General features: G+C 49.9%; 23 protein-coding genes and 1 pseudogene across 87 annotated transcripts in view; 12 read left to right on the top strand and 12 right to left on the bottom strand.

Annotated features, from left to right (window-relative positions):
- Positions 1-2,276, top strand: part of RABGGTA (Rab geranylgeranyltransferase subunit alpha) — a 6,101-nt gene extending 3,825 nt beyond the window's left edge. For both annotated transcript variants that reach the window (XM_054447936.2, XM_054447938.2), the window contains 4 exons: positions 37-153; positions 926-1,039; positions 1,298-1,385; positions 2,051-2,276. In XM_054447936.2, coding sequence (XP_054303911.1) covers positions 37-153; positions 926-1,039; positions 1,298-1,385; positions 2,051-2,199 — 468 coding nt within the window. In that variant the 3' untranslated portion in view covers positions 2,200-2,276. The remainder of the gene's footprint in view (positions 1-36; positions 154-925; positions 1,040-1,297; positions 1,386-2,050) is intronic.
- A 2,357-nt stretch (positions 2,277-4,633) lies between these two features.
- Positions 4,634-18,331, top strand: TGM1 (transglutaminase 1). Its single transcript, XM_054449010.2, has 15 exons — positions 4,634-4,722; positions 5,450-5,773; positions 5,923-6,111; positions 7,106-7,354; positions 7,746-7,864; positions 7,993-8,100; positions 8,548-8,722; positions 9,124-9,262; positions 9,409-9,512; positions 11,698-11,786; positions 12,261-12,414; positions 12,525-12,806; positions 12,954-13,114; positions 13,492-13,628; positions 17,926-18,331. The coding sequence occupies exons 2-15, from the start codon at positions 5,452-5,454 to the stop codon at positions 18,152-18,154; spliced, it is 2,457 nt and encodes an 818-aa protein (XP_054304985.2). The 5' UTR covers positions 4,634-4,722; positions 5,450-5,451; the 3' UTR covers positions 18,155-18,331.
- A 5,860-nt stretch (positions 18,332-24,191) lies between these two features.
- TINF2 (TERF1 interacting nuclear factor 2) lies at positions 24,192-33,411 on the top strand. 2 transcript variants are annotated; one of them, XM_063651485.1, is made up of 10 exons: positions 24,192-25,272; positions 25,419-25,523; positions 25,637-25,738; positions 26,107-26,214; positions 26,303-26,399; positions 26,544-27,000; positions 27,089-27,156; positions 27,264-27,355; positions 31,962-32,067; positions 32,329-33,411. In XM_063651485.1, exons 1-9 carry the CDS (start codon positions 25,081-25,083, stop codon positions 32,046-32,048), a joined length of 1,308 nt encoding a protein of 435 aa, XP_063507555.1. In that variant the 5' UTR covers positions 24,192-25,080; the 3' UTR covers positions 32,049-32,067; positions 32,329-33,411. The 2 variants fall into 2 exon arrangements, with proteins under 2 accessions (XP_063507555.1, XP_054304952.1); XM_054448977.2 differs by lacking the exons at positions 31,962-32,067; positions 32,329-33,411 and adding an exon at positions 27,488-27,776.
- Positions 28,174-34,801, bottom strand: GMPR2 (guanosine monophosphate reductase 2). Of its 8 annotated transcripts, XM_054448990.2 has the most exons (10): positions 34,634-34,801; positions 34,082-34,203; positions 33,824-33,943; positions 31,594-31,677; positions 31,274-31,447; positions 30,259-30,340; positions 30,060-30,166; positions 29,849-29,891; positions 29,006-29,165; positions 28,174-28,822 (listed from the first exon to the last, which is right to left on the bottom strand). In XM_054448990.2, exons 2-10 carry the CDS (start codon positions 34,166-34,168, stop codon positions 28,633-28,635), a joined length of 1,047 nt encoding a protein of 348 aa, XP_054304965.1. In that variant the 5' UTR covers positions 34,169-34,203; positions 34,634-34,801; the 3' UTR covers positions 28,174-28,632. The 8 variants fall into 8 exon arrangements, with proteins under 8 accessions (XP_054304965.1, XP_054304962.1, XP_054304966.1 ...); XM_054448987.2 differs by lacking the exon at positions 34,634-34,801 and having other exon boundaries at positions 34,082-34,222; XM_054448991.2 differs by lacking the exon at positions 34,634-34,801 and having other exon boundaries at positions 28,174-28,784; positions 34,082-34,222.
- Positions 34,802-35,048: 247 nt separating this feature from the next.
- NEDD8 (NEDD8 ubiquitin like modifier) lies at positions 35,049-50,639 on the top strand. The gene is made up of 4 exons (XM_054449009.2): positions 35,049-35,186; positions 49,063-49,110; positions 49,279-49,361; positions 50,273-50,639. The coding sequence occupies exons 1-4, from the start codon at positions 35,169-35,171 to the stop codon at positions 50,367-50,369; spliced, it is 246 nt and encodes an 81-aa protein (XP_054304984.1). The 5' UTR covers positions 35,049-35,168; the 3' UTR covers positions 50,370-50,639.
- A 758-nt stretch (positions 50,640-51,397) lies between these two features.
- MDP1 (magnesium dependent phosphatase 1) lies at positions 51,398-55,744 on the top strand. 6 transcript variants are annotated; one of them, XR_008493728.2, is made up of 7 exons: positions 51,398-51,570; positions 51,692-51,752; positions 51,826-51,936; positions 52,892-52,999; positions 53,096-53,181; positions 53,340-53,496; positions 55,615-55,744. XR_008493728.2 is itself a non-coding variant. In XM_054449003.2 (6 exons), the coding sequence occupies exons 1-6, from the start codon at positions 51,534-51,536 to the stop codon at positions 53,429-53,431; spliced, it is 495 nt and encodes a 164-aa protein (XP_054304978.1). In that variant the 5' UTR covers positions 51,398-51,533; the 3' UTR covers positions 53,432-53,538. The 6 variants fall into 6 exon arrangements, 5 of the variants coding, with proteins under 5 accessions (XP_054304978.1, XP_054304979.1, XP_054304981.1 ...); XM_054449003.2 differs by lacking the exon at positions 55,615-55,744 and having other exon boundaries at positions 53,340-53,538; XM_054449004.2 differs by lacking the exon at positions 55,615-55,744 and having other exon boundaries at positions 51,403-51,570; positions 52,892-52,945; positions 53,340-53,538.
- On the top strand, positions 53,910-57,929 carry CHMP4A (charged multivesicular body protein 4A). The gene is made up of 6 exons (XM_054449001.2): positions 53,910-54,080; positions 55,615-55,764; positions 55,852-56,029; positions 56,778-56,892; positions 57,061-57,196; positions 57,609-57,929. Exons 1-6 carry the CDS (start codon positions 54,050-54,052, stop codon positions 57,665-57,667), a joined length of 669 nt encoding a protein of 222 aa, XP_054304976.2. The 5' UTR covers positions 53,910-54,049; the 3' UTR covers positions 57,668-57,929.
- Positions 57,930-59,038: 1,109 nt separating this feature from the next.
- On the bottom strand, positions 59,039-70,894 carry TSSK4 (testis specific serine kinase 4). 5 transcript variants are annotated; one of them, XM_063651487.1, is made up of 6 exons: positions 69,854-70,894; positions 68,011-68,104; positions 61,235-64,777; positions 60,660-60,874; positions 59,873-60,236; positions 59,039-59,418 (listed from the first exon to the last, which is right to left on the bottom strand). In XM_063651487.1, the coding sequence occupies exons 3-6, from the start codon at positions 61,457-61,459 to the stop codon at positions 59,236-59,238; spliced, it is 987 nt and encodes a 328-aa protein (XP_063507557.1). In that variant the 5' UTR covers positions 61,460-64,777; positions 68,011-68,104; positions 69,854-70,894; the 3' UTR covers positions 59,039-59,235. The 5 variants fall into 5 exon arrangements, with proteins under 5 accessions (XP_063507557.1, XP_054304971.1, XP_054304972.1 ...); XM_054448996.2 differs by lacking the exon at positions 68,011-68,104 and having other exon boundaries at positions 59,873-60,266; positions 70,218-70,888; XM_054448997.2 differs by lacking the exon at positions 68,011-68,104 and having other exon boundaries at positions 59,873-60,266; positions 70,257-70,882.
- A 9-nt stretch (positions 70,895-70,903) lies between these two features.
- On the top strand, positions 70,904-77,411 carry TM9SF1 (transmembrane 9 superfamily member 1). Of its 2 annotated transcripts, none has more exons than XM_054448959.2 (6): positions 70,904-71,234; positions 71,544-71,905; positions 73,312-73,933; positions 74,220-74,405; positions 75,905-76,178; positions 76,752-77,411. In XM_054448959.2, the coding sequence occupies exons 2-6, from the start codon at positions 71,561-71,563 to the stop codon at positions 77,143-77,145; spliced, it is 1,821 nt and encodes a 606-aa protein (XP_054304934.2). In that variant the 5' UTR covers positions 70,904-71,234; positions 71,544-71,560; the 3' UTR covers positions 77,146-77,411. The 2 variants fall into 2 exon arrangements, with proteins under 2 accessions (XP_054304934.2, XP_054304935.2); XM_054448960.2 differs by having other exon boundaries at positions 70,924-71,234; positions 71,529-71,905.
- Positions 77,412-77,484: 73 nt separating this feature from the next.
- Positions 77,485-86,292, top strand: IPO4 (importin 4). Of its 6 annotated transcripts, none has more exons than XM_054448952.2 (30): positions 77,485-77,838; positions 77,919-78,005; positions 78,134-78,213; positions 78,300-78,341; positions 78,761-78,890; positions 78,978-79,157; positions 79,405-79,470; positions 79,576-79,677; positions 79,764-79,847; positions 80,096-80,260; positions 80,360-80,413; positions 80,568-80,677; positions 80,971-81,079; positions 81,226-81,355; positions 81,559-81,672; positions 81,776-81,889; positions 82,109-82,229; positions 82,415-82,526; positions 82,626-82,741; positions 82,857-82,934; positions 83,011-83,068; positions 83,169-83,274; positions 83,358-83,551; positions 83,686-83,733; positions 84,122-84,247; positions 84,362-84,570; positions 84,682-84,814; positions 84,894-84,998; positions 85,753-85,822; positions 85,939-86,292. In XM_054448952.2, exons 1-30 carry the CDS (start codon positions 77,503-77,505, stop codon positions 86,067-86,069), a joined length of 3,510 nt encoding a protein of 1,169 aa, XP_054304927.2. In that variant the 5' UTR covers positions 77,485-77,502; the 3' UTR covers positions 86,070-86,292. The 6 variants fall into 6 exon arrangements, with proteins under 6 accessions (XP_054304927.2, XP_063507551.1, XP_054304929.2 ...); XM_063651480.1 differs by having other exon boundaries at positions 77,489-77,838; positions 85,753-85,828; XM_063651481.1 differs by lacking the exon at positions 84,682-84,814 and having other exon boundaries at positions 77,487-77,838; positions 84,362-84,505; positions 85,753-85,828.
- REC8 (REC8 meiotic recombination protein) lies at positions 86,254-95,554 on the bottom strand. Of its 2 annotated transcripts, none has more exons than XM_063651484.1 (20): positions 94,166-95,554; positions 93,923-94,039; positions 93,749-93,817; positions 93,489-93,631; positions 93,332-93,404; positions 93,119-93,239; positions 90,900-90,981; positions 89,608-89,687; positions 89,285-89,366; positions 89,124-89,154; positions 88,966-89,042; positions 88,749-88,798; positions 88,278-88,406; positions 87,830-87,896; positions 87,601-87,725; positions 87,382-87,430; positions 87,052-87,118; positions 86,785-86,916; positions 86,605-86,711; positions 86,254-86,501 (listed from the first exon to the last, which is right to left on the bottom strand). In XM_063651484.1, exons 2-20 carry the CDS (start codon positions 93,976-93,978, stop codon positions 86,416-86,418), a joined length of 1,626 nt encoding a protein of 541 aa, XP_063507554.1. In that variant the 5' UTR covers positions 93,979-94,039; positions 94,166-95,554; the 3' UTR covers positions 86,254-86,415. The 2 variants fall into 2 exon arrangements, with proteins under 2 accessions (XP_063507554.1, XP_054304945.2); XM_054448970.2 differs by having other exon boundaries at positions 93,923-94,064; positions 94,166-95,552.
- A 2,135-nt stretch (positions 95,555-97,689) lies between these two features.
- On the top strand, positions 97,690-98,149 carry LOC129012864 (small ribosomal subunit protein eS26-like). Its single transcript, XM_054449008.2, has one exon. The coding sequence runs from the start codon at positions 97,714-97,716 to the stop codon at positions 98,059-98,061; it is 348 nt and encodes a 115-aa protein (XP_054304983.1). The 5' UTR covers positions 97,690-97,713; the 3' UTR covers positions 98,062-98,149.
- A 2,204-nt stretch (positions 98,150-100,353) lies between these two features.
- On the bottom strand, positions 100,354-106,216 carry IRF9 (interferon regulatory factor 9). Of its 4 annotated transcripts, none has more exons than XM_054448973.2 (10): positions 105,579-106,216; positions 104,592-104,772; positions 103,773-103,956; positions 103,411-103,541; positions 102,965-103,043; positions 102,790-102,861; positions 101,969-102,310; positions 101,741-101,867; positions 100,962-101,077; positions 100,354-100,802 (listed from the first exon to the last, which is right to left on the bottom strand). In XM_054448973.2, exons 2-10 carry the CDS (start codon positions 104,769-104,771, stop codon positions 100,669-100,671), a joined length of 1,365 nt encoding a protein of 454 aa, XP_054304948.1. In that variant the 5' UTR covers position 104,772; positions 105,579-106,216; the 3' UTR covers positions 100,354-100,668. The 4 variants fall into 4 exon arrangements, with proteins under 4 accessions (XP_054304948.1, XP_054304949.1, XP_054304950.1 ...); XM_054448974.2 differs by lacking the exon at positions 105,579-106,216 and adding an exon at positions 105,026-105,537; XM_054448975.2 differs by lacking the exon at positions 101,741-101,867 and having other exon boundaries at positions 105,579-106,213.
- A 44-nt stretch (positions 106,217-106,260) lies between these two features.
- RNF31 (ring finger protein 31) lies at positions 106,261-120,214 on the bottom strand. 4 transcript variants are annotated; one of them, XM_054448958.2, is made up of 21 exons: positions 120,106-120,214; positions 118,803-118,949; positions 118,510-118,665; positions 118,222-118,281; positions 118,047-118,122; positions 117,336-117,513; positions 116,474-116,861; positions 116,027-116,317; positions 115,537-115,785; positions 115,246-115,431; positions 114,924-115,130; positions 111,570-111,743; positions 111,388-111,486; positions 111,208-111,297; positions 109,492-109,606; positions 109,258-109,376; positions 108,884-108,997; positions 108,698-108,755; positions 106,953-107,049; positions 106,506-106,674; positions 106,261-106,396 (listed from the first exon to the last, which is right to left on the bottom strand). In XM_054448958.2, the coding sequence occupies exons 5-21, from the start codon at positions 118,120-118,122 to the stop codon at positions 106,343-106,345; spliced, it is 2,664 nt and encodes an 887-aa protein (XP_054304933.1). In that variant the 5' UTR covers positions 118,222-118,281; positions 118,510-118,665; positions 118,803-118,949; positions 120,106-120,214; the 3' UTR covers positions 106,261-106,342. The 4 variants fall into 4 exon arrangements, with proteins under 4 accessions (XP_054304933.1, XP_054304930.1, XP_063507553.1 ...); XM_054448955.2 differs by lacking the exon at positions 120,106-120,214 and adding an exon at positions 119,035-119,473; XM_063651483.1 differs by lacking the exon at positions 120,106-120,214 and adding an exon at positions 119,035-119,473 and having other exon boundaries at positions 116,027-116,314.
- A 38-nt stretch (positions 120,215-120,252) lies between these two features.
- On the top strand, positions 120,253-123,559 carry PSME2 (proteasome activator subunit 2). 2 transcript variants are annotated; one of them, XM_054449000.1, is made up of 11 exons: positions 120,253-120,389; positions 120,684-120,716; positions 121,152-121,214; positions 121,459-121,545; positions 121,651-121,681; positions 121,769-121,866; positions 122,454-122,522; positions 122,663-122,730; positions 122,894-122,948; positions 123,253-123,339; positions 123,435-123,559. In XM_054449000.1, exons 1-11 carry the CDS (start codon positions 120,342-120,344, stop codon positions 123,513-123,515), a joined length of 720 nt encoding a protein of 239 aa, XP_054304975.1. In that variant the 5' UTR covers positions 120,253-120,341; the 3' UTR covers positions 123,516-123,559. The 2 variants fall into 2 exon arrangements, with proteins under 2 accessions (XP_054304975.1, XP_063507558.1); XM_063651488.1 differs by lacking the exon at positions 120,684-120,716 and having other exon boundaries at positions 120,269-120,389.
- Positions 123,560-125,244: 1,685 nt separating this feature from the next.
- On the top strand, positions 125,245-127,969 carry EMC9 (ER membrane protein complex subunit 9). 6 transcript variants are annotated; one of them, XM_054448949.2, is made up of 6 exons: positions 125,245-125,473; positions 125,595-125,804; positions 125,946-126,022; positions 127,320-127,389; positions 127,480-127,574; positions 127,738-127,969. In XM_054448949.2, the coding sequence occupies exons 2-6, from the start codon at positions 125,607-125,609 to the stop codon at positions 127,922-127,924; spliced, it is 627 nt and encodes a 208-aa protein (XP_054304924.1). In that variant the 5' UTR covers positions 125,245-125,473; positions 125,595-125,606; the 3' UTR covers positions 127,925-127,969. The 6 variants fall into 6 exon arrangements, with proteins under 6 accessions (XP_054304924.1, XP_063507547.1, XP_063507549.1 ...); XM_063651477.1 differs by having other exon boundaries at positions 125,280-125,804; XM_063651479.1 differs by lacking the exon at positions 125,595-125,804 and having other exon boundaries at positions 125,288-125,563; positions 127,118-127,389.
- On the bottom strand, positions 127,967-130,971 carry PSME1 (proteasome activator subunit 1). 3 transcript variants are annotated; one of them, XM_063651476.1, is made up of 12 exons: positions 130,633-130,788; positions 130,037-130,201; positions 129,917-129,949; positions 129,729-129,791; positions 129,503-129,613; positions 129,369-129,414; positions 129,137-129,234; positions 128,817-128,885; positions 128,671-128,738; positions 128,535-128,589; positions 128,374-128,460; positions 127,967-128,198 (listed from the first exon to the last, which is right to left on the bottom strand). In XM_063651476.1, the coding sequence occupies exons 1-12, from the start codon at positions 130,669-130,671 to the stop codon at positions 128,118-128,120; spliced, it is 915 nt and encodes a 304-aa protein (XP_063507546.1). In that variant the 5' UTR covers positions 130,672-130,788; the 3' UTR covers positions 127,967-128,117. The 3 variants fall into 3 exon arrangements, with proteins under 3 accessions (XP_063507546.1, XP_054304923.1, XP_054304922.1); XM_054448948.2 differs by lacking the exon at positions 130,037-130,201 and having other exon boundaries at positions 130,633-130,971; XM_054448947.2 differs by lacking the exons at positions 127,967-128,198; positions 130,037-130,201 and having other exon boundaries at positions 128,270-128,460; positions 130,633-130,948.
- Positions 130,972-134,194: 3,223 nt separating this feature from the next.
- Positions 134,195-137,475, bottom strand: FITM1 (fat storage inducing transmembrane protein 1). Its single transcript, XM_054448946.2, has 2 exons — positions 135,213-137,475; positions 134,195-134,831 (listed from the first exon to the last, which is right to left on the bottom strand). The coding sequence occupies exons 1-2, from the start codon at positions 135,752-135,754 to the stop codon at positions 134,219-134,221; spliced, it is 1,155 nt and encodes a 384-aa protein (XP_054304921.1). The 5' UTR covers positions 135,755-137,475; the 3' UTR covers positions 134,195-134,218.
- Positions 137,476-143,000: 5,525 nt separating this feature from the next.
- Positions 143,001-155,199, bottom strand: DCAF11 (DDB1 and CUL4 associated factor 11). Of its 19 annotated transcripts, none has more exons than XM_054448936.2 (15): positions 151,698-155,199; positions 151,242-151,609; positions 149,948-150,075; positions 149,599-149,726; positions 149,259-149,323; positions 148,836-148,936; positions 148,457-148,603; positions 148,187-148,241; positions 147,775-147,843; positions 147,373-147,430; positions 147,093-147,278; positions 145,997-146,150; positions 145,470-145,622; positions 143,953-144,059; positions 143,001-143,855 (listed from the first exon to the last, which is right to left on the bottom strand). In XM_054448936.2, exons 2-15 carry the CDS (start codon positions 151,394-151,396, stop codon positions 143,721-143,723), a joined length of 1,641 nt encoding a protein of 546 aa, XP_054304911.1. In that variant the 5' UTR covers positions 151,397-151,609; positions 151,698-155,199; the 3' UTR covers positions 143,001-143,720. The 19 variants fall into 19 exon arrangements, with proteins under 19 accessions (XP_054304911.1, XP_063507529.1, XP_054304916.1 ...); XM_063651459.1 differs by having other exon boundaries at positions 152,067-155,199; XM_054448941.2 differs by having other exon boundaries at positions 149,948-150,020; positions 151,265-151,448; positions 152,067-155,199.
- A 10,493-nt stretch (positions 155,200-165,692) lies between these two features.
- PCK2 (phosphoenolpyruvate carboxykinase 2, mitochondrial) lies at positions 165,693-175,734 on the bottom strand. Of its 5 annotated transcripts, XM_054448931.2 has the most exons (11): positions 175,549-175,607; positions 174,958-175,037; positions 172,672-172,917; positions 171,431-171,615; positions 171,140-171,343; positions 170,584-170,771; positions 170,100-170,262; positions 169,607-169,825; positions 166,932-167,069; positions 166,567-166,662; positions 165,693-166,313 (listed from the first exon to the last, which is right to left on the bottom strand). In XM_054448931.2, the coding sequence occupies exons 4-11, from the start codon at positions 171,486-171,488 to the stop codon at positions 165,859-165,861; spliced, it is 1,521 nt and encodes a 506-aa protein (XP_054304906.1). In that variant the 5' UTR covers positions 171,489-171,615; positions 172,672-172,917; positions 174,958-175,037; positions 175,549-175,607; the 3' UTR covers positions 165,693-165,858. The 5 variants fall into 5 exon arrangements, with proteins under 5 accessions (XP_054304906.1, XP_054304909.1, XP_054304908.1 ...); XM_054448934.2 differs by lacking the exons at positions 174,958-175,037; positions 175,549-175,607 and adding an exon at positions 175,674-175,734; XM_054448933.2 differs by lacking the exon at positions 174,958-175,037 and having other exon boundaries at positions 175,369-175,671.
- Positions 175,735-185,095: 9,361 nt separating this feature from the next.
- NRL (neural retina leucine zipper) lies at positions 185,096-191,186 on the top strand. Its single transcript, XM_054448935.2, has 3 exons — positions 185,096-185,321; positions 186,967-187,374; positions 188,275-191,186. The coding sequence occupies exons 2-3, from the start codon at positions 186,994-186,996 to the stop codon at positions 188,605-188,607; spliced, it is 714 nt and encodes a 237-aa protein (XP_054304910.1). The 5' UTR covers positions 185,096-185,321; positions 186,967-186,993; the 3' UTR covers positions 188,608-191,186.
- A 563-nt stretch (positions 191,187-191,749) lies between these two features.
- Positions 191,750-198,932, bottom strand: CPNE6 (copine 6). 2 transcript variants are annotated; one of them, XM_063651457.1, is made up of 18 exons: positions 198,820-198,932; positions 198,214-198,420; positions 196,741-196,912; positions 196,144-196,323; positions 195,697-195,771; positions 195,457-195,531; positions 195,208-195,291; positions 195,027-195,116; positions 194,561-194,665; positions 194,246-194,332; positions 193,951-194,010; positions 193,554-193,687; positions 193,422-193,476; positions 193,279-193,330; positions 192,823-192,956; positions 192,445-192,681; positions 192,070-192,244; positions 191,750-191,949 (listed from the first exon to the last, which is right to left on the bottom strand). In XM_063651457.1, exons 3-17 carry the CDS (start codon positions 196,906-196,908, stop codon positions 192,107-192,109), a joined length of 1,674 nt encoding a protein of 557 aa, XP_063507527.1. In that variant the 5' UTR covers positions 196,909-196,912; positions 198,214-198,420; positions 198,820-198,932; the 3' UTR covers positions 191,750-191,949; positions 192,070-192,106. The 2 variants fall into 2 exon arrangements, with proteins under 2 accessions (XP_063507527.1, XP_054304903.1); XM_054448928.2 differs by having other exon boundaries at positions 198,214-198,328.
- A 1,288-nt stretch (positions 198,933-200,220) lies between these two features.
- CARMIL3 (capping protein regulator and myosin 1 linker 3) lies at positions 200,221-217,919 on the bottom strand. Of its 3 annotated transcripts, none has more exons than XM_054448925.2 (41): positions 217,707-217,919; positions 216,098-216,192; positions 215,759-215,809; positions 215,596-215,655; positions 215,386-215,501; positions 215,089-215,186; positions 214,761-214,831; positions 214,587-214,660; positions 214,279-214,354; positions 214,109-214,197; positions 213,503-213,597; positions 213,188-213,274; positions 212,873-212,982; positions 212,653-212,730; positions 212,018-212,094; positions 211,833-211,937; positions 211,673-211,742; positions 211,126-211,207; positions 210,901-210,997; positions 210,698-210,752; positions 210,445-210,617; positions 210,155-210,223; positions 209,824-209,917; positions 209,632-209,730; positions 209,130-209,258; positions 208,846-208,959; positions 208,208-208,383; positions 207,316-207,403; positions 207,040-207,177; positions 206,703-206,766; positions 206,353-206,561; positions 205,555-205,655; positions 205,087-205,215; positions 204,628-204,943; positions 204,151-204,279; positions 203,434-203,500; positions 203,239-203,328; positions 201,247-201,365; positions 200,983-201,163; positions 200,702-200,812; positions 200,228-200,573 (listed from the first exon to the last, which is right to left on the bottom strand). In XM_054448925.2, exons 1-41 carry the CDS (start codon positions 217,744-217,746, stop codon positions 200,545-200,547), a joined length of 4,251 nt encoding a protein of 1,416 aa, XP_054304900.2. In that variant the 5' UTR covers positions 217,747-217,919; the 3' UTR covers positions 200,228-200,544. The 3 variants fall into 3 exon arrangements, with proteins under 3 accessions (XP_054304902.2, XP_054304900.2, XP_054304901.2); XM_054448926.2 differs by having other exon boundaries at positions 200,228-200,570; positions 217,707-217,869; XM_054448927.2 differs by lacking the exon at positions 205,087-205,215 and having other exon boundaries at positions 200,221-200,570.
- Positions 217,920-218,554: 635 nt separating this feature from the next.
- Positions 218,555-239,209, bottom strand: LOC129012837 (dehydrogenase/reductase SDR family member 4-like; annotated as a pseudogene).
- Between the last annotated feature and the right edge of the window lie 27,937 nt (positions 239,210-267,146).

Raw genomic sequence — 267,146 nt, 5'->3', positions numbered from 1 at the left:
CTGACATGCATACCCTGCACACCCCATCCACTCCAGGCCGTGGACCCCATGCGGGCAGCGTATCTGGATGACCTGCGCAGCAAGTTCTTGCTGGAGAATAGCGTGCTCAAGATGGAGTATGCCGAGGTGCGTGTGCTGCACCTGGCTCACAAGGTATGGGCTGCCATGCACGCCTTCCTCTGGCCCTCATCCCGCTGGCCCCCCCACGTCCCTGACTTTGCCCCCAGTCTCAGGTGCCTTTGTGGACTTCCAATCAAGATAGAGTTCATCCCTGCCTCTCAGCTTGCTCCTCTTCCAGGCCTTCCTGTCACTCAGCCCATTCTCCTTGCCACTCACTTTCAAATCCCGAGTCACCAGGACCTCCTTGTGCTGTTTCTTCCCCAGGCTGGTCACAGCTTCGTCTTCCTTCAGAGTGACCCCTAGCCCACTCCTCCCACACATTCCAGCATATCTCACCCTGGAGCAACCCCCAATACCTGAAGGCCAAATACTCTCCAGAGATTCCTGAGAAGTTGTCCAGGCTCCACTTTTCCTAGTCCTTCCCAACACATTAGTTTTATCACATCACCACAGCCCACCTCCGTTCCTGCCAAACTCATCTCTGCCTCATCAGGACCAGTCCCCATGGGGTACCAGTCTTTGTTTACCCAGCACCCTCCACTGGCCCCTGTACCTCCGAACTCCAGGCCTCCTCCTCCTCACCCACCCCACTGGTTACCCCACTCGCAGCACTCACTGTCTGTCCCACGTCATGTACTGCTGTGGGCTGTAAGGTCGGCTTCCCACGTGCTCCCATCCTCTCCTTGGCTGGGGTCCCCAAGGGCCTGTGGGGCACAGAGGGCATGTGCCTAATAAATGCTGGCTGAGGACCCTCTCCCAGGTCTCCTGGGAAGCCCATCACCTCCTTCCTCCCTTCACCCCCCAGGATCTGACAGTGCTCTGCCATCTGGAACAGCTGCTCTTGGTCACCCATCTTGACCTGTCACACAATCGTCTCCGAACCCTGCCACCTGCACTGGCTGCCCTGCGCTGCCTTGAGGTAAAGTACCCATGTCTCCATCCCTGTCACGGGTGGTTCTTTTCCTCTTCCTCTACCTCAGAAGTTTGCCCATCCTACAAGGAGATGTGCAGGACCTTCCACCCCGAACAGGTAACTGCGTGCCTTCCACCTCCATCACGCAGCCTGACCCTGTGAGCACCTCTGTGCTCTGTGGGCCCATCACCCTGAGCTCCTCAGTTGCTGAACCATCCTCGGCTGACAGCGCCTGTCCTGCCTCCCTGCCCTCCCTGCCCCCAGGTGCTGCAGGCCAGTGATAATGCCATAGAGTCCCTGGATGGCGTCACCAACCTACCCCGGCTGCAGGAGCTGCTACTGTGCAACAACCGTATCCTTCCTTCTGGGTGCCTTTCAGACAGTGGGTAAAGTGAGGTGCCACCCTGGGAAGGGACAGACAGCAGGCAGGGTATGTGCCACCCTCTTGCAGGGCAGGAGACAGGGGCTCTGTAGTGTGAATTGAAGGGGGAGATCCTGGGGCTGTCGGGCTATCACTGACCTGCACTGGTGGAGTTGTGCAGAGTGGACTTCCTCAAGTCAGAGTTCACAAATGGGCAGCCTGCAGCTGTTTTTCAGGTCTATGTAGTTGTTTGAAAATCAGGAAGTTTCATACTTTAAAAAACATCAAGAGTTCTGATTCCTCTCTTAAAAATTGGAAGTTAGAGCAACCTTACGCTGGTATTTTCACTCAGCAGCCCTTGGTCATTGCTGAATAATAAATGTCTCTTTGGACCAGGCTAGATTTCCACCTTATCATACCCTCCACCACTCCCCTGACACTACACCAGCCTGCGTGGGGTGTTGCAGCTCATTCTTTCCTGGCTGACCCTGTGGGCAGGCGTTTGCAGTCCCTGCCTAGAGCCTGACTCCCTCCAGGGAGCATATGAGATGCCCGTCAAACAGACTTCCAGGCAGCAGTCCCCAGCTCTTGAGGGTACACAGGAGCAAAGGAATTGGGAGGAACCTGCCAAGCTTTCCTTGACTCTCCTGAACAAGGCCTCCAGCGACCTGCAGTGCTCCAGCCTCTTGCCTCCTGCCCCAGGCTGGTCCTCCTCAACCTACAGGGTAACCCGCTGTGCCAAGCGGTGGGCATCTTGGAGCAACTGGCTGAACTGCTGCCTTCAGTTAACAGCATCCTCACCTAAGAGGCCCTGCCCCCTACCCTTGCCCTTTAACTTATTAGGACTGAATAAAGAATGGAGAGGCCCTCTCAGGCTACCAAGCTGTTGTCGCTGCTATCACTACACCACTACCTTCATCACTACAGCCATTATTTTTGGAAAAGAAAAGGAAGAGACATGGGGTGTTGCCACCTCATTCTTGCTGCGCCATCCTATTGTTTTCTCTCAGAGAGAGCCAAGGCTTCAGCATTTGGGGCAGAATTCAGGGTGAAGGCTGAGCTTTCGTTTACCTTCTGATTTGGGGTGGGGGCTGGGACTGGGTCTAGATTCCAAGCAGGAATAGGGCTTGGGATCAGGTTCTGGTTCTGGCTAAGCTACAGAGCAGCTGTGAGTTTCTCCAGCTGGAAGCATCATACAATTTTTTCCCATGACCCCTGCACCTTCCAGATGTTCCCCCTGCCCTGGACCCCATTCACCATAGCTGGGGAGGCTCAAGGGCTCCATGTTCCCAGGAATGGGCCAGGGTGCTCTTGCTCCGCCCTGTCTGAACAACAGTATCGGTCCCCATGAGTAGCATTCTACAGTTGAAGTACCTTTGAGAATACTTGATCCCATTTGATCCTCACAGAGTCTCAGGGATGAGATTATTAGGCCCAGTGTACTGAAGAGGAAACTGCTGTTGAGACTTGCCCAAGGTTCTTGGCCAGAGCGCTTCAGCGCTGAAACCAAAGTTGTCTCTACCCTTGGTCTAGGATTCTAGACTCGTTCTTGCTTCTGAATTGCTAAGGAATGGTTGGGCAGCAGCCTGGCCGCAGCTCCTTGAAGTCCTGAGCTGACTGTCTGCTCCCATGGTGTCCCCCCACACATACCATGTACACACCTTGTCCTGACCTAGAGAGTCCTGAGTGGTGGTGGGGGGATGGGACTGGCTCAGGGGTTAGGGCACTGACTCAAACCTGGCTGGGTGGGGAGAGAAAGATTGATTAAAGCTAGGGAGAGAGTGTGACAAAGGCATCCTCCTGGTTCTCTGGGATCTGCCTGGGCCCACATGTGCTCACACACATCCGGACAACCAGGGCCCTGCCCCTTCCCGTATCTGCAGTGATGCACAAACACCCAGCCCCTGCACAAAGCCCTCTGGCTGACCTGCCTGGAAGTCTGATATCCACTGGTGTGTCTACTGAGGGTGTTGGAGGTGGGGCACCTGCCCCCACCCCTGGGCAGGTTCTGGTGCTTGGAGCTGGACAAGAAAAGGCAGTGTGGGTGTGGAGGGCTCCCTGCCAGTTCCTGGGGCCTCTCTGTCCCCACTCCCCACAGCACCTCCCTGCCTGATGCATCACCAAACAGCCCTTCCTGGATTCTGTTTCCTTGTGTCTTCTTGTCAGCCTGTTTTCACTGTCTTCTGCTCGGCGGCCCATGGGCAGAGCTGGGACACCAGTGGGAAGGAAGGAAAGAAGGAAGAAGCCCCTGGCTGACGGGCCCAAGGACAACACCCAAGGAGAGCCTCCCTGAAGATGCCTAACCTCCTCCTCTCTGCCTTGGGATAGCCTTGGTGCCATCCTTAGTGTTTCCCCAGTGTCGGGGTGGAGTTAGGATGCACACAGCACAGGTGCCTGAGCCGGTTGGTCTGGATTCCCAGGAAGAATTCCAGGTTGGAGAAAAGGGAATCCTCGAGTCCCAACTGAGCAGAGACTCCTCTCAGTGAGAGAAAGGTACTCTGCACCCCTGGAAGGGGGACTCAGTTCCCACCCAAGCCTGAGTGGAAAGGCCTAAACGTCCCCCAACCCCCCAGGCTACAGCGGGGGTGGGGGACGTGAAATGAGATTGCTCCTACTCTGATCTCCCTAATCCCAAACTTGAGGGCAGCTCACTCATGCCTGGGGCTGTAGAGAAGCTGAGAAAGAAGAGACACACTTGGGGGTGGGGGGAGTCAGAATATCTGGTAGAGCCAGCAGGTCAGGGGTTAGCTGGTGGAGCCAGTCTGAGGGCCTGGCTGCTGATGTCACCAGTCTGCAACCTGGGATCCCAGGACCTCCCTGGTTCCAGGACCAGGCCCCTGGGCCAGTTTCATAGGGCTGAGCCTGGCTTGGGCTGCACGGAGCTCGGCAGCAGGAGCCTGTGAGAGCAGAGGTAGGCAGCCTAAGCTTGGGACCAGAAGGTCGGCCAGACAGGGCTGTGGGTGGAAGGGCCTGCCTGCCCCACTGCCCTTGCAGCTTCTTCATCCGGGAGAAGGGGCTCCTCACATGCCCAGTCTGGCAGGAATCAGCCTGGTGCCAGGGGCCATCACACCGGTGGCTCCCACCAAAGCCCAGCCTAAGCCCAGACAGACCTCACCCCTGCTCCCTTCGTAGCATCTCCCCATTTCCCCGCCCAGAGGCCTGGCCTCTTCTCTCCGCCCCCTACAGCAGTTTGGCCCCTCCCTCCCACATAAGTCACTTACCAGGCCTGTCCCTGCGGCATCCAGTCCGTGGGTCCTGTCCCATCCATCCTGACCTGTTCCATCTCAGCCCCAGGACTCAGTGCTGCGGTTGCCAACACTGCTGCCAGGTGAGGGGCTCCCACGGGCACTGTGGTGCCGAGTCCAGGCAGCCCACACTATCGGAGGCCATGCCTGGATCCAGCAAGGTGGGGTGTGGGCCAGCTGTGTACCTGTCAGCCCCAGCAAGGCTGTTGCCAACACCAAGACTCTGCTTTCCCTGGGCACAGGCTCCGGGCATGCCCTACCCCTCCTGGCAGCCCCAAGTGGGGTCTTCCCTGACTTGGGAATGCCAAGGACCCAGGCCCCAGGGCCAATTGTCTGTCTTGTGAGGAACCTTGAGTTGGGGGATTTCTGCTAAGAAATGAGTTCTAGAAGCTGTCAGTGTTGTGCACCTCTAGACTGCAGAGCTAGCAGGTGGAGGGACCAGGCCCAGGGATGCTGGAGCACTCTGATGTGTGTGCAGCTGGGTCTTGAGGCTGGGACAAGTGTCCATGCAGGGAACTATGTGGATTTCCTGGGATGGATCATTGAGTGGGTTTCTTCATTGGGCAGTTTTTCAGATGTTGTTTGGTGGGGGTGAGGGGAAGGCTTTTCTCTGCAGCATGAGAAGCTTCTCTGGGTGAGTCTGAATGGTCTTCGCGGAAGGTCTCTGGATGTGTCTGGAGAATCTCTGGGCCAAGGTGGGATAGTTTCAGTCATCCGGCTGGGACCGAATCAGCTGTCTGGATGGAGGGTTTCTGGGTCAGCTGGCTGGGGCTACCTGGGTTAAGGAGCCACCCTGCCTCTTCCTAACAGGCATGATGGATGGGCCACGTTCTGATGTGGGCCGTTGGGGTGGCAACCCCTTGCAGCCCCCCACCACGCCGTCTCCAGAGCCAGAGCCAGAGCCAGACAGACGCTCTCGCAGAGGAGGAGGAGGCCGTTCCTTCTGGGCTCGCTGCTGTGGCTGCTGTTCATGCCGAAATGCGGCAGATGACGACTGGGGACCTGAACCCTCTGACTCCAGGGGTCGAGGGTCCAGCTCTGGCACTCGAAGACCTGGCTCCCGGGGCTCAGACTCCCGCCGGCCTGTATCCCGGGGCAGCGGTGTCAATGCAGCTGGAGATGGCACCATCCAAGGTGAGGCTGGTCTGTCCTCCTCAGCTGAGAGCTGAAAGGGTTTAATGGGACCAGAGACTCAGCCTGGCATTTCTGGGGAGATAGGAGGCTAATGATGAGGGCCTGGGCTCCTCATGGGGCTTCACTGACACGGAGCTGTCTCCTTGCAGAGGGCATGCTAGTAGTGAACGGTGTGGACTTGCTGAGCTCGCGCTCGGACCAGAACCGCCGAGAGCACCACACAGACGAGTATGAGTACGACGAGCTGATAGTGCGCCGCGGGCAGCCTTTCCACATGCTTCTCCTTCTGTCCCGGACCTATGAATCCTCTGATCGCATCACCCTTGAGTTACTCATCGGTCAGTGGGGCTTGGATTGGGAAGGGTGAAGGCCCTGTGTTTGGTGGGGAGAGGCTGGCATTAGGATCAGAGAGGTCTTTAGGCTCCTCCCTGCCCCACTCCTCAGCTCTGCCAGATAAGGCAGGTGCAAGTGTGTGGGTGTGCCCCTGGGGGTGTGTCTCACAGAGGGGGTCTTGATGTTTCCGTTTTTCCCAAGCCCATCCTCCTCAAGCCTCCTGGGGCATCGGTCTCAGATTACTCCTCTTCAGGGCCTGCCTCGGTGCCTCCTTCGGCATTGCTGCTCTGTCCTTTCTGCATCTGTTCTCATTCCCCAGGATGTGGCTGGTTCTCTCTTCTATCTCTCTCTCTCCCTCTCTCCTTCCATGTCCCCCATCTCTGCCAATTCTGTCTGTCTCTGTCTCTGTCCCTCTGTCCCCGTGACCCAAGGCAGGTGCCTCCCTCACCACGTTGCTTGGTGGAGCTTGACTTCTCAGGCTGGTGATTATGCTGCTGCCTGGGGCAGGCGACTCCTTTTACCCTTTGATTAGGGCCTAACTTTGCCCACCTCATCCTTTAATTTCCCAGGAACCCCTACCACCTCCACCAGGGATACCCTGGGCTCTGGAAGCTGCAGCCCCAGGGAGCAGGCAGGGTTGGCCTTCAGGATCAGGACTGCCCTTTCATATGGGGCAGGTGGATCTGCCCCTCCAGCCCAGGCACTGTGATAGGCAGGCAGAAGGTGACAGGAGCCCTCGCCTCTCCTCCCCACCTCAGAGTTCAGTGTCAGGGGAACAGGTTTGGGATGTTGGACTGCGGCACTGCCCTAACATGTGGGCAAGCACTGGGTGGAGACAGAGCTGCTCTGAGGGAGACTGTCAGAGAATAAGGTGATGGCCCAACGTAGGGACATACACAGTGGCTCATACACATTTTGGGTGGGGCCGGAAGAAGTCCCAGGCTCCATCCCCTCTCCTCAGGGAGGCCTTGCCAGCTAATTGCTGATTTCCTACTTTAGGAAACAACCCCGAGGTGGGCAAGGGCACGCACGTGATCATCCCAGTGGGCAAGGGGGGCAGTGGAGGCTGGAAAGCCCAGGTGGTCAAGGCCAGTGGGCAGAATCTGAACCTGCGGGTCCACACTTCCCCCAACGCCATCATCGGCAAGTTTCAGTTCACAGTCCGCACACAATCAGATGCTGGGGAGTTCCAGTTGCCCTTTGACCCCCGCAATGAGATCTACATCCTCTTCAACCCCTGGTGCCCAGGTGAGCAGCTGGAGTCCGGAGCAGAGGGTAGATGGGAGGGAAAGACAGGGAAGGGCTTCTTGCCCTCGGATGCGGCGGGGTGCCTAGGTGCCTGACCCCAGGAGAAGCCAGCCTCCCACTGGGCAGATGAGAGGACTGAGGCCTGGTGCAGAAAGGTGGCCAGCCCAGGGTCACACAGCTAGCCACACCTCTCCTGGCAAAGGCCCCTGGCTACAGCCAATCTCCTCCACCATCTGTCATGCTCCCCCTGTCCTCCCGCAGCAGTCCTGTCAGGCTAGGGGCATCCCCGCATTTTCTTCTGTGGACATGAGTCCTACAGGACTGGCCAGAAGTAGGTGAGGCCCAGGCAGAGAACTGGAGGGAACCAGTTTTTTGTGTTCTGGGGACACAGAGGACATTGTGTACGTGGACCATGAGGATTGGCGGCAGGAGTATGTGCTTAATGAGTCTGGGAGAATTTACTATGGGACCGAAGCACAGATTGGCGAGCGGACCTGGAACTACGGCCAGGTATGGTGCGGCTGGCCAGGGTCACATACACCCAGGGGAGCTGGGGTGGGTATGGGGGCTGGGGTATTGGAGCAGGGTGCTGGCCTAGGGTTCAGGCTGTCACCTCTGCCCTCCATCCCTCCTTCCAGTTTGACCACGGGGTGCTGGATGCCTGCCTATACATCCTGGACCGGCGGGGGATGCCATATGGAGGCCGTGGAGACCCAGTCAGTGTCTCCCGGGTCATCTCTGCCATGGTGAGCACCCTCACATCTCTGAGTCCTACTGTGTGTTTGCCTGCTGCCTCGCCACACCCTCACCCTCATCCTGCCCTTTCTGGATTCCTCGAGGACCCCCAGCCCTGTCCCTGCCCTTGCAAAGGATACATCAGGAAGGGGTCTCCCTCCTCTTCTCTCCCTTGCCTGCCCCCCACCCTGCCTTTCCTGGCTCCTGTCCCAGCTCCTGTGGAATGTAGGGCCAAACCCAAAACTTGGCACACCCAGGATTCACATTCCTGTGTCAGAGCCTGGGTCGGAGGGGGGCAGGTGGCTGAGGGAAGGGCTGGGTAGAGCTCAGGCTGATGTCTGGATCCTGAGGCATTTAGGGGTAAGGGGTGGTTGCAGGATCGGGGCCGGGCTAAGGACCACATGGCAGGGCCTGAGCCCCTCCTCCACCTCAGCCCCGTCTCATCCTGTCCTGGACAGGTGAACTCCCTGGATGACAATGGAGTCCTGATTGGGAACTGGTCTGGTGATTACTCCCGAGGCACCAACCCATCAGCGTGGGTGGGCAGCGTCGAGATCCTGCTTAGCTACCTACGCACCGGCTATTCCGTCCCCTATGGCCAGTGCTGGGTCTTTGCTGGCGTGACCACTACAGGTAGTGGAGGGACTGGGACAGGAGTGGCCCAGGCCCTGCAGGGAGAAGGGAGGAAAGCCAGGCTTACGCAGCCCTGCCCAGCTGTGGCTACAGTGCAGGGTGCAGGCGGGGGTGGATAATAGGCTGGCCTTAATTTTCATTAATTAGTGTTAACAACAGAGAGAGGCCTAAGGGAAAGGAGGGAGAAGGGACAGGCAAGGACTGAGCCAGGCAGGTGGCCTAGCTTCCCCTGACCCCAAGTGCTCTGTAGCCCAAAGGCCTTCTGGCCCCAGTGACCATGACGCTGGCAGTCTGTGCCCAGCTTGACAATCCTAGTTGCCCTTCTCCCCCTGATACTCCTGACACGATGCCTCACTTGCCCCCAACCCATGCCTTGAACCCCAACCTTCGCTCCTCCACAGTGCTGCGCTGCCTGGGTCTGGCCACCCGTACTGTCACCAACTTCAACTCCGCCCATGACACAGACACATCCCTTACCATGGACATCTACTTTGATGAGAACATGAAGCCCCTGGAGCACCTGAACCATGATTCTGTCTGGTGAGCTGGGGTGGACTGCCCATCTGTGCTGAAGAACGGTGACCTGAGCTTTGGAAGTGGAGGGTGGGCAGGGCTGGGGAGGCCGGGGAAACTGTGGACTCCTGACCCTGGGGCTCAGACCCAGCCCCTCCTCCATGTCCATCCAGGAACTTCCATGTGTGGAATGACTGCTGGATGAAGAGGCCGGATCTGCCCTCGGGCTTTGACGGGTGGCAGGTGGTAGACGCCACGCCCCAGGAGACTAGCAGTGGTAAGCTGGGTCCCCCACTCCCCACCATGCCCTTGCTCATCTCCCACACCTGAGTAACACAGTCCAGAGTGTCAGTGCTGGGCTGGGCCGGAGAGCCAAGCCCTGTAATCCCATGGCTTCTTAAACGGGTTTATCAGCTGAACCACCATGGGGACGTTAGTTTATTTTTATCATTCTATATAACTCTCTATTTGCCTACATTTTACTTATTTACAATGGTTTATTTTATTTATAATGGTTAATATACAAGGGAGGTTCAAAATTCAAAAGCTGTAAGAGTATTCAGAGAAAGAGAATTCATATTCACTATTCTTGCTTTTTAACTTACATATCCTGGGGATAATTAATTGAAGGACCCTTTTAAAGTCATTTTTATAAGTAATACATGCTTGGAAGGAATAAAAAGTACAGAATTGAACAACACAAAATGTAAAGCTTCCCTATTCTCTCTCAGGAGGTATTTGGGTTTTTTTTCAAAAATATTTTTAAAGTAAATTTCTAGGTTCTACCCCAAACCTGATACATTAGACTTTCCAAGGATAGATGCTAACAATGTATATTTTTGAAAGTTCTTCTGGTGATTCTGACGATCAGCCAGATTTGGGACCCACTCCAAAGGGTGGCCAGAGAGATGGAGTGACCTCCTCTGGGGCACAGAGTGGTAGGTCAGCGACAGAGCAAGTCCAGTCCTTTTAAGCACATGCTCTCGCTTTCACCGAGTTCCTTCCTGTCTGTTCCATTGCTCACTGTGAGTTATATATACAGCATAGAAAAAAATCAGGGCTCAGATAGGTTCAAAGAAGAAAATAGCCCTTATGGCCATGCCTTAATATATAATTACTGTTAATATAACCCACGGGTCTCTTTTCTGTGTCCACATACATGTGTTTCTGCAGAAATTAGAACTACCATACACTCTGTTCTCAAACAAACCCCCACCCCTTCCTACCGTGATACTCCAGCCTCAGGCCACGAGGCCTGCCCTGCCAGCTACCTTCTGTCCAGCCTCTCCCTTACCCCAGGTCAGAGAATCCTCCGTAGCCTACATTCCTCCCCTAGCCTCTTCCCAGTGCCCTCCCTCTCACTCAGATATGTGAACACAGCCCCCTGAGCTGTGCAACCCAGTGATGCCTGTGGTGCTGAAACAGCCTGGCCCAGACACTGGCAGATCTGACCTCTGGCCCCCAACTCTGGGAAGTGGTGGGGTGGACATCAGGCAGGGGGCTCGGGGCCAGCCAGACTGGGGCTTGATCCCAGCCTGATCACTTCTCAGATGTATGCTCTTGGGCAAGCACCTCGAACTTTTAGGCTTTGGTGGTTTGGATGTAATTTGGGGTGATAGATACCATATAGGGTGATTGGGAGGATTAAATGAGAAATTCTGTATCTGAAGGGACCAGCAGCATGCCGGGAGTGTAGTAGCTACTCAAAAAGACTTAGCTCCTTTCATTCTCCCTGCACCGCCTGTCTTGTGAGATCCTGGCATGCACTTCGCCTTGCTGTTTCCCCGTCTGTAAAGGAGTGTGTAGTGTTATGTGTTGTCTAAGATTCTTTCCTGTTGGATGGTACTCACTTAGCACTCTGCCCTCTCCTGCCAGGCCTCCTCCTGTCAGACAGCCTCCTGAGTATGATAAGGGCAGACTCTATCTCCCACCAGCTCCCCCCAGTAGAGAGGGCAGCAGGCTGCAGAGCTGAGGGTTGTTCCGCATCTCTCTGGAATGGTGGTGGCGGTGATGTCCTCGCTCTCCCAGCCAGCAGGCAGGGCCGCTGTGGACTTTGGGTTGGTTATGATAAAGGATGGGGGGTCCTGTCCTCTGGGAGCCACAGATGGTGGACATCCAGTGTCAGCCAGCCGTGAAAGAGTATGTCGGGGACTTGGGTATCAGGCAGGCTGGTCTGCACATCTGTACCCTGCCCCCGTCCTCCAGCAGAGCAGCCTGGGCTGAGGAAAGCAGATTGAGAGACAAATGGAGCCGCTCTTTGTTTTCCATACTTGTGTTGCACTGGCTGTCAACTGACCCCCAAGTGTTTGGGTCAGGGCTGATGGCCTTGTTCCAGAGGCCACCAGGCAGTGGGACCAGGCCTGAGTGGGTGGGGCTGGGGCCCTGTGTGGACCTTACCCACGGTCTGAAGAGCCCTCTCCGCCTTCTCAGATCTCTTGCCTCTGTCCCGCCTCACTCTCTAGGCATCTTCTGCTGCGGCCCCTGCTCCGTGGAGTCCATCAAGAATGGCCTGGTCTACATGAAGTACGACACGCCTTTCATTTTTGCTGAGGTGAGGGCTGGGCTCCAGGTGCCTTCTTGGGCTTCAGTCATGGGTTCTCTGGTTCCAATTTCACCACTGACTGACCAGCTGTGCGACCCGGGGCAAGTCACTCATTATACAAGTCAGTTTCCTCACCTGTAAAAGGGGATAATCAAGGCTGCCTTGCTTCCTGTACTCAGGATCAAAAGAGATAATGGGTATGAAACTGCTTCACTAGTCGTAAAGTCAGCCAATGAGCGTGAGGGATTACTGTTATTATTGCCAAAGTGCTCTTCGAGGAGCCTCCCAGACCAGCTTCTTCCCTGCACTCTGGCCTCATCTGGCTCGTCTTGGAAAGTCTCCCCTTGGGCTCTGCCAGGAAGCTCCCACCCTTGGGACCAAGCCCTGTCCCATAGCTCCTGGGATCAGGGGAAGGAGGCCGGGAGTCAGGCCACCCTCAGACCCTCTGGCTCACTCATTCCTGCTCACCCCCACCCCCCGCAGGTGAATAGTGACAAGGTGTACTGGCAGCGGCAGGACGATGGCAGCTTCAAGATTGTGTATGTGGAGGAGAAGGCCATCGGCACACTCATTGTCACAAAGGCCATCGGCTCCAACATGCGGGAGGACATCACCTACCTCTATAAGCACCCAGAAGGTACCATTGCCCCAACCCAGCCAGCTCTGGGCCCCACAACAAGTGTTCCTGCCAAGTGCTTGGCCACCCAAGTGGGAATTGGAACCTCACCCTTGACCCTCAACCCCCAGGCTCAGACGCGGAGCGGAAGGCAGTAGAGACAGCAGCAGCCCACGGCAGCAAACCCAATGTGTATGCCAACCGGGGCTCTGCGGAGGATGTGGCCATGCAGGTGGAGGCACAGGACGCGGTGATGGGGCAGGATCTGATGGTCTCTGTGATGCTGACCAATCACAGCAGCAGCCGCCGCACAGTGAAACTGCACCTCTACCTCTCAGTCACCTTCTATACTGGTGTCAGTGGGACCATCTTCAAGGAGACCAAGAAGGAAGTGGAGCTGGCACCAGGGGCCTGTAAGTGCTCCTTACCCAGCCCTGCTCCCTGGATGGCTGGGCACCTCAGGGCTGTGGACATGGAGACCCGAGGAGCAGTGGGGAGTCCCTGGGGGAAGCTGCATGTAGGGAAGCAGCCCTCAGTGATGCCATGTCTCTTCTCCACAGCGGACCGTGTGACCATGCCAGTGGCCTACGAGGAATACCGGCCCCATCTTGTGGACCAGGGGGCCATGCTGCTCAATGTCTCCGGTCACGTCAAGGAGAGCGGGCAGGTGCTGGCCAAGCAGCACACCTTCCGTCTGCGCACCCCAGACCTCTCCCTCACGGTGACTGCAGTTTGCTGGGGCATGAGGGGTGGTCGGAGCGTGAAGGCCAGGGGATAAGGACATCAGAGGTGGGCGCTAAGCCAGCAGCAGGCTGGCCTGATGAGCCTTTGTAGGAGAAGGTCAAGGACCGGCTCTGGGGCCTCAGTTTCCTCATCTGTAGCATGGGATCTTATGTCTCTGGTTCTGTGACAGCCTTTATTGGGGAATAGGTTGGAGTTTCTTCTCTGACTTCTGGGGAGTCTTCTCTCAGGAGGATAAATGTGGGGCTCAGGGGGAGGTTTTGCTTCTAAGCAGCTTCCCCTCTCTGGTGCAGCGTACGGTCCCCGTGTGTTTGGCCAGGGTCTCTGACGTGGGGGATGGGCCTCTTTTTCTCTCAGTTACTGGGAGCAGCAGTGGTTGGCCAGGAGTGTGAAGTACAGATTGTCTTCAAGAACCCCCTTCCCGTCACCCTCACCAATGTCGTCTTCCGGCTCGAGGGCTCTGGGTTACAGAGGCCCAAGATTCTCAACGTTGGGTGAGTCTGGCCTCTCCCCCTACCCCTGCTTCCACTCTGGCCTTCCCCACAGGCTGCCCTGGCTCCCAGCTTTGCTTCCTCTCTGTCTGGACAAGTATGTTCTGTCAGGACCCAACCAAGCAGGTTGGGGCCAGCTAGCAATACCTCCCGACCCAGCTCAGTCCCACCAGCCTTTAGGGAGACCTCCTGGGCACCTGGTGCTATGCCGTGTCCTTGCCCTGCCTCGCTATCTAATTAGGGAGCAAAAGCCCCACATAGGAATCATTAGTAACTCATTGCTAATATTTGCCCAGCACTGAAGAATTGACCAGGCATTTTCAGGAATATTATCTCCTTTGGACACAAAAACTCTTTAAAGTACATTAGAAGGCCAGGTACGGTGGCTTATGCCTGTAATCTCAGCACTTTGGGAGGCCGAGGCAGGCAAATCACTTGAGGTCAGGAGTTCAAGGCCAGCCTGGCCAGCAAAGTAAAACTCCATCTCTACTAAAGTAAAAAAATTAGCCATATTTGGTGGCAGACACCTGTAATCCCAGCTACTTGGGAGGCCGAGGCAGGAGAACCGATTGGACCCGGGAAGTATAGGTTGCAGTGAGCTGAGATTGTGCCACTACACTCCAGCCTAGGTGATGGAACCAGACTCCATCTCAAAAAAACAAACAAACAAACAAAAAAACAAAGTACATTAAAGGTCATCATATGATTAAAAGCAAAGTTTTAGGCTGGGGCGTGGTGGCTAACACCTGTAATCCCAGCACTTTGGCAGGCCAAGGTGAGTGGATCACTTGAGCCCAGGAGTTGGAGACCAGCCTGGGCAACATGGTGAAACCCTGTTTCTACAAAAAATTTTTAAAAAATTAACCAGGTTTGGTGCTGTGCGCCTGTTGTCCCAGCTACTTGGGAGTCTAAGGTGGGAGGATCACCTGAGCCTGGAGAGGTTGAGGCTGAAGTGAGCCATGTTTGTGCCACTGCACTCCAGCCTGGGTGACAGAGTGAGACCCCGTGTCTCTCTCTCTCTCTCGGTCACACACACACACACACACACACACACACACACACACAGACACACACACACAGGCGAAGTTTTGGAACCCTAACGATATGGGTTCAGCTCTAGCACTTACTGGCTATATGCCCTTGGGCAAGCGACTTCTCTCTTTCAAGCCTCAGTGTTCTCATCTGTAAAGCAGGGATAGCAATAGCCCCTGGACCTAGGGTTGTTTAGTGCACTGCTTGGCACAAAGTTAGTGCTCCATTGGTAGTTGTTATTTTTATTATTGCCATTATCACCCCCACTTACAGATGGGGAAACTGGCGGTCACGTCTCCTATGGTCTCACAGCTCATAGGGGGCAAACTCTGCTCTTCCCATTGTGGTGCATACCATGCACAGGCTCTCAAACTCATTGTTTGTTTTGTGCCATGAGGGCCAAGCAGCAGTTCCAGAGGAGAGAACTCCATCCCTCAGGCCCTTACCCAGCCCGTCTGGGCCTGATCCTGGGCTGGGCAAGCCCCTGGGTGCAGTGAGGGCACACACATGCTGTGTTCCTGGGCCTGCGGCTGTCATCTTTGATACAGACGCACACGTGCTGCCCTGTCCCTCCCTAGGAAAAGCACGGAGGGAAGGCAGAGCAGGCCAGAGCCTGGCCTTCTAGATCAGTCTTCTGGCACAGGGGCAGGCTTCGTCTTCAGACAGCGTGCTCCTGAGACAGAACAACGGCTTGGGGTGGGGAAAGTGAGGGGAGGAAGCAGAGGAGCCCCTGCCCACCTGGCCACCCCTCCCTCACACACAGCAGCTCTCCTGGTGGTGGCCGCCACCTTCGCCATTAGGCCAAAGCTGAGAAGGCAGCTATGTTGATCTTTGCCCCAGCCTGGGCCCCTGGGAATGCTATGATGTGTCACAAAGTAGGGCTTTCCTCGTGTCACCATACCAGGGTCTCTGGCAGCTCAGTGAACAGAGCCTGAACCCCCCGGGTAGCCTGCTCTGCTAGTCTTGCCCAGCAGGCATCTCTTACCCACACCCCCACCATGGTGGGGGGAGGTTCCTCATCCTAAGGGATCCGCAGAGCCGGACTTGCCTCAGCAGCCCCACCAGGCCTTTGCCTCTTGGCCCTGCCTGGAAGTAAGGAAAGGGCCACTGTGCTGAGTGTTGGGGGACCTGTTCCCTGTCTTTAGCTGTAGGGTGTATGTGAGTCTCCCTACAGTAAAAGACAGGGTTGGATGATGGTTTCTTAAGGCAGATCCTCCCTGGACAGTCTGTGGCTCCTTAGCTGCTGTGAGCCCAGACCAGAGCCTCCAGTACAATTGGGAGCCTCCAGGGGGACATCTCTGAGCTGTTGTTTCAGGTACATAAGATTCCAAGATGGGTATACTTTGCCTCTCATTTGCACATCAAAGGCTGTGGCATGGAACCCCATTATAGCATAAGGTGTGCCACCCCACTGTGGTGACTGGCCACTTAATAAACATTCCAGAACTCACTCCTCCAGATGGCTGTTGTCACCACCAAAAGCAGTCACCAGGGAGGCTGGAAGTCTGTCCCAAACCCTTCCTGGGAATTTCCCTCAGAGTCTGAATCATATTCTCTAGAATGTCCTCAGAGTGGTCAATCTGCTTTCTTAGGGGTAGATTTGACTTTGCAGAGAAACCTGAAGTCATCAAGAGCTAAGACTAATTAATAAGATAAGCGAACAGGTGGGTAACTGCCCTTTTCCATCAGAACCGAGGCATGCTGTGGAAGGAAGGACAGGCTGACCGTTGTGTCACTGAGCACACACGTGTGTGTATGGTTTAAATGGCTCTGAAGAAGAGTCCAGGAGGAGTTTTAAAAATGTTTCAAGCCCAGGCAATATGATTGAACAAGTACACAATTGGACAATGCTCATTTCGATGTCTAAGTTCTGGTGTCCTTGTTGGGGAGTTGGTTTCATGACCCACACTCAGTTCCAGGAACATCCCAGCTTTAGCAGATGGCTTGTACTCAGCTTCAACTCACAAAAGAGGTGTGGTAAAGTCCCCACCTCACAATGAGACCATGGGAGGGAGAGATCTTGACATTTCCACCTAGAAAACAGTTTCTCTTGAAAATAATCAGTTATTGCAATGTAAAGGTTACTTTCTGAAATATCATAGTTCAATTATGGTATAGAGTAAATAGACTTCTGAGGGCTGCTCTGAGCTTGAACAATCTTGAATCTTATATCTATGAAAAAGTTAGCAAAAATTAAGAATGCAAACTTGTAAGCAGTCAGGACATAGCCTAGCCATTAAGTTATAGACTTAATTTATAGACTTCCTATCATACTACGTTCTATTATATATCCCTGCCTCCCTCCTTCAGGGAGCTCAGAAGCACCTTCAAGATAATCAGATCCCACTCCTCCCTTTACTTTCACTTCCATTTTGTGACCCAGAAAGTGAGGAACAGAGAAGTTAAATAGCTTCTCCTAAGCCTCACAGCTAACAAGTGGTAGAAAAGGGAGTAGAGTGGTCCAGGGAAACCCCTCAGAACCAGGCTCCAAGCCAAATGCTTTGCCCTGAAAAGAACTCATCCTTGGAGTTAGGGATGTTGGCTCATTCTCTTACAGGACAATAGTGACTGCACAGGTTCTATGTCTGGAAAGGGTCCCCAGTGGCAGGCTTGGGTTGAATAGGGCACCAGAGGTAACACACACACACACACACAGAGAGAGAGAGAGACACAAGGGTTTATGTCCATTTAAAGATGTCTGTTGTCTGTTCTTGGGAAGGATTTTCCTTTTTTTTTTGAAGATAACATCCTTCTAATGTTTTGGTATGTGAAAATGCTCTTTTTTCTTTGGAACGATGATCATAGCAGCATTACTTTTCTTCAACCTATGCTCTTGTCAAAACTGAAAGTATTTGGAAATATTGTGTTGGGCCCCCAAAGTCTCATTTTGAAGTTTTCTTGGTTTTGGAAACCCCAGGTGAGATGAGGATGTTCTGTCTGGGGCAGGAGCAGTGGTGATGGAGGGGATGGCATGAGAGGCCTCTGCGGTGGCATCAGCAGTCTTTGTCCAGGTGGATGTGGGAGCAGGGAGGGAGGAGTCCCAGACGATGGGGAGAGTTCCAGCACAGGCAGCTGGTGGGTGGCTGCTGAGCTGGCTATGCAGAGGCGCCCTGGGGCTCCTGGTCTTGAGTGTGGAAATTTCAGGTAAGCCTGGAATTGTCTGAATGGGTCCACCTCCTGCTTCTTCCTCCTGACTGCCCTGGATCAGCTCTTACTCCCCACTCCACCCCCAATTACTCCAGGCCCATGACCTTGTCTCTGCCCACAGGGACATTGGAGGCAATGAAACAGTGACACTGCGCCAGACGTTTGTGCCCGTGCGACCAGGCCCCCGCCAGCTCATTGCCAGCTTAGACAGCCCACAGCTCTCCCAGGTGCATGGTGTCATCCAGGTGGATGTGGCCCCAGCCCCTGGGGATGGGGGCTTCTTTTCAGACGCTGGAGGTGACAGTCACTTGGGAGAGACCATCCCTATGGCATCTCGAGGTGGAGCTTAGCCCTGTGCCAGGAGCAATGGGACTGGAGTCAGAAGAGCAAGGACATTGCCCCAAGATAGGGGCACACTACAGAGCAGCTCCCCAGGAGCTCAGGTGGGGAGTCCAGGCCTCCCAGAGAGGGAGTCAGTCTTCACTTGCACTGGGGGCACAGATGCTAATAAACTGTTTTTTAATGAAGCTGCGGCTCTGTCCATCTTTCAGTCCATGCCACACCAAGATGGATGGAGCCATGGTTTGTCCCAGGGCTGCACATGGCCTTTCTGTATCATCCACTGATAGGGGCTGGTGTCCCTCACCAGAGAGGGAACCACAAGGGAAGTTGAGGCTCAGAGAGACAGAGTCGATACTGTTTGTATAACTCTCTTCTACCTGGAAATTTTCCTGTGGGTGAGTTTTGGAGGATTTTGGCTTTGGTTTGAATGAAACTGTTCCCTTACCTCAGGGTTTTTCAAGTGTAGTCTCTAGACCACTTCTATTACAATCACTGAAATGTTTATTAATAATCCAGATAGATGGGCCCTACCATAGACTTCATGTGTCAGAATCCCTGTGGAAGAGGCCCAGAACAAACTCACCAAGAGTTTGACTCCTGTGCACACTAAAGATCAAAAACAATGCCCTTTTGTTTTTCTTCTCAGCTGTTCTTTTTTCTGCATTCCCACTGCCTGCATTCTTCTTGGGCTAGCAGTAGCCATGAGATCATGTACCTGATATTCTGGTCCTGAACGCATGTCTTCTTGAACCTTTAAGTTTAGAAGGCTTTCAAGACAAACGGCTCATGGGGCAGGAAAAAGAGAGCTAAAATTGAGCTGTTCCTACTAGCTGTAAACACATGAACAAGGTGCACACCTTGAGGCATCAGTAGTGTAACATGCACAAGAAGAAACAAGCCCTTCCCTTAAGGTGCTCCTGTCCAGTGGGGGTGACAGACATGCAAACATTCTAAATACAGTAAATGCATATGTCACACTTAGCAGGAGCCAGGCTCCAAGCACTTTATATTTATGAATTCATTTAATCCTTATAATAACCTTATGAGATAGGTTCTGCATGGTAGTAAAGGGATGTTCAGGATGCTGAGGGGCCCAGAGAACTGTGATTCTGCCTGGGCTGATACAGAAAGTCTTCATGAAGGTGATTACCAGATGACCCATGAAAGATGAGAAAAAGTCAAGTCCAAGAGGCAAAGGACAGAGGAATCACCCAACACGTGTAAAGCACAGACATGTGAGACAACATAGTACGTTTGGAAAATGCAGACAGCTGGATGAGGACTGGCATATGGGTGCATGATGAGTACAAAGTGGCAAAGGATGTGCTTGAAGAGGTAAGCTTGGGCCAGTTCATTAAAAATCCTTTTGCCATATTTAGGAGTTTGGACTTTCTTCTGAAAGTAAGGGGGAGCTTTCAATTAGGGATGATATGATCAGTTTTGCATTTCACATGATTCATAATGAAAGCAACATAGAAAAGAAATTAGAGGGGTTGGGCTGGAGGTAGGAAGACTAGAGTCCTCTTGGGATGAGAGACAGGAGAACCTGAATTAGGGTAGAAGCAGTACAAATGAAAAAAAAAGGGGGGTGGGTTTGAACGTTGTATAGGAAATAGAACTGATTAGACTTGATAATAGGTTCAATTTGGAGAGGAGGGAGGGCACAGATAAGGGTGGTGGCCTGCGTTTCTGACTCATGGGTGCCATGAAGAGAGGTGCCATGCACAGAAATTCGAAGCTCAGGAGGAAGACCATATTATAAAAGGGAAGACAGACCAGGCACAGTGGCTCACGCCTATAATCCCAGCACTTTGGGAGGCCAAGGCAGGTGGATCACAAGGTCAGGAGTTCGAGAGCCCCGGGTTCACTCAAGCCTGGGTGACAGAGTGAGACTCTGTCTAAAAAAAAATGAAGATAACGACCTCTGGTTTTTAGTCTGGCCTGTAACAAGCTTGGGAGTCCTCACTCCTGTCCTCACAAAGAAAAATGCTGAACAAACTGAAAGTCAACAACTCTTGTTGGATCTATCAGAGAATTGAGGGCACAGGGCAAACTGCTGCCCCTAAAACTGGAGAGACAAAAAGGCAGATACAGAGAATCACAACTTAACAGCAGAAGCCCAGAAACAGAAACAGAAACAGAAACTTCTGGGGAGCCAGTACCAGGGTAGGAAAACTTAAAAGTGTAATTGACTCATAGCTGGAGGCTTAGGGTGGACAAATTTGAGAGCTAAAAAATCTATAGTGGCCAGGCGTGGTGGCTCATGCCTGTAATCCCAGCACTTTGTGAGGCTGAGGCACGCAGATCACTGAGCTCAAGGGTTCGAGACCAGCTTGGGCAACATGGCAAAACCCCATCTCTACAAAAAAGACAAAAAGTAGCCAGGTGTGGTGGCACATGCCTGTAATGCCAGCTACTTGGGAGGCTGAGGTGGATCACCTGAGCCTGGGGAGGTTGAGGCTGCAGTAAGCCGAGATCACGACACTGCACTCCAGCCTGGGCAACAGAGTGAGACTGTCGCAAAACAAACAAACAAACAAACAAACAAAAAACCATCTAGGGGTCCCATTCTTAGGGGGGACCCTACCCTTTTTTTGGTTTTTGTTTTCTATTTTTTGTTTCTTGTTTTTGTTTTGCCCAGGCTGGAATGCAGTGGTGCAATCACAGCTTACTGCAGCCTCCAACTCCTGGGCTCAAGCAATCCTCCTGCCTCAGCCCAACTAGCTAGGACTGCAGGTGTGTACCACCATGGCTGGCTTTTTTTTTTTTTTTTCTTTTGAGATGGAGTCTCACTCTGTCACCAGGCTGGAGTGCAGTGGTACAATCTCAGCTCACTGCAACCTCCACCTCCCAGGTTCAACTGATTCTCCTGCCTTAGCCTCCTGAGTAGCTGGGATTACAGGCACGCGCCACCATGCCCAGCTAATTTTTGTATTTTTAGTAGAGATGGGTTTCACCATGTTGGCCAGGATGGTCTTGATCTCTTGACCTTGTGATCCACCCACCTCAGCCTCCTGAAGTGCTGGGATTACAGGTGTGAGCCACTGTGCCCGGTCACCTGGCTAACTTTTAGGTTTTTTTTCTGTTTCGTTTTGTTTTTGTAGAGACATGGTCTCAGTATGTTGCCCAGACTGGTCTTGAACTCCTAGCCTCAAGCAATCCTAGGTGTGAGCCATGGCACATGACCACAAGTTTTACCAGGATCCCACAGTGAAAACTGGAGAACCCCCTGCCCCTCACCCCCACCTCCCGCCCCGTGATCCTGGCAGAGGGGAAGAGGAAAGTAGCCATTATGAAATACATCCATTGCATTCTGTTCTCACTCTGTTGCCCAGGCTGGAGTGCAATTCATTGCAACCAGGCTGGATTACAGCTCACTGCAACCTCAACCTCCTGGGCTCAGGCAATCCTCCCACGTCAGCCTCCTGAGTAACTGGGGCTACAGGTGTGCACATCTATGCCTGGCTAGTTTTTCAATTTTTTCTGTAGAGACGGAGGTCTCGCCATTTTGCCCAGGTTGGTCTCAAACTCCTGGGCTCAAGCAATCCACCTGCCTTGGACTCCCAAGAAGTCAGCTACACAGAGATAGCAGCTGAAAATGAATAATTCAGCCAGGCACAGTGGCTCACGCCTGTAATCCTAGTACTTTGGGAGGCCAAGGCAGGTGGATCGCTTGAGGTCAGGAGTTCGAGACCAGCCTGGGCAACATGGCAAAACCCCATCTCTACTAAAACAAAAATTAGCCGGGCGTGGTGGTGTACGACCTGTAGTCCCACCTACTTGGGAGGCTGAGGCACCAGAATCGCTTGAACTTGGGAGGCACAGGTTGCAGTGAGCTGATATTGAGCCACTGCATTCCAGCCTGAGCAACAAAGCGAGACATTGTCTCAAAAAACAAAACAAAAAAACCACTGTAACAGAAATGATGAATGTCTGTGATGGGCTCATCAATAGACTGGACATGGCCAAAGAACATGGTGCGCTTGAAGAAATGTCAACAGAAACTTCCAAAGCTGAAATGCAATGAGAAAAAAAAAATGAAAAAGAACAGAATATCCAAGAATTGTAGGACAATTATAGAAGGTGTAGCATACACATAATCAGAATGGCAGAGAAGAAAATAAAGGAACAGAAGAAATGTGGCAATAATGACTGAGAATTTCCCCCAAATTAATGATAGACACAAAACACAGATCCGGGAAGCTCAGAGAACAGCAAGCAGGATAAATACCAAAAACAAAAAATGAAGATAGACCGGGCTGGGCAACACAGAGAGACCCCTTCTCTACAAAACATATTTTTCTTTTTTTTTGTAGAGTCAGTGTCTCACTGTGTTGCCCAGGCTGGTCTCAAACTCCTGGCCTCAAGTGATCCTCCCACTTCAGCCTCCCAAAGTTCTGGGATTACAGGCATGAGCCACCACACCCACCAAAAAAGATTTTTAAAAAAATTAGCCAGGGACTGCGTGCAGTGGCTCACGCCTGCGATCCCAACACTTTGGGAAGCCGAGGTGGGAAGATGGCTTGAGTCCAGGAATTCGAGACCAGCCTGGGCAACAAAGACTTGTCTCTACAAAAAATAGAAAAAAATGAGCCGGGCATGGGGTGCATGCCTGTAGCCCCAGTTACTTTGGAGGCTGAGGCAGGAGGATCACTTAAGCCCAGGAGGCAGAGGTTGCAGTGAGCCAAGATCACTGCACTCCACCCGAGCAACAGAGCGAGACTGTCTCCCCACCTCAAAAAAAAAAGAGCCGGGCGCGCGGTGGCTCACGCCTTGTAATCCCAGCACTTTGGGAGGCCGAGGCGGGCGGATCACAAGGTCAGGAGATCGAGACCACCGTCAAACCCCATCTCTACTAAAATAACAAAAAATTAGCCGGGCGTGGTGGCGGGCGCCTGTAGTCCCAGCTACTTGGGAGGCTGAGGCAGGAGTGGCGTGAACCCAGGAGGCAGAGCTTGTAGTGAGTCGAGATTGCGCCACTGCACTCCAGCCTGGGCGACACAGCGAGACTCCCATCTCAAAAAAAAAAAAAAAAGGAAAACAACAGAAGTTCAGATCTACATAAGAAAGAAAGAACATTAGAGAAGGAATAAATAAAGGAAAAAAGGAAGATAACTAGAATTTCACACATATCCAATTTGGGGTACTTTGGGGACTGGGTGTTTCTTGGGCAGTCGAATGTGCGCATCAGCTGAGACTGATCCGGGGCGGAGACAAGGATGTGTGAACCATTATCTCTGGGAATGGAAGACATGGGCTAAAGACGGAGCAGTTTCACTAAATCCTTGTAAAGTGGTCAAGGAAGGCAACTAATCCAGCCAACAATTAAGGAGTGTAAGCTGTGTGTTAGGTTCTGTGCTTGCTGATGGAAATGAGAGGCACCAGAAAGCCTGTGGAAGAGAGAGTCAAGGAAAGCAGTCAATTACATTAGGAGGCTGACAAGTTCAGTGCACAACAGAATCCTAAAACAAGAAACTAAGTGTGTGTGTGTGTGTGTGTGTGTGTGTGTGTGTGTGTGTATGTGTGTGTGTGTGTGTGTGTGTGTGTGTGTGTGTGTGTGTGTGTCCCCGTCTCACTCTATCACTCAGGCTGGAGTGCAGTTACTGAAGCCTCAACCTCCCTGGCTCAAACAATCCTCCCACCTCAGCCTCCTCAGTAGCTGGGACTACAGGCGTGCCACTACGCCCAGCTAGTTTTTTTGATTTTCAGTAGACAGGTTATCGCCATGTGATCCAGTCTGGTCTGGAACTCCTGGGCTCAAGCGGATAGATCCTCCCCTCTCGGCCTCCCAGAGTGCTGGGATTACAGGTGTGAGTCACCGTGCCCCCAGCCTGTATTCTATTTCTTCTTCCTCTTTTTTTTTTTTTTTTTTTTTGAGAGGGATTCTCCCTCTGTTGCCCAGGCTGGAATGCAGAGGCAAGATCGCGGCTCACTGCCACCTCCCGTCTACTGGGTTCAAGCGATTCTCCTGCCTCGGCCTCCCGAGTAGCTGGGATTACAGGCGCCTGCCACCACGCCCAGCTAATTTTTGTATTTTTAGCAGGGAAGGGGTTTCACCATGTCGCCCAGGCTTGTCTGGAGCTCCTGGGTTCAAGTGACCCTCCTGCCTCGGACTCTCAAAGCGCTGGGATTAGACACAAGCCACCATGCCCGGCCTGTATTTTATTTTTTAAGGGCGGGCGTCCTCTTCTGTTTTATAAAAGGAACAGTCGAATTCCTACTGGAAGCAACGCGCGCAGAGGGGAAGGCTTTGTAGACCCCGGCTCTGGTTTGGGATTTAAAGAACTGAATTTCGATGGGTGAAGACAGTGGGAAAGGGCGGTGGCATGATCCTCGTTTTACAGACTAGGAAGTCGAGCCTCAGGGCAGTGACGGGGCTTCTCCGCAGGCTCCGCGAAGAAAGCGAGGCTGGGAGGACCCAGACCAGCGGCCACAACAGCCTCAGCGGCTACAACAGCCTCAGCGGCCTCAACAGCCTCAGCGGCCTCATGTCAGCCGGCAGAGGGTGCAGGGAGCTGGCAGCTACAGCTCTGCTGGGGCGTGGCCTTCTGACGCACCGTCACAGTTCCCTCTGTGGCCGCCCATTGGCTCCCTCTTACCGCCCTTTTCCGGGGCAAGGGAAGCTAGTAGCGGAGCCGGAAGTGAGGCACCCTAGGGCTCGGGACAGCGGCGGCGTTTAAAGCTGAGCCACCCAGTGCCACTGGAGACGGTCAGCTTCTCCACTCAGGCTCCTCCAGCCCGAGCCAGAAGACTCCCTCCCCCAGAATTCTGGGGGCCGATGGAAGGGAGCCGAGTCGGATCGCGAGGTACCCAGAGCCGACAGACCCGAGCGACAGGGCGTTGCCAGAAGCCCCGCCCCTAGGAGTGATCGGAAAGCCTCACCCATCCGGGTGAGGAACCGGGAGGGACCGCCTCGGGGCGGAGCCCGCCGACCATGGCTACGCCCCCGGTGGCCGGTCCCGCAGCTCTACGCTTCGCCGCCGCGGCTAGCTGGCAGGTTGTGCGCGGACGCTGCGTGGAACATTTTCCGCGAGTACTGGAGTTTCTGCGATCTCTGCGCGCTGTTGCCCCTGGCTTGGTTCGCTACCGGCACCACGAACGCCTTTGTATGGGCCTAAAGGCCAAGGTATTGGAGCAAGTAGGACCTGGAAGGGGAAAGAAAGAAAGGGGCGGGATGCGAGCACCTGACAAGGGCCCACAGCTTGGGGATGAGACTAGTTGGAAAAGGTCAGCTTGCCCCGAAGTGGGGATTCTGAATTCAGTACCGTACAGGTGGTGGTGGAGCTGATCCTGCAGGGCCGGCCTTGGGCCCAAGTCCTGAAAGCCCTGAATCACCACTTTCCAGAATCTGGACCTATAGTGCGGGATCCCAAGGCTGTGAGTAATCCCCGGAACAAGCCCTGACCCCAGTTACACTTGGTGCAGCAAAGTTGCTCCTCCTGTCTACTGGATGTTGGTGCTAACTTCTTTGTCTTCTGTATCCTCAACAGACAAAGCAGGATCTGAGGAAGATTTTGGAGGCACAGGAAACTTTTTACCAGCAGGTGAAGCAGCTGTCAGAGGCTCCTGTGGATCTGGCCTCGAAGCTGCAGGTGAGACTGGTTTGAAGGCTGTTATGTGGCTCCTATTTTCTCTAACCCATTTTTTTTTTTTTGGAGGAATCTTGCTCTGTTGCCCAGGCTGGAGTGCAGTGGCACAATCTCGGCTCACTGCAACCTCTGCCTCCCGGGTTCAAGCGATTCTCCTGCTTCAGCCTCCCAAGTAGCTGGGATTACAAATGCCCGGCTAATTTTTGTATTTTAGTAGAGATGGGGTTTCACCATGTTGGCCAGGCTGGTCTCGAACTCCTGACCTCAAGTGATCCACCCACCTCGGCCTCCCAAAGGGCCAGGATTACAGGTGTGAGCCACCGTGCCTGGCCACCAACCCACTTTTGACCTCCTACTCTCCCCCGCTGTAGGAACTTGAACAAGAGTATGGGGAACCCTTTCTGGCTGCCATGGAAAAGCTGCTTTTTGAATACTTGTGTCAGCTGGAGAAAGCACTGCCTACACCGCAGGCACAGCAGGTTTCGTTGGGGCAAAACATGTTAAGGGTAGAGTGTGGGGTGGCTGTATCAAGGACTGTGGTCTTCATACCTCTGTCCCTGCCCACAGCTTCAGGATGTGCTGAGTTGGATGCAGCCTGGAGTCTCTATCACCTCTTCTCTTGCCTGGAGACAATATGGTGTGGACATGGGGTGGCCGCTTCCAGGTACTAGGAATTTGGAGGTGTAGTGTTTAGCCTGAGACCTTTTGAGGCAGTCCACTGGAATAGTTCCATGGGCTCCGGGCATAAGAAACCAGTTATTCTGTTACTATCTGTTCTCTTTATAAGGGGCCTCATTTTCTTTTTCAGAGTGCTCTGTTACTGACTCAGTGAACCTGGCTGAGCCCATGGAACAGAATCCTCCTCAGCAACAAAGACTAGCACTCCACAATCCTCTGCCAAAAGCCAAGCCTGGCACACATCTTCCTCAGGGACCATCTTCAAGGACACACCCAGAACCTCTAGCTGGCCGACACTTCAATCTGGCCCCTCTAGGCCGACGAAGAGTTCAGTCCCAATGGGCCTCCACTAGGGGAGGCCATAAGGAGCGCCCCACAGTCATGCTGTTTCCCTTTAGGAATCTCGGCTCACCAACCCAGGTCATATCTAAGCCTGAGAGCAAGGAAGAACATGCGATATACACAGCAGACCTAGCCACGGGCACAAGAGCAGCCTCCACTGGGAAGTCTAAGAGTCCATGCCAGACCCTGGGGGGAAGGGCTCTGAAGGAGAACCCAGTTGACTTGCCTGCCACAGAGCAAAAGGAGTGAGTGGAACAGAGTTGCTTCTTAGTAGGAGCACATTCTTTGTCTGCCTTCCCTTCATCCTATCCTCTTTGCTTGCTCTCACCTCAGGAATTGCTTGGATTGCTACATGGACCCCCTGAGACTGTCATTATTCCTTCCTAGGGCCAGGAAGCCAGGTAGGTAGTCTGAGTCAGGATTGGATCAATAGCCTCCTCTCTTGGGGACTCTCAAGAGCCTGTGTTCATCTAGAAGTAGTAGTTTGATTCTGGTTTCCCTCCTACAGTGTGTCCTCCATCTCTGTGCAGCTCCGTCATTACCATAGGGGACTTGGTTTTAGACTCTGATGAGGAAGAAAATGGCCAGGGGGAAGGAAAGGTGAGTAGGAAGGAGCAGAAAGCTGGGGAAGGGGATGGGTAGAACAAGACTGAGAAATCCACATGCTTCAGAATTCAGAGGGCTCAGGGAATGGTTTCAGATGGTAGGATCTCCCTGCTCCCTTCTCTACAGGAATCTCTGGAAAACTATCAGAAGACAAAGTTTGACACCTTGATCCCCACTCTCTGTGAATACCTACCCCCTTCTGGCCACGGTGCCATGCCTGTTTCTTCTTGTGACTGTAGAGACAGCTCTAGACCTTTGTGATAGAACTAAAATGCCCTCTGTACTCTAGTCTCCTGCCTCCTCAGCTCTGCAAGTAGTTTAGTAGGAATGAAGTGGAAGTCCAGGCTTGGATTGCCTAACTGCACTGCTAAAAATATTTGTAATCCTTAATAATTAAACTTTGGATTTGTTAAAATACTGCCTTGATGTGAAGGAGGGGAATTAAGGTTTCCATAAGGTCAGCATAGGTCATTCCTTAGAAACAGAACTGGCCCTTCCAAACTGGAAGGATCCCTTTGCCGTTTTTTACTTCCCTTGCTAAGTGTTCAGCTGTGCCTAAAAGGGTTAGCAGGGTTGACAACCTGGAAGAGAAATGTCCTTTGGTATTCTGGAAATATGTGTCCTAATGCCAGAATATACTTTGTAAATTCTCATGCTGCCAGATTATCTGGGGGTGGTGGCACTAGAATGGAGATACTTCATGGGAATAATACTCATTGTTCTTGACCCCGCTGGGTCAGTGCTGACCCTACCACCACCCACTCTGCAGCAGCACCCAGATGCTAGCCTTGTACAGAAAGCCCCAGCATGTCTTTACAGTCAATGAGCTTTCTCTTTATTGAGGTATTTCAAATATACAAACACTTCAGAGCTTTTTAGATATGTGAAGGTCCCATTTAGTGAAGGGGATTAACAAAACATGATTCTAAAAGCCTGCCTCCTCTAGACCAAGGCCATGGAAAAGATTTATGTACCAATCAGCATCTTTCCCTTTTAATAATCTTCAGGATGTTGGGTCTCCAGATTCCCATTTGATTTTCTTGCATCATTTTCTCAGACTGTTTGCTTCCTTGCTTCCTCTCCAGTGAGTGCCTTGGGCATTTTGTGTGTGCAGATAGAGAAGTACAGAGTTACTGCAGGAGTCCTCAGGAGTGAGACAACAGGAAATGACAAAGTAATACAGAGCTGCAGTAGCTGGGATGGGGGAGGACCCCACTTGGGATGCCCCATGGTAGAGTACTGGTGCCTTGGGAGGGTAGAACTGCTCAGGTCTAGCACGCCTCACTGAAGATTGGATTCACCTGCTGGGTGACTCGGATGAAGGTAGTTCTCCTGCTCAATTCTTTGAGCTTAGCTGCTCCCACATAGGTACACGTAGAGCGGATCCCTCCTAGGATGTCTCGGATGGTATGTTCCACATCTCCTTTAAAAGGAACTTCCACTGTCTTTCCCTCTGAAGCTCTTAAAGTAGGAAAAACTTTATTATCTTCTCCTTCTGGATTCCTTAAGCCCAGGGACTCTTCCCCAGACCCTAGCATTGAGCCCCAGTTCACCATGCTTCTCTGAGAACTGTACCATCCCCCTCTCGGCAGCCATGAGTTCTGCCTCCATATTATTACTAAGCTCCTGGGCCGGCACACATACCTGTACTCAGCCACGCCCCCGGCATACTTCTTCATGGCCATTTCAGAACTCATTCCATAGAAGAGCTTGTACTTCTTGCCGTCCCTCTCGATGAGCTCACCACCTGACTCACTGTGCCCAGCCAGCATGCCACCCAGCATCACGAAGTCAGCTCCTGCCCCTGCCACCATCATGGAGGGAAAAGAGATTAATCTGGCCAAGGTGCTCACATGGCCACCCTCAAAAGCAACTCACACCATATTCTCAGTCCTGACAATGATTCCAGCATCTTCCTTGTTCTGCTTCCCTAGCTGACCCACAATCCATGCAGGCCTGATCTGCCCTGGCCTCTATTCCTCAGTGGGTATGATTTCCCCAAGATTTAAAAAAGAGCCTCTGGAGAGTCCCTGCCTGGCTTTTGCTTTCTCCTTTTGCTGTTTTTACCATCATCGTCTGGTCATTTCATTTTACTGTGCCCAGCTAAATAAGACTCATTTCATGTGTCCCAAGAGCAAAGATCCCCAACTTTAATGGGAGTAATGATCTCCTGGGAAGCTGTGCAAAATGAAAAATGCAGATGTGCTGTCCCATTCCTCAGAGCCTAATATTTTTAGGTATGGCTGGGGCTTAGGAGTCTGCACTGTGCAGCAATCTAGGAGATGGTAGATGGCCCTGGCCCACACTTGGAGTCTCAGATGTCCCCTGCTGGCTGCCCCAGGTGATACCATAGACTTCAGAGTCACTAATTCACATTATGAAAGAATCTGAATGACTTCCTGAGCCTCTCTTAGCCTGACTCTAGACCCTCAGAGGTGATTCATCCTCTTGTATAGAATCATCCTTCCATGCTCTCAAGCTCCTTACCAAAAGCCTTGGCCACATCCCCAGGACAGCTGCAACCTCCATCCTGCAAAGTAAGGAGCACTATGAACACAACATGGATTTTCCAAGCCCTCAGCAATGTCCCAACAGCCCAACTCAAAGCCAACAAGAACCCAGGAATTCTAATCCATCTCTGCCACCTCCGTACCCTGCAGAAACCCCACTCATACCCTACCCTGCCCTTCAGCCTTACTGAAATGATGTGGCCTTTGAGGCCATGAGCAGCATCTGCACACTCCATCACTGCACTGAGCTGTGGATACCCTACTCCAGTTTTCTTCCGAGTAGTACACACAGAGCCTAGGAAGACCATGATAAGGGTGAGAATGACGTGCTCCACAGGTGTTTGCCACTGAAAGGGGGTAGCCAGTGGTCCCAATGAACCAGCTTACCTGGCCCAATTCCCACTTTGATGATGTCAGCCCCAGAAAGGATGAGCTCTTCTACCATCTCTCCTGTTACCACATTCCCTGCCTGAGACAGAGCAATTGAAATACAGCATCCTTAGGGCCAGAAACAGGAGGTCATGTATTGTTACAGTATGCATGGACCATGACTTTCCAACACTATTACAAAGAAAGGATAACTAGGTCCCCTCTACTGGGCCCTCTGAGGGCTTTTACACTAGCCACTTGAGAGAACCCTGCTCCCTACCCATTCGCCCAACACCAAGCCAAGGTAGGAGTGAGTGACCAATGTCGCCACTGAACCTAGGGTAAAGCCGAGGTCCATGATGCACTTTTCTAAGGCAACAAGGTGCTATGATCAACAGGGACACATGAAGTGGCATGGAGGAGCATTCAGTGAGGCAAAGGGAACTACTGGACCAGGCTCACATCTGATTTACAGTAGATTTAGCTTCCCTTCCTCAAGAGACCCAAACATATTCTGTCCTTAAGCCATTCTGTCATAGAACCTGTCTGGCTTCAGGGAAAGGGAGAAGGCATGGTAGTGTAGGCTAAAGACCCATTTGACCAGTTGTAGTGGCTTTTGATGGTCAGTAGACACACCCCTCAATGCTGTGAAGAAAATGAAGGCCACTCTTCTAAGGTTGTAAAAAAATAAATCACTGTTCATGTGACCCCTTTTTATGTGACTGTAGTATGTGTCCATTTCAGTGGGCAGATGTCTATGTACCACAGGTATGTACAGTGCACAGATGTTCCATCATGGTTTGGTGAGTGACATCAGGGACATCAGATTTACAAAGACTATGAACCAAGGGTCAGAGATACTACACTGACCAAATAGACATTTTCAGCTTAGAACTATGGATAATCATCCAGTATCATGATTAAATGAACTGGGAATATCATAATGCAGCAGAGGAGAAATGGACTGATGTAGCAAAACGGAGTGGCAGGAAAGTGGAAAGATAAAAAGGTACCGACTATAATAGAAACATACCATGATGGTGTGCTGGGGGAAGCGCTTCCGTACATCTTTTACAAATTCAACAAAGTGTTCAGAGTAGCCATTTGCCACATCCAGGCATATATACTTCACCTGGGGAATAGCTTCCAGGATCTGTTCCAGCTGCTCAAAGTCAGAAGAGCCTGTGCCTGAGCTGGCAGCCAGATGCTGTGGGAGAAACAGAGCCATTGGCATATCAGAGATGATCTGGTGGGCAGCCAGTGGGTCACTGGTGAGTGTTGGTCCCCAGAAAGCCAAAATATAATTGCTGGAAAACTGGGATAAGGAAGGGAGCAGGGTATGCCCAGTGTTACCTCAAGACAGTCAGGATTCTGGCCAGCAAACTCTTGCCACTGATCGAGGCTATAGTGCTTATGGACAGCAGTGAAGAGAGAGAACTGGGGAGAAGACAAAGAAGCATCAAAAGGGAGAAAACTTTATTAAGGTCTCTTTTTCTAAAAACAGACCTATTCTATCTGAGGGAGGACATGATTGAAGTTGGGGAGGAAACAAGTCAAAGAAGTCAGGTTGAGCTGGGATTTGAGTTCAACCTTTCTTCTCTCTAAAAATACCAGTAGGGCTTTTTACCATAAGCTAGCACTTGTCAGATTTCCCACCAAAGTACTGAGTGATCTGGGTTGGATTTCATCTGCCAGCACATTCACTGCTTCTGACTTAAAAGGTGACAAGCTGCTGGTGCAGTGGGACAGGCAGCAGACATGAAAGAACCATGAAGAGGCTGGATGGAGCCTGTGTTTCTCTGCACTGACTCAGCCCCTCCTCCTAAGGTAACCTAGTACTAAACTATTTTTGGTTATGTTCTCGTTCATTTACCAGCAGTAATTCAGTAGATCTGGATGCTCACCAAAGGTAATACCTTAAGGTTGATAAGAGCTGATAAGGGGCTACCCTACCCTGTCGCCATCTCTAGTGGAAAAAAGTACAAATCTCCTAGTTGGGGACATGGATCAAGCTAAAAAATCTGTTTCATTCAGTCCATTTTAATAAAGTTCAAGGATATAATGACTCATCAAACTCATATTCTCTAGCTCAACAGATTGCAAACAATATCCCAATACTTTGAAGAAGGCATTCAAAGGTCATTGTGAATGCTGGTGTTTGTGCTTTACATGTCTACATGCAAACAGACAAGAGACAGCAGTTGGCTGAAACAGCACAAATCTTGCAACTGACAAGAAACCCAAGGAAGTCATGTATTAGCTAGCAACAAGCAAGTGCTCTACATACATACTCAGAGATCAACAATATCTAGCTAAAGCTGGTATTGAATTCTGCTTTCTCAACAACTCTATCATCAACATACTGATAAGCAAAGAAAAGTCACTATAGGATAAGAAGTCAGCAGACGTTGGAGATATACTGGCAGAGTGTGGCATGATGAGCACATCAGATTACATACCAAACTTAGAAAAAGATGTTTCCTTGCATCCAACCTTTTTATTACAGTAAGACTTGGCTCTTATCTCTAAAACCTGATTTCTTTACCTCTCATCAGCAATACTGAAAGTCAGGCTCCACATAAAGCATCAAGACAGTCCCCAAAAAGGTTCATGTATTACAGCACGTCTGTTAACTCTGCAGTCAGAGTCACCATTTCTGAACTCTGCTGGTCAGGGCAGATGGACAGTGGGCAACAGGAAGATTCCTAAGCAGTTACTGAATGGCAATAAAAATAAAGTAAAAATAAAACTGCATAACTATCAACCTCGAAGAAATGACAAGACATTCCACAAAGACACAGCAATCAAAAATAGAAAAAGGATATGAAGTCCTTAAGACTAATGGAGCCACAAACAATAGCAGAATTCATCAACCAGGGCTACATGGATCAACCAGCAGAGTGCATATGTTCTCAAAGTGCCCAGATAACTCTCTACCTTCTCAGCAACAAGTATAGAGGCAGGTAATAGTACTGACAGGAGCAGCATCTTCCATTTCAAAGTGAACAACTTGTATATAAGAAAAACACATCCCATTTGGGGCACATCCCAGAAACTCCCAGGAACCTAGGACTTAAAGAAGAGGAAGATTAAAAAAAGAAGAATGGCAGAATTATTCTTTTGTTAATGAATTGTTCTTATTAAAGAAAATTAATAAGCTGCTTCTCCTAGGATCTTCTAGTTAGGATTTTTGAATGCTTAAACTGTAGTTTCTGGACTAAAACAGTGAATGCTTAATGTGGACAATCGCGTAACTGAAGGGATGCGTGTGACTGTGAGGGGGTGACCTGGGTGGTGGGAAAAGTTGGCAAAGTGTACAAACTGCTCAACAGGACAAAAGGGAAAATTATGTTCATATATCAGAAATATCGGAGCAAAACTTAGCTTTGAATCTCACTAATTCAGATGGCCTTTTGAACTTACCAGATAAAGGGCTTTAGTAGTGGAAAAAACCGTAAATCAGAGCATCCTGACTGCTAACTGCCAGAGAGCTGACTGGGCATCGGGGTGGGGATGCAAACACCTCTGCAGTCAGCTGGGCTAACTGGACACCAATAGAGATGGGGCATGAGGAAAGCCCTACCTTACAGAGGACCTTGGCCATCTCAAAGGTGCCCACAGTATCCATATTGGCAGCAATGATGGGAACCCCAGTGTATGTCTGCTTTGAGTTCCGAAATGAAAAGGATCTTGTGAGATCCACCTGCAGATATGAACAGGAAATTGACCATTTCATTAATCCAAAAAACGTACCATATTAGGACAAGGACAGGTATCTTTCTTGGTTGTGGCCCACCGGGAGCGTGGGGTGAAGAAACAGCAAGTAGAGAAACTTGCTCACCTCACTTCGAGACTTAAGGGTACTGCGTTTGGGCCTCAAAAGGACATCCTTGAAGTCCAGTTTCACATCGTTGTCAATATGAGGCATGGCGCTTAGCCTCGGGGTAGCGATGAATCTGAGGGCTGGAAGGCAGGAAGTCATAAGGACCAATCTTCCCCTGGGCTTTAACGTCCTGTTACGGCTGGCGGCCTCTCTTTGCTTAAGTTGTGGAAGGTCGGGCAAAGGCCGAAGTGTGGTCCCTGAAGCCTGTCACCTCGACCCATCCCGTGGCTGCGATTACCCTAGGGCTCCATCCCAGGTACTGTTTGTTGGGGAGAAGAGCTGGGAAAGGGTTGTGAGAGACCCTGACGGTGCATTCCTTACCCCGCTACACTTCCTTCTTCCACCCCTGCAAAGAGCAATGGGGCAAGAGGCTGATTTAGGGGAACGAAGGAATGTTGGCGACAGGGGGCGGGGAGGGTTAATAACTAGTTTCCGGAATAGGGGTACTCACTTCCTGTTTCCTTGGTCCAGGCGGCAGTTGACCAAAGATCACCTTGCTTAGCAACTAACCTCGTGCAATCCCGCTGAGCCTTCTGGGCCACGCCAACAGGTTCCTCTAGTTGCCGGCGAGAACTACTAGCCGACGAATTCCAGCTTCGGCGGCGGCAGGGCGAGGCCTTCTGGATAACAGAGTTCACGCACTGAGGTTGCTGTTGGATCCGAGGGGGGTTAGACTACAACTCCCAGGGGGAAACGGGCGGGACCGCCTCCTGGCACGATGGGAGATGTAGTTCGTTCTGCCCCAACTTTTCGCTAGCCCGGGTTCGCCAGGGACTTTCAGAATCGCAGAGTCGTCATCTCTGCTGTTGCTAAACTGGATGCCTCATTCCAATTTACGACGGCACTGAACCGAAACGCGGGAGCACTCCTGAGCCTTTCCGGAACCCAGTGGAAAGAACGGGGGGGGGGGGGGGGGGGGGGTGGAGCCAGGCAGTGACCCGGAAGCAGAAGTGGCCCTTGCAGGCAGAGTGCTGGAGAGCGGCATCGGCGACCGGAGCGGTAGGAGCAGCAATTTATCCGTGTGCAGCCCCAAACTGGAAAGAAGATGCTAATTAAAGTGAAGGTGGGAGCACTTCCAGCCTTGCCAAGACGCAGTAGTACTGGGCTGGCAGCAGTGCCTTACGGGAGACGTGGGGAAGGAAAACCACGCCTTTCCCTAGCCTAGAGGACGCTGACTGCCTCAGGGCTCTGCGCGAGGGGTGGTGGGAAATAGGGGGACCCAGAAGGGCTTTGAGAGCGGGGCCCAGGTCCCACCTGACGACCCTGGGGTATTTTGCCATGCCTGCTTTTTTGCCAGGACTGTGCTGTCACCCAGAATGGGATCGCTTTTGTCGGGTCTCACTGTATTCGAACCCCCGCAGTCATAGAGAAGGCCTAGCAGCGGCTTGACTCCCCCGTCTCTCAGATTCTTGGAATAAGCGGTGCTCTCCATTCTTCATTCCCAGGGTACCTGCTTCTCCCAGTCCCTAACGTAGGTCGCCTCCGAGCACAGCCCTAAAACGTTAGCCCGGAGAAACCGGGGCCTCCCAGGGGCTGGACTATGAGCCTTTACTGGTGGTTGCCAAGGTGTGGTATCTCACCCGTCCTACAGGAACCAAAGCGGGGAGTGTGTTCAGTCAGCACCTGTCTTTCTGAGCCTGGCATCCTGGACCAGCCTCACTTCCTTGGCTGAGGCAGGTTAGTTACCGCTGCCCTAGTTCTTGGTACTAGCCATGGTTTCCTTCATCTGCATCTCTCAACTCCCGTGGTGGTTCTTCACCAATTTCCAGCCCTCATTAGTCCTATCCTGCTGTTTCCTCTTTTGTGCCTTCAGACAGACAGAGACCCCCCTACGCCCCCCTCAAAAAAACAGAACTGCTGACAAGTGAAGTCTAATGCTAGTTTGGCCTTTTTGTAGCTAAGTAAATCTATCGTTATTTCATCAGCATCATAGCATATTTACCGTACATAATAGTCATTCTTAACCTTCTCTTCCCCAGTCGTTCCAAACTACTTCTTAGCTAAGATTTGAGGTCTAGTATTAAAATAGTATGTTAAAGATGATTTTTTTTAACGTTGAGGAGCGGCCTATATAAGAGTCGTAACATCAATTTAATAGGTGAATGGGTCACTGGCACCATTAAAAAGAGAAAATAGCCTGGGCGCGGTGGCTCACACCTGTAATCCCAGCACTTTGGAAGGCCGAGGCAGTCCAATCACTTGAGCCCAGGAGTTCGAGACCATCCTGGGCAACATGGCGAAACCCTGCCTGTACAATAAATACAAAAAATTAGTCAAGGGTCTGGGCGCATGCCTGTAGGCCCAGCTATTCCGGAGGCCGAGATGGGAGGATTGATTGATACTGGGATGTCGAAGCCGCGGTGAGCAGTGATGGCACCACTGCACTCCAGACCCTGCCTGAAAAAAAAGGCCTGGCCCAGTGGCTCACGCCTCTAATCCCAGCACTTTGGGAGGCCGAGGTGGGTGGATCACCTAAGGTGAGGAGTTCAAGACCAGCCTGGCCAACATGGTGAAACCCCGCCTCTACTAACAGTACAAAAACTAGCCGGGCGTGGTGGTGGGCGCCTATAATCCCAGCTACTCGGAGGCTAAGGCAGGAGAATCCCTTGAACCTGGGAGGCGGAGATTGCAGTGAGCTGAGATGGCACCATTGCACTTCAGCCTGGGTGACAAGAGCGAAACTCCATCTCCCCCTGCAAAAAAAAAAGAAAGAGAGAGAGAGAGGAAGAAAATAGGAAATAATATAGTGCTAGGTAAGGATATTGTTTTGTGATTTTTTTTTTTTTTTTGAGATGGAGTCTCGCTCTGTCACCCAGGCTGGAGTGCAGTGGCGCCATCTCGGCTCACTGGAAGCTCCGCCTCCCGGGTTCATGCCATTCTCCTGCCTCAGCCTCCCGAGTATCTGGGACTATTGGCGCCCGCCACCGCGCCCGGCTAATTTTTTGTATTTTTAGTAGAGACAGGGTTTCACCGTGTTAGCCAGGATGGTCTTGATCTCCTGACCTCATGATCCGCCGGCCTCTGCCTCCCAAAGTGCTGGGATTACAGGTGTGAGCCACCCCCCGCGCCTGGCCTTTTTTTTTTTTTTTTTTTTTTTTTTGAGACAGAGTCTCACTCTGTTGCCAGGCCTGAAATTTTTTATTTTATTTTATATGTATATTACACGGGGTGTTACTAGTTCATACTAATTTTTAGTTTGGATCACTGTCAAAATCTTGAGAAACACTAACTGTTGAATATTTTTTTTTGAGACAGTCTCACTCTGTCACCAGGCTGGAGTGCAGTGGTGCAATGTCGGCTCACTGCAACCTCCACCTCCCGGGTTCAAGCGATTCTCCTGCCTCAGCTTCCTGACTAGCTGGGACTACAGGGCGTGTCACCATGCCCAGCTAATTTTTGTATTTTTAGTAGGAACGGGGTTTCACCAGGTTGGCCAGGATGGTATCGATCTCTTGACCTGGTGATCCACTCACCTCGGCCTAAAGTGTTGAGATTACAGGCATGAGCCACTGCGCCCGGCCTGTTGAATACTTCTATTGGCTTTTCAATGCATATGGGTTCTCACGTCCACTAGGTCCAAAGAAGTTAAGTTACTAATGTTAAGTGTTTTGTACACTTTTTGAAAATTTCACCCAACATTAAGAAATTTTATGTCACGACCCATAAGGCACAAAAACTTTGCTATTTGTGATATGCTCTCAAACTTTCAATTCTAAGTTGATTTCATAACCCAGTGATGGGTTGAGACCTGCCCACTGATGGGTCGAGACCTGCAGTTTAAAAAGTACTGTTTAAAAGGCTGGGCATGGTGGCTGCAGTTTAAAAAGTACTGTTTGAAAGGCCGGGCGTGGTGGCTCACGCCTGTAATCCCAGCACTTTGGGAGGCCAAGGCGGGCGGATCACAAGGTCAGGAGTTCAAGACCAGCCTGGCCAACATGGTGAAACCCATTCTCTACTAAAAATATAAAAATTAGCCGAGTGTGGTGGCACACACCTGTAGTCCCAGCCACTTGACAGGCTGAGGCAGCAGAATTGCTTGAACCTGGGAGGCAGAGGTTGCAGTGAGCCAAGATCGTGCCATTGCACTCCAGCCTGGGCAACAGAGTGAGACTCTGTCTCAAAAAAAAAAAAAATACTGTTTGAACAAAAAAACAATGCTGTGTGTGGAAACTTGAAAAGAAAATACAGTGTCCTATCTCCTGTGGTCTTGCTAAAATGCTGATTATGATTCTATGGGTCTAGGGTGGGGCACAGGTTTCTGCATTTCTCACAAACTCCCAGGTGATATTGAATGTCTGAGAGCTACACTTTGAATAGCAAGATTCTAGATTTTTTCTGTTTCTTTGAATCCATATTTATGTGGTACTTCTCTAAAATTGCCAGTCTTCTTTCCTGCAATACTTACCCTTCTGCCTTCAAACAGGCCTCTGTGCCCCATCTCTCTCTGTCTCCCCCCTCCCCCCATCCCCTCTTGTTTGTTGCATTTCTTTATTAAATACATAGGAAAGTAGTTACACATGAGATAGCTGTTAATCTCATCTGAAGAAAATATTAATTAAAAAAAAAAAGAACTGTTAATTACCATATAAATGACATATTTTTATTACAGTTCCTTTTTTTTTTTTTTTTTTTTTTTGAGACAGGTTCTCACTCTGTCGCCCAGGCTTAAGGTGCAGTGGTGCCATCACAGCTTACTGCAGCCTCAACCTCAGGCCCAAGCAAATCTCCCATCTGAGCCTCCTGAGTAGCTGGGACTACAGGTGTGTGCCACCACTATACCCAGCCAATTGTTTTATTTTTTTGTAGAGATGGGGGTCTCATTGTGTTGCCCAGGCTGGTCTAAAACTCCTGGGGTCAAGTGATCTTCCCACCTCATCCTCCTAAATTGCTGGGATTACAGCCGTGAGCTACCATATCTGACCCCTTTTTGAATTATTATTTGTTTTGTTTGTTTTTGAGATGGAGTCTCACTCTGTCGCTCAGGCTGGAGTACAGTGGCACGATCTCGGCTCACTGCAACCTCCGCCTCTTGGGTTCAAGCGATGCTCCTGCCTCAGCCTCCCAAGTAGCTGGGACTACAAGTGCCCACCACCACACCCGGCTAGCTTTTGTATTTTAGTAGAGACGGGGTTTCGCCATGTTTGCCAGGCTGGTCTTGAACGCCTGACCTGAGGTGATCCACCCACCTCAGCCTCCCAAAGTGCTGGGATTACACGCATGAGCCACTGCGCCTGGCCTCATTTTGTTTTTGTTTTGAGATAGTCTCACTCTGTCACCCAGGCTGGAGTGCAGTGGTATGATCTCGGCTCACTGCAACCTCCACCTCCCAGGCTCAAGGGATCCTCCCAACTCAGCCTCCCAAGTAGCTGGGACTACAGGTACATGCCACCACACCTGGCTGATTTTCTGTATTTTTAGTAGAGATGGGGTTTCACCATGTTGTCCAGGCTGATCTTGAACTCCTGAGCTCAAGTGATCCACCTGCCTTGGCCTCCCAAAGTGCTGGGATTACAGGCGTGAACCACCGTGCCCACTGAATGATTCATTTTCAACTGCTGTCTCTGTGTAGCTGACTTCTTCCATATTTTTCTGTAAGATTTTACAATTAAATTCTTCCTGATTTAAATCTTGTTACCTTGTCTCTATGGTTCTAAAATTAAATGCATCATCTTCTGTCATAAGCCATATCCCAGTACCCATCTCATGTATTAATCCCATCGATCATTCAGGTGTCTGGAATACAATTCTTTAGAGTCATTTAAAATTACATGGTCATTTTATAAGATCTAATTTTACACTTAAAACCTCTTTCTGTTTGATTTTTGTTTCCATCTCCATTACCCTCATTCTGGTCTCGGTTCTTACTCATTTATATGTTTATTTCTCTGTAATACTTCCAACCAGATTTTCCTACCATCATATCCCCTCTAAAGTTTAGTCTAAACCAAGACATGACATACAAAACCATAATGTGCAGGTCTTCCTTGAGCTTCTTTTTCATTATATTACACCCTAACCCCAGATCCTTCATTGATTTCCTCATTGCAGATTACTTTGGCAACTGTCTTTACTGTGTGAACCAGTTTTCTCATTCATGTTAAAAAACATACAATAAAATGCACAGTTCTTAAGGGTTTAGTTCAGTGAGTTTTTGACAATAGCATACGTTCATGTAATTACAAAATCTAAACATTTGTATTCCTACCCCCTCAAGAGTTTCATAGGTTAGTTTTGCTTGTTTTAGAACTTTATATAAATGGAATTATTGAATGTACAATTTTTGTATCTGGCTTCTTTCATTCTGCATAATGTCTATTGTAATCTGTGGTTTATTCCTTCTTATTACTGAATAGTATTCCATTGGATGAATTATATCATAATTTGTTTATCCATTCTCCTGTTGATGGGTGTTTGAGTTATCTCCAGTTTCTGGCTATTATGAATAAGGCTTCTATGAACATTGTTATACGAGTCTTTTTGTAAACATGTTTTTATTTCCTTTGGATAAATACCTAAGAATGAAATTACTAGGTCATGTGGTAGATATATGTAACTTTAAAAAGAAACTAAGGGGTTATACCATTTTATATTCCCACCTGCAGTGTATGAGCATTCCAGTTGCTCTGTACCCTTACTAGTATTCCTTACTAGCTGGTACCCTTGTAGCACCATAAAAATGCTGATGTCAGTCATTTTTATTTTGGCTATTATAGTGTTATAATGTTATATAAATTAAAACACTATATCTAGTGTTATATAATGTTATCTCATTCAAGGCTTAAATTGATTAACATTGATTTTCATTCACCATAGCACTTTGTCATTGCCCCTTGTGTTTGGACAATATAGCACTTCCTTTTGTTTTGGTTTGGTTTGTTTTTAATTTTTAATTTTTTTTTTTTTTTTTTTTTTAAGACAGAGTCTCCCTCTGTTGCCCAGGCTGGAGTGCAGTGGCACAATCTCGGCTCCCTGCAACCTCCACCTTCGTTCAAGTATCCACCATGCCTAGCTAATTTTTTGTATTTTTAGTAGAGACAGGGTTTCGCCATGTTGGCCATGCTGGTCTTGAACTCCTGACCTCAAGTGATCCACCTGCCTCAGCCTCCCAAACTGCTGGGATTACAAGTGTGAGCCACTGCGCCCAGCCAGAACTTCCTTATATACAGCCTTATTCTATGAATTTTATGTCTAATTGTTTCTTGGTTGTACATCTTTGCTTGATAAAGATTGTTGGCAAGGCTGGATCACATTTCTTTTGTATTTCCTCCAGTGCCTAGCGCAGTATGTTAGGTTTAGGTTCATCTTTTTTTTTTTTTTTTTTTTTGGAGATGGAGTCTCACTCTGTCACCCAGGCTGGAGTGCAGTGGCATGATCCCTGCTCATTGCAACCTCCACCTCCTGGATTCAAGCAGTTCTCCTCCTCAGCCTTCTGCATAGCTGGGATTACAGGTGCGTGCCACCACACCCAGCTAATTTTTTTTGTATTTTTAGTAGAGACAAGGTTTCATCATGTTAGCCAGGCTGACCTCGAACTCCTGACCTCAGGTGATCCGCCCGCCTTGGCCTCCCGAAGTGCTGGGATTACAGGCGTGAGCCACTGTGCCCAGTCTAGGTTCATCTTATACTTGTTTAAATAGCATTGAATGTATTGTCAGGTTACAGTGTGATATATCAAGAATATCTTCTAAAATTGTTCAATTGCTTTAAAACAACTTCATGGACAATTTCAAACACATACATCAGGAAAGAGAAGGGCGTATGCACCCTTCATCCAGCTTCAAAAATTATCATCTCATAGCCAGTCTTATTTAATTTAAACTCACCAACTCCTTTTACCTGATTTTTTTTAAAGCAAATTCCCGATAGCATAGCATATGTTATTCATACATATTTCAGTGTTTATTTGTGAAAGATAACCTTTTTTCTAACATAACCATAATTTTTATGTCTAAAAATTTAACTGATTGCTTACTATCATCAAATTACCCTATTGTCTCTCTCTCTTTTTTTATTAACAGTTTGAATCTGGATCCAATTAAGATCCATACATTGCCATTGGTTTATGTGTTTTCAATTTCTTTAAATCTGTAGATTCTCCTTTTTCCCATTTTTTTCTTGTTGAATAGAGTTTCCTGCAGTTTGAATTTTGCTGATTACATTCCTATGTTTTTCTTTTTTTTTTTTTTGAGACAGAGTCTTGCTCTCACCCAGGCTGGAGTGCAGCGGTTGTAATCTTGGCTCACTACTGCAACTTCTCTGCCTCCAGGGTTCAAGTGATTCTTGTATTCTTATGCCTCAGCCTCTCGAGTAGCTGGGACTACAGGCGTGCGCCACCATGCCTGACTAATTTTTGTATTTTTCATAGAGATCGCCATGTTGGCCAGGCTGGTCTCAAATTCCTGGCCTCAAGCGACCCGCCCACCTCGGCCTCCCAAATTGCTGGAATTACAGGCATGAGACACCGCAACGGGCTCCCATGTTGTCTTGACCTATTCCTCTTTCCTCTGTATTTCCTGTCAGCTGGCAATTAGATCTAGAGGCTTGATTAGTCTTTGTATGTTCATATGTGAGAAGAATTCATAGGTGGTGATGTGGTATGTACTTCCATCAGATTGTTTTGCTTTGCTTTCTGTGATGTTAGTCATTTCCTAGATCCATTGTTTCATTGGGGGTTACAAGCTGGAGATACTCTAATTTTCTTGTTGCTTCATATATTAGCTGGAATATTTGAACAGTGTCCAAAATGGTAGCCATTAGCCACATTTGGCTATTGAGCACTTGAAATGTAACTAGAGAGACTGAAGATTTGAAATTTTGATTGTACTTGATTTTAATTAAATTTAAAAACTGAAACTTAGCTGGGTACAGTGGCTCACACCTGTAATCCCAGTGAGTTAGGAGGCTGAGGCGGAAAGATCACTTGAGGCCAGAAGTTTGAGACCAGCCTGGACAACATTTCGAGACCCCATCTCTACGAAACAATTTTCAGGCCGGGCATGGTGGCTCACGCCTGTAATCCCAACACTTTGGGAGGCCGAGGCGGGTGGATCATTTCAGGTCAGGAGTTCGAGACCAGCATGGCCAACATGGGGAAACCTCATCTCTACTAAAAATAACAAAAATTGGCTGGGCATGGTGGCTCACGCCTGTAATCCCAGCACTCTGGGAGGCCAAGGCGGGCAGATCACAAGGTCAGGAGATCAAGACCATCCTGGCTAACACAGTGAAACCCCATCTCTACTAAAAAATACAAAAAATTAGCCGGGCGTAGTGGCGGGCGCCTGTAGTCCCAGCTACTCTGGAGGCTGAGGCAGGAGAATGGCGTGAACCCGGGAGGTGGAGCTTGCAGTGAGCCGAGATCGTGCTACTGCACTCCAGCCTGGGTGACAGAGCGAGACTCCGTCTCAAAAAAAATAAATAAAAATAAAAAATAAAAATAAATAAATAAATAAATATAAAAGCCAGGCGTAGTGGCACGTGGCTGTAATCCCAGCTACTTGGGAGGCTGAGGCAGGAGAATTGCTTGAGCCTGGGAGGCGGAGGTTGTGGTGAGCCGAGATGATGCCACAGCACTCCAGTCTGGGTGACAGAGTGAGACCTTGTCTCAAAAAAAAAAAAAATTTTTTTTTTTTTTTCTTTTCAAAAAAGAATTAGCCAGGCATGGTGGTGTGTGCTTGTAGTCCCAGCTATTCAGAATGCTGAGGTAGGAGGATACTTTGAGCCCAGGAGTTGGAGGCTGCAGTGAGCTATGATTACTCCGCTGTGTTCCAGGCTGGGACACAGAACAAGACTCCATCTCAAATAAATAAATAAACAAATAAATATAAAAAACTTTTAAGTATGTTTAGAACAAGTTGGGTGTATAAATCTACTTTTTCTATTGTAAATTATGAAACTTAAATATATGTCAAGTATTTCAGATGAAAATTTACCATTTGAATTTTTTTTTTTTTTTTTTTTTTTTTGAAATAGGGTCTCACTCTGTCACCCAAGCTGGAGTGCAGTGGCACAATCAGCCCACTACAGCATTGAACTCCTGGGCTTGGGCAGTCTTGCCTCAGCCTTCTGAGTGCCTAGTTGTTGGGACTACAGGCCTGTGCCACTATGCCTGGCTAATTTTATTGTAGAGATAGGGATCTCACTATGTTGCCCAGGCTGGTCTCAAAACTCCAGGGCTCAAGCAGTACTCCCACGTCCCCTTCCCAAAGTGCTGGGATTACAGGCGTATGCTACCATGCCCAGCCTACCATCTCTATTTTTTTTTTTTTTTTTTGAGGTGCAGTCTTACTCTGTTGCCCAGGCTGGAGTGCAGTGGCATGATCTCAGCTCAGTGCAACCTCCGCCTCCTGGGTTCAGGCGATTCTCCTGCCTCAGCCTCAGCCTCCCCAGTAGCTGGGACTACAGGCGCCCGCCACCATGCCCAACTAATTTTTGTATTTTTAGTAGAGATGGGGTTTCACTATGTTGGCCAGGCTGATCTCAAACTCCTGACCTCATGATCCACCCCCTTGGCCTCCTAAAGTGCTAGGATTACAGGCGTGAGCCACCGCACCCAGCCCCATCTCTACATGTGATGTAAATATGAAATACAGGATTTTGAGGATTTGGTTAGAAAAAACGTAAAATATATTAATTTTTATATTGATTACATGTGAATAATATTTTGCCTATGTTGGGTTTAAAAATATTAAAATTTTACCTCTTAAAGAACTTTTACAATGTGGCTACTAGTAAATTTAAAAATTGCATATATGGCTTGTATTACATTTCTACAAGACAGTGCTGCTTTACAAAATCTTACCCTTATCAAAGACTTTTTTTTTAAATAATTTGTTCTCATTACAGCATATTCACATTTGTGGTATAAAAAATGGAAAATACAGAAAAGCATAATAATGTAATTAAAATCACCCATAATTCCACTGCTGAAGTTAAAGCATTAATATACTGTATATACCCTTCCAAGCTTTTTGGAGAGCATATAGATGCATGTGTTGTTTTTACAAAATTTTAATTATACTCTATATACTATAAATTTTTGGTAAATTATCAGCATATTGTTAATATTTTACAAATAGTTATCCAAACATTGTTTGAGGGCTTCGTAATTTTTTTTCTATGATTGTACCATAATTTATTTAACCCTCAACTGTTTGATATTTAGATTGTGTTTCTAATTTTACAGTATCAAAAGGTTGCAATAACCATTGTTGTAGGTTTACTTTTGGACATAATCATGAGTATTTTCCTGGAAGTATTGTTGCTGGGACACCATATTGCCAAATTGCTCTCTAGATATATTTATGAGCCTCTACAGTCGATTTCAGAAACAAAGGGCCAGCTCTAGAGTTTTAGAATTTACAAACCAATAATTCTTTTTAAAAATATAAGGTCCAAGCATTTTGCTCTTGGGAGAGCGGCTCTAGGTCTTCTCCGAGAGTCTTTTTTCACTCTTTAAAATTTTGTGGTCGGGTGCGGTGGCCCACACCTATAATCCCAGCACTTTGGGCGGCCGAGGCAGGCAGATCACCTGAGGTCGGGAGTTCAAGACCAGCCTGACCAACATGGAGAAACCCTTCTCTACTAAAAATAACAAAATTAGCCAGGTGTGGTGGTGCATGCCTGTAGTCCCAGCTACTTGGGAGGCTGAGGCAGGATAATTGCTTGAACCTGGGAGGCAGAGGTTGCAGGGTGAGCTGAGATTGTGCCGTTGCACTCTAGCCTGGGCAGCAAGAGTAAAACTCCATCTCAGAATAAATAAATAAATAGAAATTTGTATTATCGGCCAGGCACGGTGGCTCACGCCTGTAATCCCAGCACTATGGGAGGCCGAGGCAGGTGGATCACTTGAGGTCAGGAGTTCGAGACCAGCCTGGGCAACATGGCAAAACCCCATCTCTACTAAAAATACAAAATGTAGTCAGGCGTGGTGGTGCCCGTCTGTGGTGCCAGCTACTCAAGAGGCGGAGGTGGGGATCACCTGAGCCCAGTATGTCGAGGCTGCAGTGAGCCATGATTGCACCACTGCACTCCATCTGGGTGAGACTGAGACCCCGTCTCAAAAAAAAAAAAAAAAAAAAAAGTGAAATAATTTGTGGACAACACAGAATTACAAACTTTTTATTTTGTCTTTTTAAAGTTACCACAAATTGTCACCACCATTCTCTAAAAGGACATTAACACCTGAATATATTTAGTTTCATGAAAATTTCACTGTTAACACTGCTTTTCTCATTTTACCATAGGCTGCTGAAAATTTTCACACAGACCAGCATAGGTTACGGTAGAAGCTTGAGAATCACTGCTGTAATTTATTCTTTCATATCCAAACGGGTTAATCCAAAGGAATTGTTCTTGTATTTTTGGAAACATACTAGTACTAAATCATTCTCCTTGTTGGGAAATTTTCTGAATTCTTGTTTCATGCTGTTCTATGTGAATACCATAAGGAGAAACCATGTTATTTTGTGAGCTACTATAGGAGTGTACATTGGGTCCCAATACTAGACCAGCCAGACTCAGGTAGGACGGAGTACAGAAATAAAAGCACAGGCTCCGGGACCAGGGAATCTGGATCCACTCTCTACTTTTGATTGTGTAGATATGTTTTTAACCTAAGTCTTATTTTTCTCATCTATAAAATGGAAATAGTAATAGTCCATATCTCATAAATACTGGGAGAATTAAATGTGATGCATGTAAGATGCTGATCATAGTTACTGACCCTTAGAAAGTGTTCAATGGCTGGGCAAGGTGGCTCATGCCTGTAATCCTAGGTCTTTGGGAGGCCAAGGCAGGAGGATCACTTGAGCCCACGAGTTTGAAACCAGCCTGAGCAACATAGAACTCGTCTCTACAAAAAAATCTTAAAAATAGCTGAGTGTGGTGGTGCACACACCCTGTAGTCCTTGCTACTTAGAGGAGGCTGAGGTGGGAGATTGTTTGAACCCAGGAGGTCAAGGCTGCAGTGAGCCAGGATCACACCACTGAACTCCAGCCTGCGTGATACAGCAAGACCCTGTCTCTTAAAAAAAATAAAAGGAAAAAAATAGTTTTCAGTAAATGTTAGCTGTGATTATAATATGATCATCAGTATATTTAGCCCTTCAAAAATATTCATTGACTGCTTGTGTGTCAAACACTAGGAAAGTTTAACACTTAAACAACTAGCTGTAATTGGTATATTAATATTGGAAGTATTAATACAGTACACTGGGATCGGGTCTACATATCATACAGGAGGTTTTATACATTGCTGGAGTGCAATGGCACGATCTCGGCTCACTGCAACTTCTGCCTCCTGGGTTCAAGCAATTCTCCTGCCTCAGCCTCCCGAGTAGTTGGGATTACAGGCATGCGCCACCACGCCTGGCTAATTTTGTATTTTTTAGTAGAGAAGGGTTTCCCCATGTTGGCCAGGCTGGTCTCGAACTCCCAACCTCAGGTAATCCACCCACCTCAGCCTCCCAAAGTGCTGGGATTACAGGCGTGAGCCACTGTGCCCGGCCAGGAGATCTTACATTTAAGGGGTCTTGAAGTTTGGAGAAGGAGAAGGGGAGGATATTACAACAAGGAAAACAACGGAAGCAAAGAAATGCCCATAAATTAGAATGAGCATGGTGTGTTTGTGGCCTGGATCACTACAGACTAATGCAGATAGAGCTTTTAAGAGCAAGGACAGATGGGAGAAGACACAACATTTATGACTGCATAATCAGTATAATTATTGTGTTTAGATATCACCAGCCCTTAACTTATGGAAGAAGACAAGAGCTGCAGTTTAGGATTTAGGTAGAAGTCTGGAAAGATATGGGAGATGTAATGTTGACTTCTCGTCTTCTTTTCGTTTCTCTTTTTTCTTTTTCTTTTTTTTTTTTTTTTTTTTCCGAGGGTGTTGCCCAGGCTGGAGTACAGTGGCACAATCGTGGCTTACTGCTGCTGCCTCTAATTTCTGGACTCAAGCGATCCTCCCACCTCAGCCTCCCAAATAGCTGGTACTACAGGCATGCACCACTGCACTCAGCTAATTTTTGTTGGTTTTTTTTTTTTTTTTTTTTTTTTGGTTGAGACAAGGTTTCGCCGTGTTGTCCAGGCTGCTGTGGAACTCCTAGGCTCAAGAAGTGATCCTCCCGCCTCAGTCTCCCAAGGTGTTGGGATTGCAGGTGTGAGCCACCATGCTCAGCCAATTCTAGCATTTTTTAAAAAACTGCTCAGAGATGACTTCTGGTGTCCTTGAGAATTCTTCGAATTATCTGAATATTAATTTCTAGCATTGATATTTAGAACAAGGTCCTTCTGACTTTTTTTAAGATACCTTTCAGGCCGGGTGCAGTGGCTCACGCCTGTAATCCCAGCACTTTGGGAGGCTGAGGCGGGTGGATCACCTGAGGTTGGGAGTTTGAGACCAGCCTGATCAACATGCAGAAATCCTGTCTCTACTAAAAATACAAAATTAGCCGAGCCTGGTAGCGCATGCCTGTAATCCCAGCTACTCCAGAGGCTGAGGCAGGAGAATTGCTTGAACCTGGGAGGCAGAAGTTGCAGTGAGTCGAGATCGTGCCATTGCACTCCAGCCTGGTCAACAAGAGCGAAACTCCATCTCAGAAATAAATAAATAAATAAATAAAACCTTTCATTGCCATATCATCCAAAATAATGCCAATATTCTCACTGATTTTGGGGGACTGATTTTAGAAGATGACTCATGGAATTAGGATCAGATGGTTCAAAGAATCTTGCCCTATCAAAGTTGTTTACAGCCTAAAAATATTTGATAAATGAAGGTATGTTCAAAGCCTTCTCATTCCCCAAAGCAGTGCTGCTGAGAATATGCATCTTTTAGAAGGCAGTAGATCCCAAAGACCAAGATAGGATGTTTTACCTAGAAGACAAATTGTACATTGGGCTTTAAGGACTCATGAAACCATTGCCTGTTTCAGACGCTGACCGGAAAGGAGATTGAGATTGACATTGAACCTACAGACAAGGTGATGCATGCCCAACTCCTCTTCATGTACTTCTTGCCATGTATATTTGTTTGCATATGCTTATGAACTTGGTCCTTTTGCTCTCATGCTGTCTGCATAGCCCTTGTTCTTTCCATTTCCATGGTCCTACCCCTGAGCAGCAGCCCCTGACTACTTGTCTCTCTAAAGGTGGAGCGAATCAAGGAGCGTGTGGAGGAGAAAGAGGGAATACCCCCGCAACAGCAGAGGCTCATCTACAGTGGCAAACAGATGTGAGTGGAGTGAGAATGACAGCATGGCGATCTTATGTGAAGATGAGAAGATGAGAGGGGGCACGTACTGAGGTGGATCGGTGGTGCCTCTTGTTTTTGGTGCCTTAGACTCTTTGGCAATCTGGTGAAGCCTCTAAGCCCCTTCTCAGAATAAGATTTTTTCAGGCATAAAACAAAATATATAGAATTAAAGGAAAACTAATTATATTGAAATAGTTATTAAAATACTAAAACAAATTTGTGATATAGTAATATATGTACTTTTTTATTAATGCATAAGATCTAATGGTAGGTCTAATATGACCATAATTTTGAAATATTTTCAAGATACCCATAAATGATTATGATAGAAAATAGTTAATTGCTATTGTTAACAAGTTACCTATATTGCTAATACTACTGTGGATTTTGGGCTATGTTTAAAGTTAGAAGAAATGTTAAATTTCAGTTGGGGGTTAGTAAAAATAAAGATGGGATTTTTTTTCTCATTCAAGTTCACAGACCCCCAGAGATCCAGGAAACTCAAGAACTCCTGTTCTGGCTAGGCGCAGTGGCTCACGCCTGTAATCCCAGCACTTTGGGAGGCTGAAGGGGGTGGATCACCTGAGGTCAGGAGTTTGAGACCAGCCTGGCCAACATGGTGAAACCCCATCTTTATTAAAAATACAAAAATTAGCTGGGCGTGGTGGCGGGCGCGTGTAATCCCAGCTACTCGGGAGGCTGAGGCAGGAGAATTGCTTGAACCCGGGAGGTGGAGGTTGCAGTGAGCTGAGATCGTGCCACTGTACTCCAGCCTAGATGACAGAGTGAGACTCTGTCAAAAACAACAACAACAACAACAAAAAACTCCTAAGTCGTCTTTTTCTTTTTTTTTTCTTTTTTTTTTTTTTTTTGGCTTCCTTTTCCTGCAGGAATGATGAGAAGACAGCAGCTGATTACAAGATTTTAGGTGGTTCAGTCCTTCACCTGGTGTTGGCTCTGAGAGGAGGAGGTGGTCTTAGGCAGTGATGGACCCTCCATTTTACCTCCTTACCCTGTCGCTCATACTGAGGCATCATATATCCTCTCACTCTCTGGGACACCATAGCCACTGCCCCCTCCCCTGGATGCCCAGTAATGTATGTCTACTGGTGGGAGACTGTGAGGATCCCAGGATTCAGTATTCCTGGCCCAGAGGGCCCTTGCTGGCTACTGGGTGTTAGTTTGCAGTCCTGTGTGCTTCCCTCTCTTATGACTGTGTCCCTGGTTGTCAATAAAATATTTCCTGGCCTCCTGGAATCTTTCTTCTGTTGCACAAGTTGACTGAAATAAAAATGGACCTAATGCTCACTCAGTTATAGCAGGCTGAAGGAATCGGACAGTGGAAGGAATGGTGCTCTTACAGGGATTATCAGACTCTAGGAAAACCTACTTAGTGGCGTGTTGGAGCCAGTTCCTAGTGGCTAATGAGAGCCAATTATTGGCACCTTTTTCCAACTCTATTAAGTGACTTCATGTTGGTAGCTTGAAATTGGCCATGGTAGGATTATTTACAGAAACTGGCAAACACCACAGATCAGTTCCTCCCCACAAACTGTTGTTAAACACCTACCAGTGTAGTGCTGACATGGATGGTGGAAACCTTCGGAGAGTGAATTCTCTGACTGGCTCTACTGGACATTCAGGCTTGGTTGGAGAACGCCTTCAAGGGTTTGGCTGACACTGCACTCTGGCTGGAATATTACTGAGGACTTCGGGTTCTACACTATCAAGAGGTTGATAATGCAGAAAGATTGAGTGACAAGCTGTGATGTATCACTTGGGTCTCAAGAAGAGGCAGGTGCTAGAAGAAAAGGCTTTCCTTCTTCCCTGGCTGCTTAGTATAATAGAATCGGGCAAGGCTGGGTGGAGTGGAGAAGTAGGGAGGATGCTCGTGGCCAATGCCTTGGAAAGACTTGCCTGCTGTGGTTGCATGTGCGGTCGTGTTGGTACCTCGCTGCAATCCTCTTCCCCGCCCAGCATCAGATGGCACTCTTGCGCCATCTCCAGGCTGATGACGCCCCGAGTGGCGACGCTCTAGTCGCCATTTGTCTATGGCAGGCAGGGTGGCCGCCTTAGCTGCCGGAGGTTCCGCGCTCTCTAAGGCCCTGGGTGAAGCCCCACCTCTGCTGCGCGCAGCCTGCGGTGCGGGTCATGGCGCGGCTACCGAAGCTGGCAGTCTTTGATTTGGGTGAGGGACGGGAAGGGGAGAATTTCGTAAGGTGCCCTCCTTTTCCACACCCCTAACTGCAGCTCCCGAATCCCTGCGTCTCCCGCCCCAAGCTGAACCTTCCCTCTCCTTCCTCTCGCAGATTACACTCTCTGGCCTTTCTGGGTCGACACGCACGTAGACCCTCCGTTCCATAAGAGCAGGTGAGGTAGGGACAGGGAGGACTGGGGCGAGATAGGACCCAGCCAGGGCTGAGCGCACTCTTGCCCTCCCCAGTGATGGAACTGTACGAGATAGGCGGGGCCAAGACGTCCGACTGTACCCAGAGGTGCCTGAGGTCCTAAAACGATTGCAGAGCCTTGGGGTGCCCGGTGCGGCTGCTTCAAGGTAAGAAGAGCGACTGACAACTGATAATGTAATGCTGAAGGGTGCATGCAAGAGACAGTGAAACCCCTGGGCTACGAAAATAGGGGCGGTGCAAGTTTCCAAGTATTTGCGTATTTTTTCTCCTTGAACGCTCTCCTGTGCCTTTTAACTATTAAAAAGTGGGGCTGGCAGGCGGGCGCGGTGGCTCACGCCTGTAATCCCAGCACTTTGGGAGGCCGAGGCAGGTGGATCACAGGATCAAGAGTTCGAGACCAGCCTGATCAACATGGTGAAACCCCGTCTCTACTAAAAATACAAAAATTAGCCGGGCGTGGTGGCACGCACCTGTAATCCCAGCTACTCGGGAGGCTGAGGCAGGAGAATCGCTTGAACCCGGGAGGCGGAGGTTGCAGTGAGCTGAGATGGAGCCACTGAACTTCAGCCTGGGTGACAGAGTGAGACAATGTCTCAAAAAAAAAAAAAAAAAAAAGTGGGGACGGACACAGTGACTCACATCTGTAATGTTAGCACTTTGGGAGGCCTAGGTGTGAGGATCACTTGAGCCCAGGAATTTGAGACCAGCCTAGGCAATAGAGGGAGACCCTATCTCTACCAAAAAAAAAAAAAAAAAAAAATTGTGGTGGGTGCACCTGTAGTCCCAGCTACTTGGGAGGCTGAGGTGGGAGGATCACTTGAGCCCAGGAGGTTGTGACCACAGTGAGCAGTGATTGCGCCGCTGCACTCCAGTCTGGGTGACAGAGCTAGACCCTGTCTCAAAACAAAAGCTAAAACATTGGCCCAGCACCAATTGTGTCAAATAGGAAGGCAATGGAGTTAAACAGAGGCTGAGGATGCCTGTCCATCCCGGAAAAACAGCAAGTTGATTTCCCTGGTTATACTTACTAACTTTGCTTAATAAGTTAACGTAGCCCTGGCCCTTAACCTTGCTAATCCCATCTTTTACACCGTTTTGCAGGACAAGTGAGATAGAAGGGGCCAACCAGCTACTGGAGCTCTTTGACCTTATCAGGTACTTTGTTCATCGGGAAATCTATCCAGGCAGCAAGATCACACACTTTGAGAGGTATGAGGAGATAAGGGAGGAGCAGGGTGAGAAAGTACCAGAGAGGCTTGGGAAACCAAGATACTAGCTTGGTTACTCCTGCCCTGTCTTGCACAGGTTGCAGCAGAAGACTGGAATTCCTTTCTCCCAGATGATCTTCTTTGATGATGAGAGGCGGAATATTGTAGACGTCAGCAAACTGGGTACTGAGTGATGACGAACAGCCATTTGGGGTCCCTAGGAGGGATTAGGTAGATACATACAGGTTGAATAGTTTGCCCTATAGGTGGCACCCACAAAGGTCAGAGTAATAATGGAGAACCCTGAAAGCCTAATGAAATGTGACTTCTTATCTTTCTAGGTGTTACCTGCATTCACATCCAGAATGGAATGAATCTTCAAACTCTAAGTCAAGGGTTACAGACATTTGCGAAGGCCCAAACTGGGCCTTGAGGTCCAGCCTTGAGGAGAGCCCATTTGAGGCCTAAACTGAAAGGAAATCAAGAAGGCATTTTCAGGTGCATTTGTAATTTATTAAAGTTCATCTGTGTGTGACAGAAGAGATTTTACCCACAGTGTGGGGAGTTTCTATTTTTCTAGCCTGTGAAATGGGGTTGGTTGTCCTGAGGTGCAGAGACCAGAATGTGAGATATTAGACTGCATCAGGTTTGCCATCTAAACTTAGGGCAACCCCAAGTGCTTGAACCTATACCACCCCACTTTCCTGAGCTCTGTAAAGAGCATGAAGTTTTCCCACTGACCCCATACACTGAGGTGCCATCACACTGCACATTTCCTTCCAGAGAACAAGCACATACTCGGGTGGAGATAGAACTGGCTTTTTATGTACTAGAAAATGATGTGGCTGCTTTAAGAGGAGCGCGTCGGTCTGGGGCTGGTGGCTTGGGTCACGTGACAGCGGTGGTCTCGTTTGCGCCTCTTGATGTCGCGACGGCGCTCTGAGGAGGGATTGGGCAAGGCTGGTCCCTGTGTGATGAGACATCACCCTCCCAGGAGCAAGGCGGAAGTCAGAGGACGCCGAGGGGCGGAGGCGGGAGAGGCGAGCTCGCGATGAGTGGTCTCGGCAGGCTCTTCGGGAAGGGTGAGCCAGGGTGGGACTGGCCAGCCAGGAGGCGCTGGCTAGTGCAGGGGAAGAGGAGACCCCGGCGAGATTCGGCCGGACCGCTGCGCCGGGCAGGGGAAGAGAATCAGGAAACAGGCTGACTGGAAAACCCCGGCGGCCGATGGCGGAGCAAGGCTCATCGCCGGTGCCAAAAGGCACACCATGTCAGGGCGCCTTGTTCCCGTCCGCCGTCCTCCCCCACTCTCAGAGGGAAGAACTCAAGATCGGGGAGGGGACTTGAGTTGAGGGCGTGGCGATCGTGCTGGCTCCCACTGTTCAGGCTTGAAGACGAGTTTCCTGCTGTCTTCAGCCCTTTTCAAAAGCTTGTCCTATAATACTTTGTGCTGGGCAAGAGGGATCTAAGGTGAAGAAGAAAGACTGCCTTCTTGGCCCGGCGCGGTGGCTCACGCCTGTAATCGCAACACTTTGGGAAGCCGACGTGGGTGGATCATGAGGTCAGGAGTTTGAGACCAGCCTGGCCAATATGGTGAAACCCCGTCTCTACTAAAAATATAAAATTGGCCGGGCGCGGTGGCTCACTCCTGTAATCCCAGCACTTTGGGAGGCAGAGGTGGGTGGATCACCTGAGGTCAAGAGTTCGAGACCTGCCTAAAAAATTAGCTGGTTGTGGTGGCACGCGCCTGTAGTCCCAGCTACTCGGGGAGGCTGAGACAGGTGAATCGCTTGAATCCAGGAGACGGAGGTTGCAGTGAGCCAAGATCGCACCAATGCACTCCAGCCTGGGTGACAGAGGGAGACTCCATTCTCAAAAAAAAAAAAAAAAAAAATTAGGTAGGCATGATGGTGTGTGCCTGTAGTCCCAGCTACTCGGGGAGGCTGAGGCAGGAGAATCACTTGAACCCGGGAGATGGAGGTTGCATTGAGCTGAGATCATGCCACTGCACTCTGGCCTGGGCAACAGAGCAAGACTCTGTCTCAAAAAAAGAAGTCCTGGCGCGGTGGCTCACGCCTGTAATCCCAGCACTTTGGGAGGCCGAGGCGGGCAGATCAACTGAGGTTGGGAGTTCAACACCAGCCTGACCAACATGGAGAAACCCTGTCTGTACTAAAAATACACAAAATTAGCCAGGCATGGTGGCACATGCCTGTGATCCCAGCTATTTGGGAGGCTGAGGCAGGAGAATCGCTTGAACTCAGAAGGCGGAGGTTGAGGTGAGCCGAGATCACGCCATTACGTTCCAGCCTGGGCAACAAGACTGAAACTCTGCCTAAAGAAAAAAAAAGAAAGGCAGCTAGGAATAGTAAAAAGAATATTGGTTTTAGAACTCATACTGCCACATTTTGATTCCTGCACAATCTCTTACTAGTTGTGATTTTTAACATCTTTGTGGTTGTTTTCACATTTTTAAAGTGAAGAGATAGCACGTTCATTGTAGAGATTTGGGGATTAGCAATAACACGGTCAGGTCTCTAGCACATACTATGTATTCAATGATTGGTGGCTAATATTTTTCCTTCACAAAATTTGGGCCTACTCCACTGGACTCCTCAGGGAAGAAGGAGAAAGGGCCAACCCCTGAAGAAGCAATACAGAAACTGAAGGAGACAGAGAAGATACTGATCAAGAAACAGGAATTTTTGGAGCAGAAGATTCAACAGGAGCTACAAACAGCCAAGAAGTATGGGACCAAGAATAAGAGAGGTAATGAGGGAAACAAGCCTATGGGGAGGGCCCAGATGGGAAGCAGGTGCCTCTGACTCTTGATGTTCAGGGTATGGGCTGGGTCAGCTGCCCTACAGGCTTTGCGGAGGAAGAAAAGATTCGAACAGCAGCTGGCACAAACTGATGGGACATTATCCACCCTGGAGTTTCAGCGTGAGGCCATTGAGAATGCCACTACCAATGCAGAAGTCCTTCGTACCATGGAGCTTGCTGCCCAAAGCATGAAGAAGGCCTACCAGGACATGTGGGTACGGGGGAGGGGTGGAGGGGACCCAGGCACTGGGAAGAGTGGCTTGCTATCACACTTTAAACTTTAAAGCCTCTCAGAATGTGGATTTGCAGTATAGATACTTGTGATGGCTAGACATCCATCTGCCCCTTGCTTCCTATAAGATTCTTTTGCTGCCTGGGGCATTCTAGGGAGGAAAGATGCCTTCTCTAATTCTTTTTTTGTTTTGTTTTGTTTTTTGAGACGGAGTCTTGCTCTGTCGCCCAGGCTGGAGTGCAGTGGCACGATCTCGGCTCACTGCAACCTCCGCCTTCTGGGTTCAAGTGATTCTCCTGCCTCAGCCTCCTGAGTAGCTGGGATTATAGGTGTGCACTACTGTGCCCAGCTCATTTTTGTATTTTTAGTAGAGATGGAGTTTTGCCATTTTGGCCAGGCTGTTCTTGAACTCCTGACCTCAGGTGATCCACCTGCCTTGGCCTCCCAAAGTGCTGGGATCACAACTGTGAGCCACCGTGCCTGGCTGCCTTTTCTAATTCTTAAAGATCCTTCGGGAAAGGGAATGAAATCTATCCTCTCCAGTGTGGCTCCTTGCTATTTCTTAGCCCAGACTTGTGTCTTTGCAATTTTTCAGGGATCTCTTCTGATTGATAGTTATGGGCTTATCAGTGTGACCCTACAAGGCAGGAGGGGTTTCATTCATGTGAGATGAGAAAGTCAAGGGGGCATTGTTGCCTGATTTCTTAGCTGTCTTTCTCATTCTCAGGGACATTGACAAGGTAGATGAACTGATGACTGACATCACGGAACAACAGGAGTTGGCCCAGCAGATCTCAGATGCCATTTCTCGGCCTATAGGCTTTGGAGATGATGTGGATGAGGTGAGTGGGGGTGAGGGGTCAGGGAATATTGCAGAAAGTATGGGACTGGCCAGAAGGAACACCCAAGAGAGGCTTTGGGACAAGTTTGGGAGGGAACTTCAAAAGTGGTATGTTTTTGGAGGTAGAAGTTTTTTCTTCATCTTAAATGGTCTTATCTTCCCTATCCAGGATGAACTGCTGGAGGAGCTAGAGGAGCTGGAGCAGGAGGAATTGGCCCAGGAGTTGTTAAATGTGGGCGACAAGGAGGAAGAACCCCCAGTCAAATTGCCTAGTGTACCTTCTGCTCATCTGCCGGCAGGGCCAGGTATGCAGGGTTGTTCTGTTGTCTTGAGGACTTAAGAGGGTGGGAGAGATGTGGGGAAAGATTATTCCTCATCCATCCTGCCTCAAAGGAGCCACACAGAAAGGGCTGCTGCTGCAGTTGTGCAGGTTGTTGACTGCATACAGGCACCCACCTAGCCTGTGCTTCACTCAACAAGCCGTGTACCCTGGTTTAGGGCTGCAAGTGGCAGGAGCAAGAGGCACCTTTTTTCTAATTTGCATAAAGGTGCTGTGGGATTGAACAGCAGCCTAGCAAGCAGAAGGACCACACCTTTAGGTTTTTTGCTGGGGAGACAGAATTCAGCAGGCTCTGAATGTCATAGCAGGGGACAGTTGGAGTTGCTGAGACCTTAATGCTTCTCCTTTCTTTTCTCTGGGTATCTCTGTCCTCAAAGCTCCCAAAGTGGATGAAGATGAAGAAGCACTAAAGCAGTTGGCTGAGTGGGTATCCTGATAAATCTGGGCTTGTCTTCCTAATGCTACCTTTGTTGGTCCTTTTTTCCTGAAGTGCCAAGTGCTGAGCTAAAGGAGGATAACTTTTTGGGGAAGTCATGCTGAGGGTGGTAGTGTGACCCTGCCTGAAAAAAGAGTCTCTCACCCTCCCAGCCCTGGCTCAACTCTGAAGAAGGATCTTGCTACAGAAGGAACCCTTGGGCTCCCTTCTCTTTGATAGCAGTTATAATGCCCTTGTTCCCAATAAAACTGGGCAGATGGAATCCTAGTGTCTACACTGCCTTGTCTACCCCTGAAGCTGTTCCCCTGGCCCTTGGAGCCTTATTTCAAGCCATGAATAATTAGAGCAAAGAACGGGGGTTGGAACATAGAACAAATGGGCATTCCTAATATCTCAACCTATGTTCCAGGCAAACATTGTTTCATCTTTCAAGTCAGTTTGTCCTAGAGTTGCCTAGTTGCTGAGGCTGAAGAAACTGCCGTCTACCACTTAGAACCATGTGGAGGCATCTCTGAGTCTTCCCTCATTGCTTTCCCCTGGTCGTGCCTCTGCCAAGACAGCCCCAAATTTCTTTTACAAAGCCCATTTTCAAGGACAAGGAGGGAGAATACCATGGAAGGAGCAAGTAGCTTTGCTACATGGAATGGAAGGAGCCAGTAGCTTTCCTTTATCCAGAACACATAATTAGTAGCTTTCACTACTAGAAGGCTTGGTTTGAATTCTGTGTCTGGGAACAATTGTGTGAGAAGCCTTGTCTCCCTGCTATTGTGTCAGTAGTAGTTAAGGTGACACTGGAAGAGGGAAAAGGAACCAGGGTACTTCATACACCCGAATACCCATTTCTTTTTTTTTTTTTTTTTTTTTGAGACAGTCTCACTTTGTCGCCCAGGCTGGAGTGCAGTGGTGCGATCTCGGCTCACTGCAACCCCTGCCTCCCGGGTTCAAGTGATTCTCCTGCCTCAGCCAGGTGCCACTATGCCCAGCAAATTTTTGTATTTTTAGTAGAGACAGGGTTTTGCCATGTTGGCCAGACTGGTCTCGAACTCTTGACCTCAAGCGATCTGCCTGCCTCGGCCCCCCAAAGTGCTGGGATTACAGGCGTGAGCCACCGCACCCAGCTCGAATACCCATTTCTAAAAGAACTAACAGTGCCATCACTTTGGACTATAGACAGGCAGAGCCATAATCAAAGTGGAAGAACCAGGGCTTTTACCCCACCACTTGAGCATTTAAACAGCACAAAGATGTAAAATAATGAGCATATATTGAGTTGAATAATAAAGCTTCCCAAAATAGAGCGTTAATCTGAGCACCCCATCCCCTAAGAGCCACATCATGAATTACACTATTGATTTAACACAGTGTCAAGATTATTGGTTACAGGCTCTGGGCAGAAATCTATCTCTTACTCCAGCAATGTTCCCTGCTATAAGATTGCCTTGAGAAAAGAATGTCTTTGACCCCAGTTGATGAAACTAAATCAGACTTAGATTTATTTTTGGTATAAAAGATTTTTAGCCCAAGACCTCCTGCTTTGCTCCTCTCTTAGCCCCCTCCTTCAGCCATTTTCAGGTCATAATTTCCAAGGATTGGTGCTGTTTAGTGGTGTTGTGGAGCTGGCACATGGCCTCAAGCAGCCTGATCTCATGGGTGGGTTGCTCAGGCTGGAACTTGAGCACCCAGCGATCCTTGATGATGTCCAGAATGGTGGCACGCTTAGTGGCTTGGCGTAGCATCTGGAGGATCAAGTTCTAGAGCAGGGGAGAGAGAGGTCTTGCCTGAGTTTTTCTCCATTGTGCCACACAGGCAATGAGCAGTTGGACCTAAGAAAGAAGCAGGATAGCCCATCATACCACTCTGGTCAAAGTGGGTGTGGCTCTGATTTTATCTTGGAGAGCCAGGCAGTTAACTCCCTGGAGGGGAAGGGAAGAGTTCCTTGGGAGGAATGCTTTCCATATTTCCCTTCTGGCCTAAAGAGACAGAAGCTGGAACCTGTGTATCAGGCAAGGTTTGAAGCCTAGTGGTTGGCTCTTTATGCCTTCCATACTGTTTATTATAGGACAGGAGCTAGTGTGTGAGATGGCTGTGGTGTGGGAAGAGCCTTTCCCCAGGGTTGGGAGGCCTAGGTTGGGTGACCTAGGTTGGATATTCACCCCTCCCTGTGGGTCATCCCTGAGGGCTCAGCCTTCCTTAGGTAGCCAGTACCTTGCACTCCTGGGAGATGGTATGGTTAGCTGGGAAAGTGACCTCCTTCTGAGTCTCTCTTAGCAGCTTTTTGAGATTGGTGTCATCAAAGGGCAGATGGGCGACCACTAGAGTGTAAAGGATGATGCCCATGCTCCAGGTGTCAGACAGGAAAGGGTTGTAGGGCAAGCCTCGTAAGATCTCCGGGCAAGCATAAGCAAAGCTGCCACAGTAAGTCTGGCTGAAGTGGGAAAAGCAGTTCACTTGGCGGTAAGAAGGGCTAGAATCCACAGGCTGGTTAGAAGGCACCATCTTGGCGAAGCCAAAGTCTGATATCTTCACATTCTCCCACTTGTCCAGCAACAGGTTCTCCAACTTTAAGTCCCTACCAGCAGCAGAAAGGCTGGGCATCAGGCTGGGGAGAGGGCTTAGTTTTAAACTGGGAGCTGAAGGGCCAGGGGTCAGAGGGTAAAGATGAGGACAGAAGAAGTGGCAGGTAGAAACCATTATGAGGGCACAAGGTAGAGAGGAAGGAAAGCCATGGAGTTGTGAGCAGAGCCCAAAGTAGGCAGAGAGAGAGAGGATGGTATCTGAGGACCACCGGGAGCTCACCACTGTATTTCATAAAATGCTTTGCATACAGTGAGTACTTTATCAGTATCCTTGACCATATGATTAAAATAGAGTGCATGAATAGGCCTAGATATTGAGGAGGGAGTTCGAGAGAGGAAAAAAGGGCAGGAAATGGGAGATGTGCATAAAACCCCCTTGAGGGCAAAGGCCCCAGTCTGGGTGGCAGTGCCCTCACCGGTGCACGATGCTCTTGCTGTGCAGGTAGGCAATGCCCAGGGTCAGCTGGGAGAACCACTTGCCAGCAAGGGGCTCAGAGCAGGCCCCGTAGCGCTGGATCCATTCAAGGACGTCACCACCCTGAGCCAGCTCCAGAATGATGTATACTCGAGATGTGCTCTCAATGGCCTGATAGAAGTTGATGAGGTACTTGTGCCGCAAGACTTTCATTACCTGACCCCAGAAGAAGGACCCATCAAACCTGGGAAGGGAGAACCCTGACTGCACTCCCAGCCATCTCCTACCCTCAGCTACTGACTGAGGACTTTGCAATAGGATCAACCCCTCAACCCCAGAGAACTGGTGGCCTGTGGGCAAACGCTATGTTTTGCGCCTTTACTTTTTGGGGGGCTGGAGGTGAGTGGGTGGATGGGAAAGAGGTTTAACTTACATAAATTTTCCTAGCTGCTTAGTGAGACATTCAGTTCTGGTTTAGGGGTTTCTGGCCCCAACCCTCCTGGCCATACCCCTTCTGAGAAACCTCAAGCAGCTTAGTACCAAGCTCCAGTTCCCTCTTCCAGCCCCCTTTCCAACCTGTATTTCACGGGGCAGGAACTTGTTAAGATAGTCATCAGAGGCCTTCTTCTTTGAGATGATCTTGACTGCCAACATGACCTTCTGCTTTGTGTAGAAAGCCTCATATACTGACCCATAGGAGCCATGGCCAATGGCCTTGCCCACCTCATAACCATATTCATCCATGAGGGAATGGTAGGCTGTGATGGTTGGTGCTGCCTCTAAGACATCTCCCTTCCCCATGGTGTTGGGCTTGCTGAGAGCAGGGAGCTTTACTACTTGGAAGCCTCCTATCCAAAGGCCAACACCTTGAGCTGCCGAAGGCTAGGGTATCAAAGTGAAGTAGGTCTCCAAATGCTTGTCTATATAGTCACACGAGTCTGGGATGCTGGACTCAGCCCTCCACTAGGAACTTGGAGGGGGAAAGAAAGAGAAGCAGTTCTTTTTGTCTCCACTGGCTGTTGTTACTTTCTCCTTTTGGTTACGGAACTCCTCAAGGTCCCATATTCCGAATACATCACAATCCACCTCCTATCCATCGTTGGCCACAAAACTTGAGAATGAAGTGCAGTTGGAAACATACTCATTCCCAGAGGCAACTTCCACAGTCTGGTGAAACTCCTAAAGATCAGCCCTTTCATTGATATATGAGTACCTACTAAGTACCAGACAGTATGCTGAATACTTGGATAAAATGTCACCCAAATGTCATGCCAGACCCTTCCTCCTTCCTCAATCCTTCCTCAGTCCTCATACAATCTTTCATCAAATCCTGTCTCTGCTATCTCCTACTTATCTCTGCTATCTCCTACTTATCTCTTTAATGATACACTCAAGGCTTTCCGAGCCCATTGCAGCCCCCTTGGTTCAATAAGGCCAATAGAGACACTATGATCCTAGAGCTTATAATGCAGCATGAGAAATACGAGTGTGAAAGTATTACAATTGTAAGGTATTGAACACGTTCTAGGAAAATCTAACCTTGAAATGCATCCTTATCTTCTATGAGCCACAACTCTCTAGTTTTCCTCCACATCCTTCTGGTCATTCCTCAGCCTTCACTGAAGTTGTATCTTTCTCCATCCATCCCTTAATCCCTTTCTCCATCCATCCCGTAATCATATCCCAAGTGTTCTATCACAAGCTTTATTTTCTCAAACCTTCACATCCTCCCTTAATCTTGTCCATACCCATGGTGTCAATACGACATTTATGCTGACTGCTCCTAATTTCAAGTCCTAATCCCAAAGACTGCTCCTAATCCCAAGTCCAAAGCATAAATCTGATTTTATTTCCATTTGAAACAATTCAGTGTCTCCCCATTCTCTTTAAGATCAAGTCCATCCAAATTCTTTCACACAGCTTTAAGTCTGATCCTGCTTACCTCCCCAATTTTATTTTTTAACACACACGTAATGATCCACAACTGCTTTTCTGTATTTGTGGCAGACTCCAAATCTTCCTTGAGAACTTGGCATAGGAGCTTTTTTTTTTTTTTTTTTTTTGGGTACAATGGCACGATCTCGGCTTACTACAACCTCCAGCTCCCAGGTTCAAGCGATTCTCTTGCCTTATCCCCCCTAGTAGCTGGGATTACAGACATGCACCACCACGCCTAGCTATTTTGTATGTTTAGTAGAGACGGGGTTTCTCCATGTTGGTCAGGCAGGTCTTGAACTCCCGACCTCAGCTGATCTGCCCGCCTCAGCTTCCCAAAGTGCTGGGATTATAGGCATGAGCCACCGCGCCCCGTCTGTTGTTTTGAGATGGAGTTTCGCTCTTGTTGCCCAGGCTGGAGTGCAATGGCACAATCTCGGCTCACCACAACCTCCACCTCCCGCGTTCAAGCCATTCTCCTGCCTCAGCCTCCCAAGTAGCTGGGATTACAGGCATGCACCACCACGCCCGGCTAATTTTGTATTTTTTAGTAGAGACGGGATTTCTCCATGTTGGTCAGGCTGGTCTCGAACTCCCAACCTCAGGTGATCTGCCTGCCTCAGCCTCCCAAAGTGCTGGGATTACAGCCGTGAGCCACCGCGCCTTGTGGAGCTGTTTTAAAGAAGGCTTAACTGACTGCTCAAACTTCAGTTAGATATTCCTTCTTCCTGGGTGCTCCCACAGGCCCAATACTTTGTCTGTTGCAGCACCTAACATAGTGTCTGTAATCGCTTCTCTTGCTTGCATCTCCCACTAAGCTATATAGGGAGGTCAAATGATGAAAAGACAGATGAAGTGTGGAGAACAGAAAAGAGCTGGTTTAGAAAATGAGCAGCATTGAGGGCCCAACTGAGGTTGGAGAACAACTAGTCCATAGACACATATAGTGTTGTGATTCTTTTAGCATCTTGGTTATAGGTACTTGAATGTTGATGGATGATTTAGGGTTTTGCTTGGCAGCTGCAATGAAACAATGGGAGAGGGGCATCAAGAACATACGCAAGAATGTGGCTGAAATGATGGAATGCGGAATCTAAGCTGCATGGGTAAGGAAGATTATCGGGGAACCTGCCCCAATAGTCACGTAGGTTCTTTTCTATTTTCCCTAAGCATTGGCCAGTTTGAGAAATAAAGGGACAGAGTACAAAAGAGAGAAATTTTAAAGCTGGGCATCTGGGGGAGAGATCACATGTCAGTAGATTCCGTAATGCCCCACAAGCCGCAAAACCAGCAAGTTTTTATTAGGGACTTGTAAAAGGGGAGGGAGTGTACGTACGAATAGGTGTGGGTCACAGAGATCACGTACTTCACAAGGTAATAGAATATCACAAGGCAAATGGAGGCAGGGCGAGATCACAGGACCACAGGACTGGGGCGAAATTAAAATTGCTAATGAAGTTTCGGGCACCATTGTCATTGATAACATCTTATCAGGAGACAGGGTTTTGAGAGCAACCGGTCTGACCAAAATTTATTAGGCGGGAATTTCCTCTTCCTAATAAGCCTGGGAGTGCTATGGGAGACTGGGATTTATTTCACCCCTACAGTTTCAACCATAGAAGACGGCCACACCCAAGGGGGCCATTTCAGAGACCCACCCTCAGGCGTGTATTCTCTTTCCCAGGGATATTCCTTGCTGAGAAAAATAATTCAGTGATATTTCTCCCATTTGCTTTTGAAAGAAGAGAAATATGGCTCTGTTCCACCCAGCTCACCGGAGGTCAGAGTTTAAGGTTATCTCTCTTGTTTCCTAAACATTGCTGTTATCCTGTTCTTTTTTCAAGATGCCCAGATTTCACATTGTTTAAACACACATGCTCTACAATTTGTGCAGTTAACGCAATTATCACAGGGTCCTGAGGCAACATACATCCTCCTCAGCTTATGACAGGATTAAGAGATTAAAGTAAAGACAGGCATAGGAAATCACAAGGGTATTGATTGGGGAAGTGATAAGTGTCCATGAAATCTTCATAATTTATGTTTAGAGATTGCAGTAAAGACAGGCATAAGAAATTATAAAAGTATTAATTTGGGGAACTAATAAATGTCCATGAAATCTTCACAATCCACGTTCTTCTGTCATGGCTTCAGCCGGTCCCTCCGTTTGGGGTCCCTGACTTCCTGCAACAGAAGATTATATGGTTTGGATCTGTGTCCCCACCCAAATCTCATGGTCAGTTGTACTCTGCAATGTTGGAGGTGGGGCCTGGTGGGAGGTGACTGGATCATGGAGGTGGGTTTCTGATGAATGTTTAGCACCACCCTCTTGCAGTGAGTTATCATGAGATGTGGTCATTTTAAAAGGTGTGTAGCACCTCCCCCTTTGCCCTCTTGCTCCTGCTCCCACCATGTGAGATGCTTGCTCCCCCTTCACCTCTGCCATGATTGTAAGCTTCCTGAGGCCTCCCCAGAAGCAGATGCCAGCATTATGCTTCCTGTACAGCCTGCAGAACCACAGCCGATTAAAGCTCTTTTCTTATAAATTACCCAGCCTCAGGTATTTCTTTATAGCAAGGCAGCTGACACAGAAGACAAGCTAGAAACTGGCCAAAGGGGCAGAAGGAGGAGTTGCAGGTGTCACTGGAATGGAAAAACAAGTTTGGTAGGAATTGAGAGAATGAGAAGAACAGGAGGTTGTGGTCACAGAGGAGTTATTTAGATTTAAGATTTTGTAGCCGGGTGCAGTGGCTCACGCCTGTAATCTCAGCAATTTGGGAGGCCAAGGCTGGTGGGTTGCTTGAGGTTAGGAGTTCAAGACCAGCCTGACCAACATGGTGAAACCCATCTCTACTAAAAATACAAAAATTAGCTGGGTGTGGTGGCAGGCACCTGTAATCCCAGCTACTTGGGAGGCAGAGTCAGGAGAATCTCTTGAAGCCAGGAGGCAGAGGTTGCAGTGAGCCGAGATCATGCCACTGCACTCCAGCCTGGGTAACAGAGCAAGACTCTGTCTAAACAAACAAACAAAAAAGGCCGGGCATGGTGGCTCAAGCTTGTAATCCCAGCACTTTGGGAGGCTGAGGCGGGCAGATCACAAGGTCAGGAGTTCGAGACCATCCTGGCTAACACGGTGAAACCCTGTCTCTACTAAAAATACAAAAAAAACAAAAAACAAAAAAAAACAGCCAGGCGTGGTGGTGGGCGCCTGTAGTCCCAGCTACTCAGGAGGCTGAGGCAGGAGAATGGTGTGAACCCGGGAAGCAGAGCTTGCAGTGAGCAGAGATCGCACCACTGCACTCCAGCTTGGGTGACAGAGCGAGACACTGTCTCAAAAAAAAAAACAAACCCAAAAAAACAAAAAAAAAAAAACCAAAAAAGATTTTGTGTGGTGGGTATTAGGCCGTTCTTGCATTGCTATAAAGAAATACCAGGCCGGGCGTGGTGGCTCACGCCTGTAATCCCAGCATTTTGGGAGGCTGAGGCGGGCAGATCACAAGGTCAGGAGATCGAGACCAGTCTGGCCAACATGGTGAAACCCGTCTCTACTAAAGACACAAAAATTAGCTGGGCGTGGTGGTGCATGCCTGTAATCCCAGGTACTCAGGAGGCTGAGGCACGAGAATCGCTTGAACCAGGGAGTCGGAGGTTTCAGTGAGCCGAGATCGCACCACTGCACTCCAGCCTGGTGACAAAGCAACACTCCGTCTCAAAAAAAAAAAAAAAAAAAAGAAAGAAATACCTGAGGCTGGGTACAGTGGCTCATGCCTGTAATCCCAACACTTTGGGAAGCCAAGGCAGGTGGATTACCTGAGCCCAGGAGTTCAAGACCAGCTTGGGCAACATAGCAAAAACCCATTTCTACGAAAAATACCAATATTAGCTACGTGTGGTGGCATGTGCCTATAGTCTCAGCTACTCAGAAGGATCACTTGAGCCTGGGAGGTGAAGGCTGCAGTGAACCAAGATAGCACCACTGCACTCCAGCCTGGGTGACAAGTGAGACCCTGTCTCACAAACAAAAACAAACAAAAACGTGAGACTGGGTAGTTTGTAAAGAAAAGAGGTTTAGGCCGGGTGCAGTGGCTCACGCCTGTAATCCCAACACTCTGGGAGGCCGAATTAGGCAGGCGGATCACAAGGTCAAGAGATCAAGACCATCCTGGCCAACATGGTGAAACCCCATCTCTACTAAAAATGCAAAAATTAGCTGGGCATGGTGGTGCGTGCCTGTAGTCCCAGCTACTCTGGAGGCTGAGGCAGGAGAATCACTTGAACCTGGGAGCGGGAGGTTGCAGTGAGCCAAGATCACACCACTGCACTCTAGCCTGGCGACAGAGCAAGACTCCATCTCAAAAAAAAAAAAAGAAAAGAAAAGAGGTTTAATTGGCTCACCGTTCTGCAGGCTGTATAGGAAGCATGGTGCTGGCTCAGCTTCTGGGGAGGCCTCAGGAAGCTTATAATCAAAACGGAAGGTGAAGGGGAAGCAGGGACATCACGTGGTGAGAATGGGAGTGAGAGAAAGTTGTGGGGGAGGTGCCACATGCTTTGAAACAATCAGATCTTGTGAGAACTCATAGGGTGAATACTACACCAAACCATGAGGGGTCCGCTCCCATGATGCAAAAACCTCCCACCAGGACCCACCTACAGCATTGGGGATTACATTTCAACATGAGATTTGGACAGGGATAACTATCCAAACTATATCAGTGGGGGACAGAGGGGCAGAGAAAAGAACAAGGGAAGAATCCAAATTCTCATATCTTCTATCCTCCAAAACAGAACAAATAATTCAAGAACAGATTATGCCACAGGCATGCAATAAATTCCCATTTATTGACAGTCTGACCTTGCTGGCAGGATGGTTCCAAAGTTCTGTTGGAAGCCAGCTCTATATCCTCAATCTAGCAAGATGAGCAGTTTTCCAGGGCACACCATGGTAAGGGGGCCCACCCAATCCTGCCCATCTGATCCGACAAGCTGGCCCCCGGATAGGTAACTTGGTGGCAACTCTAGTCTCTCATCATGTGCAGGGCGTAAACCAGTTCATGCAAGGATCATGTATTAAGCTGCCTAACATATACAAAAACACTGCTAGGTCCTGAGGAAACAGATGAATAAATTAGAGTCTTCCTGTGAGGAGCTAACTGAGGAAACAGAGATGAATAAATTACAGTCTTCCTGTGAGGAGCTAAACACTGCTAGGTCCTGAGGAAACAGAGATGAATAAATTACAGTCTTCCTGTGAGGAGTTTGAAATTAGCAAGGGAGACAGACACATAAGAAGTAAAATAACACTACAGCGAGATACGCTATAAACAAACCTGGGAGGAGATGTAAGGGAAGGCTTTATAGAGAAGGTGACATTTGCACTGTTCAAAAAAAAGAATAAGGCCGGGTGTGGTGGCTCATACCTGTAATCCTAGCACTTTGGGAGGTCGAGGCGGGCGGATCACGAAGTCAGGAGTTCGAGACCAGCCTGGCCAATATGGTGAAACCCCGTCTCTACTAAAAAATACAAAAATTAGCCAGGCATGGTGGTGCGCGCCTGTAGTCCCAGCTACTCAGGAGGCTGGGGCAGAAGAATCGCTTGAACTCGGAGGTGGAGGTTGCAGTGAGCTGAGATCACACCACTGCACTCCAGCCTGGTTGACAGTGAGACTCTGTCTCAAAAAAAAAAAAAAAAAAAAGGCCAGGCATGGTGGCTCACACTTGTAATCCCAGCACTTTGGGAGGCCAACGCGGGCAGATCACGAGGTCAGGAGATCGAGACCATCCTGGCTAACACTGTGAAACCCCATCTCTACTGAAAATACAAAAACAAAAATTAGCCGGGTGTGGTGGCGGGCACCTGTAGTCCCACCTACTCGGGAGGCTGAGGCGGGAGAATGGCGTGAACCTGGGAGGCGGAGCTTGCAGTGAGCAGAGATCACGCCACACACTCTGGCCTGGGCAACAAAGCGAGACTCCGTCTCAAAAAAAAAAAAAAAAAGATAAGTAGGGAATAGGAGATTGGATGGTTTAGGCAGGAGGAACAATATGAGGCTTGCCAGCTTGAGAGAATATGATATTCAGTATTTCTATTTGAATACAGAACAGGGTTCCAGAAGGGGAATGTACCTTGAGAAGTAATTAGGATCCAGGTCTGAGCGGTCTCATATGCCAGGCTATTTGGACTCGACCTTGTATGCTCATATAATCTGGGTATACATCAAAATCAGTGCTTATTTTTTTGAGACAGAGTTTGGTTCTTGTTGCCCGGGCTGGAGTGCAATGGTACAGTCTCAGCTCACTGCAACCTCCGCCTCCCGGGTTCAAGCGATTACCCTGCCTCAGCCTCCCAAGTGGCTGGGATTATAGCCATGAACCACCATGCCTGGCTAATTTTTTTTGTATTTTTAGTAGAGACAGGGTTTCACCATGTTGGCCAGGCTGGTCTTGAACTCCCGACCTCAAGTGATCCACCCGCCTCGGCCTCCCAAAGTGCTGGGATTACAGGAGTGAGCCACTGCGCCCGGCCTCAGTGCTTGCTTTTTTTTAAAAAAAATGCTCATGACCAGGCACCCCCTCCCCTGAGAATCGTGATTTTAAAAAAGAAAAACTTTCCAGTAGCAGTGTGAAAAATGACCCAGGGGGAAGATGACTAGGAGACTAGCAAGGTGGCTCTCATGGTAGTTTAGGTGAGAGAAGATGGAGCCTGAACCAAAGAAGTGGAGGCAAGCATCTGGAAGATATTCAGGAAATAAGTGGAGAGGGCTTGGTGACACTGATATCTGAGCGGGAAGATATAAAGAGGCCCAAGTTTCTGGCTTTAGAGACCAGGTGGTTGTCAGTTAGAGATGATTTCTAAGCCACTCTCAGTTCTTGTTCTTTTTTCTTTTTCTTTTCTTTTTTTTTATTTTTGAGATGGAGTCCCGCTCTGTTGCCCAGGCTGGAGTGCAATGGCCTGATCTCGGTTCACTGCAACCTCCGCTTCCCAGGTTCAAGCGATTCTCCTGCCTCAGCCTCACAAGTAGCTGGGATTACAGGCGCCCGCCACCACGCCCAGCTAATTTTTTTGTATTTTTAGTAGAGACAGGGTTTCGCCATGTTAGGCTGGTCTCGAACTCCCGACCTCGGGTGATCTGCCCGCCTCGGCCTCCCAAAGTGCTGGTATTACAGGCGTGAGCCCACCGCGCCCGACCTCAGTTCTTTTTCTAATTACAAAATTCACTGATTGTTTAACAAAACTCCACCATCTACTTCTTTGAACCTCACCTATGTCTGCAGGGAAAGAACTGGGTCAGAAAGGGCAGTAATTGTCGAAGCAGGTAAATTAAGGGCTTTTCAGGCCAGAAGTCACTGGTGATTTTTCCACTGTGCTTCTTCCCTTGGGGAGAGAGAACCTTAAGTCCACTTCCTTACACGTTGTTCCCAGGTGGCAAAACAGAAGTCACTGCTCAAAGGTCCGATTTTCAAGGGGAACTCCCTAGACGGCAGATCCCCTTTAAAACAGCTGAGACAAACACAAGGGTAAACTTTTTCAAAATAATCTGCCATACAAAGTTAAGAGAAGCCCAAAGACATACACAGTGATAAATAAGAACAAAAACATAGACTAACGGACCGCGAGATACTTTACCGCCAATTAACAATAACCGTGTCAGGCTGCCCAACTCACAGAGTGAAAGGACAGACCTCTCTCCTTGCGCGCCTCTGCGCCAGACCGGGTTTCGGGTCGCTTATCGTGGGGCACTGAACGAACGGTCACTGTGCGGCCAGGGAAGTCTCCAGCACAGCCTCGGAAAGACATTCCTATCACATATTTATTACTTTGGCGCAGGCCATTCGTGACAGGCGGGAGAGGAGTGAGGTGAGATTCAGACGTTGGGATCCTTGCATGGGACAGATGCCCAAAGCTTCGCCCCTTCCCCGGTTGGGGGGCCACGAACCGCCTCTCAGGGCTCAGCCTCAGCAGCAGGTGGTTCAGCCGGCAAGTGCTTCGAACCCGGCCGCCGCCTGCGCTCCGTCTCCCCGGCCCTCGCTAGTCTCGTCTCGCGGGTGCAGCTCTCGGGCCTCGGCCAGCGCGAGCCTCCTGACCAAGGGCTCTCAAACCCCAAATCTTTCCAGGAGCAAGCGAGCGGCCTAGCAGCCACTCCTCTCCCGAAGGGGCGTCAGGGTCCTCGCTGCCAGGCCTCAGCCCCCTCCCCAGGAAGCTGTCGCGAAGGGGTCCCCAGGGGCCGCAGCAGCGAAGGCCTTCTGCGTTCCAGGCAAGGAGCTTTCCGCTAGGCTGAGGTCCCCGCCGGTGAGGGCGGAAGTGGTAAGACTGACGTGTCCTGGGCCGCGCTGCCGATCGCCGGGAGGACCCCCGCCTCGCCGAGGACGGGCGGGGCAAGCCGAGCCTCACGGGGTCCCTGGAGCTGGGCCGGGCCTCCAGATGGAGAAGGCGCAGCGGGGAGTTCTTGAGTAAGCCAGAGCGGTGTCCAGCGCGGTGTAGCCGCAGCCGCCGCTGTCAGGCGCAGTAGCGGGCAACCCCGTGGAAGTCGGTCGGCAGGTCCTCTGCAACCCGCCGCTGTGGGAGAGACCCCGGGAGGAGCCCAAGGGCAGCTACGGTGGCGCGAAGGCCGCTGGCGCCGCCTGGGCCAGCCCTTCCCGCGCGGTGAGGACCCCGGGGCTGTGGCGGGAAGGGACCCGAGGTGCGAAACCGAGCGGCGTTGCCATGGAAACGGGCCAGGGCGCGTAGCAGAGGCCCCGGGCCGGACGGGCTGCGGGAGGGGTGAACCCCAGGTTGGGAGGATGAGAGAGCAGAGGTGGAGCGGGGTCTTTGGGATAGAGAGACGTGGGGTAGGGTGGGGCGGGGAGGGGCCCAATGGAAGCAAGTGGAGCCAGGGGACCTCAGTTCGAGGCACCTGACCTGGGGTTTCTGTAACCTCCCTGGTTTCTGTAACCTCAGGATTCCCCCAAACAGGTTCCACTGCCTTAAGGATGACAGTCGTAGGGAACCCTCGAAGTTGGAGCTGCCGGTGGTTGCCAATCCTGATACTGTTGCTGGGCACAGGCCATGGGCCAGGGGTGGAAGGCGTGACACACTACAAGGCCGGCGACCCTGTTATTCTATATGTCAACAAAGTGGGACCCTACCATAACCCTCAGGAAACTTACCACTACTATCAGCTTCCAGTCTGCTGCCCTGAGAAGATACGTCACAAAAGCCTTAGCCTGGGTGAAGTGCTGGATGGGGACCGAATGGCTGAGTCTTTGTATGAGATCCGCTTTCGGGAAAACGTGGAGAAGAGAATTCTGTGCCACATGCAGCTCAGTTCTGCACAGGTCAGCCTCTCCACATTGGCTATCACGTAGCCCTCCTTCCCAGAGACTAACAGTGCCTTACATTTATGGTTCAGGGTACCTTATGGAAATTGTCTGATTTGATTCTAACTACAGTACAACCCAGTGTGGCAGGCAGGGCAGGTGATGCTATTCTAATTCAGTTGACTAAGATACATACTTGCTCAGAAGTTACTTTTTTCAAGATTACATGGACAGTGAATTGCAGAACTGATATCAGAACCCAGGGTTTCTTACTGCAAGCTTCTCTGTTGGTCATGAGGTCCCAACTATCAGTCCTACATAGTTCTGTTTCCTTCCGTGCCTACCTCTTGGCTGTTTCTTAACTGTTTCCTGTAGTCTCTACCTAACCTTCCCGTCATGCTTTTTCTTTAGTGAATCCTGGTACTTCTCCTTAGTCCACTCCAGACCTCCTTATACCTCACCGCTCTCCTTTTTCTAGGCCTTAACCCTGTCAAGTCATACTTGCTCTTTTTTGGAGAATCTCAACATACTAGAGTCTAACCCAGTGATTGTCAACTGGGAACAGTTTTGTCCCCCAAGGGACATTTAGCAATGTCTGGAGACATTTTTTGTTGTTACAGCTGGGGGGATACTACCAGCATAGAATGGGAAGAGGCCAGGAAAGCTACATCCTACACTGCACAGGATAACCCCACTATGACAAAGAATTATCCACCCCAGGCCGGGTGTGGTGGCTCATTCCTGTAATCCCAGCACTTTTTTTTTTTTTTTTTTGAGACGGAGTCTTGCTCTGTCACCCAGGCTGGAGTGCAGTGGCGCAATCTCAGCTCACTGCAAGCTCCACCTCCCGGGTTCACGCCATTCTCCTGCTTCAGCCTCCCGAGTAGCTGGGACTATAGGCGCCCGCCACCACGCCCGGCTAATTTTTTGTATTTTTAGTAGAGACGGGGTTTCACCGTGTTAGCCAGGATGGTCTCGATTTCCTGACCTTGTGATCTGCCCACCTCAGCCTCCCAAAGTGTTGGGATTATAGGCATGAGCCACCGCACCCAACCAATCCCAGCACTTTGGGAGGCCGAGGCAGGCGGATCATGAGGTCAGGAATTTGAGACTAGCCTGGCCAACATGGTGAAACCCTGTCTCTACTAAAAATACAAAAATTAGCTGGGTGTGGTGGTGGGCGCCTGTAATCCCAGCTACTCAGGAGGCTGAGGCAGGAGAATTGCTTGAACCCAGGAGGCAGAGGTTGCAGTAAGCCGAGATCGCACCACTGCACTCCAGCCTGGGTGACAGAGCAAGACTCCATCTGGAAAAAAAAGAATTATCCACTCCAAAATATCAGTAGTGCTGAAGGTGAGAAACTTTGCTCTAACTCAGCGCCTGGGGAGATCTTGTGTGACCAACTCCTGACTTGCTCTTTATAGGTGGAGCAGCTGCGCCAGGCCATTGAAGAACTGTACTACTTTGAATTTGTGGTAGATGACTTGCCAATCCGGGGCTTTGTGGGCTACATGGAGGAGAGTGGCTTCCTGCCACACAGCCACAAGATAGGACTGTGGACCCATTTGGACTTCCACCTAGAATTCCATGGAGACCGAATTATATTTGCCAATGTTTCAGTGCGGGACGTCAAGCCTCACAGCTTGGATGGGTTACGACCTGACGAGTTCCTAGGCCTTACCCACACTTATAGCGTGCGCTGGTCTGAGACTTCAGTGGAGCGTCGGAGTGACAGGCGCCATGGTGACGATGGTGGTTTCTTTCCTCGAACGCTGGAAATCCATTGGTTGTCCATCATCAACTCCATGGTGCTTGTGTTTTTACTGGTGGGTTTTGTGGCTGTCATTCTAATGCGTGTGCTTCGGAATGACCTGGCTCGGTACAACTTAGATGAGGAGACCACCTCTGCAGGTTCTGGTGATGACTTTGACCAGGGTGACAATGGCTGGAAAATTATCCATACAGATGTCTTCCGCTTCCCCCCATACCGTGGTCTGCTCTGTGCTGTGCTTGGCGTGGGCGCCCAGTTCCTGGCCCTTGGCACTGGTGAGGTGATAAAAATGAATTGGGGATTTATCTCATGGGGTAGAACTAGGTAGGGAGTTTTTTCAGAAAAGGTCTGTGGATCTTCTATCCAGAGGGGCAGACCTAAGGGATAGGGTGGCTCTAGCAAGAATGCACGTATTCTATTGTAGATTTTCTGGACAGCAAAACTGGGGGAGATTATTTTGCTGGAGGCCCTGGGTCTGGGAGAAGCGGGGCTGATTCCTCTGAAATTGCTAGAAGAGACACAGGTGAGGCCTAACTTGGGCTTTCCACTACCGTCCTGCAGGCATTATTGTCATGGCACTGCTGGGCATGTTCAATGTGCACCGTCATGGGGCCATTAACTCGGCAGCCATCTTGTTGTATGCCCTGACCTGCTGCATCTCTGGCTACGTGTCCAGCCACTTCTACCGGCAGATTGGAGGCGAGCGTTGGGTGTGGAACATCATTCTCACCACCAGTCTCTTCTCTGGTGAGGACTTTTCCTTTCCCTGGTGGGCCTTTCTGGACTTAGGAATGAAGAACACATTGTGGCTGGGCACAGTGGCTCACACCTGTAATCCTAGCACTTTGGGAGACCGAGGCCGGAGGATCACTTGAGCCCAAAAGTTTGAGACAAGCCTAGACAACATAGTGAGACCCTCTCTCTATAACAAAAAATTAGCCGGGCATGGTGGTTCACATCTGTAATTCCAGCTACTTGGGAGGCTGAGGCAGGAGGATTGCTTGAGCCTGGGGAGCCAGGGAGGTTGAGGCTACAGTGAGCCATGATTGCACCACTGCACTCTAGCTGGGCTGACAGAGTGAGACTGTCTCAGAAAAAAAGAACACATCATAGAACTTGGGATAGAGTCAGGATGAGGCTTGAAGGGAAGGAATATTGTAAAAGAAAGAAGAAAACCAAAAAAGACAAGAATGCATTTCTTTTGAATAGTTTAAAATTATTAAGCCCTCAAAATGTCCTAGGCAGTGTGGTAAGCACTCAGCAATAACTGTGTGAAGTAGGTAATATTTCCATTGCACAGACGAGGAAACTGAACTAAAGGCTGCTTAAGTAACTTGTCTGAGATTACACTCCAAAAAAGTAGTGAACTAGGTTTCAGCAGTCTGACTTGTATTCTCACCCATTACACTAAAATAACACCCTTGAATTTTTATTTTGAAGGTGGGCCCACTCTAGGCTTTCAAACCAGATTGCCCTTTCAAAGGCAGTAGTAGTCTCTGTTCTGAACCCTTCTTGTTCCCAATTCTGTGTGTCTGATTTATATCCCATCACATTTATATTTGAACCAAGGCTTTCTGAAAACAGGGCCTTAATCCAAAGGAATGTCTCATGCTAGGAATTACCAACTCCAAGGCAAGACAGGCCCCTGGAGGCAGATGGATTTGTGTTACTCTCAGATTATGTAGTAGCTACCTGGATCCTTAATGACACCGGGTTGGGGGGTGGTGTTGGTAAGATAAAGAGCAAAGAGGCCGGGCACGGTGGCTCACGCCTGTAATCCCAGCACTTTGGGAGGCCAAGGCAGGCAGATGACGAGGTCAGGAGATCGAGACCATCCTGGCTAACACGGTGAAACCCCACCTCTACTTAAAATACAAAAAATTAGCCGGGCGTGGTGGCAGGCACCTGTAGTCCCAGCTACTTGGGAGGCTGAGGCAGGAGAATGGCGTGAACCTGGGAGGCGGAGCTTGCAGTGAGCTGAGATTGCGCCACTGCACTCCAGCCTGGGCAACAGAGCGAGACTCTGTCTCAAAAAAAAAAAAAAAAAAAACAGAGCAAAGAATAATAGGACCTAAAAGGGTGGAGGTGAAGGCAGTCGACTCTGCAAGGACATCCAGGAGCATGAGTCTGCCATTAGAGTGGCAGGCTGCTTCACCCCAGTCCCCTTTTGGTCCTGGATATAAGTGGGTGCCCTTAGAGATGTAGCTCCTAGTGTTGACCCTCCCTCCGGGGGCCCATCCCTGCAGTGCCTTTCTTCCTGACGTGGAGTGTGGTGAACTCAGTGCATTGGGCCAATGGTTCGACACAGGCTCTGCCAGCCACAACCATCCTGCTGCTTCTGACGGTTTGGCTGCTGGTGGGCTTTCCCCTCACTGTCATTGGAGGCATCTTTGGGAAGAACAACGCCAACCCCTTTGATGCACCCTGTCGCACCAAGAACATCGCCCGGGAGATTCCACCCCAGCCCTGGTACAAGTCTACTGTCATCCACATGACTGTTGGAGGCTTCCTGCCTTTCAGGTATCCTCCCTTTATTCTATGGCTATCACTGTCAGGTTCCTGACCTCAACTTTTCCCGTCCCTGCTCATCCAGTACCCTAACCCAACCCGTTGATCCCTGGTTCAGTGGTACCATTCAGAGATCATTAAATGGTTCTTCCTATCCCCAAGCAGGACTGAGCTTGAATGATATGAGAGTGTCTCGCTTATAAAGCTCTCCGGAGACATCTCCCCCTTCACCTTCCTGGTTTCTGACTTTAATGTCTATGGACATCATGTGGGGTTTAAAGCCCATTTGATGACCCATTTACTTTGTTGAATACCTCTTTGTGCCAGGCAAAGAATGAAGTGGAAAGTAAAATGGACAAGATCCCTGCTCTCAATCTACTAGGGAAGATATTCTTGAAGTGAGAGCAGCTAATCATAGGCAAAAAATCCCCATGAAGCCAGGAGATCTGCGGCAGAGAGTGGAGTGAACTCACTTTTCACAATGACCCAGCAACATGGGAGAGGGTGGGGGCTGGCTTTCAGCCCAGCCACTGTGCTGATGGTGCACAGCCCTTTAATGCTGTGTATCATCTTTTTTCTTCACAGTGCCATCTCTGTGGAGCTGTACTACATCTTTGCCACAGTATGGGGTCGGGAGCAGTACACTTTGTATGGCATCCTCTTCTTTGTCTTCGCCATCCTGCTGAGTGTGGGGGCTTGCATCTCCATTGCACTCACCTACTTCCAGTTGTCTGGGGAGGATTACCGCTGGTGGTGGCGATCTGTGCTGAGTGTTGGCTCCACCGGCCTCTTCATCTTCCTCTACTCAGTTTTCTATTATGCCCGGCGCTCCAACATGTCTGGGGCAGTACAGACAGTAGAGTTCTTCGGCTACTCCTTACTCACTGGTTATGTCTTCTTCCTCATGCTGGGCACCATCTCCTTTTTTTCTTCCCTAAAGTTCATCCGGTATATCTATGTTAACCTAAAGATGGACTGAGTTCTGTATGGCAGAACTATTGCTGTTCTCTCCCTTTCTTCATGCCCCATTGAACTCTCCTACCAGCTTCTCTTCTGATTGACTGAATTGTGTGATGGCATTGTTGCCTTCCCCTTTGCCCTTTGGGCGTTCCTTCCCCAGAGAGGGCCTGGAAATTATAAATCTCTATTACATAAGGAGTATATATTTGAACTTTTTAAGTTGCCTTTAGTTTTGGTCCTGATTTTTCTTTTTACAATTATCAAAATAAAATTTATTAAGAAAAAGGATCGTGTAGTTGAAGGTTTTGGTCTGGATATAGGAACTCGAGCCCCCTGTTAAGGGCACGGTCCTTTATAAAGCCGAGCTGGACACTGAATGCCCCAAGCTCGAGTTCTCCAACCCAGCTTGGGAACTCCCGGCGTGGGGAACCTACATTGCCAGAGTCGGGTTTCCGCGACTCAGCCGGTGCTCAGCCTAACGGAAGTGCAGGAGCCGGACCTCTCTGTGGGAAGCGAATTGAATCACCTTGGTAACCCGCGGGGCGTGCAGCAACGCCCTTTCCGCCGGAAGTGGGTGTCAGAACCTCCACGTGCTGTCCCCCCCTCCCCTTTTCGGCCCAGTAGCGGCGGCTCAGCTGCTGCCATGGAGCCAGCCGGCCTAGAGCAGCTCCTACGGGAGCTGCTGCTACCGGACACCGAGCGCATCCGTCGGGTACGAAGCAGGCGTAACCGGGCCAGGGCGAGCGGGAGGTTGCGGGAAAGGCCCGACTCTCACCCCTAGCTTCCCCCCAGGCCACGGAACAGCTTCAGATCGTTCTTCGGGCCCCCGCCGCTTTGCCGGCTCTCTGCGACCTGCTAGCCTCGGCGGCCGACCCCCAGGTGAGACCCCTGACTCTCCCCTCCGAGCTTCCCACTGTACGCCACTGGTCAAGCCCCAATATCCGCCCCCTGCGGTCCGCTCAGCACCTTCCTGCCCGGACCCCCACGTGCTTGCTTCCTCGTCCTAGATCCGCCAGTTTGCGGCCGTGCTGACCCGCAGACGACTGAACACCCGCTGGCGACGGCTGGCGGCGGAGCAACGGGAGAGGTGGGCTGGGCCTGGGGTGGGGCGGGGCCAGGCGGAGACTTTTCTTGGGCAGGCTGGGTACCAAACACCTGCCCCCTGTGTTCCAGCCTCAAGTCCCTGATCCTGACGGCCCTGCAGAGAGAAACAGAGTAAGTATCTACCCCTTTCTCTCGGGATCTTGACGACTTTGGCTAGGTTTCTGCCTTCCCTTTCAGCTCCAGGCTGGGACTTGTAGGGCAGGGACTTCAGTTCTAGACGCAAGGTGGAGTGAGGATTTTAAGGCTGTTTTGAAGACTAAAGTTCTTGAGAAAGGGTGATGATGATCTGCCAAACCCAAGTCAGAAGAATAAGACTGAAATTCAGGCTAATTTAGACTGAAGTTATCAGATTACATGCCCGCAGTGCTGCTGGGTTCCCTCTGAGCTGCTGTCTCATGTGTCCCAACTTGGCAAAGACCCTGTGCCCACACCTCCTGAAAGTTTCTCTCCCGGCTGCCCCATTGAGCCTGGCCACTGTCTGCAGAGGAAGGTATTGGAGGGTGATTAGAGGAGATCTCTCCTGTTTGCAGGCACTGTGTGAGCCTCAGCCTGGCCCAGCTCTCAGCCACCATTTTTCGAAAGGAAGGCCTGGAGGCCTGGCCACAGCTTTTGCAGCTGCTTCAGCACAGTACCCACAGCCCCCACAGCCCAGAGAGAGAGGTACCATCACATGGTTGGCAGGAGGGAGGGCCTGAGAGGCTGGATAGACCTTGTAAGCTTGCTCTCCCATCCTCTATTCTTGGACAGATGGGGCTTTTGCTGCTAAGTGTGGTGGTGACCTCCCGGCCCGAGGGCTTCCAACCCCACCACCGGGAGCTTCTTCGGCTTCTGAATGAGACTCTTGGTGAGGTGGGCTCTCCTGGGCTGCTCTTCTACTCCCTGCGCACTCTGACCACCATGGCCCCCTACCTCAGCACTGAAGATGTGGTGAGATGTGGGCCCTCGTATCTTTGACTCCCTTTCCTCATGCCTTCATGTCCTCACCTGTAAAAGTTACAAAGCTGCTTTGGATTCTTTACCTGCCTGTGGCCCTTCCTGACAATTGAGAGGGATGCTGTAGGTGGGCCTGGCTGTTATGCCTGGGCTCCTCCTCGCAATTCAGGCTGTGAGGAAGCTGCCAGCTGCTGGGGTGTGAGATTGGGCTGCATCATGCTCTCTGTGATGTGTCCCTCAGCCTCTCGCCCGGATGTTGGTGCCCAAGCTGATCATGGCCGTGCAGACTCTGATCCCCATAGATGAGGTGAGGACAGGTGGGCAGGAGCTCTGTTGGAAGGAGAGTGCAGAAGTATCCAGTTAGGCCCACTGAAGAAGAGCACGGTAACCTTGTGCCTTGTTTGTCTGTCAGGCAAAGGCCTGTGAGGCCCTTGAGGCTTTGGATGAACTGTTGGAGTCAGAGGTGCCCGTCATCACCCCCTACCTCTCTGAAGTCCTCACATTCTGCCTGGAGGTGAGCCTGGAGTGGACATGGCCCCTGCTACATGCTCTGCTGGGACTTTCCTTCCCTGTCTCTGATTTTTATTATTCTCTGGACAGGTGGCTAGAAATGTGGCCCTGGGCAATGCGATACGCGTACGTATTCTCTGCTGCCTCACTTTCTTGGTCAAAGTCAAGAGCAAGGTGAGTGAGTGCCCACTGACACACATCACCCCACCCCCATCTCCACACTTAGTCTCACTCCTGGGGCTTTCGGTCCATCTCAGGGTATCTAAAGTACTGTGGGGGTTCAAGCCTTGGCCTGGCCTCACCCCAGCTCCTGCCTGGGAGGTTGGGAATTTTTAATTCCCAACCTGGAAGACTGGAATTTTTAATGTGAGCCCATCCTGGGGGCAGATTCTTAGGGACACTGTTCCACCTTCTCTGTCAAGGCCTTACTGAAGAATCGTCTCCTGCCACCCTTGCTGCACACCCTTTTCCCCATTATGGCTGCTGAGCCCCCACCAGGCCAGTTGGATCCCGAGGACCAGGATTCAGAAGAGGAAGAGTTGGAGATTGAGCTGATGGGGGAGACCCCCAAGCATTTCGCTGTACAAGTGAGATGTGGGGCAGGACAGAGGGGTGTTAGGTGGCTGTGGGACGTTGGGTAGGCAGAGATAGAGTCAAGCAAAGTAAGTCTCCCCATCCCATCTCAGGTTGTGGACATGCTGGCACTACACCTGCCCCCCGAGAAGCTCTGTCCCCAGCTGGTAAGTGTGGCTCTGTCCCGGTGTCCCTACCTCCAAGTGTGCCTAGTCCCCTGAGGCCAACGACGTTTAGACCCTGGGAGGTGTGAAGGCCTATTGCCACAGGAATGGGCAGGCTCTTGCTGGGGTTTCAGGAGTGTGCCACATGCTTCCCTAGATGCCCATGTTGGAAGAGGCCTTGCGGAGCGAGAGCCCATACCAGCGCAAAGCTGGACTCCTGGTGCTGGCTGTGCTGTCTGACGGAGCTGGCGACCACATCAGGCAGAGGTATCTATTCCCCTGTCCCAGGGTGAGGGTTGCCCACAGGGAGGACCATGGCTGTCCTGGTTTACACTTGTTGTTCAAGCTTGTTTATCAACAGCGTTTCCCCCCGTTATCAAAAGTGTCCTGACTTGGAAGATAAATGACATGGCTTCCTAGCTATAGGGACCAGGGGCTGCTGCCCACCCTCTGGTAACAGGAAAAGCCTTGGTTTTTCCAGGGAAAATGAAGAGAACAGGTCAGCCTAGGGCTCTCAGGTGTAGCTCCTCAGCCTATGTCCTCTTGTTTGCCCCATCCAGACTGCTGCCCCCACTGCTACAGATAGTGTGCAAGGGCCTGGAGGACCCCTCGCAAGTTGTACGCAATGCTGCGCTGTTTGCCCTGGGCCAGTTCTCAGAAAACCTACAGGTGAACCAGGCCGAATGTGGGAGCCACCACTTGAATGTCCACTTCCCCTCACCTTTCATCTCTTCAAGCATCCCTGCTGCCATCGGCACTCTTGTATGTGCCCTGCAGGTGAACCTGACTCAGGCCCTGCTTGCTCCCTCCCCCAGCCCCATATCAGCAGCTATTCAAGGGAGGTGATGCCACTGCTCCTCACCTACCTGAAGTCGGTGCCTCTTGGACACACACACCACCTAGCCAAGGCCTGCTATGCCCTGGAGAATTTTGTGGAGAACCTAGGTAGTGATGGCAGTGGGGAGCTTGGGGGAGGGGGATGAGGCGGCGGCTTTGGCTGAATGTACAGGACGTGCATCTCCCTGCATTGCTGCCTGTGGTAGGGGAAAGGGTGTGATGGTGCCACAAAGAGGTTTCCGCCTGGAGGGAGGTGGGCGTGCAGGTAGCAGACCTTGGGTTGGTTGGTAGAGGAGCATCCTTTCCCACAGGGCCCAAAGTGCAGCCCTACCTTCCGGAGCTTATGGAATGCATGCTCCAGCTTCTGAGGAACCCCAGCAGTCCCCGGGCCAAGGAGCTGGCTGTGAGCGCCCTGGGAGCCATTGGTGAGGAGAGAGGCAGGAGGCAGGGATGTGGGGTTCACCCAAAGGCCCTGTGGCTGGTGGTCCCTGCCCTCTCCAGCTCTGATTCTGTCCTTCCATCCTGTAGCTACGGCTGCCCAGGCCTCGCTGCTGCCCTACTTCCCTGCCATCATGGAGCACCTGCGGGAATTCCTGTTAACAGGCCGTGAGGACCTTCAGCCTGTGCAGATCCAGAGCCTGGGTGAGTGAGAGGCTCCCAGTGCCAGCAAAGGCTGGTGCTCACCTGGTGTTGACAGAGATTGCCCCCACAGGAGCACGGATGTCTTCCTTCTCATCAAAGGGGTGTTCTTCATGCTGTACCAAGGGGTGGGGCGGGATTTCTGAATCCCTCCCAGCCACCACCTTTGGTCCTGTAGCCCACCTCCACCTCCTGGTGCTAATGGAGCCCTTGCACCCACAGAGACACTGGGGGTGCTGGCACGAGCAGTGGGGGAGCCCATGAGGCCGCTGGCTGAGGAATGCTGCCAGCTGGGTCTGGGCCTCTGCAACCAGGTAGACGACCCTGACTTGCGGCGCTGCACGTGAGTGACCCCTCACCCTGCCTCTGCCCTTGTCCCCACCCCTCCTGTCTGCCCACTGGACCCACTGGAATCCCCATCCCAGACTCCAGTCCTCTGGTTTGGACCATAGCCAGGTGTTCCCGGGCTCCCCCATCCTGTCTGGTGGTAGCAGGCAGGACCATACAGCTTCTGCCTGCTTTGATCAGTTACAGCCTATTTGCAGCCTTATCGGGTCTGATGGGCGAGGGCATGGCACCCCACTTGGAACAGATCACCACGCTCATGCTGCTGTCACTGCGTTCCACCGAGGGCATTGTGGTGAGCAGAGGGTGGGTGGGCTGGGCCAGGCCTGCCCTGCTATGGGATTTATCTCCTGGGCCCAGCTGAGCCAAAGTCCTTGCCGTGCCTCCACTCTAGCTTCAGTATGACGGGAGCAGCTCCTTCCTTCTGTTTGACGATGAGAGTGATGGGGAAGAAGAGGAGGAGCTCATGGATGAGGATGTGGAAGAAGAGGATGACTCAGAGATCTCAGGGTGCAGAGGGGTGCTCTTCTGATCAGGAATCTAGACTTTGGTTTTAGACAAGAACCTAGTGCTGGATCTGCTCCTCTTGGTGCCTGATCACCACTGCCTCTCCATCTTACTGTAGGTACAGCGTGGAGAACGCCTTCTTCGATGAGAAGGAAGACACCTGTGCTGCCATGGGGGAGATCTCTGTGAACACCAGGTGAGCATTTGCCCTTCCCTGGCACTGAAAACCCTGCCTGGGGGCCCCTTCCCCACGGCTGTGTCTCTCTCTCTAGTGTGGCCTTCCTTCCATACATGGAAAGTGTCTTTGAAGAAGTATTTAAACTGCTGGAGGTGAGTGGGCCGGCGGGTGGAGTGGGTGGGGCTCACAGGCTGGGGGCCCTGTGTTCACAGTGCACACAGCAGACACATCCCGCCCCTCCTCATCCTGCAGTGCCCTCACCTGAATGTGCGGAAGGCAGCCCATGAGGCTCTGGGTCAGTTTTGCTGTGCACTGCACAAGGTCTGTCAAAGCTGCCCCTCGGAACCCAACACTGCTGGTGAGAAGGAGAGGCTGGGCCAGGCTGGGGGTTCTTGGGGAGGGGCAGGGCCTGACTGGTGCTTCAGCCAATAATGTCCCCAGCTTTGCAGGCTGCCCTGGCCCGAGTGGTGCCATCCTACATGCAGGCAGTGAACAGGGAGCGGGAGCGCCAGGTGGTGATGGCCGTGCTGGAGGCCCTGACAGGGGTGCTCCGCAGCTGTGGGACCCTCACACTGAAGCCCCCTGGGCGCCTTGCTGAGCTCTGTAGCATGCTCAAGGCTGTGCTGCAGAGGAAGGTGAGCAGGGCAGGTGGGCTTCGGGAAGGAGAGGTGCCGGGCCCAGGTTGGGGACTGGCTACAAGTCCACGCCCCTACCCCCATGAAAAGAGAAGGGGCGTGAAAGCTCCGCTAAGTTGAGCTATTTCTTGTAGACAGCCTGTCAGGATACTGACGAGGAGGAAGAGGAAGATGATGATCAGGTGAGAGCCAGGGATAAAAACTGGGACCAGGCGGTCCAGGCAGTCTCCACGGGGACAGGGGTGGACAATGTATTTGGGCTTGGCCTGGGGCAGCCAGGGCCACTAAAAGAGATTGGTAATGGCCAGAGGGATACAACCCTGATCCCACTAAGCCAGTGGGAGTTCAGGGAAGGAGAGCAGTGTGGACTGGGGTGTGCTTGGAGTGATAGGCAGGAGCAGAAGAGCCAGGGGAAGAAGCTGGGTCATGGAAAAACCCAGCTTGAGAGGGGCCAGCCCTATCAACCAAGGGCAGCCCCAGGGACCCCTGCAGCTGGTGGTAGAGCGTGGTAGGGAGGTGTGCAGTCACTGAGCTGGCCCTGGTGCTCCAGCCCCTGACCTGGCTCCACAGGCTGAATACGACGCCATGTTGCTGGAGCACGCTGGAGAGGCCATCCCTGCCCTGGCAGCCGCGGCTGGGGGAGACTCCTTTGCCCCATTCTTTGCTGGTTTCCTGCCATTATTGGTGTGCAAGACAGTGAGTGTCCATCTTCTGGCTTCAAGCCCTAGTCCCCTCGTGCACCCGGTGCCCACCACAGCCTTTATCCTTGGCCCAGGCTGATCTGTACTCCTTCCTGTTCTCCCCCATCAGAAACAGGGCTGCACAGTGGCAGAGAAGTCCTTTGCAGTGGGAACCTTGGCAGAGACTATTCAGGGCCTGGGTGCCGCCTCAGCCCAGTTTGTGTCTCGGCTGCTCCCTGTGCTGTTGAGCACCGCCCGAGAGGCAGACCCCGAGGTGCGAAGCAATGCCATCTTTGGGATGGGCGTGCTGGCAGAGCATGGGGGCCACCCTGCCCAGGAGTATCCTTGGCTCGCAGGACGGGAGGGACTGGAGGTTGGGGAAGTGTCCCCAGGGCTTGCAGGTGGGCAAGGTCTACCTGAGCGTGTGGCCATTCCTTGACTGTGGACCAGACACTTCCCCAAGCTGCTGGGGCTCCTTTTTCCCCTCCTGGCGCGGGAGCGACATGATCGTGTCCGTGACAACATCTGTGGGGCACTTGCCCGCCTGTTGATGGCCAGTCCCACCAGGAAACCAGAGCCCCAGGTGAGGGAGGGAGACATCAGGCAGGGCTTGGAAGCTGAGGAGGGCAGGGCAGGTTGGCCTGAGACATTTGTGTGCCCAGGTGCTGGCTGCCCTACTGCATGCCCTGCCACTGAAGGAGGACTTGGAGGAGTGGGTCACCATTGGGCGCCTCTTCAGCTTCCTGTACCAGAGCAGCCCTGACCAGGTAACCTTGTTGCTGGCAGCCCTCAGAGGGGAGCGTACCGCTCCACTCAGTGATAGGCACTGTCTGCTGATGAGGCTCGGGAGCTCCAGGCTGTCAGTTGCACCTGATGCAAGGTGACAGTTTCAGCTGTTCTTTTGATACTTCCTGCACCATTTCTTATTTGTCTGCAAGGATTGGCAGCCAGTCCTGTGATGGGACAGGAGGGACTTCCTCTCTCCACGTAGCATTTTTCCTGAGGAAGCTCCATTTCTACCTTTTGGTCTGAGCCAGAAGTTGCAGTTTTCCTAGGCTGGTTTCCTAAACCAGGGCCCTTTCAAACTGTGCTCTGTGGAGCCCAGGGTACCTCTGGGCCACCACACCGTACATTTCAATCAGATCAGCTCTGCTCTCTGAAGAGATTTTGTCTGTACCAAGTAACTAGGTTTGGAGTCGTGTCAGAGTGTTTGTGTCACCCTTGTCTTATACCTTTAGAGACTGTTGTGTAGGTGGAGCTCCTGAGTGTCTGGGTTTCTTTAGGTCTTGAGGCTATGACTTTAATCATCTTGTCCCACATCCCCCATTCCCTCCAAAAAAAATCATTACCACCAAGTTTCATTGGTTCTTCTCATGTTCATAGTTGTCTTGGATGCCTGTGAATCAGTACCAGGTGCAACCACCCCCCTGATAAGAGACTCTGCCACTCCTTGGTCCTGACCACTCGCATAGACCTGGGGCCTGGGGCTGCTGCCCTGAGTCAGCCACTCTTTCCTCACAGGTTATAGATGTGGCTCCTGAGCTTCTGCGTATCTGCAGCCTCATTCTGGCTGACAACAAGATCCCACCAGGTGAGGGTAGGAGTCATGGGCAGGGGCTTGCGGGAGGCTGGGAGTGGCAGGGCTCAGAGGGCCTGGGGCAGTGAGGCTTTAGGAGCCCCGACCTTTCTCCCTCCCTCTCCACCTAGACACCAAGGCCGCACTGTTGCTGCTCCTGACGTTCCTGGCCAAACAGCACGCCGACAGCTTCCAAGCAGCTCTGGGCTCACTGCCTGTTGACAAGGCTCAGGAGCTCCAGGCTGTACTGGGCCTCTCCTAGACTGCAGGCTGCAGCCAGTCCAGAGAGAATAGAGCCTGCCCAGGCCTTAAGACCACCTCTCAGCCCAGTTCAGTTCTGCCTTACCAAAGATTCTGAGACTCATACCCATTTGGAGCCAGTCCCACTTGCTGCCTTACAGGGCTGTCCCTGAGGCTGGATCTGTTACAAATGAGTCATGACATCATACTGTAATAAAAGCAGCTTGTTTTCTGCTTGAACAATAGCTCTGAGAGCAAGAAGGCTAGAAATGCACATTCAGAAATGAGGTAAGCAGGACCCAGTGAGGCACGACGTGGTTTACTAGAAGTGGCCGGTTTCCTGGCAGCTTTGTAAATGGACTCTAACCTCAGTGGAATTTGGGCCCTGGCTGGATCAGGAGGCGACCATACGGCTTTTCTTGTTCCACGCGAAGAATCTGTTGTGCTGAGAGTACTGGTCAAGAGGGGAGGAGAGGGCAGGTTGGGTGAGTCCCTGTACGGGCCTCTAGTCTCTGTGTCCCTGCCCCACATACACACACACACATGCATACACTCACCCAGCAGCAGGTAGAAGACCCGGGCAGCCATCCTGCGGGGGCTGAGAGGTGACACCAGGCTGCTGAAGTCTGGCTCCCTGTTAGCCTGCAGCTCCAGTGCCACTGCCCTATAGAGATCAAGAATCATTAGCAGAGGCTTCAGCCCGGGTCCACCCCATCAAGCTGCCACCTCCCTGGTACCTGTGCACTGCTTCCAGTGAGAGCAGCTCGAGCTCCGGGGGCAGCACCAAAGGCATCTCCATGGGCACCTCAGGGAGTTCAGGCACCACGGGCAATGCAGGAAGTTCTGGCTGCTCCACCTCAGGCCAGGCCCTAGGAGAACATGAGAGTAAGAGTAGGGAAGGTGGCAGCTGTGACAGTGACAAGGGGCATACCCATCCCAGCAACTGTTTCCACCACCTGGCCAAGGGCTGTGGCCCCTGGCTCCCATGGAGCCTGACCGCTTACCACCGTTCTTCTGGTGGGATGAGGCTGATGCGGGTCTTCTCCTCTTCAGCTGCCTCTAGGGAGAGCTCTGTTGGGGGAGGAAAGGCGCTGGTGGGTGTCTGCTTGGGTGGCAGTTAGGGCCTTGTGGCCACCTGGTGTAAGTAGATGGCAGAGCCGTGCAGTGACTTGTTAAAAGCACATAGGTGGGAGAGCTGAGGAGGAGCAGTCCATGCTTCCTTATGTCACACACACACGCCTTCACTCATGAAACAGCTTCAGCAGTTGGGATACTAGTTTCCTGGGACAGTGGTTAGGGTGTGGTCCCACTGCCCCGCTTCTCTAGGTGCTTACCTGAAGGCTCCATAAGGGGAACACTGGGCTCCAGGGCCTCCCTTGGGACCTGGGGACGGGAGAAGTAGAACTAAGACCCCAAGCATCTGGGACTTGGGCCTCAGAAGGCACAAAGCCAGTGAGCCTGTGCTGTTGGCTCTCATAGCAGGAGACGGCAGCCAGCTGTCAGGCCGACCCTGGCACTGGGGCGATGCAGTAAACAGGTGGTGGTGCAGTTACCTCGATCTCACTTGGAACTTCAATCTTTCTCCTTTCCTCCTCAGGCAGCTCTAGCCTGAGGGCTTTTGGGGGTGGCTGGGCACAATGGGTCCAGAGACCCAGTAGTTCAGGGGGTAGCCAGCCAGCTGTGGACAAGAGGGTAATAGGCACAGGGTTTGAGGCATGAGGAGCACCAGGAATGAGGAATTGGTTTTGAGGATACTTCGTGCCCAACCCCCGCCATTCTTACAGAGAGTTGGGGTTCTGAACAACTCCGCAGGGCCTGTGATGGTCCTCTCGGGAGGCTGCACCTTGGGCTGTGTGGTGGGGGAAGGTCAGAAGCCCCATTATAAAGCAGCCACTCCTTAGGGCCCCTTTGCCTCTTTGCAATGCACTGTTCTGGGGCTTCTGGACCTCCCCAGCTTTTGGGCTCATGACCCTGCCTGCCCTTACTCATTGCTAGAAGAAGGACTTTTTAACCTGGTGCCCATGGGTATGACAGGTGGGGTCACTAAAGGAGCATGAAGAGTTGTATATGTGCAAACCCACATCGCCTGCATTTTCTGGAGAATGGAGGAGATTTTTCATCAAGTTCCCAATCCTCCCCCCACCTGAGGAGTTTGGAAGGCTCAGCCTGCATGTGCCCCTGGTCATCCCTGCCTCCCTCCCTTACCCGGCAAAGCCTGGGCTGCACTCACACATTCCCAGCAGTGGGCTCTGGTTTGCAGTTGTTCCTGGAATTTCTCCCGGGAGATCTGAGTCTCCTTGTCCCAGAACAGTAACCGGCGACGACGGCGGCGGCGAGGAGGTGGGGGGACTGGGGGCCTCTGTTGAGTGGGGAGGGCAGGTAGGGGCAAGGCTGCCCATTACTCCTTTTCCTGTCATTCTGGTGGACTGCTAACAGGACCCCACACCCCGCCCCTAGAGGAACCTGGAGAGGACTTGTGCGGGGTCTCTATGCACTTGAGCAGCTCATACCTTGCATAAGGGTACCCATCTGGGAAGCGCAGGCCAGATACGATGGGGCGTAGAAAGGGGCATCTTTTATCATCTGCACTAAGGACCCCTGTAAGCTAGCAGTGGCCCTGGGCTTGGGGAGGCAGTCCTTGCGGGGGAGGGCAAAGAGGAGGAGGAGGCGGAGGAGGAGGATTAGGAGGGACGCTACTCACCTCTGGGCTGGGTGGGGCTGGCAGACGCAGCTCCTCCGGGGGGGTCACCTCTGCAACAACACCCAAGGGGCTCTGTCCCATAAGCCCCTTACCCCTTGCAGATGCCAGGGCAAGAAACTGCAGGGTCCTCCCTTTAGCAAGTTGGGATATAAACCCCTTGTCTGCAGCAGTATCCAGGTACTCCCAGAAAAGCCCCTGGGGCATGGTGGGCACTCACCCATGAGTAGGGCCCCAGGTTCCCAGCCTATCAGCCTCAGCTCCTCAGGGCGCAGTGCCTCTTCTATTCCTTCCACCCTGAGGGGAAATGGGCAAGAGAAATGAGGAGACCCTTCCCAGCACCAACACCCTACCTGGTCTAGGAGTTCTTGCCCTTACTCTGCAGGAGCTGGAGGTGGGAGCCGCGGGACTGTGGAGAGAGAATCAGAGTTCAGAGGACAGAAAAAGAGAAATGGGAGCATTGCCCAGTCCCAGAATGCCCACGCCAGGGGTCTGACTATCCAGCTCCAGGCGGGCCCTACGCTGCCGGAGACACCTACTTTCTAACAAGATAGCTTCCTCTTCCTCTGCGATCAGCAGGTCCAGTTCTCGGCGGCTGACCTCTGGGAGCTCCCGTTCACCCTGTCCAGAGAGGAAGAGCAAGGGGAGGGGATTCAATAACATTTCTGAAAAAGGCAAGTGGATCCAGGAGAGTGGATCCCAGAGGCATGCCACAGGGCCAGGTTCAAGGAAGCCACTGGGTGCTCAAGTGCCAGGGACAGAGAATAGGGAAATGGAGACAGAAAAGGCAAGACTCTGGGGACAGAGAGAAGTACATGCAAGGGGGCTGGACCTCAGGCCCTGTGTGCAGGGGACAACTCACCTCAATCTGCAGCATCCGTATGGGCTCTGCCTCCCGGATCGTGATGGCCTCAGGCGGCAGCACAGTGACCGGAATCATGTCTGGAGGGACAGGAGAGTCACCAGCCTCTCTGCTTCTTTCCAAATTCCCACACCCATGCAGTTAAGGAAAAGCATGGACTCTGAAGTCAAGGTAACCTGGATTCTAATCAGACCCAGGCTAATCTCTGGCATCCTGAGCCTGGGTACACTGCTTAACCACTGTGAGCCTCACTTTCCTCATCGGTAAAGTGGGGAGGCTGGGCGAAGTGGCTCACACCTGTAATCCCAACACTTTGGATCGCTTGAGCCCAGGAGTTTGAGGCCAGCCTGGGCAACATAGCAAGACCCTGTCTCTACAAAAAATTTAAAAACTAGCCAGGTGTGGTGGCTTATCCCTGTGGTCCCAGCTACTCTGGAGGCTGAGGTGGGAGGATTGCTTGAGCCCTGGAGGTCAAGGCTGCAGTGACCTATGATCATCATACCACTGCCCTCCAGCCTGAGAAAAAAAAAAGAAAAAAAAAAAAAAAAAAGCCGAGTGTGGTGGCTCACGCCTGTAATCCCAGCACTTTGGGAGGCTGAGGCGGGTGGATCAACTGAGGTCAGAAGTTTGAGACCAGCCTGGCCAACATGGCAAAAACCCATCTCTACTAAAAATACGAAGATTAGCTGGGCGTGGTGGTGCGTGCCTGTAATCCCAGCTACTAGGAAGGAGAATTGCTTGAATCAGCGAGGCGGAGGTTGCAGTGAGCCTAAAGTGCACCACTGTACTCTAGCCTGGGCTACAGAGTGATAATCCATCTCTCAAAAAAAAAAAAAAAAAAAAAAAAGATAAGAAATCTGACCTCAGAGGACTCTTGTGAGGTACTGATGAGGTTACACACATAAACTGCCCCTCACCAGGCACAGTGGCTCACACCTGTAATCCCAGCACTTTGGGAGGCCGAGGCGGGCGGATCGCCTGAGGTCAGGAGTTTGAGACCAGCCTGGCCAACATGGCGAAACCCCACCTCTACTAAAAATACAAAAATTAGCCGGGCATGGTAGTGCATGTCTGTAATCCCAGCTACTAGGGAGGCTGAGGCGGTACAATTGCTTGCAGTGAGCCGAGATCGCGCTACTGCACTCTAGCCTGGGCGACAGAGTGAGACTCTGCCTCAAAAAAAAAAAAAAGTGCCCCTCACAGGGCCTGGCTCTTAAGCTCAAAAATGGTCATTTCTACAGCTCTTGGGCCTGCCTATGCCTCTCACCAGAAAGAAGGTTCTCTCTGCTGACCTGGCTTCCTGGGTTCTGTAGGGACTTCAGGAGGGATCTCTTCAACTCTCTCTGGGACTGCAGCCTCTAAGAGGTGTCGAATCTTTGGGGAGGGATTGGAAACAAAAGATAGGGTTCAGCTTCAGCCCCCTGCTTTCCCACTTTTCACAGCCTTCTTCAACATGCACGATAATCTCCTTTTATGCCTAATTCTTGTTGCATTGACATCAGCTTGCAGTAAACTCACCCGCCATCTGGCCTCCTTTCCTCAGTTCCTGTTCTCACCTCCCTCCCCAACCCGCACCCCAGTTATCTAGCCCTCATCAATTTGTGCAAGAAGGCCGGGCTCGGTGGCTCACGTCTGTAATCCCAGCACTTTGGGAGGCTGAGGTGGGTGGATCACTTGACGTCAGGAGTTTGAGACCAGCCTGGCCAACATCGTGAAACCCCATTTCTACTGAAAATACAAAAATTAGCTGGGCTTGGTGGTGGTGCCTGTAATTCCAGCCACTTGAGAGGCAGAGACAGGAGAATTGCTTGAACCTGGGAAGCAGAGACTGCAGTGAGCTGAGACTGAGCCACTGCACTCCAGCCTGGGCGACAGAGCAAGACTCCGTCTCAAAAAAAAAAAAAAAAAAAAAAAAAATTTGTGCAAGCAGCAGTGCATCGTTATCCTTGGCATGTGTTGCAGTTGACAGAGGTGAACAGAAAAGATTCTTGATCTTAAGGAAGTCTAGTGGGGAGACAAGGTTGTATGTAACCCCACAAGAGTCAAGGCAAAGGGTAAAACAAGGCCCTAGCAAAGTGCTGAGTTCCCAAACTGCATTTGGTTCTGGCTAAGACTGGAATAAATATTTTATAGAGAAGGGCAGCATTTGAGCCAGGTCTGTAAGAATATGTAGAACCTGATTTGTAGAGGATGAGGGGTGACCATTATGGGCTAGGGAAACAGCACAAGCAAAGATGTGAACGTGGCATCATTGAGGCATAAGGGCCAAACGTGTTTAGGAGCCACAGATGCCCAGAGGACTGAGAGAGAAGTCTGGGGATGACTAGTTCTAAACTGGGGTATGTGCCGGGCACGGTGGTTCACGCCTGTAATTCCAGCACTTTGGGAGGCCGAGGTGGGTGGATCACCTGAGGTCAGGAGGTCAAGACCAGCCTGACCAACATGGTGAAACCCCGTCTCTACTAAAGATACAAAGATTAGCCGGGCATGGTGGCAGGCACCTGTAATCCCAGCTATTCGGGAGGCCGAGGCAGGATAATCGCTTGACCAGAGAAAGCGGAGGTTGAAGTGAGCCAAGATCACGCCACTGCACTCCAGCCTGGGTGACAGAGACTCCATCTCAAAAAATAATAATAATAGGCCAGGCGTGATGGCTCACGCCTGTAATCCTAGCACTTTGGAAAGCCAGGGTGGGTGGATCACCTGAGGTCAGGAGTTCGAGACCAGCCTGGCCAATATGGCGAAACCCTAAAAAAATTGGGCCGGGCTCTGTGGCTCATGTCTGTAATCCCAGCACTTCAGGAGGATGAGACAGGCGGATCATGAAGTCAGGGGTTCTAAACCAGCCTGGCCAGCATGGTGAAACGCTGTCTCAACTAAAAATACAAAATCAGTTGGGCATGGTGGCGAATGCCTGTAGTCCCAGCTACTCGGGAGTCTGAGGCAGGAGAATCGCTTGAACCGGGGAGGCGGAGGTTGCAATAAGCTGAGCTCATGCCACTGCACTCCAGCCTGGGCCACAGAGCAAGATCCTGTCTCAAAAATAATAATAATAATAGTAATAAAATAAAAAAAGAAATAAATGGGGCATGGAGAGCCCCAAATGCCAGTAATCTGTTTGCAGCAGGAGCCACTGTTCAAATGGGGAACCAAGGAAGGGGGTGACATTAAGCTGTAGGAGTATTGGGAATAGATGGAGGAGGACAGGGGTAAGAAAGCCCAGTGCAGAGAGATGAGAGGCTGGATTAGGGCCTCAGCAGTGAAAACGGTGTGGAGACAAGTGGGGACAAGAGCTGCCTCCAGTGGGGAAACCGTCTGATCAGATTGGCCCCGAGTAGGTAAGTACAGGGGGCTTCGCCTGGATGGGTCCACCTTGGCAGTCCCCCTGCACCATCTCCTGTGGGAGAGAGCTGTGGCAAACTTCCTTCCCCAACGCCAATGTCAGAGTGACACAGGGACAGCACTCCCCTTCTGCATTGCCAATTCACGAGTCTCGGGGAATGAGCCCTACCTGAGGGATATCGAAAGGACTTGGAAGTCTGGGATCCACAGACATCATCCCAAAAAAGGGATCTGGAGCATCTTCTAGGGTCTCCATCATGGCCAGGTGGTTAGGAAGCAGCAGGCTGGGTCTGGGAGAGAATATAGGCCGTGAAGGACTGAGGCTGAGCTAGGCTGAGGCCAAGCTAGCAGGTGTTCCATCAAAGGCCCAGGGCACACTCACAGCTCAGTCTCCATATCTATTCGGATCTGCAGCTGGGCACGGTGGAGGCGCTCCAAGATGTGCTGGATGTCCTCTGTGGGCAGGGAGGGTGAGGTAGACAGCCAGCTTAGCAGACAGCTGCTCAGCCCGCCCCGCCTTTGAGGGTTCCCAGCCTTACCCACAAGGTACTGGCATTGTTGAGAATAGACGCGGATCACACCGATCTGAAGTTGGGCTGAGAGATAGAGGGAGAAGCGGGGCCGCGGCAGGCCGGGCTGCGGGGGTTGCACTCGTACCAGCACATAATTGAGGATTTCCTCGCTGGGGAACAATGCGCCCTGATTACCGCTGCGCCCAGGACTGGGCCCACAGCCTTGCCCACCCCATCCCCTAACTCACCCCCCGCACCAGGCCCTCCTTCCCTTTTCTGGGCCTTACCAGGTCTTCACCACATTCACCTTCAGGTATTCGCGCTTCACCAACCGGCTGCCGCGAGTCGCCGCCAGCCTGAAGTGGGTGGGGAAGGTGGGAGAATGGGGATGGAGGGGGAGCTGTCAGACTGGGATCCCCGGCCAGCGTCCCCCATCGCGCGCCAACGGGCCCCGCCCTTACCAGATGGTGGCAAAGCAGCCGGTGTGGCGCTGAAGCACGTAGGGATAGTAGAACATCGTCCCTCTGGTCTTTCACCCTCGATTCCACCAGATCCCCGTTCGGATCTGAGTCGGAATTCTTTAGGGCACAGAATTCCCAATACCTTGGAGAGAAGTCAGGATTTGGACTTCTCTGGTGGCAAGGTGGGTGCACCCAGAAAGCCAAGTTAATGAGACAACGAACAATGGGCAGATACACGATTACCGGGATAACTGAGACGCAGGAGATGGGCGCCCCTCTCTGTGGACCTTCAGTGGATCCGCACGCCACGTGATGCGTCAAACTTGAGCCTTCTGGGTTGGGTTCCAGGTTGGAGATGCAGAGCTCCGAGGGGACGCCCGGGCCGGAATCCAGAGCAGGTCCCGAGGGAGCACGGTGTCCTCCACAGCAGGCCTCGGTCCTCGAGCGCTGGGAGCGATGTCAGGCCCCTGGGCCTTGCACTGGCTTGGGGGGCCGCGGTGTGGCCCCGGGCCGCCTCCTGCAGGACTAGATCGCACCGCGGGAAACGCGCGCTCCGGAGCACCGCACCTCGCTCCTCATTAGATGGCGGCTTTTGCCATGACAGCCAATGGGGAACGGGGGTCGGGTCGGGAGCGCCAAGTATCCTGGCAACAAGGTCTCCCGAGGCAGCCGGCAAGCCAATCATAAGGGCTCTGAGAGCCGCTGGGGTCCATTGTGAGGTGTTCCGACCAATGGGCTCCGGTTCTCGCCTCTAGTAACAGGCGCCCCTTCCTTGACCAATGAGCGCATCCCCGTCGCTCCCCCACCGCGAACCTGGCAACAAGGGCGCCAGGCTCTTGTTAGGGGAGGTCGGGTCACCTCGGGGGCAACTGTGCTGGGCCTCTTCCGGGTTCCAATATGTACCTTGCACGGCGCCTGACCTGAGGTTAGACCCCGCCCTTCCCCCAATCCACAAACTCCGACTTTGTTTCCAACTAGGGCGTGTCGTGTGCTGCAGAGGTAGAAAGATGTGAGATGAGGCCGGGCGCAGTGGCTCACGCCTGTAATCCTAGCACTTTGGGAGGCCGAGGCGGGCAGATCATGAGGTTAAGAGTTCGAGACCAGCCTGACCAACATGGTGAAACCCCGTCTCTACTAAAAATGCAAAAATTAGCTGGGCGTGGTGGCACGCGCCTGTAATCCCAGCTACTCAGGAGGCTAAGGCAGGAGAATGCTTGAACCTGGGAGGCGAAGGTTGCAGTGAGCCGAGATTGTGCAGCTCAGCTCCACTCCAGCCTGGGCAAGAGAGCAAGACTCCGTCTCAAAAAAAAAAAAAAAAAGTTGTGAGATGATGGCCTTGGAGCCACCACAGGTCAATGAGGAAGACGTCAATTTTTCTTTTTTTCTTTTTTTCTTTTTTGAGGTAGAGTCTCTCACTGTTGCCCAGGCTGGAGTGCAGTGGCGCTATCTCAGCAATCTCGGCTCACTGCATCCTCTGCCCCCCATCCCCTCAGGTTCAAGCGATTCTCGTGTCTCGGGCTCCTGAGTAGCTGGATTACAGGCGCCCTCCATCACACCCAACTAATTTTTGCATTTTTAGAAGAGAGGATTTCACTATGTTGGCCAGGCTGGTTTCTTTTCTTTTTGAGACGGAGTTTCACTCTGTCACCCAGGCTGGAGTGCAATGGCGCAGTCTCAGCTCACTGCAACCTCCGCCTCCCCGGTGCAAGGGATTCTCCTACCTCAGCCTCCCGAGTAGCTGGGATTACAGGCGCCCACCACCACACCTGGCTAAATTTTGTATTTTTTAGTAGAGACAGGGGTTTCACCATGTTGGCCAGGCTGGTCTCCAACTCTTGACCTCAGGTGATCCGCCTGCTTTGGCCTCCCAAAGTGCTGGGATTACAGGCGTGAGCCACCGCCCCCAGCTGAAGAAGTCAATCTTACACAAAACTCCGAAAGGATTTACTGGGGTCACTTCCTAAATCTGAACAACTTAGGTTATGGGCACGCCACATGTGGTCCTTTCCCAGCTGTCAGTGTTCTCCGGGCTGAAATAGACTTTAGCTTTTTTGGATGCAGCACATACTTCCTAGCCTGGAAAAGCCATATTCTCAAACAATTATTTGTGTAAATTTAAGAGGTATGGTTGTAATAACAAATAACCCTTGTCCCTATGCCTCCTACCTTTGCACAGCCATTTCTTTGGCCTAGAATGCCCTTCTCTGCCTTGACTCCAGGGCATGCTTCTTCCTGAGACTTATCTCTTACTGCAGCTGAGCTGACCCTATCTTCTTACAGTCCCCTTCAATTTGGGAGCTTTTTTTTTTTTCTGAGATGGAATTTTGCTCTTGTCACCCAGGCTGGAGTACAATGGACCATCTTGGCTCACTGCAACCTCCGCCTCCTGGGTTCAAGCAATTCTCCTACCTAAGCCTCCTGAGTAGCTGGGACTACAGGCGTGTGCCACTACGCCTGGCTAATTTTTTTGTATTTTTAGTAGAGAAGGGGTTTCACCATGTTGGCCAGGCTGGTCTCAAACTCCTGACCTCAGGTGACACCTGCCTCGGCCTCTCAAATTACATGCCTATAGTCACAGCTACTCAGAAGGCTGAGATAGGAGGATCCACTGAGCTGAAGGTCGAGGCTGCAGTGAGCCATGATTGCACCACTGTGCTCCAGCATGGGCGATTGTCTTAAAAAAAAAAAAAAAAGAAAGAAAGAAAAAAAGAAATACATGAAGTGGCCATAAGTGCTATGAAGAAAATGAGGTAGCATAGGAGGATAGAATAATGATGGCTGCTATTTAGGGAGGGTACTCAGGGAAGCCTTGCCCCCTCTCTTAAGAGATAAAATTTGAAGAAAGTGGGTAAGTCATGTGCCTACCTGAAGGGAGAGTAATTTAGACAAAAGAACCAGCAAATGCAAAGACCCTGAGGTAGAAATGTGTTTGGTGGGTTCAAGGAGCCTGGAGCAAAGTGACAGGGGAAGAATGGCAAGGGGCAAGAGAGAGAGAGGAGGGCAGGGTCATATCACAGGACCTCAGAGGTCCTTATGGGGATTTGGGCTTTTACCCTGGGTGATTTGGGACCCAGTGGAAGGTTCTGAGCAGAGGAGTGATATGATCAGAATTACGTGTGAAAAGGATTGCTACTGTGTTGAGAATAGCTTAAGGTAGACACGAATGGAAACAGATGTGAAGGAAGCAGAGGAGGAGACATGAGAGATGGTGGTAGTTTGTTCCAAAGTGTTGCTGATGGAAACAGAGAGAAGTGGTCAGACCCTGGATACATATTGAAGGAATAGCGAGCGACAGGATTTGCTGATGAATTGGATGTGGGGTATGATAGAAAATGGAAGGAGGCCAGGTATAGTAGCTCACACCTGTAATCCCAGCACTTTAGGAGGTCAAGTAGTTGGGACTATAGGCGCACACCACCACACCTGGCTTTTTTTTTTCACTTTTTTTTTGAGATGGAGTGTCACTCTTGATGCCCAGGCTTGGAATGCAATGGCACGATCTTGGCTCACTGCAACCTCTGCCTCCTGGGTTCAAGCGATTCTCCTGCCTCAGCCTCCCAAGTAGCTGGAATTATAGGCATATGCCACCACGCCCAGCTAATTTTTTTTATATTTTTAGTAGAGACAGGGTTTCACCATGTTGGTCAGGCTGGTCTCGAACTTCTGACCTTAAGTGATCCACCCACCTGGGCCTTCCAAAGTGCAAGGATTACAGGTGTGAGCCACCATGCCTGGCCTCACCTGGCTAATTTTTAAGAATTTTGGGGCTTTCTCCGGTCCGTGCCTCCAAGATGACAAAGAAAAGAAGGAACAACGGTCGTGCCAAAAAGGGCCGCAGCCACGTGCAACCTATTCGCTGCACTAACTGTGCCCGATGTGTGCCCAAGGACAAGGCCATTAAGAAATTCGTCATTCGAAACATAGTGGAGGCCGCAGCAGTCAGGGACATTTCTGAAGCGAGCGTCTTCGATGCCTATGTGCTTCCCAAGCTGTATGTGAAGCTACATTACTGTGTGAGTTGTGCAATTCACAGCAAAGTAGTCAGGAATCGATCTCGTGAAGCCCGCAAGGACCGAACACCCCCACCCCGATTTAGACCTGTGGGTGCTGCCCCACGTCCCCCACCAAAGCCTATGTAAGAAGCTGAGTTCTTAAAGACTAAAGACAGACTATTCTCTGGAGAAAAATAAAATGGAAATTGTACTTAAAAAAAAAAAAAAAAAAGAATTTTGCGGAGCCAGGTGCAGTGGCTCACACCTATAATCCCAGCACTTTGGGTAGCTGAGGTGGGCAGATCACCTGAAGTCAAGAGTTCAAGACCAGCCTGGCCAACATGGTGAAACCTGTCTCTACTAAAAATACAAAAATTAGCCTGGCATGGTGGCGCGCACCTGTAATCCCAGATACTCGGGAGGCTGAGGAAGGAGGATCGCTTGAACCCAGGAGGCGGAGGTTGCAGTGAGCCAAGATTGCACTACTGCACTCCAGCCTGGGCGACAGAGTGAGACTGTGTCTCCAAAAAAAAAAAAAAGAATTTTTTGTAGAGGTAGGGTTTCACTATGTCACCTAGGCTAGTCTCAAACTCCTGGGCTAAGGCAGTCTTCTCACTTCGCTCTCCCAAAGTGCCAGGATTACAGACATAAACTACCATGCCCAGCTGAAAAAAAAATTTTTTTTTTTTGAGATGGAGTTTCGCTCTTGTTGCCCAGGCTCGAGTGCAGTGGTACGATCTCGGCTCACTGCAACCTCCGCCTTCTGGGTTTAAGTGATTCTCCCACCTCAGGCTCCCAAGTAGCTGGGATTACAGGTGTCCACCACCACGCCTGGCTAATTTTTTGTATTTTTAGTGGAGACGGGGTTTCACCATGTTGGCCAGGCTGGTCTCGAACTCCTGACCTCAGGTGATCCACCCACCTCGGCCTCTCAAATTACTGGGATTCCAGGTGTGCGCCACAACGCCCAGCCAAGTTTTTGTTTTTAATCAAAATAATTACAATAAAATGGAAGTCAAGGAGATAATTTAGACCTTGTACAAAGAAGGTCCAGGAAGGATTTCATCACATTGCATCACATTGAGGGCACAACAGGGTTTGTACACCTCTGCACTCAGTACCTCATTTCTTCACTGCTAGTGCAGAGAATGTCTAGGTGCTTGGCTTCCCAGGGGGATGATGGACAAGACTGAAGGGAAGAAGGGAGGTCCATGGAGGCAGGGAGGCTCAAAGGCAGCACTGAAGCTTGTCAAATGAGGCAGCAAGAAGGTCCTAGGAAGACTTAGGCATCCAGATTTGATCATGTGTGTGAGCCATTGAGGACTGAAGAGTGAAATGACAGGAGGAAGTCTGGAAAGCTAAGCTGGTGTCCCGTGCAGGAAGAAGGAAGCTGAAGGCTGTGGCCTGGGTTGGAACTAGTTTGCTGGGAGTGTACAAAAAAGTAGGTGACAAGTGGCGAAGGAAAAACTTCCAGTTTGGTAGTAAAATGAACATGGGGGAAAGGGAAAGGAGTGTCAGCCAATTTGGAGCCCTCAAGTCTCATGAACCGCATGACATGGCAGTCTAGGCCAGAGCGTTTTTTTTTTTTTTTTTTTTTTTTTAATCTTGAGACAGAGTCTCGCTCTTGTTGCCCAGGCTGGAGTACAATAGCACGATCTTGGCTCACTGCAACCTCTGCCTCCCGGGTTCAAGCAATTCTCCTGCCTCAGCCTCCCAAGTAGCTGAGATTACAGGTGCCTGCCACCACGCCTGGCTAATTTTTGTATCTTTAGAAGAGACGGGGTTTCACCGTGTTGGCCAGGCTGGTTTCGAACTCCTGATCTCAAGTGATCCACCCACCTTGGCCTCGCAAAGTGCTGGGATTATAGGCGTGAGCCACCGCGCCCAGCTGGCCAGAGTGTCTTTTATGAGGCTTAGATAGAGCAAGGAATCCAGTTTGGGAGTACCCTGCTGGGGTGACAGTGAAATTTGTGCTGGAGGAAGAGGTGCCAGTAACAGCAGGTACAGGTTCAGCAACTCTTCTCTCTGACTCCTCTGTTCTCAGGCCCCAGGGCCTCTAGACCATAGTTTCAGGTCACCCTCAAGTGTCTCCTCTTCATTTAGACCTCCAGTCTAACTAACCTCAGGCCTGATGTTGGGGTCTTCTAGCAAGAACTGTGGAGCCCAGACTTTACCATGTGAAGTTGGTGGCTATAGTGCCTGGCTGAAGGCTTGGTGCCCAACCCACACCCTAATCTTATCTGCCCAGAGGGTACCTCTGTAGAGTGCCAGGCCCAGGACCCACAGGGCCCAAGCAGCATCTTAGCCAGAACCTGTGGGCAGAGGAGAGGAAAGAGGCTGGAGATGTCAGCAGGAAGAGAACCCCAGTGCCCCACTCTTAAGTTTACATCTCTATCTGTGACCACTGCTACCTTCTTCTCCCAGAAAATCAGATACTGATTCCTCTTTCAATAAAATTTTATTTTAAGTCCTTAGTGAATATCTAAGAGGAAAATATAAAGTGCTTGGCTTTAGAGTTGGGAGGTCAGGGAAGAGGGAAAGGCCCCCTGGATTCACACCATTTGGAATTTCCTAGTCCCTTACAGATGAAAGAGGGTGTATATCTCAAAATTAAAAAAAAAAAAAAAAAGGATAAAAAATTAGCCTTGAGTTCTCCACCAGCCACTGTGTGCAAGGATTTTCAGGACACAATTATCACGGACAACTATTGAGAATTATCACAAAGAGGACAGGTCAATCGTGTGAAGAATAAGTCTATTTCAAAGGAGACAGGAAGAACAAAGAGGTGAGGTGGAAGATGGGTCCCCCAGGCTCTACACCAGGGACAGAATGGCTGCCTGCTGCTCTGGAGTCTGCTCCAGCAAGTATCGGGCAAAGGCCTGCTCCATCTGTATTGGAAGAGATGGAGAAGAGCATCTCAGTGAGTGCATCAGGGACAGACACCACCCCCAGGAGCTCCTTCCCCACTGGGAGACCCCCTTTGTCTCCTGGAGCACCACTATCCCTGCTCTCATTAGATGGGTACTCTACCCCTGCTCTGAGCTCACCTTCACTGTGATAAGATTCTGTGGAGTATGGCTGGAGCCATGGCTCTCTTCCCAGAAATTCAGTGTTACCTGGAACTTTGGTGGGGGGCCCAGGCCCTGAAAGTACCTGGCCAAGTCTGAAAGAGAAAGGGTCAAGGGTTGGAAGAACAAAAAGAAGAGAGAGGGCCACAGGCAGGGAGGCAATAGTGAGGAACCCATGATGGAGACAGGTAGGAGGGGGTCTTGCCAGAGCAGGAGCTGCAAGGTCAGAAGTACTTGGAACTAAGTGCTACTCACCCATGTGCAAATAGGAAAGGGTGCCCCTGCCTCAAGTAAGTGCTTAGAAGTAGCAGATCATAGCACAGCCCGGCAAGCTCTCTGCTGGGAGAGTTTAGAGTCCTCCCAGGCAGCAGCCCTGGCTGCTAACACAGATGTGCCCAGACCTTTGCTACTTGCTTACATCCTCCCAGTGCTAGGGTACCCATGGCCCTGGGAACACCCACACTCTGCACCCCCTATACACCTGGTCCCACTCTTAAGGTCAGGTTTAGAATTGAGTAGGAGCTGGAATTGGATGGGAGAGAAGCACAACCCCAAGGCATGCCTGGAGTGTGGTAGAGACGGTGCAGCCAGGGCCAGAGTGTGTGATGTGTGCCAGCTCTCCCAAATCCGTGTATGTAGGGGAAGGCCATGAGGCTCAAAATCTCTGTGCCAATTCTTCTGTGCACCTTCACATAGTGACTGCATGCTTCAGTGTGATAGTGTTCTCCAAGATATGACACTGTTGTGCTGGGCTCTACCTGAACCACCGCTTCCATTGTCTTGGCTGGAGGAGAGCTGCCAGGTAGCTGCCAGGCTGGGCATATGGCCACACAGGATGTGCAACACACAAGTGCAGGAGTGCCATGCATAGGCTACATGGAGGATCTGCTGGCAGATAGGGAGGTGGCAGGACCCACCAAGTTGGGCCCAGGGGGTACTAAGAGGTAGGGGATGAGAGCTCAGGTGCCCAGAGAGAACAGCCTCACCTCTGCGGAAGTAGGCGGTTCTGAAGAGCTCCACGCACTCGTTGCTGGGCAGCAGATGCGGGCCTGGCCCAGGTGGAGCCTGGGGTGCATTCCAGGAGATGGGGATGGGGCAAAGGCGCTGCACGAAGAGGCCTCGGGGGTTGCTGGCCACCAGGATGCCCCTCTCAAGCTGGCTCAGCAGGCGCTGCGTGGGCTCCAGTGGGCCAGGCTTGGGGAAAAGCACCTGCTCCATGCTGCTCTCAGAGCCTGAGGGCTCAGCCACAAGGCGGCAGTCCAGGCTTTGCACCTGGGCCTCGCCCACCACACGCCCGTTGTAGATGAAGGTGAGCAGCAGTGAGTAGTCTGGGGATAGAATAGCCCTATCTGGTGCTGGAGGAGCATGCAGGCTGGCAGCAGCCCCTCCCCAGGGGAACAGCTCCACCTCCCCTCCCCACACCAGCCAGGGGGCTTCCTCTCAGATTTTCCTATCACTCAGGCAAGTAGCTAGTATGTGATTCACCATGAGGCCTCAGGGCTCAATGCTGAGGGGCTTGTAGTTTACTAGAAGGTCCCTTGAGATTGGGCCTCTGTTTGGCCCAGTGAAATCAATGTCTCAATGCAGATTTCCAGGAGAGCGTATACGGTGGTATTTTTGGGAAGCAAGCTTTATGGAGTCTGGCCAGGCATACGGAATTCTCGCCACCTAGAAACCAGTGCCTTGGGCTATGGTAATGTGGGCACAGTTTGCTGTAAGCCCTGACTGACTAGATAATGCATGCATAGTCAAAGGTGGAAGACCTCAGGGGCACAGGGCACAGGAGAAAGTCAGAAATGCCACGTACCTGGCTCTGGAGGAAGCAGAAACTCCAGGGACCTCTGATCCCCTTGAAAGGGGGCCTCAGTTGTGTCTGTAACTGGAAGGGAAGCAAAGGCACTGGTCATTCAGAGTGGGACTGGGGAGTCTTGGGCCAGAGGGTGTGGCATGGGGGACGACACAAGAGGCAGGGCAGGTGGTACCTTCCTGTGGCTCAGGGCTGCTGCTGCTGCTGCTCCCGATGTCTGAATGGACTGCTCCCCCACTGGCCCCCTCCTCCTCCTGCGGACACAGTGTCTTTTTTTTTTTTTTCTTTTTTTGAGACAGAGTTTCGCTCTTGTTACCCAGGCTGGAGTGCAGTGGCACGATCTCGGCTCACTGCAATCTCTGCCCCCAGGTTCAAGCGATTCTCCTGCTTCGGCCTCCTGAGTAGCTGGGATTACAGGCAGATGCCACAACACCCAGCTAATTTTTGTATTTTTAGTAGAGACGGGGTCTCACCATGTTGGTCAAGGCTGGTTTCAAACTCCTGACCTCAAGTGATCTGCCCGCCTCGGCCTCCCAAGACACAGTGTCTTTCATTGGCCCACCTCTCCCTCTAGTTACTGTCCTGCCCTTAGGCCCACCCAGTTCCCTCTCCATCTCTTACATTATTGAGGGAGTCCTGGAGCACAGAGGGACTGAGTGTGCAGTTCTGCATGGCACCCTCTTCCTCCTTCCTCTCAGAGGACACAGAACTGTGCTGTCGCTTTGATGGTGGTTTCTGAGTCCCTGGATGGCCTGTGGAATTGTTGAGGGACAGAGAAAGGTCAGGGTCTTGAGCAAGGACAGAGGGTAAAGGAGAGGTCTGAGGCAGTGAAGGATGGGCAGGTCTAGGAAGGGAAACCTGGGTTGCAGCCCCACAAGAGCATGGACAGGGCAGAGCTATGAGAAGCCTGGGGAAAGCCCGCACATCTATCCTTCCTCCCCAGTCTGCTGAGTCTAGGAGTGGTTGGACAAGGGCAAACTTACCAGAGACGGTTTCTGGTGGCAGCAACCGATACACCTTGTAGGGCTCAGCAACATCCATGCGGCCCCTCTCAGGAACCTCCTTAAATTCAGAACTCTTGTTGAGTGCACAGCGCAGGCGAGTCTTCCAGACAGCCGGACCTCCTGTGTCCCCCTCCTTATACTTTCCCTTAAATATTGCCCAGGCCTAGGAAAGAAAGCAAGGGAAGAAGAGGCAGTGCGTTACAGGCTCCACCTGCCCCTCCAACAGGACTGGCTTTACAGGCGTACAGCTCTGAGCTCAGAAGGGAATTTATGCAGGGTCTGTGCTCTGCGTTGCCATCTTGAAATCCCTGGAAATTTTTTTTTTTTTTGAGACAGTCTCGCTCTGTCGCGAGACTGGAGTGCAGCGGTGCGATCTCAGCTCACTACAGCTCTGCCTCTCTGGTTCAAGCGATTCTCCTGCCTCAGCCTCCCGAGTAGCTGGGACTACAGGCATGCGCCGCTAGGCCCAGCTAATTTTTGTATTTTTAGTAGAGACGGGGTTTCACCATGTTGGCCAGGCTGGTCTTGATCTCTTGACCTCGTGATCCACCCGCCTTGGCCTCCCAAAGTGCTGGGATTACAGGCGTGAGCCACCTTGCCTGGCCAATATCCCTAAAATTTTTGAACAAGGCCTCCACATTTTCATTTTGTACTCGACTCTGCAAATGATGCAGCTAGTTTTCCTCTCCAATCTGTCCCTTATCTGAAACCCAGGCAGACGCAAGTGCTCGAGGGTGAGTGTACCAGTGTATACACCATCCCTCACGCAGAGGAACAGTGGTTTCCAGGCCCTTTCACCTTGAAGAAGGCAGCATCCTGGTCCTCCCGGAAGTCCTGCTTGCCTGCATGCTTCCAGGGAATCCGGAACATGGTCTTAGCTGTATCATCCCAGCACACTCCGGGGAACTGCCCACTCTCCACTTGCTCCACCACCCAGTTCCGGAGTTTTCGGGTGCAGCGTGCCCTGCCTGATGCCATCCTGGGGGATAAGAGGAGCAGGAAGCATCAGAACTGACACTTTGGGAAGGAACATCTCCTGAGACCCTGGCCATTGAGACTAGATTCTGGCAACAGGTCCCAGAGATCCCATCCATCTTCTTTTAGCTCTAAACACATTTCAACACTCTATGAGACAGAATTGTTTCCTTTCTGCCATCACTAGCAATGACAAAAAACAACAACAACAACAAAACCCCCCAAAACATTGTTTTTAGCATTCTAAGCTGTGATACCTGGAAGGAAACCTTGGGCACTGGTCTTAATTTTAGGACTTTTCAGAAATGTATTGTTTAAGAAAGAATTCCTTTGGTGATTATTCCTGGTGACAAGCCCTGTCTAGATTCCCGAGCATCAGCAGAGGTAGGCTCTGCTGAGATGCATCAGGCTCTTCACCCACTGCCCCACAGCCTACACAGCCTAGCCTCTGACCTCCACCCCCTGCCGGCCCCAGGAGTAGGTGGGGCAGGAAGTAGGGGTGGGGGTGGAGCTGCAGCAGAAGTGGGCAGGGCCAGATGGCAAGGAAACAAACGGTCCACTGAGGCTGGGGCCATGAGCCTTCTTCCTTGAACAATCCAGCAGTAGGTCCTCCTGACCTTTGCCTACAAGGTTCTGGGGTGTTGGCCCTTGTCAGTCTCACTCTCAGGCTGAATCTCCCACTTCCTGACTTAGAGATCTTCTGTCTATCCCTCAGTCTAAAAGAGGGACCCCTAGGACCCCCTACCCTCAATCTGGCTGGACTTTCTAGCCCTAGATCCCAGGCTGACTCCCATCCTTGGCTGATCTTACCTGAGTTGCTGTCCAGGCTGTCGCAGGGCTCAGACGACCTCAGCTTAACTCCTGGCTGGGCGGCTGATCTCTCCGCCCCTTTCTACAGTCCCCACCCTAAGTTTCAGTTCTCCTCCAGGGAGGGCCTTTTCCCAGAAATCACGTGGTCTGTTGCAGGGAGCTGGCGGCCACTAGAGGGCAGCAGCATCTGAGCATCTCACTATCAGGATGCCACTGTCACAGCAGGGGGGGCCCTGCTCTGCCGCCTCAGCTCCAGCCTGGCTCATTCCCCTTCCTCCCTCAGATACTCTTGCTTGTATCTGACCTCTGGGTGACACTGTGGCTTCCCCAGGGAGGCCAGTTTCCTGGAGTCAGGCCTGGGACCTCTGCATTGCTGTGTACACCTGTGCATCTGCGTTCCCCCACAGTGCCCACCTGATACATATTGGGTGACTTCAAATACCAGTCAAATTCTATGAAAGAAAGAAAGGAGGCAGGGAGGGAGGAAGCCCAGGCCAGGTTGCTGGATGGGGAGGGCCTCCCTTGACCATCCAGGGTGTCAACTCCTTCCTGGTCCTGAGTCCAGGGAGGGTCAGGCACTAGGTTGCAGGGGGCCCTTTTCAGCAAAGCTCTGTTCATCCCGCTCTTTCCCTGGTGCCCCTAGATGGTGGCACCAGGAAGAAGGACCACCAAGAAGCCTGGGTGGTAAGATGCCTCTTTATTGGTGCTGGAGCTGTTCCTGAGGGAGTAGGCCATGGGACCCTCATCGGGACCCTTGCCCTCAGCTACTTCCTCCTGCGGGGGATACTCTGTCCCAAGGGTACCTCTTCTGTCAGCTTCTGCAGGAGAGAGAAGGTAATGATACTGGAAGCCTGGAGCTCAGACACAGTCAGCACCAGGTGACTTCTGTAGGGTGGGTTAAGAGGTGAGGCTAGGTGGAGGCTATACCTGTAACAAGCGGGCCTGGTAAGCAGGGGGATCCTCTCCAGCCAAAGGCTGGGGGCGTACGTGCAGGTAGCGCTCAGTGGCCGTCTCCAGCTCTTCCACCTCATACAAGGTGGCTGGGTCCAGCGAGTGGGCATTGATGAGGCTCACAAGATACTCTTTGTAGTGTGCCCTGGGGAGAAAAGGGAGCAGAATGTTTGTTCTGTTGGCTAATATTAACTGAGTGTGTCTAACACAGCTGGACTCTGAGACACGTGGACGAACAAGATTAACAACCCGCCTGTGCCCACACTGCCTGCTACTATCTACCCATGCCCTTGCCCAGAAAGCCTCCTCCCTCCCACCCACTGCAAGACCTACTGCTCCCAAGGACCCATTTTACTGCCTGGGCATGCCCTCCCCACTTCTACCCACTGCCCAACACCATGCCCATGTCCTGCTGGCACTCACTGGCACAGGCCGGCATAGCCAGCTGGAGTTTCCTTGCCACAAGCTTCGTCCCTGAGCCCATTGGGAACCTCCTTCTGCTCCATCACTCGGCAGCCGCCTAAAGGCGAGGGAAGAAGGGAGCCTCTGTTGGGAGGCCAATGACCACAAAGCTCCAGAACTGGGATATCCACAAGGCAGGGAAGGCAGCCTCCAAGGAAGGGACTGAGCACAGCAACTCCTGCTTTCCCAGTGGTGCTGGTGGGTACTCAGAGGTGCCGTCAACGGCAGACCATCTGATACAGAGGCAGGGACCTTGTCCCTACTTTTATCCAAGCTGGCTTTTGGCTCATAAACACATACCCTCTTGAGATGGTTTTTTTTTTTTTTTTTTTGGTTGTTATTTATCTCTTGACTAGTTAACTTATTCTGTGAAGGTCTTACCTTTTTTTTTTTTTTTTTTTTTAAAATAGAGACAGGGTCTCACTATGTTGTTCGGGCTGGTCTCAAACTCCTGGGCTCAAGTAATCCTCTTGCCTTAGCCTCCCAAAGCGCTGGGATTATGGGTGTGAGCCACCACTCCTGGCTATTGGCTACCTCTGTTTCTTTTCTTTTTTTTTTTTGAGATGGAGTTTCACCCTTGTTGTCCAGGCTGGACTGGAGTGCAATGGCGCAATCTTGGCTCACTGCAATCTCCACCTCCAGGGTTCAAGTGATTCTCCTGCCTCAGCCACCCGAGTAGCTGAGATTACAGGTGCCTGCCACCACACCTTGCTAGTTTTTTTGTATTTTTAGTAGAGACAGGGTTTCACCTTGTTGGCCAGGTTGGTCTCGAACTCCTGACCTCAGGTGATCCACCTGCCTCGGCCTCCCAAAGTGCTGAGATTACAGGTGTGAGCCACCGCGCCCAGACACTTTTTTTTTTTTTTTTTTTTTGAGACGGAGTCTCACTCTGTTGCCCAGGCTGCAGTGCGGTGCTGCGATCTCTGCTCACTGCAAGCTCCACCTCCCGGGTTCATGTCATTCTCCTGCGTCAGCCTCCCGAGTAGCTGGGACTACAGGCGCCCGCCACCACGCCCGGCTAATTTTTTGTATTTTTAGTAGAGATGGGGTTTCACTGTGTTAGCCAGGATGGTCTCGATCTGACTTCGTGATTCACCCGCCTCGGCTTCCCCAAGTGCTGGGATTACAGGCATGAGCCAATGCGCCCGGCCGGCCACCTCTACTTTTTAAAAAATAAATTTAAAACCTATAGCGCCTGGAATTCCCAGCCAATCTCTCATCCAAGTACTAACCAGGCCCGAACCTGCTTAGCCTCCAAGATCAGAAAAGATCAGTCACGTTCAGGGTGGTATGGACTGTAGACTTACCTCTGTCTACACTGTAAGAAGTGAAAGAGGTTAGAACCATATGTAACACCTTTCTGTTGCCCTCATGGAAACTAAAACAGTGCCCTGCAACTAGCAGGTCTCATTAAACACTCATTGAGTTAATTAATTAATTATGATCATTTGGGAATGGGAGAAGAAAATTAGTATTAATGCCTTCTTGGGTACCAGGTTCTTTAAAGATGTCTTATGTAAAATGGCTCAGCTGCAAGGTGGATACTACCCCCATTTTACAGCGGAAGAAACAAGGCCTGGGGTCTCAATTAACCTGCCAAAGGGCATGCAACAAGTGACCCCAGACCCAAGCCTCCCCTTTACCCATCACACGGTGGGAGCCCAGCACACCATCTCCTCTTCTCAAAGGCTTGTCCTAACACTCACCTCCAGGGACTGCCCGGGCCCCAGCTGGAGGCTCTGTATTAAACATGACGTTATTGTCCTGAGGAGGAGGAGAGACAGATGGGTGTTACATTCCCCTTGATGCCAAGTCCCTGTTGCATTTCCTAGCATGGAGCCTTTTCCATTCTTGCCCACCCTGGGCCGTCTTCTCTCCTGGCCACCTCTGACCTGTAGCAGCTTCTGAAGCCGAAGAGCAGTCCAGTCCCGCAGGTAGAAGAGGCAGTCTCGAGGGTGGTGGCCGTGCAGGGACTTTTTCACCCTGCAGTTAGGCTCTGGACATTTCTGGCAGAAACCCAGATGGGAGAGAGGAAGTTGGAGACTGTTGGGGTCCTGGCCTCTCAGGAACCCCTGCGTGAGGGGTGTAAGGGTGAGGGGAGATGGAGACATTGGAGGAGCAAGCAAAGGGTAAGGGGATAGAGAGTTGTGCTTTACATCCCATTGACCTCTTCTCTTCCCTGGGGCCACTCCTTAATAGCCTCTGACTCTCAAAGCCAATGGCGCCCCCCCACCCTTCCATCCCTTCCCCAGCTCTCTGGGCTCACATTCTTGGCATAAAAGGCATTGTAGCAGCCGCTGCAGAACTGGTGGCGGCACTGGGTACAGTGAAAGTGCATGCAGCCTCCTCGGGCCAGGGCGTATGAGAACTTGCATTTGGGGCAGTCTGCAAAGGACAAGAGGTCAGGGCTGGCGCTGCCACCGCAACTCAAGTTCCTCAGGAAGAGAGCTGCTGGCAATGACAGGCTTCTGAGCAAACAGGCCAAGTAGGGCGGCCTTACCAATGCCATTTTCCTGAAGATACATTGCTAGGCCCTGGGCCTGGTATTCTGGGTCGTTCATGCGTTTCCAGTTCTGGAAGTCCTCACAGCTCCGACCTCGGTGCTGCTCCTCCCACTGCCGGAGGGAAAGTAGGCTTCACGTGGGAGCTCTATCCCATCCCCTGGCCCTTCTTGCTGGCCCCTCCACTCACATCCAGTGGTTCCCCAGCTTGGTTTATGTCACTGCCACCTACCATTTGCTCAGATCTCAAAATGAGAGGCCATCCTTGGTCCTTTCATTTTCTCCTACCACCTCACACTCCTTTTGCCTTGTTTCCACCCCACAGACCATCTCAACCATATCCCTTTTTCCTTCATCCCTACTGCTACCACTTCACTCCAGGCCACCATCAGACCTTGCCTCAATTGCTTGCCTCGGTTACTAGTCTCTCTGTTTCCCATTCCTGCTCCCCTAGGGTCAATTCTCCCCATGGCTGTCAAAAGGCCTTCAAAACTGTGAGTCAGGTAGCTTCCACAGTATTGGTGGTGTTTTGGTTCTGTGGTAGTCTCAGGTGTTCACTTTGTTTCTGAGATGATGCAGATGAAATTTTTTTTTTCGTATCAAATATTACACTTCTTTTTTTTTTTGAGACGCAGTCTCGCTCTGTACCCAGGCTGGAGTGCAATGGCGTGATCTTGGCTCACTGCAGCCTCCACCTCCCGGGTTCAAGTGATTCTCCCGCCTCAGCCTCCAGAGTAGTTGGGATTACAGGCACATGCCACCACACCCGGCTAATTTTTGTATTTTTAGTAGAGACGGGGTTTCACCATATTGGGCAGGCTGGTCTTGAACTCCCGACCTCAAGTGATCCACCCACCATGGCCTCCCAAAGTGCTGGGATTACAGGCGGAAGCCACCATGCCTAGACAAATATTACACTTCTTAAAAGATAAATGTGGCTGGGCATAGTGGCTCATGCCTGTAATGCCAGTACTTTGGAAGGCTGAGGCGAGGGATCACTTGAGACCAGGAGTTGGAGGCTGCAGTGAGCTGTGACTGCACCAGTGGACCCCAGCCTGGGTGAGAGTGAGTTCTTGTCTCTAAAAATAAATAAATAAATAAATAAACGAAAGATAAATGAGATAGTATCACCCTTGCTTTATCTCAGAATGAAGGCGGACGGACGCCTGCCTCACTTGGCCTCCAGGGCTCTCCAGACCTGGCAGCTGGCTTCTCTCTGACCACCTGCCACTCCCGCCTTGCTTTCCAGGCTCCAGCCATACAACACTTTTTTCTGACTCTGGCCTTTCCATGTGTTGTTCTTTCTCTCCCAAATGCTCTTTGCATGGCTGGCTTCTTTTTAATGTTTAGGCCTGAGCTTAAACCATTTTAGGGAAGACTTGTCTGACCTCTCTACCCTAAGTAGGTCCACTCTGTTACCCTGATCTCAGGTTCCTGTTTGTTTTCTTCATAGAACTTACGCCTATGTATAATTAGTTCCTCTGGCTTACTTTCTTTCCTTTCTTCCTCCTCCCCTTTCCTTTCCCTCCCGATTTCCTCCCTCCCTCTGCTTCCCTTCCTCCTTGTGCCTAGTCTTTCTGACTAGTCTGTAAGCTCTTCTGACCTCAGAGCTCATGTCTATTTTGCTCTCCAGTACATAAACTCCCCTGAGTCTAACACACACAGTACCTGGCAGTAGCTCAGCAAGTATTTCTGAAAGGATGAATGTGCCTCACCTGGCGCTTGCAGCGCACACAGAAGGTCTGGTGACACTGGGGACAAGTTGCCTCCAGCTGCTCACGCTCATATATGAAGCCAAAGGAGCACTGGAAGTGCAAGAGCATAAAGTTATCGAAGGCCTGACCTGGAACCATCCCCTGCCCCTCCACAGTAGCTCCCCTGGGCAGGCCACTTACCTGGGCACACCACAAGAACTTGGGGTCCCGCATCAGCACACCCTCGGTCAGCTTCTTATGGAACAACGCATAGGCATCTGGCTCTAGGCTCTCTCGAAGCTAGGGACAGGATGCAGAGGTGGTGGGTGGGAGGGTTCCTGTTCAAAGCTCAGGGTACCTGAGTCCTAGAGGGGCTGCAGTACCTGGATGTCAAGGGTAGAGAAGTAGCTGAGCAACTGTGTGTCATCGGTGAGGTCGGGGCGGCCACAGGCAGGGCACACCATGTCTGTGATGTGCTTCTCCTTCAAGGCGATGGTGAAGTGCTGGCGGAAGCAGTCAGGACAGATGGTGCACTCACAGGAAGTCAGGGCCTGCATCTGGAGGGTGAGGGGTTGGAGGGGAGGGGGTCAGAAGCCACAGCTGCCAGCCTAGGAAGAGGCAGTGGCCAGGTGTCCACTAAGAAATCAGGGTCTAATTAACAACTGGGCAGGGTTAACAACCTCAAGTGCCAGCAGGGGCCAGGCAGGCAACCTAAACATCTGAAGACAGTCGGGTGGAAGAAAATAGACAATGGTGACACCTAAGGTAAAGGCAAAAGTGCCTATAAAAACATTCATATTCCATTAAATATACAAATAACATGCTTGAAATGACAAAACTATAGAGGTGGAGAACAGATTCACGCTTGCCAGGTGACTAGAAGTGGGGGCAGAAGGGTATAACTAAAGAGGTACATGAGGGAGTTCCTTTGTGGTGATGAAACAATCTGTATCTTGATTATGGTGGTGGTTATATGCATCTAAATGTGGGACAGAACTGCATAGAACCACACATACACACAGCGGCACATCCATGTGAAAAATGAACAAGACCTGTAGTATAGCTAACATTGTAGCAATGTCTTATTTCTTGGTCTTGATATTGTACTATAATTATATAAGAAGTCACCACTGGGGGCCGGGCACACTGGCTCACACCTGTAATCCCAGTACTTTGGGAAGCCAAGGCAGGCGGATCACTTGAGGCTAGGAGTTCGAGACCAGCCTGGCCAACATTGTGAAACCTTGTCTCTACTAAAAATACAAAAATTAGGCCAGGCACCATGGCTCATGCCTGTAATCCCAGCACTTTGGGAGGCTGAGGCAGGCGGATCACCTGAGGTCTGGAGTTCCAGACCAGCCTGACCCATCTCTACTAAAAATACAAAATTAGCCAGGTGTGGTGGTGCATGCCTGTAATCCCAGCTACTCAGGAGGCTGAGGCAGGAGAATCACTTGAACCCGGGAGGCAGAGGCTGCAGTGAGCCGAGATCGCATCATTGCACTCCAGGCTGGGCAACAAGAGCAAAACTCTGTCTCAAAAAAAAAAAAAAAAAAAAAATTAGCCGGGCATGGTTGCAGATACCTGTAATCACAGCTACTCGGGAGGCTGGGACAGGAGAATCGCTTGAACAGGGAGGCAGAGGTTGCAGTGAGCCATGACTGCGCCACTGCGCTCCAGCCAGGGCGACAGAGCGAGACTCCGTCTCAAAAAAATGTCATCGCTGAGTGAAGGTTAGTGAAAAGTACACGGGACTCTATGCACTATTTTTGAAACTTCCTGTAGATTCTACAATTATTTATTTAATTTATTTTGAGACAGAGTCTCACTCTGTCGCTCAGACTGGAGTGCCGCGGCGCGATCCTGGCTCACTGCAACCTCCGTCTCCCAGGTTCAAGAGATTTTCCTGCCTCAGCCTCCCAAGTAGCTGGGATTACAGGCACCCACTACCACGCCCGACTAATTTTTGTATTTTTTGTAGAGACAGGGTTTCACCATGTTGGTCAGGCTGGTCTCTAACTCCTGACCTCAGGTGATCCACCTGCCTCAGCCTCCCAAAGTGCTAGGATTACAGATATGAACCACTGTGCCTGGCCAACTTTATTTATGTATTTTATTATTTTTTTTAATTTAATTTTTTTTTTTTTTTGAGATGGAATCTCATTCTGTCGCCCAGGCTGGAGTGCAGCAGCACGATCTTGGCTCACTACAACCTCCACCTCCCAGGTTCAAGCGATTCTCCTGCCTTAGCCTCTTGAGTAGCTGGGATTACAGGTGCACGCCACCACGCCTGGCTAATTTTTGTATTTTTAGTAGAGACGGGGTTTCACCATGTTGACCAGGATGGTCTCAATCTCTTGACCTCATGATCCACCCATGTTGGCCTCCCAAAGTGCAGGGATGACAGGCGTGAGCCACCACGCCCGGCCCTTTATTTATTTTTTTAGAGATGGGGGTCTTGTTATGTTGCCCATGCTGGTCTCTAGCTCCTGGCTTCAAGGTATTCTCCCACCTCAGCCTCCCAAAGCGCTAGGATTACAGGCATGAGGCATCATGCCCAGCAAAATTCTTTTTGAAAACATAGCCACAGTAGCACTGTCACACACACACACACAAAAATGAACAGTAATTCTTTTCTTTTTTTGAGACGGAGTCTTGCGCTGTTGCCCAGGCTGGAGTGTAGTGGCGCAATCTCCGCTCACTGCAAGCTCCGCCTCCTGGGTTTATGCCATTCTCCTGCCTCAGCCTCCTGAGTAGCTGGGACTACAGGCGCCTGCCACCACACCCAGCTAATTTTTTACATTTTTAGTACAGAAAGGGTTTCACCGTGTCAGCCAGGATGGTCTCGATCTCCTGACCTCATGATCGGCCTGCCTTGGCCTCCCAAAGTGCTGGCTTTAGAGGTGTGAGCCACCGCGCCCAGCCTGGTAATTCTTTAACATCAGCAAATATCCAGTTTATGGGAATAAGCCCTTCTTAGTTCCTGAGCCTCCACGTACTCTAGATCAGAGTAGTCAGACTAGCTCTGTATGTGTTTTATTTTAGTTTTACTCTGTATTTAAAATAATCGTAGAGGTCAAGAGTTCGAGACCAGCCTGGCCAATATGGCAAAACCCTGTCTCTGCTAAAAATACAAAAATTAGCCGAGTGTAGTGGCGGGTACCTGTAATCCCAGCTACTCAGGAGGCTGAGGCAGGAGAATTGCTTGGAGGAGGCAGAGGTTACAGTGAGCCGAGATCGCACCATTGCACTCCAGCCTGGGGGCAAGGGTGAAATTCCATCTCAAAAAAAATAAATAAGTAAATAAATAAATAAATAAAGTTTTACATTTTAGAGATATATACTGAAGCATTTATAAACTATATTGTGCCTGATACTTGATATCAAAATAACCATCTGTGTATATATGTGAAATAAAGACTGATCATGTTTGTTGACAATTGCTGAAGCTTGATGACGAATACACTGGAAGTGGAGGGGTTGCAGGGGGGTATGGGAATTTGTTATACAATGTAGTATAATTTCTCTACTATTGCATGTTTGAAAATTTCCATAATAGAACACTGTTTTAAAAGGGAGGAGATAAGCCTATTCCTGACCTCCCCCTCCCAGGAGCCTTCAGGGGTATATGGGCAACTGAAGAGCAGAAGACAGGATCAGAGATGGGGACTGGGGTAGGATGGGGGTCCAAAAGAATAGAGTAATTCTTGGACCAGGTACCATGGGGAGGGACTTACCCGGTTGTGGGGCAGGGCCCAGCCACACACGGCACACTCCTGGGCAAGCAAGCGGCGCAGGAAGGCCCGGTCCTGGCTGTGCCTCACAGCTTCTACCACATCCCCCAACTCATAGTTCCTGGGTGTCTCCTGGAGCAGTGACAGTGCCAGCTCTGCCCGGCCCCAGCTGGGGAGTGCGTAGACTGCCAAAAGCCGCCTGACCAGGCTCTGCAATGTGATTCAGGTGGAGGGGGGAAGTGCTGTCAGACTCCAGGGACCCTTCCCCTCCGCTCCCTCTTGCTCCTCTAGGTGGACCCTTGGGCTTCTTGCCTCCTCCCAGCACCTGCTTGTCCGGCCCATCCCAGGAAGGGGTGGGCTCAGGGCCACTGTCCCAGAGGCGCTGGCGGAAGGGCTCTAGGCGTTGGCGCTGTAGCTCAGTCAGGGCCCGTGACACATCACCTCCGTGCTGGAACAATGCCTGGAGAGACCCCTCCTCAGGCCCAAAGCCTAGAGACTGGAGCTCCTGCACCTGCAAGATGGGAGTGGCGAGGGGGAATGAAGTGGGAAAGCAAGCAAGGGAGAGTGTGAGACATGCAGACTCTCAACCCTATCCCATATTCAGCACAGCTGATACCTTCCTTCGCCTGGTCCTCACACACTCCTCCACAGCTTCATCAAGGTTGCCATGACGATCCAGCCAGGCTCTCCGGGCCTCCTGACAGGAAAAGGCACCCAGCCCAGGGTCCTGCTGTCCAGCCAGCTCAGCCACCATCTCCAGCACGTAGGGCAGTTCTGAGCGCAACCACTGCAGAGGCACCTCAGTGCCCGAGTACTGCAGAGCCGAGAAGATCTCCTCTGGACAGGCACCTGCGGCTTCCCCTTCCTAAGGAACAGTCCCGCCCATCAGGAGGGGCACCCTTCACCCACCCTCAGCCTGAACTAAGATGGTGACAGTGGCTCAGCTCAGACATATGGATCATGTCATCAGTGTACAGCATGGTAACTGCCTCAGTAACAGGCAGCTGCTGCTAACAATGACAAGATTCACAGAAACTATTAACCACCTGCAGCATCTCCTTTCCCACACCAGCTCAGCCCTACCTCATCCCAGACCCAGTCCTTACCCGGATCATGCTCACTAGCTGGAGGCCTTCCTCCCGCATCTTGTCTTGGCGCTGCTTCTCAGGATCTCCACAGGAACTGGGCAGGGGGGCACTAAGGCGTCGTGGGGTCCCAGGCTTGGGGGGTCCCTTTTCCAAAGAGCTGGCATAGGGCCGGGGGGCATGTTGTAATGGAATGGGGCTACTAGTCCGGTTGCACATAACACACACCCAGCCAGGGCTCGAGTTGCAGAAGGTACAGTGAATACAGTACCAGACTTGACTCTGGGCAGAGGCCAGCAAAGCATCCCCCTGCTGGGAAGGCAGAGAGAATTATCCCTTTGACTGGCTGGCTGAAGTTCACAATAGAAATACAGGGAGTTGGGAGGAACTGAAGGAAAACATGGGATAGGGAAGACAATGCCTGAGGTAACACACGATAAAGAGCTGGGAAGGCCAGGAACAGGTTACCTGAAGTGGTTGCAGGCAAATGTCAGCATCTCGAGAATCCATCACCAAGCTGGGAGGCTGGGCCAGCCGAGGTCGCTCACATATGGAACATAGCACAGCAGCTGCCTCATTCTCAAAGGTACAGCTCTGGCAGGCCCACCGACCCCGTGTAAGATCAGGTTCTAGGCCTCCAGTTCCTTGGGGACCCTCAGTTCCCAACCCCAACCCCTTACAGCCTCGGGGCCGATCACAGGCCACACAGAGCACTGCCCAAGGCTCATTTAGCATGGCACAGGCAGCACAGTGCCAGGGCAAACGAGCACTTGCAGGATTAGGGGAAGAAAGAGAGCTGTCTCCCAGGGCCAGCAGGGAGGTCGACTGGGGCCGTGGTTGGGCTGAGGCAGGTAAACTGTAATGGAAAAGCAGACATGGCCTGCTGAAGTGGCACCTGGTGCCTGGATCCCTCACCTCTAAGCATTCCCCATTTCCTGGGTAACAACACATGTCACTGGCCTTTGCACACATTGTCCGTCTCGAATACTCTTATATCCATAGCCTATGCAACATTTACATGACAGCTTAAAGCTCACTTCTTCCTAGTAGATACTGCTAACACATGGCCTGACCTACACTAGGTGTTTAAAATATTGCCGCCTGATTCAGCTGACCCTTCAGACTAGGTTGCAAACCACGTATTACCATAACAACCTGGGTTACTGCAATTGCTACCTGCTTGATGTGTATGTCTATTATCTCCTTCAGGGTTCTGACTGGCTACTTGTCCTCTATTAAACAGTCTTTAGCACAGAAACTGGCAGGTAGTCAATCAAGTGATCTTAAGTTTTCTAAATTTCACTCCCACCCAGAAGAGAAGCCCTCTCACCTGGGGCTCAGGTGGGTACCCTGCAGGACCCTAGGCAGGGTCTGGCGGAGGTGATGAGCACGGGATGGGTGTCCATGGAACAGGTGGTCACAGGCTGGACACAGGGCCTGTTTACAGGATGGGCAGTGCAGTGTGCCTGGGGCAGAACCACAGAGGAAGCAGGGACCAGGAGTGGAGCCTGGAGAGCAGGAGAGATGGAACATCTTTCCAAAAAAGACCAGGTTACATCTGAATCTGCTGTGGATGGGGGCAAATCACAAGACTACTTTTTAAACATCTGGACCCAAGGAAACAATTTTAATCTCTTTTAAAAGACAAAGAGGCCGGGCGTGGTGGCTCACGCCAGTAATCTTAGCACTTTGGGAGGCTGAGGTGGGTGGATCACTTGAGGTCCGGAGTTCCAGACCAGCCTGACCAACATGGAGAAACCCCATCTCTACCAAAAATACAAAATTAGCCAAGCGTGGTGGCGCATGCCTGTAATCCCAGCTACTCGGGAGGCTGAGGCAGGAGAATCGCTTGAACCCGGGAGGTGGAAGTTGCGGTGAGCGGAGATCCCACCATTGCACTCCAGCCTGGGCAACAAGAGCAAAACTCCATCTCAAAACAAACAAACAAACACAAGGGAAGATAACCAAGAAGACGGAGGAGCATCCCAAATTTCCATCAGTATAGCTTCCTACTTGGTCCCCAATTTAGGACCAATAATACCTGGGACAGAGGGTGTGGTGAGGGGGCCAGGAGCAATCTCTCTCAATAGGGGGTCAAATTCTGAAAGCTGCAGCATCTGAAAAAGAAAGGGCAGGGAATGAACAAGGGTTTAGGGACACAGAGTCTCACAATTCCTGTTTCCTTTGTACACCAGCCCCTTTCCTGCCTTCCTTACATCATCTTCAACCTTGTTTTCCAACAGCTGCTCCAGTGCCTGCTGTCTTGGATGAGTATTCTGCAATAATACAGATAAAAACGGTTTCCACCTAGACCCCTAGAACAAAGCCCTCCCTCTAAGCCCTGGTCCCTTAACATTCACAGAAGGAAAATCAGTACCCGGAGCTCCCAGAATGCTGAACTATGCCCATAGTTCAGCAGCACGGGGGTCCTCAGACTTACTTGAGTTAGGCTGGGCTCCCCAGCCCTGGTGCATAAGTCCATCAAGACTAGAGGAGCATCTCACCTGCAATAGCAGGCTGAGCTCTGTCCGAAGCAGCAGTACTTCCAGTGTGACTGTAGCAACCTGGTGCTCATCTGGCTCCTCCTGCCCTTCCGGGAAGCTCAACCCATCTGGCTGCTCCTCTGTGTAGCCATATAATCGCAGCACATCTCGGCCCCCCTGCCACACATTCACAACCAGTCACCCACCTAGGAGGTTTCCTGCCTAGTAGGACTGGACCCCTTCCCATTCAGCACAACCTCAGGCCTTTTCTAGACAAACCCCAGCCCCCTCTCCCATAAGGCCAGGGGATTCACCTGCACAGCATCCACCGTGCTGCGAAAGACAGGGTTATTAAACTTGACGCCGCGCCAGTACCGAGGCCGCTGAGGGCTGAGAAGGTTGCGGCCATATTTCTCCAGGATGTTCAGGGCCGTGGACAGGGTGTTGAGGTAGTTTCGGGGCTGGGAGCAAGGAGAGCAGAGAGGTGTGAGCGTGGCCTGGGCCTCAGGCCCTGGTGTCCCCCTTCCAAGCGGGGCCGGGCCTCACCTCCCCATGAGCGTTGCAGCGGACCAGGCGTGCGGCGTCCAGCTGCAGGTAGCGGGCGGCTAGCGGCAGAGAGCTGGCTAGTAGCGGCCGGAGCTGCTCCAGGGAAAACGCCTGCCCGGAATCCCTCCTCAGGGCGCTCGCCAGCTCCTCGCGGGCCACCAGGAAGGCCCGCTCCTCCTCCTCCCCCGGCATCCTGAGGCAGGAGTCAGCCCCAGCCTCGCCGCCCGCCGGGACCCGGCGCGGGCAGCGCGCGGCCCGAGCGCCGCCCCTCCCGTCTGGTGCCCGGCTTTGAGGCCCACCCCAGCCCGCGCAGCCGCCCCAGGTCACTCAGACCACGGTCACTCTCCAGCCCCCGGCCCAGCGCCAGGGTTAGCCGAGAACAGGAAGTACTAAGAGAGAGGGTGGTACTGCGACCCAATTTCGGAGGAACGGGCGGGGCTTAAGGTTAAGGTTGGAGCAGTGTCAGGAAACCAGGGGGCGTGGCCAAGAGGGAGGGCCAGGTCCCAACCAATGAGAAGGCAAATGGCTCTTGGCTCCTCCCTCAGAGCGCCCCAGCATCTTCTCTCAGTCAAGCGCTCTTCCCCGCCTTCCCCCAACCTGGTTCCGCCCCTTCCGGATAGCCCCAGGCGCGGGGTTATCCTATTCAGCTCAAAACGTTTCTTTTTCTAGCTGGACCAGTCCGGTACGCTCCGGGCCTCACCGGGGAAGTCCCACCCTGCAGGGGAACCGACTCTGGCCGGCCCTAGCCCCTCTCGAGCGAGTCCCGCCCCATCTCCGGTCTGTCCTGAAGGCAGAGGGAAGACCCTCACCCAACCCCTGCCCGCTCCCTTCTAAGAGCGGCTAGTCCTTCTCCACCCCAGGCGCTCCCTCTGGCTGCCCCTCCCACTCGCTCTGATCTCTCCGTCCGCTACTTGCGGTCGAGCCTTCTTGGGAGAGCCCCGCCACTGAATACCCCCTTTGCCATACTCCCACCTCTCTTACCCCAACCCTGGACTTCCCGTTGGCCCTAGCTATAAGCCCCGCCCCTCTCCGAGGGACAGCCCCCGCTCCAGTCTCCGCGGTCCCACTCACCGTAGCCCCTCCCTCGGGCAGCCCCTGGGCTTTGACCCAGCCAGCACCGCCTCTCCTAGTGGCAACTGGCTGGGAATGGCTGAGGGGCTACCTACTGCTTGCGGCCTGCCAGGGGGTGGAGGGGGGCGGAAAGAAGAAAGGGGGCGGGGTTGAGGGGGGCGGGCCTGGACCTGGGGAGTGAAAGCGAAAGCCCGGGCGACTAGCCGGGAGACCAGAGATCTAGCGACTGAAGCAGCATGGCCAAGCCGTGTGGGGTGCGCCTGAGCGGGGAAGCCCGCAAACAGGTAATGGGGAATCGGAGGCCAGGAAGGGGTCATAGAGCCCTCTTGGGTGGAGGCCAAGCTGGGTGGTTCAGGGGACCAAAGCAGTGCCAGAGAACTCCCCCAATCTCGCTAGTGCCTTCACTTCTCGGGGATTCCCAGATTCCTGCCCTCTGACTGCAGTGAGCAGGAGCTTCCAGGGAAAACTAGTTTGTGGTGAGAAAGGCCTGAGCCACAGTTCGAGGGCACCCTGTTGTGGGTGGAAGCTTTTGACAACCCAGACCCTTAACCAACATCCGGGTACTGCTCTCTGTGTAGGTGGAAGTCTTCAGGCAGAATCTTTTCCAGGAGGTAAGTCTCTGGATTTGAGCGATTTGACCCAGAATCTTGGACCAATACTTGAGGATAACAGCCTCTCAGAATGACCCCCCCAAGTCACCCTAGACTCAACCCTACTTCCCTTACCAAGCCTTCACCCAAAGTAACCCCGGAATTATTGATAGCTACCTTTAATCTGACCTTTCTTATGACTCTCCTGACTTCTGGCACTTCTCCCCTCTTTTGATGTGGAGGAAAAAAACCATGGCTTCCAAAGCAGGAGTATCACAGTCCTAACCTTGGTTCTGCCACTTACCAGCTTGGGCAAGTCCTTTCATTTTCAGGTCTTCAGTGTCCTCATTTGCAAGTCTTGGACCCAGTGATTTCCAAAGGCCCTTCCAGTTCCATTTGTCAGACATCTCATTGAGCATATTCTGTGATTCCCCTCCCTTGCAATGTAACCCACAGGCGGAGGAATTCCTCTACAGATTCTTGCCACAGAAAATCATATACCTGAATCAGCTCTTGCAAGTGAGTAGTGTGGGCCCCTTCTGCCCCATCCCATGTCCTCTATCCCCTTTGCCCACCCTCTCTAGCTAACAACTGGATTCAGCATGCAGAGAATAGTTTCAAATAGTGGATTAGGAACATTAGGATGGCGTGAGGCATGAGCCTAGGTTGGGAGGCAGAGGGCAAGTGGGATGTATGGAGGGAAGGCTGTGACCTAGGATGAAGGGAAGAGGCTGGGCAGCCCTTGACAGTGAGCTCTGTGCAGGAGGACTCCCTCAATGTGGCTGACCTGACTTCCCTCCGGGCCCCACTGGACATCCCCATCCCAGACCCTCCACCCAAGGATGATGAGGTGAGGCACTCAGGGTGCAGGACTTGGACTATAAACCCAATGGAGAAGATAGCCCTTCAACCTCTGTGACTTTCCTAAAGCTACTTTCCCCCCTTTTTGCCTTAGATGGAAACAGATAAGCAGGAGAAGAAAGAAGGTAAGAGAGATAAGAGGTGGTTGGGGAAGGGGAGATGGCACATTGACTACTGGATGAGAAAGGGCCTGAATCCCCTCTTTCTCACAGTCCCTAAGTGTGGATTTCTCCCTGGGAATGAGAAAGTCCTGTCCCTGCTTGCCCTGGTTAAGCCAGAAGTCTGGACTCTCAAAGAGAAATGCATTCTGGTAAGCCTGGGAAATGGGGGAAGCAGAAAGAGAAGACACAAGGTGAGGCCCTGGACTCCTCCGTAGATACAAGTCCTTCATACAGAGACCAAGTCCTGAAAAAGAAAACTTCCTTCTGTGCCTTGGGCTTAGATCCCCTTTGTTCTCCTCGTTCTGTTAGACCTCTCTTACCACAACAGTACCCCAAAATTAGAGACTGTGCAGTATCCACTCTGTAACCTCAGAACCTACTGCTGTATTGGGTTCATAGTAGAGGTGGTATGATATAGTGAGTGAATTGTTTCAAAAGATTGGACCCTAGAGAGAGACTGCTTAGGTTCAAATCGTGATTCTATCAGTTACCTAGCTGGTAGCCTTAAGTAAGTCACTTAGACATTCTGTGACTCAGTTTTTTCATCTGTTAAATGGGTACAATAAATACATATCTCTGAAGGTTGCTGCGATGATTAAATGAAAGAAATACATGGCGCAGTACCTGGTACGTAATATGTACCCAATTAAATATAACTATTTTTTAGGAAGTGACAGTAATAGGAAGAACTCATTATGTTTGTTGAATGATTCTTACATGATACCTCTTAACACAGGTGATTACATGGATCCAACACCTGATCCCCAAGATTGAAGATGGAAATGATTTTGGGGTAGCAATCCAGGTAAGAAAAGGGTAACTGAAGATACTTAGAGTGGGGAGAGCCTCAGGGGGTGAGCTAGACATGAACCAGGAGGAGGAGGAAGATAGTGTATGAAATGGGGAGGACATGAAGTGTTGTCTTTGCCTCCCGTGTCACCACAGGAAAAGGTGCTGGAGAGGGTGAATGCTGTCAAGACCAAAGTGGAAGCTTTCCAGACAACCATTTCCAAGTGAGGGCAGCTAGAGGACCAGCATTGGGGGCAGTAGGAGCATTTCTTTGGGACCCCCCAAAGCTGGGCAGCCCTATCAGGATGATGGGAGACTTTGGGAAGGGTCTGAGGGAGTACATCTGCCTGAACACTCATTCCTGTGGTATTCCCTTGCTTCTGGCAGGTACTTCTCAGAACGTGGGGATGCTGTGGCCAAGGCCTCCAAGGAGACTCATGTAGTGAGTGGATAGTCCACCAGCTTTTTAGCCGGGGGTGGGATGAGGAGGTGTGGAGGAAGAAGTCCTCCTTGTCTTGTTTGTGACTTTCCCAATGTGGAGAATATTAAGCTAAAAGCATTGCCTAGAAAAAACTGGTTTGGGCTTCAATGACCTTGACCCTTTTCTCTGCTCAGTCCTTTGGGATCCTATTTCTTGGTGCTAAGAAGGGGTTCATTCTCAAGTTAACCTATTTCCTATAAAAGGAAACCAGACTCATGTCCCAGCCTCCCATGGGACTGACTCAGCTTTGCCTCCCACATTGCAGATGGATTACCGGGCCTTGGTGCATGAGCGAGATGAGGCAGCCTATGGGGAGCTCAGGGCCATGGTGCTGGACCTGAGGGCCTTCTATGTGAGTGTGGAGTAAGGCTTTAGGGGAGGTGGATAAGTGGGGGCAGGCAGGGAATTGGCTAAGAACCTGACTCTTGCACTCTGGCCTTCTCCCAGGCTGAGCTTTATCATATCATCAGCAGCAACCTGGAGAAAATTGTCAACCCAAAGGGTGAAGAGAAGCCATCTATGTACTGAACCCAGGACTAGAAGGAAAATAAATGATCTATATGTTGTGTGGATTCCCTTCTGGCGTGTGTCATTCATTCAAAAAGCATTTATTGAGTGGCACCTATGTCCAGCCTGAAGATGAATGTGGTGGGAAGGGGTGGGTGTCACAAAGACAAAGATGACTTAGATGCCCACTGTAATCTTGACTGTGAGAAAGAAGGGATTCAGGCCCTTTCTCATCCAGTAGTCAATGTGCCATCTCCCCTTCCCTAGTCACCTCTTATCTCTCTTACCTTCTTTCTTCTCCTGCTTATCTGTTTCCATCTAAGGCAAAAGGGGGGAAAGTAGCTTTAGAAAAGTCACAGAGGTTGAAGGGCTATCTTCTCCATTGGGTTTATAGTCCAAGTCCTGCACCCTGAGTGCCTAGGGTGGGGATTGTTACATGCCATGGCAGCCATGCAGATAACCTGTATTTTGGAATGTAACAGTATTATTTTCATCCAGAGGTCTCAGGAATTATTGGAAGAGATGGCATTTGCACAGAGCCCTTATAGGAATAATCAGGCTTTGGATAGACAAGGGGAAAGTTCTGTGGTCAACATCAGGAATGAAGAAAGAAAGAATCCTCATCAGTTTAGGAAAAGCCTAGAAGGAGAATGAGGTTTCACTGGGAGAACTATGGAGAACTACGGATGAATGATTGGACTCCCTTTTTTTTTTTCTGAGATGGAGTCTTGCTCTGTTGCCCAGGCTGGAGTGCAATGGCACGATCTCGGCTTACTGCTACTTCCGTCTCCCGGATTCAAGCAATTCTCCTGCCTCAGCCTCCCGAGTAGCTGGAATTACAGGCATGTGCCACCACACCTGGCTAATTTTTTTGTATTTTTAGTAGAGACGGGGTTTCGCCATGTTGGCCAGGCTGGTCTCGAAGTCCTGATCTCAGGTGATCCACCCACCTCGGCCTCCCAAAGTGCTGGGATTATAAGGCGTGAGCCACCGCGCCGGGCCTGGACTCCTTCTTAAAGGCTAGGAGGGGAAAAAATAATGCTTCCAAGGTATTGTGGTGAAGGAAATAACATCGCAGGACATTATGGGAAGGATGAATCTAAGTTTTTCTTACTGTCCTCCCCCATACCCTCTTCAGTCAATCACTGTCTTTATCTCTGCTTTTCAAGATTCAGCCCTGGGCTGGTGGTAGAGACAAGGGTTCCTTTGCTGTGATCTTGCTATAAACTCCATGGGATTGTTCTTTAATTCAGGGCCTTATCCTGTCATAAAATATGAGATAAGAATGTGCTGCGAAGCACTAGACAGGCTGGAAGGCTGCCCCCATACATATCTCATTAAATCCTTAAAGGAACATGGGCAAAAGATAAACCAAGGGCAAGAAAACCTGCAGTCGCGAAGGCAACACGGCCCATTAGTAAGTGATAGAGCCGATCTAGAGTACAGATCCACTCATCCCATAATAGGCGCAAGGCGGTCTGCTTTGCCCGCAGCGCTCCGGGACACCCGGCTACGGGCTAGCGCTCCATCCTCGGGGCTCGGCGGAGCCGGTAGTAGTGGGCAACACAGGTAACAGGCAAAGCCAACCACCAACCGAGAGCGGAAGTCGGGGAACCTAGCCAATAAGAGTGCGGGCAATTTTCTTTGCTTCACAATGGTGGGTTCTTTCCAATCCGCTGGAGACAAAGGCGGAGCAACGTTGGGGCGCGGCCGCTGATTGGACAAATTGAAAGCCTTTAGCCCTATCAAGGAGCACCACGTGGGCGGGACTCCAGGAGCCAGTTCTGCAGGGAGCTGCAGCTTGGTCTGTCTCCCAGGCAGGCGCAGAGTCGCGGCCGCCAGCTAGGGGCGCGGGAAGGCGGGGCTCGGATGCAATCGGGACCTCCTCCCGGGCTGGGCCGGGGGCGGGCTCCCGGACCCAGGGCGCCGGGAGCCGGCGGACTACCTGCGAGTCGAGTTAGCGTTGTCGCCGAACCGAAGTGAGAGGGCACGGGGAAGGGTCAAAGAGCGTGCCGAAGCGCTGGAGGGAGCTTCACGGACGCGAGCTAGGCATCGGCTCGCCTAATCCGGTACTAATCCGGCTTGCTGCTTCCCGTCCAGGCCTCGCTCGCCATGGGGGAGGTGGAGATCTCGGCCCTGGCCTACGTGAAGATGTGCCTGCATGCTGCCCGGTACCCACACGCCGCAGTCAACGGGCTGTTTCTGGCGCCAGCGCCGCGGTCCGGAGAATGCCTGTGCCTCACCGACTGTGTGCCCCTCTTCCACAGCCACCTGGCCCTGTCCGTCATGTTGGAGGTCGCCCTCAACCAGGTGCCTCCGTTGGATGACCATCCCCCACCGCGAACCCACCCAACACCCCAGCCCAAGTTCATCCCCGGTCCCTTGGCAGCAGTGCGCATCCACAAAGCCAGCGGCACAATTTAATTACTGATGGCCCCTTTCCTACGACAGGTGGATGTGTGGGGAGCACAGGCCGGTCTGGTGGTGGCTGGTTACTACCATGCCAATGCAGCTGTGAACGATCAGAGGTGAGTGGCGTAGCCAGAGGAAGAAGGAAAGGATTATGGCGGGTTGGGGATTGGAGGAATAGAGGGCGAGGATGCGTGGGGCGGTGGGCGGGGCGGGGGCGCACAAGATGAACCAAGGTCGTTCCTTTAATCTTTCCTTCATCAAACGCTTAGGAGCAGGGGCTTTACACCAGGCACTATGCTGGGTACTGGAGTGAAGAAATATAAAGATGAATAGGACAGAGCCCTGCCCTGGAGTGCCGTTGGGGCGGGGAGGACAACTGTGTATCAACAGACTGATTTTTTTTTTTTTTTTTTTTTTTTTGAGACGGAGTCTCCCTCTCTGTCTCCCAGGCTGGAGTGCAGTGGCGCAATCTCAGCTCACTGGAACTTCCACCTCCTGGATTCAAGCGATTCTTCTGCCTCAGCCTCCTGAGTAGCTGGGATCACAGATGAGCGCCACCATGCCCGGCTAATTTTTTTTATATATTTTTTTTATATATTTTTATTTTTTTATTTTTAGTAGAGATGGGGTTTCGCCATGTTGGCCAGGCTGGTCTAGAACTTGACCTCAGGTGATCCACGCGCCTCGGACTCCCAAAGTGCTGGGATTACAGGCATGAGCCACCACTCTCGGCCAACAGACTGATCTTGCTTTAACTGAGGTGTCCCCCAGGGGCTGAAAGAACAGAGAAATCCCAACCAGCAACTTCAAAAATAAGGCAGTTTCCTTATATATATATATATATATATAGGAAAAGACAATTATATATATATATATTAACCATATACATGAAGCAATTAGAGGTACTGTTTTGTAATTTGCGTTTCTCCCTCACTTAATAAATACTTGACATCATCCCATTTCCATACCAAGATCTACCTTTCCCTAACAGCTGTATAGTCTGAATATGGATGTACTCTAACTTATTTAATGCTTTAAACATTGAGGTTGTTTCCAATGTTTTATTATAGACACTGTCCTATAATTACCGTAAATTCTTTATAAGTAGAATTTCTGGGTCGGCATATGTATAGTATGTATACAGTTTCAATTTGGATGGTTATGCCAAATTACCTTCCAAAAAGACCACCTTTGGTTTCCACTCTCACCAGCAATATCTGAGCACCTGTTTCCCACAGCACTCAAGCATCAAGCAGTCGTGCATCAAGCATCCAGCAGGCCCGATCCCCGCAGGCCACCTACAGGGAAAGGCCACAGCTGCGCCCACACCTATGAGACCTGGGATGCCCAGCTCAAATTGATGGGTTTTGCCCACAGTTGGCTCCTCACTCCTCTGATCTTCCCTCTACACAGCCCTGGGCCCCTGGCCTTGAAAATTGCTGGGCGAATTGCAGAATTCTTCCCTGATGCAGTACTTATTATGGTGAGGCTTGGGTTTCTGGGTGGGGAGATGAAAAGAAAGTAGGGTGGGCGGACCCTTGAAACTCTCACTTGCCCATCTTTGTCCACTCAGTTGGATAATCAGAAACTGGTGCCTCAGCCTCGTGTGCCCCCGGTCATCGTCCTGGAGAACCAAGGTCTCTGCTGGGTCCCTAAGGATAAGAACTTGTGAGTACCCCACTCCCTCTACCTCTTCTTAGAAGCCCAAGGCTCCTGGGTCTCCTCTGTCCTTGGCCCTGCCCCAAGGGTCTTTCTCTAGACCCAATCTCTGTTAAGTCTGTGTCTGGACCCACTACTTGCTGTTTGACCTCCATGGGGGTTACTATTTCAGAGTGATGTGGAGGGACTGGGAAGAGTCACGGCAGATGGTGGGAGCTCTACTGGAAGATCGGGCCCACCAGCACCTTGTGGACTTTGACTGCCACCTTGATGACATCCGGCAGGACTGGACCAACCAGCGGCTCAACACTCAAATCACCCAGTGGGTTGGTCCCACTAATGGAAATGGAAATGCCTAAGCCAGGGCCAGCGGGGTCCTGATCCAATAAAGAGACTTGGGCTGATGGGCAGTGGTATAACTATATTTATTGTGCCTGGGAGGCAAGGTGAGGGAAAAATCTCAACAGAAGCAAGTTTGGGGAAAATCTGGAGTCCCCAGTAAAAAGCAGGAAGGTCTCTGCTGTACTCATCACAGAATGGGAGAGAGGGCTCTCAATAGATCATTCCCTTTGTTTCTCCCCTGGGCTTCTTGAGCTTCTCGAAGTTCTTCAGGATGATGTCATATAACACAGCCTACAGGGCCAGGGAGTAGAGGTCAGTCAGAGGCCTCCAGTGGCTCTGTGCCCCATTTCTAGCCTTGTGGAGAAGCTGAGCTTTGTCACCCTTAACCCCTAGCCTGCAGGGTCAGGTAGTGGGTGGCCTGGGAAAGCTGCCTCTGCCCACCCCTGCCCTGCCCTCGCCTCCTCACATAAGCATTGCGGATCTCCATGACCATCAGCCGGATGTCCCGGTACTCTGCCTCATCCAGCTCGTGCACCAGCTGCCGATAATCACCCTGTGGGAAGCTCGGGTCAGGCCTGACCTTACATGTGTCCTTCCCCCATGCACCCTGACCTGGGCCTCACCTACCACATGGGGCTGCTTGGCTGCTTTAGTCACTGCATCACCACGCTCAGAGAAATACCTGTGGAAGGAGAAGTGTGTATGGAGTAGAAGAAGGAGGTCTCCCAAAACAAAAACAGTATGCACATGGGTGGTCACTCACTTAGAGATTTGAGTGTGGAAGCCTTCTAGCTTGGTGTGGAGGCTGGTCATCAGCTCAAACACCTTCTCCTAGGGAAAAAAAGCAAGGGGGAAAGTGGAAGGAAGCATGGACTAGAAAAGAGCAGGGAAGTGGGGCAGCGCTCTCACCTGGACAGCCACTCCAAAATTGTTACCATCCTCAATCCGAGGTATCTGCAGCTGCAACCAGGTGGTGACCTGGGAAGAGGGAATGGCATAATGCCACATCAGCCCTCTACCCAATTCCCAGTTTCATATTCTCCCTTGCTTCCCTCCCCACACTGGGTGGAGGCATGCCAGGTCTATCCTGAGCCCCAGGGCCTGGACTTCTGGTTTCACTTGCTGTGCCCTCTCTTGCTAAAACCTGGCAAGTGCCAGGCCCTAAATGGCAGGGACCAAGAGGACAATGGTTTGACTTGAAGCCTGAGAGTTGAAGGGGGAGGGCTTACCAGGTTGAGCTGCTCAATGACATCCTTGATCTCAGGCTTCAAGCGCTGCAGAAGGACCACGATCTTTTCATTGCAGTTCACTGGGCCACAGGGAGGACCTAGAGAGTGAGCAATGGGTCAGTCACATGATTGAGCCTGTGTGAGGGGCGAAGGGGAGAGTGGAAACAAATCCTTAGGAGGAGCTCCTGTGAGTGGGACTCAAGTCTGTTCCCACCATTGTGGTTTCAAGTACCTTTGTCTTCATCCTCCCCCTTCTTCTTTTCATCCTTGTCTTCCTTCTGCAGAAAGAGAGGGGCTCATGAGAGTCAGGACTAAGGCTGATTACCCCCATGGTTGAATCCCTTCTCCCAGATCTTCCCAGCTTGCCTCCTGCTGTTTCTTCCGCTCCTCTTTCTCTTTCTCCTTGACTGGATCAGGCACTGGGATGTCCAACGGGGCCTTCAGATTACTCAAGTTGGCTTCATTGAGAGCTGGCTCCTGGTGTAGGTTGGGAGGAGGGCTGGAGGTGAGGGAGTTCCTCTCACCTCACTCTCACAGCCCCCAGACTCTTCTCTTGGCCTTTACTCCCTAGCTCCTTGCCCAGCTGCTGTACCTTTAAAAATGCATCCAGCTCAGAAATCTTCTTAGGGAAATAGCTCCCGAGCAGGTTCTCTGTCTGTGTGTGAGGTGGGGGTGGAGGAGGATGGGAGTCAGCATCAAATGCCCGTCCTAGGTAGTGAGGCAGGGTTGAGCAGTAGGAGTTGGGCAGGGGTGGGGCCGCGCTGATGGGGCATGTCTTACCTTGGTACAGAGGTCTTCACGAAACACATCCACCTGTGGGGCACACGCATCCCTTCAGAAACTTGGCTTTAAGGCCAGTTCATTTGAGGACAGTTCCCTTAGGGTTATGTAGGGCCTGACCTGGGGAAGGGTGGAGGGGATCCCTCTAAGGCCAGACCTGAAGAAAGCGAGATGGATGCCTGTAGGGTGGGTTGGGGTGGTGGAGAAGGTGGATCTCTGCAGACCTGGATCTACGGAGAGTGGAGTGGGTATCCCTGGGGCTGGATATGGGGGATGAGAACATTCCTGGAGGTGAAGGGCCAGTGTTCACGTGAGAACAGATCTCTGGGGTCGCCTGGCAGGTGTGAGGAGGGGTGCTGAGAGCCCTCTGCGAGTAGGACAGGGACGGGGTGGGCCCCAGGACCCTCCCTGAGGGAAAGGCCAGAAGGTAGCTGGGGCAGTCCCGCACCCAGTCTGTGTGTGGCCCCGGCCCCAGGCCAGCGGAGTTCCCCTCCACGCCAGCTCTCCGCTTCACCTCACCCCGCAGAACCACGGCCGCCTCGCCTCTCCCCGCAGGCAGCAGTCGCCGCCCTCCCCGGGGCACAGGTGCTCTGGGCGCGCCAGCTCGGCCGACTGCCCCCGACTCGCGTGGGAGCCTGGTGGGCGGGTCGGGAATGCCCCCGGCCGCTCGAGCCACGCCTCCCCAGTGGGCCCTTTCTAGACCCCGCGGCGCTCACCTTGGCTTGGGCCTCGGGCTGGACCCTCAGCATGGCCATGACCGGGACGGGGGCCTAGCGCCGCACGAGGAGCGGAGTGGGCACCGCGAAAGGAAAGCGAAAGCGGCAGCGGCGCTCGCACCCAGCTCGGCCTTCCTGGGTAGTGGGGCGGGGAGGGCTGGAGGAGGCGGGGTCGGCTGGAGGAGGCGGGGTCAGCCCTGCCAGGGAAGGGGCGGTGCCGCAGAGGAGGGCGGCGGGTGAGGCTCCCTCTAGCGCGCACAGGCGCTCTTCACCCACCCTCCCCGCGCCGCCTCGCGAGGGCCAGCTTTCAGGCTCCTCACCTCCGCCGGCCGGATCCCCGCCTCCCCGCCCTCCTCTCGTCCCCGCCTCCCGCCTCCCGCCACCTGCCGCCCGCTGCCTGAGGACGGCGGGTCGGGGTCCTCCCATCGCCAAGCCTAAGCCTGTCTCTCCGCGCCCCGGCCTCCACCTCCCGCCTCCCAACTGGCTCCCCACCTGCTGTCTTCTTCCCCTGCTCCGCTTGGGACAGATAAGCTTTACTTAGGGCTCTTCCGTCTTTCCCCAGAGATGGAATAAGACCTGTCCTGTCTTTCCTAGCCTTGCTAGCGTAGGCCTCTGGCTCTGCCGACATCCTCCGCACCTGTAGCAACACCGGCACCAGAGCTGGCAGCATCCCTATCCAAGCCCGGACCAACTCTCTCCTGGACCACGGCTGCAGATGCCATTCTATAACCCACTCTCACGGAACAGCGGGTTCATGCCTCTCTCTGGCTTAAAACTCTTTCTCAGCTGCTTATTGACCTTTGAATGAAATCCAAAAGGCTGTCACACCTGTCTCCCCTTTAAGTCCACTTTCTACTGCTTGCCCCTTCATTCATTACACTTGCAAATATTTGGGCTATTTGTTTCTCAGATGTGTCATGTTCATTCCTGCCTCAGGGCCTTTGCCCTTGCTAATAATCCCTTTGCGTAAAACACTCTTACCCTGGGTGTTGTCATTCGGTTCTCAGTTTAGATGTCACCTCTTCAGAGAGAACTATTTTCATCATCCTCTATAAGGAACCTCCCTCCAAATCTATTACAAATCATCCTGTTTTAGTACATTCATAGCATTTATCTCTCTGGTATTAGCCAGGTGTTTTTTTTTTTTTCAGGATAATTTACTGATTTAAACCAGGTTTTGGCAAACGTGTGTGTGTGTTGGGGGACGGAGTCTCGCTCTGTCACCCAGGGTGGAGTGCAGTGGCACCATCTAGGCTCACTGCAACCTCCACCTCCAGGGTTCAAGTGATTCTCTTGCTTCAGCCTTCGGAGTAGCTAGGACTACAGGGGCAACCCACCACGCCCGGCTAATTTTTTGTATTTTTAGTAGAGACGGGGTTTCACCATGTTAGCCAGGATGGACTCGATCTCCTGACCTCGTGATCCGCCTCGGCCTCCCAAAGTGCTGGGATTGCAGGCATGAGCCATCGCGTCTGGCCAACTTTTTCTATAAAGGGCCAGAGAGTAAATATTTTAGGCTTTATAGGCCTTACAGTGTCTGTCTACTCAACTCTGCCATTGTAGTAGGAAAGCTGCCATATGTAAATGAATTAGTTTGGTGACATCAATAACATTTTATAGAGACTGGAATTTGAATTTCATGTAATTTTCTCCTGTAATAAAATATTCTTATTCTTTTGCTTTTTCAACCATTAAAAAATGTAAACACGGCCGGGCACAGTGACTTACACCTGTAATCCCAGCACTTTGGGAGGCCAAGGCAGGCAGATCACTTGAGGTCAGAAGTTCGAGACCAGCCTGGCCAACATGGTGAAACCCTGTCCCTACTAAAAATACAAACACTAGACGGGTGTGGTGGTGGGGGCCTGTAATCCCAGCTACTCGGGAGGCTGAGACAGGAGATTGCTTGAACCTGGGAGGTGGAGGTTGCAGTGAGCCAGAATTGCACTCCAGCCTGGGCAACAGAGTGAGACTCTGTCTCAAAAAAAATAATAAAAATAAAATAAAAATTAAAATGTAAAAAATGTTTTACCTTTTTAAAAAAATTTTTATAGAGACAGGGTCTCACCATCTTGCCCAGGCTGGTCTCAAACTCCTGGGCTCAAGTGATCCTCTTGCCTCAGCCTCCCAAAGTGCTGGGATTACACTGCCATCACTGCCAGGTCTCTGCCTTTTAAAAAAAATTATATATATATTATATATATAAATATTATGTTATATATATAATATATATAAATATATGTATTATATATAAATATATGTATTATATATTTTATATATATAAATATATGTATTATATATTTTATATATATAAATATATGTATTATATATTTTATATATATAAATATACGTATTATATATATAATTATTAGCTCGCAGGTCATACAAAACTGGCCACAGGAGGGCCAAAGTTTGCTAATTCCTGGTTTAGAAGATAGATGATATACCCATATCGTCTAGCTTTGTAATCATGGCTCGTCTGTTTATTAGTTGTGAACAAGTTACTTAACCTCTGTGTCTCAGTGTTTGCAACTGTACAATGGGAACACTATCTCAATTTTTTTTTTTTTTTTTTTTGCCAATCAATATCAGTACAACCTACCTCATACTTTTATTGTTGTGAGGACCAAATGTGTTAACTTTTTTTTTTTTTGAGATGGAGTTTCGCTCTTGTTGCCCAGGATGGAGTGCAGTGGCACAATCTCAGCTCGTTGCAACCTCCGCCTCCCGGGTTCAAGGGATTCTCCTGACTCAGCCTCCCAAGTAGCTGGGATTACAGGCGCCCGCCACCACACCCAAGTAATTTTTTTTTTTTTTTTTTTTTTTTGTATTTTTAGTGGAGATGGAGTTTCACCATGTTGGCCAGGCTGGTTTTGAACTCCTGACCTCAAGTGATCTGCCAAACTCGGCCTCCCAAAGTGCTAGGATTATAGGCGTGAGCCACCGTGCCCGGCCATATGTGTTAACTTTTATAAAGAACTTACAGACAGTTAGAACAGTGTCTGGCACAGAGTAAATGCAGTGCAAGTGTTTTGCTATTATTTGTGTGTCTATTATCTGCCTTCCCCAGTTAGCTCATATGCCTCCAAACAGCAGAAATCTTGTCTTACTTACATGGCATAGAACTATGCTCAGCTCAATAAACATTTGTTAAATAGATGAGCACATACAGACATGCTACGGGGAAGACAGGTTAGGAAGAGTCCCTGAGAGGAGTGCCCAGATAGGCCCCTGAAGAGAGGGAGTGGAGATTCAGTGGAGAAGGCAGGAAAAACAATCAAACAGGCTGGAGATGGAGCAACTGCTCAGCAAGAATGATGCCCACACCTAAGAGCACCATTACCTGCCTTAGAAGCACCATTCCTGGATGTCTCAGTCCCCAGATAGCCTGAAGTCTGCAAAAACTAGGAGACTGAAAGGACAGCTGGAGGGATGGAGGTCAAGCATAAGGAAGGACATTCCAGGTTGATGAGAGCAAGGAATGGCTGGGGAACCCTAGTGACTACCAGACCCTCTTCCCACCCTTTCAAGGACCCAACCAAATGATGAGAGGAGCCACAGCCAGGCCCGATGGCTTTTATTTCTTTCAGTTATGCTTGCGGCTGGAGTGGGGACGGGGGAAGAGCCCATGGCCTGGGCTCCCTGGAGACCAGGGCTGATGATACCAGCTGCCATAGGTGAGGTACCAGGCGAAGGTGCCCACTGCGGCGCCCACCACCTTGTGAGTGTACTGGTGGAAATAGATGACAGTACAGAGCAGCAAGAAGTTCCAGAGGCCCAGCAGCAGCACGTTCAGCAGGAAGACAAGGCGCAGGGGGGCGCCGGCAGGAAGCCCATGGGCCAGGTACTTGGCGAACACAGCTGCTTCCTCTGCCATGAGCAGGCAGCAAAAGGTGAGCAGGAAGGTGTGGGAGGAGACTGTGTAGCCTCGCCACTGGTGGCCGGCCGCCAGGCAGCTGCGGCGGTCAGGCAGCTCGTGGAGCAGCAGACCCTGGGGCAGTGGCTCGAAGCAGGAGCCAGTCAGGTCCTCGATGAGCAGGAAGGCCCGGCCGGCTCCCCGCCACACGGCTGCCCCCACCACCAGTCGGCTCAGGTGTCTGGCAGTTACTGCCACGCGCCGTGTAGCCAGGAACACCACCAGCAACACAAAGCCCCCTAAGAAGGTGCATGTCCAGCCCCAGGCTGAATTCACAAATTTTCTGTGGGCAAAGAGGGGAGACTATTGAGACCCCAAGCTCCATTTCCCACCCTGGTCTGTGCTCCCATCACTGCACTCTCCCCAACCCTACACATCATCACTGGTTCTCTCCTTGCCGTGCCCTTTACAGCCCCCAGTCATTTAAACTTTGCCATCTCCTTGGAGTACCATTCAGCATTCCAGGGTCCACATTTCCTCTTTAGTCCTGTTCCCGACTTCCCCTGTACCCCAGGGCTCTGTTCCCTTCCCCCTCCCCCGACCTTTTCCTCAACCTCCTAGCCTATTTTTAGTGTTCAGACTGGCAGGAGGACAGAAGCCTGGAGAAGGGAGCTAGGATCCCAGAGTGCAGGGATCCGGCTCCCACAGCCTTGAGTGGACTCACATGTTGAAGAAGTTGCCGTGGCTGGCGAAGATAGTCCGAGGGTTGACATGGAACTGCAGAAGCGGCCCAAAGATGACCACTGCTGCCAGCCAGGCATGGTAGAGGCGCCGTAAGCAGGGGCTGCCCAGAAGGCGGGCGGCCTGTTCGCTTCCAAAGTACAGCAAGGCAGAGGCCACCCAGAGCAGCACCTTGACCAGGCAGCCCAGCAGTACCTGGATTCGGGCCCCAGCCCCCGGTCCTGCCCCCACCACCAGCCCCCGCTCCATGTTCCCTCCCCTCCCCACTAACTGCTTGCTTTGCTGGGCAGCTGAGGAGGGGCTGATGGGCCCCCCTGGACAAGGATAGGCAGTGACAGGTGTGGCAGACACAAGGCAGAGCCCTGTTGGCAGCTGGCAGGTGGGGGAGAGGGACGGGGGGCAGTAAGGGGCCAGGGTGGAGGTCTGCCACGTCAGCAGGGTCCTGGCCTCGGGTGTGTGGTAGTATGTGTCCTGACAGCAGTCTGTGTCCTTTCCTGTTAGTCCTGTGTCCTTGGCTCCAACCATGTTTCAGTTCATGTCTCAGGGCCAGCTGTTCAGGGCTGTCCTTGTCCATAGTCTGCCAGGGTCTGCCAAAGTCCCTCTCCACCCACCCCTACTTTACCACTTGCTCCACAGGGAAATCAGAGGTCATGAAGGTAAAAATAACCAAACCTTGAAAGTCGTTTTTAAAAAAAAGCTGTCAGTCTTATCATTGTGATCTAGCCCTTCTCCTGGAGTTCTGAGCACGAGCCTACCAACAGCAGGATGCAGCAAGGTGGCTGTGCACAGCACTGTGGCCACCTTAGGCCTCGGGAGGCAGATCAGCAGGGGTATCCACTTCAGTGCTCTGTGACCCCAGCAGCTTGGCTCTGCCCTAGATCCTGTCTGGATTGAGGGTCTCTAAGGGACTAGTTTGGCCCAGGGCTGCTGTATAAACTGGCGGTTTCATCTGTTGATCACGTTGACCCTCAGATCCCTAAAGATTAGGTTTACTCCCACGTGACAGAGGTAGAGGAGACCCTAAAAGGGCAATTGCCAGACAGGAGTCAATTAAAACCTTAAGTTCCATCCTCCAACCAACTACCCTGGGCCTTGGGGCTCTCCATATAAGCCTGCCCTCCCAGTCTGACTGCTGAGGCGGCGACAGCAGGGCAGAGAGCTGCCTATCTAGGGAGAGTGCCTGTTAGTCAGTAACTGTTTCGAGATCACTTTTTCTTTCTTCCTCATTCCTCAAAACCAGTGGTGGGATTTCAGAGCACAGCGGAAGTAGTGAAAGGAATGAGCAAGCAAGGACACCTGAGTTCTGGGCCCAACTGTGTGACTTTAGGAAAATCAATGAACCCTCTTCGGTCCTCAGTAAATCAATTTCCTTTATAAATTGATCAAGACAGATTGGATAATCAATCAGATTCCTTCCAGATCCTAAAGCCCATACCTTGCAATAGTGACCTTCAACGAACCCTATAAAAGAATTTTGAACTAGGCCGGGCGTGGTGGCTCACGCCTATAATCCCAGCACTTTGGGAGGCTGAGGTGGGTGGATCACCTGAGACCAGCCTGGCCAACATAGTGAAACCCCGTCTCTACTAAAAATAAAAAAATTAGCTGGGCGCGGTGGCAGGCACCTGTAATCCCAGCTATTCTGGAGGCTGAGGCAGGAGAATCGCTTGAACCGGGGAGGCAGAGGTTGCAGTGAGCCGAGATTGTCCCACTGCACTCCAGCCTGAGCAACAAGAGCGAGACTCCGTCTTAAAAAAAAAAAAAAATCCCTCCCCTCATTTTTATTTATTAAAGTTTTATTATTTATTTTTTTGAGACAGTGTCTCACTCTTGCCCAGGCTGGAATGCAGTGTGCTATCATGGCTCACTGCAGCCTCAAACTCCTGGGCTCAAGTGTTCATCTGCCATAGCCTCCTGAGTAGCTAGAACTACAGGAATGCATCACCATGGTTGGTTAATTTATTTTTTATTTTTTGGCCAGGTGTGGTAGCTCATGCCTGTAATCCCAGCACTTTGGGACCAACCTGAGGAGCCACAGGAGTTCGGGACCACCTTGAGCTGGTTTCACATAGTGAGACACCGTCTCTACAAAAATTAAAAAAATTAACTGGGCATAGTGGCACGTGCCTGTAATTCCAGCTACTTGGGAGGCTGAAACGGGAGGATCACTTGGGCCCAGGAGGTTGATGCTGCAGTGAGCCCTGATGGCACTACTGCACTGCAAGCCTAAGCAACAGAGTGAGACCTTGTTTCAATATTTATTTTGTAGAGACAAAGTCTCAGTAAGTTGACCAGGCTGGTCTTGAACTCCTGGGCTCAGGTGATCTTCCTGCCTTGGCCTCCCAAAGTGGTGGGATTACAGGCATGAGCTACCATGCCTGGTCTCCTTGTGGTTTTAAATAGTTGCAAAGGACATAATTTCTACTGTATTATATACTGACATTTCAAAATAAAACCATGATATCACTGTTTCAAATGTATCCAATGAAATCTAAATACTACAGTGATTAGATACTTCACCATTATCCATTAAAACATGACAAGATTTTACATTAGAAATTATATTTCCATTCTACTCCCTCGCAGAATTTATCCTAATGTTTTTATGCTTGAAAGTCTTTTATTGACCATTTATCACATTTCTCTGCAAGAAAAGTAACTCAAAAAATTTAATTTTTTGTCTGTTTGTTTGAGATGGAGTCTCACTCTGTCACCCTGGCTGAAGTGCAGTGGCACGATCTTGGTTCACTGCAACCTCCGTCTCCCAGGTTCAAGCAATTCTCCTGCCTCAGCCTTCCGAGTAGCTGGGATTACAGGTGCCCGCCACCACCCAGCTTTTTTTTTTTTTTTTTAGTAGACATGCGGTTTCACCATGTTGGCCAGGCTGGTCTCAAACTCCTGACCTAGTGATTCACCTGCCTCAGCCTCCCAAAGTGCTGGGATTACAGGCATGAGCCACCGAGCCCGGCCAAAAAATTTAATTTTTTATAGTTTCTGGGCCCAGTGTGGTGGCTCACACCTGCAATTCCAGTCCTTTGGGAGACCGTGGCAGGAGGATCACTTGAGCCCAAGAGTTCTAGACCAGCCTGAGCAACATGGTGAAACCTTGTCTACACAAAATATACACAAATTAGCCAAGGATGGTGGCACCCACCCAGCTACTCAGGAGGCTGAGATGGGAAGATCACTTGAGCCCAGGAATTTGAGGTTGCAGTGAGCAGTGATGACACCACTGCATTCCACACCACTGCACTCCAGCCTGGGCAACAAAGCAAGACTGTCTCAAAAAATAAAAATAAATAAAATAAATAAAATAGAAATGTCCTGTGACCATAAAGCCCTAAGAGTTATTTTTTTTTTCCTATGGATTCTATTTTCATTGTAACTGTTAGTAGTCTAAAATATACTATTAGTACATGAATACCTTAGTTTTTGGGGTTTTTGAGACAGGGTCACTTTCTGTCAGGAAAGTGAAACAGTCTTATTACTGACATGGAGAAAGTTTTAGTGGTCTGGGTAGAAGATTAAAGCAGCCACAACATTCTCTTAAATCAAAGCCTAATCCAGCGGCGTGATCACAGCTCACTGCAGCCTTGACCTCCCTGGTTCAAGTGATCCTCCTCTCGTGGAGCTGGGACCACAAGTGCAGGCCACCAAGTTTGGCTAATTTTTAAATTTTTTGTAGAGACAGGGGTCTCACTATGTTGCCCAGGCTGGTCTTAAACTCCTGGGCTCAAGTGATCCTCTTGTCTTTGCCTAAAGTGCTGGGATTACAGAAGTGAGCCGCTGCACCTGTCCAGGAAAAGTTCTTAAAGGAAATTAAAAGGTACTACACTTCAGTGAACACATCAATGATACAAAAGTGAAATAGCCTTATTGCTGATATTAATAAAGTTTTAGTGGTCTGGGTAAAAGATCAAAGCAGCCACAACATTCCCTTAAACCAAAGCCTAATCCAGAGCAAGGCCCCAACTCTTTTTTTTTTTTTTTTTTTAAGAGACAGGGTCTTGCGTTGTTGCCCAGCCTGGAGTGCAGTGGCATGATCATGTCTTACTGCAGTCTCAAACTCCTGAGCCCAAGCAATCTTCCTGCTCTGCCTCCTAAGTAGCTGGGACTACATGTGCATAGCAACACTCACTATGTTGCCCACACTGGTCTCCAATCCTTGGCCTCAAGTGATCCTTCCATCTTGGCCTCCCAAAGTGCTGGGATTATAGGTGTGAGCTACTGAGCCCAGCCTATTCTTTTCAATACTATAAAGACTGAGAGTGGTGAGGAGGCTAGCAGAGGTTGGTTCATAATGCTCAAGGAAAGAAGCCACCTCCGTAACATAAAAATGCAAGGTGAAGCAGCAAGTGCTGATATAGAAGCTGCAGCAAGTTATCCAGAAGATCTAGCTAAGATCATTGATGAAGGTGGCTACACTAAATAACAGATTTTCAAAGCAAACAAAACAGCCTTCTATTGGAAGAAGATGCCATATAGGAGTTTCACAGCTAGAGAGAAGTCAAGGCCTGGCTACAGAGCTTCAAAGGACAGACTAATTCTTTTTATTAGGAGATAATGCACCTGGTGATTTTAAGTAGCAACCAATCCTCATTTACCATTCTGAAAATCCTAGGGCCTTAGGAATTATGCTAAATGTATTCTGCTGTGCTCTATAAATAAAAGAACAAAACCTGCATGACAGCACATATGTTTGCAGCATGGGTTACAGCATATTTTAAGCTCACTGTTAAGATCTACTCCTCAGAAATAAAGATTCCTTTCAAAATATTACTGCTCATTGACAATGCACCTGGTCACCTACAAACTCTGGAGATGTACAGGGAGATTAATGTTTTCACACCTGCTAACACAACATCCATTCTGTAGCCCATGGATCAAGGAGTAATTTTGACTTGCAAGTCTTACTTTTTTTTTTTTTTTGAGACGGAGTCTTGCTCTGTCGCCCAGGCTGGAGTGCAGTGGTGCGATCTCGGCTCACTGCAACCTCCGCCTCCCAGGTTCATGCCAGTCTCCTGCCTTAGCCTCCCGAGCAGCTGGGACTACAGGCACCCACCACCACGCCCAGCTACTTTTTTGTGTTTTCAGTAGAGATGGGGTTTCACCGTGTTAGCGAGGATGGTCTCAATCTCCTGACCTCGTGATCCACCCGCCTCGGCCTCCCAAAGTGTTGGGATTACAGGCGTGAGCCACCACGCCCGGCCAAGTCTTACTCTTTAAGAAATACATTTCGAACCCCGTCTCTACAAAAAATAACAAAAACGAGCCGGATGTGGTGGTGTGTGCTGGGAGTCCCAGCTACTTGGGAGGCTGAAGTGGGAGGATTGCTTGAGTCCAGGCGGAGGCAGAGGTTGCAGGGAGCTGAGCACACCAATGCGCCTGAGCGACAGAGCAAGACCCTATCTCAAGAAAAAAAAACATTTTGTAAGACTGCAGCTGCCATAGTGATTCCTCTGATAGCTGTAGACAAAGTCAATTGAAAACCTTCTGGAAAGGATTCACCATTCCAGATGCCATTAAGAACATTCATGGCTAGGCACAGTGGCTTATGCCTATAATCCCAGCACTTTGGGAGGCTGAAGTGGGAGGATCGCTTGAGCCCGGGAGTTTGAGAACAGCTTATGCAACAGGACGAAACCCCATCTCTACAGAAAACACAAAAATTAGCCAGGTGTAGTGGTGGGCATCTGTAGTCTCAGCTACTCAGGAGGCTGAGGTGGAGGACTGCTTAAGCCAGGAGAGGTCGAGGCTGCAGTGAGCTGAGATCATGCCACTGCACTCCAGCTTGGGTGACAGAGTGAGACCTGTCTCAAAAAAACAAAACAAAACAAAACAAAATTTTTTTTTCCAGACGGAGTCTCACCCTGTGGCTCAGGCTGGAATGCAGTGGTGCGATCTCAGCTCACTGCAACCTCCGCCTCGTGGGTTCAAGCGATTCTCCTGCCTCAGCCTCCTGAGTAGCTGGGACTACAGGCACCTGCCACCACACCTGGCTAATTTTTGTATTTTTAGTAGAGACGAGGTTTCACCATGTTGGCTAGGCTGGTCTTGAACTCCTGACCTCAGGTGATCCACTGCCTCGGCCTCCCAAAGTGCTGAGATTACAGGCATGAACCACTGTGCCCAGACTAAAAACAATGTAACTTTTATATGCACTGGGAAACCAACAAAATTGACTCGCCTTATGCAATATTCACTTTATTACAGTGGTCTGGAAATGAACTCGCAATTATCTCCTAGGTATGCCTGTACAACAAATATTTTACATTATTTCGATAACATAAAATTGTATTGTAAATGCGTCTCTTACTGAGAGTGGATGGTCTGTGGGGCTTTAGATCTAATGAAGCTGTAAGGATACTAACAATTTGACTTTCTCTCTTAATTTGGTGCCCTAGAAGTAACACAGGTTCTGGGTGAGATGAGTAGCACCTTAGGTAACTTTATCACTTGGCACACAGGGAATGAAAAGGGTGGATGGGAAAGGAGATCTGGCATGGTAGTTTCACACTAGGTAGATCAATTTGAGGAATGAGAACACAGAAGCCAAGGATCTGGACGTTTATTTATTTATTATTTATTTTTCAGACAGGGTCTCACTCTGTCACCTAGGCTGGAGTACAGTGGCACAATCACGGCTCACCACAGCTTTGACCTCCCGGGCTCAGGTGATCCTCCCACCTCAGCCTCCTGAGTAGCTAGGACTACAGGCATGCATCACCACATCTGGCTATATTTTTTTTTTGAGACGGAGTTTTGCTCTTGTTGCCCAAGCTGGAGTGCAATGGCATGATCTCGGCTCACTGCACTCGGCTCACCTCTGCTCCCAAGTTCAAGCGATTCTCCTGCCTCAGCCTCCGGAGTAGCTGAGATTACAGGCACCCGCCACCACACCCGGCTAGTTTTTTTGTATTTTTAGTAGAGATGGGGTTCCACCATGTTGGCCAGGCTGGTCTCAAACACCTGACTTCAGGTGATCCACCTATCTCGGCCTCCCAAAATGCCGGGATTACAGGTGCGAACCACCGTGCCCGGCCTACTTTTTGTATTTTTTGTAGAGATGGGGTTTTGCCATGTTGCCCAGGCTGGTCTCAAACTCCTGGGCTCAAGCGATCCATCAGCTTTGGCTTCCCAAAGTGCTAGGATTACAGGCGTGAGCCACCACGCCTAGCTTGTTTATTCTTTTAAAACTGCCTATTTTGCCATGAAATAGGTACCCTTGCTGTGAAAGCCTGTCAATACCCCTGGATGTGTGTACCTTCGTTTAAAAACTGCCTTAGAGGGCATGAAATGTCATCAGGGAAGATCTATTCAGAGCTGGGTGTGAGCTCTAGCCCTCTCCCTGATCATCGGTTTGCTCTGGGGTATGAGGTTCTGAGTGTGAGGCGCCCACTGGGGCCTGACGTTAGGGCCGACTTGCTTCTCTCAGGCTCTGCATTCATGGGCTGCCTCTTCCAAAGACTGCACAGCTGCAGGCCCAGCCTCAGAGCAGAGGTGATATGGGTATTACCAGGCTCTAACGGAAAGTGTGCTCCTGGATATCTACTTGCAGGGAAGCTTCTGAAATTGGTGAGGGAGCACCTACTGCAAGGCTCAGTGAACAAATGTTTTTGGTATTTCCCTTTTTCATGGGGCACCAGAAGGGTATTTTCTCCTACACAGGATCGCATCTGAAGACTCTGTTGAAACTGTGTTTTCCTGAAGTGAGAAGATGAAAGACCTCAGATAGGAAAAACAAAGTGAGAGAGAGAGACAGACACTGAGCCAGGTTCCCACACAGTTTATTGAGGGAGCCAAAGCCAGTGAGAGGACGAAGGAGTCCTACTTCAACCTACTTCCTTAAAGCTGTGTGCCTCCAGCATGAAGGGACCTTCCCGGAGGGCAGGGCCTGCCCTATGAGGGGCCACATGAAGCCTTGTGGAGACTCCTGCCTCTCATACCACATCCTGTCCTACCCTAAAGACCCAGACATGACAGCAGACATAATCCCCACCCCAGAAGGGTGCTGAGCAAACGCCCTTACCCATGCCCCTCCCCTAGAAACCTCAGGAAGAAAGGCCAGGACACCTGTCCTGTGATTGGCCAGTTGAATCCTCAACGTGAAGACCTGGCAGGCCTGGCTGACAGGTCTGTTCAGATGTGGCCTCAGGCGTCTACTCCAGGATCCAACCCCTAACATTCAAACATGATTAAAAACACCCAGGACACCTCTCTTGCTGGCAGAGGCCACACCCCAGATAATGGCAGTCCTGCCAAACTCTGGCCAGAGATAGGGACCCAAGCTGACTGGGTGTGAGCACGTAAGGAGACCACTCTGCCCCATGGGGAAGATCTTCCAGGGCTCAGCTGAGGCTCAGAGCCCAGGCTTATGTTTCTCCCCATCCAATGCCAGTGATTCCTCCAAACATTCCCCACAAGGGAGAAAGGGAGGAGGAGGCAGAGAGCCTATCAAGAGGTTCACCCTATATGGGGCTGGAGGTCGGACCTACTGGGGTGAGGAAAAGGGTGTAGAGGATCGGGGCACTGGGGCAGGGGCGCTGGCACATTCCTCAGATTCTGGCATGTCATCCTGGAAGTACTCAGCCTGGCGGTACTGCCACAGACGCAGGTTCCCGTCCCACTGCAGGGCAGAGGGTGGCAAGTAGTCAGGACGTGCTGCCCCCACCCAAGTCCAAGCCCCAGACATGTGCCAGCACCTGCAACCCCTGCAACCTCACCGAACTGCTGACAATCTTCTCTTCAAAGGGGTGCCAACTGACGTCACGCACACAGGCCTTGTGGTTGGTCAGCTTCTTCACAATGTGGCCACTTAGAAGGTCGTACACTGTCCAGGACAGGCAAGAGTGGAGAGGGACCACCACAAGACCTCTAAACTATCCCTCACCTCCCCGTGAGTAGCACTACTGACCTGCCTCTCAGGCAACTTCCCATGTTCCCATGGGAGCAAAGCCCACACCAGAAGACTGTGTTATTTCTGCTTCTATCCCTGTTCCTTTCCATACCTTGGGTTGAGGGTATGGTTTAGTGGTGTGGGTATTTCTGGCCCTTAGCTAAATTTCACAGGGGCTACAGTTAAGAAAATGCAGTGGCTTTAAAGATTTTAGTAAGATATGGAAGGCACCACAAAAGTGAACAACGAGCTGTCTAGGGGTGTGTGCACCTGCTGCACCTTATCTGGACAGCGTGCATCTTTCTTTTGTCATGGGACTGTGAGTGTCTCTTTAAGGACAGCACTGCCTTAGGCTCCTTGTATTTGCAGCTGTGCTTCTGTTTTTTTTTTTCTTTTTTTTGAGACAGAGTCTCGCTCTTGTTGCCCAGGCTAGAGTGCCATGGCGCGATCTTGGCTCACTGCAACTTCTGCCTCCCGGGTTCAAGCGATTCTCCTGCCTCAGCCTCCCAAGTAGCTTGTGATTACCGGCGCCTGCCACCATACCTGGTTAATTTTTGTATTTTTAGTAGAGATGGGGCTTCACCATGTTGGCCAGGCTGATCTCAAACCCCTGACCTCAGGTGATCCGCCTGCCTCGGCCTCCCACAGTGCTGGGATTACAGGTGTGAGCGAGCGTGCCCGACCTTTTTTTTTTTTTTGACAGTTTCTCACTCTGTCACTCCGGCTGAAGTGTGGTGGCACAATCATGGCTCACTGCAGTCTCGACCTCCTGGGCTCAGGTGATTCTCCCACCCTAGCCTCCCAAGTAGCTGGGACTACAGGCCTGTGCCATCACGTCCAGCCATTTTTTGTAGAGATGAGGTTTCTCCATGTTGCCCTGGCTGGTCTCAAACTCCTGGGCTCAAGTGATCTGCCCTCATTGGCCTCCCAAAGCACTGGGGTTACAGGCATGAAGCACTGCGCCCAGCTTATTTCTTTCTGTGCTTTTCTGCTTCAGCGACTGCATGTCCCCTTACTACTTGCTACCATCTTCCTGTGTCATTTTGTCTCTGTTCCCTCCTACCTTTCATCTGCAACCTCTTTCTTGACTGGCTGAAAAACAGAACCAACTATATTTTTGGCAATCTATTATATTTACTGTCTAGAATTCTATGTTCCTTTTCTTAATTTAAAACACTGAAAAATAGAATGGTTTCTATTTCTCTGTTTAAGCCTCCAAGCTAAGTTTGATTTTACCTGTAGCTGTCACTGGGCTTTTTAAGGTGGTCACTGGTCATTATAGGTGGAATGGCAAGGAGTCATTCCTGCCCTTCCTGAGGCCCCCTGTTCTGACACAATCCTTACCAACCACTTTGCCGGTGGAGCAGCCACTGTAGATGAACTGCTGGCCGGTGCTATGAATGGGGGAGAACCGGCAGCGGATGAGGGTGTGCAGCACTCCGTGGCCCCGGTAGGTCATCAAGGAGCTGTCCCCTGGGAGCTTCAGCTTCCGCCAGGCTGGATAGGGATGCAGAGTAAGCCCTAGGTTAGGAAATCTGCTTTGGGATTGTTTTGTACCACCAGTCCTGAGCAAGGTTCGATGTCCAGAGACAAATGCCTTTCCAACCTTCAAGTGGTGGCTCTTTCTCCACCTAATAGTCAGTGGACAGTCTCCAGTATGGCCCTGCTGGTTAATCATTACACTCAAATACTTTTGTTATTGGTTGATTCTGAGTGACCCCCACCCAGGCCCCAATCCTAGGAACCTCTGGCCATTCCATCCATGATTTAGCAAATAAAGAGTTAATGCCTGGCAAAGAGGGCTGAGGGGGAGGTCCTCCAGGGCTCCCAGGCTACAGACAAATCCACTGTGCCTGTACTTCCAGTCTCACCTTTTTTGGGCACTTGCTGCCAGCGATAGTCCCAGTTTTGCTGTGTGGCAGCCTGGCGTGAGGCTTCCATGCCTTCCCGGCTGGAAAAGCGTCGGATATCCCAGAGTTTGATGGTCTGGTCTTTAGAGTTGGAGATCAGATACCGGGCATCACCCTATGAATCCAAAGGTGGATAGTGAAGCATCAGAGCTTGCAAATGTCGGCGCCTGTCAGTCTAGTTCCCGTTCTCTAGTTGAGCAGAACAACTCTGGCCTCTGGCTTTACTTGCCTCTCTTCATCCAGGTGAACTCATTTCCAGCGTTCTGCCTCAGATCCTACCACCTGGCTAGGTTTTCCTTTCCTTGCCCAGGCTACTAGCTGGCTTTCCTATTCTAGCCTGAATCAGATTGTCTTCCATTTTTCCTTTTTAAATTTTTAATTAATTTTTTTTTTTTTTTGAGACGGAGTCTTGCTCTGTCACCCAGGCTGGAGTATAGTGGCGTGATCTCGGCTCACTGCAAGCTCCGCCTCCCGGGTTCACGCCATTCTCCTGCCTCAGCCTCTTGAGTAGATGGGACTACAGGCAACTGCCACCACGCCCAGCTAATTTTTTTGTATGTTTAGTAGACACGGGGTTTCACCATGTTAGCCAGGATGGTCTCGATCTCCTGACCTCGTGTTCCGCCCGCCTCAGCCTCCCAAAGTGCTGAGATTACAGGCGTGAGCCACGGCACCTGGCCTTAGTTTTTTTTTGTTGTTGTTGTTTTAAATAAATAGAGATGAGGTCTCGCTAGGTTTCACAGGCTGGTCTGGAACTCCTGAGCTCAAGTGATCCTCCCACCTCAGCCTCCCAAAGTGCTAGGATTACAGGTGTGAGCCACCGTACCTGACCGGTCTTCCATTTTTCTTGTATGGAAAGCCCTGCCCTGCTCCTTGAGGACTGGTGAGTACAGATGGAATTCATGTTCCCTGGCTTGAACCCGTTCCCTAAACTCCAACTCTTACAAACCTTGGTTAATAAGGAGCTTGTCAAATTCCCACACCAGTCCGCTTTTGTGCCCTCCTGGGCAACCAGAACCTTAGTGGCCTGGCTGTACAGTCCTGCCTTCTGGCCCACCTTGCTGTCAATGAAGGTGATGCCATCCTGGTGTCCAGCCAGTGCACCCACAGGCTTGGGGTCATCCTCCCGCATGGTACGTCGATCCCACACTTTGCAGATGGCATCGTCTCCCCCAGAGAACAGGATTTGGGAGCTTATATCAGCAAAGGCCACTGCATTCACATCATCCTCATGGGACTCAATCTAGGCGAAAAGGAGGCCAGGATATAAGACCTCTTTCTAGGTCTTATAATAAGCCAAAAACCAGGAGGCAGAGGCTCTATCTCAGGAGCCATACCTGAAGGGTGCGCCGGTTCTGTTCTCGGTCAAAGACATACAGGCAGCCATCATTGGCCCTGAAAGGGAAGGGATAAAGGAGGGTCCTGGAGCCATGATCGAGAGGACCAATGTGGTATATGCTCTAGGGAGTTCCACTGAGAAATCCTGCTCTGGGTCAAGCCCTTTGCTCTCTTTATACAGGAAGTGGGGGAAGAGTTAGCTGTGTTTCAAGGAGGCTTGACACCTCCCATCTCGTGCTGGGGAAATGGAGAGCCAGGGGTGAAGCAACTTGTAAATCCTGACCTTGGAGAAGGTCTGGTTGTTCTCTGCAGCTGCCAGTGCCATCTGTGTAACAGCAGAGCTCATCTCTGGCAGAACCCCCATCTTGTTATTGAGGGAAACATACCCCACAAGCACTTACCCTCCTAGTACTTCTCGTCCATCTGAGGAGACAGCAATGGAGAAGACAGCAAAGCGACGCTCATCTGGTCTAAAAGCAAAGAAGGAGCTGGGTTAGGTGGACTTCCCTTCAGCTTTTGTTAATCTACATAGAATCTGACAACGGTTGTTAAGGCACAACCCCAGGGGAAAAAAGAAGTCTGGCTAACATGCACCACAATGCAGATGCTCAGTGAGAACCCAGAAATCATCCTGCAACCATCTATTTTACCCAGTCCTCTGGCTGACAAGATGGTGCTTCCCTCCCAGGAATGCACACAGACCCACCAGTATACTTTTTCCCCTAAGCAGAACTTCCAACTCAAGAGGTTTGCTCCCAAAGAGCTTCCCTTGAGAAGTTTCTGATGAGTCTGACCAGAAAGGGAAGCCAGTACCTGAGATCCAGGGCAGTGTGTGTATCTCCCTCACCATAGATATTGCAGATATGAACTAAGAGAAGCAAGAAAAACAAGTATCTTTCAGGGATGGGGGAAGGAGAGTGGAAGTGAAGCTAGGGAAGAGATCAAACAGGGGACAAGGGTACTGGAGCACTTTGGGAGTGATTTTCCCAGGACAAAGTGAGGGATCCTGGCTCAGAGGGGACAGGCACATGGAAACCTCAGGTCCCAGGCTGGAGAGTCAGTGGAAGCCTGGTGTATACTCACTGTAATCAGACCAGCTGGAGTAGAGGAAGTGGCTCCCATCAGGGGTGAAGGCCACATCCAAGACGCTCCAGCCTACATCGCGGGCCTTGATGCTCTTGAATTTACGGAAACGGCCATACCGGCAGTCATACAGTCGGATTGTCTGGTCTGTATAAGTAAAGATGAGGCAGAATTATGGGACACTTTCCTTGTAACTTTCCTAGATTAGACGTCACCCACTCAGTGTACCTGTGGAGTCTTCTCTTTATCATGGGAAACATGCTCTGGCTAAGCATCCTTAAGCCAGGTCTGAGCTCCCCGTCTGTGGCTTTCTAGCCTCAGTCAGGGTGAACGTCCCATGTTCCAGGAAAAGACAGTTTATAGGACCAGGGTCTGGTACCTTGGCAAGCAGACATGAATATCTGACCATCTTTGCTGTAGATGCCACAGAAAGCCTTCTGAGAGTAGCTATCAGTGAAGCCCAGATCATTGGGCAAGAAGCTAGGGAAGGAGAGAGAAAGTGAGGGTAAGGGGTGCTCAGGATAAGGAGTGTCCCAATTAGCAGAATCCTAACAGAGCTGGAATATCAGAACAGTCATTCTTCCCTTTTGGCTGTGAGTGCAATCCCGTCTTTCAACCATTCCACCATCCTCTAAATTTCTACAATTTTCTACACTTTTCTACTTCGTTTACTCTCAAAGTTTCAACCCCATTTAACCTAACCTTTAATATCTCTGAGGCTCCTTTAACACCTACCCCTTCAAAGTTTAGGAGATAAGACCTATCTGACCCTTAGAGTCTCTTCACCGAGCCCCATACTCACTGAGATATCACTCGAGACTGTTCTCCAAGGGAGAAGCTTCCCCGGTGGCAGAGGCCCCGTTCTCTCTAAATGGAAAGGATTGGGGAATATTGCTAGCAGAAATAGAGGGCCACTTCAGCCATATCAAGCCCCCTTGTCCAAAGATATTGCTCTTGTTATAGAAATGGACACAACACATCATAGTCTGTTCCACAGAACTCTGATGAAGGCTGGTTAACCCTCCAGCCCCAGCCCTTGAGGCTTCTTCCTTGGAAAGTTGACTTCCTTTTTCACTGGGGCTGGCAGAGCTTCTGGCTGCTTTGGCAGGCCTGCTGCCAGGCTGGGAGGTGGAGAGGCCTACCTGGTGCAACATTCGAGGAAAGCTGTGCTTCTGGGCGGCCCGCCTAAGCCCCAGCTGCCCTGTGGCCAGTTCCACTTGTGTCTTGATCTCATTGCATTCCAGCTCCCGGGTGTCAGGGGTAGCATCCACTGTGAGAACCAAGGAGAAGTTTCATCCTAGGTCTTCCAGCCTCAGAGGACAGTTAGCACAACTGTACCCAAGCCCACCCCTGTGGCTGAATATACTGGGGCTGTAAGGACTCCTTATTCCTTAAATTATCGTACCTTCTTTCAATGTAACCTATCATTCAAAATATCACTAAAAGGTTTTCTAGTAAAAGTCTTCCAACATTAGGGACTTTTCCTCTTACCAGGTGGGTTATATCGATCCCCAAGACGACCATCCCAAGCTCTGTCATTCTCTTCCTCTGAGTCCAAGAGGGCCTGAATGAATTGTAAATTTGCTGCACCTCCTCCCTGCACCAACCTCACTTGGCCTCTGTGGAGAGACCCCCATTATAAAGGAGGGGACTTCTTCCCCCAAACCAACCAAATTCAGAGTCAATGGCTATCTAGCTCTTAGACCACTTGGTACTCATTTTGAGGTTTGAGGCTGACTAGACCTTGGCTGTTATTTTTGGTCTCCTATAAAACACAGCAGGAAAGTCAGTCTTACTCTTACAGCAAGAGCAAGACCAACATGCTGTGGACGTGACCTACTAAGTTGACCTCCCAGCGAGCTAAACATTCTAACATCATTTCCTTAGAGCAAGAGCAAGACCAATACGCTGTGGACATGACCTACTAAGTTGACCTCCCAACGAGCTAAACATTCTCACAGCATTTCCTTCTGAGCCTCTGCCTGAGAAGTCCACCACAGAAGACAATATTCTAAGCTTGGTGAGGTGGTGTGTGCAACTGTAGTCTTAGCTACCTGGGAGGCAAAGATTGCTTGAGCCCAGGAGTTGCAGGCTGTGGTGTGCACTTGATCACCCCTGTGAATAGCCTGTTCTCCAGACTGGGGAACACAGTGAGCCCTGTCTATGTCTACTAAAAACAACACAAAACACAAACAAAAAAGAATACAATATTCTGAAGGGACCCCCAAGCTCATCTTCTCCTCAAAGAGCCATAAGCAAAGAAAGAAAGCCAGCTGCACTCTTTTCCAGTCAATTCCAGGTGGTCTCTCCCTTCAAGGCATTCTTTCCTCAAGAACAGGTTAGAGTCAGGGCAAATTAAACTTGTTTTTCAAGTAAATCGAAGCGGCCTCATATCATGTGTCAACTGCCTTACTAAAAAGTTCAACACTCCCTTCCCATCTCTTCACCCCTTACATCACTCCTTTCCCACCAGGACCCCCCCCTTTTTTTTTCAAGCTTACTTGGAAAATAGATTATATTTGTGTAGTCACAGAGAGAGGCTCCCTTGAATAGCCCCTCAAACACATGAGCAGGTCCTCTTTGTGATCCTCCCTAGGTAAGAACCACTCTTACTGGGTATGGAGCTGAGTGCCATGGGTGCACAGCAGGGAAAGGCTGTTCAGCTCAAACAGAACAGCTGTCCTGAGCGAATCCCATTTCCTAACCTCTGTAATTTTCCTGCCTGGAGTTGGGATCAAGGCACTGTGGTAGCACCTGGTGGGGGTCACACCAGAGGGTAAGTTACCTGCGGAGGAGATAGGCCAGTACCTGGGCCAGATCCACATCTTCATCCTCTTCTTCCTCTTCCTCACTCCGACGCAGGCCAGCCCCTCTTCGGGTCAAGCCCTCGGAGGGGTCTCCGGACCCGGATCCTGCACTGCTGCTGTTCCGTGATCCCATCTTCTGGTCACAGCATCCTTAGGTCCTGTGCGGGGGCTCCTCCTGTCACCTCCTTGGGTTTGGTGAAAGCAAAGCGTGCTCTAGAAATACCAGGGTCTCCTGAGACGGGGTAGTAGCTATCGCTAGGAGGGTGACCCTTCCTCGGGGCTGAGATCCCTTTTCTTTAGCCTATGCCAACTACCAAGGCGTCGGGAACACAAACCTTCCCCAATCCTGTGAAGCAAAGAAAGCAAGAGTGAACCGTAGTGCGCTACCCTAGCTCACCAACTGAAGAAAGATTTGTTTTCTACACCAAACTCACCTATCGAAGTCCCTGGACTCGGGAACGGGAGGGGTGTTGGGCGGTGTTGGATTTCCAGGTAACCTCTCTGACTGACCAATCGAAATCCCTCGCGGAAGAAAGCGCTTCACTAGCTTATCTCATCTAACCAATTAGAAGCCTTAGGACTCAAAGACCCTCGACGCCCCCACCTTATCGACCAATCAGAGCGCCCCCTTACGAAAGCCGGCAGCGGTGATAGCCAATGAAAATAGAATTTAGCCTAACACCCCTCCTTCCTTGCCTCACGCCCACGTGGTGCGCCGGGGGTGTGTACGCCAAGAGGGGGAGGAAGCCGAGAAGCACCTCCCACTGAAGCCGGCGGTTACCGCCCCACGCGAGACCACCCACCAGCCAGGAGCAGTCGCAGGACGCGCAGCGGCGCGAGGCCTTGTTTACACCGACTGCCGCCACTGCGTTGGCCACCCGCTCCTCCGTCAAGCGCTTCGCTCGTCACGCATCTCGCGGCTTCTCGTCTGGCGGGCTGCAAACGTCACACGACGGCCCCGCCCCCTTGGCCAGCCAACTGGACAGCGGAGAACGATGATTGATAGGTAGGCGGGAGAATGCGCGAGGGGCCTGAGGGGAGGAGAAAGTGCGCACCCAAGGAAGGCTGTTAGCTCTTGTTGGGGAGGAGTAAGTGGGAACTGGCAGCTTCCTGGATCAGAGATAGCCGAACTAGACGTAACGGCTGAGAGGCGGGGCTTAAAAAAGAAACCATTGGTGGTTCGCTACCGAGAGGTATTTTAGCAAGGGATACAATTTACTGTCTGTCCCTAAAGATCATTTGGCATCGCACTTTTCAGACAGTGCCCAAGGGCCTCCTCTTTCTCCCCACTGCTTCCTCTGTGGGGCTGGAGCCGTTCTCCTGTCGCTGGCCGCGCTCCAGTCGGTTCTGCCCTAAGGGGTGCCCGGCGTCCCAGTAGGCCTCCACACCGTCCTTCCGGGCTTAGCTTTTGGAAACCTTGCTCTTGGGACGGTCCCCTTTTAGACCTCCCTTTATCCGGTCTGGCAATTTTTTAAGACAATCCCTGGTTTTCCGCCGCGGTCTTTGCAGACGTTCCCTAATACACACGTCTTTCTCTCAAAGCTTTTCCGGTTCCGCTGTCCCCTTAGACGCTCCCTTGGCCCTCCGGGATTTGCAGACCTTCCCTAGTCCCTCTGTCCTCGCAGTGCTTCTCCGCCCCCGGCCGCGGGTCCAGGGTGCGCGCGCGCCGCCTCCTGCCCCTTCCTGCCCCCTCCTGCCCCCTCCTGCCCCCTCCTGCCCCCTCCTGCCCCCTCCTGCCCCCTCCTGCGGGTTTATGAGTAACAAGCCTGAGGCCAAGGCCGGGACTTAACCACATCCGTGATCCTCGCCCTGGCTGGGTGGAGACGTGTGGGTTGAATGACCTTGCTGTCTCGGGCTCAGAGGCCCAGGGTCCGAGCTGAACTTCAGTCCCTGCGGCCTGCACTTCCTTGGGAAAGCTGCGAGCTTCCCTCCGCCCGCTCCTGAGGGCAGGGATGGGAGCGAGGGCTTGTGGCCTTCTTGGGCCCTCCTGGGGCCTCTCCCAGTGAGGGCGAGGGTTTGGCCAGCTTTCGGGCGACGTCTCCTAGTCTCCAGACTCGGAGACCTGAGCTTGTCACCAGGGCTAGCTTTGATGGCCTCTGCGCTTAGAAGGGTCCTGAATGCTTGGTTTAATGTTCTAGTGTTAACGGTCTTGAAATTATTAGTAATTTTAAAGCAAGTGCCTGGCATTTTCATCTTGCACTCGGCTCCACTGATTATGTAGGCGGTCTGCTGGGCGCCCGTCCTCTATTGCCAGATTACTTACTATCTGTGCTTTAACGTTTATTGAGACTTTAGGATTCCGTGGTTTCTGGGTTATCCAGCCTGGAAAATCGGGATCTTTATTTATTGATTGATTTTATCTGCGTTCTCTCAGAATGTGACGGAATCATTTTTAAAAAATTGGCCGGGCGCGGTGGCTCACGCCTGTAATCCCAGCACTTTGGGAGGCCAAGGCGGGTGGATCACCTGAGGTCAGGAGTTCGAGACCAGCCTGGCCAACACAGTGAAACCCCGTCACTAAAAAAAAAAAAAAAAGCCGGGTGTGGTGGCATGCGCCTGTAATCCCAGCCACTCGAGAGGCTGAGGCAAGAGAATCGCTTGAACCTGGGAGGCGGAGGTTGCATTGAGCCGAGATCAGGCCACTGCACTCCAGCCTGCGCTACAAGAGCGAAACTCCGTCACACACACAAAAAACAACAATCAACCAACCAAACAAAAAAACACCTATGCCTCTTCCGGTAGTTGATCTGCTGAAGAATCCTCCGCTAACAGCATTTAGTGCTTAACCGACAAGTGAGCTGGGCGCGGTGGCTTACGACTGTAATTCCAGCACTGTGGGAGGTCGAGGAGGAGGATCATTTGTGGCCAGGAGTTCAAGGCCAGCCTGGGCAACATAGTGAGACCCAGTCTACAAAAAGAAGAAAAATAGCCGGCCATCGTGGCGCGTGCCTATGGTCCCAACTTACTTGGGAAGGATGAAGGAGGGAATCTTGAGCCCATGAGGTGGAGGCTGCAGTGAGCCATGATTGCTCCACTGTACTCCAGCCTGGGGATAGAGCTAACGCCTGTCTCTAAAAAAAGAAAATCAACAAATGGCTAACTATTGTTCATTGTTTCAAATACAAACTTCCAAACCTGGTTGTCTATTTTTAGTAACCTCATTTTTTGATACTTCTGCCAAGCAAATATGCCAATAAATACCTTGTTTATTTTTACCTCTGCACCTTCCCAGGAGAATTTCTTATCAGAGGGAAGCTGTCTTTACAAAACTCCCTTCCTCACAGCCTTGCACTTTGACCCAGTAATACTGCTTCCAGAAATCTAGGCCGGACACGCATAAAAATTTATGTTCTACATAGCAATTATTGATTAAAGTGGAACACTGGAAACAAAGATCTAAATATCTTGCAATATGGGATTGGTTAAATAAATTATGGTCCATGTAGTATAGACACAGAAATACCAGGTAGCTATTAAAATGGTGTTATAGTCTTCAATTTTTTTTTCAAGGTACCTATTCCTGGTATAGGTTTGTTGTAGCCTTCTATTTTTATACCATGAGAAAATGTGCAAACAACATTGTCAAGTTAAAAAAAAAAGATAATCATTTCTTCTGGTGACATGTAATAGATGCAAAAACGATGTGGTTTCAGTTTTTCATTAGAAAGTATAATAGGCGTGGTAGCTCACACCTGTAATCCCAGTACTTTGGGAGGCTGAGGCGGGCAGCTCGCTTGACCACAGGAATTTGAGATCATCCTGGGCAACGTGACGAAACCCCGTCTCTACAAAAAATACGAAAACAAAATTGAGCTGGGCCTGTAGTCTTGGCTACCCAGGATGCTGAGGTGGAAGGATCACCTGAGTCTGGTCAAGGCTGCAGTGAGCCATGATTGTGCCACTGCACTTCATCCAGCCTGGGCGAGAATGAGACCCCGTCTCAAAGAAAAAAAAAAAAAAGTATAATAATACCCAGCTCATTACATCATTAAACAAAGTGGAGAAGGCTTGCATGAACTGGTGACAAAGGTGTAGTTTCTACAAAGGATTATGATTAATACAACTATAGCACCTGAGGTCCAGAAAAATGAACAAAAAACTTCTGTTACACTTATCTCCTTAACAATTCATTTTTTAATTCTCTTTTCTCTTCTTCTTACAGATTAGTTTAAACCTGAATAAAATCTTTTAATTCACACTTTTGTAATATGGAACTTGTACATTATTGAATAAAACATTTAAAAGTCATGGTAAATGTTAAAATAACTGAGGTTTTATGACCAAATTGAGTCCTCCTTCACATCAAATGGGAAAGAATATAAGATTCATCACTGGATTCATTGTTTAATTTTTTTGCGTATAAAAGTTTTTTTTTTTTTTTTTGAGATGGAGTCTTGCTCTGTCGCCCAGGCTGGAGTGCAGTGGCCCAATCTCGGCTCACTGCACGCTCCGCCTCCCGGGTTCATGCTATTCTCCTGCCTCAGCCTCCGGAGTACCTGGGACTACAGGCGCCCACCACCACGCCCGGCTAATTTTTTGTATTTTTCTTAGTAGAGACGGGGTTTCACCATGTTAGCCAGGATAGTCTCGATCTCCTGACCTCATGATCTGACCGCCTAGGCCTCCCAAAGTGCTGGGATTACAGGTGTGAGCCACCATGCCCGGCCTCATGTAAAAGATTTTTAAGCCTATGAACTTGATTATCTCACTATGACCTGTAATGTTTTTCAGGATGTGTAACAGCATTTATATCTTAGGGTATACAATGTGTCTATTGAAATAAATAAAATGGCATATCTTTAAAAATAATTATGGTGAAGTCATTTTGATAGACTCAATTTTGCCTATGCTGTCTCGATTTTGAAATTTGGTACGTTGCTTGGTTACAGTTTGTGAAGCATTTTTCATTTGGGCAACCTCTACTCTCTCCAGTTGCACTTAAAGTCACTTAAAGCCACAGAGAGGTTTTTCTAACTTCAGCACCCATTTTAGGACAATTTCTGGTAATTGCTAAGTAAATGTCAGCTAGTTGACTTCCTGCCTGACCTGCCTTGGCCTGTTTCCTGCTCATTAGCATCTCCACTAGAGGGCAGGCTGGGCTGGTGAGGAGAGAAGGAAAGGAGCGTTTTCATTCTCTAGCTAACCCTGTCCTCCTCTCTTCTACTGCAGTCCCCAGCTTGGTGACCACACAGAGCTCCTGGGACAGTTCCGTTTTTGGAAGTGACTGATGCTCATACATGTGTTTGAACATTGCCTTATAGTATTCTCTGTGTCAATGGAAATGGAGAGTGTGCTAATAATTTACCTAGGGACTTAAAATGTGTTGACTAGAAAGCCACTAAGTAATTATGGGATGTTCTAATACTCTCATGTCTTGTGCCTGTAAGAATCAGATTTTTCTGCGTGTAGGGTAGGAGCTATAGATGTAATATAAGTAAATACCCTTTAGTGGCCCGGGGTAGTGGCTCACACGTGTAATCCCAGCACTTTGAGAGGCTGAGGCAGGTGGATTGCTTGAAACCAGGAGTTCAAGACCAGCCTGGGCAACATAGTGAGACCCCATCTCTAAAAAAAAAAAAAAAAAAAAAAATTAGCCAGGTGTTGGGGCTTGCACCTGTAGCTACTCGGGAGGGCTGAGGCAAGAGGATCATTTGAGCCCAGGAATTTGAGGCTGCAGTGAGCTGTGATCATGCTCCTGCATTACAGCCTGGGCAACAAAGCAAGACCATGTTTCAAGAAAACACCAGAAAACCCTTTAGCCCTGATTTTGAATAGAACATATCAGTATGAGTTCATGAGGTTTTATCTTCTGTCGCTATCCACCAAAAAGATCTAGAAACAATGACCAATCCAATATCAATGAACACTCCTAGCATCCAGATTGTGGTCTTAAAATGCCATTTCCCCCTGAAAGAAGCCAGAGCTTCTTAGAGAAAAAGCTGATTCCAGGTTTGGGGAAGGAAATGAACACGATGAGCATGGAGCAACTTATACCAGATAGCCAGGAAGCAAGGAGTATGTACCATGTCAAAAGGACTCAGCTCTTTTTGGCCTAGCTTCCATAGCCAAATGTGGGACAATTTGAACATTTAATAAGGTCAATTTAATAAACACTAAGTATGTTTAAATCCATGCGTTCATAATGTTTGTGTGTAACTAACTGGTTACCTTTTCCGAAGGATAATAGGAAATCAAATCATTATTTTGAAGATGGTAAATAAAGAATTAAGCAGTTATCTTGCTGTTCCTATATAAACGATACCACAGAGTAATGAAATAGAAGTGTCCATTTTATAAAATTATTGCAACTGTTATGACAACTCAAATATAGCTGTTTTGCAATCCCTAGTGAGTTAATGCATTTAGACACTGAATATCTGGGTCTGGATTCGTCAATGGGTAAATTGAAGGAAAAGAAAGGAATGGAGGGGGAATCTGTAGACTGATAGAGACTTGAAAGACATACGAAAAAAATTTTAAATGGGAGCAAAGCTAAACTATAGTGTCTAAGGATCTACATTTAGGTGATCAAACTATAAAAAAAAGCAAAGAAGTAATTATTACTCACCATAGTATCCACTATGGCAGGAAGGGGTGGCTATGATAGAGATGGGCAACAGGGTCGGGGCGGGGCGGGGCTGGGTTGGTGTCTGGCAAAGTTCTGTTTCTTTCCCTGGGTAGTGTTCCAAAGGTGTTCACTTTATGAAAGTTTATTCAGCCATACCTTTGTTTTAGATGGTTTTCTGTATCTGTGTTTTATTTTAAAATAAAAAGATTATAATGTGTTAACTATTTCATCAGTTATCTGGAGCTGAAGGGCATGCAGCCCAATTTTATTCTAATTAATAAAAATAATTTTTAAGGCTAACACTTTCTTGTCCCTGTGCATTTAGATACCAGAAAGGTGCCTGGAACTCCAGTTCCCTGCCTCTTAGCTGGAGGGATTTATTTTTAAATCTATTTTCTTTCTCTCCTAGATTTTATTTACATTGCTCATGTTCCTTTTAAACTGTAGAGTCAGCAATATGTAATATACGCTTACAGGGCCTACTGTAATCATTATAAAGTGGAAAGGTGATGATAGCTAACATGTATTAAATGGTTATTCGGTGCCAGGCATAGTTCTGAGTGCTTTATTCCACTGACTCGTTTAATCTTCCCAACAAGACTGTAAAGTGTAGGCATTTCCATTTTACAGATGAAGCAACTGAGAGGCACCTCTGGCTCGAGTCTACTATGTGTTTAATACCTGTGCTATGCTGCTTCTGATGGTATTCAGTTATCATATGCTATTTAAGAAGCTAAGGATTTGGCTGTATTTTATTATTATTTTTAAATTTTTAAATTTTATTTATTTTATTATTATTTTTTTGAGACGGAGTCTCACTCTGTCGCCCAGGCTGGAGTGCAGTGGCATGATCTCAGCTCACTGCAACCTCAGCCTCCCAGGTTCAAGTGATTCTCCCGCCTCAGCTTCCTGAGTAGCTGGAATTACAGGCATGGGCCACTATGCCCAGCTAATTTTTGTATTTTTAGTAGAGATGGGGTTTCACCATGTTGGTCTGGCTGGTCTCAAACTGCTGACCTCAGGTGATCTGCCCACTTCGGCCTCCCAAAGTGTGAGCCACCGCGCCTGGCCGGCTGTGTTTTAAAGTACAATATACTCCACTGCTAACTTTGTTCTAACCTCTGTTCCACTCTGACCTTTAGATTTTTACACATTCTGGCTGGTCACTGACATTTCCTGAGAACACTTGGTGTTTCCTCTTCTAGTTTTTTCCTTTGAGGGAGTTCCCAATAATTCCATTTTATTTGTTGAAGTTTGTTCCCTTTTTTCTGGGTAAAGACTACCATACTACCCACCTTAGGTTATACATCCCCTCAGCCTGATCCAGATTGCACAGAAGTTATCCTAAGCTGATGCCCCTGACTCATGTGAGATCATTGCACTGTTTTCCTGATTACTCTCCAAAGTTGATTTCAGATGAATTTAAGCTAAGACCTTGCTACTCTAAGCTGTAGTCCACAGACCGGCAGCATCAGCATTACCCAGGAGCTTGTAAGGAAAACAAAATCTTGAGGCTACTACAGACTTGCTGAGTGACAATCTGCATTTTAACAAGATCTCCAGGTGATTCAAAGGCACTTTTAAGTTTGAGAAACACAGAATAGGTGACTTTTTATTTATTTATTTTCGAGACAGAGTCTTGCTCTGTCCCCCAGGCTGGAGGGCAATGGCACGATCTCGGCCCACTGCAACCTCTGCCTCCCGAGTTCAAGTGATTCTCCTAAATAGCTGGGATTATAGGCACCTGCCATCATGCCTGGCAAATTTTTGTATTTTTGTAGAGAAGGGGTTTCGCCATGTTGGCCAGGCTGGTCTTGAACTCCTGACCTCAGGTGATCCGCCCTCCTTGGCCTCCCAAAGTGCTGGAATTACAGGCATGAGCCACTGCGCCCAGCAGAATAGGTGACTTCTAAGGTCCTTGCAGTTCTAGATGTCTATACTACTATGAAAGACATGTCTTTGCAGTTTTATCACTTTAACCCTTAGCTCTATTGTTTACTAACTGTGAAGCTTTGGACAAATTACTTGACCTCTCTGTGCCTTTGTTACTTCATCTGTAAAATGGTAATTCCCCCAAAGGGTTGTTAGGTATGTGCTTAGAACAGTGCCTTGTTGGGAATAGGTCCCCAAAATCTGGCCATAAACTGGCCCCAAAACTGGCCATAAGCAAAGTCTCTGCGGCAGTGTGACATGTTCGTGATGGCCGTGTTGCCCACACTGGAAGGTTATGGGGTTACCGGAATGAGGGCAAGGAACACCTGGCCCACCCAGGGTGGAAAACCGCTTAAAGTCGTTCTTAAACCACCAACAATAGCTTGAGTGATCTGTGCCTTAAGGACATGCTCCTGCTGCAGATAACTAGTCAGAGCCCCTCCCTTTATTTCGGCCCATCCCTGTTTCCCGTAAGGAATACTTTTAGTTAATCTATAATCTATAAAAACAACGCTTATCACCAACTTGCTGTCAATAAATACGTGGGTAAATCTCTATTCGAGGCTCTCAGCTCTGAAGGCTGTGGGACCTCTGATTTCCCACTCCACACCCCTATATTTCTGTGTGCGTGTCTTTAATTCCTCTGGTGCCACTGGGTTAGGGTCTCCCCGACTGAGCTGGTCTTGGCAAGTGGTGCCCATATGTGGGGGCTCGAATCCAGGTCTAAGTGTCGCCGGAGCAACAGTTGGAGAACGTGGAACTAAGCTGGAGGACACCCGAGTACTCTTAAAACAATCCCCGTGGTGAGTAAGAAGGGGAGCTCAGACGCATCAGGGTAACAGTGGGACAAGTGTGGGCTGTGGTTCGTTCCACCTTGGAACCTTTTCACACTGATGATGAGGAAGGAGAGTATAATGAAGTAACAGAAGAAGTAACAGAGCAGGTTTGTTTGCCAGCTAAAGCTAAAGTGGCAAAGGAGGGAGAGGTTCATCCCTACCCTTCTGCACCCATCATTATTATTTTGAAGAAAAAGAGTGGCCTGACTCTCCAGATCTTTCTTTTCCAGAGGTCACTGGGTGAAAAGTAGTTGCCCCAGTGACTCTTCAAGCAGCACCTCGAGCGACTGCTCTCAGTTCTATTCAGGCAGGAATTCAGCAAGCTAGACGAGAGGGTGATTTAGAGGCTTTGACAGTTGCCTGTGAGAATACACCCCCTAGATCAACATTATAGCTACATTTGAGCCTTTTCCTTTTAAATTACTCAAAGAATTTAAACAGGCTATTAATCAGTATGGACCAGGTTCTCCTTTTGTAATGGGACTGTTAAAGAATGTTGCTGTTTCCAGTCGGATGATTCCTACTGACTGGGATGCTCCTTCTAGAGCTTGTCTAACTCCTGCTCAGTTCTTACAATTTAAAACTTGGTGGGCAGATGAAGCTTCCATTCAGGCTGCTCGCAACGCCCAGTCCCAACCTCATATTAATATAACTGCAGACCAACTTTTCTGGGTCAGCGGCTGGGCTGGTTTAGATGCACAAGTGGTCATATAGGATGATGCCATGGAACAGCTTAGAGGAGTGTGCATTAGAGCTTGGGAAAAAAATCACTTCATGTGGAGAACAATACCCTTCCTTTAGTGTTGTAAAGCAGGGACCAAAAGAACCGTACGTGGATTTTATAGCTCAGTTACAGGAGTCTCTTAAAAAGGTGATTGCAGATTTGGCTGCTCAGTATATAGTGTTGCGGTTATTAGCTTTCGACAATGCTAATCCTGATTGCCAGGCTGCTCTGTGACCTGTTAGAGGGGAAGTACATTTAGTTGATTGTATCAAGACCTGTGATGGTATCAGAGGTAATCTGCATAAAGCTACTTTGTTGGCACAGGCAATGGCAGGACCAAGAGTGGATAAAGGAAATACTCCATTTCCTGGAGCTTGTTTTAACTGTGGGAAGCATGGTCATACTAAAAAAAGAATGTAGAAAAAATCAGCGAGTCAGGCCGCCAGATAGGGGAAAAAAGAAAACTGCTGAGCCTGAAATATGTCCAAAATGTAAAAAAGGAAAACATTGGGCTAATCAGCGTCACTCTGAGTTTGATAAAGATTGGAACCCGATTTTAGGAAACGCCGTGAGGGGCGCGTCCCAGGCTCCGTTCCAAACCGGGACATTTCTGGCTCAGGCCATTCCCTCACCCCTGTACAGTGTCTGTCCCTGCCACAGCCGGTAGTGCCGCAGTAGATTTATGCTGCGCAAAAGCTGTGAACCTTCTGCCTGGGGAACTCCCGCAAAAGGTTCCCAACAGACGGTTGACCCTTGCCAGCGGGGACGATAGGATTACTTCTAGGAAGGTCTAGTTTAAATTTAAAAGGGGTACAAATACGAACAGGAGTCATTGATTCAGATTCCAATGGGGAAATTCAAATTGTTATATCTACTTCTGTTCCCTGGAAAGCAGAGCCAGGAGAGTGCATAGCACAGCTCCTGATTGTGTCATATGTGGGAATGGGGAAAAGTGAAATTAAACAAACAGGAGGATTTGGAAGCACAAATAAACAAGGCAAAGCAGCTTATTGGGTAAATAAAATTACCGATAAACATCCTACCTGTGAAATAACTATTCAGAGAAAGAAATTTAAAGGTTTGGTAGATATAGGAGCAGACATTTCAATCATTTCTCTACAGCACTGGCCGTCCGCTTGGCCAATTCAACCTGCTCAATTTAACATAGTTGGAGTTGGCAAAGCCCCTGAAGTATATCAAAGTAGTTCTGTTTTGCATTGTGAAGGGCCCAATGGACAACCTGGGACTATTCAACCAGTTGTAACTTCTGTACCTATAAATTTATGGGGAAGAGATTTATTACAACAATGGGGAGCACAAGTTCTAATTCCAGAACAATTATATAGACCTCACAGTCAAATATGATGCATGAAATGAGGTATGTCCCTGGTGTGGGACTAGAAAACATTTGCAAGGTTTAAAAAAACCGCTTCAAGTGAAAAGACAGAAGTTCCCACCATGGTTTAGAATCTCATTTTTGATGGCGGCCATTGTTAAACCTCCAGACCTATACCTTTAAAATGGTTAACAGATAATGCCCCAGGCTATACTAGCCAATCTAAAGCTACATTTTTCTCTATATGGAATATTAAACACATTACTGGTATCCCATATAATTCTCAAGGACAAGCCATAGTGGAAATAATGAATCTCTCCCTAAAACAGCAGTTGCAAAAGCAGTGGGGGGAAAACAGGGAATATGGAACACCACAGATGCAACTGAATCTAGCATTATTAACTTTAAATTTTTTGAGCCTGCCCAAAGGCCAGATGTTATCAGCAGCAGAACAGCATCTACAGAAACCAGCTGCAAAGACAGAAGCAGAACAACTGGTTTGGTGGAGAGATCTGATAAGAGAAAGTTGGGAAATAGGTAAAATAATAAACTTGGGGTAGAGGTTATGCTTGTGTTTCTCCAGGCTAAAATCAACAGCTGATTTGGATATCATCAAGACACCTGAAACCTTATCATGAGCCAGATGCTGAGGAAGAGATTCTGGGAGGATCCCGAGGACCCCCTACTTGCAGCCATGTCAAGACTGATGCTGAGGAGGACCCCAACTGTCACAAGCAACACCCGTCGAACACAGCCACCCACCTGGGGACAGATCAAGAAGCTGTCACAGATGGTGGAAGAAAACCTGAGGAAAGTGGGACAACCAGTCACAATGAGTAATTTAATGGTAGCTATGATAGCGGTGATCACCATTGCCATGAGTATTTCTTCAACAAGGGCTGACACAGAGAACAATTATACTTATTGGGCATATTTATCAATCTTGGCTGGCAATAATGTCTGGATGTAATCACTCTATGACACAGTTACACATGCTTTCTGATCTCAGTATTTACCATAATAAATCTGCTCCTATAACTGAGGCATACCACCTTCAAAAACCTATTTGTAAACAGGATTGGACCCAGTTAGAAAAAATGAACGTACTTGTTTAGGAAGATTGCATTGCAGAACAGGCAGCAGGGCTGTGCAACGATTCCTATGGAATCATTATTAATTGGTCCCCTAAGGGGATGTTTAGCTTGAATTACACCTCTCAGTCTGCATGCCACAGCCACACTATGTTCAGCTGGTCTGAACAAAACGGTCAGATGGTAGAAATGATAAGAAGTATGGCAAGAGTTCCTATTATCTGGAAGCATGGCAGTATAGTGGCACCTTAGCCTCAAATGATATGGCCTGTTGTAGGAGCTAAACACAAGGATTTGTGGAAACCATTAATAGCTCTCAATAAGATCAAAATTTGGGAAAGAATAAAAAAGCATCTAGAAGGACACTCTACAAACTTGTCTTTGGATATTGCAAAATTAAAAGAACAAATATTTAAGGCATCCCAGGCACACCTGACCTTAATGCCAGGAAGTGGAGTGCTTGAAGGAGCTGCAGACATATTAGCAGCTAGTAACCCATTAAAATGGGTAAAAACACTTGGAAGCTCTGTGATTTCAATGATGATTGTGCTTTTAATTTGTGTTGTTTGTCTTTGTATAGTCCACAGATGCAGATCCCAACTCCTGCAAGTAGCTCACCGTGACAAAGCTGCCTTTGCTTTTATCGCTTTGCAAATCAAATAAGGGGGACATGTTGGGAACAGGCCCCCAAAATCTGGCCATAAACTGGCCCCAAAACTGGCCATAAACAAAATCTCTGCGGCACTGTGACATGTTCATGATGGCCATGACGCCCACGCTGGAAGGTTGTGGCTTCACCGGAATGAGGGCAAGGAACACATGGCCCACCCAGGGCAGAAAACCGCTTAAAGGTATTCTTAAACCATAAACAATAGCATGAGCGATCTGTGCCTTAAGGACATGTTCCTGCTGCAGATAACCAGCCAGAGCCCATCTCTTTATTTTGGCCCATCCCTTTGTTTCCCATAAGGAATACTTTTAGTTAATCTATAATCTATAAAAACAATGCTTATCACTGACTTGCTGTCAATAAACACGTGGGTAAATCTCTGTTCCAGGCTCTCAGCTCTGAAGGCTGTGAGACCCCTGATTTCCCACTCCACACCTCTATATTTCTGTGTGTGTCTTAAATTCCTCTAGCACTGCTGGGTTAAGGTCTCCCCGACCAAGCTGGTCTCAGCAGTGCCTGGCACACAGAAGGTGCTACAGAAGTGTTGTTAGCTGTCCTAATATTGAATATGCTTCCATGAATACTATGCAACTCCCAGTGCCAGGTCAGGCAGGGGGAAGAACAAATTTGAGAACTGACAATGAAGCCACTTCACTGGAGAATGGGGTTGTAGAGGTTTCTGCAATCTAAGTGGGAGATCAGGAATTTTAGGCTTGGGGGCTGTACTGAGCAGCTTGCTGAGGCCCCCCACTTTTTTTTTTTTTTTTGAGATGGAGTTTCGCTCTGTCGCCCAGGCTGGAGTGTGCAGTGGCGCGACCTTGGCTTACTGCAAGCTCTGCCTCCTGGGTTCACACCATTCTCCTGCCTCAGCTTCCCAAATAGCTAGGACTACAGGCACCCGCCACCACGCCTGGCTAATTTTTTTTTTTGTATTTTTAGTAGCGATGGGGTTTCACTGTGTTAGCCAGGATGGTCTCAATCCCCTGACCTCGTGATCTGCCTGCCTCAGCCTCCCAAAGTCCTGGGATTATAGGCGTGAGCCACCATGCCCAGCTTCACCTTTTTTTTTTTTTTTTTAAGAACTCAGGGCATAGAGTGGATAGTGCCTTCTCCCAGCAATTCCTATGTCTGTGACCCAGTGCTAGAGCTGCCTGTAAAACAGATCTTTGATTGTGCCAGGCTGTGCTTCTTCCAGGGGCTGGAAGAAGATTGTGAGACAGGTGTTAGAGGGAAGCCTGTGAAGATAGGTGGGAAATGAAAACAGCACAAATCTTGTGTAAAATAGATAAGCATCTCTTATTATTAGACAGTCTTTGTGGGAAGGTCTATGGCACATTGAAGATGTTAGTTAATATCAAATTGCTCATATTTTCTACAAGGTGGCTCCCCTATTCCCAGATGAGGGTGCTATGTCCTCTTGCTAGACTAGGGCCTCAGGTCACATTTTGTGCACACGTCTCTCCAGGGCTTCAAGCTCAGCCAACACCTCTTTGGGCAGATCTTGGTTGACCTGCTCTATCAGGTAGCTCCGAATGTCACGAACCTCCTGTTCCCAGAAGTCCTTGGGGAGGGAGAACAGCTGAGTGGTGTCTATAGCTCCGAGGCCGCTGAGATCCAAGGCTCCTTCCTTTGGCACCAGCCCAATGGGTGTCTCTCGGGCACTGTCCTCCCCCTCTAACCGCCGGCAGATCCAGTCTAGCACCCGAGCATTCTCCCCAAAGCCTGGCCACAGGAAGTGCCCTGCCTCATCACGCCGGAACCAGTTGACATGGAAGATACGGGGCAGCTGGGCCCCCTTGCGCCCTTCCATGCTCAGCCAGTGTTCCAGGTAGTGCCCGAAGTTGTAGCCAAAAAAGGGCCGCATGGCAAATGGGTCGTGCATGATGATCTTCCCTGGGGGGGAAGCAAGATGGGTAAGGAATCTTCCTTCTCACTGGGGAAGGGAAGGGCACCTGCATCCAGTTGGAGGAAGCTGTGAAAGGCTTATGGTTCTGAATATCTTCAGGGATGGGGAAAAGATAGAAGTGGGAAGAGGTGGGGCCATATCAGACTCCAGGGGTGGACAAAAGGAAGGTCTGGCTCTGGAAGGGAGAGAGGAGGTGCTGTGTGCACACAGAGGAGAGGGAGGAATGGCGAGGGTGCTCACCTTTGTGTTCTGCTGCAGCAGTGGACTCAGAGCGCATGGCGCTGCCCACAAACACCCCATGACGCCAGTTGAAGGCCTCGTATACCAGGGGTACCCCTAGATCACCAATGAACAGAGTCACAGGCAGCCCTTTTCTTTGGACCCTAACTCCAGCCCTTCCAGTGAGCTTGACTGGTACTCTCTCTCCTAAGACCTCGGCTATCCCATTTTCAGACCCTTTGCCTCCTCCCAAGTTTGCATTCACCAGGGGAGAACTCTGGAGACAGGTGAGATCCAGGCTGAGGCTCTGGATCAGAGGGAGGGAGGTAGTCCCTAATACAGAGATAGCCCTTTTGCCAAGAACATGGAGCTCATATGTTGTTTACCTTTTGGTCTGCGGCCACCAAAGATGATGGCGTCAATGGGGACACCCTCTGGGGCCTCCCAGGCTGGGTCCATGATGGGGCACTGGCGAGCCGGGGCACAAAATCGAGAGTTGGGATGTGCACAGGGCTCCTTGTCACCTGGCAGAGGAAATACAAACACTGTTATTTCCAAGGTCATGTCGACCCCCAGCACACACATACATGGGCACACATTCTTGCAGGGTTTTTTTTTTTTTTTTTTTGCCTCATCAGCTGCCTAGAACCTTGTGTGATAAGGAGCAGAAAGAAGGGAGCCAGGGCATCTCCAAGAGCTCAGGTTATTTAGCCATGAAGGTGCGGCCAGCTGAGCTATGTGAGAAAAGAGTGGGAGAGGAATTGGGGTTTGGCAGGGCACTAATGTTTGTGCCAAGCTACTGGCACTTGACACTGACCAGGGCTCAAGGGAATGGGGTTTGATATGGGCATAAGGTTATAATAATTTTTCCCCCAGAAACTATTACATTATTTGTGAGATTACTATTTAAATAAATACCCAAACCTAAAGCAAAAACTGAGAATGTCAGCTTAGTACTTCAGACAATTGGCTTTCCTTCGGCAAACTGGGGAAGACAGACTCTCCTAAGTTATCAAAATGCAAATAAGAATTTATTTTATCTTTTTATTTTTGAGGCAGAGTCTTGCTCTGTTGCCCAGGCTGTAGTGCAGTGGTGCAATCTCGGCTTACTGCAACCTCCGCCTCCCAGGTTCAAACAATTCTCCTGCCTCAGCCTCCCCAATAGCTGGGATTACAGGCACCCACCACCATGCCTGGCTGATTTTTTTGTATTTTTAATAGAGATGGGGTTTCACCATGTTGGCCAGGCTGGTTTCAAACCCCTGACCTTAGGTGATCTGCCTACCTCGGCCTCCCAAAGTAGTAGGATTACAGGCATGAGCCACTGCGCCTGGCCTGATTTTATTTATTTAATAAATTTATTTATGAGACGGAGTCTCACTCTGTCACCAGGCTGGAGTGCAGTGGCACCATCTCGTCTCACTGCAACCTCTGCTTCCTGGGATCAAGCGATTTTCCTGCCTCCTGAGTAGCTGGGATTACAGGTGTGAGCCACCATGCTCGGCTAATTTTTGTATTTTATTAGAGACGGGTTTTTGCCATGTTGCCAGGCTGGTCTCGAACTCCTGACCTCAGGTGATCCAACCGCCTCGGCCTCCCAAAGTGCTGGGATTACAGATGTGAGTCACTGTGCCCAGCAAGGAATTGATTTTAAAGCTAACAAAATGTTGGTGATTTCCCTGCCTTGCTTAGACCCTGATGAAGTGATAGGGCTTGAAAAAGAGAGATAGGGATATCACATGGGTAGGGATAACCTCAGGAGCCTAGGTCACACTTGGCACCTTCAGGTGTCCTGGAGGGGGGTTGGGACTAAGTCAGTGGCACATGTATGAAGCACCACTGTGTGGCCCCTGAGTGGACATGGCGCCTTCTCTGCTGGAGGTTGCTGGTCAGACCTGGGGAGTGGGGAAGCCACGGGGCCAAAATCCCCACCCTCTCCCATCCGCCAGCTTCTGCCTGCCATCGCAGATAAGAGCCATCCTTCATCAGCCCTCAGTGCAGGATCCTAACACAGGGTATTATTCTGGGAATTGAAGCTGGGGACAAGATGCCCTAGTTATGCCCCCAAATCTGGAGATGATGAAAGGGTTGGGGAAATAGCCTGTGGGGAAAGATGAAAGTTTCTTGGATTTCTCAGTTGGGTGGGAAGGCTGAGGGGGGCTTAATGATGGTGTTAGTAAAAATAAAGGGTGATTAGATGAAGCAAGGAGGGTGACTGCTAGGCCAGCCTGGCAAACCTGAATATAGGGTTCAGTGACCACAAGGCCAGCCTCCCCTCCCATGCTCTTCTTTGCCCCTGCCTCTTGGTGTCTGGACTGCCTGACTGCAGAAGGCCATGGAAAAAATACTGAAGGTCCAGAGTGCAGGGCTGAGGGAGAAGTGGGACTCCCAGGTGCCCAGAGTAATGACAGGATTCAGAAACTAGCTTCTGGGAAAGACTCAAGCACTGACCTGATTTTGTAGGAAGGACTGGGGTGAATGCTTTGGAGGGACAGGAGAAGGGTGAGGGTAACAATACTGACCTTTAGACAGTGGTTATTATACAGGGGACAGTGGGAGCCAAGTGGCAGGAGGAGAGTTGGAGCAGAGGAGGCAGTTTTCCTCTTTTCCTAATGGGCCAAACTTTATGGATAGTGCTTGGAGCCCAATACCTTCTGTAAGAATGTTCAAAAGTCCTTCCTTTTCCTTTCATTAAAAAAAATCCAGCCTGTATTTATTATTGAGAATTTACTGTGTATTTGTCAGTGTGCTAAACCCTTTTTATGCACTATTTAATCCTCCAACAACCTCATGAGATGGGTACTATCACGACTACCCTCATTCAACTGATGTGGAAACTAAAGCTTAGGGAAGTTGAGCAACTTAGCCAGATCACAAAACCAGTGACTGGTGGAGTTGGGACATGAACTGAGATTTTGCCTGGGACTGGAAACTGCAAACGTTCATGACTTCTGTACCTCCTGGCAGTCCTAGAAGATGGTTGGAGGTTGTGGAGAAAGCTTTTCCACCATTAAGGTGCTGAGGCCTGGAGGCTGTGCCACACCTTCCCCACCGCACATACCAGGTTTCCAGTGTTTGCCCAGCCAGGAGGTCACAGTAACACCAGGTGGAAGAGGCTGGTCAATGCCCTCCCAGTACACGCCACCATCGCTGGTCTCAGCCACATTGGTAAAAATAGTGTTACTCTGGATTGTAGCCATGGCGTTGGGATTGGTGGTGGCAGAGGTACCAGGGGCAACCCCAAAGAAGCCATTCTCAGGGTTGATGGCCCGGAGTCGACCTGTTAGGAGAAGTGAAAGAAAGGAAGGACCAAACAAGGAAAACTTGAGATGTAAGACCAAAGAAGGTCCTGCTCCACCCCACCCTGTCCTGAGATGGACCCAAGATCTGATGAGGAAAGGCTGTCTCTAGGGTGGCTGGGCTGCCAGAGGAATGGAGCAGGGTTGGGTGTTCAGGAAACTTTCTCACTGACAAAGTCACTGTGAACACTACAGAGGAGACCCCGAGGCTCTGACAAGAGCCAGAACCAAGAGTGTGATCTGAGGGTCCCTCACCTTCACTGTCAAACCTCATCCAAGCAATGTCATCCCCCACACACTCCACTTTCCAGCCTGGCAGTGCGGGCCGCATCATAGCCAGGTTGGTCTTGCCACAGGCACTAGGGAAGGCGGCTGCCACATAGCGCTTCTTCCCTGCAGGGCTAGTGATGCCCAGGATCTGTGCATTGGGGAGAGAGGGAATAAGAAAGAGGTCACCAAAGGTCAGGGCATGGTCTGCATGGGGAAGGGCAGCTAGGGTCTAATAGGGAGGACCAATGTTTATTCACTATATAAGTGATTGCCCTGCCATCAGGCCTGGGTTAGTGGCAGGGGAAACCTCAACATTCAGCAGCCTGAGGCCAAAGCTTTGGGCCTTCAAGTAGAGTCCCCGCCCACCAGCCTGGCACCTGGCAGGAGGGACGTGAGGCTGAGGCAGACTGGCCAGGCCCCACCCCTGCCCTGTCCCCGGCAGCTGCCCTGCCTCTCACCAGGCCCTCACCAGCATGTGCTCTGCCAGCCAGCCCTCATCCCGGGCCAGCCGAGAGGCGATGCGTAGGGCAAAGCACTTCTTGCCCAGCAGGGAGTTGCCACCATAGCCGCTGCCGAAGGAGACGATCTCCCGCTGGTCGGGCACGTGGCCAATCAGGGTTTTCTCTGGGTTGCACGGCCACTTGCTCACCGGCTCCCCTGGGGACAATGGGGTCATGGGGCTGCTGGCAGCGGCATCAGGAACTGGGGTGTCAGGGGCCAGAGGGATCAGGGATTGGCAGGAGAGACACTTGGGAGCAGTAGCAGCACCAAGAGGTGGCTGAAGCTCCCCACCTCATAACCATCAGCTTCCATGCCCCTATTCTTGGACACGGATTTTTCTCAATCTTGTGCAAAGTGCTCTGCAAACACAGCCTCATCCCTCTGCTGGGACTGCTGCTCTGGATCTTGGGAATTAGGTTGCCAGAGAGGACAGGTTCTTAGGGTCTGTGGAGAGGTAGGATTTGGGATTTCCTCCGAGTACAAGAAGGCCTCTGTGTCCCCCTTGGGGCAGAGCAGGTGCTTACCTTGTCCTGTCAGGGGCTGGCCCACGGAGTGCAGACACTTGACAAAGTCACCATCTCCCAGGGCCTGAAGCACGGGTGTCCCCAGTCGGGTCATAATACGCATGCTTGCTACCACATAGGCTGAGTCAGTGAGCTGCACCCCGATGCGGGACAGCGGGGAGCCCACAGGACCCATGCTGAATGGAAGCACGTACATGGTGCGGCCTGTGGAGGAAGGCATCCCCTGGATGAAGGGTTCCAAACCTGTTCATGTCTTCCATGCCCTTGCCACTGTGCCTCTGCCCTGGTTACCCTGCATGCAGCCTGGAAACCTCTCATCCACAGCTCGCTGGAAATCAGCTGGGGACATCCAGTTGCCCAGCTGCCCACGGGCCCCACCAGCCGGGAGAGGTACCGTGTCCCGCTGAGAAGGAGTTACAATCACCGTCTTGCTCTCTACTCGTGCCACATCCTTGGAGTCTGTGCGGGCCAGCCAGCTGGGGGAGAGGGGATTGTCAGGAAGATGGTGGCCAGCAGGTTTCCCTTGTCCCCAGACCTACTTTTTCAAGTCCAGCTTTGACTCCAGGTCTTCTGTTGGCCTTATTTTTCCCCACCCAATCACATCTCAGTCCCTTCCTCCAGGTTTTGTCCCATCTAAGGGGTGTTCCCCAAGGTCCCAGCCCTCTGGGGGTCTCTGCCCCTGGCAAAAGCTCCCTGAACTGGTGAGGAAAAAAAAAAAAAAGCAAAGGATCTTATTTATATCAGCTTCTTCATTTAACATTAAAATAAAATACAAACTACAAACCAGGCTGTGTGCAGTGGCTCATGCCTGTAATCCCAGCACTTTGGGAAGCTGAGGTGGGTGGATCACTTGAGGTTAGGAGTTTGAGACCAACCTGGCCAACATGGTGAAACCCTGTCTCTACTAAAAATACAAAAATCAGCTGGGCGTGGTGGCACATGCCTGTAATCCCAGCTACTCCGGAGGCTGAGGCAGGAGAATTGCTTGAACCCGGGAGGCAGAGGTTGTTGTGAGCTGAAATCATGCCACTGCACTCCAGCCTGGGTGATACAGTGAGACTCCGTCTCAAAAGAAAAAAAAAAATCCCAGTTTCTTTTTTTTTTTTGAGACAGAGTTTCGCTCTTATTGCCCAGGCTGGAGTGCAATGACGCGATCTTGGCTCACTGCAACCTCCGCCTCTTGGGTTTAAGTGATTCTCCTGCCTCAGCCTCCCAAGTAGCTGGGATTACAGGCATACGCCGCCATGCTGGGCTAATTTTTGTATTTTTTTTTTTTTTTTCAGTAGAGACGGGGTTTCTCCATGTTGGTCAGGCTGGTCTCAAACTCCCGACACCTGGTGATCCACCCACCTTGGCCTCCCAAAGTGCTGGGATTATAGGCGTGAGCAAATCCCAGTTTCTCAGTCCGTTTACCCCAAAGCTCTCATTCTTAGTCATTCCATTGGGATGTTCTAGTTAAGTTGATTTTGCCTTGGTGAACCCAAAGTGGCCTCAGTGCACCTATCTTGCAAGTTGTGGAGCCCAAGGCTTACCAGTTATTGTACTTGGGGAGCTTTCGGATGAGGCCCTGCTGCTCCAGCAGGGTCAGTGTGGCAGTATTCTCAGCCTCAGTTCCATCACAGATGTGGATGCCCTCTGGTTGGCACAGGCGGGCACTGTGCTCTACAAAATCTCGAATGCCAGTGGGAAGCTGGCCCAGATCTCCACTAAGCACTCGCAGGGTCTGGATGCTACGGCATGATGGCCAGCCCAAGGGGCTCAGCCCATGCCGGCTAAGCCTATAGGAGAAACAGAGGCAATGAGCTAGCTGCTGTCATCGAGAGTGGACAAGGCGGGTGGTGGAGAGACAGAAAGCTTGGGCTGCAGCCTGCTAAAACATGTCTGCATGCAGGGACCATGAAGAGCAGGTTGCAGTTGGTGTGTGGGATGTGTTCAGGACACATGTATCTTGTAGCCTTTATAAGGCTTGAGGAGGGTGTCTCCTGCTCAGCGAGGGACAGATATGGCCAAATGAGCAAAAAAGGCACATGCCTGGCTGTGTGGAAGTATACATGTAGGCATGCTAATGTTACTGCTTGTATAGCCCATGCCCATGTTTAACTGTTTAATCAAGTTTAGAAATAAATAGGGAGATGGCTGGGCATGGTGGCTCACGCCTGTAATCCCAGCACTTTGGGAGGCTGAGGCAGGTGGATCACAAGGTCAGGAGATCAAGACCATACTGGTCAACATGGTGAAACCCCATCTACTAAAAATATAAAAATTAGCCGGATGTGGTGGCGTGTGCCTGTAGTCCTAGCTACTCAGGAGGCTGAGGCAGGAGAATCGCTTGAACCCGGGAGGTGGAGGTTGCAGTGAGCCGAGATTGCGACACCGCACTCCAGCCTGCACGACAGAGTAAGACTCTGTCTCAAAAAAAAAAAAAAAAAAAAAAAAGAAATGAGTAAGGGCCTTTGGCCCAAGTGTCAAGACAAGAAGTTGGGCCCAGGTGACAACTTCATATGTCTGGTGTTTGAAGCCTCATCCATTTTATTTCCATTTTCAAGTATAGTTTTTTATAAATTAAAATGTCAGCTGTTTTTATTCTTTCCTTCTGGTGTGTATGCTGTAAGACTATGAAAGCTTCAAGCAAAGGTCCCAGTCCTTCCAGTGCCAGGTTTCCAGATGAGGGCTCTTGCACAGAGAATAGGTGACTGGATGCTGGGCTTCCAGGCCTTGATCTGCTGCTGCCCACTTGGACCAACAATGATTGCATAAAATGTTGCCCTGGGGTAAGTTTTTTGAACTCTGCGGAAGGTTGACCACTGGGGAATGAGTGTCACTGGCTGGGGTTCATGGGCTTAATTCTCAGGAGGTCAGCGTCCTGTTGTCTGTCCTCTCATGGCCCTGGGAGACAGGGAAGCAAGGTCTGCTCTGATTGGCCTGGACTCAAGGTGGAGTAAGCCCGAGAGAGCAAAGACCATGAAAGGGATGTTACTCTCCTCCTCTACCAAGGCCTCGCCCATCAGAAACTGCCCCTACGCCCAGGACCACGTGACCCCGTGCTTCCCCTGGCTCTCCTTCCTAGAGGCCACATGCCTAGAGAGCTTTGGTGTTGGTGGGAGGGTGGAACAGCAGCCTGCTGGCAGCTCAGACCCAGCGGGTGTTAGCCTGGGGAAGGGAGAAAGCTCAGAGCATGGATGCGGGAGCTTGAGTCTGTCTGGGGTAGAAGCTGCGGTGGTTTCCGCTAAAGCAGGACAGATGATCAGTGTGGCCCCAGGGGCAGGGGAGGAGGGCTACTGGGACCTGGGTCTGTTCCTGCCTCAGAGGGAAGTTCTCCGTGAGCATCAATTTTCAAGCACACAGTCTTGAGGACAGCCTCTCTCTCCCTGGAGCCTGGCTCACGTTATCTCTTGTGAAGCCCCCACACCCTCCTACAGCCCTCTAAGTGGGACCTTTCCTTCAGAGACCACCCACAAGGGCTGCCCAAGTGGAACGGGCTGTGCGACAGATGTGGGTCACTTCCGACTCTGGGACAAAAGCTAAAAAGAGAGGCCTCAGAGAATAAATAGGAGACTAAGAGGACGGGCAGACAAACAGGACGAGCCTGGGGGCTCCAGGCCTGGACAGAGGAAGAAGCCAGCCATGTAAGAAACGAAGGCAACTTGGCGCCCTCCTCCCACCTTGCTTGCCTCCCTCCTCTGGCCCCAGGTCCCTCGGGCTGCTCTGGACTTCCAGCTAGGTTTCAGTCCTTTCAGTCCGGGAGAGCCCAGGAATGGATATTTAACCTTCCACCTTCTTTAGGGGGCTCTGAGCTCAGTCTCCCGGGGCTCACGTACCCTTGTCCCCAGGGCCCTGCTGCCTCTCGAAGTACCCTGGGGCGCTGGCTGAGAACCCGTTAGAGGTCCGAGGGAGGTATCTGGGAAGGAAAGGAGGATATGCGGAGACCCGGCTCAGCAGAGAGGAGCGAGGAGGGAGAGGAAGTTCTGAGAGTGGCAGATAGAGATCGCGAGGTCAGAGGCGAGCGAGGCAGAGAAGGGGAGGTGCAGGCGGAAACGAGGAGCACCGGCCGGCTGCCCTCCCAAGAGACGCGCGGCGCGGGAGGCTGGACCCACAGCAGTCGCCCCTGCCCGCCTCCGCCTAGGATGGGAAACCTGGCGGAGGCTGAGAGCAGGAGAGCGCCACTGGCAGCCCCGAGGGGGCAAGCGCAGCGGAAGGTGCGGGTGGGCCCCGGGCCGGGGGTGACTCACCGCAGGCCGGGGCGGTACAATGCGGCCATGGCACCTGGGCAGGGGCTGCGGGGTGGCCAGGAACCGAGCGGAGCCGGGGAGGTATGGAAGGCGGGGAAGGAGGGAGCGCGGCGAAGCGAGCCACAGCAGAGGCTGGCGGGAGGCGCTTAAAAAGGAGGGGGGCAGGCGCGGAGGCGGAACCTGGTAGGGCTGGCACTAGCTTTCCTCCGCCCCGCCGGCAGGCCAGCTCCCTCGGCCCCGGGGCTCCAGGCTGCAGGTCAGCCCAGCCGCCGCCCCAACCCCTGCCTCCCAACCGCCAAACCCACCTCTCCCATTGGAGGACTGGGTCCACTCTTCGGCTCCCGACTTCGAGGCCCCGCCCCCCCATCCGCCACCGCCCTCCCAGCCGCACATGATGTAACTTTGAGGACTCTTGCTCCCGGGAGAGACACTAGGTGGCAAACAAGCTAGGAACGAGGGGCGAGGCCAGGGGCGGGAGACCACAGGGGCCAGACGTCTAGAAGTTAGGGGGTTGGGCATTGCCTTTCCAGTTCCTCCTCCTGGGGACGCGACACCCTGAGTCCTGGGCCTTTCTGTAGTCCAAGTGCCCAATGCTAAGGTCCGCTTAGTCCCCAACTCCTAAATCCCCGTTTCTCCTCCTGATCAAGGCTCCTTTCTGCCTTACCATGAAATGGTGGAGTCTCTCCACCCCTGGGTCTCTTCCTTGGTCCTCTGATCCAGTCATTCTCCTCCCCAGGCACACCCCCTCTCCCCGCGACGGAGTCTTATTCTGTCACCCAGGCTGGAGTGCAGTGGCGCGATCTCGGCTCACTGCACACTCCGCCTCCCGGGTTCAAGCAATTCTCCTGCCTCAACCTCCAGAGTAGCTGGAATTACAGGCGCCCGCCACCACACTCGGCTGATTTTTTTTGTATTTTTTGTAAAGACGGGTTTTCTCCATGCTGGCCAAGCTGGTCTCCAACTCCTGACCTCGTGATCCGCCTGCCTTGGCCTCCCAAAGTGCTGGGATTACAGGCGTGAGCCACCACGCCCGGCCTGGTCATTCTTTCTCTTCATAATCCAATGAGGAAACTCATCTGCCCACCCAACTAACACCATAAAGTCCTCAGGTGATTTCTCAAGCTATACCTCCATTGGGACATCTCTCTCCAACCTGAGACCACTGGATATCACCCACAATGCTATATAGCACCTCAAACTCAGCATATCTATGATGGGTGTCTGCTCAGCATCCACTCCCCCTTTCTGGTAATAGCACCCTGATTTTCTTTTGGGGAACCATCTCCTCAGTCTGTATTGTCATGTGGGTCTGATATCACCCCTCTTGGGGGTAGGCTTGCAGCTTAGCCAACTTTTGTGTTCCTCACTCTGGCCACAGCAATCAAGGATGTTCAAGGATGGGCATGAGATCCCTCTCTGGGACTTTTTCTGAAAACTTTGGAAGTTAGCTCTCTTTCTGCTGAGTTGCTGAGCTGGTAGAATATAAGCCTGGAACTGCTGAGTGTTAGCTTGGCACTGCAAAGCAGGAACCTGTCTGAGACAGAAGCCAGCCTAGAGGAAGCAGAGCAGGGAGATGGCGAGCAATGGATTCCTGATTTCAGTTACAGGAATCGATGCATTTATTTTCTTGCTCAAGCGAATTTTAATTGGAGTTCTGCCACTTGCAACAGAAACAATCTTGATTCTTAGATTTCTTGGAGTTCTGTGCTGGAACATAGTGGGATAAGGAGAGCTGGTCTCCGGCCATGGGCTTGCTACTCGTCCCCGTCTCTTCCCCCTCAGGCTCTAGCCTACACTCAACCTCAGGTATATGTATTTGGATCTCTTTCCCCCCAGTTCGTAGATCCAAACTCTGTCCACACTTACCCAGCTGCAAACAGATACCTCTTGGCCAACCTTTGGGCCTAAAGGTGTGCACACTGGTGGCAGCATGGTTGACCTGAAGGTCATCATGTTCTCCATAATCCTGCACCTGCTCTTATGGTTTCCTACCTCAGCAAATGGCACCATCATCTGCCCAGTTGCCCCAAAGGGAATCAGTCTAGACTATTCTTATCCTCCATAGCTAATCAGATGCCAGGACCTTTGGATTTTTACTTCTCAATTAGCCCTCAAGTCTGCAACTATCCCCATGGCCAGGGCCTTAGTTCAGGGCTTATCTCTCACCTGGCTTCAGGTGATAGCTTCTAAGGCACTTCTTGGACTCCTGCCTCTCCAAACACCAACCCCTCTCCCTACCAAGCCACTCCCTACACTGTGCATGCAAATCCACTTGGAAAGTTAAGAGAGAAGAATAATGTTTATGGTATGGACAGTAGGTGCCAGGCTCTGTGTCAGCAACTCTGCATGCATAATCTCATTCCGTTTCACAACTATATTTTACATATGTGGACACGGGCTTAAAGAGTCATTTGCTCGGTCACCCTAAGGGAAGAATCAAGGAAAAAGGGAGGCAGGACCCCAGAAGTATGCCAACATATAACACCCTAAATCAAAGGTCAAATGCCGCACTTGACCTGCAAGATGCCCGCTTGGGCCCCTTCCAAGTGTACTTTCCTTTCTTTCATTCCTGCTCTAAAGCTTTTTAATAAACTTCCATTCCTGTTCTGAAAAAAAATTATTCATGAATATTTTATACTTTTATGCTATTATGAATGAAATGTTCTAATTATTTACCACAAGTGCACACAAATAAAATTGCTTTGTGTATATTGAAAAAAAAAAGAGTCATTTGCTCAGAGTCACACAAATGGTTAGCAGGAGAAATGGAATCTGAATCCTCATCTTTCTGACTCTAATTACCAAGTCCCCCTCTCCCCATAAATCCTATACTGTCCCCTTGATTTACCATTAAAAATTAGATCATATCACTCTTAAGCTTAAAATCTCTTCAAGGCTCTTTCCATCACATGATATCTTATGTCCTTCATAATCTGACTCCTATTTATCTAATGTTGTCATCCTCACATCCCCACTTGCCTCCTTTTCTCCTACGTACTGAACTCTGAAGTTTCCAGAGCACTTCTGTGAACTTTTTCTGGGCATCTGCACTCAAATTAAACACACACCATCCTGGCCAACATGGTGAAACCCCGTCTCTACTAAAAATACAAAAATTAGCTCGGTGTGGTGGTGCACGCCGGTAGTCCCAGCAACTCAGGAGGCTGAGGCAGGAGAATCGCTTGAACCTGGGAGACGGAGGTTGCAGTGAGCCAAGATCGCACCACTGCACTCCAGCCTGGGCAACACAGCAAGACTCTGTCTCAAACACACACACACACACACACACACACACACACACACACACACACACACACACACCTTTTCTGTTCGTCTGTTAGAATGAACATCTATTTCATCTGTGTTGCTTCTATCCCATGTATATGCCTATATTTTTGTACTTTACTATACTATAGTTACTTTTATATCTGTGTAATCCTCACTAGAGTGATGATTTCAGTCTTGTTTTTCTCCTAGTTCCTAGCAGTACCTGGCCTATAATAGGCACTTAATAAAAGTTGGTTGAAGAAAAGAATGAATGAGTGCCACATTTCTGAATTCTTCTTCCCCACCATTACTTTCTTCTCTAGCTTTAGGCTGACGGAGCAAGGGGCTCACGTGCGGATTTCCTTGCACTGCTCATTTCCCCTTATCTGCCACACACTTTTCTTTAGTTCCCTGCCTGGAGAGCCTGGCCCACCAGCTGGCCCCATGTCCAAGGAGTACCACCAGGGGGCAGAGTGTGATCTGCATTGTCCTCTCTGGGGCCTCTGGGTTCATCCTTGAAGTCTCACACCCCCTGAGTAGTGATGCTGTGGTGTGCAGCCCAGATTCCCGCTTCAGGATCATGATGCTCATTGTTCCAGCTGCTGAGTGTTGGCTGCTGATGGCTCACAGCTGAGTACTTCCTTGAGCACTACCTGTGGCCAAAGGGAGCTGTCTCACCAAATGCAATGCCCGCTTCCTGGGGGCAGTATGTATCCAATGAATGGTTGTTATAAAGTACAGAGGCCTAGCCCTTTGTCTCAGTTTGGGACAACTCTGAAGGTCCATCCCAGCCCCAGAGCTCTTTAGGCTCAGCTGATCACAACTGCAGTGCCATTCAACTGTTCCCTCTCTCGGGTCTTGCTACTCTTTCTTTGAAAGTCCCCCCCGTGCCCCTCCCCCCCAATAAACCACCTGCACACAAGATTCTGTCTCAGAGTGTGCTTCCAGTTGCAGATATTCCCCAGGCTCAACTTGGTTATGGCATTAGTCCTCTAATCTGACTCTTATTTCATTGTTGCCTTCCTCCACAAACACAAAGTGCTGACATACGTGATCCTTTCGAACACAAATCTGATCACATCATGTCTCTACTGAAAACCCTACGGTAGCTTCTCCCTGCTCTTAGAATAAAGCCCAAACCCTTAATGTGACCTCCCAGGCTCTGCATGATCTGGCCCCTGCTGACTTCTCCAGCCTCACCTATCACTGTTCTTCCCACCTTCCAGGCTTTCTACTCTCTGGCTACATGGATCTTTTCTCAGTTTTGTGAACATGTCTACATCTTTCCTGCCTCAGAGCCTTTGCATATGTTGTTTCTGCAGCCTGGAATTCCCACTCTGTCCACACCTCCAGGCAGGGTCACTTCTTATTCACCTGACCAGTCTTGGTTTAACGTGACTTTCTTAGGCAACCTGTCCCTGTGATACATCCCCTCTGGCCTTGTATTAGAGTATGTCTTCGTGGAAGAAAATTTCATAGCACCCTGCCCTTCTTCTTCATAGCACAATCATCTGTTTAAATTGTTTTTATGTAGACACATCTCTAACATATGTAGGACCTGCGGCAGGAGTACAAATAGAGGCCCTCAAACCTTGTGTTTAAATATTTAAAACGGGCTGGGTGTGGTGGCTCATGCCTTGTAATCCCAGCGCTTTGGGAGGCAGAGGCTGGAGGATCACTTGAACCCAGGAGTTTAAGACCAGCCTGAACAACTTAGTGAGACTTCTTCTCTACAAAAAATAAAAAATTAGCCAGGCATGGTGGTGTGCACCTGTAGTCCCAACTGCTTGGGAGACTAAAGTGGGAGATAGCTTGAGCCCAGGAGTTCAAGGCTGCAGTGAGCTATGATTGTGCCACTGCACTCCAGCCTGGGTGACAGAGCGAGACCCTGTCTCAAAAAAAAAAAAAAAAAAAAAAAAAAAAAGATTAAAATGTATAACTCCGGGTCAGGCGCAGTGGCTCATGCCTATAACCCCAGCGCTTTGGGAGGCTAAGGTGGGTGGATCACTTGAGGTCAGGAGTTCAAGACCAGCCTGGCCAACATGAAACCCTGTCTCTACTAAAAATACAAAAATTAGGCCAGGCGCAGTGGCTCACGCCCTGTAATCCCAGCACTTTGGGAGGCCGAGGCAGGCGGATCATGAGGTCAGGAGATCGAGACCATCTTGGCTAACACGGTGAAACCCCATCTCTACTAAAAATACAAAAAAAAATTAGCCGGGCGTGGTGGCGGGTGCCTGTAGTTCCAGCCAGAGGCTGAGGCAGGAGAATGGCGTGAACCCAGGAGGCGGAACTTGCAGTCAGCCGAGATCACGCCACTGCACTCCAGCCTGGGGGACAGAGCAAGACTCTGTGTCAAAAAAAAAAAAAAAAAAAAAAAATTAGCCAGGCATGGTGGTGCATGTCTGCTACTCGATAGGCTGAGCCAGGAGAATCACTTGAACCCAGGAGGCAGAGGCTGCAGTGAGCCGAGATCACACCACTGCACTCCAGCCAGGGTGACAGAGCTATCTCAAAAAAAAAAAAAAAAAAGTATAACTCAGGCTAACAAACTGTTACACAAAATATATTCTGTTCTTCTACCTTGACAAATACATTGACAAATACATTGACAAATACATACTTCACAATGGCCTGGAAAGCCAGGTTCAGATTTGTATTTTATTTGGAATCCTCAGGGTTCTGCACCAGAATGTGATGGTGTAGGGGGATATAGTTTCGGCCACTGGCCTTCAGCTGGGCCCACTTTGCCTCCCACCCCTGACACCATCTTGGACTGCAAGGGGCCTTGTGTGGCACCATGTGGACCTCCCATCAGGCCATCCCAAGTCTGTCCACAGCCTCCTGCAAGCAGCTACCCCTTGTCTACCCTTTGACCTCAGAAAGTGTGAACCAGTCATGTGGCCCAGCCGTGGGAGGGCAAACCCAGGGAAGAGGTTCACGTGGGCCCTAGGAGTGGGCTTGGGCCTTTTGGACAGGGAATGCTTAGCTATCTGCAGTGTGGTCCTGGGAGGATTAAGGTATGGGCAGAGGAGAGTTGGACTCCTCACCCATGTGGTGGGACATAGCCAGAGGAGGGCCAGAGTGGAGCCTTCTAAAGCACAGCGCCCAGGACAGGGGCCATTCCTGCCTGGGCCTAAGGACAATAATTTATTTATTATTATTTTTTTGAGACAGGGTTTCTTTCTGTCTCCAAAGCTAGAGTGCAGTGGCACCATCATGGCCCACTGCAGCTTTGTCCTCCCCAGGCTCAGGTGATCCTCCCACCTCAGTTTTTGTATTTTTAGTAGAGACAGGGTTTTGCCATGTTGCTCAGGCTGGTGTTGAACTTCTGGGCTCAAGCGATCCACCCATCTTGGCCTTCCAAAGTGCTAGGATGACAGGCATGAGCCTCTGCATCCAGCCAAAAGGCAATAATTTGATGTTTCTCTGTTTCATCAGTCTGTAAGTTTCTTGAAGTCAGGGCTGGTATCAGTGTAAGTTACTGAGGAGTCGCTAATGCCTTACTCAGGACGTGGTGCAGAACAGGTGTTTAATATGCATTTGTCAAATGAATGTAGGAGGTACACCAAGAAGAGGCTGAGGATTTGGATCTATTACTGAAGATCTAGACACCATGAGCCAGAACTAGGAATGAGAACCAGTCTTTCAGGGTTCCAAAAATGAGAGTGCAGGACAGAGGAGAGGAGGTAGCATCCTGGAATGCTGACTGTCTCATTTTCTCTCCTTCCTCTTCATTTTCTACCCCACCCCTGCAGGCCCTTTGCCTGCCTGCCCCTCTTTATCACTCCATCCATATCTTGCTACCTTTCTGTCCTTTGGCCACTGTCTGTTTCTTTGTATTGGTGTCTAGGTCTTGGTCCCCAATCTTATGTCCTGTCCCTTCCTTCTACCACTCTTACTGTTCTAGTCCTTGTTGTCCCCTACTCCCTTCTTGGTCCTCTCCTAGAAGACTTCCTTTCTTTATCCATCTCGTCCATGTGCCTACATCTTTCTGTCTCCTTTAATCCAAATCCCCATGGAGACCCTGACTTGTCCTGTCCTCTATCTCACATCTACACCTACTGCCTCCTTAGTCTCCTTCCTCTGTTCTATTATTCCTGGAGTCACACTGGCTTCATCTTTTTCATCCCTAGATGTCCTTGAGCCCATTAGTCTCAGTATTCATTTCTCAGTCTCCAGTGGATATGGGAGATGGGCTCTGCTTTCTGGGTCCCCACTGACTGCCACAGACTCTCCTCTCTGTGCCCTTGGTCCTTTCCTCTGGCCCAGACTGGGCCCAACCCTCACTCCCCCAACTCCTTTCCCTGGTTTAGTGGTGCCTGGTCTGAGCCCCAAGCAGCTCAACTCGCCTGAGCTTGTTTAGTCTGACTCCCTTAGCCCGTTAGCAGCTTAGCCCTCCCACCTCTCCTTTGAGCCCTCCAGTAAACAAGAGGATCAGTGCAGACCTGACAGCTGCTGGTTGGGGGCAAGTGTCTGGCCAGGCCAGAGCAGGCATGAAAAAGGGGCTGCACTCAACACTTCCCATTCCTTCTTCAACCAGGGAAATTGTAGAGTCTCTTTCCTGGGTGTCCACTTTAGAGAGCTACATTCCATGGGCATGTGTGTGGGGTCCTGCCTCTCCATGATCCTCGTTCCCATTTTGTGGTTGGTTCCTAGGCCTTAGGCTTTTTTATTCTTTTGAGAAAACAGCAGTAGATCCACGCAGTCACACAGAGAAGCTTGAATGGTGACGATGGTTTCTGCTCCTTAAAACAGAAACCCAGGTGTGGGAAGAGAGTGATGTCATCTGATCTAGGTTTTCCAATATGTGTATGGAAAGCATGGAAGGAGAGACCACATACACACGCACAGACAGACATATATACATGCCTCCCCAAGGAAGCTGGGTAGACTGCAGGCATTCTGTGTGGTTCTCAAACCTTCTTCCTTTTCTTTTCTTTTCTTTTCTTTTTTTTTTTTGAGATGGAGTCTCTCTCTGTTGTCCAAGCTGGAGTGCAGTGGCATGATCTCGGCTCACTGCAACCTCCGCCTCCCAGGTTCAAGCGATTCTCCTGCCTCTGTAGGAGTAGCTGGCATTACAGGTGGCTGCCACTATGCCCAGCTAATTTTTGTATTTTTAGTAGAAACGGGGTTTCACCATGTTGGCCAGGCTGGTCTTGAACTCCTGACCTCAAGTGATCTGCCCACCTTGGCCTCCCAAAATGCTGGGATTACAGGCATGAGCCACCGTGCCTGGCCTTTAAACTTTCAAGCATGTCAGACTTGCTGGAAGGGGCTTAAAACACAGATTTCTGGGCTCCACCCCCAGAGTTTCTGACTCAGTAGATTTAAGGTGAGATCAGATAACATGTATTTCTAGCAAGTTCCCAGGTGATATGGATGCTGCTGCTCTGGGGACCACACTTCAGAAACCACCATCTTAGATAATCTGTATCTGCCAGCTCTTCCCCAACATCTAAGGCTGGGACCAGGTTAAGTTTTATAAGTGATGACCTTTGGGGTCTGATGGACACCCAGGCCTCTGTGTTGAGAAAGAGGACCTGTTAACCCCATGGGAGTATTTGGGTGGCCTCAGAAGGTAGGGAGTGGCCTTTAAGTCCATAGACCCTATTTAAACAGCTTCGGACAGGTTTAAACATCTCCTTGGATAATTCCTAGTATCCCTGTTCCCACTCCTACTCAGGGATGATAGCTCTAAGAGGTGTTAGGGGATTAGGCTGAAAATGTAGGTCACCCCTCAGCCATCTGGGAACTAGAATGAGTGACAGAGGAGAGAGGGGCAGAGACACACACAGGGAAAAGGTGAGAGAAAGCAGAGGGCATGTGAGGCCAGTTACAAAAGTGTCTCCGATGGACTGGTGGTGATTAGATTTCAGTATCCCTTGAGGCCCAGAAGGAAGGAACAGAGTTCCCTGTTCTCTTTTTTCCTACTCGTTCTCCCAAGCTGGGCTGCCTGTCCTGGGGCTGGATCAGCAAGAATGGGAGAGACAAAATACGGTGGTCAAGTCCTGGAGATCCCCTGTGGGAAAAGTTGCTTTCCTTTCTAATGCAATGGCCATGAGGGGCATAAGACCAGTCAGCATGAAGGTGGGGCAGAGGCAGAAATGTGAGGATTCTTGAAAATAGGAAACAGATCCAATAGGCCAGGTGAGAGTGGGCGTGGGAGAGCTTATAGTCTCCAAAGACAGATGAGGGGCTGCAGGGCCTTGGAAGGTGGGGGTGCTGGGAGTTTGTCTGGTCCTCTTTTTCCAGTCCCAGACTATGCATGGCTAGGGCTGAGGGTTGTGTTCACATAGAGGGGTGGTGGTTCAGACCCATGTTTCTGTCCGAACTGGGAAACTGAGCACTTGGGAGTTGGATCATCAGTGAGGATCTTTGTTGGGGAAGATACACCCTTTCCTTCTTTGAGAATAAGCATACTTGTACTCTCCTCTCTCTCCATTTCCCCCAACCCCAGGCCAATAAGATATGCAAATGATCTCCTTACCTCATTGGTTGGAGGCCTCAGGACCACAGATGACCTCAGAGAGCTGGCCCTTTAAGAATGCCCTTTGGGCTCTGTGCCCACAGCCCCCTGGAGCTGAGCAGAGGCACCAGGCCCTGCTCCATGGAGCCTTCAGTCTCCTGGGAAGCTGTGCCTGTTTGGCTCTGGCACTGACCACATCCTCTCGGCCATTTCTAAAGTGAGTATATCTAGGGCCTACCTGGGTGCCAGGCTGCTCACCTAGAACCCCCTCTTTCAACACCTGCTCTCTGTTGTCTGTTTTCAAGAATCCTCACACCTTGGTACCCTACTCCACTCCCACCCTGACTGGCCTGTGTCCCTCACTGCTATCACGTCAGAAAGATAAACAACCTTCCCCACTACTCCTTCTGTACATCCAATTCTTTCTGGATACCTCTCTCAGTGTCTCACCATCTCCTTTCTGCCAAGACCCAGTTCCTTTAATCTGTGTCTGTTTCCATCCCCTCTGTCCCCTCAAGGGTGACAGGTTCCATAGAGAGGGCAGCAACCCTGCCCTGGAACAGGAAGAGAGAGGCCTGGGTCTTCCTCTTTGCCTCTCTGGGTAGAGCCTGGGGGTCTGAGATGTGGTTGGAAAGAGGGCTACCTAGGCTTGGGGCATCTAGAAGAAGCCGAAGTCTAAGCCCTGGGGATGAACACTCCATGCTGCGCACCTTCTGGGGATGGGGTGGGAGTTACTGGAATTGGGAGCTGGACTAGAGCTTGGACTTCAAGGCTAGGAAGGGTATCTGAGGTCACCCAGCCAGAAGTTCCTCAGGTGAACATGTGCCCCATGGTTGATAACAGACAGGAGGGTTCCTTGGTGACATAAGTTTAGGACACTTTTTGTTGAACTTGAACAGATGGTTTACTAAAGGATCGCTCAGGTTAATATGCTCTTGTGCTATGTGAATCTGTAAGAGGTAGGGATAGGAGGCAATATTTCTCAAAGTTATCTGAGCACAGACCTCTTCATAGGTATTGTTCAGAATCAGTGTTCCAGAGAACACTCTTTGGTATATGTTACAAAGTCTAACTGCCCTCATTGAACAGAAGGGAAAATGGGTCAGAAGGGTGAAGGTGATCTGCTCAAGTTCACACAACATAACAAGTTCTGAATAGAAGGAAAATCAATCTTGGTCTGTTCCCCTTGGAGAGACTGGCCTTGAGGAAAGATGGTGGCCAGTTGATTCTGATCTTTCTAGAACTAATTCTAGGAACTTTCTTTTTTCCATATAAAGCCTCTTGCCGCTACAAAAGGGATTCATTGGTTGATTAATCCATGGAACAAATGTACACTGAGGGTCTTCTATAGGCGAGGCACTTCCCTGAGTGCTTTGAGAGACAGAGAGCTATAAGAACACATTATCCTTGGATCTTAAAATTCAGAGCATACATGCCTTCCCACTGCCCTAAAATATACACTCACTCTGTCACAGTTAATTAAGCAATTTAAAAAAATGGCTTGGAAATGGAATGATGCCTCTTGAGATGACAGACCTCTCGGCATGTCTCAGCACTAGGGTTGGGAGCAGTGCCATACTGCTCTTGCTTTTCATAGATCCTGAGGCATCAGTGGGGCAAGAGGCTGTGCTGTCCTCTTCCTCCTTCAGGAATTCAGCTGCTTGTCCCCTGTCAGGAGCCCCTGCCCTCTGAAAGGTTACTCTTCAGCCTGGTGGGGACTCTGCAGTGAACAGAGCTGCACCATCCCTCTGGCTTTCCCAAACTCTTGCTCCAGGGCACTTGGCTTTGAGGGAAGAGGGACTTGGTGAAGAGGGGATGGTAGGTGGCCTCCATGTGCTCCAGACCTCTCCTCCTCTTTGCAGGTGCACTCCTCCCAGCCCAGCTCCAGAATGGCCCTGCCCCCCAGCCCCCTGGCCATGGAATATGTCAATGACTTTGACTTGATGAAGTTTGAGGTAAAGCGGGAGCCCTCTGAGGGCCGACCTGGCCCCCCTACAGCCTCACTGGGCTCCACACCTTACAGCTCAGTGCCTCCTTCACCCACCTTCAGTGAACCAGGCATGGCGGGGGCGACCGAGGGCACCCGGCCAGGCCTGGAGGAGCTGTACTGGCTGGCTACACTGCAGCAGCAGCTGGGGGCTGGGGAGGCATTGGGGCTGAGTCCTGAAGAGGCTGTGGAGCTGCTGCAGGGGCAGGGCCCAGTCCCTGTTGATGGGCCCCACGGCTACTACCCAGGGAGCCCAGAGGAGACAGGAGCCCAGCACGTCCAGGTGAGTGGTCAGCAAGCTGGCCTGAGGGGAGGCAAGGCAAGGAAGGAGGACTGCCCAAGAGAAGAAGGGTTGCTCCCAGAGGGGGTTATGGACTGGGACAGGCGACAGAGGGCAGGAGAAGGGAAGAAGGTCCCTTGAAAGAAATCAGATCGAGAAAACTACATTCTGCTTCTCTCTCTTTTCTTAAAATGGAGAGAAATGAGTAGGCTGAACCAGGAGGAGCAGGGAGAAGATAAGATTAGCAGAGAATCCAAAGGGAAGAACTGAGCTGGGGAGTGGGCGACTCCGGGCTGTAAACAGATACACGGTGTGTGGAAACCAGGGGAAAGGGTTATGTGTGGAGTGGAGCTGGGTTAAGACTGGTTTAGATTGGCCTTTTCAAGACTTCGTGCTTCCCAGCCCCCAACCTTCTCAAGAAGGATTGGGACTCATCCTATTAATTACAGACACAGATGGGGGTGTTGAGGGCATTAGGATGTAATCCAAATCCTGTGAGGGTCACCGGGTTGCGGGCTTCAGGACAGGGAAACGCAGCGCGTTGGAAGGTTGGGGGCTGTCTGGGTGCGGGTACATCGGACACACCCGGGCCTGGAACTGGATGCCGGGGATCCCAGAGACGAGCCCGGGGTTTAGGTGCGCGATGGGCTTGCCTGACAGTGGTCGGCCCTGCACCGTGGGGCGCCCGCCTGACTGGAGCAACGGTCAGCTGGGGGGCCCGGGGAGCGTCGGGGCCTGGGGCGGGGTCTGGACTGAAACAGACTGCGTGGAAGGGCGAACCTTCCGGTGAAGGTGGGAGCCGGGGCGGGGCTGTCCCGGGGCGGAGCCAGGTAGCGTCGGGCCCTCAGGGCCGAGCTGGGTGCGACCTGGCGCTGACCCGGTTTCTGCACTCTCCCTCCGCAGCTGGCAGAGCGGTTTTCCGACGCGGCGCTGGTCTCGATGTCTGTGCGGGAGCTAAACCGGCAGCTGCGGGGCTGCGGTCGCGACGAGGCGCTGCGGCTGAAGCAGAGGCGCCGCACGCTGAAGAACCGCGGCTACGCGCAGGCCTGTCGCTCCAAGCGGCTGCAGCAGCGGCGCGGGCTGGAGGCCGAGCGCGCCCGCCTGGCCGCCCAGCTGGACGCGCTGCGGGCCGAGGTGGCCCGCCTGGCCCGGGAGCGCGATCTCTACAAGGCTCGCTGTGACCGGCTAACCTCGAGCGGCCCCGGGTCCGGGGACCCCTCCCACCTCTTCCTCTGAGCTATTCAGAGCACCTTGTGGTGTAGTGGGGGCTGGGTGGGGTGGCACCGCCCAGGAGGCGGCTGCAGGGTTCTCTGCATCGTTACCAGAGCGCCTTCTGGTCCTAGCCACGCCCTGTATGACGGCGCAAATATCCCCAAAGCTTTTGGGTCCTCAAGTCATGCCTGAATTTAGATGCTGGTCATTTTCTGGAGAGGGGTCCCCTCCCCTTACGAACACAGAAACCCAGCCCACATGACTAGCACGCTGAGCTCTGCAGGGACCAGTGCCAGGCACTGGGGGGTGGAAGTGTGGTGACACAGTGAATGGGAGGTGGAGGAGGGTTGCAGCTCCCACCTCAGTTTCGTTTTTAATTCAAGGTTTTCAACCTGTAACACATTAAAGCTGTAATTAGCAATGAGGCTGTATTTTCATTCTGAAGCTTGTAACCTCCCCATTTTAGCACTACAGAATTTTCAAGATTTCAATATCCAACAACTAGACAGATTAGGAACTCTATCCAAGATGCTTTTTCCCTGCCCAACCCTGTAGCCTTCAGGGCTCAGAGCAGCAAAGGCCTGAAGAGTGAGCTCTGGGGGTTGTTGGTGTGGGGTGGGAGAGAGCTGTGTGCAGAAGTCTGGAAACCTGGGTCCTAGTCCCAGCTCTTCCATGGGCTCCCCCTGTCACCCTGAGCAAATCAGTTGCTTCCTGGACTTGTGTTACTTCATCTAATTCTCATGTGGATTGGACGACTTCTACTCCCTTTCCAGTTCTGGCATCTCCCCAGTATGGAAGTCCCGGTGGTCTCCCCAAGACGTCCCCAAGACAATCTCGCCAAAGGCACCTCCTATCCTGCTGCAGTTTCCCAGCTGCAGCCTAGGCAGGGGATGGGCAGCCCAGGTGAGGAAGCCTGGCTTCTCTGTGAGCACATACATGGGTCCTCTGCAACTCCCTCCAGGCTGTCTGGGCCTCCAGACCTGCACAGGGTGCTCCTGCCACCTCCCACCTCTGAGGGCTGAGGCGAGACTTCTCCTGGGATGACAATTTGCTGAGAGAGTGCAGCTTTTGTGAATTAAACTTGAAGTCCAGGCAGAATTCTAATGCAATCGGCTAAATGTTCTTGCGATTTAAGAAGTGTTCATTCTTTATCCCTGCTTCAGGCTACTGTTTTGTGTGTCTGTGTGTGGGAGAGGGAGAGCGAAGGAGAGAGAGAGAGCAAGAAAAAGGGAAGTCCCCACCTGGAGCTGAGTGGCACATCTGTTATGGAGAGCCAATGGAAATGGGGTGGAGGGGCAGGCATTGGAACAGATGGATCCTCCCCCTCTCACCACCACCACCACCAAACTCAGAAGCCTCAGTGGCCCAGCTCGGCCTGTCTGTGGCTATCCAGGTCTCACAGTTTCCATGGTAACCCAGTCCTCCAGTTCAGCAGCCTAAGGGGAGGGCAGATGGGGCTTCTGGGCGGAGCACAGGCGTTGTGCTGGGAGCAGCTGCCTCAACAGTTACTGTCATCTGTCCTCTACCGGACATAATAAATGGGAGAAGCTTTCGGGCATGGGGGAAGAGGTTCCCATATGTCCCTCTTCCTTTCTACCCCCTCTCTCCACCCCCTCCCCAGCTGTCTCTTCTCTTCCCATCACAGTTCTTGCTCCCTCTTTCCCCTCCTCTATCCCAGCTCATCCCTCCTCCGCTTAGGAGCCTGCAATGGGAGTCCTCTCCTCCATTGCTCTCAGAATTTCTCTCATCTCCTCTCCCTTCCCCATCATTGGCCACTGGCCATCCTCTCTGGCTCTGGATTCTCTCTCTGAGGGGCTCACAGAACCTTTAGCTTCTCTTTCTTCATCCCCTTCCACACTCATTTTTGAAGGGAGAGGATGGGGCAGGGAGGGTCCTTCCAGGAGCCCAGCTCTTTTTCTCTTACTCTAAATTTCACCTGTGTCTATCCTTGCCTGCCCTGGAGCTGTAATTCAGACCCACTACTTTTCTTGTTCACTTTTCTCACCTGCATGGCACACAAAGGCAGACAGACCCATCCACAGACACCTGAGCACACAACTAGGCCACATATACAGTACACATACCTGGGTCTCAAAATGATACTCCTGGGTTACCTGAGTATACTTAAAAAAAAAAAGTTGCACACTGTGGTGATTAAGAGTAGTGCTTTAGGTGGGGTGCAGTGGTTCCTGCCTGTAATCCCAGCACTTTGGGAGGCCAAGGAGGAAATTTGAGACCAGCCTGAGCAAGATAGCGAGAACCCTGTCACTACAAAAAAAATAAATAAATAAATAAATTCGGATGTAATGGCACGCACCTGGAGTTCTACCTACCTACTCAGGAGGCTAAGGTGGAAGGATAACTTGAGCCCAGGAGTTCGGGGATGCAGTGAGCCATAATCGTGCCACTGCATTCCAGCCTGGGTGGCAGAGTGAGACCCTGTTTCAAGTTGTAGTTCTACCAGTTTTTTGACCATGGGTGAGGTAAAATCAAGCCTCACTTGATTGTCAGAAAAATGGTGAAAATAATGGTAACCACCTACTGAGAATAAACGCATTTAAATAAGCACTTAGCATAAAGTTGGCACATGCTACGTAATGATATTTGCTGTTGTTGCTGATGTGATTGTTAAGTGTGTGAATCTGTGTGTTCGTGCACTGCACATCCCTGAGTCCATGAGTGTGACCCATTAAGGCCATGAACAGACACACACATTGACACACCCAGGAAACCAGACTGTATAGGCCTTAGATGCTTCACTATGTTCCCAATTCACTAGCAGACCTGCTGCCCTCCTTCAGTACCCCCAGCACCTGCTCTTGGCCCACCCCACAGCTGTGTGGGGGCTGGGGTTCAGCTCCTGGGGGACTCAGCAGGGCCTCTCTGGAGACAGCTATAAGAAAGCTTCAGCCTGCCTCCCTAATTATCTTCCTATCTCCTGTAATTATTATCCATGGTGCCTAGACCCCCTGGGGTTGGGAGGTGAGGGTGGGGGCTCCTCAGATCCCACTGGCACATAGTTGGGGTAAGACTGCAGAGACAGCAGCCTGCCTGGGGAGCTCTGTCTCAGATTTTGAAAGGTGCTGGCCCTCATTTCTTATGGTGTGTGTGGGGGTGCTGCAGGCTGCCCAGTGGGCATCTGAGGCATGATGGTTAGAGGCTGAGGTGCTAGGAGCAGTTCTCTTTATTAATGGCTAGAAAGTCAGGATCACCCAAGGAAGTCACTGAGGGGCCACAGCATTGAAGGGTATGGGGTTTGGAGAGATAGGAGCAGGGCCCACCACTCACGTCCAGAACCCAGGGGGCACAGCTGGTCCAAGAGGTGGAGGCGTTGGTCACTGGAGTCACGAGGGTCAGGACAGGCACCTGGGAGGGGGTGGGAGAGTCATAAGCACTCTCTTCTACACTACACTCAGCCTAGATGGGCTCTACCAAGCCCCACTTTGCACCCCCTGTGTCCACTCCTTTGGAACCCCCAGGACTCACTGAGAGGCTGAGGGAGTGTCGGTCCGGAGGGTGGCAGTCACGGGCTAGGGCTGGGAGTCGTAGCCAGTGTGCAGGGCCTGGGAGCCCCAGGGCTGATGCCCTGGCTGGCGTAGTACTCCACCACCTGCCGTGGCACCTCAGCCAGGACACACTTGGCGAGTGCAGAGGGGGCAGCCTAGGGTGGGGACAGTGATGTGGTTAGGGGAGAGGAAGAGTAGGGGAGGCAGGGTCAGCTGAGGGAGAAGTGGGGCTTCAGGGTGGCCAGCTGGGCTCCCGCGTCCTTAGCAGGACATCAAATGGTGGAAGACGAAGGTCAGATTTGGGGGGATGAGAAGCTGAGGAGTCCTTCAGCCAGAAGGGGCCCGGGGGACTCACATCCTTGAAGTCTCGGAAGGGCACGAACTGGACAATGTCTCGGGCTGCAGGCACCCCTCGGGGGCAGCGCAAGGGACCGTCGTCGCCATCCAGCAGCCGCATGTCAGAGAAGTCAGCATTGCCCACGCCTACGATGATGATGGACATGGGCAGGCGGGAGGCACGCACGATAGCAGTGCGAGTCTCGGCCATGTCGCTCACCACACCGTCAGTGAGCACCAGCAGCACCGAGTACTTCTGAGGACAAGCAGAGAGGGTGGAAGGGTTGGCTTTCTGTGCAAGGGCATTGACGCCGTTTCCACCAAGGTGCAGGCCCTGGCCCTGGCACCACTTAAAGACACATGGGGCAGCTCCTGTTTGCCCGCCATGTCTTCCTACCGTGGCTTGGCCGGTGCTCTGCTCCCGCTGGGCGGGCTCAGCTACACGGTTGATGATGGGGGCCACGTTGGTGGGGCCGTAGAGCTGGATCTGGGGCAGGCAACGACGGTAGGAGGCAATGACCCCTGAGATCTCTGTGAGTGAAGAGAAGTTGTGAAGCTGGCAGAAATGAGCAGGGCCCCCTCCTGACATTCCTTAAAGCAAGGAAATGCTTCCAGGTCTGAGGACTGCCCTCCCCTGGAGTTCCTTCATTAAGCAGTGGGAGAGTTGGATGCTCCGTTGGCGGGGAGAGTTAGGTGCAGATGCTGGGCCTTGGCCCTGGAAGCCTCACCTGATAACGACCAGGCCTGGGATGGGTGGAAGGGACAGGAAGCTGGGCCCTTGGGGATGGAGTCTGTGCTCCTGTGTGGAGTGTGTCTGGGGGGAGGCGAGGCAGGTGAAAATCTCCCCTTTTACCTTCACATTCAGGATTTTCCGGGTCAAAGTTGATAGCAAAGTCATGGGACACCTGTGAGGGCAAGGCGGGAGCAGTGAGGGCCTGCCTTTTCTGCCTGACTGACACGCTCCCCATCTCCTGCTTTCCCTTGCATATAGCCTACCTCGAAGTTGGGGGGGATTCGAGCCCCAAAGCCAAAAGCTGGGAACCGCTTATCACTGGGGAGAAGAAAAAGCTGTGGAATCCATCGGGCAAGGCCTCCCTGCCTGTTCCCTCCCACCCCACTCCCTCCTACCTGTCATAGTCCTGGCAGATGCCTCCCACTGCACGCAGGGCCTGCAAGTAGTGGTTGGGCTGTCGGGGACTGAGGCAGTGCAGGGACTGGCTGCTCCTCGGGTCTCCATTGGAGGCGGTGAAGTCGATGGCCACCTGGGTGGGGGTGGGAAAAAGGTCATGCTGCAGCCATTAGAGCCACGAGATTGCCTAGGCCAGAGCTGGGATCTGTAGGGAGGACTAAGACGAGTGGTGGGGAGGCTACAAGTAGCCACATAATGATGGGGGTGGGGCATAAACTGACAATGCGAAGGCTCATGAGCAGCCCAAGTTGGGGCAGTGGAGATTCTGGGCTCCTTCCTTTCACTATGGACTCAGCCCCTCCCTCTTGCCTGTGTGCCCCCGCTCTGAGTCTTTACCGTGAAGCTGATCTGGCAGCCACCCATGATGTAATCCAGGAAGGTGTGCACCTTCTCCACCTGGAGGCAGGGAGAGGGGTAAGGCGAGGGGATGGGGTGGTCCTTTGAGGAGGGAGCTTGGGTAGGGCTTCTGTGGGGAACATGGGGGAGCCAGAGTTTTTTGGGTTGCAGTTGGGGATGGTTCCCAGTTCCCAGAAGCAGAGAAACTGGTCTTTGAAACAAGGGAAGGGTTGAACCTGAGAGTGTGGTAGGGGCAGGGGCTGGGGCAAAGCTTGAAGCAGGAAGTGAAATTTACCGTGCACTGGGCCAGCACTACCGTCCCTGAGCTCTTGTAATTCTTCTTCTTGTCCCGATACTTGGGGTTGATACAGTCCCACTGCATCTAGACCCCACCCCACAAGCTCAGGGTCACAAGTCCATCAGGTGACCCCTCTTTCTCCCTTCCAGCAGAGCCTCCCAGAGCAAGACCCCCATGGCTCAGTCCTTCAGCTGAGCCCAGGTGCTTTCCACCCTCTCCACTTCCTATCACCTATGGTGGTCTCTTCAGCATCACCCTCAGTATTCTCCCAGGGATCTGGGTGGGATTCTGGGGGTGGGGTATTTGTGGCACCTCCTGCCCAGGGTTTGCCGTCCCTTCCTGCATCTCCTGGAAAGTGCTGGTGAACTCGCCGATGAAGTCATGCTTCCCACTGGAGTCATAGTCATACACCAGGAACTGAGAAGGCAGGGGGAGGGGTGGGGTCAGGTTGGAGATGCTCTGCGGTGTTCACGGTGAGTAGGGGGACTCGGAGGCAGGGGCCTCACAGTCTCGAGGCCCAAACAGACATCTTCAACCTGCCCGGAGAGGCCACCTGCTGAACTTTGTTCTTTGGCTCAATCTGCTAGGGACTTTGGCCACTGATAAAATGCACACATGTGGGAAGTTTAACATTGAGCTGTGACCTATCATTTATCCCACAGTGGGATGTGCTTATCACTTGGGGGAGAGGAGGGAGGCTTGCCACATGTAGGGGAAAGGTCTTAGATAGCAGATTCGTTGCTCTAAGTAGGCTGTGCTGGCTTGGCTGGGACTTCACCTTGAGAGGTCGGTGAACATCACAGCTGCATAGGGAATGCAGGGACAGGCGGAACGGCTCCCAGCTGGGGTTCAGGTTGTTCTTCACCACCTTGGAGAGGCACCAGGTGGCTGGTCAGCTCCCGTCTGGGTTTTCTTACTTTACTCTCCCTCCCTTCATCCCCATAGCCCCAGGCACCAACCTCAGTTCTCCAGACCAGCTGATCACTTTGGTCCTCGTTGGTCTTATAGATTTCCATGAAAGGGTCAGACTTGCTGAACAGATCCTGAAGATACAGGAGAAAGGGCCCCTGAGGTTGGTGAGAGCTGCGAGGAGAGTGGGGGATGGGCTCACACTGGGAAGAGAGCAGGCCTGGGCTCCTGGGATCTGTCTTGGGTGGGAGGCCTAGGAGTGACAGGGGAGTTGGGGGCCTGAACTCTGGGGTTCCAACCTTGTTGTCCAGCTTGTAGGCTCTGAAGGTGAGTTGCACATAGTCGTTTGTGCCTGATACCTCCTCGGCCACGATCTGCAAGGGGGATACAAGTGGCAGGACTCCCCTATCCTTACCACAAGGGCCACCCCATCCCCTTTCCCTTAGGTGGGGGTGGTCCTGGGCATGATGTCACCATAGGTGTCCATGCAGGGGCATTGAATAACTGGACCAAGGGTGAGTACAGGTGATCTTGCCTACCGTGATGGTGGACTTGCCCGCAGTCTTCCCATTCTTCAGCAGTAATGGCTTAGTGACCTTGGTTTGTGACACAATCTGGGGATGGAGGTGGAGGGAGACCCAGCTGTGACATCCCCATCTGCCTTGGCCACGTACAAGGGATGGAATAATAAATGCTCTGAGTGTCTGCAAGGGTTGGCACTTTGAGTTGGGCTAGGATTGGGCTCAATTTTTACAATAGTCTGAAGAGGGAAGCACTCTGACCACTCCTCCATTTTTTAGATAGGAAAACTAAGACTCAGAGAGGTTAAGTATCTTTCCTGAGGCTGCACAGCTAGTGAATGGCAGAGATGGGAGCCAAGGCTGGGTTGAACTAGCTCTAGAGCTCATGTTTTCTCTCTTTTCGGCTTCCAGAGGCAAAGCTGATGGAGGTAGGGTAGGGTAGCCAGGGAGGCCGGGAATGCAGACCTGGCCCAAGGTGCACTCCGTAGAGCCGAGGAAGGTATCATTTCGGGGGCTGGTGGCTCCATCCTCGGCATCGAACACGTGGAACTGCAGGGGCTGCTTCTCCTCAAAAAAATACTCAAGGGCCAGCACCCGGGAGAAGACAGGGCTGGAACAGGAGCGAAGCACCTCCGTGCGCTCTACCTGTGGTAGTGGTTGAAGGGAGGCGAGGGCTCTCTGGGAAGCGAGGATACTTTTCCCTGCCCTGGACTGCCCTAGTCATGCCAGCTTTTCTTGGGCCCCCACGTCCCCAGCAACCGGCTCTTCTCTTCCTAAGCTGATCCCTGAGCTTGGGGTTCTGCCTGCCCGCTGGACCCTCAGTCCTCTGGGCTATCATGAGGCCTTTGGGAGCAACCCCACTGCCTCTGGGTCAATCTCAGGACCCTCTGGGACTCCATCTCAGGACCCTCTGGGACTCCATCTCCAAGGTACCCAAGCAGCCTCGAGAAGGCGCCGCAGAGTCCACACATTTCCCTGCAAGGCTTTCACTGCTCCCACCCAGCCTCCCTCCTTCCCAAGCTTAACCCAGGTTAGTTAAGGAGAAACCTGAGCTGCTCTCACCTCCACCCACTGCTCATCAGAGTAGAGCTTGAGCAGCACGCAGGGGTGAGGTTTGGTGAGTGTGTCCCGGTCCAGGAGGCCATGGCAGGACACCCGCAGCTCCACCCGAGAGGCCCCCAGCGTCATGGTTGGGGGCTCAGGCACCCATCCCATCTCAGGGTCCGACATGTCACTGTGGGGACAGAGCAGGTGGCCTGGACCCTGGAAAGGGAACACCTGCCAGCAGAGGGGTCTATCCTCTGGGGTCCCTGGGCCCCACCCCTTAACCTCCTTCCCTAGACCCTGGGGCCTCACGGACCTCCTGCTTCCCCTGCCTCTGCTCAGCTTCACCAGAGTTCTGAGCAGGGGAGGGCAGAGGACCTGAGCCTCCCACTCCCGCACAGAAGCCCTGTGCTGCTGGCCTAGGTATGCGTGGATGGGGCTGGAGAGGGCTGAAGGATTGGGGTGGGGATGTTCTTGGCAGTCTTGGCTCCTAGGCCATCGATTGATCTACACTTTCTGCTGCCTCAGCACCTTCTGCTATTTCCCGACTGGTGTTGTGCCAGCGCTGCACTCAGTCTTGGCACGAGGGAGCTAAACTAGGGCAAGGGGGTGGGGCAGGGGGTGGAGAGGCCCCTGGAGGCCTGAAGAGGATGGGTCTCAGAAGTGGAGTCTGCAGTGGGCAGGAGACAGGTTGGAAAGTCCCCTGCTGGGCTATCCCTATCCACTCCTTACCCCCATTCCCCTTCTGGCTAGCTGATGGAAAAGGAGTGGTGGTGGGCTGGGAGGCAGGACCAGGGCTCTGATGAAAGCTCCTTCAGGCTCCTGGCAGGAGCTCCAACTGTGACAAGCCTCACATCCCTCCCCACCTCCCCTGTTTTCACACTTCTTGGCAGCACTGGCACTGTCTCTTAGCGACAGGATTTTTGGGGAGTCGTGGCTCCCTCCATGCTGCCCGTGGGATGCACGCATGCCACCTTCCCCCAGCAGTGGTACCAAGCCTCGGGCTGAAGCAGGCAGGGGTATGCCGGCCCGAGTTCATGGCCGGTCAGTTCATCTATCTGTGTCTGTACAGATCTCAGGGTGAGGCTGTCTGATCCCATGTCATGCTTCCCTGAGTGAGTGTGCATTGGTGTGTCTCAGTGCCCCACCCTCAGTGTCTGTCCCCCCATGTCGTGTGTCTGTTTCCAGGAGGGTGTGACAGTTCCTGTACCTCCCTCAGAAGTGGGACCTTTCTCTGGCTGGGTATCTACCTCCCCACAGTGTGTGCCTTTCTGGATATGTGAGGGAGGGTCTGGGCTGGGGGAGGGGGTCTCTGCCTTCCAGCCACAAGTCTCCCAGTTCTTGGGGGTCCCCGAGATAGGCAGGGGCTTGTGGTGGTGAAGGGATTGGGCAGGGCTGGGATCTCTCTGCGGGCTCCAGGAGATGTTGTTATGGAGACTGGGCCAAGCTGGGCTGGGCTGGGGCTGGGCTGGGGAGGAAGGGTGGGCTCACCTGGGCTCTCAGTCGGGGGCTCCTCTCTCCGGCTCTCTGGCCCTGGCCCTGACTCCCTTGCTGCTCCAGCCGCTGGCGCCGGCTCCAGCTCCGGCTCTGCTGCTATTTATGGGGCCTGGATGGGGAGGGGTGGGGGGGGGGCGCAGCACCAGCTCCCCCTGCGTGGATGGATTGGGAGGGAGAAGAGGGAAGGGGCAGGGCCACAGCCTGGGAGGGAGCCACAGAACCAGGGGAGGAGGGCAGGCTGGGGGTGGCTTAGAGGCAGGACCCCCACAGACACAGTGACACACATCTTCCCCTTCACACCACACCCACACCCAGAATCACAGAGATGCGCACATTGCAGTGGTGCATGCACATACACATTCAAACAGAGAAATGATGGCGACACATGCACCCACGACTCACAGGCTCACACATATCTTGACACACACAGGCGCCAGTACGTAAACTCACTGTGACACCATGACAGTTACAGCCCCCGGCGGATACACATTGGGAAACATACCCCTTCTCACATCACTTTCAACATTGTTACACTAGCTAAGGATATCTGCAGTCACATATACAGGAACACTGGGCTGTCCTTGTCACACATGTACTCACTCAAACTAATCCGGAATACAGCAGAATGTGATCTTCCCGTGCTCCTTAAAAACCATCACATACCTTGCTGAACGTCATAGCTTTGAGAATGATGTCCAGTTCCCTAGCCACCATTTTATAAGGAGACACAGGAAATGGACATAATTGCTTAAGGACACCCAACCTCATATCCTGGTCACATGAGGGCATGTGCTGAAGGACTGACTCCCAAGGCTTCTTCCCGGTGCCACAATGTACCCAACACCCCCCGAGATTCAACCCATATGGCCTTACCCTTGTGGGAGGGGCTGTGCCATGCACAGATCTTAAGGAAACAAAACAAGTCATTCCTGGTGAAATCAGTAAGTAAGCAGTTGCCTGGGGAGCTGCAAACCACACGTGAAGACATTTGGGCACATTGTGGTCTGTGATGAGTACGCAAGAGCATTTACCCTCACGCTCCATCCCCTTAAGCTGCTCATGTATTAATATAGCAGCCATTTATTGAGCATCTCCTGGGTGTCAGGCACGGTGCCAGGTGCTGGGGCTACACAGGTGATTAAGACACAGCCTCTGCCTCTGGGGGAGGCAGATGTATATGGAACAGAAAGACAGACAGACACACAGAGAGAGGATAAGCCAATACGCATACGCAATTAAGCGTGACAGGTGCAATGCTATGGACCTGCTCAGGATGCAGTGGGAGCACATTAAGGCAGGGTGCGATATGGATGAGGGGGGGAAGGCATCAGGAAGGACTTCACAGAGGAAGGGGCTTTTGAGTGGGATCTTGAATGCCAAGATAGTATTTGCTAGAACACCATGGGAGACAGCTACTTTAGTTGTTGACCTCATGCCACAGAGACTTCTGTTCACCTGCAAGCCACTCTGCTATTGAGATTTCTGACTAGTGAGGGTGCCCCCAGGACGACACAACATCATGTAATTCCCCCATTAGTGTGCATGCACACACACACACACACACACACACACACACTGCTCCCGTGACACACACACACACACAGCTCCCGTGACACACGCGCGCACACACACACACACACACACACACACACACACACACACACACTGCTCCCGTGTCCCTCTGGTACACTGGGGCTTCCAATCCCATTACACCCCCAAAAGCTGGACAGACATTTGTGTTGGTTTCTGTCCTTTTGGTTCTTTCTCCAGGAAGCTCAGCCCTGACCCTGTGTATAACACCCACCTTGGCTTGGGGACTTATCAGTCCCCTTCCCTCGGCAGTTCTCTGTTTTTTCTCCTGCTCCTCTCAGAACCCCAAGTCTATCCCTGTGGAATGTTTCTCATTTTTCTCCACTGTGGCCAAGCTCTGAGGGTTTGTGGGAAGAGAGCAGATGGTGGAGGCAGTGAATGGGGAAGATAGCAGAGACTTGAGGCAGGCAGTGATTTTGTTTTTTTATTCTATACAAGAGGGGAGAGAGTCCCTGGGGATAGAGGGACAGAGATCCACCCTCCTGGGGGAGGAGATAAGCCCCCACCCAGAAGCTCTCTACAGAGAGAGGCATCGAGGCAGGCATTGACAGCCTCTGTCTCTCCAGGTGGCTCCCTCTGTTCTAGTCCCTGCCTCCAGCTCCCCCATGCCTGGTCCTGCCATCTTGCTCCTGTAGGACAGGGGCTGGCAGGGGACCCTGGGGGACTGGGGGTGGATAGGGGTCTGAGTCCTTGTGAGGCACATGTCGAGGGCTGAGGAGGGTGTTGTGGCAGTTGTCAGTCTGTTCCTGGCTCACTGGTTCCTGCTGGGGACAAATCCAGGGAGCCCTGTTTCCTGGGCAGGGACAGCCAGCCACCTGGTGTTGGGGCCTCGGGGGGTGTCATGTTGGACAGATAGGTGGGAAGGGGGGACCTGCCCTCTCACCACCAGCACCTGTGGGGTCAGGAGGCCGTCTTCTATCAGGTTCCAGCTTGTCACAGGACTGTGCCCGCCGTGTCCTCTTGGGCTTCAGTGGGGCAGTCCGCCGGCCTGGATCAGGAGGCCCTGAAATAACAATCAAGGCAGGCCTAACACAGGAGTGGGGCTCAGGCTGGGATGCTCATCCAGGCTGTGACTCCTGGTTGTCACTCATTCCATGCTCTGGAAGAGGACCTGATGTGGACAGCAAAGTCCTAGAGGTGCCCTGAGCCCCCCACTCAGCCAGGGTGGCAGACCTTGGACTTCGGGCTCCTCTTGGTCTTGCTGTGAGCTCAGCCTCAGCCGGGGTTTGTTGACTCCTGGAGCTGCATCTCCAGCCTCAGCCTCCTCCCTGACCCCTGGCTCCTGGGGAGGCCGGTGGCCCCTGGGCACAGCCACTGGCTTGGGAGGCCGTGGAGCTAGAGCGGGGTCCTGTAGCTGGCAGAGGAAAGAAGATGCTGGGTCAGTTAGTCCCTTTGCCTCATCAAAGTGCCTCCCCCACCCATCTTGCCAGCCCTCACCTTAGCATTCCTAGCTGGAAGTGTCCTCTCTGGGAAGAGGGTCCCCTCCTTCTCCTCTTCCCCATCTTGGGAGGCTGGGCTGGGACTCTGGCAGCTGTGGTTGGGGGCACTCTCTTCAGCTGGGGATGAGAGAGAGGAGAAGCTGCAGGAAAAGGCATTCTTGCATAGCTCCTGCCCCTGTCTCCTCTCCCACTTGCTCCTATGTCTGTGCCTTTCATTATTCTTTTTTTTTCTTTTCTTTCTTTTTTTTTTTTTTTTGAGATGGAGTTTTGCTCTGTCACCCAGGCTGGAGTGCAATGGCGCAATCTTGGCTCACTGCAACCTCCACCTCTCGGGTTCGAGCGATTCTCCTGCCTCAGCCTCCCGAGCAGCTGGGACTACAGGTGCGTGCCACCACGCCCAGCTAATTTTTGTATTTTTAGTAGAGACGGGGTTTCACCATGTTGGCCAGGATTGTCTCGATCTCTTGACCTTGTGATCCACCCACCTCGGTCTCCCAAAGTGTTGGGATTACAGGCGTGAGCCACTGCACCTGGCCTTTCATGTGCCTTTCTACATCCACGCTCCTTAGCCCTTGTTTCCCAGGATCATCCTGAGGCCATCACCTCTGGAGGGGACTCTGGCCTAGCTGTCCCTCTTGCAGAGCAGTGCCCGACCCCTTTCCTTCTGGAGCAGGGCCCAGGGCCTGCTGGGTCCACAGGCATGCTGCCCATCTAGGCTGCAGTGCCCTGGGGGCTCTGCCAAGGCTGCAGCCTGGCATTCCCAGAACTCTGTCTGAAAGTCTGATTTAGATGGAGGGGTGCCCTGGCACACTCATCCCCCACCTCAGTGGCCTTTAAGCAACATGAGCCTGTGGGTCTGACACTGGAAAGTGTTGTCTGCATGTGGATCTGTGAGGTGTGTGTGCAGTGGGCAACTGACTATTGCGGTTTCCTAAATGAAAGATGGAGCCCTACTTTGGGACGCTTTAATTAGCCTGTATATGGGATGGAAAAAATCAGTAAAGATGCCTCCAGTGCTGGGTTGGCCTTGGAGGAGAAGGCAAGGGCACGGGCACTCCAAGTCTCAGGCTAGCCTGATTCTGCACTACAGGGGAGAGAGGGGCAGATGCAGAATGGGTGGGATGGGACAGTGGGCAGCATGTGGCTAAAGCCAGACCAGGTCGCTCAGCTCTTAGCTCTTTCCAGCCCTTATGCCCTAGCCTGGTGGTGGGAATGAAAGAGGCTGAGGGGGCGTCTTCGTCTACAGGGAGATTTTGTCTATGTCAATATTGCTGGAGGGTCATAGTCCAGGCCTTTGGCAACTGAAGTTGATGCTGAGCTGACCAGCTTTTCTTTAGTGGCTCCCTAAGCGGAAGGTGCTCTGAAGCCAGCAGAAGGGAAGTGTCATGTCTGGGATAATCCCCTCCCTTTTACTCCTCCAGTCATGGGGCCAGAAAGTAAATGACTTTTTTAAGGTTGTGGGTGGCTGAGAAGGACTAATATCGCAGGTTTCTGACCTCTGAGGCGAGCTCTTGCCCATGTTTGGGGCACCTTTCTGCATGAGCTGAGGATGAGTTGATAAATGACTTCTGGAGGAGGCTGGAATCTGTGAGGTGGGCCTGGCACAGCTGGTACTTGCTGGCAGTTTGACTTGCCCACCGTCTTCCCAGCAAGGTGCAGAGAGAAGCCTTGTCTACAGAGGCTGCCACTGTGCTGATGGCGACCAGAGGCTGCACCTGCCCTAGAGAATTCACCAGAGCCATCCACAAAGCATTGCTCCTGTTTGCTAACACTGGAGAAGCCACTTTTGTTCTGTAGAAGCTTTCTTTGGATTGGGTTGTTTGTCTCTTTTGGATATAGCTTTGTAAATATCCTTGAACATTTTCACTGTGTTGACTTCTCACTGCCCCACCTTGGCCATAAATACCCCAGCACAGGGGCCATGGGCTTCTCTTTCTTTGGACACACACTGGGCTTTCAGTACTGCTGCCTGCAAAGAGGCTTTCCATACCTATGTGCCACGTGGCCTCTGCTCTGCGCATGGCGCTGAAGCTTGGTTTGGTGCTTTGGGGCGGTGGTGGGGGCTTCCAGGATCCAGGCCCTGGAGTAGAGAGAGGGGATGAGAAAGAGAGAAGGAGAAAGGAAAAAGGTAAATTTGACCCCTGAGAGAGGGGTCAAAAAGGGCTTTGAATGTGACTGTTCTTACCTGCGTCGTCTGAAGAGCGCCGTTTCTGCCAGGCCTGGGTGCTGCCCTCCTGGTCTGGGCCTGGGCCCTGAAAGAACAGTGGGTGAGGTTGTAAGAAAGTCTCCTCTGTGGCAGGACTGCAGCTGACAAAGGGCTTCTGCTCTAGCATCTCCATATCATTCTCATGTCCTTAGTTCCTAGACACTTAAGACTGTTTCCCAAAGAGTGCCACCCATACCTCCCCGGGGGCACAAGAAATGGCTTACACAAATGAGTATACTTCCATCTTTATAGTGACATATGTATTTTATGTGTAGTAGAAAAAAACATGACTCATTCAAAAAGCCTGTGATTTTAAAGATAATGCCTAGGTCTAGCCTAAGTTAAAAAAAGGTGAGTTAATTTAAATAAAAATACTATGTAAGTAATAATTCAGGTAAAAATCATCAGTCGCAAAGGTTATAATCAAGTCACCATTGTTTGGGAAACACAGCTCTAGAGGTAAGTATTTTTATAACCCCTCATTTTACAGTAAAGACGGAGAGGTTTCAAGGGGTTAAGTGACCAGTCCAGGGCTCCACAGCAAGTGTGTGGCGGGGGCTGAACAGCAGCTAACATCTTCTAATGCCAAAGCATCTACTTTCTCTACTGAACCACCAGGGATGAGGGAGTGGGAAGGAGAGGGTGGTGGACAGATACCCTCAGGACCCACAGTTTGTTGTCCCAGGCTCCACTCACCTCTCGTTTCCCATCGAAGCTCCAACCCTTGGCTCTTTCCAACCCGGGAAGGGCAACACCGTGAACCCTTGGCTGCTGTGCTGTCCCAGGGGCTGGGCCCCCCTCCCCTGGCTCTGACCCCTCAGTGCCCTAGAACAAGGTCTCTTATTTATTAGCAGTTCCCAGTCGAACGGGGCTCCCCAGGCTGTGAGGGAGTTGTCAGGAGGACCCCTGCCTCACTGAGTCCCTAGACATGGGGAAGCCCTGCCAAGACCCTCTGAAGAGTCCTTCCAACGCCTGCATTCGCATATAGCACTCCCAGCATGCTCTTGGCCACTGGGTCTTAGTCCACTCTCAAGGACATGAGAATTGAAATGACCAATGTTCCCAAGAACCCTGGGTCCTAGCATTCTCCCATTAAGCTTGGGGTGGGGTAGGAGACTGGGTTAAGTGTGGGGCAGGAAAAGGGGAAGACACAGCACCCCCTGCCTCACTTACCATCTTCCTGCGGAAGGAAGGGCCCCGGCCCCCACCAAATCCAGGGAGGAGGCTGCTCTCCTCCTCTGGGCTCCAGCAGGGAGAGGAGTTATTGCCGAGGCTTGGGGTGTCTGGGCTAGGGGGGCTCTCCTGAGTCGGGGGAGGGGGTGGGGGTGGAGGGAGGAGGAGTCCAGTGGTGGGGGACCCCGGCCCCCTGTCCCCCTTGAAGCTCTGGGGCCGGCGAAAGTGAAACAGGCCCCGGCGCCTCTTCTTCTGGAGTGGAGGCAGCGGTGCCTCCGAGAGTCCTGGCCGCACGGTCCTCAGAGTCCGGGGGTAGCTGGGAAGAATCGGGGTAAGTTAGCAACAAATGCCAGATGCAAGCTCAATCCTGAGTCTGATAAACCTGCTTTCCCCTCATCTGGTCTCCCCTGCTGCACTGCAGCCCTTTCCACTTAGTTCTCAGGGAGATGGTGCCCTTGCCTTTCCTGTCCCGTTGTAATCCTCCAGCAGCCTTTCCCGCAGACTGATGTTTCTTCCCAGGCACCTCCCCCGCATCTCCTCTCAGCTTCTCCAAGTGACCTGGCACCTCCTGGACAGACCCTGGGCAGTCTGCAGGACAGTGACAGGGAACACTACCCCCCGGGCCTCTCACCACTAATGGGTATCCTGTCCCAGGGCTGCCCCCCACCTCCCTCTCATCCACACCTGCTCTCCAACCCCACTGTGGTGGTTCACTCTGGCCCCATTCTTCCCAGCTGTCCTGGGAAGATGCAGAGGTCATGGGCCCTGAGGGCTGGGTGGGGAAGGATGAGAATGTGGGGAAATTTCCCACAGAGACTGGCTTTGGGCGCTGTTGTTATGGAGACTCCCATGGGAGCTGGGAGGACACAGCAGCCCTTCTAGGGCCTTGCGGCCTGCTGAAAATGGGAGTGTGTTTAGGCATCACACCTAGAACTTTCCTCCATGACCCTTCGGCTGAAGAAGTCCTCCAGCCCTTCATCCAGGCGGGTGGCCATCCCATTCTCCTGACGAGTCCCAGGTGCTGGCATCTGCTGGGAGGAAAGTCCCATGGGACATCTCATCTAGGTCAGAAGACCCACCTCCCATCCACTCAGAGCATTCCCCTTTGGGCTTGGACATTTATGGAAATTTAGACTTCAGTTCACCCAGTGTTTCCTTTTTTTTTGAGACGGAGTCTTGCTCTGTCACCCAGGCTGGAATGCAGTGGCACGATTTTGGCTCACTGCAACCTCCGCCTCCTGGGTTCACGCGGTTCTCCTGCCTCAGCCTCCTGAGTAGCTGGGATTACAGGCAGGCGCCACCACGCCTGGCTAATTTTTGTATTTTTAGTGGAGACGGGGTTTCACCATCTTGGCCAGGATGATCTTGATCTCTTGACCTCGTGATCCGCCCGCCTCAGCCTCCCAAAGTGCTGGGATTACAGGCATGAGCCACCATGCCCAGCTCACCCAGTGTTTCCTAAGCTTGGTGGCTCTTGGTGTTCTTGGTGGCTCTCTCCTTCACCAAAATAAGAATGACACTGCCCGGCAGACAGAGATTTCTTATCTGTGACAAGGTCTAGCTCTCATACAAACTGGACAATCCCTCATCTGTTCATTGGCATGCCTGGACTCCTGCCCAATCCCTCAAGGCTATTGTCTCTGGCATTTGGGTCCTAAAGGTAAAACCCCCGGCTCTGTTGTCACTAAGTGAAGGGGATCCTCTTGTGGAGCCTTAGGGACTCACACTGGGTCGACCAGGTCCTGGAGGTGTGGTCCTGGGGGGGCGGGGCCTCCCTTGTGTTTGATGCCTTAGTTTGTAACCATGAGTGGGCAGCTCAGAGAGACCTTCCCAGGAGCCACTAGCTGTGGGCTGGCTGCCCCCGAGTCCTGAGAACCAGCCAGGGGGGATCCCCAGGTTCCCCAGTTGGCTTTCCATGTCCTGAGGGCTCCCGCCTGCAAGGACAGCAGCATTAGAGGGACTAGCAAAGGAATGGGGAGAAAGCAGGATGGGGAGACAGAGAAAAAATCAAGGGAAAGAGGGGCTACGGAGGGCAGGAGTCTGGAGTCCATGAGAACGGAGGCTGGGAGACTCACTGATGAAGGCAGACACCGGCCGGATCTTGCGGCAGCGTTTCTGCTTTTTGATGGCCATGGTGTCCTGCCGAAATGAAGACAAGTGGCAGGGCCAGGAACCTCACCCAGAGCCATCCCTTCCTCATGAAACCTTATTTGAGCCCATCCTGCCCCTTGCTCCTCAGGAGGCTGAGGCACTGGGATGAGGGGAGAGGTTGGGCTGGATTGGGATTGGGGGCGAAGGCCAGGCACAGTGAGGTGGCCAGGGGAGTACAGATCAGTGGAAGGGGACAGTGTTGTGCAGGTTTAAGGGCAGGGCCCAGGTTATTAAGGAGGAGCAGGGAGCGGGGGGGCTCACAATGTTGGTCCCAAGTTCATCATCTGTGGTCTCCTCATGGTCATGGTTCCGGCCTCGGCCCCGGGAGGACAGATCTTGCCCTTGGCCTGGGCACCCTGGTGGATCTGACAGCGTCCTTAGCTGGATCAGGTGCCGGGCCTGGGGAAGGGCAGGTGTGAACAGAAGTCCATGGAAGCTGCCCACCTCCCAGGGCCTTGAAGGGGAGGGTGATTAGGGAGACAGGATAATGTGGGGTGGAGGGCGTGCCCGAGCCAGGCCGGGCTGCAGAAGCCTTACCAGGCTCTTGTGGGAATGGTAGAGCTCTTGCAGGATCTCATCCACTATGGAGTTGGTTAGGTAGGTGACGACTGAGAGCTTCACTTCGCTGTGGGCACAGGTGGGGCTACTCAGAACAGTAGCACCTCAGTCCCCCGCATGGCCCCTGAGGCACTCCCTCTCCCAGAAGCCTGAGAAAATGGCCAGTTGGCCTGGTCTGTCCGCTCATGGAGCGCATGCGGCTGCTGAAGGCGGCAGCCTAGCCCTCGACACTCATTTCTCCACAAATACACATCTAGTCCCACCCCGGAACCCCCAGCCCAACTATGTGTGGGGAAAGAGGAATTCCAGGAGGAGCAAGGGTGCCCTAGGTCACACCCCTGGAGCCCCAGTGGAACAGAGCTAGGTAAGTGGGGTGCTGAGCAACTAAACCCTGCTAGTTGCTACTGTGAGGGTAGAAAAGACCCTTCCTTGGGCCTAGCTGTTTCATAGGTATGTGTACTAGTTTTCCTTTGGTTTGGTGAGTGGTGGCACCCAGACCCAGAATGAAAGAACTCTAGGGGCAACGAAAACTGGGAGGAAGACAGTGCTTCCATGCACCCAACTCAGGTACTTTTCTTTGTCCATGCCTCCGAGGAGGCCCTGCTATCCCATTCCTGGTTATTTGTGTGGGTATGTGTGTGTACACCTGTGTGGGCACAAACTTGGCTCCTAAACCCCAGCTCAGCACTTAGATTTCTAAGGCAAAGACCAGTCAGACCCTAAATAGCAAGGTTGAATTTGGTTAAAGATTGATCCTTGTAATGGAGATTGTGCCATTCATTATTCATTGCTGATAGCTCTCCAGTCCTAAGTCCCTAAGTGATCTGGGCCAAATCCAGCTCAGCCCCCAGCCCTGCCCTTTGCCTCTCACTCCAGCTTGTTCTGAATGTCCTGTCCTGCTTGCTCCAGCAGTGTCCCTCGGATGAAGTTCCGGGGCACAGTGACACGCTCCGCCACATTGCTCAGCATCTTGTTGTGTCCCTCGGCCACCCGCATGGCCACAGGGCATAACTCCTGTGTCAGGCTGACCATGGACTCCAGGATCACCTAGTATGGGGGAAAGGGAGGCCAGAGGCCCAAGGGGGACAGGATCAGGGCTGGCGCCATAGCAGAAGAGACTTTATCTATTCCAGCCCCTCCTGCTGAGACTGAGGGACCTGCCTAAGGTCACAAAACCGTTAGTGGCACAGAGCCTTGGACACTAAGGCTTCCCCACTTTTCTGGTCAGTGCTCCTTCCACCCTACCATACAGACAGGGGGAGTCAGTCCAAGGATCCAAATCCAGAGCGGAGAGGTCAGAGTTCAGGGACCAACATCAAAGCTAGCAGAAAAAAATCCAAGCCTGATATTGCAGCAATGTCTTGGTACAGTGGGAGTGTGAGTGGTCTCAACTCTGTGCATGTCCTCCTGGCCCTCCAGAAGTCTCCCAGCTCTGACTTTAACTCTGGGCTTAGGGCCTCAGTCAACACTGGGTTCCCACCATGGCTTCCTCCCTTCTCCAGGACTTGCCTGCAGCTCCTTGTCCACAGCTTTGGACACCTCACTTGCTACTGATTCCAGCCTCTGCCGCACAGGCCCGTCATTGGCCAGCACGTGGCCCAGCTCATAGAGGCTGGGAAACAGCTGGAGAAGGAAGGGGTTATGATTAGCAGGCCAGAACCAGGACTTGCTAGGTCTCTGGGGTCCCTGGGCTAGGAAGGCAGATGCACAGGGCAGGGCTGGCATGGCTTAGCATAGTTGGCCTTCTTGGGTTCTCCAGACTTCAGGGGAAGGGTAGCCTGTGGAGGGCTCACCGCCCGGGAGTTCTTGGCATCTTTGATGAGGTCCCGAGCGTAGAGTAGCTCATCCTGCACGGGCTCCAGGGGGCACAGTCTCAGGGCCCGCACCTCCTCCTGCACTCGTCCACACAGCCGCTGCAGCATCTGGAGCACAGTGGCAGGAGTGTCAAGGGGACCCCTGCTTCCACATCTTTGCAGGTAGGACCCCTTAGGCAGTGCTACTGGTGCTGGCACCGACAGTGGTGGAGGTGATGTCTCTGGCTGGCCTGGTCCCCCTTGCTACAGCCTTCTTGAATGCCCAGCTGAGCTCCCAGAGTGCTGTGCACTCCTGCTGTTCGCCCACGTATGTTTGAAGCCCATATCGTGCATGTCCTCTCTTTTTGCTTCCCCACATGCTCAGTCCAGTGATAGGCACCATGCAGTGCCTCTTCATGCTCCCCCACTCAATTTTCCATCACATCACACCTGTGCCCTGCATGCCCCAGGTATGCCCCGTGTCCCAGAGGGAAACGTTTACTTGCTCGGCGCTGCTGGTCACCAGGCCCTGCTGCAACCTGAAGGCCTGCTCCTGGGGGCACGTCTGGGAGTGGTTGTTCCTCACTAAGCACCATTGGATCTGGAGATGATGGGGTTGGTGGGTCAGGGCCTGGGGATGGGGGCTGCCCCCTGCCCCTGGCTGTGCCACCCTGCTTAGGACAGCACCCTGCACCTTCTGCCAGACGTCCTCGGTGCGCTCAGGGGCGCTGCGATAGGCTTGGGAGATGTCGCTCACGGGGAAGGACATGAAGCGCAGCGTGTGGTTGCTGTGGGACACAGGGGCACAGCTGGGTGGGAACAGGTGAGGATGGGAGGCCCCTGCCTCCTCTGTTGGTGAGCAGCCCTCCAGCCCCCTTGCTCATCATTTCTCTCTTCCATGGCCCTTCCTAAAATTTCTGTGCAAATAGGTCAAAGGGGCTAGGCTGGGGCAAGAGTAGTTCAGGCCTGATCCAGGCACAGGGAGGCTGGGGACTTGGATCAGGGCGGGACCATGGTCTACTCACCTCTCCAGGGCCCTTGCAATGTCCAGGAAGCCCAGGGCAGATGTATTGTTCCGATCCCATAGGATAGTTCTGGGGGGAGGGTAAGCACCAGTTTGGCACCCCTCCTCCTGGGTCCCTACTAGGGGCCAGGGACACAAACCGCTTGGGACAATAAGGCTGACTCAGAGATGGTTCTGGGGCTGGGGGTCTTCTGGAAGCTGGGGTCCAGAGCATCAAGGCAAGCAGGGAGATTGTGTATATATGGGGAGGGGCTGGGGTTCCAGGTCAGGGGGTCCCGGTGTGGGCCCCACCTGAGGGAGGAGTTTATCTGCAGGGCCTTAGACAGCATCTTGGCCCCGATGTCCTCCATGCCATTGCCGCTCAGATCCACCTTGGCCAGGCAGGTGTTGCTGCCCAGGGCGTTGATGAGGATGCTGGTGCGAAGCTTCAGCCGGGAGTCTGCCACCGACAGTGACTGCAGGGACTGTGTGGGCAAGGGGGGGTTGGGCCCAGTCCCCATAGCCTCCTCCGACTGCGGGTCCCCTCCCAGGCCCAGGCACTCACACAGTCCTCTTCCTGGATCAGCTGCACCAGCTTGTGGAGGATCTCCTCCAGGGTCCTGCAGGGAGGCGGGGCTCAGAGTAGGAGGGGAGGGGCTGGGGTCATGCTATTGGAGGAGGAGAGAGGTGGCCAGAGGTAATACAGTGAGCCAAGAGGATGGGTGAATGATGGGATGAGGGTCTGTGGGCATGGAAAGGGGGCCTCACTTGGCCTTGACATTGAAGTTCTTGCCCAAAAACAGGTGCTTGAGGGACTTGTTCTTGCCAAGTGCGGGCACCAATGTCAGGAGGTCCGAGTCGAACCCTAGTGAGCAGACGGGAGAGGCCTGGCCTTGAGGCCTGAGGTTGACTGGTGTCCCCTCAGGGCTGCTTCTGCATGTTCCAGGCCCCTGTTCTCCCTTGGCCCCAGGCAAGGGAGGCACCACTACTCACCATTGTCTGACAGATCCAAGCTGCCTACACAGGTGACAGCTCCCAGCTGCTCCTGCAAGGCTTGGGCTCCCGCTGAGCGGAGCTGCAGGGACAAGGTGAGGTAGGGAAGGCAGGGGTTGGGGTGAGGGATAGGGCACCTTTAATGCTTAGGATAGAGTAGTCACACCAGAACTCAAAGTCATACCAGGATCTGGGTGTAAAATCAGGGAGACTCTTTCCCCACACCAGATCCTTCCCTAGAGCTGGCTTCCCTCCTTTCGGCCAGAAAGGCTGCTATTCCTGAGACAGCTTGCTCCTGCCCTCTGGTGGAAAAGTCTGGTATCTCCCACCCCAAAGCTTTAAGGGCAGAGATACTAGAGGCTGAGAATGAATGGCCTCTGGAAAAGAGGGCCACAGACCCAGACTCAGAGAGGAAAGTGGTGGTGTGGCCAGGTCAGGGGGTCGCAGAGGGTCAGCACAGAGGCTAGATGGAGCCAGGGTTTGACTTAGGTCCCAGAAATGCACATGGGTCGGAGGCGGGCAGAGGGGTTGGGGACTGAGGGCTCACCTCACAGCTGCTGAGATCCAGGTGCAGGTCACTGAGGTGACTGTTGAGGGAGAGGCCCTGAAGCAGCGCCCTGTGGGAGGGAGGTCAGCAGGCCCTCCTCTACCTCTTCCCGCTCCCCGTGGTTCCCTGGGATGCGCCCCCAACCCTGCACCCACCCGACCTGAGGGCCTCCAGGGGCAGCTTTGTGGCCGACAGGTTGACGTGGCTCAGTGTGTAGGCGCTGCTGAAGAACTGCTTGAAGGCCGGGGGGGCCTCTCGACCCTTCCTGTGGAGAGACCCCTGGGGTCAGCGAGGGAGGGGGTTGACCATGTCTTGCCCTGTCCTCCCTTCCCCCTCCTCTCCCACCTGTGGGAGCAGCTGTTGCGAGCCAGGTTGAGGTAGGTGAGGTGGGAGCAGCAGCCGTGGAGCAGGGCACCGAGAAGCTGTGGGGGCAGATATGGTGGGTCTCAGGGGAGCTGGAAGAGGGTAGGGGGTCGGCAGGAAAGGACTCCCCCTCCCTCCCCATCGAGGTTCCTGGCTCTTCATTCTGTGTGGTCAGCCTGTGTGAGCTCCACTGGAGATGCCCACTCAGATTCTTGAAGTCTCTGTTTTCTCCCCTGTGGAACATGGGTCTACTCCCTGCCTGGCTTCCAGGGACATGAAGCTGCTCACAGGCAGTGGATGTGTAAAGCCAGGGCCACCATTGACTCCTAAGGTGCCTTGTTCAAGTTAGGAAAAGTATCCATTCCCCTGGTGGAGCCAGGGCGCACAGCTGGGGAAGGGAGCAAGGGCTGGCTTTTAAGCACAGCAAGCACAACCTTGTGACCTGGATAAAGTGCCACACAGGTATGAACTATGGACATTGCTTTATACTTCAGCTGAACCTGAAGTCATCTAGACAGCTCTGCCCGCCTGTGTACTCAGGGATAGCGGGTGAGACCGAGGCCCACTGTGGTCTCCCCAAATCACCTCAGACTGGCTTCCCATCACCAACTCCTCACCAAGTCGATGACGCAGTCAGTTCCTGACAGGTCCAGGTGCACCAGGGCATTGGGTTGGGCCAGGAAACTGTAGAGGGCCTGGAGTAGGAAGGAAGAGGGGTTGCAGGGGAAGGGACGATGGAGTCTCGCCACCCCTAGAGGCCATGGGGCAGAAGGTCTCCCAGCTCCTGAAGCTTAAGCATGCTTTCTGCAGGGGGCTGAGGCTGTTCTGAGGACTCACATTGGCCTCATCCGTGGCGAGGAGCCCAGGATTCTTGCTCAGGTCCAGGTATCGAAGGGAGCTGGCAAATGCTGGGTTGGCCCCGAAGGTCTGGCCGAGTGCCTGGAGCCCTGAGCACAGCGGGCACTGGGCTGGGTTGGCCCCTAGCCCCACCTCTTCCCCTCAGCACATAACTCTTCCCCGCTCCCCAAACGTGGCTCCTTTTCACTCTTCCATCCCTGAGGTGGTGTGTGAATGTGTGGGTGTACCTCTGGAGCTCAACACCCCAGGCAGCACCAGGGTAGGGTCAGAGGTCAGGGGTCCTGGTGCGAGTACCTCGAGGGGAAATGGCAGTCTTGGCCAGGCACAGTTTGGTGAGGCCAGTGGGGAAGCAGAGGAGCTGCTGGCTCAGACTGAGAAAACCTGGGGAGTGGAGAGAGAAACGGGCCCAGTGAGGGGCAGGGCAGTGGGCACAGGTGGCACAGAGTCAGGTTGGGGGCTCGAGTAGGGTACAGGCCTTGGGTCAAGGATGGAGGTGTCAGGGCAGGGGCTGGAATCAGGCTGGAGAGCTGCTGTTCAGACCTGATTGGTCTCTGGGCTAGGACAGGGGTCTGCATTGTGATGGGGAAAGGATTCAGGGCTGGGGCTCACCCTTGTCTTCGATGGGGTTGTGGGACAGAGTGAGGGCATGCAGCACACAGCTCCCGTTCTCCCCAAACACCCCGGCCAGCTTCTGGACAAAGTCCCTTCAGGGAAGGGGAGGAAGGATTTGTCCTGAGCTGAGCCCCAGGTCCCAGCCTCTGGGCTTCCCCTCCTCCCTCTACCTGACTGCCTGGCTGGGGCTGAAATGGTCAGAGGCCCCCACAACAGGGGAACAGCTCAGGGCCTGCCAGGGAGCTTGTCACCACTCCGGAGTACCCGGGGGCATTCCACACCTTAGGAAGTTGTGCTGAGACAAAGGTCAGCTTTGGGTCCTCAAGACTGGAGCAGCCCACCCTGCTTGGTAGTTAATGGAAAAAGAGGACGGGGCATGGAACATCCTGGGGAAAGACCATGGAGCTGGGGGTCAGGAGGCTTGGGTCTGAGTTCTAGCTTGGCCTCCGACTTGCTTTGTGCCCTCTTTTGGCCTTGGTCTCCTCCTCTGTAGAGAGAGGCACTGGATAAGATAGTCCAGAGGCCTGCATCATGCTCTGAGGTTCTGGGACCCTAAAACTACATCAAGGGTGCACTACTGCCCAAGGAGGAGACTGGCCTCACGTCTTAAGCCCGGCGTTGTCCAGCACCAGCTCTTTGAGGCTCCCCGACTTGCTTAGGGTATGTAGCACCTGTTCTAGCACTTCAGAGCCCTGAGGACAGAGGGGGTCTTGTGATCAGGGGCCAAGGGGGGCACTACTCCTCCCACCTCACCAGCCCCTCCTAGTTCCTACCAGCCGCAAGTCCTTGCAGTAGAGTTTGCTGAACCACTGGTTGTAGGCCAGGGCTGCTACCATTAGGGCCAAGTCTCTGTGGGGATATGGAAGGGGGCAGGAAAGTGATGAGCAGGTGGCTGGGTCAGAAAAGAAGAGACCAAGGATAGGGTGGTTGGGCTGGGGAAGGCCTAAATGGGTAGATGGGGATGGGATGGAGTTGGGGAGATAGAGCTGGGGCTGTGGGACCAGAAGGGCATTCCTGGGAAGGGCTGGGGTTGGACTGAAGTTGGGAATTTGAAGGTGGAGTCTCTGCCCCATCTCCTTACCGGCTCTCCAAGTGGCTGAAATCCAAAAGATTGAACTCGCGGTTATCTTCAGCATGGTAGATGGTGTCCACATCCTTGGAGAGGTGGAACTGGCTCACACCTGCTCCCCACTTTCTCCTTAGCCCCCTCCCTCCAGGTCCCACCTGCTCCCTATGGGGTCCCTGCCCAACATACCCATTGAACCTCCTCACGGCAGTGTAGCCCATTGTAGTCACACAGAGCAGCGTAGGTCTCAGAGAAGCCACCTGCGGGGCAGGAGATAGGCTGGTTCCATGAGGGTAAGGAGATGGGGAATAGGCTTGGGGTTCAAGAACAGTCAAGGTCACTTTATGTGCCAGTGCTCTTGGTTCTTGCTATGCCATGAATTTCCTGAGGTCTGGGAGCTGGGAGTCCTTCAGGCAGGCAAAGCCTGCCTGCCCAGGCAACACCCTATGCACAAAGGGCTCTGGTCATGGGGCAAGATGGTGGAGCGCCTACTTTCCTCACATCTGCCCCTGCTCACCGCAGACACTGTGGGTGGTAGATGTGGAAGTCTCAGAGTTGGGGGATGTATCTCGGGGCCCCTCTGGGGTGTCTGCGTTTCCACGCCGGATCAAACACCTGGAAAAGAAACAAGTCATTCCAGAGAGGGCTGGAAAGAGGCTCTCAATTCTTCCCACGTTATAGCTCCTGCATCCCAGGAAAAACCAGGAGTGGGGACATGAGAGCTCTCCTTCTCAGCCCTGGCCCAGGGGAAGGAGGAAGGGAAGAACTCTCCCTCTCATCTAATGCGTTAAGAGACCCCTTATTTGCCACTCACCCAGGGCCAGGGCAGACCTTGGACAGGGCAGAGCTCACATGTCGTGTCACCTGGTCCACACTTTCAGCTGATGGCAGTCGCATGCTCACCATGCCACGCTCCGTCTCCACCAGGATCTGGGGGAGAGGAAGCGTCAGAGCCTCAGACTGCCTCCTCTCTGCTCCCTCCTCCAGCTGGCCCAGTAGTGGGGCCCAGAGCCCTGGTACTCACCTGGTTCTGACTGAGAGTGTTGAAGGCACGGATCTCCAGGACATTGAAGGAGCTCTCCACCTAGGAGGGATGGAGATGCTCAGCTCCTGGTAAGGACCTGGGTTGCCAGGCTTGGGAGGTAGGGAGCATGCCAGGTGCTCTCCTGCTCTTCAGCCCAACTCACCTTGGCCGGGACTTTAAGGGGGAAGAGGTGGAGGCGCCAGGAGGTCAGGGCCTGCAGAGAGAGGAAAAGAATATCGGCAGCTCATGGCAGCTGCTGGGCCCTGGTGGCCCTGCCTTCCTTAAGCCCTTCAGCTCTGCTCTTGGAGTGTCCCCCCAACTCGATGCCCTACCCTGGACTTCTGGACATCAACACAGTCCAGCCCTGCCTCCTCCCCCCCAGGTTTTGTCTCCTCAGTGTCCACCCACTTCTGTCTCTTCTGTCCTCCCAGCTCCCTGCCCTCTACTGGCCAGCTGCCCTTGCCAGCCACCTCGTCCCTCCCCACATGCCCAGTGCCCTCACCAGCACTCGGTCCTCAAACTTCTTGGGCTTTGTCTCCAACTTCACATGATGTTGTTGGAGCACGGCCCCTTGGCTCAGGCACCTCCGGATGCTGTCTGAGGGTGGGTGGGAGCCTGCTCAGAGCTTCCCCTTTCCCTGGCCACCCCCACCTCCCAGAGCTCTCCAGATAGAGGCAGGGTCAGAGTCAAATGGGATAAGAGAGAAACAGAGAGACAAAGAAGGGACGACAGGGACAGAGGGCTTTCCTTCTTGGGTGACTTTTCACACTGTCTCTTTTTTGACTTTTCTCTTCCTATTAGAGAGGGAGTAGGGTGTGGAGAAAACTCCAGCTCCTGATGTCCCTGAGTCAGGGGACGGTTGCTGACTGTCTGTGGGAGGGTGTGTCTTACACTTCTGAGGGTGTGAAGAATTTTTCCAACCCATGCACTACAACAGCCATTGACACATACACAGTGAGTCAGTGTGTGGGGGTGTGGGGTGTCCCTTTGACTATATTCTAGGTGGTCTGGGTGTGAGTGTCTGCCTTTACTATGAGAGTGTGCATGCCTCCTGGAGATGTCAGGGAGCCTGAGTGTGGCATTGGTGGGGACAGGTAAGAGTGAATGAGTATGCTGTGGAAGGGGCACAGAGCCAGACACTTCCTCTGTGTGTGTTGGGCAGGGAGAAGAATTAATGTTTAAATGAGCCCCATACCCATCTGCTGGCAGAACCACCCAGATATAGTGTGTGTGTGTGTGTGCACGCGCGTGTGCTGGGGTGCCATCTCTGTGAAGATGTGTTTACCCACGTCTAATGATTGTGCTGTGTGTGTGTGCAGGTGTGGGAGATTGCCACGGCGCAGCATGCCTCTGAGTATCCACGAGCATCCTGCGCTTTGCGTGGGCTAGCCTGTGCTCCCGTCTCTGGGGGTCAGGGTTGTGGCAGTGCTGGGTGGCCGGGCCTGGGTTTGGGCTAGGTCTGAGAACCATGCAAACGGGAGAAGCCTTGGTGTGTGGGTGGTGGGTGGCGAGAAGGAAGCAGGCTGGGATGGGGCTGTGGGAGGCGAGCCGCAGAGACCCTCCTGCTCTTGGTTTTAGCTCCAATCCAGGGCCCCTTCCCTGACTCCCTTCTTTGCCCCACTGGCCTGGGCGCTGCCCAGCTCCTAAGGGGCTCTTCAGGGCCAGTTCCGGGGCGGGGCCGGGAGGAGGGAGGGTGTTAAGCCACGCAGCGGTCAGGACCAGGGGCAGCTCCCATCGCCGGGAGGGGCGGGCTTGGCCCCGCCCGGCGGGGAAGCGGGGGACTCTCCGGATGGGAGACTGGACGCTTCGCCGAGGGTGGGCCAGGAACGCCGAGAGTCAGCCCCAGGGAGCGCCAGGGAACTGCACCTGTCACCGAAGGGCGGGACGGGTGGCTCCGGGACAGGAAGGTCCCGACCGGGTGAGGAGAGGCAGGCAGCGGAGGATGCTCCGGGCACAGCGATGCCCGGACTGGAATGCAGGGGCTGCCTTGGAGCCAGGATGCATGGGGTGAGGGGTGTGAGACACCGGGCTGGGATGCACCGCGGGGAGGAACACGCTGGGTCTGGGATGCTTCCGGACGGGGCGTCCCAGAGACCGAGGCAGCCTCGTACCTTGCAACTCGCGGGTGAGCTCCACGCTGGGCTTGGCCATGGCGGCCGCTGCTGCTGAGGCCGCTGCAGAGGAGCCGCCGCCGCCGCCGCCGCCGCCGGGAAGCCGCGGCACATGCTAGACCCGGCTTCAGCAGGGCCCGGGAGCTGAGCGCTGCAGCAGCGGCCGAGCCCGCTCCGGTCAGGGGCGGCTGCTTGAGCGCTCCTCCCCCCGCCTCGGAGCGCCGGCTCCCCCGCCCAGCCCGGAGAGCTGCCGGACTGAGCATGCGCTCCGCGCTGCCGAGCCGCGTGAGACCCCGCGCGCGCTCGCGCCGACCCTTCTCGCTGGCTCCCGCGTGAGCTGGCCGGTGTGCGTCGCCCGGTGTCCGGGCCTTCGGGGCGGGGGGCAGCGTCCCCGCTTTCCATCTACTCAATCCTCGGGCCCGTGGGCAGAACCCATTTCTTTTGTTTGTGGGCCTGGGCACCTTGCAGGGCCTTTCTCTATTCCCCACCGGCTCAGGACCCGTCCAGCTTGTCCTTGCTGACTCGGGAGGGAACTCAGGACCTAGGGCCATGCTGGCAGAGGGCCTGGCTGGATCTGGGAGGCAAGGGGCGGGGAGGTATTAGAGAGTTCCTCCTTCCCCACCCTCACCCGGCTCGCCCTGCCTCGGGGATCCCCGTGGCGTCCTGGGAGTTCCCGTGCCACCTTCCTTCCAGTTGGCAGCTCTGCAGACACCTCCAGCCCTGAACATCACACTCAGGTCCTGGAGACAGGGAGGAGGGCTGGGGGATCCAGAGATCCAGCCTAGCCAGACTTCTGCTCTCTGCTCAGCTAAGTACCCCACACTGAGAAATGAACCCGTTGATTCGATTCAAAGCCGCGCAATCATCTGCATTTTATTTGCACCTCATTTGCAAGTTGTTAATTTGCAACTCTGCTCCTTCCACTCCAGCTTCCTTCTCTCACATCTCCCCTCAAATTCCCCAGTGGCCCGGGCAAAAAATATCTGTTAGTCTTTGCCAAGGTAGACAGCCTTGTCAGCAGGCCTGTCCTGTGTTCTCAGGGGAGGCCTTTACCCAAGGCCACAACAACAGCAGGAATCCTGAGTAAGACGCCACCTTGACGGCAGGGAAGGCTGGATCTTCTCACAGGGCAGAATTGATTTTATGAGGTGAACAGTAAGGTGAGCAGAGGTGGGAAAGGCCAGTGGATGAATGCAGGAACAGCACCAGGAGCTAGAGCCCAACTCTGGCCTGTGGTCTGTCTCCAGGTCCTTAGAGGCGGGACGGGGTTCCTCCACCCACCACCACTGTTTCCTCAGTGATGTAGCTGGCATCTTCAGAGCACAGGAAAGACACGATGCCAGCACAATCCTCTGGCTCGCCTAACCTGGGGAATAGGGGAAGCAAGGAAGGGAGTAAAAATCAAACAGGTCTGCCTCCCTCACCTGGGACACAGGGAATGAAATTTGCTTAATCAAGAATTATCAAATGACTTTTCAGGACAAACTTTCTGCCTATCAAATAGGGTTACCATGAGGATATGCTGTTATAATTTAGTATAAGCATACTGTACTCTGCAAAAACCATTACCCATAATATTCAAATACTATAGAAACACACTGTTTTTTAGAGAGCTCAGGACACCAAAGTCCAAAGTTATACAGATAAAATAGTAAGCAATTATTTCATACTTCAAAAAAATGGTTTCACATGTGCACACACTGAAGTATCAGGGAGTCTGTGTGACAGTAAATGGTGTGTTTAAAATGATTCCATTTGTACAGGTTCAACTTAGAGACAACTTTTTCAGGAATCTATACTTGTGCCTTAAAGTCAGGTTCATTTGGTGAGAATGTGCTAATTCTTATTTTATCAGTGACTGCATAGTTAGGAGACACTTTAATCTGCCTGCCATAGAATGCTGTAGAGGTGGGCAGAGTGAGTAACTCAAACCTAGAAGGGCTGAATTAATGCTTCTCCATTCTAGCTGTACCTTGCAATCATTTGAGAGGCTTAAACAAAAAAAGAAAAGAAAAGACAAAGAAAAACAAAACCCTAGATGGTCAAGTCCTACCTTGGACCAATTAAAAAAGAATCTTTGGGAGTGGGTGGGGCCTGATCATCTGCAGTTTAAAAAGCTCCCCAGGTGATTCTAATGTGCATCCAGTATTGAGCTACGTGGGCTAGATCATTCGTTGGCGCTCTAGGTTGACAATCCCCTGACTTATTAATGAGTTATGAACTAGGCCTGTAGCTCATGCCTGACATCAGAATGGCTTTGGGAAGATTTGGGATGTCTGGACCAGTACAGAGTTAGGCATTGCTGGCATTTGTCCTTGAGGGACAAGATGGAGAAACTGGATAGTGCCCAGAAGCCAGAAGGTAGAGAGAGGCAGGGAACTTAGAGGAAAGGGAGCCCGACAAAGGTGCTTGAACAGTTCACCCAGCTCACTGGGGAAGAAAGTAACTCCTTAGGCAAGGGGAGTTTGGGGCTTAGTAAAGCTCTTCATTCCTTTCATTTGGATTGTAGATCATCAACCTGAGTTTTGTAAACGTGTCATTATTCAAGGGAACTAAAAAAGCATGGTTTTGGTTTTGGTCCCTGGTCTCCATGGATGCTCAGAGGTGGAGGCAATCCCCCAGGTGGAGAGAGGACTCAGGGCTTCTCCCGGAGCTCTGCACTGCTGAAACCCCGAGGTCTCTGTGTTTACCTTTTGAGAGCGAAGCTGACTTCTTGCTCAGGCCACTGTAGTGATAGTGTTTATGAATTTGTGGTCTGTGAGGCAGAGGAGAGCCTGCCTGTGTTATCTGTGGGACTGAGACAGCAGGCTGTGGGCTGCTAGGGACCAGAGCTTCCCATCTTCATGTCTCTTAGTGCCTTTGCCTGCATGACAGTTTACCTTCTTATCCGCAGGGTTTCTTTCATGCTTTCCTCTTTTTCCTTGTCCATCCAGAGCTGCAGGAAGAAGGGAAATCTCTTTATGTTTAAGAAGAGGAAAGTGAGGAACAGAAAGGGAAGAAATTGCCCATCCTCATGGCAACTGACAGGAAGGATGGAGAGACTTCCCTCTTTCACTTCCTATTTTTTTCTAGCTCCCAGCTCTCCCCACTGCCCTCATCTGTTTCATTTGTTTCAGATTCTAGTGATGCATTTTGCTGTGTCTCTCCAATTCTCATCCATGTAAAGAGAGAGGAAACACTGTGGGTAGAGTGTGAATACCTCAGTCTCCACTCTGCACCTCAGGAAAGGTGTGATAGGAGTGTGGCTTGGATAGGGCAGCTGGTACAGAGAGGGAGTATGGGAAAGACCAGGGAAGGAGAATGGAGTTGCTGAGAGCTCAGGACTCAGGTACGGGTCTTCCTTGTCCAAGAAGATGGATGCCTTTCAAAGCTCCCCTTCCTCACCATCCTGCTGAAGCTAGTCTTGATAAGTCCAGGTGCTAGGCAGTTCAACCGAACGTTCCTTGGAGCCAGCTCTATGGCCAGGGTCTTGGTGAGGCCCAGCAAGGCTGTTTTACTGACATTGTAAGGACTGAAGCCCTGGAGAAAGAAGAGAATGTGTTAGACTCATAGTTTCCAGGTCATTCTTGGTTCTAATAACTAGACATAGAGGGCAGTGCTCAATAGGGATCTCTTGTAAGGGAGGGGCACAGTTAGGAAACTGTCTTGTGGCTAAACCTCCCCTAGGTTATGGTTTGTGGAGGCAAGGCAACTATTTTGTGGGCAGGGACTTGGTGGTGTGATTCTAAAAGGGGACACAAACTTCCTTGGGTTATGTAACAGGAGGGGTGAAAAGATGTGGAGTGGAGGATGGGATGGAAGGGGTAGACAAAAAGGTTCTTACAGGAAGTGGCCTGAAGGCTGCTACAGAGGCCAGGAACCTCACTGAACCACTCCTGGAAAAAGAAGAGAGCTGACCGTCTTCCCAGTGTGGACCACTGCCCTCAGCCCGTGTGGGGTCCCATCTCACCCAGGCTCTCTCTCACTCTCTGTACCCTCGTTTCTCCATTTCTGGCACCACTGCCTTTGTCATCAGGGCTGGGGCCTTCACATTAATGTCCAGAGTCTGAAGCCAAGAGAAGAAGGGGAAACAGCATGAGTGAAGAGCACTGGAGGAGGCATGGCAATGAGGAGTTAGAGTGGGTTCCTAGGATGTTTGTCAGAGCTGACAAAGATCTTAGGATGATATACCTGCATCTTACACATGAAGCAACTGAGATTCAGGGAGAAGTAGTTCTCACCAGCTGCTCAGCTAGATAATGATACATTAGGTTCAGGTGAGCAAAAATGGAGCCTGGTTCATCTTGTTTCATAACCATCCAAGTATGATTTGGCCCAGAAGGGGACTAAATCCTCAGGGCTTCTTTGGATTCGAGCTGTGTTTTCTCTGTTTCTTCAAAGTAGGTAGAGCCTTGAATTGTCAGCCTCCTGGACCTGCCCTAGAGTGGGCCATGCTTCTCAGGGAAAATGTGGCCTGACCTTGGATACGTGGGGTTGTTCTAGCACTTCTATGGCTTCTACGCTTAGGGAGTGAGATGCTCTTGGCCCTCTAGGATGGACTGTCTGGCTAGACATGATTAGAAAGTGGGAGCATGAGGAGTCACCTTCTGGGGAAGCCGGGGGACAGGCTACAATCAGAATCCCCACATCCATAATCTAAAACAAATGTATGACCCCTGTTTACATTGTTCTAGACAACTGCGTATATTAAAATATTTCAATCTTACAGAAATATTGGAAATAGAAGTACAATGAGAATCTAGAGATCCTTCACTTAGATTCACCAATTTTTCTCTACTAAAAATACAAAAATTAGCCAGACCTGGTGGCATGTTTCTGTAATCCCAGCTACTCAGGAGGATGGGACAGGAGAATAGCTTGAACCCGGGAGGTGGAGGTTGCAGTGAGCCAAGTTCGCAACACTGCACTCCAGCCTGGGCAAGAAAGCGAGACTCCATTTCAAAAAATAAATAAAAAATAAAATAAATAAACTTAGTTGCAGATATTAGAATGCGCTGTCCCTAAATACTTAGCATACATTCCCAAAGAGTAAGGATGTTCCTTTACACAACCATAATCCATTTTCACACCCAAGAAGTTTGACATTGATGATAATTTTATCTAATATTTTGGCCTCAATTGTCCCCGAAATGTGTTTTTTTTTTTTTTTAAAGTCCAGAGTTCAATCAAGGATCAGCCATTATGTTTGGATTTGATGTACTGTGATATTTAAAATAATATATAAACTAAAAGAAAAGTTACAGGCACACTTTATTTTATTACTCTTTGCAGATATTGCATCTTTTACAAATTGAAGGTTCATGGCAACCCTGTGCTAATTGGAGCCATTTTTCCAATGGCATGTGCTCAGTTTGTCTCTGGGTCACATTTTGGTTATTCTTGGAATATTTCAGACTTTTCCATTATTATTATATCTGTTACAGTGATCTGTGATCTTTCGTGTTTTTATTATAATTGTTTTGGGGTACCACAAACCACACCCAGAAAAGAAGGTGAACTTAATCAATAAATGTTGTGTGTGTTCTGACTGCTCCGCCCTTCTCCCATCTCTCTCCCTCTCTGTGGACCTCCATATTCCCTGAGACACATTTATATTGAAATTAGACCAATTAATAACCCCACAATGGCCTCTAGGTGTTCAAGTGAAAGGAAGAGTCACACATCTTACACTTTAAATCAAAAGCTGGAAATAATTGAGCTTAGTGAGGAAGGCATATTGAAAGCTGAGGCAGGCTGAAAGCTAGGCCGTGTGCACCAGTAGCCAATCGTGAGTGCAAAGGAAAAATTTCTGAAGGAGATTAAAAGTGCTACTTCTGTGAACACATAAATGATAAGAAAGCAAAACAGCTTTATTGTTAATATGGCTTTCAAAACTTCAAAGGACAGGCTTATTCTCTTGTTAGGGGCTAATGCAGCCAGTGACTTTAAGTTGAAGCCAATGCTCATTTTCATTCTGAAAACTCTAGGGCTCTCAAGATTTATGCCAAATCTACTCTGCCTGCGCTCTATAAATGGAACAACAAAGCCTGAATAACAGCACATCTGTTTATAGCATGGTTAACTGAATATTTTCAGCTCACCGTTGATAGCTACTGCTCAGAAAAAGATTCCTTTCAAACTGTTACTGCTCATTGACAATGCACCTGGTCACTCAAAAGCTCTGATGGAGATGTACAAGGAGATTAATGTTGTTTTCATGCCTGCTAACACAACATCCATTCTGCAGCCTATGGATCAGGGGGTAATTCTGACTTGCAAGACTTGTTATTTAAGAAATACATTTTGTAAGGCTGTAGCTGCCATAGATAGTGATTCATCTGATTTATCTCGGCAAAGTCAACTGAAAACCTCCTGAAAAGGATCCACCATTCTAGATGCCATTAAGAATATTTGTGATTCATGGGAGGAGGTCAAAATATCTACATTAACAGGAGTCTGGAAGAAGTTGATTCCAACCCTCATGGATGACGTGGAGGGGTTCAAGACTGCATCAGAGGAAGGAACTGCAGATGTGGTGGAAATAGCAAGAGAACTAGAAGTAGAGCTGGAAGATGGGACTGAATTGCTGCAATCTCATGACAAAATGTAAACGGCTGAGGAGTTGTTTCTTATGGATAAGCAAAGAAAGTGGTTTCTTGGGATGGAATCTATTTCTGGTGAAGATGGCACAAACATTGTTGAAATCACAACACGGGATTTAGAATATTATATATACTTAGTTGATTAAGCAGTGGCAGAGTTTGATAGGATTGACTCCAATTTTGAAAGAAGTTCTACTGTGGATAAATGCTATCAAACAGCATTGCATGCTACAGAGAAATCTTTTGTGAAAGGAAGAGTCAACTGATGTGGCAAACTTCACTGCTGTCTTATTTGAAGAAATTGCCACAGCCACCCCAGCCTTCAGCAACACCACCCCAAGTCAGCCACCATCAATGTTGAGGCAAGACCCTGTAGGGCCGGGTGTGGTGGCTCACGCCTGTAATCCTAGCACTTTGGGAAACCGAGGCGGGTGAATCACGAGGTCAGGAGATCGAGACCATCCTGGCTAACACGGTGAAACCCCATCTCTACTAAAAATACAAAAAATTAGCCGGGCGTGGTGGCATGCGCCTGTAGTCCCAGCTACTCAGGAGGCTGAGGCAGGAGAATCGCTTGAACCTGGGAGGCGGAGGGTGCAGTGAGCTGAGATGGTGCCATTGCACTCCAGCCTGGGCTACACCGTGAGACTCCATCTCAAAAAAAAAAAAAAAAAAGACCCTCCACCAGCAAAAAGATTACAACTTCCAAAGGCTCAGATCATTGTTAGCACTTTTTAGCAATAAAGTATTTTAAAATTTAGATATGTATATATTTTTAAAGACATAATGCTATTGCTCATTTAATAGACGACCATTAGATGACTATTATAGTGTAAACATAACTTTTATATGCACTGGGAAACCAAAAAATTCATGTGACTCACTTCATTATAATATTCACTTTATTGTGCGGTGGCCTGGAACCAGACTCACAATATCTCCGAGGTGTGCCTGTACTTAGTTTAAAACTGACTTTCATAGGGTCTCTATTCAGACTGTTCATGAAAGATGTTCCTCCATTGTAAAGACTATTAGCATCTGTCTGGGTGCAGTGGCTCATGCCTGTAATCCCAATACTTTGGGAGGCCGAGGTGGGTGGATCAGTTGAGGCCAGGAATTTGAGACCAGCCTGGGCAACACAGTGAAACCCTGTCTCTACTAAAAATACCAAAAATTAGCCGGGCATGGTGGCACATGCCTGTAGTCCCAGGTACTTGGCAGGCTGAGGCACAAGAATGGCTTGAACCTGGGAGGCAGGGGTTGCAGTGAGCTAGATCACAGCACTGCACTCCAGCCTCGATGACACAGCGAAGAAAAAAAAAAAAAAGAGGGACAAAGCTTAACAGAATAAAAAACTAGCTCACTGAAGAACATTCTGGCACTTTGGTCTTCATGTGTATGAAACACTGGTAAATAAATCATAGTATTTTCACATCCTGATACTTTAGTGTTGAGAAATGTTTGATGACAACTGATATAGTTGGTATGTTTGTCTCCTCTAAGTCCCATTTTGAAATGTGATCACCAGTGTTCAAGGGGGAACCTGGTGTGAGGTGTTTGGGTCATGGGAGTGGATCCCTTGTGAATGGCTTGGTGCCCTCCCAGTGGCAATGAGTGAGTTCTCACTCTGTTAGTTTATGCCAGAGCTAGTTGTTTAAAAGCCTGGTATCTCTCTTACTTCCTCTCTTGCCATGTAACACGCCTGCTCCCTTTTGCCTTCTGCTATGATTGTAAGCTTCCTGAGGCCTCATCAGAAGCAGATACTGGCACCATGCTTCTTCTACAGTCTGCAGAAGTGTAAACCAAAACAACACTCTTTTCTTTTCTTTTTTTTTTTTTTTGAGACGGAGTCTCACTCTGTCGCCCAGGCTGGAGTACAGTGGCGCAATCTCGGCTCACTGCAAGCTCCGCTTCCCAGGTTCACACCATTCTCCTGCCTCAGCCTTGCAAGTAGCTGGGACTACAGGTGCCCGCCACTACACCCGGCTAATTTTTTGTACTTTTAGTAGAGACAGGCTTTCATCACGTTAGCCAGGATGGTCTCGATCTCCTGACCTCGTGATCTGCCCGCCTCGGCCTCCCAAAGTGTTGGGATTACAGGCATTAGCCACCGCACCTGGCCACAACACTCTTTTCTTTATAAATTGCCCAGCTCAGGTATTCCTTTATAGCAATGCAAAACAGACTAACACAACATCAGAGTAAACAGCAAAACCATGGGAGATCATAAAAAATTAGCATTTCCAAATCATGGGAATATTAATCTTAGTAAACAAAGACAAATATTTTATTTTATTTTTTTTTTAGCCTTTTTATTTTTTAATTTTTTTATTTTTTATTTTTTCTTTTTTTCTTTTATTATTATTATTATTATTATTATTATTATACTTTAGGTTTTATGGTACATGTGCGCAATGTGCAGGTAAGTTACATATGTATACATGTGCCATGCTGGTGCGCTGCACCCACCAACTCGTCATCTAGCATTAGGTATATCTCCCAATGCTATCCTTCCCCCCTGCCCCCACCCCACAACAGTCCCCGAAGTGTGACGTTCCCCTTCCTGTGTCCATGTGTTCTCATTGTTCAATTCCCACCTATGAGTGAGAATATGCGGTGTTTGGTTTTTTGTTCTTGCGATAGTTTACTGAGAATGATGATTTCCAATTTCATCCATGTCCCTACAAAGGACATGAACTCATCATTTTTTATGGCTGCATAGTATTCCATGGTGTATATGTGCCACATTTTCTTAATCCAGTCTATCATTGTTGGACATTTGGGTTGGTTCCAAGTCTTTGCTATTGTGAATAATGCGGCAATAAACATACGTGTGCATGTGTCTTTATAGCAGCATGATTTATAGTCCTTTGGGTATATACCCAGTAATGGGATGGCTGGGTCAAATGGAATTTCTAGTTCTAGATCCCTGAGGAATCGCCACACTGACTTCCACAAGGGTTGAACTAGTTTACAGTCCCACCAACAGTGTAAAAGTGTTCCTATTTCTCCACATCCTCTCCAGCACCTGTTGTTTCCTGACTTTTTAATGATTGCCATTCTAACTGGTGTGAGATGGTATCTCATTGTGGTTTTGCTTTGCATTTCTCTGATGGCCAGTGATGGTGAGCATTTTTTCATGTGTTTTTTGGCTGCATAAATGTCTTCTTTTGAGAAGTGTCTGTTCATGTCCTTCGCCCACTTTTTGATGGGGTTGTTTGTTTTTTTCTTGTAAATTTGTTGGAGTTCATTGTAGATTCTGGATATTAGCCCTTTGTCAGATGAGTATGTTGCGAAAATTTTCTCCCATTTTGTAGGTTGCCTGTTCACTCTGATGGTAGTTTCCTTTGCTGTGCAGAAGCTCTTGAGTTTAATTAGATCCCATTTGTCAATTTTGGCTTTTGTTGCCATTGCTTTTGGTGTTTTAGACATGAAGTCCTTGCCCATGCCTATGTCCTGAATGGTAATGCCTAGGTTTTCTTCTAGGGTTTTTATGGTTTTAGGTCTAACGTTTAAGTCTTTAATCCATCTTGAATTGATTTTTGTATAAGGTGTAAGGAAGGGATCCAGTTTCAGCTTTCTACATATGGCTAGCCAGTTTTCCCAGCACCATTTATTAAATAGGGAATCTTTTCCCCATTTCTTGTTTTTGTCAGGTTTGTCAAAGATCAGATACTTGTAGATATGTGGCATTATTTCTGACGGCTCTGTTCTGTTCCATTGATCTATATCTCTGTTTTGGTACCAGTACCATGCTGTTTTGGTTACTGTAGCCTTGTAGTATAGTTTGAAGTCAGGTAGTGTGATGCCTCCAGCTTTGTTCTTTTGGCTTAGGATTGACTTGGCGATGCGGGCTCTTTTTTGGTTCCATATGAACTTTAAAGTAGTTTTTTCCAATTCTGTGAAGAAAGTCATTGGTAGCTTGATGGGGATGGCATTGAATCTGTAAATTACCTTGGGAAGGATGGCCATTTTCATGATATTGATTCTTCCTACCCATGAGCATGGAATGTTCTTCCATTTGTTTGTATCCTCTTTTATTTCCTTGAGCAGTGGTTTGTAGTTCTCCTTGAAGAGGTCTTTCACATCCCTTGTAAGTTGGATTCCTAGGTATTTTATTCTCTTTGAAGCAATTGTGAATGGGAGCTCACTCATGATTTGGCTCTCTGTTTGTCTGTTATTGATGTATAAGAATGCTTGTGATTTTTGCACATTGATTTTGTATCCTGAGACTTTGCTGAAGTTGCTTATCAGCTTAAGGAGATTTTGGGCTGAGACAATGGGGTTTTCTAGATATACTATCATGTCATCTGCAAACAGGGACAATTTGACTTCCTCTTTTCCTAATTGAATACCCTTGATTTCCTTCTCCTGCCTAATTGCCCTGGCCAGAACTTCCAACACTATGTTGAATAGAAGTGGTGAGAGAGGGCATCCCTGTCTTGTGCCAGTTTTCAAAGGGAATGCTTCCAGTTTTTGCCCATTCAGTATGATATTGGCTGTGGGTTTGTCATAAATATCTCTTATTATTTTGAGATACATCCCATCAATTCCTAATTTATTGAGAGTTTTTAGCATGAAGTGTTGTTGAATTTTGTCAAAGGCCTTTTCTGCATCTATTGAGATAATCATGTGGTTTTTGTCTTTGGTTCTGTTTATATGCTGGATTACATTTATTGATTTGCGTATATTGAACCAGCCTTGCATCCCAGGGATGAAGCCCACTTGATCATGGTGGATAAGCTTTTTGATGTGCTGCTGGATTCTGTTTGCCAGTATTTTATTGAGGATTTTTGCATCAATGTTCATCAAGGATATTGGTCTAAAATTCTCTTTTTTTGTTGTGTCTCTGCCAGGCTTTGGTATCAGGATGATGCTGGCCTCATAAAATGAGTTAGGGAGGATTCCCTCTTTTTCTATTGATTGAAATAGTTTCAGAAGGAATGGTACCAGCTCCTCCTTGTAGCTCTGGTAGAATTCGGCTGTGAACCCATCTGGTCCTGGACTTTTTTTGGTTGGTAAGCTATTGATTATTGCCACAATTTCAGCTCCTGTTATTGGTCTGTTCAGAGATTCAACTTCTTCCTGGTTTAGTCTTGGGAGGGTGTATGTGTTGAGGAATTTATCCATTTCTTCTAGATTTTCTAGTTTATTTGCATAGAGGTGTTTATAGTATTCTCTGATGGTAGTTTGTATTTCTGTGGGATCGGTGGTGATATCCCCTTTATCATTTTTTATTGCATCTATTTGATTCTTCCCTCTTTTTTTCTTTATTAATCTTGCTAGCGGTCTATCAATTTTGTTGATCCTTTCAAAAAACCAGCTCCTGGATTCATTTATTTTTTGAAGGGTTTTTTGTGTCTCTATTTCCTTCAGTTCTGCTCTGATTTTAGTTATTTCTTGCCTTCTGCTAGCTTTTGAATGTGTTTGCTCTTGCTTTTCTAGTTCTTTTAATTGTGATGTTAGGGTGTCAATTTTGGATCTTTCCTGCTTTCTCTTGTGGGCATTTAGTGCTATAAATTTCCCTCTACACACTGCTTTGAATGCATCCCAGAGATTCTGGTATGTTGTGTCTTGGTTCTCGTTGGTTTCAAAGAACATCTTTATTTCTGCCTTCATTTCGTTATGTACCCAGTAGTCATTCAGGAGCAGGTTGTTCAGTTTCCACGTAGTTGAGCGGTTTTGAGTGAGATTCTTAATCCTGAGTTCTAGCTTGATTGCACTGTGATCTGAGAGACAGTTTGTTATAATTTCTGTTCTTTTACATTTATTGAGGAGAGCTTTACTTCCAAGTATATGGTCAATTTTGGAATAGGTGTGGTGTGGTGCTGAAAAAAATGTATATTCTGTTGATTTGGGGTGGAGAGTTCTGTAGATGTCTATTAGGTCCGCTTGGTGCAGAGCTGAGTTCAATTCCTGGGTATCCTTGTTGACTTTCTGTCTCGTTGATCTGTCTAATGTTGACAGTGGGGTGTTAAAGTCTCCCGTTATTAATGTGTGGGAGTCTAAGTCTCTTTGTAGGTCACTCAGGACTTGCTTTATGAATCTGGGTGCTCCTGTAGTGGGTGCATATATATTTAGGATAGTTAGCTCTTCTTGTTGAATTAATCCCTTTACCATTATGTAATGGCCTTCTTTGTCTCTTTTGATCTTTGTTGGTTTAAAGTCTGTTTTATCAGAGACTAGGATTGCAACCCCTGCCTTTTTTTGTTTTCCATTTGCTTGGTAGATCTTCCTCCATCCTTTTATTTTGAGCCTATGTGTGTCTCTGCACGTGAGATGGGTTTCCTGAATACAGCACACTGATGGGTCTTGAGTCTTTATCCAATTTGCCAGTCTGTGTCTTTTAATTGGAGCATTTAGTCCATTTACATTTAAAGTTAATATTGTTATGTGTGAATTTGATCCTGTCATTATGATGTTAGCTGGATATTTTGCTCGTTAGTTGATGCAGTCTCTTCCTAGTCTCGATGGTCTTTACATTTCGGTATGATTTTGCAGTGGCTGGTACCGGTTGTGCCTTTCCATGTTTAGCGCTTCCTTCAGGAGCTCTTTTAGGGCAGGCCTGGTGGTGACAAAATCTCTCAGCATTTGCTTGTCTGTAAAGTATTTTATTTCTCCTTCACTTATGAAGCTTAGTTTGGCAGGATATGAAATTCTGGGTTGAAAATTCTTTTCTTTAAGAATGTTGAATATTGGCCCCCACTCTCTTCTGGCTTGTAGGGTTTCTGCCGAGAGATCCGCTGTTAGTCTGATGGGCTTCCCTTTGATGGTAACCCGACCTTTCTCTCTGGCCGCCCTTAACATTTTTTCCTTCATTTCAACTTTGGTGAATCTGACAATTATGTGTCTTGGAGTTGCTCTTCTCGAGGAGTATCTTTGTGGCGTTCTCTGTATTTCCTGAATCTGAATGTTGGCCTGCCTTGCTAGATTGGGGAAGTTCTCCTGGATAATGTCCTGCAGAGTGTTTTCCAACTTGTTTCCATTCTCCCCGTCACTTTCAGGTACACCAATCAGACGTAGATTTGGTCTTTTCACATAGTCCCACATTTCTTGGAGGCTTTGCTCGTTTCTTTTTATTCTTTTTTCTCTAAACTTCCCTTCTCGCTTCATTTCATTCATTTCATCTTCCAGGGCTGATACCCTTTCTTCCATTTGATCGCATCGGCTCCTGAGGCTTCTGCATTCTTCACGTAGTTCTCGAGCCTTGGTTTTCAGCTCCATCAGCTCCTTTAAGCACTTCTCTGTATTGGTTATTCTAGTTATACATTCTTCTAAATTTTTTTCAAAGTTTTCAACTTCTTTGCCTTTGGTTTGAATATCCTCCCGTAGCTCAGAGTAATTTGATCGTCTGAAGCCTTCTTCTCTCAGCTCGTCAAAGTCATTCTCCGTCCAGCTTTGTTCCGTTGCTGGTGAGGAACTGCGTTCCTTTGGAGGAGGAGAGGTACTCTGGTTTTTAGAGTTTCCAGTTTTTCTGCTCTGTTTTTTCCCCATCTTTGTGGTTTTATCCACTTTTGGTCTTTGATGATGGTGATGTACAGATGGGTTTTTGGTGTGGATGTCCTTTCTGTCAGTTTTCCTTCTAACAGACAGAACCCTCAGCTGCAGGTCTGTTGGAGTACCTGGCCGGCCGTGTGAGGTGTCAGTCTGCCCCTGCTGGGGGGTGCCTCCCAGTTAGGCTGCTCGGGGGTCAGGGGTCAGGGATCCACTTGAGAAGGCAGTCAGCCAGTTCTCAGATCTCCAGCTGCGTGCTGGGAGAACCACTGCTCTCCTCACAGCTGTCAGACAGGGACATTTAAGTCTGCAGAGGTTACTGCTGTCTTTTTGTTTGTCTGTGCCCTGCCCCCAGAGGTGGAGCCTACAGAGGCAGGCAGGCCTCCTTGAGCTGTGGTGGGCTCCACCCAGTTCAAGCTTCCAGGCTGCTTTGTTTACCTAAGCGAGCCTGGGCAATGGCGGGCGCCCCTCCCCCAGCCTCGCTGCTGACTTGCTGTTTGATCTCAGACTGCTGTGCTAGCAATCAGCGAGACTCTGTGGGCGTAGGACCCTCTGAGCCAGGTGCGGGCTATACTCTCCTGGGGCACCGTTTCCCAAGCCCGAAAGACAAATATTTTAATTAAAGCTTTGTAATTAAAGAATGTGTCTGAAATATATTACGAATATAATGTAATTATATACTGACACATAAAACCCAATATTGTACCACTTGAATATAGACATCTGGATCTCAGATTTTCTTGACATTGCAGTTAAGGAGAAAATAATATAGGTTTTTATTTTTACTTTTTTAAAGGATGTATGTTATAAAGTGGCAACTGGTTATTTCACCGGAATTAGTATTTTACTTAACTAGCAGCTTTTAATGTTTCCCAGCTAATGAAAAATGATACCTTTTTGGCAGCTGAAAGGGGGACAGTTGGGTGTGTAAGTTTAAGTGTCATAGTTGTTGGCATATTAGCTGCCACGTCTCTGTTGGAAATCAACCAGGTAGAAGAGCATGCCGGGAATAAGGCTGGGGAGGGGAGCAGATGGTGGATAGTGAAGTGCAGATGGAAGCAGACAGAAGTAGGAGCAGCAGAAACTAATGAGAAGGTCAGGGACAGAGGAAGCTGCCCCCACCCACCCTTTACCAGGTGTGCTCCAGGTGTGTGGCATGTGGCAAAAAGTCCTCATTTACACTGCACTTGATAAACACATTCTAAAAGCAGATGGAGTTTGTTATCGATATTGATAGGATATCGATAACTCCATGAAGTTTCACAGCCTAGAGAGAGGGGTAAGGTCTGGATCAGGGCTGTAGTAAGTCAGGGAGGTGCATTTATCCACGTTGATAAAAACTTCCTTCTGGGCGGGGCATGGTGGCTTATGCCGGGAATCATGGCACTTTGGGAGGTCACGGTGGAAGGACCACTTGAGCTGAGGAGTTTGAGAGAAGCCTGGGCAACATAGAGAGACCTTATCCCTATATTAAAAACAAAAACAACAACAACAAAACCTTCCTTCTTAGGAACTATCGTCAAAATAACTTCTATTTCTTAAAACATCTTTTTTTGAAAACTACCCTAAGATCTGCTGCTAACCATTTAAGGTTGACTTCCTTCTTTTTTTAGATGGAGTCTTGCTCTGTCACCCAGGCTGGAGTTCAGTGGCATGATCCCAGCTCACTGCAGCCTTGACCTACTGGGTTCAAGCCATCTTCCTGCCTCAGCCCCCCAAGTAGCTGAGAATACAGGTGCGTGCCATCACACCTGGGCAATTTTTGTACTTTTTGTAGAGACAGGGTCTTCACATGTTGCCCAGGCTGGTCCTGAACTCCTGAGCTAAAGCTATCCGCCTGCCTCAGCCTCCCAAAGTGTTACAGGCACAAGCCACCAGGAAGTTGCCCTTATTTCTTTTGCAGTCTTTTCTTCCCACCTCCTATTCTTCTAAGGTTGTCTCTGACTCTATGCTCTTTTCTTTACATTTTCCCATTCGGGAGCTCCTTCATTCTCATGATTTCAAGTCTCACCCCAAAATCTATTTCCAGACCCTTCCTCTTCCTTTCACACTGAGTTCCACCCACATTTCTCCAAGTGCTTACTGTCCAGTTCTCCTTGAATTAGTTACCATTATCTCAAAGTCAATCTGTCCACACTTACCTGAATGGAAAAACTGGCTTAAACAGAGCTGAAGAAAGTTACCCTGGAGGGGCCTTTGAGATCATCTATTCCAGTGTCCTTAAGGTGGAGATGATGAAACAGCTTCAGAGAATTTTCTAAGATCATATAGTTCAGTAGTAACACACTGGGGCTAGCTAAGAACAGGAGGCCTGCTTATTCCGTGTTGGGGAAAGTGATTTGTTCAGGGCATAAAGCTAGTTAGTGGTGGAAGAACTGAGGTCAGTCTCCCACTTTGTAGCACAGAGCTAATTCATAAGAGCCCTCTGAAAGTGAGTTGGGGTCATTAGGAAACTGGCTGCCCAGGAGAGCCATGATGGGAGAAGATGCCAGCCTGAATTTAAAGCAATTCCATATTTGGTTATGATGTCATTTTCCCTGTCTCTGTCTCTCTCTTTTGACCTGGAGGCATGAAAGATTCAAGGGAGAAAGTGAAATTTAAACTGAGAAAGCGAAGAAAGGCAACATCTCAACTCCTTAATAAGTTATAAGTAGGTAGTGAGGCGTGTGCTAGAGTAATGAATGGCCAAGCAGAATCTGCCAACAAGGGTTTTCAGTACAAAGCCACCCTGAAACCAGACTTTGCGTTTGCCCAGAACTGGCAATTTTGATGCCTTGGGCAAGTAGCAGTACATGGGCCCTCGGTCAACTTTGTGCTTCAGATTTGGCACACAGAGGGGTGTTACTAACAATGTACACCATCTGCTAGCTTCCCGTTTTAACTAATTATTCTTGTTAAGTAGGTACTAACCTTCAACATGGTTGAAGAAATGCCTGGGCTGTCAACATGTAAATCTAACAAAATTTACAGTCATATACTCTTTTAAAACCAGTATTAATACTTTCTTGCACCCTTTAAATTTTGGTATCCTGGCATAAAGCCCAGTCACCTGCCTTGGCTCTGTATAAGTCTCACCAGTGGACTTGTTACTAGGGAGGTGCAGAATAAGTTAATAAGTGACATGCACTGTGCTCAGTGCACGTGTGTTTGGGCTAAGAGAAGACAGTGGATTGCTCCAGAATCACCTGGAGACATTTTCTACACTGCTGCATACCCCATGCCCCTCTCCTTCCAGGTCTGTCAGATGGGAGGAGGCAGGGTTTTGATTGAACAGAGATAGCAAACCATAAAAGATAAATGAGGCTGGGTGTGGTGGCTCACACCTGTAATCCTAGCACTTTGGTACAGCCAGTATGGAGGACCGCTTGAGGCCAGGAGTTCAAAACCAGCCTGGGCAATAAAGCCCCAACTCTACAACAAATTTAGAAAATGAACTGGCGTGGTGGTGCATGCCTATAGTCTTAGCCACTTGGGAGGCCGATGGGGGAGGATTGCTTGAGCTCAAGAGTTGGAGGTTACAGTGAGCTATGATCATGACACTGCACTCCAGCCTGGGCAACAGAGTGAGGCCCTGTCTCTGGGGGAAAAAAAAAAGATGTCTTCTAAGTCTTGCTCTAAATTGTGTGATCACTACACTAAAGCAGTTAGGAGCTGTTTGCTCTGTGTTCTGATAGTTATGCATTTTTAAGAAAAAATATAATCAAGCAGATAGGCAGCTACTCTGGTTTCCACTTACAACACCACTGAGAAGCTTTGTGGTGCAGATGAGGAGGCCACTGGGTAGTATCCATTCTCAGGGCCGTGGCTTTTCTCATTGCAGGGTAACATGTGGCAACTGGCAGAAGACATTTCAAATTGCTGAGAAGTATTCTATCATTCTCTTCTTTGACAATGGTCATACAAACTACCTGAGAGTCATTTTTAACCTCTGTATTTCCCACTTTTTGACGTGGGGTTGGAAAATCTTGGTTCATTTCCACTAAATGTCTCTTGGGCACATCTATTCCAGTCCCACCACCACTGCTTTAAACTTGGATGACAGCAACAGCTTCCTCACTGATGTCCTGGATTCAGTGTCTTCTCTGTATATCCTTCCTACCAGAGCCACATTATCTTTCCTAATAACCATCTTTCTCTTGCTCAGAACCTCACATGGCTTCTTATTTTCTACAAGGATGTGTAAATATACCCTTTTAAGAGGCCATATCCTTTTAAGGTCCTTAACATATCCTTTTAAGAAGCTATGGCTGGCACGGTGGCTCATGCTTATAATCCCAGCACTTTGGGAGGCCGAGGGGGTCGATCACCTGAGATCAGGAGTTCAAGACCAGCCTGGCCAACATGGTGAAACCCCGTCTCTACTAAAAATACAAAAATTAACTGGGCATGGTGGTGGGCAACTGTAATCCCAGCTCCTCAGGAGGCTGAGGCAGGAGAATTGCTCGAACCTGGGAGGCGGAGGTTGCAGTGAGCCAAGATGGTGCCACTGCACTCCAGCCTAAGCGACAAGAGTGAAACTCCGTCACAAAAAAAAAAAAAAAAAAGGATATGGGGGCCCATGGCCTCTATCTTTCCAATGCAGCCCCTTTCCCAGCAGTACTCCTGAGCCTGTGCTCTCCACTGTGGACTGACAGTGCTCCTCTCTTTCCTTCAGTTCCTCCTTGGCTGTCTGCTCATTTTGCAGAGTTATCTGGAACCTCATCTCTGTTCCATCTGTCCATTGCCATCCATTCCTTAAGGTTTAGCTCAAGTACCACTTCTGGGCCAGGCCTGTAGGCCATGTTAAGTGAACCTGGTGGGGGCCACAGGATGTTTTTCCAACAGGATTTTCACATTACGTTGCTACTTACATGTGATATGGTTAGTCACTAATTGACCCAGACTCCCAAACAGCTCCTTCCACCATCAGGATCAAGGCCCCAATCTTGGGCTCTGTCCACCAGCCTAGGCCAGGCAAGGTGACTTTCTAGGACTCACATTTGGCTCTTTCCAATGCACATTTGAGCATTTGCCAGACAGTTCCTTAAAAATGGAATTACCGTATACTGTCTACCATGCTACTGTCTACTATTGCTTAAGATCCTCCTCTTCTAAGATTATGCAAATTATTTCTGCCAACCTTCCAATCTGTTAGCACAACCCTGTACTTTCCATTTTTGGGTAGATTCTCCCTTCCACTCTGGGAAATAAAGTGTGTATCCTGAGCCTCAAGGGAAGAGGAGCTTGCTTTGCTGGATGGTTCATATTTCCTTCTGCAGCTGGAAGGCTGGTGTCCACTACTAATTGTGACACTGACTTATATACTTTCTTTGAGACTAAAGTCCAGTACCCAGTAGTCCATAGGCAGCCAATAAAGGAAGGGAGCTTGGGAGGTCTGGGTCTTTCCTTACTGGCTGTGGGACCTTGGGCAGTTGCTCCAGCTATCTGAGCCAGCGTCTGCAGACCGAGAGAATAGTCCTTGCCTTGCTTGGGTTGTTGTCAGGTCTAGAGATAACTTGTGTAAGGCTCTGAACACAGGAAATTGCACATAGTAAGTGGTTGAAACATGGTGGGCTGCTTCCTGAAGTTCCCAGGGACTTGACTCTGTAAGCTGAAGAATAGGGGATTCTTTATTAGCTCATGGGTGGGAACATCTATTTTGTGATTGTATTTACCCTTCTCATCTGTCCAGTTAGATTGAAAATTACTAGAGAACCAGTACCAGCTGTTTCTTTGGGGTACTCAAGGGATGATGCAGGATTGAAGCATTAGAATGTTTTAACATTCTCTGATTGGGATGGGATTATTCTCCAACTTTAATATATGGACATAATAGAAAGGCACACAGTAAAAATGTGCTGGTGGGCTGGTTGGGTATGCAGAACGCACTGTTATGTTTTAGTTAACAGGACTGCATTGGATCTCACCAATGCTGTCCAGGAAAGCAGGGGAGGAGGCTCAGGCTGGCTCCCTTTTCCACCTCCTGGCTCTGTACCCATTTCCCTGCAGCTCACTGTGGCCACCAGCCGCTCCCAGTCCTTCACCTTCCCCACATGGCACACGGTGCCCGTCACGCTCAGCCCCTCCCCCTGCAGCGTGGCCACTGCCTGGTCCACATTCTGCTGCTTCTGGCTGCTGACAACCACTTGGGCCCCATCTTGGGCCAGACGCCGGGCAACGGTGAAGCCGATCCTGTGAGCAGAGACAAAGATGGCCAAGGTTTGTGCAGGGGAAAAGATCGACAGCATGGGCTCTGAAGTTAGACTGCCCGGGTTTGAATTCTGGCTCTTTCTTTGTATGACTTCCATGTGTCTCTACTACGTGTAAAACATGCCTAATGGCACAGCCATTTTTGGTATTCCTTTACTTATTTTTATTATGATCTTGGACTGCAGCCTCAGTTCCCAAGAACTGACACCACTTTCTACAGTTCCCACCATGGGTGACAGGCTTCATCCCCTCTTGAGACTGAGAGGTGAGAAATGAGCTGGGTGTGCAGCAGCAGCCACTTCTGTGATTTGAGGGTCTCACTCAGAACAGCCCTGCCCCCAGGTTTCTTTCTTACTAGTCTACATCATTCTCAAAATTCTATCCTTAATTATTTTTTGGGGTGCATGTGAAAAGATGGTCTCTGGTCAAAAATGTAAATATTGCCTTGGGAGGAAGAGTTACACATTCTGCACTTGTCAGCCATTAGCATTTTACCTACATTTGTATTTTAGTCTTGTGAAGAGCTGGCATCTAGCAAAGTCCTGTAGAAATGAGAACCAGGACAGACAAGAGTGGTGGGTGAGAAACAGGCTGGCCAAGGTAGGCCCAGATGTACCGACCTAAACAAAAATCTCGACACATGGCTCTGGTGTCCCATCTAGGTAAGGGGGAGGGGTTCCGGGAGATTTTCCAATGCCCAAATAGAATGTCTGGTACATTTTCAAAAAGCTGGAGGCCTTGGGATAGAATTTTGAAATCCAGATTCCCTTGGATTTCTAGTTCCTGGTCTTCCCACACGCTAGGTGGGGCTGGTTGACAGGGGCAGCCCAGAACACTGGGGGGACTAGATCGATGGGGCTTCACAGAGGTGGCCCAGTTGTGCCAGAGGCAGCAGGGACACCAAGGCAGACAAGGGAGGGTCCAGTGCCAGGGGATTCGGAGGGGCTTCAGGCGGACCACGTGGCTTTTTTTCCATGGCCAGACTTTGGCGGTATGTGAGGTCTGAGGACAGGGGCACTGGAGGCAAAGGACGAGACACCAGTGCCTGTTTCCAGGCAGCCAGGGCCTCAGAAACTCCGGCACCAACACTCAACAGTCCGTAGAGGCCATTACCAGGGCCACCTTACTTGTGAGTGGGTCCCGGCGGGTCATCCCGGAGCTGGCCATCCGCACCAACTTCCATGCCCGGGCACAGAGGCCTAGCTGCCCCGCCTTGTGCATGGCTCAGACCAGCAAGTATGGGTTCCACTCCTTCCAGCAGAGGTGACAGAGAGTAGGGCAAGGGGCAGGACGAAGGGCGGGCCGCTTCCCTGCCTGCCCCCTCCCCGCCCTCGGCCAGCTGGGAGTCGTCTGTGGCGGTTGGCGCCTCCTGCCGCCCGCCAGTCGCCGTGCCCCGCAGCCAGCTACCTTCCACCTGACTGGGGCTTGCCTTCCTGGGCTGGCGGGTGATCAAAGCACTCTCCGTTCAAGTTGCCTGTAGGGCTTGCCCCTCCCCTGGCCCCCGCAGGAACCCGAAGACTTTGGCTGCTGCCTTTCTGCATCTGCTTGCCCACGTTTTCTTCTTGGGGAAGTGGGGGTTTTGAGTTGGTTGCTTTTGCTTCTTCGGAATTCCTTCTCCAAGAAAGTCTGGGTCTATGTATGAGACAGCCCACAGGAGGGCAAATGTTTTGAGACTGCCCATGGAGGTGAGGCCTGTGGTCCCCATGGAGTCCACCAGGCTGGAGCAGCTTGGGAGAGAGACATGATAGGGAGTAGCTGCACCAGGCCTGGCACTGCCCTTCACTCTGCCCAAGGTCTCCATCTTCACGGGCCCTGGAGGGCAGACTATGTCATTGGCCAAACAAGATCTCATATCCCTCACAAAAGGGACTTCCTCCTTTACAGGGGCTAAGTGGTAGTGAGGAGGCTGGAGAGTCCCTCAAGCAGTGGTGGAAATGCAAAGAACTCGGGGCACTCAAGTTCTCCCTAACCACTCTGTCCCCAGGTCTTAGCCTCCGTCCTAGTTCAATAAATATTTGTTGAATGCAAAATCTCTGTATGAACTGTAAGCTACTAAGCACATAGTAGTTACTGCCACCATGTAGTGATTATTATTGGTGCCCTGGGTCAGACTCTTCATCTGTAAATTACTGAGGGTATGGATGATGAATAAAGTCCTTGCCAGCTATAAATTCTGTGTCCAAGACTTCAGTCTCCACTTCTGCCAAGTGGGCTGAAATGATCTCCCTCCTGGGTTTCCGGGAGAATGAATAAATCTGGATGGCTTATGGTACACTGTAGAAAGGCCCCAACAGACCCAAATGTAAGCATCTGAATTAGTTTAACCCACTGGCCTCCTAAGCTAGACGAAGAAGCAGTGCTGGTCCATGGCAAAGTTTTCATTAGTTCAAAGCAGAATGAGAAAAGGAAACAATTACAGTGAGTTTCATAAAGCTAAGCTTATTTAACCATTCTTTATTGTGGAGCATACGTTTGCTTCTTTTTGTGTGTGTGTGTTAGTGTTTTCTTTCAGAAAAGATGATGAAAGCAGATGGGTAGGTTTAGAGATGTGTTGTTGGTGAAATCACCAGTTTGGCAGCCTTATGCCAGTCCCTACAATTAGAGGGGAAAGAATCCTGGTTTGTGAAATCCAGTTCTAGGCATGACTTTTGAATAGAATTCATGTTTGCTCAAGATTCATTTAGTATATGTGCAGGTCAGCTGAGCAGCTGAAAAAGGATTTTGACATTCAGCAGGGTGTGGTGGCTCACGCCTGTAATCCCAGCACTTTGGGAGGCCGAGGCGGGTGGATCATGAGGTCAGGAGATCAAGTCCATCCTGGCTAACACGATGAAACTGGTCTCTACTAAAAATACAAAAAATTAGCCGGGCGTGGTGGCACATGCCTGTAGTCCCAGCTACTTGGGAGGCTGAGGCAGGAGAATGGCATGAACCCGGGATGCAGAGCTCGCAGTGAGCCGAGATCACGCCACTGCACCCCAGCCTGAGCGACAGATGGAGACTGTGTCTCAAAAAAAAAAAAAAAAGTTTCAACATTCAAAAGGGGGTGTATGGCGAGAAAGTAATAGGATGGCCTGCACTGGATTGACAGTGTTTTCCTCAGCCAAGAAATTACAGCTGCAGTACTCTGCTTTGCTACTCAGCACATTCCGATGAGACAGGAGAGCTTAAGTATCATTTTCCCCATGTCCAGGGAAAACTGACTCTGACTGGTGCTCCTCAGTCTGAGCCTCATGAATTATTGACAGAGGCTGGAAGTGCCACACTCCTTGTCCTCTTGCACTGTTTGGAGCTAATGCACTATGGGAACCCTTCCCAGGGCTCTCCATCTGTGTGTGGGGCTGGGGTGAGGGTACACAGGAGGACGGCTGCTGGGGTTCTCAAGGCTTGGTTCAAAGGGACAAGCCTGCAGGGGGTGTTTGATCTCTCTTCCCCTTCTCTTCAGAGGTAGACATGGCCACTGAGGGGCTGAGGGTTGCAGGAAGGTGAGCAAGACTACACTTCAAAGAGCAAAGGATTCTGGGAAAAGAGAATTGTGGCTTGGGAGCTTGGTGAACATCACATGGCCCTTCCTTGTGTGGGCAGGGTTGCTGTTTGCCCTCCAGCACTATTTCCTTTGCAGAGAGCACAGCGGAGATTAGGGAGGGGGCCTGTGAGCAGAAAAGGATAGAAGGAAGTCAAGAAGTATGGGAATCTCTAGCACTACTCCTCATCAAGCTGGCTTATTGGAGATAAGAGCAGAAAATCTTGGTCTGGGCATGGTGGCTCATGCCTGTAATCCCAGCACTTTAGGAGGCAGAGGTGGGCAGATCACTTGAGGTCAGGAGTTTGAGACCAGCTGGGCAATATGCTGAAACCTCATCTCTACCGAAAATACAAAAATTAGCCGGTTGTGGTCAGGAGCTCGAGACCAGCCTGGCCAACATGGTGAAACCCTGTCTTTACTAACAATACAAAAATTAGCTGGGCATGGTCAGGAGTTCGAGATTAGGCTGACCAACATGGTGAAACTCCAACTGTACTAAAAATAGAATAACTAGCCAGGCCTGGTGGCACGTGCCTGTAATCCCAGCTACTCAGAAGGCTGAGGCAGGAGAATTGCTTGAACTTGGGAGGCAGAGGTTGCAGTGAGCCTAGGTCACCACTGCACTCCAGCCTGGGCAACAGAATGAGAGACTCCATCTCAAAAAAAAAAAAAAAAAAAAAAAAAAAGAAGAAGATATCCTTCAGGGAAATACATGCATATGTGGGAGTATCTCTTTGAAATGGGAACTGTAATAGGCAGTGGGATTGTTCTTGTATGGAGGTGGTAATATCTGCCTATCTTGAGGGACAAATGCCTCCATGATTGAGGGCTCTACTCCCATCCTTTTCAAGGCCTGCCTGTGGTCCAGAAGATAATTCACCTGGGGTGGAATTTAAGTCTTGCATTTTGCAATAGCTGTCCCAGATTCACCGTTGAGTCATGCATCACTGACACAAGTCAGGATTAGGCAATGTGGGAGGGCTGATGTGGGGTTAAGACAACTGCCAAGCAGAGAAATAATACTCAGAGTGTTAACAGTATTTATTGAGCACTTCCTTACTAAGTGCTGGCAAGTGTTAAGTCCTTTTCAGAAATTTTATTGAATATTTTTAATCTGGTGAAATGGGTGTTTTAATGTAGGGAGCCAAAGGCCTGAGGGTCGTGACCAACTCAGCATTCCACTGAAGGCTATATGATCAAACAGCAAACTGTTTACCATGAATGCAGAACGTGGGCAAACTCGCTTCTGCACCTGCAGCCAGAAGGTTTGCTGAGGGCAATCACTCCCTGGTGCTGTGCTCTTTGAGGTTGTCTGCTGGAACATCTCGAGACTACTGCTCAAAGAATGCAGTCATGCAAGCCTGCACTAAGCCAAGCAGCTGACTGACAACCACCACCTTCTCCCTATCTCCTTTACTCAATAAATACGAAGGGCTATAGAAGCTCAGCACTCTTGTTCACTAGAAGAAAGGAGCCTCCTGATCCTTTCTTCCAAATATACTCTTTTGCCTTTGTGTTTATTCCCACGTTCATCTTGTTTTGTTCAGTCCATGAAGGACCATGGCATTTTAAATTTTTTTTTTTTTTTTTTGAGATGGCATCTTGCTCTGTCACCAGGCTGGAGTGCAGTGGCACAATCTTGGCTCACTGCAACCTCTGCCTCCCAGGTTCAAGCAATTCTCCTGACTCAGCCTCCCGAGTAGCTGGGACTACAGTACCTGGTGAGTTAGCACAACACCTCACCCAACTAATTTTTGTATTTTTAGTAGAGACGAGGTTTCAGCATTTTGGCCAGGATGGTCTCAATCTCGACCTAGTGATCTTCCTTTCTTGGCTTCCCAAAGTGCTGGGATTACAGGTGTGAGCCACTGTGCCCAGTCAGGTGTTTTAAATTCTATATGTGAAATCAGAGTGAGTGATGACAACCTCAATTACTGTTTGTGTTGCATAGTTACACTTCATTTTTCTGGCATTGTTGGGGAATTGATAATTTTCATAGAAATCAATTTTCTCTGAATTGGAATTTTAACTTTCAGGATCAGTGTGTTTTTCAAATCAACACATCTATTCATTAAATTATAAAAATAAAACATGCTTATTATTTTAAAAAGGGATAGAAAGTTATGTGAAAACTGAAAGGTAACTTTTCCTTATGGTTCCTTTACCTTCTTCCCATATAGCTCTTGGCTTTCTGTATCCTTCCAGCAGTTTCCTATACATTTACATGCATTTTTCTTTTAAAAATTGTTTCACATCCTCTCCAGCACCTGTTGTTTCCAGAAATAGGAACACTTTTACACTGTTGGTGGGACTGTAAACTAGTTCAACCCTTGTGGAAGTCAGTGTGGCGATTCCTCAGGGATCTAGAACTAGAAATACCATTTGACCCAGCCATCCCATTACTGGGTATATACCGAAAGGACTATAAATCATGCTGCTATAAAGACACATGCACACGTATGTTTATTGCGGCATTATTCACAATAGCAAAGACTTGGAACCAACCCAAATGTCCAACAATGATAGACTGGATTAAGAAAATGTGGCACATATACACCATGGAATACTATGCAGCCATAAAAAATGATGAGTTTATGTCCTTTGTAGGGACATGGATGAAATTGGAAATCATCATTCTCAGTAAACTATCGCAAGAACAAAAAACCAAACACCGCATATTCTCACTCATAGGTGGGAATTGAACAATGAGAACACATGGTCACAGGAAGGGGAACATCACACTTCGGGGACTGCTGTGGGGTGGGGGGAGGGGAGAGGGATAGCATTGGGAGATATACCTAATGCTAGATGATGAGTTGGTGGGTGCAGTGCACCAGCATGGCACATGTATACATATGTAACTTACCTGCACATTGCACACATGTACCATAGAGCCTAAAGTGTAATAATAATAATAAGAAGAAGAAGAAGAAGAAAAAAAATTGTTTCACAAATGAGATGACACTATACATACTGTCCTTCAAATTGCTTTTCTTTTGTTTCTCCCATGCTCCAACCCCTACTTTTTTATTTCTTTTTTTACATTTTTTTCTTTTTTTAAAATTATTATACTTTAAGTTCTGAGATACATGTGCAGAACTTGCAGGTTTGTTATATAGGTATAAATGAGCCATGGTGGTTTGCCACACCCATCAACCCATCCTCTACATTAAGTATTTTTTCTCATGCTATCCTTCCCCTTGCCCCCCACACTCCAGACAGGCCCTGGTGTGTGATGTTCCCCTCCCTGTGTCCATGGGTTCTCATTTCTCTACTCCTACTTATTAATGAAAACATGCAGTGTTTGGTTTTCTGTTTTTGTGTTGGTTTGCTGAGAATGATGGTTTCCAGTTTCATCCATGTCCATGCAAAGGACATGAACTCATCATTTTTTATGGCTGCATAGTATTCCATGGTGTATATGTGCCACATTTTCTTTATCCAGTCTACCATTGATGGGCGTTTGGGTTGGTTCCAAGTCTGTGTATTGTGAACAGTGCTGCAATAAACATATGTGTGCATGTATCTTTATAGTAGAATGATTTATAATCCTTTGGGTATACACCCAGTAATGGGGTTGCTGGCACAAATGGTATTTCTAGTTCTAGATCCTTGAGGAATGGCCACACTGTCTTCCACAATGGTTGAACTAATTTACACTCTCACCAACAGTCTAAAAGCCTTCCTATTTCTCCACATCCTCTCCAGCATCTGTTGTTTCCTAACATTTTAATGATTGCCATTCTAACTGGTGTGAGATGGTATCTCATTGTGGTTTTGATTTGCATTTCTCTAATGAGCAGTGAGGATGAGCTTTTTTTCATTTTTGTTGGCTGCAGAAATGTTTTCTTTTGAGAAGGGTCTGTTGACATCCTTAACCCACTTTTTGATGGGGTTGTTTGTTTTTTTCTTTTAAGTTTGTTTAAGTATTTTTAGAGTCTGGATATTAGCCCATTGTCAGATGGATAGATTGCAAAAATTTTCTACCATCTGTAGATGGCCTGTTCACTCTGATGAGATTCTTTTGCTGCACCGAAGCTCTTTAATTAGGTCCCATTTATCTCATTTGGCTTTTGTTGCCATTGCTTTTGGTGTTTTAGTCATGAAGTCTTTGCCCATACTTATGTCCTGAATGGTATGGCCTCAGTTTTCTTTTAGGGTTTTTATGTTTTTAGGTCTTAACGTTTAAGTCTTTTTTTTTTAAATTATACTTTAAGTTTTAGGGTGCATGTGCACAATGTGCAGGTTAGTTATGTAGGTATACATGTGCCATGTTGGTGTGCTGCACCCATTAACTTGTCATTTAACATTAGGTGTATCTCCTAATGCTATCCTTCCCCCCTCCTCCCACCCCACAAGAGTCCTGGGTGTGTGATGTTCCCCTTCCTGTGTCCATGTGTTATTGTTCAATTCCCACCCATGAGTGAGAACATGTGGTGTTTGGTTTTTTTGTCCTTGTGATAGTTTGCTGAGAATGATGGTTTCTAGCTTCATCCATGTCCCTACAAAGGACATGAACTCATCCTTTTTTATGGCTGCATAGTATTCCATGGTGTATATGGGCCACATTTTCTAATCCAGTCCATCATTGTTGGACATTTGGCTTGATTCCAAGTCTTTGCTATTGTGAATGGTGCCGCAATAAACATACGTGTGCATGTGTCTTTATAGCAGCCCGATTTATAATCCCTTGGGTATATACCCAGTAATGGGATGGCTGGGTCAAATGGTATTTCTAGTTCTAGATCCCTGAGGAATCACCACACTGACTTCCACAAGGGTTGAACAGTTTACAGTCCCACCAACAGTGTAAAAGTGTTCCTATTTCTCCACATCCTCTCCAGCACCTGTTGTTTCCTGACTTTTTAGTGATCGCCATTCTAACTGGTGTGAGATGGTATCTCACTGTGGTTTTGATTTGCATTTCTCTGATGGCCAGTGATGATGAGCATTTTTTCATGTGTCTTTTGGCTGCATAAATGTCTTCTTTTGAGAAGTGTCTGTTCATATCCTTTGCCCACTTGTTGATGGTGTTTTTTTTTCTTGTAAATTTGTTTGTGTTCATTGTAGGTTCTGGATATTAGCCCTTTTGTCAGATGAGTACATTGCAAAAATTTTCTCCCATTCTGTAGGTTGCCTGTTCACTCTGACGGTACTTTCCCTTGCTGTGGAGAAGCTCTTTAGTTTAATTAGATCCCATTTGTCAATTTTGGCTTTTGTTGTCATTGCTTTTGGTGTTTTAGACATGAAGTCCTTGCCCATGCCTATGTCTTGAATGGTATTGCCTAGGTTTTCTTCTAGGGTTTTCATGGTTTTAGGTCTAACATTTAAGGCTTTAATCCATCTTGAATTAATTTTTGTATAAGGTGTAAGGAAGGGATCCAGTTTCAGCTTTCTACATATGGGTAGCCAGTTTTCCCAGCACCATTTATTAAATAGGGAATCCTTTCCCCATTTCTTGTTTTTGTCAGGTTTGTCAAAGATCAGATGGTTGTAGATATGCAGCATTATTTCTGAGGGCTCTGTTCTGTTCCATTGGTTTATATTTCTGTTTTGGTACCAGTACCATGCTGTTTTGATTACTGTAGCCTTGTAGTATAGTTTGAAGTCAGGTAGCGTGATGCCTCTGGCTTTGTTCTTTTGGTTTAGGATTGACTTGGCAATGTGGGCTCTTTTTTGGTTCCATATGAACTTTAAAGAAGTTTTTTCCAATTCTGTGAAGAAAGTCATTGGTAGCTTGATGGGGATGGCATTGAATCTATAAATTACCTTGGGCAGTATGACCATTTTCATGATATTGTGTCTTCCTACCCATGAGCATGGAATGTTCTTCCATTTGTTTGTATCCTCTTTTATTTCCTTGAGCAGTGGTTTGTAGTTCTCCTTGAAGAGGTCCTTCACATCCCTTGTAAGTTGGATTCCTAGGTATTTTATTCTCTTTGAAGCAATTGTGAATGGGAGTTCACTCATGATTTGGCTCTCTGTTTGTCTGTTATTGGTGTATAAGAATGCTTGTGATTTTTGTACATTGATTTTGTATCCTGAGACTTTGCTGAAGTTGCTTATCAGCTTGAGGAGATTTTGGGCTGAGACAATGGGGTTTTCTAGATATACAACCATGTCATCTGCAAACAGGGACAATTTGACTTCCTGTTTTCCTACCTGAATACCCTTTATTTCCTTCTCCTTCCTGATTGCCCTGGCCAGAACTTCCAACACTATGTTGAATAGGAGTGGTGAGAGAGGGCATCCCTGTCTTGTGCCAGTTTTCAAAGGGAATGCTTCCAGTTTTTGCCCATTCAGTATGACATTGGCTGTGGGTTTGTCATAGATAGCTCTTATTATTTTGAGATACATCCCATCAATACCTAATTTATGGAGAGTTTTTAGCATGAAGTGTTGTTGAATTTTGTCAAAGGCCTTTTCTGCATCTATTGAGATAATCACATGGTTTTTGTTGTTGGTTCTGTTTATATGCTGGATTATGTTTATTGATTTGTGTATGTTGAACCAGCCTTGCATCCCAGGAATGAAGCCCACTTGATCATTGTGGATAAGCTTTTTGATATGCTGCTGGATTCGGTTTGCCAGTATTTTATTAAGGATTTTTGCATCGATGTTCATCAGGGATATTGGTCTAAAATTCTCTTTTTCTGTTGTTTCTCTGCCAGGCTTTGGTATCAGGATGATGCTGGCCTCATAAAATGAGTTGGGGAGGATTCCCTCTTTTGGGGAATTGATTGGAATAGTTTCAGAAGGAATGGTAGCAGCTCCTCCTTGTACCTCTGGTAGAATTCGGATGTGAATCCATCTGGTCCTGGACTTTTTCTGGTTGGTAAGTTATTAACTATTGCCTCAATTTCAGAGCCTGTTATTGGTCTGTTCAGAGATTCAACTTCTTCCTGGTTTAGTCTTGGAAGGGTGTATGTGTCAAGGAATTTATCCATTTCTTCAAGATTTTCTAGTTTATTTGCATAGAGGTGTTTATAGTATTCCCTGATGGTAGTGTGTATTTCTGTGGGATCGGTGGTGATATCCCCTTTATCATTTTTTATTGCGTCTATTTGATTCTTCTCTCTTTTCTTCCTTATTAGTCTTGCTAGTGGTCTATCAATTTTGTTGATCTTTTCAAAACACCAGCTCCTGGATTCACTGATTTTTTGAAGGGTTTTTTGTGTCTCTATTTCCTTCAGTTCTGCTCTGATCTTAGTTATTTCTTGCCTTCTGCTAGCTTTTGAATGTGTTTGCTCTTGCTTCTCTACTTCTTTTAATAGTGATGTTAAGGTGTCAATTTTAGATCTTTCCTGCTTTCTTTTGTGGGCATTTAGTGCTATAAATTTCCCTCTACACACTGCTCTGAACATGTCCCAGAGATTCTGGTATGTTTTGTCTTTGTTCTCATTGGTTTCAAAGAACAACCTTATTTCTGTCTTCATTTTGTTATGTACCCAGTAGTCATTCAGGAGCAAGTTGTTCATTTTCCATGTAGTTGAGTGGTTTTGAATGAGTTTCTTAATCCTGAGTTCTAGTTTGATTGCACTGTGATCTGAGAGACAGTTTGTTGTGATTTCTGTTCTTTTACATTTGCTGAGGAGTGCTTTACTTCCAAGTATGTGGTCAATTTTGCAATAAGTGCAGTATGGTGCTGAGAAGAATGTATATTCTGTTGATTTGGGGTGGAGAGTTCTGTAGATGTCTATTAGGTCCACTTGGTACAGAGCTGAGTTCAAGTCCTGGATATCCTTTTTAACTTTCTGTCTCATTCATCTGCCTAATGTTGACAGTGGGGTGTTAAAGTCTCCCATTATTATTGTGTGGGGAGTTTAAGTCTCTTTCTAGGTCTCTAAGGACTTGCTTTATGAATCTGGATGCTCCTGTATTAGGTGCATATATATTTAGGATAGTTAGCTCTTCTTGTTGAATTGATCCCTTTACCATTAGGTAGTGGCCTACTTTGTCTCTTTTGATCTTTGTTGGTTTAAAGTCTGTTTTATCAGAGAGTAGGAATGCAACCCCTGCCTTTTTTTGTTTTCCATTTGCTTGGTAGATCTTCCTCCATCCCTTTATTTTGAGCCTATGTGTGTCTCTGCACATGAGATGGGTTTCCTGAATACAGCACACTGATGGGTCTTGACTCTTTATCCAATTTGCCAGTCTGTGTCTTTTAATAGGAGCATTTAGCTCATTTACATTTAAGGTTAATATTGTTATCTGTGAATTTGATCTTGTCATTATGATGTTAGCTGGTTATTTTGCTCCTTAGTTGATGCAGCTTCTCCCTAGCATTGATTGTCTTTACAATTTGGCATGTTTTTGCAGTGGCTGGTACTGGTTATTCCTTTCCATTTTTAGTGCTTCCTTCAGGGGCTCTTTTAGGGCAGGCCTGGTGGTAACAAAATCTCTCAGCATTTGCTTGTCTGTAAAGTATTTTATTTCTCCTTCACTTATGAATCTTGCTTTGGCTGGATATGAAATTCTGGGTTGAAAATTCTTTTCTTTAAGAATGTTGAATATTGGCCCCCCTCTCTTCTGGCTTGTAGAGTTTCTGCCAAGAGATCAGCTGTTAGTTTGATGGTCTTCCCTTTGTGGGTAACCTGACTTTTCTCTCTGGCTGCCCTTAACATTTTTTCCTTCATTTCAACTTTGGTGAATCTGACAATTATGTGTCTAGGTCTTTGAGGAATGGCCACAGTGTCTTCCACAATGGTTGAACTAATTTACACTCCCACCAACAGTCTAAAAGTGTTCCTATTTCTCCACATCCTCTCCAGCATCTGTTGTTTCCTGATATTTTAATGATTGCCATTCTAACTGGTGTGAGATGGTATCTCATTGTGGTTTTGATTTGCATGTCTCTAATGAGCAGTGATGATGAGCTTTTTTTCATGTTTGTTGGCTGCATAACTGTTTTCTTTTGAGAAGTGTCTGTTCATATCCTTAGCCCACTTTTTGATGGGGTTGTTTGTGTTTTTTCTTGTAAATTTGTTTAAGTTCTTTGTAGATTTTGGATATTGGCCCTTTGTCAGATGGATAGATTGCAAGAATTTTCTTCCATTCTGTAGGTTGCCTATTCACTCTGATGATAGTTTCTTTTGCTGTGCTGAAGCTCTTTAGTTTAATCAGGTCCAATTTGTCTATTTGGACTTTGTTGCCATTGCTTCTGGTGTTTTAGTCATGATGTCTGCCCATACCTGTGTCCTGAATGGTATGGCCTAGGTTTTCTTCTAGGGTTTTTATGGTTTTAGGTCTTATAATTAAGTCTTTAATTCATCTTAATTAAATCCAACTTAATTTAATCCAACATAATAAAATTGAGTTAATTTTTATATAAGGTGTAAGGAAGAGGTCCAGTTTCAGTTTTCTGCCTATAGCTAGCCAGCTTTCCCAACATCATTTATTAAACAGGGAATCCTTTCCCCATTGCTTGTTTTTGTCAGGTTTGTCAAAAATCTGATGGTTGTAGGTGTGTGGTGTTATTTCTGCAGCCTCCGTTCCATTCCATTTGTCTAGATACCTGTTTGGTACTAGTACCATGCTGTCTTGGTTACTGTAGCCTTGCAGTATTGTTTGAAGTCAGGTGGCGTGATGCCTCCACCTGTGTTCTCTTTGCTTTGGATTGTCTTGGCTATATGTAGGGAAAAGAAAGAGAGATCAGACTGTTACTGTGTCTGTGTAGAAAAGGAAGACATAAGAAACTCCATTTTGACCTGTACCCTGAACAATTGCTTTGCCCTGAGATGCTGTTAATCTGTAACTTTAGCCCCAACCTTGAGCTCACAGAAACATGAGTTGTATGGAATCAAGGTTTAAGGGATCTAGGGCTGTGCAGGATGTGCCTTGTTAACAAAATGTTTACAGGCATTATGCTTGGTAAAAGTCATCACCATTCTCCAGTCTCAATAAATCAGGGGCACAATGCACTGCGGAAAGCTGCAGGGACCTCTGCCCTGGAATGCTGGGTATTGTCCAAGGTTTCTCCCCATGTGATAGTCTGAAATATGGCCTTGTGGGATGGGAAAGACCTGGCCATCCCCCAGCCCAACACCTGTGAAGGGTCTGTGCTGAGGAGGATTAATAAAAGAGGAAGGCCTCTTGCAGTTGAGATAGAGGAAGGCCACTGTCTCCTGCCTGCCCCTGGGAACTGAGTGTCTTGGTATAAAACACGATTGTACATTTGTTCAATTCTGAGTTAGGAGAACAACTGCCCTGTGGCGGGAGGTGAGACATGTTGGCAGCAATGCTGCCTTGTTATTCTTTACTCCACTGAGATGTTTGGGTGGAGAGAAGCATAAATCTGGCCTACATGCACATCCAGGCATAGTACCTTCCCTTGAACTTATTTGTGACACAGATTCCTTTGCCACATGTTTTCTTGCTGACCTTCTCCCCACTATCACCCTGCTCTTCTGCCGCATTCCTCTTGCTGAGATAGTAAAAATAGTAATTAATAAATGCTGAGGGAACTCAGAGACTGGTGCCAGTGTGGGTCCTCTGTATGCTGAGCACCAGTCCCCTGGGCCCACTTTTCTTTCTCTATACTTTGTCTCTGTGTCTTATTTCTTTCCTCAGTCTCTCATCCTGTCTGACAAGAAATACCCACAGGTGTGGAGGGGCTGGCCCCCTTCAGCTATACGGGCTCTTTTTTTGGTGCCATATGAAATTTAAAGTAGTTTTTTTCCAATTTTGTGAAGAAAGTCGTTGGTAGCTGGATGGGGATAGCATTGAATCTATAAATTACCTTGGGCAGTATGGCCATTTTCACGATATTGATTCTTCCTATCCATGAGCTTGGACTGTTTTTCCATTTGTTTGTGTCCTCACTTATTTCCTTGAGCAGTGGTTTGTAGTTCTCCTTGAAGAGGTCCTTCACTTCCCTTGTAAATTGGATTCCTAAGTATTTTATTCTCTTTGTAGCAGTTGCAATGGGAGTTCACTCATGATTTGGCTCTCTGTCTATTATTGGCATATAGGAATGCTTGTGATTTCTGCACATTGATTTTGTATCCTGAGACTTTGCTGAAGTTGCTTATCAGCTTAAGGAGATTTTGGGCTGAGATGATGGGGTTTTCTAAATATACAATCATGTCATCTGCAAACAGAGACAATTTGACTTCCTCTTTTCCTAATTGAATACCCTTTATTTCTCCCTCTTGCCTGAGTGCCCTGGCTAGAAAACTTCCAATACTATGTTGGATAGGAGTGGTGAGAGAATGCATCCTTGTCTTGTGACGATTTTCAAAGGGAATGCATCCAGCTTTTGCCCATTCAGTATGATATTGGCTGTGGGTTTGTCATAAATAACTCTTACTATTTTGAGATACGTTCCATGAATACCTAGTTTATTGAGAGTTTTTAGCATGAAAGGCTGTTGAATTTTGTCAAAGGCCTTTTCTGCATCTATTGAGATAATCATGTGGTTTTTGTCATTGGTTCTGTTTATGTGATGGACTATGTTTATTGATTTGCTTATGTTGAACCAGCCTTGTATCCCAGGAATAAAGCTAACTTGATCATGGTGGATAAGCTTTTTGATATGTTGCTGGATCAGTTTGCCAGTATTTTATTGAGGATTTTCTCAATGACGTTCATCAGGGATACTGACCTGAAATTTTCTTTCTTTTGTTGTGTCTCTGCCAGGTTTTGGTATCAGGATGATGCTGGCCTCAGAAAATGAGTTAGGGAGGAGTTCCTGTTTTTCTGTTGTTTGGAATAATTTCAGAAGGAATGGTACCAGCTCCTCTTTGTACCTCTGGGAGAATTCGGCTGTGAATCCGTCTGGTCCTGAGCTTTTTTTTGTTTGATAAGCCATGAATTACTGCTTCAATTTCAGAACCTGTTATTGTTCTATTTAGGGATTTGAATTCTTCCTGATTTAGTCTTGGGAGGGTGTATTTGTCCAGGAATTTATCTATTTCTTCCAGATTTTCTAGTTTATTTGCATAGAGTTGTTTATAGTATTCTCTGATGGTAGCTTGTATTTCTGTGGGATCAGTGGTGATATCCCCTCCATCATTTTTTATTGCATCTATTTGATTCTTCTCTCTTTTCTTCTTTATTAGTCTAGCTAGCAGTCTATCTATGTTGTTGATCTTATCAAAAAACCAGCTCCTGGATTCACTGATTTTTTTGAAGGTCCTTTCCTGTCTCTGTCACCTTCAGTTCTGCTCTGATCTTAGTTATTTCTTGTCTTCTGCTGGGTTTTGAATTTGTTTGCTCTTGCTTCTCTAGTTCTTTTCATTGTGATGTTAGGGTGTTGATTTTAGATCTTTCCTTCTTTCTCCTGTGGGCATTTAGTGCTATAAATTTCACTCTAAACACTGCTTTGGCTGTGTCCCAGGGATTCTGGTACATTGTGTCTTTGTTCTCCCTGGTTTCAAAGAAGTTATTTATTTCTGCTATAATTTCATTATATACCCAATAGTCATTCAGGAGCAGGTTGTTCAGTTTCCATGTAGTTGTGTGGTTTTGAGGGAGTTTCTTAATCTGAGTTCTAATCTGATTGCACTGCCACCTGAGAGACTGTTTGTTATGATTTCCATTCTTTTGCATTTGCTGAGGAGGGTTTTACTTCCAATTATGTGATCAATCTTAGAATAAGTGCGATGTGGTGCTGAGAAGAATGTATATTCTGTTGACTTGGGGTGGAGACTTCTGTAGATGTCTATTAGGTCTGCCTGGTCTAGAGCTGAGTTCAAGTCCTGGATATCCTTGTTAATTTTCTGTCTCGTTGATCTGTCTAATATTGACAGTGGGGTGCTAACGTCTCCCATTACTATTGTGTGGGAGTCTAAGTCTCTTTGTAGGTCTCTAAGAACTTGCTTTATGAATCTGGGTGCTCCTGTATTGGGTGCACATATATTTAGGATAGGTAGCTCTTCTTGTTGAATTGATCCCTTTACCATTACATAATGGCCTTCTTTGTCCTTTTGATCTTTGTTGGTTTAAAGTCTGTTTTATCAGAGACCAGGATTGCAACCCCTGCTTTTTTTTTGCTTTCCATTTGCTTGGTAAATATTCTTCCATCCCTTTATTTTGAGCCTATGTGTGTCTTTGCACATGAGACGGGTCTCTTGAATACAGCACAATGATGGGTCTTGACTCTTTATCCAATTTGCCAGTCTGTGTCTTTTAATTGGGGCACTTAGCCTGTTTACATTTAAGGTTAATATTGTTATGTGTGAATTTGATCCTGTTTTTATGATGCTAGCTGGTTATTTTGCCCATTAGTTGATGCAGTTTCTTCATAGTGTCAATAGCCTTGACAATTTGGTATGCTTTTGTAGTGGCTGGTACTGGTTGATCCTTTCCATGTTTAGTGCTTCCTTCAGGAGCTCTTGTAAATCAGGCCTGGTGGTGACAAAATCTCTCAGCATTTGCTTGTCTGTAAAGGATTTTATTTCTCCTTCACTTATGAAGCTTAGTTTGGCTTCATAACCATTCCTCATGGCACAGTCCCTCACAGCTTCCCTTGGCTAGGGGAGGGGGTTCTCTGACCCCTTGTGCTTCCTGAGTGAGGTGATGGCCCACCCTGATTCAGCTGGCTCTTAATGGGCTGCACCCACTGTCTCACCAGTCCCAGTGAGTTGAGCCAGGTACCTCAGTTGGAAATGCAGAAATCACCCACCTTCTGCATTGATCTTGCTGGGAGCTGCAGACTGGAGCTGTTCCTATTTGGCCATCTTGTCAGCCACCCTTTTTATTTTTTAAAATACATTCTTGGCTAATGAGTGGTACATAATAGACCTGCTTTATTCTCTCTCTTCTTTTATAAAATAGCTGTACAGTATTCTATTGTGTGGCTATTCCATAATTTATTTAGCTAGTCTCCTACTGATGGATATTTAAGTAGCTTCCAGTGTTTTGCTGTTTCAAACAATGCTATGGTGAACAACATTGGATGAATATGTATTTTTGTGTGTTTGGTACAAATACATTTGTACGCTGGGCCAAAGTTTTAAATTGATGGCTATGATGGTCAAATTACCTTAAAAAAGATTTGTCAATGTAAAATAATAAAAGAGTGAGAACTGAATTTAAGGAGTGTTTATTGAAGTGCAAAGTGTGAGGATGGACCATCTGGAAACATCAAATCCAAAGGAATGCAGTCAGCATTCTGAAGTAGAGAAGTTGAGGTTTCAATTATATATGCAGAGAGAGAGGAGTGTTTAGAAAAATTATAATATTATTCGTACAAGGTTGGCACATAGTTACAGCCATTTGATTGGTTATAGGCAGTGTTTCTTTTTGGGAAGGATACATTTAACATGTTTTTTAGAGGGTGTAATAATTGTGGGTTTTTGTCATCTGGTCTAAGCAAAGCAGGACAACAATGGGAAATTAATATACAACAAGGGTCATTAATTAAGAAGGCCAGAGGTTTTTTCCATGATATCATTTAATTCTCTCTAGTCATTGTACAGAAGAAGAAAAATAAGAAAGCTAGTTAATCTATAATTTGAGAACAGAAGTTGTAACCACATACGGCTCAGATCACAGTCACATCTCAAGGCTTAAAGTGATTTTGGGGGTTCCCACAGCTTTTAAATTTTATTTATTTTCACAGATTTAAGCAGTTTTGATGAATTTTTCCCCCTAAAGTGAATTTACCTGCTGCTCTACTCCCTTATGCATAGTATATAGAATGGCTTAAACTTTGGTGGTAGCTTAAGCTCAGTGATAAAATGTTAACACACCTTAGGTCGCAGTGGCCAACCTGCAGAACTGCAACTTGCAGATCTGAGGCACACTCAGTTTCACTCATGTTTGTCATTGAGAATGCTGGCTCAGCACTGCCAGCCCTTGGGGTTTTTAAACAGAAGCTAGAAATCCGGATGGTAATAGGAAATATTTAAATTGTAAATGTTGGCCAATTATTTACTTAAAAAAGAACCCAGAAAACAAAACAGTGAATGGATCTGTAGGTGCCAGAGGCTAACTGATATAGTCTATTTAAATGGAGTGGATTATTAATTTTGTGAGATATTGCTCTATCTAGAATTTCTTTTTTTATTATTATACTTTAAGTTCTAGGGCACATGTGCACAATGTGCAGGTTTTTTACATAGGTATGCATGTATCATGTTGGTTTGCTGGATCCATCAAGTCGTCATTTACATTAGGTATTTCTCCTAATGCTATCTCTTTCCCAGCCCCCCATCCCCCAACAGACCCTGGTGTGTGATGACCCCTCTCTGTTTCCATGTGTTCTCCTTGTTCCACTTCCACTTATGAGTGAGAACATGCAGTGTTTGGTTTTCTGTCCTTGTGATATTTTGCTGAAAGTGATGATTTCCAGCTTCATCCATGTCCCTGCAAAGGACATGAACTCATCCTTTTTTATGGCTGCATAGTATTCCATGGTATACATGTGCCACATTTTCTTTATCCAGTCTATCATTGATGGGCATTTGGGTTGGTTCCAAGTTTTTGCTATTGTGAACAGTGCTGCAATAAACATATGTGTGTATGTGTCTTTATAGTAGAATGATTTATGATCCTTTGGGTAGATATCCAGTAATGGGGTTGCTGGATCAATTGGTATTTCTGGTTCTAGATCCTTGAGGAATGGCCACAGTGTCTTCCACAGTGGTTGAACTAATTTACACTCCCACCAACAGTCTAAAAGCCTTCCTATTTCTCCATATCCTTTCCAGCTTCTGTTATTTCCTGACTTTAATGTTGCCATTCTAATTGTCATGAGATGGTATCTCATTGTGGTTTTGCTTTGCATTTCTCTGATGACCAGTGATGATGAGCATTTATTCATATGTCTGTTGGCTGCATAAATGTCTTCTTTTGAGAAGTTTCTGTTCATACTTTTTACCCACTTTTTGATGGGGTTATTTGTTTTTTTTTTTTCTTGTAAATTTGTTTAAGTTCTTTGTAGATTCTGGATATTAGCCCTTTGTCAGATGGATAGATTGCAAGAATTTTCTCCTACCCTGTAGGTTGCCTTTTCACTCTGATGATAGTTTCTTTTGCTGTGCAGAAGCTCTTTAGTTGAGGCAGATTCCATTAGTCTATTTTGGCTTTTGTTGCCATTACTTTTGGTGTTTTTATCATGAAGTCTTTGCCCATGCCTATGTCCTGAATGGTATTGTCTAGGTTTTCTTCTAGGGTTTTTATGGTTTTAGGTCTTACATTTAAGGCTTTAATTCATCTTGAGTTAATTTTAGTATAAGGTGTAAGGAAGGTATCCAGTTTCAGCTTTCTACATATGGCTAGCTAGTTTTCCCAGCACCATTTATTAAATAGGGAATCCTTTCCCCATTGCTTGTTTCTGTCAGGTTTGTCAAAGATCAGATGGTTGAAGATGTGTGGTGTTATTTCTGAGGCCTCTGTTCTGTTCCATTGGTCTAGATATCTGTTTTGGTACCAGTACCATGCTGTTTTGGTTACTGTAGCCTTGCAGTATAGTTTGAAGTCAGGTAGTGTGATGCCTCCAGCTTTGTTCTTTTTGCTTATGATTGTCTTGGCTATACAGGCTCTTTTTTGGTTCCATATGAAATTTAAAGTAGTTTTTTCCAATTCTGTGAGGAAAGTCAGTGGTAGCTTGATGGGGATAGCATTGAGTCTATAATTTACTTTGGGCAATGTGGCCATTTTCATGATATTGAGTCTTCCTATCCATGAGCATGGAATATTCTTCCATTTGTTTGTGTCCTCACTTATTTCCTTGAGCAGTGGTTTGTAGTTCTCCTTGAAGAGGTCCTTCACATCCCTTGTAAGTTGGATTTCTAGGTATTTTATTCTCTTTGTAGCAATTGTGAATGGGAGTTCACTCATGATTCGGCTCTCTGTCTATTATTGGCGTACAGGAATGCTTGTGACTTTTGCACATTGATTTTGTATCCTGAGACTTTGCTGAAGTTGCTTATCAGCTTAAGGAGATTTTGGGCTGAGATCATAGGGTTTCTAACTATATGGTGAAATCATCTGCAAACAGGGACAATTTGACTTCCTCTTTTCCTAATTGAATACCTTTATTTCTTCCTCTTGCCTGACTGCCCTGGCCAGAACTTCCAATACTATGTTGAATATGAGTGGTGAGAGAGGGCATCCTTGTCTTGTACCGGTTTTCTAAGGGAATGCTTCCAGTTTTTGCCCATTCAGTATGATATTGGTTGTGGGTTTGTCATAAATAGCTCTTATTATTTTGAGTTACATTCCATGAATACCAAGTGTATGGAGAGTTTTTAGCGTGAAGGGGTATTTAATTTTGTTTGAAGGCCTTTCTGCATCTATTGAGATAATCATGTGGTTTTTGTCGTTGGTTCTGTTTATGTGATGGATTACGTTTATTGATTTGCTTATGCTGAACCAGCTTTGCATCCCAGAGATGAAGCCACCTTGATCATGGTGGATAAGCTTTTTGATGTGCCACTGGATTCGGTTTGCCAGTATTTTATTGAGGATTTTTGCATTGATGTTCATCAGGGATACTGGCCTAAAATTTTCTTTCTTTTGTTGTGTCTCTGCCAAGCTTTGATATCCAGATGATTCTGGCATTATAAAATGAGTTAGGGAGGATGGTTTCTTTTTCTATTGATTGGTATAGTTTCAGAAGAAATGGTACCAGCTCCTCTTTGTACCTCTGGTAGAATTCGGCTATGAATCCATCTGGTCTTAGACATCTTTTTGTTTGGTAGGCTATTAATTATTGCCTCAATTTCAGAAGCTGTTATTGGTCTGTTCAGCAATTCAACTTCTTCCTGATTTAGTCTTGGGAAGGTGTATGTGTCCAAGAATTTATCCAATTCTTCTAGGTTTTCTAGTTTATTTGCATAGAGGTGTTTATAGTATTCTCTGATGGTAGTGTGTATTTCTGTGGGATCACTGGTGATATCCCCTTTATCATTTTTTATTGTGTCTATTTGACTCTTCTCCCTTTTCTTCCTTATTAGTCTTGCTAGCAGTCCATTTTGTTGATCTTTTCAAAAATCCAGCTCCTGGATTCATTGATCCTTTGAAGGTTTTTTTTTTACATCTCTATCTCCTTCAGTTCTGCTCTGATCATTGTTATTTGTTGTCTTCTGCTAGCTTTTGAATGTGTTTGCTCTTGCTTCTCTAGTTCTTTTAATTTTGAGGTTAGGGTGTTAATTTTAGATCTTTTCTGCTTTATCTTGTGGGTATTCAGTGCTGTAAATATCCCTCTACACACTGTTTTAAATGTGTCCCAGAGATTCTGGTACACTCTGTCTTTGTTCTCATTGGTTTCAAAGACCATGTTTATTTCTGCATTCATTTTGTTATTTACCCAGTAGTCATTCAGGAGCAGGTTGTTCAGTTTCCATGTAGTTGTGCAGTTTTGAGTGAGTTTCTCAGTCCTGAGTTCTAATTTGATTGCACTGTGGTCTGGGAGACAGTTTGTTGTGATTGCTGTTCTTTGGCATTTGCTGAGGAGTATTTTACTTCCAATTATGTGGTCAATTTTAGAATAAGTGTGATGTGGTGCTGAGAAGAATGTATATTGTGTTGACTTGGGGTGGAGAGTTCTGTAGATGTGTATCAGGCCTACTTGGTCTAGAGCTGAGTTCAAGTCCTGGATATCCTTATTAATTTTCTGTCATGTTTCCTGTCTAATATTAACAGTGGGGTGTTACTGTCTCCCATTACTATTGTATGGGAGTCTAAGCCTCTTTGTAGGTCTCTAAGGACTTGCTTTATGAATCTAGGTTCTCCTGTATTGGGTGCATATATAGGATAGTTAGCTCTTCTTGTTGAATTGATCCCTTTACCATTATGTGATGGTCTTCTTTGTCTCTTTTGATCTTTGTTGGTTTAAAGTCTGTTTTATCAGAGACTAGGATTGCAATCCCTGCTTTTTTTTGCTTTCCATTTGTTTGGTAGATCTTCTTCCATCCCTTTGAGAGGTGGCAGCATGCTGGCAGCCCTTGCTTGCTCTCGGCACCTCCTCAGCCTCGGCACCCACTCTGGCCATGCTTGAGGAGCCCTTCAGCCCGCTGCTGCACTGTGGGAGCCCCTTTCTGGGCTGGCCGAGACTGGAGCTGGCTCCCTCAGCTTGCAGGGAGGTGTGGAGGGAGAGGCATGGGTGGGAACTGGGGCTGTGCACTGTGCTTGCAGGCCAGCGTGAGTTCTGGGTGGGTGTGGGCTCAGTGGCTCAATGCACTGTGGAAAGCCACAGGGACCTCTGCCCTAGAAAGCAGGGTATTGTCCAAGGTTTCTCCCCATGTGATAGTCTGAAATATGGCCTCGTGGGATGAGAAAGACCTGACCATCCCCCAGCCTGACACCCATAAAGGGTCTGTGCCGAGGTGGATTAGTAAAAGAAGAAAGCCTCTTGCAGTTAAGATAGAGGAAGGCCACTGTCTCCTGCCTGCCCCTGGGAACTAAATGTCTCGGTATAAATCCCGATTGTACATTTGTTCAATTCTGAGATGAGAGAAAAACTGCCCTATGGTGGGAGGCAAGACACATTTGCAGCAATGCTGCCTTGTTATTCTTTACTCCACTGAGATGTTTGGGTGGAGAGAAACATAAATCTGGCTTACGTGCACATCCAGTCATAGTACCTTCCCTTGAACTGAATTATGACGTAGATTCTATTGCTCACATGTTTGTTGCTGAACTTCTCCTTATTATCACCCTGCCCTCCTACAACATTCCTATTTACTGAAATAATGACGATAATAATCAATAAAAACTGAGGAAACTCAGAGACCGGTGCTGGTGCAGGTCCTTGGTATGCTAAGCGCTGGTCCCCTGTGCCCACTGTTGTTTCTCTATACTTTGTCTCTGTGTCTTATTTCTCTTTCTCAGTCTCTCATCCCACCTAACTAGAAATATCCAAAGGTGTGGAGGGGCAGGCCACCCCTTCATCTGGCATCCAACATGGGGCCTTTCTCTAGGGTGAAGGTACTCTAAGAACGTGAGCATTGAGGACAGCCGACAAGAGATTCATGAGTACATCCACAGTCAGCCTTGCGGCAAGCTTGTGTCCTCGGAGGAATCCAGGGTAACAATGGGGCAAACTGGAAGTAAATATGCCTCTTATCTCAGCTTCATTAAAATTCTCTTAAGAAGAGGGGGAGTTAAAGCTTCTACAGAAATCTAATTATGCTATTTCAAACAATTGAACAATTCTGCCCATGGTTTCGAGAACAGGGAACTTTAGATTTAAAAGATTGGGGAAAAGTTAGCAAAGAATTAAAACAAGCAAGTAGGGAAGGTAAAATCATCCCACTTACAGCATGGAATGATTGGGCTATAATTAAAGCAACTTTAGAACCATTTCAAATAGAAGAAGATAGCGTTTCAGTTTCTGATGCCCCTGAAAGCTGTGTAATAGTTTGTGAAGAAGAGGTAGGAAGACAGTTCAAGAAAGGAATGGAAAGTTCACATTGTAAAAATGTAGTAGAGTCTGTAATGGCTTGGTCAATGCAAAGTGTTGACTATAATCAATCACAGGAGGTAATATATCCTAAATCATCAAAATTGGAGGAAGGAGGTCCAGAATTATTTGGGCCATCAGAGTTTAGACCACGATGGCCACCAACTCCTCCTCCCATGGTTCAGATGCCTGTGACATTACAACCTCAAATGCCAATCCAGACACAGTATCCACAATATCAGCTGGTAGAAAATAAAACCCAACAATCAGTAGTTTATGAACACCAGTCATCAGCCGAATTTCAGTATCGGCCGTCTCCAGAGGTTCAGTATAGATCCCAGGTGTTGTGTCCTGTGCCAAACAGCAGGGCACTATAGCAACAAGCCACGGCGATGGTGTTTGATCCTACACTACCACCTAGTGGACAAAATCATACACTGCATGAAATCATTGATAAAGCCAGAAAACAGGGAGATCTTGAGGCACGGCAGTTCCTGGTAATTTTACAACCTATACCGGCTGGAAAACGGAGTCAAGCAGGAGCGTCTGTCTGAACTGAGGCTAGATATGAATCTTTCACCATGAAAATGTTAAAAGATAGGAAGGAGGGAGTTAAACAATATGGACCCAACTCTCCTTACATGAGAACATTATTAGATTCCATTGCTCATGGAAATAGACTTATTCCTTATGATTGGGAAATTTTGGCTAAATCTTCTCTTTCACCCTCTCAGTATCTACAGTTTAAAACCTGGTGGATTGACGGAGTACAAGAACAGATACGGAAAAATCAGGCTACTAATCCTGTTGTTAATATAGATCAAGACCAATTGCTAGAAACAGGTCCAAATTGGAGCACTATTAACCAACAATCAGTAATTTAGAATGAGGCTATTGAACAACTAACGGCTATTTGCCTCAGGGTCTGGGAAAAGATTCAGGACCCAGGAACCTCCTGCCCTTCTTTTAGTTCAATCAGATAAGTCTCTAAAGAGCCATATCCAGACTTTGTGGCAAGGTTGCAAGATGCAGCTCAAAAATCCATTGCAGATGATAACACCCAAAAAGTTGTTGTAGGAATAATGGCTTATCAAAATGCAAATCCAGGATGTCAATTGGCCATAAAGCCATTAAGAGGAAAGGTTTCAGCAGGAGTTGATGTAATTACAGAATATGTGAAGGCTTGTGATGGGATTGGAGGAACTATGCATAAGGCAATGCTACTGGCTCAAGCAATTACGGGGGTTGCTTTAGGAGGGCAAGTTAAAACATTTGGGAGAAAATGTTATAATTGTGGTCAAATCGGTCATCTAAAAAAGAATTGCCCAGGTTTAAATAAACAGAACAAAAATAAAGAGCCACCTGGCCTGTGTCCAATATGTGGAAAAGGAAAACATTGGGCCAAGGAATGTCATTCTAAATTTGATAAAAATGGGCAACCATTGTCAGGAAACAGGAAGAGGGGCCAGCCCCAGGCCCTGCCACAAAGTGGGGTATTCCCGATTCAGCCACTTGTTCCTCAGGGTTTTCAGGGACAAAAACCCCCACAGTAAATACCACCATTCCAGGGAATCAGCCAATTACAACAATACAACAGTTATCCCCCACCACAGCAGGCAGCGCAGCAGTAGATTTACGTTCTACTCAAATGGTTTCTTCACTCTCTGGAGTGCTCCCTCAAAAGATTCCTACAGGGGTATATGGCCTGCTGCCAGAAGGAATGGTAGGCCTTATTTTAAGAAGATCAAGTCTAAATTTAAAGGCAGTCCAAATTCATACTGGGGTAATTGATTCAGATTATAAAGGGGATATTCAGTTAGTGATCAGTTCTACTGTTCCCTGGAGTGCCAATCCAGGTGATAGAATTGCTCAATTATTGCTTTTGCCTTATATTAAAATTGGGAATAGCAAAACAGAAAGAACAGGAGGGTTTGGAAGTAACAACCCTACTGGAAAAGTTGTTTATTGGGCTAGTCAGCTCTCAGAGGATAGACCTGTGTGTACAGTCACTATTCAGGGAAAGCAGTTTGAAGGATTAGTGGATACTGGGGCTGATGTTTCTATTATTGCCTTAAATCAATGGCCAAAAATTGGCCTAAACAAAAGCCTGTTACAGGACTTGTTGGTGTGGGCACCGCCTCAGAATTATATGAAAGTGCCATGATTTTACATTGTCTAGGCCCTAATAATCAAAAGAGTACAGTTCAGCCTATGATTATTTCTATTCCAATTAACTTATGGGGCCGAGACTTATTAGAACAGTGGCATGCAGAGATTACTATTCCAGTCTCCCTATACAGCCCCACGAGTCAAAAAATCATGACTAACATGGGATATCTCCCTGGTAAAGGACTAGGGAAAAATGGAGAAGGCATTAAAGTCCCAATTGAGGCTAAAAAAATCCAAAAAAAAAAAAAAAGAAATAAGGTATCCTTTTTAGGAGTGGCCACTGTAGAGCCTCCAAAACCCATTCCATTAACTGGGAAAACAGAAAAGCCTGTATGGGAAAACAGAAAAGCCTGTGTGGCCACTACCAAAGCAAAAGCTGGAGGCCTTACACTTATTGGCAAAGGAATAATTAGAAAAGGGACATATTGAGCCTTCATTTTCACCTTGGAATTCTCCTGCATTTGTAATTCAGAAAAAATCAGGGAGATGGCGCATACTAACTGACTTGAGAGCTGTCAATGCAGTAATTCAACCCATGGGGCCTCTCCAACTTGGGCTGCCTTCTCAGGCCATGATCCCAAAGATTGGCCTTTAATTATAATTGATCTAAAGGATTGCTTTTTTACCATTCCTCTGGCAAAATAGGATTTTAAAAAATTTGCTTTTATCATACCAGCCATAAATAATAAAAAACCAGCCACCAGATTTCAGTGGTAAGTGTTCCCTCAGGGAATGCTTAATAGTCCAACTATTTGTCAGACTTTTGTAGCTCAAGTTCTTCAACCAGTTAGAGACAAGTTTTCAGGCTGTTATATTATTCATTATGTTGATGATATTTTGTGTGCTGCAGAAACAAGAGACAAATTAATTGACTGTTACACATTTCTGCAGACAGAGGTTGCAAACGCAGGTCTGACAATAGCATGTGATAAGATTCAGACCTCCATTCCTTTTCATTATTTGGGAAAGACCAACAGAGAAAAAAGAGAAACTGGGAAAAAAAGGAAGAGAGAAAGTGAGAAGAGAAATCAGAAAGAGAAAGGAGAGAAAAAGGCAGATGTGGAGAGCCAGGGAGAAAAAGAAAAAGAGACTGAGTGTGAAGGAGAGAGGACACAGGGGATGACAGACAGAGAGAGAGAGAAAAAGAGAGGGAGAAAATGAGTAAGAGAGAGACTGGAAGAGACAGAGATCAGAGAAAGACACAGAAGGTGAGACTGGGGAGAAAAATAGTGTAAAAGGAAGAAAAAGAGAAAAAGAGAGAGAGACCATAAGAGAAGGGAGACAAAGAAACAAAAAGTGCGAGTGAGCAGGTGAGGAGAAAGATTGAAAACTATGAGAAACAACAACTAAGAGACAAAGGAGAAGGGAGACTGCCTGGGTGCTGGAGCACCCACACCGTCCTCTTGCCCCCATCACTTGGGTTAAAACCATTGGAAATTCCACTATTGCAAATTTTATATTAATCCTTGTATGTCTGCCCTCTCTATTGTTAGTCTACAGGTGTATCCAGCAGTTCTGGAAAGACAGTGACCAGCAAAAACAGGCCATGATGACAATGACAGTTTTGTCAAAAAGAAAAGGGGGATATGTAGGGAAAAGAAAGAGAGATCAGACTGTTACTGTGTCTATGTAGAAAGGGAAAACATAAGAGACTCCATTTTGAAAAAGATCTGTACTTTAAATAATTGCTTTTCTGAGATGTTGTTAATTTTTAGCTTTGCCCCAGTCACTTTGACCCAACCTGGAGCTCACAAAAACATGTGTTGTATGAAATCAAGGTTTAAGGGATCTAGGGCTGTGCAGGACATGCCTTGTTAACAAAATGTTTACAAGCAGTATACTTGGTAAAAGGCATCGCCATTCTGTAGTCTCAATAAACCAGGGGCACAATGCACTGCAGAAAGTCACAGGGACCTCTGCCCTTGAAAGCGGGGTATTGTCCAAGGTTTCTCCCCATGTGATAGTCTGAATTATTGCCTCATGGGATGAGAAAGACCTAACCATCCCCCAGCCCGACACCCATAAAGGGTCTGTGCTGCGGTGGATTAGTAAAAGAGGAAAGCCTCTTGCCGTTGAGATAGGGGAAGGCCACTGTCTCCTGCCTGCCCCTGGGAACAAAAAGTCTTGGTATAAATCCCGATTGTACATTTGTTCAATTCTGAGATGAGAGAAAAACTGCCCTATGGTGGGAGGCAAGACACATTTGCAGCAATGCTGCCTTGTTATTCTTTACTCCACTGAGATGTTTGGGTGGAGAGAAACATAAATCTGGCTTATGTGCACGTCCAGTCATAGTACCTTCCCTTGAACTGAATTATGACGTAGATTCTATTGCTCACATGTTTGTTGCTGATCTTCTCCTTATGATCACCCTGCCCTCCTACTACATTCCTTTTTACTAAAATAATGACGATAATAATCAATAAAAACTGAGGGAACTCAGAGACTGGTGCTGGTGCAGGTCTTTGGTATGCTGAGCGCCGGTCCCCTGGGCTCACTGTTGTTTCTCTATACTTTGTCTCTGTGTCTTATTTCTCTTTCTCAGTCTCTTGTCCCACCTGACTAGAAATACCCACAGGTGTGGAGGGGCAGACCACCCCTTCAAGCACTAGCAACCCGCTCGGGTCCCCTTTCACACTGTGGAAGCTTTGTTCTTTCGCTCTTTGCAATAAATCTTGTTGCTGCTCACTCTTTGGGTCCACACTTACTGTAACTGTAACACTCACCGTGAAGGTCTGCAGCTTCACTCCTGAGGCCAGTGAGGCCACGAACCCACTGGGAGGAATGAACAACTCCAGGCAGGAGGAACGAACAACTCCAGATGGGAGGAACGAACAACTCCAGACATGCCGCCTTAAGAGCTGTAACACTCACTGTGAAGGTCCGCAGCTTCACTCCTGAAGCCAGCGAGACCATGAACCCACCAGAAGGAAGAAACTCTGAACATGTCTGAACATCAGAAGGAACAGACTCCAGACACACTGGCTTTAAGAACTGTAACACTCACCGCGAGGGTCCGCGGCTTCATTCTTGAAGTCATTGAGACCAAGAACCCATCAATTCCGGACACATCTTCATTTTGAGCCTATGTGTGTCTTTGCACATGAGATGGGTCTCCTGAATACAGCACA

The sequence above is a fragment of the Pongo pygmaeus genome, chromosome 15, assembly GCF_028885625.2.
Source record: "Pongo pygmaeus isolate AG05252 chromosome 15, NHGRI_mPonPyg2-v2.0_pri, whole genome shotgun sequence".
Lineage (NCBI taxonomy): Eukaryota > Metazoa > Chordata > Mammalia > Primates > Hominidae > Pongo > Pongo pygmaeus.
This window is presented reverse-complemented; position numbering and strand designations above follow the sequence as displayed.

Bases quoted from the DNA above. Each gene is read 5' to 3' on its own strand.
- TSSK4 (XM_054448996.2), bottom strand. From the start codon at position 61,459: ATGGGGAAGGGAGATGTCTTAGAGGCAGCACCAACCATCACAGCCTAC. The intron at 60,875-61,234 runs GTTGGAAAGGGG...TTCTGGGGTCAG, and splicing joins TCCTGCCCCGTGAAATACAG to GTAATGAAAGTCTTGCGGCA. The intron at 59,419-59,872 runs GTACTGGCTACC...CCCCTGCTCTAG, and splicing joins CCATCTCCCAGGAGTGCAAG to AACTTGATCCTCCAGATGCT.
- CPNE6 (XM_063651457.1), bottom strand. From the start codon at position 196,908: ATGTCGGACCCTGAGATGGGATGGGTGCCTGAGCCCCCAACCATGACG. The intron at 195,772-196,143 runs GTCTGCATTCCC...CTCCATCCCCAG, and splicing joins CGGAGTGCACCTTGGGCCAG to ATTGTGTCACAAACCAAGGT. The intron at 192,245-192,444 runs GTGAGTCCCCCG...TCCCCACCCTAG, and splicing joins CCTTCCGAGACTTCAAGGAT to GCTGCCCCCTCTGCACTCGC.
- CARMIL3 (XM_054448925.2), bottom strand. From the start codon at position 217,746: ATGGCCAAGCCCAGCGTGGAGCTCACCCGCGAGTTGCAAG. The intron at 213,275-213,502 runs GTGAGCCCCAGC...TCCACTCCCCAG, and splicing joins CAACCCCATCGAAGACAAGG to GTTTTCTCAGTCTGAGCCAG. The intron at 210,998-211,125 runs GTGAGTAGTGGT...TCTGCTCACTAG, and splicing joins CTTGGATCTGTCAGACAATG to GGTTCGACTCGGACCTCCTG.
- TGM1 (XM_054449010.2), top strand. From the start codon at position 5,452: ATGATGGATGGGCCACGTTCTGATGTGGGCCGTTGGGGTGGCAACCCC. The intron at 12,807-12,953 runs GTAAGTGCTCCT...TCTTCTCCACAG, and splicing joins GGAGCTGGCACCAGGGGCCT to CGGACCGTGTGACCATGCCA. The intron at 13,115-13,491 runs GTGACTGCAGTT...TTTTTCTCTCAG, and splicing joins CCCCAGACCTCTCCCTCACG to TTACTGGGAGCAGCAGTGGT.
- GMPR2 (XM_054448979.2), bottom strand. From the start codon at position 34,222: ATGACTTCCTGCCTTCCAGCCCTCAGATTCATCGCTACCCCGAGGCTA. The intron at 30,341-31,273 runs GTATGTTTCTAT...GCTCTGTCTCAG, and splicing joins TCCCCCAGCACACCATCATG to GCAGGGAATGTGGTAACAGG. The intron at 29,892-30,059 runs GTAAGGCTGAAG...CTTACTTTGCAG, and splicing joins TCAAAGGCCACATCATTTCA to GATGGAGGTTGCAGCTGTCC.
- CHMP4A (XM_054449001.2), top strand. From the start codon at position 54,050: ATGAGTGGTCTCGGCAGGCTCTTCGGGAAGG. The intron at 54,081-55,614 runs GTGAGCCAGGGT...TGGACTCCTCAG, and splicing joins CGGCAGGCTCTTCGGGAAGG to GGAAGAAGGAGAAAGGGCCA. The intron at 55,765-55,851 runs GTAATGAGGGAA...GGGCTGGGTCAG, and splicing joins TGGGACCAAGAATAAGAGAG to CTGCCCTACAGGCTTTGCGG.
- PCK2 (XM_054448933.2), bottom strand. From the start codon at position 175,397: ATGGCCGCATTGTACCGCCCCGGCCTGCG. The intron at 171,344-171,430 runs GTAACCAGGGCA...CTTCCTCCACAG, and splicing joins GTTTCCAGGCTGCATGCAGG to GCCGCACCATGTACGTGCTT. The intron at 166,663-166,931 runs GTAAACAACATA...TTGGTGATCTAG, and splicing joins TGGTGGCCGCAGACCAAAAG to GGGTACCCCTGGTATACGAG.
- TM9SF1 (XM_054448959.2), top strand. From the start codon at position 71,561: ATGACAGTCGTAGGGAACCCTCGAAGTTGGAGCTGCCGGTGGTTGCCA. The intron at 73,934-74,219 runs GTGAGGTGATAA...ACCGTCCTGCAG, and splicing joins GTTCCTGGCCCTTGGCACTG to GCATTATTGTCATGGCACTG. The intron at 74,406-75,904 runs GTGAGGACTTTT...CCATCCCTGCAG, and splicing joins CACCACCAGTCTCTTCTCTG to TGCCTTTCTTCCTGACGTGG.
- NEDD8 (XM_054449009.2), top strand. The intron at 49,111-49,278 runs GTGATGCATGCC...GTCTCTCTAAAG, and splicing joins ACATTGAACCTACAGACAAG to GTGGAGCGAATCAAGGAGCG. The intron at 49,362-50,272 runs GTGAGTGGAGTG...CTTTTCCTGCAG, and splicing joins ATCTACAGTGGCAAACAGAT to GAATGATGAGAAGACAGCAG.
- FITM1 (XM_054448946.2), bottom strand. From the start codon at position 135,754: ATGGTTGGAGCCAAGGACACAGGACTAACAGGAAAGGACACAGACTGC. The intron at 134,832-135,212 runs GTGAGTCCACTC...CTTTGCCCACAG, and splicing joins CACGGCAACTTCTTCAACAT to AAAATTTGTGAATTCAGCCT.
- NRL (XM_054448935.2), top strand. From the start codon at position 186,994: ATGGCCCTGCCCCCCAGCCCCCTGGCCATGGAATATGTCAATGACTTT. The intron at 187,375-188,274 runs GTGAGTGGTCAG...CTCCCTCCGCAG, and splicing joins CAGGAGCCCAGCACGTCCAG to CTGGCAGAGCGGTTTTCCGA.
- DCAF11 (XM_054448936.2), bottom strand. From the start codon at position 151,396: ATGGGATCACGGAACAGCAGCAGTGCAGGATCCGGGTCCGGAGACCCC. The intron at 149,727-149,947 runs GTAAGAGGAAAA...TGGTTCTCACAG, and splicing joins GGATCGATATAACCCACCTG to TGGATGCTACCCCTGACACC. The intron at 149,324-149,598 runs GTAGGCCTCTCC...CTTTCCATTTAG, and splicing joins TTCCTCGAATGTTGCACCAG to AGAGAACGGGGCCTCTGCCA.
- PSME1 (XM_063651476.1), bottom strand. From the start codon at position 130,671: ATGGCCATGCTGAGGGTCCAGCCCGAGGCCCAAGCCAAG. The intron at 129,950-130,036 runs GTCAGGCCCTAC...TGTGCCCCACAG, and splicing joins TCCCCTCCACCCTTCCCCAG to GTGGATGTGTTTCGTGAAGA. The intron at 129,415-129,502 runs GCAAGCTGGGAA...CTCTTTCTGCAG, and splicing joins AGCGGAAGAAACAGCAGGAG to AAGGAAGACAAGGATGAAAA.
- IRF9 (XM_054448973.2), bottom strand. From the start codon at position 104,771: ATGGCATCAGGCAGGGCACGCTGCACCCGAAAACTCCGGAACTGGGTG. The intron at 102,862-102,964 runs GTACCACCTGCC...CTTCCCTTCCAG, and splicing joins CAGCCCTGAGCCACAGGAAG to TTACAGACACAACTGAGGCC. The intron at 100,803-100,961 runs GTGAGCTCAGAG...CTTCCAATACAG, and splicing joins AGAATCTTATCACAGTGAAG to ATGGAGCAGGCCTTTGCCCG.
- IPO4 (XM_063651480.1), top strand. From the start codon at position 77,503: ATGCCCCAAGCTCGAGTTCTCCAACCCAGCTTGGGAACTCCCGGCGTG. The intron at 81,673-81,775 runs GTGAGGAGAGAG...TCCATCCTGTAG, and splicing joins GAGCGCCCTGGGAGCCATTG to CTACGGCTGCCCAGGCCTCG. The intron at 83,734-84,121 runs GTGAGAGCCAGG...CTGGCTCCACAG, and splicing joins AAGAGGAAGATGATGATCAG to GCTGAATACGACGCCATGTT.
- EMC9 (XM_054448949.2), top strand. From the start codon at position 125,607: ATGGGGGAGGTGGAGATCTCGGCCCTGGCCTACGTGAAGATGTGCCTG. The intron at 125,805-125,945 runs GTGCCTCCGTTG...TTCCTACGACAG, and splicing joins TGGAGGTCGCCCTCAACCAG to GTGGATGTGTGGGGAGCACA. The intron at 126,023-127,319 runs GTGAGTGGCGTA...CCCTCTACACAG, and splicing joins GCAGCTGTGAACGATCAGAG to CCCTGGGCCCCTGGCCTTGA.
- REC8 (XM_063651484.1), bottom strand. From the start codon at position 93,978: ATGTTCTACTATCCCTACGTGCTTCAGCGCCACACCGGCTGCTTTGCC. The intron at 87,897-88,277 runs GTGAGTGCAGCC...CCCACCACACAG, and splicing joins GAGCCCACTGCTGGGAATGT to CCCAAGGTGCAGCCTCCCGA. The intron at 87,119-87,381 runs GTAAGCACCTAG...CTCCCCCAACAG, and splicing joins TCCCCTTATGGAGCCTTCAG to AGCTCTCCCTAGAGGCAGCT.
- TINF2 (XM_054448977.2), top strand. From the start codon at position 25,081: ATGGCTACGCCCCCGGTGGCCGGTCCCGCAGCTCTACGCTTCGCCGCC. The intron at 25,524-25,636 runs GTGAGTAATCCC...TATCCTCAACAG, and splicing joins TAGTGCGGGATCCCAAGGCT to ACAAAGCAGGATCTGAGGAA. The intron at 27,157-27,263 runs GTAGGTAGTCTG...TCCCTCCTACAG, and splicing joins TCCTAGGGCCAGGAAGCCAG to TGTGTCCTCCATCTCTGTGC.
- LOC129012864 (XM_054449008.2), top strand. From the start codon at position 97,714: ATGACAAAGAAAAGAAGGAACAACGGTCGTGCCAAAAAGGGCCGCAGC.
- MDP1 (XM_054449003.2), top strand. From the start codon at position 51,534: ATGGCGCGGCTACCGAAGCTGGCAGTCTTTGATTTGG. The intron at 51,571-51,691 runs GTGAGGGACGGG...TTCCTCTCGCAG, and splicing joins GCTGGCAGTCTTTGATTTGG to ATTACACTCTCTGGCCTTTC. The intron at 51,937-52,891 runs GTAAGAAGAGCG...ACCGTTTTGCAG, and splicing joins CCCGGTGCGGCTGCTTCAAG to GACAAGTGAGATAGAAGGGG.
- RNF31 (XM_054448955.2), bottom strand. From the start codon at position 119,226: ATGCCGGGGGAGGAGGAGGAGCGGGCCTTCCTGGTGGCCCGCGAGGAG. The intron at 116,318-116,473 runs GTAACCTGTTCC...CTGCCTTCCCAG, and splicing joins TTTGCCTGCAACCACTTCAG to CAGGGGGATGCTTTGCTGGC. The intron at 115,786-116,026 runs GTAAGGACTGGG...ACTGTTCCTTAG, and splicing joins AGCTAGTGAGCATGATCCGG to GAAGGGGAAGCCGCAGGTGC.
- PSME2 (XM_054449000.1), top strand. From the start codon at position 120,342: ATGGCCAAGCCGTGTGGGGTGCGCCTGAGCGGGGAAGCCCGCAAACAG. The intron at 120,390-120,683 runs GTAATGGGGAAT...CTCTCTGTGTAG, and splicing joins GCGGGGAAGCCCGCAAACAG to GTGGAAGTCTTCAGGCAGAA. The intron at 122,949-123,252 runs GTGAGTGGATAG...CCCACATTGCAG, and splicing joins CCTCCAAGGAGACTCATGTA to ATGGATTACCGGGCCTTGGT.